This window comes from Saimiri boliviensis, chromosome 10 (assembly GCF_048565385.1).
Source record: "Saimiri boliviensis isolate mSaiBol1 chromosome 10, mSaiBol1.pri, whole genome shotgun sequence".
Classification (NCBI taxonomy): domain Eukaryota; kingdom Metazoa; phylum Chordata; class Mammalia; order Primates; family Cebidae; genus Saimiri; species Saimiri boliviensis.
The window spans coordinates 73781301-74025093 of record NC_133458.1 but is presented as its reverse complement, the minus strand read 5'-3'; the positions used below and the strand labels follow the sequence as shown (position 1 = coordinate 74025093).

The following is a 243793-nucleotide window of genomic DNA, read 5'->3' as shown; positions in this document are numbered from 1 at the left end:
GGGACTACAGGCGAGCGCCACCATGCCCAGCTAATTTTTGTATTTTTAGTAGAGACGGGGTTTCACCATGTTGACCAGAATGGTCTCGATCTCTTGACCTCGTGATCCACCTGCCTTGGCCTCCCAAAGTGCTGGGATTACAGGCATGAGCCACCACACCCAGCCTAAAATAGACTTTTCTACCTACTGAACAGAACTCACGTCCATACTCTGATATTTGTTTCAGCAGCATTTTTCTCTGTGAAGCACATCAAAATCACTCACACATCAAATTGCTGATCTGATAGAATGATTTATTTTCCCATTACAGGGAAGTCATGAATGACTTGTTCTGAGGTATGTTTCTGAGCTATGAAGGACACCTATTAGAAAGCTCCACACTTGAAGGTTTCTCTTAAGGTGATAACATTTTATGGCTGGACAGTCTCTGCAGGTACCAGATTCCCTGTTGTATCCAACTGCATACATTTACACGTGCATGCAGACACAGGGCACTCTGCGTGGTCCCTAAAAAAATAGGTCAAATAACAGTTAAAAATCCAAATTAGACATATACACATTTATTTATCTAAAAAAATTTTTTTAAAAGAGACAGGGTCTTGCTATATTGCCCAGGCTGGACTCACATAGCTGGACTCCCACTCCTGGGCTCAAGCAGTGCTCCTGCCTCAACCTACTGGATTAGCTGGGACTATAGGCATGCACTGTTCCCACCTGTTTACTTAGATTTATCTATAATGCAACTTTTCAAAATGGCATTTGGAAAAATACACAAACTAAAACCCAGAGGAAAAAAGCATCAAAAGTATCAAATTATAAATTATTGCCAAGCTGAACTTTAGGGAGAAGTTAAAAAATACAGACCTTTTACATTCTACATATATGGCTAGATATTTCATTTACAGTTGTGAAGGTGACAGGGATGTGCTCAGAGTTTAAATTAGCTAGTGAGACAAACTGGGTATAAATGCTGTATCGATGAGGAGCACAGGGCCACTGGCACCATTCAAAATAAAATTCAATTATGGTCTTGAGAGTTTCAATTGCATGACGATATAAAAAGCTTACTTAGAAGAGAACTGAGGCAGCAGTATGATATGCACTTTTATAATGTCATTATTAATTCAATCGCATGATAAATTACAGCATATTCAGTTATAAAAAACTCTAAACACATCCTCTCTCCGAATAAAGTTAAATAATATTATTCAAACATTTAACTCATGCAAAAGATTTGAACTAGTTCTTATATAATTATTACCTTTATAGTTTAAGGTTACATAGGATATCTAATGATGAAATAAATGTTCATAACACCTTTGTTAACACAAGCGACAGTAAAAATAAAATTCATACTTTGGCTAAATGTTAGCAGATAAACACAAACTATTTAGAAGCAATCTGTGTTACCTCTTCTAACTCCAAGCCTATCAAAGAAGAAATGTGCTGATTACCTGAACCAACTAAGCATATGTCCGGCATGCCCACCGTGCCTGCAATTGTGACACCATGTAAACCAGTTGTTAAACTGGGCTAGTTTTTTGTCCTTACTTAAGTCCACTTTTTCATCTGATTTGGTTCCTCCTATGAGAAAAGAAAATAATCTTCATTAACTGCATCATCATATTTTTTTTTTTTTTTTTTTTTGAGACGGAGTTTCGTTCTTGTTACCCAGGCTGGAGTGCAATGGTGCGATCTCGGCTCACCGCAACCTCTGCCTCCTGGGTTCAGGCAATTCTCCTGCCTCAGCCTCCCAAGTAGCTGGGATTACAGGCAAGCGCCACCAAGCCCAGCTAATTTTTTGTATTTTTAGTAGAGACGGGGTTTCACCATGTTGACCAGGATGGTTGTGATCTCTTGACCTCATGATCCATCCGCCTCGGCCTCCTGAAGTGGTGGGATTACAGGCATGAGCCACCGGGCCTGGCTACATTACAATATTTTATTTAAAGTTACTTTCAAAAGGCATTTCTAAAACTATGTTCGAAATATGAATCACACATCATATTTAAATAACAATTTTGATGTTAGGTTCTAGTTTAGATGGAGTGAAACTGAATTACAGGAGCTTCCCTACATTTTTAATAGCCAATACAAAAATAGAAAAATATAAATTATCAAAACCCACTAAGAAACAATCTAAATTTAACACTTTGGGGAGACCAAATCAGTAGTTTAAAATCTTTCCACAAGGAAAATACCAGGCCCAGTTTACAAGTGAATTTTACCTAACATTCAAGGAACAGGTAGGACTGGGCATGGTGGTTCATGCCTGTAATCCCAGCACTTTGGGAGGCTGAGGTGGGCAGACTACTTGAGGCTAGGAGTTGGAGACCAGCCTGGCCAACATGGCAAAACCCCATCTCTGCTAAAAATACAAAAATTAGCCAGTGGTGGCGACACATGCCTGTAATCCCAGCTCCTTGGGAGGCTGAGGCACAAAAACTGCCTAAACCTAGGAATTGGAGGCTGCAGTGAGCCGAGAGAGTGCTGCTGCACTCCAGGTTGGTTGACAGAGCAAGACTGTCTCAAAAAAGAAGAAAGACAATCAAGGGACAGGTAATTCTCATCTGTACAAGGCCTTTCAAAGAAGGAAAAAAGAGGAAAAGTTTCCCAATGCACTTCATGAGACTTGAGTAACTTAAGCAATTGCTTAATTAGACTTAATATTTTTACTTAATTGTCATCTATTAAGACATTATGCATCGATAACTATGTTCAAAATTTTGCTTGGACCATTGCAGGTCACACTTTCAGGATCAAAAGGATAATCTTACAGTTGGGAATAGTTTTAAAAAATATGTTTTTGCTGATATGAGGTGAAAGGATGTATAAGTAGTTCAATGACTTAAGATGTAAATACACTAAATTTATTCCTGAAAGGGTTACCAAAGATTAATAATCAGAGGGCAAAAAGGAAAGGGGGAAGAGAAAAATTAAATATAGATCTGATATGGACACTGCTTTATACCTTTGTGTAAAGCTCTCATTAGTGCTTGTCATTTTCTTTTTGTAACTTCTAACATAAACAGAAAACAGACTGAATCAGAACAAACATATCCTTACATTTTTCTGATAAAGCTGGAAGTATTAAGATCTACCTCACTGCCAAGTTTAAAGGCTTTTTTAAGATCAAATGACTTTAAATTTTAAAAGATTCACCGGGCGCGGTGGCTCAAGCCTGTAATCCCAGCACTTTGGGAGGCTGAGGCGGGTGGATCACGAGGTCAGGAGATCGAGACCATCCTGGTCAACATGGTGAAACCCCGTCTCTACTAAAAATACAAAACATTAGCTGGGCATGGTGGCGCGTGCCTGTAATCCCAGCTACTCAGGAGGCTGAGGCAAGAGAATTGCCTGAAACAGGAGGCGGAGGTTGCGGTGAGCCGAGATCGCGCCATTGCACTCCAGCCTGGGTAACAAGAGCGAAACTCCGTCTCAAAAAAAAAAAAAAAAAAAAAAAAAAAAAAAAATTTTAAAAGATTCACAGTGAATTATCAAGACACATGCCACAGAACACTTTAGGGGAAACTAGAGTTTCACTTGTGTACTAATTCATAATGTGAGAAGAAAATGAAGGAAACCAGTATATAATCTAACTTTCAAAAAATGTGTCATTGTCCAAAAATTAAGTTCTATCAGGACAGGGATTTTTGTTTTGTTTACTGTAACATTTCTAGCACTTGGAACACTAGGTACCAAATAAAATTTGTTTAATAAATAATATTTATAATGTTTATACTGATGTTAGAACTGTTTGAGTTCTAATCTTCAAAGCACAATTGAATATAAAAATATCAAGTCTCAGTTAAATAAACTTACAGAAATTCCAGCTATTTGACTCACAAAGCATAATGGATGGATGTAATCTCTGACTGCAGGCAAAGCACCAGGGAGGTTTAGATACTCAAGCCATTAGCCAGCACTTCTTGATTTCTCTGAGATACTGTTTTATTTTGGAACTAGGACTATTCTGATTTCACATATCACACACACACACACACACACACACACACACACACACACACACACAAATGCTTTCTTAACTTTTACTTTAGTTTCAGGGGTCCATGTGCAGGTTTGTTATACAGGTAAATTGTGTATCATGGGGGTTTTGGTGTACAGACTGTAATCCAGATAATAAACATAGTACCTGACAGGTAGTTCTTTTTTTTTTTTTTTTTTTTTTTTTTGAGATGGAGTTTCGCTCTTGTTACCCAGGCTGGAGTGCAATGGCGCGATCTCGGCTCACCGCAACCTCCGCCTCCTGGGTTCAGGCAATTCTCCTGTCTCAGCCTCCTGAGTAGCTGGGATTACAGGCACGCGCCACCATGCCCAGCTAATTTTTTGTATCTTTAGTAGAGACGGGGTTTCACCATGTTGACCAGGATGGTCTCGATCTATCGACCTCGTGATCCACCCGCCTCGGCCTCCCAAAGTGCTGGGATTACAGGCTTGAGCCACCGCGCCCGGCCTTTTCTTTTATTTCAATCCTCCTCCAATCCTCCACCCTCCGGTAAGCCCTGGTGTCTGTTATTCCTTCTTTATGACCGTATTTACTAAATCTTTAGCTCCTACTTATAAAGTGATAAAATGTGGTATTTAGTTTTCTGTTCGTGTGTTAGTTTGCTTAGGATAATAAGGTCTCCAGCTCTATCTATGCTGCTGCAAGGGACATGGCTGCATAGTATTCCATGGTGTTTATGTACCACATTTCCTTTGTCCAGTCCACCACTGATGGGCATTATAGTTGACTCTATGTCTTTGCTATTGTAAATAGTGCTTATTATTCTCTAAGTCAGCTCAGCAATGCCTTTAAAGATCATATTCAGGCTCTCCCTAATTCTCCTACTGTTCTTATCAGTCCACTTCCTAGGTCCTTTCACACTGATGTACTTGCTCTTCCCATATACTCCCTGTACTTATCATACTTACCAGTCTCTTCACCCTAGTTTGCTTTTTACTCTCAGTCTACAACCTGGAAGCCTTCCCTGCAATCTTCGTATATTAAATCTTCCAAACTTTAAAGGACTGGCTTAAATGGTAAATTCTTTCTGAAGCTTTCCAGATATCTTCAGATAAAAGTAATGTTTCCCACTTTGAAAATTCCTAATTCTTTCCTATATAATAGTCCTAATTCATGTTGGGGTTTTAGATGTGTTTCAGAAGGCAGACTGTTTTGGGATTTTAGAAAAATAATAAACAGCAAATATGTACACTTCGAGGGAAGTCTGAAACACCCTGTAATCCAACTTGTTAATATTTCTGCAGTGAAACATAAATATTCACAAATAAACAAGAGAAATAAATATCTTAATAGCCTCACATCAATTCTGAACAAGTTTTGTGGCCAAATAAAATTACTGTAATTTCTCTTTTTTTTTTGAGGTGGAGTTTCGCTCTTGTTACCCAGGCTGGAGTGCAATGGCACGATCTCGGCTCACCACAACCTCCGCCTCCTGGGTTCAAGCAATTCTCCTGCCTCAGCCTCCTGAGTAGCTGGGACTACAGGCACGCGCCACCATGCCCAGCTAATTTTTTGTATTTTTAGTAGAGACGGGGTTTCACCACGTTGACCAGGATGGTCTTGATCTCTCGACCTCGTGATCCACCCGCCTCGGCCTCCCAAAGTGCTGGGATTACAGGCTTGATCCACTGCGCCCGGCCTGTAATTTCATTTTTAAAAGGCATAGGATTTTCAGAACTTTTTAGAGACTTTGAAATGACAGATAAGGAATTGTAGACCAGTATTTATTTTCTAGAAAATATCACTTATGCCAGGCGCGGTGGCTCAAGCCTGTAATCCCAGCACTTTGGGAGGCCGAGGCGGGTGGATCACGAGGTCAAGAGATCGAGACCATCCTGGACAACGTGGTGAAACCCCATCTCTACTAAAAAATACAAAAAATTAGCTGGGCATGGTGGCGTGTGCCTGTAATCCCAGTCACTCAGGAGGCTGAGGCAGGAGAATTGCCTGAACTCAGGAGGCGGAGGTTGCGGTGAGCCGAGATTGCGCCACTGCACTCCAGCCTGGGTAACAAGAGCAAAACTGTGTCTCGGAAAAAAAAAAAGAAAATATCACTTATTTTATATTCATGATCTATGTTTATTGTACACCATAAGCTCCAAGAGGTTCTCTGATTTATTCATCTCAGCACCTCATCCTTATCTTAATGTATCAAGTAAAATCAGTACTCAAATATGTATTATATATAAAGAAATTATTTCTGAAACAAATATGGAAAAAAATTCTATATCAAATATGGAAAAATGTTAATATTTGATAAACCTGAGTGCTGACTATTCATTACATTAGTCATCAAAACAAAGAGTTTGAAATGTTTTAAGATTATTCTTCAAGTTCTAGGAAATCATTTTCTCTTCTAACCTACTTCAAAAATAGAAAAGATTGAGAAGCTGATATCCAGCAAAAAGGAAGACTGCCCAGGTATAAGAAGGCAAATAATCCTTATAGCTTCCTGAGGCTTATGGTCCAAAAGATGTGTTACATTTATTTCTACAAATCTCAGCTCATATATATATGACTTATTTATACTATATTTTACCTCCTTGTTCTCTCATTGTTGTAGATATTTCAAATTGTTATTTTCTGTTTATTAGGACCAGAGTAACATAAAAGAGTGATCAGTATGCAATGTATAAAATGAAAATCCTTGATTAAAATTTAAATCAAAACTATATATAAAACATTAAGTATTGCTTTCATTTCTTTAAAAAAAAAGCATCTAGATGGAAAAATAATTGCTAAGCCAATAATACCAGCAAGTCTTTCATAAATGTTAATGTAATGATAAAGCAGATTACTTAAATGAACAAGATAATACAGAAAATGAACAAGATACAGAACAGAATTATAAAATGCCTGCAATAGAAAAGATCTCCAGTCCATAGGAAGGTGAAAGTAACTCTCAATGTCACAGAGTGAATGTCACAGAGCTAGAATTAAAACAGACATTTTGACACTCTATCCAGTTCATTATCACCTGTGTACCAAATACCTAAAATGATTTTAATTATAAATTTTGCCATAGTATCATTTTCAAATTAGGTAAAGAGCTAGAATAATTCCAGCCACCAGGTATAAGATATTTGGTTACTATTCTCAAAAATTGTTTTTTGTTTACTATAAAGAATAAAAAAAATCTTAATATTTCTAACCATTATAAAATATAGGCTGAGCATGGTGGCTCATGCCTATAATCCCAGCATTTTGAGAGGCTGGGGCAGGTGGATTGCTTGAGTTCAGGAGTTCAAGACCAGCCTGGGCAACAAGGTGAAACCTTGTGGTCCCAGCTACTTGGGAGGCTGAGGTGGGAGGATCATCTGAGCCCAAGAGGCAGGAGGCAGAAGGCAGAGGTTTCAGTGAGCCAAGATCACGCCACTGCATTCTATCCTGCACAACGGAGTGAGATCCTGTCTCAAAAACAAAACAAAACAAAACAAAAACACTATCTATACATAAAATTTACTAGGTAACTGACAAACAGCATCAAAATCTAGAAGTCAAAGGACCTCACTTCACTTCTAGGTTAATACTTTCTGTATGTATTTTCTTATTATTTTTTAAATTATTATTATTTTTATGGAGATGAAGTCTTACTCTGTGGCCCAGAATGGAGTGCACTGGCATGATCTTGGCTCACCGAAACCTCCACCTCCCTGGTTGAAGCAATTCTCCTGCCTCAGCCTCCTGAGTAGCTGGGACTACAGGTGCGTGCCACCACGCCTGGGTAATTTTTTGTATTTTTACTAGAGACGGGGTTTCACCTTGTTAGCGAGGATGGTCTAGATCTCCTGACCTCGTGATCTGCCCACCTTAGCCTCCCAAAGTGCTGCACTTATAGGTATGAGCCACTGTACCTGGCCAAAAAACTTTTTTATAGAGATGGGGTCTCACTTTTTTGCCCAGGCTGGTCTTAAACACCGAGGCTCAAGTAATCCTTCTGCCCCGGCCTCTCAAAGTGCTGGGATTATAGACATGAGCCACTGCACCTGACCCTTCTGTATATATTTAACAGGTAGGTTGTGAAGATGAAATAAGAAATGTCAAAGTGCTTTAATAATGTCAGAAGTTCCTTAGGAATACAAAGTATCTGTTAATAGGTGCGGGTAAACTGACTTTTAAATAATCAAATTTGAACAAAATCCCCTTGAAAGGGTGATAAGAAAATGCTTATATTTTAAGATTATTTCATATATAAGCTTTTCTCACAAACTTTAAATTGGTCAGAACTTGTGAAATTACCTAAAGCATCAATAGATATAGATTTTACTTTTAATGTTCATATTTCATAAATTATAGGAACATAAGAGTCTTAGAGCTAGGAAACTGCCCTTTCTTAGAAATAATAACAAACTCAAGCTAGTTTGTATTTTATTTGCAATGTTAACTCAATTATGTAAGAATCATTCAGCTCATAAAAGTATTTTGTAGAATTAGGTCATACCAGGACAGCTAGAAACTGGTGTTCCCATATTAATGAGACAAAGTGCACATCGAGGAAGGGGTTTTCGACAGCCAGGACAACTTGTGACTTTAGATTTCGTTGGTGAGCCACTCACACCATACTGACTAAAACCTCTGCCCTGATGAGGCACAGCTGAACAGCTGTAGGAGATTGACTTGCCACAGAAATTGCAACTCACAAAAACCTACAAAATAAATGAAAGAAGAAATAAATGTAATGCAAATCATAATGGAATGCTAAATAATTTAGTTTGGTCCTAACAAATTATTTTAAAATACTTTTTAAAAACTTTGTATTTTGAAATTTATCTGCTTAGTTCGACTAGCTCTCATTTAAAATCTTTATTTAGCCAATACATTTTTTGGGTACTTCCTTCTTAATTATATTTTTACTAATACCACTGAAATTAGTGGAAGAACTCAAACTTTATAGACTCCAACATTTTAGAGGTAATGACTTCAGAATTTACACTAGGCCATTATAAAATATCTCAATATGACTTCTAAACCAAAGTTCAGAGATGTAATCTTCTGGACAAAATTTTTTTATAAAGAAAACACTGTTTCTAAGACAAAAAGGAGTTACCAATCTTACAATGGTAGTTAAATTTTTAGAATAATAGCAATAGCTGTTCATTTTGTTTTTACAGTAAAGTACTAGGCTCTAAATCACTTGTCATATAGACTAGCAATATGTACTACCATGTAATGCTATTTTACCAATACTCTGGTTTTAATATAAGCACTTTCTCCAGTTCCTAAAGTAAGAAAATAGCACCATCCAGTGCTCATATTGTGGATAACCTAATATTTAATATCTGAACTAAGACACAGTGATTTAATGTGATATACCTTATGTGACAACAATCTCATTTTATTAAACTAATGCTTAAAAAATATTTTTCCATGTATAATTACTCATATAAATACAGGTAATACTGCTAAAGCCTAGAAACACCCAAATCTGCCATACTGAACATATACTAGAAATATACTGGAAAACTTCAGGCCTGCTGTGGTTTGTTCTATCTCAGACTAAAGCTCAAGCCACTGAGATGATTGTTAGCAAGAAGCAGAACCAAAGGAAGATTAAGAACAAAGTTCAATCTAGAATAAAGACTTCAATGGGAATTCAATATAAGCAAAATAATGAGCTAATAACTTATTAAATTGAACATCAACATATTACAATCTGATTTTCTCCAAAAGAATGTACTTACTTGTGCTAAAGGCTTGGAACTGGGATCCAACTTACTCCTGTGAATATCAAATTCAGCTCGTTTATGCCAAAACCTCCAGGCATCTAATAAATTTCTATAATTCTCAATCCAGTATTGAACCCTTTCATCTTTAAGAACATCTAAAGGTGAACCCTAAAACAAAAACATGAGTTACTTCAATTGTTTAAAATCTCCCAGCTGGGCCAGAGACTTCTGGGTAGCATGTAAGTATGAGTTACACAAAAGAAATAGGCCTCTCTCTCTCTCTCTTTTTTTTTTTTTTTTTTTTTTTGCCAAAAGCTGGCTCCTAATGAGGATGTAGAAAAAATTTATGGAATCTCCATTAATTTATCTCAAGCTGGGTTCCACTACTGACATAAATACATACTTTACATATCATACCCGGTCAGGGAAGTGTAATTCTCTACCTTTTAGTTAAGTTTAAGAAAACAGAACTTCATGGTTAAATGTTGAATACCCTTTGTCTCAGCAATTAAAAACCTCTAGGTTCACAAACTCTGTTTACTATTAAAACCAAATGTAATACAAGCTGGGCATGGTGGCTCAGGCCTGTAATCCCAGCACTTTGGAAGGCCAAGGTAGGTGGATCACTTGACATTAGGAGTTTGAGACCAGCCTTGCCAACAGACTGAAACCCTGTCTCTAGTAAAAATACAAAAATTAGCCAGGTGTGTGGCAGGCGCCTATAATCCTAGTTACTCATGAGGCTGATGCCTTTACTTGAAGGTGGACGTTTCAGTGAGCCGAGATTGTGCCACTGCACTGCAGCCTAGGCGACAAAGTGAGACTCCATCTTAAAAAAAAAAATCCAAATGCACACCAAAACTGCTCAGTGACATTTGAACTAATAGCTTGGTCCTTCCTATCTAGCAATGCATGGTAAACTGAGATGCTGCTTTTATGTATCTGTTTATCTGTATGTTAAACCTGTCTATACTAACTCTTGCCGTCAATTAAAACATACATTTTTTGCCTTGAAAATAATAAAACAAGAAAAAGGAAACCAAATACCTTCTTAGCTCTTTTGCCCCTAGCCACAGTTAAAAGCAACACCTTGTTTTAGTTAAATTCACTTTAGAGTTCTTCTCATTAAGAACTTCAAGAATTTTCCTAAAGTTGTATTTTCCCCGGTAGCTATGATGTTCCAAATTTCATCTATGCTTGCTTTAGGTTTTCTTAAAAAGACTTTTAGCCCTGTCCAGGATCTCTTTCTTAATTTTACATGATGCAGAAAATAGAAAAAGTGTCTACTTTTAATGATGCTTTGACATCAATCTGAAGCTCAGTTTTCTCAGTCCTACTTGAGGGCCAATAGAAAAGTAAATTTCAGAGAGAACCTGGCATATATCTTACTTATATATATACATAAAAAAAGAACAGAAATCCGTAACAGCTAATACAATCTTGAGACATCCAATCAAACACTAAAGCAGCCGTTCATCTATTCAATTTGGTGTTAATTACCAGAGTTAAATTTAGCTAAAAGAACATATGAAACACTTAGCTTACAATTTCATTTCTTAAAAAATAGAGGTCCACTCTAGCCCTAATTATGACCAACTGGCAGAACTAAGTACCAAAGTAGCATATAATCCCAGGTTTAAAAAGAAAATTCACAGAAAAATAACATGTTTCCATATCTCATTCTTTCCCCTTATACGGCAGGAAGGAGATAAACTAAGAAAGAATTTGGTCAATATATATGCAGTAAGTCTTTTCTAGATCCTTTCCAATAAACCCTAATATCAAGCCCCAGGATCTGTAAAGAAAACAGTTCAGAGACTGAGTCTGACCAAATTTAAAATGGCTTGGAAAAACAGTGTTTTGATTAGTGGAGAGATAAGGAATCTGAACCGAGAAATGTAAACCAGGGGGCTCCAACCCTGTATATACCCCCGGGTACATGGCCTGGTACAAACTGGGTCACACAGCAGGAGGTGAACGGCAGGGCAATGAGTGAAGCTTCATCTGTATTTATGGCTGCTCCTCATTGCTCACATTACTGCCTGAGCTCTGCCTCCTGTCAGATCAGTGATGGCATTAGATTCTCAGAGGAGAGTGAACCCTACTGTGAACTGCACATGTGAAGGATCTAGGCTGCATACTCCTTATGAGAACTGAATGCCTGATGATCCGTCACTGTCTCCTGTTCTTAGATGGGACCATCTAGTTGCAGGAAATAACCTCAGGGCTCCCACTGATTCTACATTATGGTAAGTTATATAATTACTTCACTATGTATTACAGTGTAATAATAATAGAAATAAAGTGCACAAGAAATACAATGTGTTTGAATCACCCCTAAACCAACCCCCTGGTGCTAAAAGGTTGGGGACCACCGATGTAAACTATAACAAAGTTAAGATTCTATAACTGAAAAGCAAAAATAATTGAAACGAACAATTCCCTGGAAAGTTTAACAGCAGATGGAGGTGATGGACAAGTCCATAAGTCAACAGAAATCAATGAATTTGGGCCAGGCACAGTGGCTCACGCCTGTAATCCAACACTTTGGGAGGCCAAGGTGGGCAGATCACTTAAGGACAGGCATTTAAGACCAACATGGCCAACATAGTGAAACCACGCCTCTACTAAAAATTAGCCAAGCATGGTGGCATATGCCTGTAATCCCAGCTACTCGGGAGGCTGAGGCATGAGAATCACATGAATGCTTGAATCTGGGAGGCAGAGTTTGCAGTGAGCCAAGATTGTGCCACTGCACTGCAGCCTGGGTGACACAGCGAGACTCTGTCTTTAAAAAAAAAAAAATTAACCAATTTGAAGAATAGAGGGGAAAAAAAACACGGATGGAAAAAGAATAGAGCCTCAGGCACCTATGGACACTATGATATGGTTTAATACATATGTAGTAAGAGTATTAAGAAAAATAAGTTTGAGGCAGAAAAAAAATATTTAAAGAAATAACATCCCTGAACTTCTCAAATTTGATGAAACATAGACTTGCAGAGTCAAGAAGCTCAGTAAACCACAAACAGGATAAAAGAACAACAACCAGGCATATTAAGGTCATACTACTGAAAAATTAAAGAAAAAAATATTGGAAGAAACCCAAAGAGACTGTCCTACATAAAAATAATAGAAGACATTTTATTGATGGTTGCAAGGAAAACAAGTTTACTTAAACATTAAAAATCAGGATTTAGGCTGGGCATTCTGGAAGGCTGAGGCGGGCAGATCACTTGAGGTCAGGAGTTAAGACCAGCCTGGGCAACATGGTGAAACCCCATTTCTATCAAAAATACTAAAAATTAGCCAGAAGTAGTGGTATGAATCTGTAGTCCCAGCTACATGGCAGGCTGAGGTGAAAGGATCGCCTAAGCCTAGAGGCTGCAGTGAGCCGAGATCCACCCCACCCTGGGTGATAAAGCAAGACCCTGTCTCAAAAAAAAAAAAAAAAAAGAGAAAAAGAAAAATGGAAACAAGCATAAGAACAGCTGACTTCTCATCAGAAACAACAGAGGCCAGAAGACAATGAAACTGTATCTTTAAAGTGTTGAAAGAAAAAGAAGGGGTGAAACAGACATTTTCAGTTATAATTTGAGAGACTCCGTCACCTATATTACAAGGAATACTATAGGATTTATAGAAAGGATAAAGAATGGCAGGAATGATAAATAAGTGAATAAATATAAAAGCCCATGTTTTCTTTTCATAATTTACAAAAAAGACAAATGACTTAAAAAAAAACACTATAAGTTGCAGTATATAGTATCTGTAAAAGTAAAACATATGGCAATAGGGCAAGAGAATGGATGTGTAAATGAAATCACATTCTTGTGACATTTGTGAAGCAGGAAGTAAAACCCAGAAAGAATCAATGTGATCTAAGAAAGGGTAAAGTAGAAAGCATGTGTCAGGTGTGAAATGTTAAGTATGAGAAGGTAAAATGTTGACTTTGATGAGTTAAGAATGCTTATTGTGGCCGGGCGCGGTGGCTCAAGCCTGTAATCCCAGCACTTTGGGAGGCCGAGGCGGGTGGATCACGAGGTCAAGAGATCGAGACCATCCTGGTCAACATGGTGAAACCCCGTCTCTACTAAAAATACAAAAAATTAGCTGGGCATGGTGGCACGTGCCTGTAATCCCAGCTACTCAGGAGGCCGAGAGAGGAGAATTGCCTGAACCCAGGAGGCGGAGGTTGCGGTGAGCCGAGATCGCGCTATTGCACTCCAGCCTGGGTAACAAGAGCGAAACTCCGTCTCAAAAAAAAAAAAAAAAAAAAAAAAAAAAGAACGCTTATTGTTAGACCTACAGCAATATTTTTTAAAAAATAATGAAAAGGGGTATAGCTAAAAAGCCAATGGAGGCAATAAAATGAAACATGGAAATATTAACCCAAAATAAGGTAGAAAAGGAACATAAGAACAAACGGAAAAAGGACAAACAAAATGGAAAACAAACAGCAAGATGGTAGACAACCTTGACCATATAAACGTAAATGAAGGAAACACCCCAATTAAAGGCAGCAATTATCAGACTGGATTTTTAAAAAGCAAGATCTGATTAAGTATTGTATGCATTTTAAATATAAAAATCTTGGTAAGAAGTTACCCATTTGTACTCTGTAGCTATCTATAGCCATATATATATATACCTTAATTTAAAAGACAATTATATTTCAGCGAGAAAAAAATGTTACAGAAGGATACGTTTTTCTTCCATGGGCAGTGGCTTGATACATTAGGTGTATCAAGACCACATTTACTTTGTGGTCTGTTTGTGGGCCAGAATCTCTATATATGTACAAGAAGGTACAGTGGGAAAGGGGGCATTTTCCTGTGTTTACCCACTACACAGTATGCTATCACACTGTTATATGAGGATGAGGGCAGGAAAGAGGAAAATACCAACACCATGTAAGGATGAGATCAGCTAGAGGGCTACAGGAAATCTCAGGAGAATACTCTAAATTTTACCATATTTCCAGCAAAAGTAAAGCAGACAGCAACCTTTGCCTGGAATCTGTTTTTAATCATTGGGACAGTAAAAACTGAGAAAATATAGATAAGTTAGTTATCCCAAGTCACCCCCATTGATAATAAAAAGAGAAAAAGAAAGCTGAGAGCTGTCGTATATTGACTTCGGCACTTCAAGTGAGACTGTAGTTCAGATCAGGAAAAGGCAGTCTTTCTTGTGGAAGATGTACTTATGTCAACAACTGGAGAAACTGAAGAGAGGTTTCTCTTTTCATTTGAACTTTACATAAATTTAGATGCAGTCAAGACCGGCCATTCTCAGATTGAAAGGAAAAACTGGATAACTCAATGAAGAGACTTAGGGACAGTAAGATAAGGCACAAGTCTTTAGTAGATCAACTCATTAGGTTAAAGTTGAATGCCTTTTAAAGATCCTAAGTAGGCAAAAGTGCATACTTATTTTCAACTAAGGAAAGAAAATATAGAGTATTATTACTTTTTAAAAGCTGCTGTCAAACTGCACTGACCTGTAACATGCAGTAACTTGCTGTTTGAACATCTCCAGTTCTATCAACATAACTCTCCATTAAGTCCACTCCATCTTTAGTAAGGCCTGTAAGCAAAATTCCTTCCAAATTTCCAGCTTCTTTCATTTCATTGGTCAACTTTTCAATGTATCTATTTAACTGGAATATTCAAAATGATTTTTCTAAAGCAATGTTTCACTATGTATTTTGTACTTCAAAATACTATGTTTTGAACAATTTCATTCCTAATGGAAAGCATTTTAAAACAAAAGACTTTACTAAAATATACATGTGTAACTAAGAAGTCTGCATCTATTACAAATTCCAAAGCAATATCCATAATCATTTAAAATATTTTAAAAAGGTATTTACTATGTTGATAATTAATCCAAAAAAGAACTACAGATAGTTTACTATTTTAAAGAGAATTGTCCTGATTATTCTGCAAAGTGTTTGCTGCCTATCATAGTAGTATATAATAGAATCCCAAAATCTGAGTTGGAAGGGAACTTCAAGATCGTCGAGAATAACCATCTCCTTTAGGTTTTTCCTGACTTTAACCCACCGCAAACAAACTCTAGCCAAGATTCCTCCATATTTCCCCAGAACATTTTCATTATTATAGTACTTAGCACACAGTATTACTAGTTGTTCACATGCAATTCTCCCTCACTATATGCACAGCACAGACATTTAACATTGTTTAATGTATTGAAAATGAGGAATCCTTTTATAGCATCACTGAGATCTACTAACTAATCTTACCCTCCAACAAAGAAATATACTAAAATATTAAGTCAGTATTCTAAACAAATAAATATAGTTATGGTAAACATTTTCAAAATATTTTTTGAAGATTCACACATCAATATCACACATATGTAATTATAAAGACTAGCTTTTTACAATAATTGTGACAATAAATATTAATCACTTCAAATGTAGAACTAAATCAGTTTTCACCTGAGTATCACTAAGGAATTTGCAAGCAAATGCCACTCTGTCACGTACTGCAACTTTGTCTTCATACTGGAAAGAACAGAAAAAGCAAAAAGTTACTTCTAGGTGCACTGAGTTTTAAAGCTTTACAGAGACTAAATGCTTTATATAAATAAAATGGAATATATGTATTTCCAAATTTATTAATAAGTTATCATATATATCTTGCAGAGCCATTAATTGCCTGAGATGCCTTTCTTGATATAACTCTTAGAAAACTCAGCAATAAGGTTTTGTGCTTGCAAAGTAAAAATTTACCTTTTAAACACTGATGAAATTCAGTTTTAAAAAATCTAGATCAGTCTTATGTAACTCCAATATAAAACATAAGCAATGATGTACAGTATATCAAATTTAATATGCCACATAACCATTCCATCATAGAAATTAATTTTAGAGAACTAAGGAAATATTTCCTTGGCTACTAAGTTAATCAATAAGTCTAGGAAATTTGTGATTGGCTACACCAGTACACAATTTAGAATAATACCAATATACGTTTCCAACTACAAAGTGACAAGATTTAAAACATAGACACTCTTGTGGCTAACATCATTATATAGGTGGTTGTAGCAAAGATTTCCGAGGCATTATAATAACTAAAATTTTTGTACACTTGTCAATATCATGAAACACTTGAAATATATTTACTACAAATGTAGAAAGGTATAATTAATTTTGTGATTTGTAAAAATAATTTAAGGGTGGAAAAAAGATGCAATTTCCATTGAAGTCATCCTATGAAAGTTTTCCTTTTTTAAACATAAGATCACTTCAGTTGACACCTATCTTAGCATGTTTTTTCTATGATAAAATATGATTCTGCCCCAGAGCAAGAACATATTTCATATAACTAGATTTAACTCTTAGATTTTAGTTGCATATGTTACAAAATTTTGATCTGGAAAGGGTTAAAAATATTATCTGTCCCATTTTATATCTCAGAGAACTAATACTAAAAGAATTAATTGAATGGCAAGGAGTCGGGCCTGTATTTTCGGACTTCCCAATTCAGTACTTTCCACATTCTTGCTACTAACATTTTTTTAACTGAGCAACATTAATTATAATTATTTACACACAAGGTATAACTAAATACATAGTTGAAACACCTTGGAAATATGAACTTATTACTCAAGATGACTGTTATCTAATAACTTAAATTTATGTATAAGAAGGGTACTGGTGCTGGGTGCAGTGGCTCACACCTGTAATCCCAGCACTTTGGGAGGCCAAGGCAGGTGGATGATTCAAGGTCAGGAGTTCGAGACCAGAATTGGTATTTTTGGCCAGTATGACGAAACCTCGTCTCTACTACAAATAGAAAAATTAGCTGGCATGGTGGCGCATTTGGGTAGTCCCAGCTACTCAGGAAAGCAAGGCACGAGAACTGTTAAAACCCAGGGGATGAAGGTTGCAGTGAGCTGAGATTGCACCACTGTACTCCAGTGTGGGCAACAGAGCAAGACTCAGTCTCAAAAAAAAAAAAAAAAAAGGGAAAACAAAAGAAGGCAAGTTCTTATATATGTTATTCTCATTCCAGGCAGCTTCTTATATATGTTATTCCTATATATGTTCCTATATATGTATGTTATTGCTTTCTAAATGAAGAAAAGTGAAGTCACCCTACCAGAATCACTGCCAACTTTAACAAGTTTATTAATGCAACAGTATTTCAAAAACACTTACAGTAAATATTATTGCATCTCAAGACTGCAATACTGAAAATCATTTTATTTTCCTATTCCCAAATAGATAATGCATATACTTATAAAGCTAAGATTCTCTCTTCATTTAAATTTTGAATATCACTTTGCTTATCCAACCCACTCCAATTATGTACTTATTATGGGTCACTTAAAATACAGAAACTTAATATTTAAACAATATCTATCTTTATCAATTGAGAAGTTAACAATCAACTTGTTTATCTAGTCTCTATCATTCTCTAACACTTCCTGAAAGTTTTTTTTTCAAGATACATTTAAAATCTTCTGTTTAACAAACAAGATTAATTATAGTTAAAAAAATAAACAGTCCTAACATTATATATTAATTTGAAAGGGTCAGAAAATTTCAATAATTTATTAAAAGTAATAAAATACCTGATGTACAAAATACACATTTTTAAAAATTTCATTAAGCTACTCCAACAAAATACATTATTTTTATAAATTCTTAGGGACTAACATTTAAATCACTTATTCAAAAAATATGTATTTGATAAGAAATGCTATAGTAGCAAACACAGAAATGAATTTCAATGTAGAAAGCTCTTTTCATTGTTAGAAAGAAGCCAAGTAGTGCAAAGAAAGTTGTAGTACCTAAAACCCAACAACTAAAACTGAAAAGCAAATCTCACTTCATTTTTTCTTTCCCCATTTTGTGACAAAGAACTTATTTGATAGTGTTGTGATAACCGGTGGCTAAAAACAGGAGGAAAAAAAACAAACACAAAGACCAAATAAAAAGCTGAAAGAGTCTACTGTAAGTACTATTGCCATTCCAAACAGGAACCACAAACACTGAGACAAGATAATATGATCACCTCCACCATAACTGATAAACTAATCATGAGTTGTTTTACTTAACATACACACACACACACACACAAACACACACATGTGCACAAATGCACACATAGTGTATTTAAACAGTAAATATATTTTTATATTAACATAGTTGTAGATTTCTATAGCTCAGTTCTTAAGCTAAAGGATAAAATCTTTATTCCTTTTATATCTGTAAATTATAGTATTAACATCATAAAAATCAAATCCAGTTTGATATCAGTTAACTAACCCTAGGATGGGAATCACACTCAAGAAGAGCTGCTCAAAAAAAAAGCCCAAGATGCCTTATTTTAAATAATATGTATCAAAATACTTTATGCAACAGACATTTGAAAATTTTAACAAAGTTAGATAAAAACTCCTATCTTAATTCAAAGGAATATCTCACAAAACAAGTTTAGCTTACCAAAACTCCATCATAAGATCCTGCTTCACTTGTCAGAAATGCAAACATGACACACAAATATGGGTTGTTTAGTTGTAATCGCAGTGTGCTACACATTTCTCTCCAAAGGGAGTTCTTCTCATCCGTATAACCCGATAAAGCCATTGCTACCACATTGAGATTCAGATCTCCTGCATATTAAAAACAGCCAGCTAATCAAAGTGATCGAAAGCTTAGTATCTCTTCCACATTTCTTAAAACATAAATAGAAATCAGAGGGTGACTTTTACCCTCAGAAAAATGAGCCCAGAGAATAAGGGTTTTGGGTTGCTCTGCCTATGTATTAGCCATTCTTTCATTTCTTTACTTTCTTAATAAACTTGCACCTTACTCAAAAAAAAAAAAAAAAAAAAAAAAAAAGGCTTTTGGGTTTTGATTCAGATTGGAAAATTTGGCAAAGACAATCAGCAAAACATTTCCGCTCTTACAAAACTCATGCCCACGTGTGCAAAAACTCTGTGCAGGTGTGCAGGAAAGCAGATCTTTTAATTTTTAAGTTCTCATTCCAGGCAGCTTCTTATATATGTTATTCCTATATATTTTCCTATATATGTATGTTATTGCTTTCTAAATGAAGAAAAGTGAAGTCACCCTACCAGAATCACTGTCAACTTTAACAAGTTTATTAATGCAACAGTATTTCAAAAACACTTACAGTAAATATTATTGCATCTCAAGACTGCAATACTGAAAATCATTTTATTTTCCTATTCCCAAATAGATAATGCATATACTTATAAAGCTAAGATTCTCTCTTCATTTAAATTTTGAATATCACTTTGCTTATCCAACCCACTCCAATTATGTCTGCTGCTTTTCACCAAGTGTCAATGCGGAAAGCAGTATTTCAACATTTTAATTATAGTATTACACTTATAATTTTTCCAGGACAAAATGAACTATAAGAATTACCACAGAACTGCATTTAGACACATTTGCAACAAAGCCTTTGTTATCAGTAGTCTACTAAACATTTGTTCTTAGCAGTTTCAATGCTTGCTGATAAGCTGCTAACCTGACCTTCAGCACCATGGCTGCCTAGTCTTCTAAGTTCAGCTTCAAAAGAGAAAACTAAATTTTCTTTTAACTTTCACTCTTAAGTATTTTCTACATTATAGAAGTTTTCTTATTCTATTTCTTCATTCTAATATTTTGATTTCTTTTCCAAATAAAGCAGTGTTTCTCACTTCATGTTCTTAACTTTATTCCTCATTTCTGTAAACATTTTCCCAAGTTATTTCATGCTTGTTTCCTTCACCTAATATATTAAATTAGATTTAAGGTCTTTTAAAATAAAAATAAAAATAGCAAGGGATTATCTTAGAATAATTTACTTCTAAATGGAAAGGAATGTTTGACTCAGAGACGTGTTCTCTTCAATTCTTAAAATCACTGGAAAGATACACTTTCCTTATTGTTAGTATGGGTGTTTAAATCAACCACCAAATTTTCCAGGTACACAAGATAGGAAGGTATTACCCTTTCAAGTTATAGCAAAATTATAATTAGAAATGACTTTAAATATCAATTCTTTTTTCCATCATCACATATTTTCTATTGTACTCTTAAATGGGGAAGAGTTTTGTTAGAGCAAAGGTAAAGAAAAAGATGTCAATCTAAGCAAAACATTAACTTTTTAAACTTTTAGACTGCAAAAAAATATATTACTGTGAATTTCATGTTTTCCTCTATGCTATGGTTGAACTATAATGGTTTTAAAATAGACCAGCAAGTAATAATTCAGTATTATGAATATTCAGAAAAATTTTTTTAGGTGTACTAAAACCCAACAGCTACATATATTTTAGTTATTTTTGATTGAAATATTCAAGTGTATTTAAACAGTAAATATATTTTTTATATTAACATAGTTGTAGATTTCTATAGCTCAGTTCTTAAGCTAAAGAGTAAAATCTTTATTCCTTTTATATCTGTAAATTATAGTATTAACACCATAAAAATCAAATCCAGTTTGATATCAGTTAACTAACCCTAGGATGGGAATCACACTCAAGAAGAGCTGCGCAAAAAAAAAGCCCAAGATGCCTTATTTTAAATAATATGTACCAAAACACTTTATGCAACAGACATTTGAAAATTTGATAAGAAAAAAAACCCCAAGGTTTTGGAATGGGATTTGTTTCTCCAAGGATCCTCTGGCAAAATGCCAGAGTAAAAAAACATTATTTCTTTCTTTTTAAAAAATACCAAATGAAAACTATATTTTAATTGCCAGACTCAAGAAGCATTTTTGAAGATCAAAGTATGCTTTTTGTAAGAATTTGTATTAGCCTACATAAACGTGTCATCCAGAGATTCCTAAAGGTCAAACCACCATCCAAAAAAATATAAACTAAAACACACTCCAATATGTGCCATAAAAATACCTGTAGGCTAAAGTAATCCTAATCTTTAAGAAAATATGTATTTTTAAATGTATGTGAACTATCTTTAAAAGAGAAAATGGATACAGCTGAGCACTCCCTACAATATTATACTGACATTTAAGACACGTCTTTGTTTTTACAGATCTAAACCAAGGCATAAGGGATGAGCTAAGTATTTACTGTTATAGATACATTACTGTGTTAATTTTCTCTTCCAACAAAAATTAAATAAAATATTGTGATTAGGTATTTGAAAATTATTAGCCTCTTTTGTTTAAAAGATTCTATGAACTGCTAACATCTTAGATTATAACTAATATCTTAGATTATAACCTAATACCTTTTTCAGAAGATGCCCCTTCATTCAGGATTTGGATTGCTCGGCGAATATCCAAGTTGAACAATGCCACAGCAGCAGCTCTCTCCCATTCCCCTTCTTGTACAAGGGAGTTCAAAAATGGCCCCACATCTATATCCGTTCCTTTCTTTATCCACCCACAAAGTTGTAAAGCTAAGATTCTCTCTTCATTTAAATTTTGAATATCACTTTGCTTATCCAACCCACTCCAATTATGTCTGCTGCTTTCCACCATTCCTAAAAACAAAAAACATTTTTATATTGTTTTGTTATTTTGAAATGTATTTTGAAAATAAGTCAGTTTTACAGAGAACTATTTCAACACATTTAGAATATTTAACTTCTTGGCCACAATTTTATGATAGTGTAAATATGAAATATGCCCCAAATAAACATATTTTGCATGTTTCTAAGTACAATAACTCCTTAAGTTACCAAAGAACTACTGAAATAAAAGCAAATGCTCAGATGGACTGAGTTACTGCTTCAGAGAAGGTTCCCTGGCTACCTAAACTAAATTAGATACATCTATTATTATCTAATTCCCCACTCATTGTTTCCTCTATTTCCTTTAGCACTTAACATGTGCTTCTATGTAGTTATTAATTTATTTTTCAGTCTTATCTCTTCTCCCACTAGCACAAAAGCTCCAGAAGGGCAAATGTCTTGTCTGTTTTATTCACAAGGTACCCCTACTGTCTGAAATCAAGTAGAAGTGCTCTTTCTTTCTTCTTTCTCTGTATATTAAAAAACAAGATTATAGAATTCAAAGTACATTGAAAGTTTAAGGCAAGTAATAACTTTAAAATACAATGTGAATAACTTGAAGGCTTTTTTTCCCCTTACTAATTCAGAAAATCTCATTTATCATTCTTTTTTCAGAACAAAGCATTGCTATTCTTGTAGCATTATTTACATTGCAGTGAAGTCAGTTGATCCTAATGACAGGGTAATTTCACTTAGAATGATACTTAGTGCCAAATGATGTAAAAACAAATAAAGGTGACACTTAAAAACTATAGTAACTAATTGTTAAATGTCCTAGAAAGTTTTACCATCAAAATTGTCATTACCTAATTAAGTTTTCTAACAAAAAGGATTTTCAGAATAAACTAAATTATGAATTAGGTAACATGAATGTCCAACATTACCAATTTTTAATTTTTTGTAGTAATTTACATTTTATAATTTATAGTAATTATATATTTATATATATACATCTAATACTGCAATTATACATTTGTAAATAACTAGATCAACAAAACAGTTTCTAGAATTCCTCATTCAACTTGTTGGTTGTAGGTAGAACTGTTAAGAAGGGCTCTATTCCTGCCTCCCCTCCAACCATACTCTTGTGTCATCCTGTCCCCTTGAGTACAGGTAGAATCTGTAACTTGTCTCGAGATAAAGAATACAGCAGAGATGAAAGCATTTTGCAGATATAATTACGGCCCTTACTCAGTTCACTGAGTGAATCAAGTGAAGATTATTCTGTGTGGGCCTGACCTAATCAAATAAGTCCTTTGAAAGAAGGTCTAGAGGTAAGAGAGAAGCAGCACGAGACACATCTCCTGCTGGTCCTGAAGAAGTAAAAGCTGCCACGCTGTGAGAGGGTCTATGAGAAGGCCACGTGGCAAGGAAGTGTCAACAGCCTCTAAGGAGCTCACAGCAGCCTCTGGCCATCAGCCAGCAAGAAAATGGTGACCTCAGTCCTATAGCTGCAAAGAACTGAATCTTCCCAACAATTCCATGAACTTCTCTGATCTCTAGAAATAAATACAGTTTGGCTGATACCTTCTGGTTAGCCTTTCTGAAACTGAATAGAGGACTCAGCTAAGGTGTGCCCAGACTCCTGGCCCATGGAAACGATGAGATAGTAAATTAATGAAAATACACTATCCAAAGTTAATTTAGCTATAGTCATTCTGATCAAGGAATTGAATGTATAAACAAACCCAAGCAAAAATAAAAAAATATTAAAAACTTAATTGTCATTTGCAAGTTAAATGACACACACATAAAATTTTCCTTTTTTTTTTGCGATGGAGTTTTGCTCTGTCACCCCGGCTGGAGTGCAGTGGCGTGATCTCAGCTCACTGAAACTTCTACCTCCCAGGTTCAAGCAATTCTCCTGTCTCAGCCTCCCGAGCAGCTGGGACTACAGGTGCATACCACTGTGACTGTCTAATTTGTTTTTAGTAGAGACTGGGTTTCGCCATGTCAGCCAGGCTGGTCCCGAACTCCCTACCTCAGGTGATCTACCCGCCTTGGCCTCCCAAAGTGCTGGGATTACAGGTATGAGCTACCGCGCCTGGCCTATTTTTACTCTTTCCAAGTAGTCAGACTGAATGATTTTTAAGAAAAATTTTAGGCCAGGTGTGGTGGCTCATGCCTGTAATCCCAGCACTTTGAGACACCGAGGCGAGTAGGTCACCTGAGGTTGTAAGTTAGAGACCAGCCTGGCCGACATAGTGAAACTCGGTCTTTACTAAAAACACAACTATCATTAGTGTATTATGTGTGGCACAAGACAATCCTTCCAACGTGGCCCAGGGAAGACAAAAGATTGGACACCTCCACTTTATAGCAAGTTACTGTACTGAATACTGCAGGTAACTGTAACACAATGGTAAGTATTTGTGTACCTAAACACAGAAAAGGTAAAGTTAAAAATACAGTATTAAATGTTATGGGGCCACTATCATATATGCAGTCAACTGTTAACATTAATGTCATTATATAATGCATGACTGAATAGGAATTTAAAGAAGTCCCTGGAGGAGGAGAAAATATTAATATATCCTGCATGTTAAGAACATGGTTATTGTATCACATATTTTTTTCTGCTTAGAGACCTTTTTATTGATCACTATGCTACAGTTGATGATTAGGATTATCAAATAAGCAATATGATGTCAGCATGGGAGTATAGTTATGAGTTTAACATATAAATTTTTAATATAGCTCTGAAAATGAAGTAAAATATACTTATGCATGTCATGTAATGCTAAATAAAATTGTATGTCCTAAATTTGAGATTGTCCTATAAATAACAGGAAACGTTTTATTGATGGCTGCAAGGAAAATAAGTTTATTTAAACATTAAAAATCAGGATTCAGGCCAGGCTCACACTTGTAACCCCAGGACTTTGGGAGCCCGAGGCAGGCAGATCACTTGAGGTCAGGACTTTGAGACCAGCTTGGCTAGTGGGGCAAAGCCCTGTCTCTATAAAAAATACAAAAATTAGCTGGTATAATGGCATGTGCCTGTAATCCCAGCTACTTGGGAGGCTGAGGCACGAAAACCACTTGAACCCAGGAGGTGGAGGCTGCAGTGAGCCAAGATTGTGCTACTGCACTCCAGCCTGAGTAACAGAGAAAGAAATTCTTGTCTCAAAAAAAAAAAAAAAATTAAGATTTAAACATTTCTTTCAAATCAGCAAACACTATGCTCTTTGTAGCTATTAATCTGTTGCATTTTACTATCTATATACTAAGCAATAAAATTATCCGGTTTGTAAGAAATCCAAGCTATTTTGCCCTTGAAGTCATTTTGTCTAAAAAAAATTCTGTTCTCTAGATTACACTTAAACCAAAAAAAACCAAAAAACAAAAAACAAACAAACAAACAAAAACGAGAGAGAGAGAGAGAGAGAGAGAGAGAGAGAGAGAGAGAGAGAGAGACAGGGTCTCTATGTAGCCCAGGCTTGCTTCAAACTCCTGGGCTCAAGTGATCCTCCTACCTCAGCCTCCTGAGTAGCTGGAGCGATAAGCTTACTTTTTTTTTTTTTTTTTAAATAAATATGGCTATGTTATAATAATTTTATTTTGACTTTTTAAAAATGAGTCTCTTGATTTTTAATCAGGGCTTTGGGGTCATGGGGATTAGTCAATGTCACAGTCATAATGATGCACTTATTCAGGGAAAACTTTAATTTTCTTTGTCTTCTTCAAAAACAACTGCTGGAACACCTCAAATTAAGCAATGTTCATCTAAAACACCTTTACTGAAACTTGATTCCTTGGGCCAAAGGAAGGTCCTTACTGTAGTTGATAGTACAAGTAGACCTTTTCATGTACTGTTTCCAGGTGTCACTGCTAGACTCCCTGCCACCACCAGTGTGCTTTTCTCCTCCAAAGTCACCTCCAATCTCAGCCCCACTTGTTGGAATGTTGACATTTACAATGCTACAGTCTGATCCTTTAGGTCCGAGCCAGCGGAAGATTCTGCCCAGATCTTTGGTAAAGAAGCTACTTGAAAGTCCCTGTTTTACATCATTATTCCATGTAAAGACCTCTTACTTCATTCTTGAATTTAAAGACATAGAGAATCGGAGCAAAAGTCTGTGTGTGTGCAATGGATGCATTGTGGCCAAGACCTGTGACAATTGTCAGTTCTACATAATTTCCAAGGTGATCCATAACCTTGTCCCCACAGACCACTGTGCTACCTTCTTTCTTTGCTTCTTCTACTGCTCCAAGAAACATGCTCACTGCCTACTTAGTGTGGAGTGGCCCATAGAGAACATTACAGTCCCATGGGTTCCCAACTTGGATCTATGCATAGGCCTTTTTAAGTCTGTTTACGACCTCATCATGGATGCTTTCATGCACAAACAGTCACCTCACAGTGATACACCTCTGGCCAGCTGTTCCCACAGCAGCGAAGAGAGCTGATGAACAACTAAGTTGAGGTCTGCATCTTCAAAGGCAATAATGGCATTATTTCCCCCAAGTTCCAACAAACTTCTCCCAAACCTCTCCTGCACCATCAGGGCCATCTGTTTTCCCACCTGAGTGCTACCAGTAAAGGACAGCAGGTTCACTAGCTCATCTTTGGCCACTGCTGTGCCAATATCTGCTCCACCACTAGTCAAGGAACAAATTGCACCAGGCAGCTTGTTGTCCTCCAGAACCCTGGCTATTATCTTTGTGACAGCCACACTAATAATCAGGGAAGTTGTTGGAGCTTCTTTCCAGAGGCAGACATTTCCAAAGATCAAGTTGATGACGCTATTCCAACCATACACTGCCACAGGGAAATTGAATACAGTGATGATTCCAACCAGGCCGACAGGATTCCACTGCTCAATCAGTGCATGCCCAGGTCTTTCAGAAGGCAAGATAGGGCTTCCAATCATCCATGATAAACCAACAGCATAGTCACAGATATCCACATACTCCTGAACTTCTCCCACACCTTCCACTAAGATTTTCCCCATCTCCAAAGACACCAAGCTTCCTACTACTTGGATCTTCTCCCGCAAGCCATCGCCAATCTGTCTCACTATTTCTCCTCATTTTGGAGCAGGAATATCTGCCCAGATTTTCCATGCTTCTCTTGCTTTCTTTACAGTGTTTTCATAGTCTGCGACACTGGCCTGACGGACTCTTGCTATAGGCTCGTTGTTAGCAGGACAATAAGTCGTAATAACCTCTCCCCAGCCTCCCCAGCTTCCATTATACACACCCTCGTTTTCCTCTCAGAGGCCTAGCTCTTTCAGCCACGCATACTGGGGCTGATTGATCAGGAGAGTGGACATGAAGGTGGCAGACCTGCTCCAAGGTCCAGGGAGCTTGCTGGTCTTTGCAGCATGCACACATAGCGTGTGGGGGAGGCGCCACATACTGAGCCCAGAACTTGGGGTAGAGCTTACTCTTTAAGAATGAAAAACATTCATGATGGATGAGAAGCGGGCCAATATTTTTTATACAATTTTCTGCCATCTTAAAAAAAAAAGGAATTATACCTACTAATAACACTGTGAACTTGCTATACAGGACTGTAGAAGAGATTCCCTCAGAACATGCATTCTCCTCATCCTGGTTAATTTCAGCACTTAGCCCATTCAACAAACTAGCCTCTCAGTTCCTTTGCTCCTTATCTCCAGTAGTCTACACCCCCAAGACTTTAGCTACTCCTTTCACAGCCATACTCGAAACTGTCCTCCTTCCAAAGAGCTACTGTCTAACCCCATGTAGCCTTCCAAAAATCTCAATTCCTTCTATTTTTCACAATCTCAGTGTCTTCACCACTATTATTTTTACTTATCTATCTTATCCTGTCTTCATTTTCATTTCTAGCCAAATAAGATCCCAAGGGTCAAATGAATCACTCTCTTGCCAATATAGTTAATTATCTTGCCCTACTGTCCTTTATTCTACCTTTTGATAAAATAATATTAACCAGTAATCTTCCCATGTTTCTCAAGACAGCTCTCTCTCTGTGGGTAACAACCACCATGGGCACCGAGGAAGGAGAACTGTCCAGACCCCAGGCACAATCAGTGCCTGAAGAATACCTTAGTTTATAGTGTTATTGCTCAGCTGTTTCCTTTATATAATCCTGCATAATCATATATTAGTTTATAGAATTAGTGCTTGAAGTATAACTTACTGCTTATATATATTTAGTTTATATAATCATACTTAATACTCATATCTACTTAGTTCTATATAATCTTTCTATATAATCATATAGGTATTGTAGTCAGAGCTGTACTGACACATTTAGTGCTGATTTATATAATCCTTCTATAAAACCATATAGTAGTATGTAGTAAGAGGAATGCCTAGAACAGTCACAGAACAGAAGCAGTACATGGGAAAACAGCCAGTCCAGGACAAGAACCAAAGAACCAGGCAGTAGCGTCCCTGCCTGAAAGGGCATACGCTATGTGGCAAGCTTGGAGCAAATGCCTCTCCTCCTGATAATGGAGTTATAGCACTGTGCATCCAGTTCTGTGGAAAGTAGGCCTCAGGCCTGAGATCCTGGAAGTAACCGAGGGAGAAGAACCCCTCTGGTGTGACCAGTCACGGCTGCTATACATCCTGTCAGTCTTCTCACTTCTGTGCTGACTCAAATCCTCCTCCCATAAATATCTTAAGAGAAGAGCACAAGTCTGTCAGCTCCCACTACATTAAGCTTACAGTTTCCTCCTATTAGAAATCCTTTGAAGTCTCCACCCCCCAGATAAGAAGTGTTGCACATGACACCTGTTGTACACAGCCCACCTCCTTGCCTCAGTGACCTAATGGGGGTGGACCCCTTTTCTGTATATGACCCTCTACTACTGCGCACAGCCCACCTCTCTGCCCAAGTTACATAATGGGGTGGTCCCCTCACTTGTAACTCATGTGATTATGTGTGCCCTATTACTAAGCCTATAGATGATGACCTCACTCATAACCCTGCCCCCTGCTTGTACCTGATAAATACAGATGCTCTTGGGCATTTGGAGGGCCGCCACTGATCTCCACTCACAGGTGGTGTGGCCCCCCGAGTCCAGATGCTCTTCACCAGTTCTTCAGTGTCCTGTCTCTTAACTTCTCGGATCCTGCACCTCAACACAGCATTAAGGGACACCTCATGACCCTGTGGGGCCTCCACAGCCCTACATTTCTCCTCTTCTCCATATGCTCTTCCTACAGGCTCCCTGTTCCTTCTCAACAGGAGTTATAAAATGAGAAATCCCTCAGCCTCTGGTCATTGACCCTTAAACAACCTGCATAGGGCATCCTTTTCCCCTTTCCTCTGGCAAACGTGGAGGTGTGCACCCTTGTATCTAAAGCTAAACGAACCTCTGCTCTGGATCCCATTCCCTCTTATTTCCAGAAGTTTTACTTCATTCCCTTCTCTCTGCATCTTTAACCTCTTTCTGTGGGTTTCTTCCAATCAGCATTTAAATATGCTTAAATGAATACCATGTTGAAAATAAAAATAAAGCAACACAAACCTCCTGGCTCCAGATTTGCCTCCTCCTATGAATATCATTTTGTCCTCTTTTATACAGTCAAATTTCTTGAAAAAAGTATTTATAATTGATGACTTCATTTCCTCAACCCACAGAATTTCTAATCTAACTGCCATTTGCTATCCATACCACCAATGAAGACCTCCTCCTATTCCTAAATTCAGTGAGTCCTTTTTAGTTCTTATTTGGCTGGATCTGAAACATGGAGCACTGGACAATTGACCTCTCTTCCCTCATCCATGTGAATACATATTACATTGGTGCAAAAGTGATTTGCGGTTTTTGCTACATAGATCTTTCTTCTACATCTCTCAACAATTCTCCTCAGTCTCCTTTAAGCCACCTCTTTCTGGTCTTACTCTGAACAATTCCATCTACTCCATCAAATATCATTTATTTCAAGCATACATTATATTCCTCTCTTGAGCTTTGGACTCATATCCTATTGCCCAAAGGACAACTGTATCTAAGTATCTTGATTTCAACTTGCTCCAAAATAAATGCAAATACTCTTTTGGTGTTGTTCCTAATTAACATACTTAAAATTAACTAGTTTCTCAAACTAAATATATGTGTGTTATCTTTGACTTTTCCATCTTCTCCAACCCCTTTATCTACTTAATCATTGAATTTTGTCCTATTCTCTAATGTATCCACATTTCTCTAGCTCCTCTGCTACTAACTTTGGTAAGGATACCATCACATCTTGCCTCCTTACAGCAGGTTTCTATCTGATATCCCTACTATCACTCTTGATCCGCTTTTTAAAAACAAATCTGTCACAAATCCATCCATTTCCCTGCCTTATAAGATGAATCTCCCTAAATTCTTTACATGATTTCTAAGTCCTTCCTGAGTTAGCTCATTGCTTAGCTTTCTAGTCTCCACTCTTTCCTCACTTCCTCTCTCATGCTCTCTTCCAGGAATAATAATGTGCTATGCTCTCTACCCTCTGGGCCCACTGCATATACTGCTTCCTGCCTGGAACTTGTCTTTGACTGTACCTCCTCTGAGAAACCTCTCATCCCTGCAACCAGATTAGGAATCCTTCCTGAACATAACTGTTTCTTCTTCCCTATGTTATAACTGCCTGTTACTTGTCTATATTCTAAACTAGAATGTAAACTCCCCAAAAGCAAGGATGACATTGAACCTGCTCAATCTCCATGAGGGAAGAGATTTATATATCTTCTTGAGAGTTATGTCTCTAGTTCCTAGGATAACTCCTGGCATACAGGGAGCATGTAATAAATACTTGCTGAATGAATGAGCTTACTTCATATTGTAGTTGTAAAAATTAAAGTAACGTGGGAAAAGAAACTAATTCATAGCAAGCCCATATATATATATATATATATATATATATATATATATATATATATACATACTGTTTGTTACCAAAATTAAAATTTAGCCGTGTGCTCTAATAAACTTGTGTATTAGGTTACTGTGGACAAGATGGCTCAATGTGTTGACTTACCATGTGATAAATTATCAGAGACACATTAGAGGAAAAGGTATGGCCAAGTAAAACAGAAGACTGAAATCTAAGAGTGTCATATTTGACAGTATTTCTCTACTTTTCACCTTTAGGTAGTAAAAACAAAAATATCTATACCAAACAAAAAAAAAAAGCTGAAAATCTAGCAATGAGAGCAACGAGAGAATGATGAATGAAGAAATCTTTCCAACAGTAGCCTTTCTTTAGACTGGGTAAAGACTATTTCGACTCAAGGGTGGGATACTCAGTTTGTCTCTAGTGCACCAGAAACATAAAGATACTACATTTTCCCCTTTTGCTTTTCATCAAAGGTTGGCTTTTCCTTAAAATATATCAAACTACAACAAACACAATAACTAACCTCTAAATAACTGAGTACAGTGTGTCCTGATCTACTATATAGCTAAGACACTATAAATCCTATAAACTTGGTGTTTAATTCTTTACAGTAATGGACAATGGCTCTAAAATCATGAACCATGGTACCAGGTTTATTTGTGGGCATAAAACACTATGTGTGCCCTTTTACCTACGTTAATAAAAACAGCAGCTTCTAACTAAACTTATTCATTTTACTATTTATAATAAAGGTTACTTTTTTTGGTGGAGGAGTAATACAAAAACAACAAAATCAAATTGATCAGTAAGTAGTCTACTGTATCTTTCAGTAAAGTGGACCAAAGTAATTTGAACAACCTTAAAAAAACATGGTAACAGTTTAACTAAAACACTTAACTTACTCTAAAAAATTTCATTATTTTGTATTTTGTTTGTATGGTATTGATACAAGTTATGTAAAAGTTCAAATTTACTACTTCTATTATTGCTCTTTGACCAAGTAATGTTAACTACTTTTCTAACAGCTTGACTTGGGCCCAAATGTGCCTTACCAAAAGCTGGAAAATAAATCCTAGGTCACAGAGATACAGGTTGAGTATCCCAAATATGAAAACTGAAATCCAAAAGGCTTCCAAATCTGAAACTTTCTGAGTGCTAAGATGATATTCAAAGGAAATGCTCACTGGGGCATTTTGGATTTCAGAATAGGGATGCTCAATCTCTAAGTATGTACGTAAATATTTCAAAATATGAAAATATTTGAAACACATCTGGTCCCAAGCCATTTTGGATGAGGTACACTTAACCTGCAATTCTAATATAACCCATTATTCAATTCCAGTAAAAGAAGAGGAACAACTGTTTAAAGCAGTCAGAAAAAAAAAAGTTTGGTTTTTGTCACCTTTACTTTATTCTTTAATAGTTTACCATACCAATGTCAATTCTACATTAACTCACACATTAATAAATTCATTCACTAATTCACCAAGGACTATTTCAGGTATCATTCCTCCCAGTTAGGCCATATTTCATATCATAGTCCTTGCTGTTAGATAGTTCAATGAAAGTATTTGGGGAATGAAACAAAAAAGAGTCTCCTTCAATTAGAGATCTTTTAATCCAGTTTTCCAAAAGCAAAATGCTGTGATAAAACCTGAACTAACAATCAGTAATCTATAAATTGTCTAGCATAAAACCTCTCAAACTGGGTTTTCATAAAAATAATATTGAATAAATGTGTGAACAAATTTAAGAAAGTCAACATCACTTCAGAGAATTAAGACTTCCTCCAAAAGGGTTTTGGATATAAATACAATTATGCATTTAACTGAATTATGCAATTCACTGAAATATCTAATGAAAAAACAAAAAAAGAATATTTATGTACATGATCCTGAAATAACTAGATAATTTCTGCCAAATGATAGGAGCAAAATAAAGGTACAAAAGTTATAAACATATTGAAGAAAATGAAACGGAATTTTCTTACCCAAAGATGACTTTACAATTGATTTAATTCCTGCATAAACCAATGATCCTTTGTTGCCTGGAGATTTCTGATCCATATCTTCTGTATATTGCTTCATAAGTATTTAAATGCATAGGAAATACTAGTGATGATGCATAATAAAATATTTCAAAGCTAAGTTTATTTTTATTTGGAGCCAATTCATAATAGGTGTCAGTGCAAATAAGGAGGTTCTACTCTACTGCAGAGATACTTTCTTCCTCCTACACAGTCTACAAAGTGGTATTTCAAGTTCAAGGGTTTAGAGCAATTTTACTTCATAATATTAGTATTATGTAACTTTTATTTTTATATAAAACATTCAACATATTTATAGACCGACCTTTCAGCAAACTTCAAGAATACTTCTACCTGATTCACCTCACAAAATTCACAATGCAAAGGATATAGTGCAGAGTATACCAGAGTGACTTGAGCTGTGGATCTTCATTTCCAGCTAAAATGTGGTTTCTCCACACCTGCTCTGTATCAAGTCCATACCTCGATAAAGCCCGAAGGCGCATCTTCGTTGCTATATCTTTTTCTAAAGAATTATCATTTTCTTCTTCTGTACATTCATACAAATGACGACCACAGGCCCACATTAAAGATGTAATTGGGCTCCAGGCAAGAGATATCCTTTCAAAAACAGTGAAGTCAGACATTGTTCGGTTGGGAGTTACAACTATCATTCGATTTTGACTTGTTGGATGCCATGCAAAGGAAGCAATGTAATTGTCACAAGGCTGTACACTTCTTTCAATTATTGTGGGCTCAGTTTCATCCCCAATGGGAGTGGGTGTATGCTGCATATCATATAATCTAATAATATTACTATCCCTTGTTAAAGTGGCAAGTAGACCAGTCCTAGTGGGACACCATGCTACTTTTGTTAAGGGTTTTGGTTGCTCAGTCAAAGTCAAAACTGGCTTCTCAAATTTTCTAAGATCCCATATTGCAACCTGACCTTCATAGAAGGAAGCAACACGATCGTGGAAATATGGGTCTACTGTCACACCCTGAACAGCTTTTGTATTTACAAACATCTTTTGGCTTGTATTCCGAAGATCGAATATAGCTAGGTTACGATGCATACCAGCAAGGAGAAGTTTCTGGTCTCGTGGAAGCCAACAAAGAGAGAGACAAGCGTCATTCTGTCCTAACTCATAAAGAGGTTTTGTTACTAATAATGTTGTTTCAGTTTCACCTGCTGAAAGTCTCACTTTTTCCATGGGAACTATATCAGGCGTGTATTTGCTGCAGATATCCCATATTAGCACTGAAAAGTCAGCTCTGTGCTTATCTAAACCAGCAGCAAGCCAGTTACTATCCAGTGGATTCCAGGCAAGGGTATTACACTGTCTTGCATGTTTTGGAACAAACTCTTTTCCTATCAAATCTTTGAACTTTGAGTTATGATCTTGGCCAAGACTTGTAAGTACAACTCGACCATTTGCTTGTCCAACTGCCAGCAGACATTCAGGATCATAATTGAGATACCAGGCAACACATTTCATATAGGGTGTATCTGAATTTATTGACAGTAACGTAGCTGCAGAGTCTTCAGATAAACGTAAAGATCCAGCTTTGAGTTCTGAATTCACAGTAGATTCCACATGATAAAGACTTAGTTCTGAGTCACATACAACAAATCTATCAACCTGGTGTGGTGCCCACAAAATATCTGGTTTGGTACCGCTCATGTTTACTGATGTGCGCAAAGGGTCCACTCAGGTCCATTCACTGAAAATGTTTAAAAATAAAAAATTTTAAAATACCACAAAATATAATTCTTACATTGAATAAACTATTTAGAAAGTCAGATAATTCTCTATTCAAGAAACTTCTTTTTCAACAGATTTGTATTTCTTCTATCTACTATGAATTCAAGAAAATATTTATTGAAAAAAGGGAGAAAGAACAGCCACTTTCAATAAAATGAGCCAGTAGGAATCTGAGACTCCCATCCTGGCTATATTTCCCATGATCAATTATCTAAATTGCATTATTGCTAGAACCTTCAGTTTAACTTCAGGGTTATAACAACTTCAGTGTGGTAAGCAAATTATTAAGTGTTATGCCTTTGAAGGGGGGAAAACTTAAAAGCATTATGAATCATGTTCCTAAGCAATAGTTTAAAGCAGCACTGCCCAATAAAACTTTCTGCAGTGACAGAAATGTTCTATGTTCATGCTGTCCAATATGGTAACCACCAGCCACATGTAGCTACTGAGCACTAGAAATGTGACTAGTTCAAATTTTAAACCTTTTTTTTGAGACGGAGTTTTGCTCTTGTTACCCAGGCTGGAGTGCAATGGCGCAATCTCGGCTCACCGCAACCTCCGCCTCCTGGGTTCAGGCAGTTCTCCTGCCTCAGCCTCCTGAGTAGCTGGGATTGCAGGCACACGCCACCATGCCCAGCTAATTTTTTGTATTTTTAGTAGAGACGGGGTTTCACCATGTTGACCAGGATGGTCTTGATCTCTTGACCTTGTGATCCACCCGCCTCGGCCTCCCAAAGTGCTGGGATTACAGGCTTGAGCCACCGCACCCGGCCTCAAATTTTAAACCTTAATTTTAACTAATTTCAATATAAATAACCATATGTGGCCATTGTAACGAACACTATAGATTTAAAGTACAATGCCATACTAAGAGCTTTCTTCAGCTTTCAGTAATAATCAGCAGCCTTGTACGGCAGAATAAACACTGGAATGTACTGAGCAAACCTGAGTTCTAGTCCTAGCTCTGCCTATATTGGTTATATGCCTCAGAAAAGTCATTATGTGTGAGGAATCCCTTTGTTTTCTCATACACATAATGTAAGAGTTGCTTTAGATTAGTATTTCCCAAACCTCAGTCATGTAGCAAGCTGTGCCATTAATATTTTGCTTTAAACTGACTCATTTTTGAAATCTGAAAATTGACTTTAATCTCTTCATAAGGTCCATGAATCATGGTATGCTATGCTAATTGTATCTTTTAACATACACTGAAATATATAACTATTAAAAAGTTTGTGTTTTATCTACAAAGCATCTTATGACCAGTGATACGCACATACATTTGGAGAAACTGAATTAAGTGATCATTAGAGGCTCTTTAAGTTTTTGGTTCTGCAAACTTTGAATAAGTGTTAAAGTAGAATTTTGAAAAAAGTAAATATTCTAGCATTAGATGAACAAACTAAATATAGCTATAGTTTAAAATGGTGTTTCAATAATTAAGGTTGACTACAAAAATTTAAATGCCTATTTCTTTTTTTTTTTTTTTTTGAGACGGAGTTTCGCTCTTGTTACCCAGGCTGGAGTGCAATGGCGCAGTCTCGGCTCACTGCAACCTCCGCCTCCTGGGCTCAGGCAATTCTCCTGCCTCAGCCTCCTAAGTAGCTAGGATTACAGGCACGCGCCACCACGCCCAGCTAGTTTTTTGTATTTTTAGTAGAGACGGGGTTTCACCATGTTGACCAGGATGGTCTCGATCTCTCGACCTCGTGATCCACCCGCCTCAGCCTCCCAAAGTGCTGGGATTACAGGCTTGAGCCACCGTGCCCGGCCCTAAATGCCTATTTCTAACTGAGACTGGCAAAAGGAATAGTTTAGATTCAAAATGAATGAACATACTTAAAATCTTCATTGCAATTAGTATCTGTACAACTAGGTTGTCAGTTCTCATAGGGTAAAGCTATGGTTCACTTATCTCCCTATCCTTAGTGCTACATATAGAGCCTGGCATAGACTTCTAATAAAGACATACTAAATAGTTCAACTCAAACATAACTGCTTTTCTTTTTAATCTTGCAGGAGTTTCAGTTAGGAATTACCAGCCTAAAATTTCATAGACTCATATAATTTAGACCAGGGGTCCCCAACTTCCAGGGCCACAGAGCAGTCCAGGTCCCTGGCCTGTTCGGAACCAGGCACACAGCAGGAGGTGAGCAGCAGGCAAGGGAGCAAAGAAGTTTCCCCTGTATTTATAGCCACTCCCCATCTCTGGCACTGCTGCCTGAGCTCTGCCTCCTGTCAGATCAGCAGCAGCATTAGTTTCTCACAGGAGGGCAAACCCTATTGTGAACTGTGCATTCGAGGGATCTAGGTTGTATGCTCCTTATGAGAATCTAATGACTGATGATCTGTCACTGTCTCCTACCACCCCTATGTGGGACCATCTAGTTGCAGGAAAACAAGCTCAGGGCTCCCACTGATTCTACATTATGGTGAGTTGTGTAATTATTTCATTACAGAGTACAATGTAAATAATAGAAATAAAGTACACCATAAATGTAACGCACTTGAATCATCCTGAAACCATGCCCCCATCCCCTATCAGTGAGAAAAGTGTCTTCCATGAAACCAGTCCTTGGTGCCAAAAAGGTTGGGAACCACTAATTTAGAAATTTTTATACTGGTTTTATTTCCTTTTTTGGTATTCTCAAGCCCAGGATCAATCATTTCTGTTATATTCTTACTAGCACCCTCAAGGTCTTCACTTCCTTGCCACTTTGGGTTTGCCTTTCCCCAATCCCAGATCAACCCAATTATTTACCATCTTGTCTCCTCACCCAGGCTTCCAAGTGCTACGATACTGAGCATAGTCTCAAGCCTCTGAAAACCAATTGCAAGAAATCAAGGTATATAACATATCTGGTATGTGGTACTGGCTCAGCTTTTCTTTTAGTCATCTTTCCCCTCGTCCTTCAGAAATTCTGCTTTATAGGCTATAAGAGTAATAATCCTTTTACAATAAAAACTTGACCAGGCTATCCTTCCTTGCTTAAAATCCTCTAATGGTCTCCAGCTGCTCTTAGTATAGTGTTGCAAATCTTCAATCTAACCTATAAAACCCGACATGCTTTGGTCTCTGCCTATTGCACACGCCTCGTGGCACAACATTTTTGCTGTCCTTTTACACCGTCCTTTTCACTTCCTAGAGTATACCCTCCTCTTCCATCACCATACCTTTGCAAATGATATTTCCTCTTTTTTTTTTTTGTTTTTTTTTTTGAGACGGAGTTTCGCTCTTGTTACCCAGGCTGGAGTACAATGGCGCGATCTCGGCTCACCGCAACCTCTGCCTCCTGGGTTCAGGCAATTCTCCTGCCTCAGCCTCCTGAGTAGCTGGGATTACAGGCACGCGCCACCATGCCCAGCTAATTTTTTTGTATTTTTAGTAGAGACGGGGTTTCACCATGTTGACCAGGATGGTCTCGATCTCTTGACCTCGTGATCCACCCGCCTCAGCCTCCCAAAGTGCTGGGATTACAGGCTTGAGCCACCGCGCCCGGCGATATTTCCTCTTGTTAGAGCATACTTCTCTGCCTTCTGGGTAGGGAAGGCGGTTAACACCTGCTGATCCTTGACATCAACCACTCTCTATTTCCTCCCTAGTCCAGGTCAGGTTAGTTAGACATACACTGTCGTTAAGCAGTATTCTTTCCCCTGAATCATCCATCTCTGTCTCTTCTACTGCATTATACACTCTATGAGAGCAGGTGAAGTATTTTTTTGTGTGTTCCATTGTACCTCTAGTCCCCAGCACAGTGCTAGGTACTTAGTAGGAAGTTAATAAATATTTGTTAAATAAATGCATGTGCTGAATGGTCCCTCTGACACATCTCACAATTGCTATTTCCAAGTTTTACCTACTTCCTCATGCTTCCACTTCTACCCTTCCTAGCAGAGGTTGGCTCCAGCCAAGATTAAAGTGTCTGCTATCCTAACTGGTTCTAATGATGGGCAAGAGCCCCAAAGTAAGCCATCCTAACAGATGGCTTACTCTAACATATTGTCCTTCATTTATTCTGTAACTATTGATTGGGCACCTTCTATGTTCTAGGCATTGTTATAATGCTGGGAACACAGCAGTGAACATGAGCAGAACATGAGAAGTCTCTGGTCTAAAGAAAACCAGCACTGTAGTGATAAAATTAAGTGAAACCTTAAAGAGAGTTTAAACATTCAAGTATGAGGAGGAAGAGAGGGACTTCATGTAATAGGAAGCAGCTATGGCAGCAAAGAAAAGGAACAGATACTGCCAAGTAAGGGTTCATACTTGCACCCTCACAAAGGAAACCTCTTAACTGAAGACATCATGAGATCTGGCCCATTTTCCCATCTCACTGAAAAATCAATGTTTAAATAAACAAATTTTTTATCTAGGCTTTCATTCCACAATCCTATTCTTTATACCAATGGTCTATGGTGAGCAATCTTGATGGCACAAGAAAAATCCATCTTAAAAAGTTTTAGCGTAATTTTTAAAACTTTAATTTACATGACTCTCAATGGAGAATCATCAGCATTTCTTGGTGTTATGCACCTGAAATATTTATACTGCCATTCACAAAATCTGATGACAGTAATTTATTTTTATTTATTTATTTATTTATTTATTTATTTTGAGATGGAGTTTTGCTCTTGTTACCCAGGCTGGAGTGCAATGGCGCAATCTCAGCTCACTGCAACCTCCGCCTCCTGGGTTCAGGCAATTCTCCTGCCTCAGCCTCCCGAGTAGCTGGGATTACAGGCACGCGCCACCATGCCCAGCTAATTTTTTGTATTTTTAGTAGAGACGGGGTTTCACCATGTTGACCAGGATGGTCTCGATCTCTCGACCTCGTGATCCACCCGCCTCGGCCTCCCAAAGTGCTGGAATTATAAGCTTGAGCCACCGCGCCCGGCCCTTGATGACAGTAATTTATACAGAATCACAGAACTTGAGAGAAAAAGACTCGCAAATTCTTCTCATTTCATGTAGGAATAAAGTGAAGACCAGATGTTTTGGTGCTTGTCCAAGGTCTCTCAACTTCCATCCTACATTACTTCAAAGAGAAAGGAGCAGCTACACAATATGCAGGATGAGGTGCAAAATAAAAATGCAGGGCCCTTATTTAAAAGTTATTATTTGAGACGGAGTTTGGCTCTTGTTGCTGAGGCTAGAGTGCAGTGGCGCAATCTCGGCTCACTGCAACCTCTGCCTCCTGGGTTCAAGCGATTTGCTGCCTCAGCCTCCCGAGTAGCTGGGACTACAAGAGCCCACCACCACCATACCTGGCTAATTTTTTGTATTTTTAGTAGAGACAGAGTTTCACCATGTTGAGCAGGCTGGTCTCGAACTCCTGACTTCAGGTGATCGGCCTGTCTCGGTCTCCCAAAGTGGCGGGATTACAGGCACGAGCCACTATGCCCAGCCTAAAAATTTTTTTAAATGTCAAGACAGTGATAGCAGACTGGCCATTAAAGTAAGTGCTAGCCATTCTAAATGCTGGGCTCTGTGCTACTGCATGGGTTGCACATCAGAAGACTAGTCCTGTATAGAGAGCTGCACCTATGTCTACCCTTTTAAGAAATGTATTTTTTTCACCATCTAATACACAGTATAAACAGTTCCTTGCTCCTGAACATATATCACTAAGAATTTGCTGTAAACAAAACAATCTAGAGTCAGAAATCCTACAGCCACTCCCTAGCGCAGATTCTAACAAATCTTGTAATTACTCCAAAACCATAAAACGGAGATAAAATCTATCCCATTTCCATCTCACAAAGTTGCGACAATCATCTGAAATGAACTCTTCATATCACACAGATGTTAGTATCACTACCATTCCCTTAATGAGCCCTGAAAGTTAATGTTTTTTCCAAATGCTGGAGACATTAAAAAATTAGGTGTTGAAGGAGTGCGGTATGCAATAATTATAGCTTATATTTATATCCTCACCTTCAAGTTTAACAAGTCTCACTTCCCATCAGTGGTTTCTCAGCAAAGGAAAGCAATGCTGATTCTGTGTTCATTCACCAGAATATCTGGAACAGCACTGTCCAAAAGAAGTATACTGTGAGCCATTATGATTTAAAAATGTGTAGTAGCCACATTTAAAAAGTAAAAATGGGTGGAATTAAGTTTAAAAATACATTTTATTTAGCCAACATATCAACAGCATTATCCTTTCAATATGTAATCAATATAAAAATTATCAGTGAGAATTTTTATATATATTTTTTGGCACCGTGTCTGGGAAATCGGATGTATTTTACACTTACAGAACATCTCAATCCATATGGCTACTGGACGGTGAAGTCCAACACACTACAACACTACTAAGTGTACAAAGTATCCAATCACATGCTTTTTGATGTTATCTTTTACTTTTCTTACCGCGGCAAATTACAACGAGGGCGGTTAAAAAGAAATTTCCACTATCAGCATCTTCAAGGAGATGCACTGCACATATCCAAATTACCCTTAAAATATACAAAAGGCCTGCAAAAGCAGTCATTTGCTAAGCAATTCAGCAAAGTCCACAACATGTGTGAGGGTTTCACTCATCCGAAGAAAACAGAGCTCACCGGGAGATACGCCGTTTAAGTACAGTATTTAATAGGGTACAACTGGAACAGGGCACGTTGCAATTCCAGGTAAAGCAGGACTCTGAATGCGACTCTCCCGCTCCAGGCACCTGACTGAGCCTCAGGGGAAAGGCTAGGCCGCCGCTCTCTACAAGCCTGCCGCGGCGAAGGCTGCAGCCCGGCCCCTGCGCCCCGAGGAGGTCCCCGCGCGCCTCGCGGCCGCCCGCAATCCCCGATAGTTCCCTGTGAGGCCCAGCAGGCCGCCAGGCACGATGACCCCACAGCGCGGAACGCACTCCCCGCCGAGACGCCCAGGCCTTTCAACTAGGCTATCTTGGGCCCTTCGCTGCAGTCGCAGCGCTCCCCAGAGCGGAGGCGCAGCCCGAGTCGCACCCACTGACCTGAAGCGGCAGCGCCGCCGCCGCACAGCCGCTTCCGGTCAGGACGCAGCCCCTCCCGCCGCAGGAGCCCGGACGCGGGCAAGATGGCGGCCGCGGCTGCGCGGCTGGTGACCTGGACCACTAGGCTAGCGCCCAAGACCCCACTACCACGCCTCAGGGACGCGCAGCCGAGCCTCGGCCTTGGAAGGGGAGTTTCCCGCCGGGAGCCCCGCCCTTCCCCGTCCGGGAGGCGCCCCGCCTCGGGGCGGGGTCACTGGCCAGGAGGCCCCGCCTGCCACCCGAAAGCCTCGGGCCCGCAGGCCCCGCCTATGGGTCTGCAGGCCGGATCCCCGGGTTCCCAGGCTGGAGTGCCTCTCAGAACCACCTCTGTCGTTTTCAAGTAAGGTCACACACTCTACGTCACTGGGTCGATTTTAATGTCTATTAAACATATTTTTGCGAATGATGTAGTAGGAGATGAAAGGTATTTGGTTAATGATTTATTCGCTCATTTAGTTATTCCACAAACTTGTCTTGAGCACCTGTTATGTACCCAGCACTATGCCGGAATGCTGAGGAGACAGGAGTGAGGTAAAAAGACACGGGCCCGCCTGGAAACAGGCAAGGAGAGCGATGGCTTGGTAGGGCTAACACAGTGCTACACGGGAGGGACGCTCGCTCGGCGTCCGGCGTCAGCAAAGCTTCCTTAAGGACCACTAGGCTGACACGAGAAGGATGAGTATGGGGTTATCCAGGAAAGAGAACAGTGCAGTGAGAGCTGAAAGAGAAGAGCCTTCAGGACTGAGGAAGAGCAAGTGCTAGGTAGGAGAAGACACAGCAGTGAGGAGGCAGTGAGTATGGATGAGTGAGCAGAGGAAGCGGGGAGAGACTAAGATGCTGACACAAAGGGTTTGGAAACCAGTTTAGTGAGTTCGGATAGACTTTTTCCTAAAGGCAGTGGTAGAGTCATCGAAAGTTTTTAATCAGGCAAGTGGTATAATCAGTTTTTGTGCAGAGAGCTGGAGGAATGGAGTATCAGAAAGAGGAATGACGGAAAGGCAGGTTACCAGTGGCATGAAGAGTGAGCATGGAGAGAAGTGGGTGCCCTGGGGAATATTTAGAAAGTGGGATGAGTAGAGCTTGGTGATTGACCAAGTGAATGACCGTGAAAGAGGATTCCAGGATTTTTGTTCCCGAACCCGAGTGAATGGTTCCGCCCCAGGTGTCGCACGTCTGAGCCCCAGGCAGTCTTCAGATGTCTGACAGTCTTTGCTTGTCTGTTCATGCTTAAACGTGGGTGGTCTTGGGCTTGTGAGAGTGATGGCTATAAACAGCATAACGAGCTTTAGTACTGATGAGCTTCATGGCAGTTGGTTTTGGTAAGATGATAAGTTTGGGGAGCGTATTGCCTTTCCAATCCTGCCATTAGAAGAGTGTAGGCTGAAGAAAGTGCTGCGTTACTGAGGGGAGACACGGCAGTATTTGTCACTTCAAACGCTATCTTGCCCATCTTCTCAGTGGTTTTGGCCCTGGCCTCAAACCCCCACAAAACCTCCGATCAATACAAATCTTTTCCTTATCCACTCCTATTATACATAGTTGAGGACAACTTTTCTGCTTGCACTCAGGAGCTGACACTGCCTCCTACTTCAGAAAGAAAAATCTGTTAGGTAGAATTTCCACAGCCTCCCACTACTTCCTCCTTCCCTTCTCCAACATCTTGATTCTCTTCCATTCTTATCTTTTTTTAGGTAACAAAAAGTGAAAGGAGGAACCCTGTATATTTCTCCTCTTCTGAGACTTTGCACCATCAATTGCTCCACTTCCAAGTATCTTAGCTTCTTCATTTCTACTGGCACTCAACACATACTCAAGGCATTCCAATTTTCTCTTCAAAGAAGAGGACCATATTTGCTTTCTGTAATTCCACTTCCTCCTGTCTCCCTTGAATTCACTCCATTCAGTCCTTCATGCCCACCATGCCACCAAAACTGCCACTTGTCAAGGTCACATATGACCTCCATGCTACCAGTTTCAATGGCCAAAACTTCACCCTTTCAGCTTTTGTTTTTCTTGACTACTTCCTCTCTCTTGAAATATCTCATTCACTTGTTTCCATATTATCACTTTCTTCTGGTTTGTCTTTTGTCTCTGTGACTTCACTGTCCCTTAAACATGGCAAGCATGCTCTTCTTGCCTCAGAGCTTCTTCACTAGCTATTCCCTCTGCCTGGAATGCAGAAATCTACATGACATACTCTCCCTTCGCTCAGGACTCTACTCACTTGTCACTGACTACCTATATATTAGCTCCTTTGTTATTGTCTTCATGATATTTACCACAACTTCACATATGTCACCATCTCTTTACTTTCCTATAGTTGTCTACTTCTAGACTGTGTCTTCTTCTTATCCCCAGTTTTCATTGTTTTTTTTTTTTTCTTTTTAGTAAGAAGAAATAACTCTACATTCAAATTTGAGCAGGGCATTTGGTGACCCACTTAAATGTGACATTCCTTGGCCTCCCTTTCAGCCAGGTAAGGCTATATTAAAAAGTTATAGATGTGAGTAGAACTGGATCATGTCCCTTAAAATGAAAGCTCCTTGCTGTACACTTTCTCTTCCCTCTTCCTACTGTGTGGCAAATGGCAAAAAGAGATACAGACTGGAAATGGAAGCCATGTATTAACTAAGGCAAAGCTGTTCTCACTATCCTAAGTCCCAAATCTCAGGAAGCTAGGGCATCTTCTCCCTTGAATCAATCACAGACTTCTGGACCATTATGTAAGAGAAAATAAACTTTGTTCTTTAAAAAAATCATTGTTTGTTTGGCCCTGTTAGAGCAGCTTAGGTAATTCCCTAACTAAAACAGAGGAGCTTTGTCTACTTTATTTTCTGCTTAATCTCCAGGATGTAAAACAGTGCCTAATAAAGAGTACCTGGTCAATAAAAATTTATTGAATAAATCCTAAATCAACATCTTTCTCTAGTCTGTATCCCTCTCCAGCTAATGTTCTTTTTTCAACTTCCTTTTCCACTCAAGCTTTGTGAAAGTATATATTTTTTCATATTGCCACCAGTTCCTGTAAAGCCCCTAACAGGAATAAGTGACACTTTTCTCAGTCTTTTTGGAAACTGATTTCCCTTATCCACTAAAACAATGTCCTCGTGGGTAGCAAACTTTTAGTGTAGAACTTTGAATTTCCTTGAGCACCTGTTGCATAGGTATCCAAAAAACGTTTAGTGAGCTGGGTGAGTGCTTTGTATCTTTTGGAAACAGTAAACTATAGCAGAGAACTTGACAGACTGGTCTGAGATGACACTAGTTGCCTTTACTAAACATGTGTTTTACAGTAGATCCTAAAGCTGCTGTAGTTCAGTCTCAGTATTTTGTTTTTTGTTTTGTTTTGTTTTTGAGACGGAGTTTCGCTCTTGTTACCCAGGCTGGAGTGCAATGGCGCAATCTCGGCTCACCGAAACCTCCGCCTCCTGGGTTCAGGCAATTCTCTTGCCTCAGCCTCCTGAGTAGCTGGGATTACAGGCACGTGCCACCATGCCCAGCTAATTTTTTTGTATTTTTAGTAGAGACGGGGTTTTACCATGTTGACCAGGATGGTCTCGATCTCTTGACCTCATGATCCGCCCGCCTCAGCCTCCCAAAGTGCTGGGATTACAGGTTTGAGCCACCGCGCCCGGCCAGTATTTTGTTTTAAACTTAAACTTTTGTATCCCTAATAGGATTTTTTTTTTTTTTTTTTTTTTTTGAGATGGAGACTGTGTCTCCTAGGCTGGATTGCAGTGATGCAGTCTCGACTCACTGCAACCTCTGCCTCCCAGGTTCAAGTAATTCTCCTGCCTCAGCCTCCCAAGTAACTGGGATTACAGGCATGCACCACCATGCCCAGCTACTTTTTGTATTTTCAGTAGAGACAGTGTTTCACCGTGTTGGCCAAGCTGGTCTCAAACTCTTGACCTCTAGTGATCCGTCTGCCTTAGCCTCCCAAAGTGTTGAGATTACAGGAAGGAGCCACCGCACCTGGCCAGGATGTTCTTTTTAAGCTTCTTCATTTATGTTGTGGTTATCAGGACAGGATTTTTGTTACGGTTTTAAAACAAAAAGGATAGCAGTTGAAGGACAGCCAATTTATTCCTTATTTACAGCTGCTCCTGGCAGCAATTCAGTTACTACAGTACTGGAACATTTTACGGAGTCTGTGACTGGTTAATCCCAATTCTTTTTATTTCCACATGAACAAAATCATTCTGTACCTGAGAGCAAGTTTCGCTTTTCGATGGAGGCTGAGGAGGTATCAAGCTGAAGTGAAGGTGCTATAAACATGTGCCATGGCTTAGGAAATCTTTTCACAAAGGTTGAGTATCAGAAGGTCTGAGATATCTTAAAATAGTGGCCTTCAAAATGTTTTCTAGCATATACCCAAATAAATTTCTAAAATTAGTACACTTCTTCATACATTTTGGGATTAACATTGTCAAAATAAATTTACACAGTTGTCAAGTATATGATTTCTAATATTTTTTAAATCTTTAAATTGTAAACAAAACAGGGCTAGGTGTGGTGGCCCATGCCTATAATCGCAGCACTTTAGGAGGCTGAGGCTTGTGGGTCACCTGAGGTCAGAAATTCAAGACTAGCCTGACCAACATGGCGAAACCACATCTCTATTAAAAAATACAAGCAAAATATTAGCAAGGCATGGTGGTGCACACTTGTAGTCCCAGCTACTCAGGAGGCAGGAAACTTACTTGAACCCGGGAGGCGGATGTTGCAGTGAGCCAAGACTGTGATACTGCACTCCAGCCTGGGCAATGGAGAGAGACCCTGTCTCAGAAAAAAAAAAAAAGAGTTTGGAAAAATTTGACAAATCATATCATGTGAATTCAGATTTACCTCAATACCAAGAATTATGTTTAAATAGGAAAAAGAAGAGTTTTTTTAAACTTCTGTTTTAAGTTCATGAGTACATGTGCAGGTTTGCTATATAGGTAAACCCATTATGGGGGTTTCTTGCACAGATTATTTAGTTACCCAGGGATTAAGCCTAGTTCCTGTTAGTTATTTTTCCTGATTCTCTCCCTCCTCCCCTCTACTCTTGGTAGGCCCCAACATCTGTTGTTTCCCTCTATGTGTCCATGTGTTCTCATCTTTTAGCTTCCACTTATAAATGAGAACATGCAAATGAGAACATTTGTTTTTTTGTTCCTGCATTAGTTTGCTAAGATAATGACTTCCAGGTCCATCCATGTTCCTGCAGAGGACATGATCTCATTCATTTTTATGGCTGCATAGTATTCCATGGTGTATATTTAGCATATTTCCTTTATCCAGTCTACCATTGATGCGTGCTTAGGTTGATTCCTTGTCTTTGTTATTATGAATAGTACCACAATAAACATATATGTGCATGTGTCTTTATAATAGAATGATTTATATTCCTTTGGATATATATCCACTAATAGGATTGCTGGGTCAAATGATAGTTTTGTTTTCAGGTCTTTGAGGAATCGCTACACTGTTTTCCACCATAGATGAGCTAACTTACACTCTCGTTAACAGTGTATAAGTATTTCTTTTTCTTGGCAACCTTGCCAGCATCTGTTATGTTTTGACTTTTCAATAATGACCATTCTAACTAGTATGAGATGGTATCTTGTTGTAGTTTTGATTTGCGTTTTTCTAATGATCAGTGATGAGATTTCTTTTCATTTGCTTGTTGGCCACATGTATATCTTCTTTTGAAAAGTGTCTATTCATGTCCTTTGCCTACTTTTTAATAGGATTTTGTTTTTGCTCATAAATTTGTTTCAGTTCCTTATAGATGCTATTCGACTTTTATCAGTTGCATAGTTTACAAAATTTTTCTCCCTTTCTGCAGCATGTCTGTTTACTCTGTTGATAGTTTCTTTTGCTGCGCAGAAACTCTTTAGTTTAATTAAATCCTGTTTGCAATGTTTGCTTTTTGTTGCAGCTGTTTTTGGTGTCTTTGTTGTGAAATCTTTGTCCGTTCCTACATCCAGAATAGTATTGCCTAGGTTGTCTTCCAGGGTTTTTATAGTATTGGATTTTACATTTAAGTCTTTGATCCATTTTGAGTTAATTTTTGTATATGGTATAAGGAAGGGGTCCAGTTTCAATCTTCTGCATATAGCTAGCCAGTTATCTCAGCATCATTTATTGAATAGGGAGTCCCTTCCCCATTGCTTATTTTTGTCAGCCTTGTTGAAGATCAGATGGTTGTATGTGTACAGCCTTATTTCTGGGCTCTCTACTCTGTTCCATTGGTCAATGTGTCTGTTTTTGTACCTGTACCTTTCTGTTTTGTTTATTGTAGCCATGTAGTATCATTTGGAGTCATGTAGTGTGATGCCTCCAAATTTGTTCTTTTTGCTTAGGAGTGCTTTGACTATTCAGGCTCTTTTTTGGTTCCATATGAGTTTTAAAATAGTTTTTCTAGTTCTGCGAAGAATGCCTTTGGTAGTTTGATAGAAATAACATTGAATCTCTAAATTGCTTTGGGCAGTGTGGTCATTTTAACAATATTGATTCTTCCTATCCATGAGCATGGAACATTTTTTTCATTTGTTTGTGTCATCTCTGACTTTTTTGAGCTGTGTTTTGTAGTTCTCCTTGTAGAGATCTTTCACCTTCCTGGTTAGCTGTATTCCTAGATATTTTACTCTTTTTTTTTTCCCAGCAATTGTGAATGGGATTGTGTTTGTGATTTGGCTCTTGGCTTGACTGCTGTTGGTATATAGAAATGCTGTTGATTTTTGTGCATTGATTCTGTATCCTGAGACTTTGCTGAAGTTATTTATAAGCTGAAGGAGCTTCTGGGTAAAGACTATGGGGTTTTCTACCTATAGGATCGTGTCATCTGCAGACAGGGTTAGTTTGACTTCTTTTCCTATTTGGATGCCCTTTCTTTCTTTCTCTTGCCTGCTTGCTCTAGCTAAGACTTCCAATACCATGTTGAATAGGAGTGATGATGGATGGCATCTTGTCTTGTGCTGATTTTCAAGGGAAATGCTTCCAGCTTATGCCCATTCAGTATGATGTTGGCTGTGGGTTTGTCGTAGATGGCTGTTATTATTTTGAAGTATGTTCATTCCATACCTAGTTTATTGAGAGGGTTTTTTTTTTTAACATGAAGTGGTGTTGAATTTTATCAAAAGCTTTTCTGCATGTATTGAGATAATCATGTGGTTTTTGGTCTTTAGTTCTATTTATGAGACAAATCACATTTATTGATTTGCATATGTTGAACCAACCTTGCATTGCAGAGATAAAACCTACTTGATCATGGTAGAACCTACTTTGATGTTCTTCTGGATTTAGTTTGCCAGTATTTTGTTGAAAATTTTTGCATCAAGGTTCATCAAAGATATAGACCTGAAGTTTTCTTTTTTTGTTGTGTCTCTGCCAGGTTTTGGTATCAGGATGATGCTGGCTTCATGGAATTAGTTAGGAAGGGTCCCTCTGCCTCAATTTTTTTTGAATGGTTTCAAGTAGAAATGGTAGCAGCTCTGGTAGAATTCATCTATGAATCTGTCTGGTCCCGGGCTTTGATTTTTATTTTTTAATTGGTAGTCTGCTACTAATTCCATTTCAGAGCTTGTTATTGGTCTATTCAGAGATTCAGCTTCTTCCTGGCCTAGTCTTGGGATGGTGTATGTGTCCAGGAATTTATCTATTTCTATTAGATTTTCTAGCTTATGTACATAGAGGTGTGCATAATATTCTCTGATGGTTATTTGTATTACTGTGGAGTCAGTGGTAATGTCCCTTTCATTGTTTCTAATTGTGCTTATTTGGATCTTCTCTTTTTCTTTTTTATTAGTCTAGCTAGTGGAATATTTTATTAATTTTAAAAAAACAAACACCTGGATTCACTGATCTTTTGAATTTTTTTTTTTTGTGTCTCAATCTCATTTAGCTCACCTCTGATTTTGGTTATTTCTTGTCTTCTGTTAGCTTTGGGGTCAGTTTGCTCTTGGTTCTCTAGTTCTTTTAGTTGTAGATGTTAGATTATTAAATTGAGAAATTGAGATATTTCTTACTTTTTAATTTGGGGATTTAGTGCTATAAATTTTCCTCTTAACACTGCCTTATCTGTGTCCCAGAGATTCTGGTACATTGTATCTTTGTTCTTACTAGTTTCAAAGAGCTTCTTGATTTCTGCCAATTTTGTTATTTACTCAAGTCATTCAGGAGTAGGTTACTCAGTTTCCATGTAATTGTATGGTTTTGAGCAAGTCTCTTAGTCTTGATTTCTAATTTGATTGCACTGTGGTCCAAGAGAGTGGTTATTATGATTTCAGTTCTTCTTCATTTGCTGAGGAGAGTTTTTGGTCCAATTATGTGGCTGATTTTAGAGTATGCACCACGTGGTAATGAGGAAAAATATATATTCTGTTGCTTTTGGATGGAGAGGTCTGTAGATGTCTATCAGGTCCATTTGATCTATTGCTGAATTCAGGTCCTGAATATCTGTTGATTTTCTGCCCAGTGATCTGTCTAATACTGTCAGTGGGATGTTGAAGTCTCTCATTATTATTGTGTGGGAATATAAATCTCTTTGAAGGTCTCTACGGACTTGCTTTGTGATTCTCAGTGCTTGTGTGTTGAGTGCATATATATTTAGCATCGTTAGGTATTCTTGTTAAATTGAACCCTTTACCATTATGTAATGTCCTTCTTTATCATTTTTTATCTTTGTGGTTTGAAGTCTGTTTTGTCTAAAATTGAGATTGCAACTCCTGACTTTCTCTGTTTTCCATTTGCTTGGAAAGATTTTTCTCCATTTTTAATTTTGAGATGGGTCTGTTGAAGACAGCATACCAATAGATCTTGGTTCTTTATCCAGCTTGCCATGATGCCTTTTAATTGGGGAACCTGAAGCCATTTACATTCAAGACTAGTATTTGTTCCTATCCATATTTTGGCTCAAGATTAATATTTTGAATTCTATTTTTGTCATTTCAGACATCTCAGCCTAGTTCAGAATCCTTGCTGGAGAGGTGGTGTGGTCATTTGGAGGAAAGAAGGCACTCTGGCTTTTTGAGTTGTCAGAGTTCTTGGGTTGTTTCTTTCTCATCTTTGTGGGTTGATGTTTCTTCAATCTTTGAGGTTGCTGACCTTTGGGTGCTTTTTTCCTTTCATCCAGTATGGTGACCTTGAGGGTTTGGTTGTAGTATAAGATGGATTCAGCCAACTGGCTTTGGTTTTGGAAGATTTTAGGGGGCCAATGCTGAAGCTCTCAACTCCTGGACTGTGTGCTGTAACTCTGGGGGACTTGTATTGGGCCCTGATGTTGTTCTCTGAATCCTTGAGGTTAGGAATCCACTGTATGAGGGGTGAGGTGGGGAGGTGAGGTGGTTCAGATTACGTTCACTACACTCTAATGGGTAGTGTTAGCCAAAGCATTTTGTAGTGCAGTAACACTGGGATCCATCCTCATCTGCACATAACAGCAGCAGTGGCAGCAGAAGCACAATGAGGTGCATGCTTGTTGGCTGAAGCAGGGTACTAGTGGGTGCTGGAGTACCTGCTTCCGTGTGGGCATTCACCACAGTGGCAGAGGCAGCACTGCTGGGTGGGGGTAGGTGGTGTTTTCAGGCAACTGTGCATGCAGTCATGCTGGTGGTGGTGTTAGCATGGGGGTAGAGTGCTGGTGGTCACAGGACTGTGTGTTCTCTGTGTGCTGCAGGCAAGGGGAGGATCTACTATTCTTTGTGCCTAGTTTCACTCCCAGGGCAGTGTTGGCACAAGGGCAGGGCACTGGTGGGAGTAGGGCTGGCTGGCTCTGTGCCTGCCAAGACACCAACTGCAATGGTGGTGGTGGCGGAGTGGGATGGGGTGGAGTGCATTCTAACTGCAGCAGTAGCAGGGCAGGGAGCATGCACACACTGCACTGGTGGGCAGGTAAGGCAAAACCTGCTCATGCGCATGTGCTCTGGGAAAGCAATGCCCGAGCTTGCTGTGGGCCTGGGAGAACTGCAATGTAGGGAGGGAGGAGGCAGGCCCTGGGAGCCACCCCCCTGGAGCTGTCTGCCAGTCAGGCATGGTCTGCCAGTGCAGAAGCTGTGAAGTGAGCCCCCAGGGCACCTAAGGCTGCTCTGCAAGCAGGTGTGGTAAGGCTGGGTCCCTGAGAGAGGCCAGCAGACAAAGAGGTGCCAAGGTTGAACTGGCTCTATATGATGGGCAAGATCACCCTGCAGAGTTCAGATCTTACGGTTTCCCTAGGGTTTAAGACTCCTATGGGAGCAAGTTGAGCCTGGAAAAATGGGCTTCCCTGGGTGTGTTCCACTACAGCTGCTCCTGCACCAAACCCTCTAGGCTCTGCCTCAGCTGATGTGCTGTCCCTACCACTTCTCTAAGCAGCTCTTTCTGTCAACTCGAGGGTCTATGCTGGTCAAGGGGGTCTCCTCCTGCTGGGATTCTGGAGGCCTGTGGTGAGAATGGGTTGCTCCTTTCCAGTTAAATTCATCCATTTCCCTGGAGACAATGGAGCCAGGAATGAGTCCCAGTGTGTGGTAGCCTCATGCATGGTTCTTAGCTTCTTCCTCCTTCAGCCCAGCTTCTGTGTCTTCCCTCCATCTAGTCTAGGTGCGTTCCCTCTGAAGATCTGTTAGGCGTGCTCAAGTCCTCTTGGTTCCTTGGTGGCAGCCGTTCTACCTGGCTGTGTCTGGTCAGCCATCTTGCTCTCCCACCAGAATTTTTTTTAAAATATCAGGTAGAAAATTAGTTTGATTGCTTTGAGTTTTATGTAGCTCTGGACTTTTAAAATGTGAGAATGTATTTACTTACTAAAAGTGATTTGGAAAATTATGTCTTTGGTTTAATTATTGGTAATTACACTGTCATTCTCTTACCCTTGTATATTGAACTAGGTCGAGAATCAAGTTTATGTAGATCTTGAACATGTTATGAGAATCTGATTGGTATTTGTCACCTGTATTTAAAGATTAGCATTGGATTATTTCACATTGCATGCTTGTATCAAAACATCTTATGTATCCCACAAATGTATATACATACTATTTAAAAAAATAGTGCACAAACATTTTTTAAAAGATTTACAAAAATAAATGAATAAATATTAACATTGGAATATTTCACAGTTGTCAATGTGGATTGTTTCCACCAATAACCACTGCTTAATCTATATAATTAAATTTTGTAACAAAAATTTTATGATTAAGTCGTTCTTCAATTGTAGGAAGTTTTACATTATTCTATTTTTTCTTCTTTAACTTGTATTTCCATTCCACTTTTTCCCACTGGATTATTTATTTATTTAAAAAACAATTATATAAATATATAGCATCTATTCTGTGTCAGAGATTTTTAAATATAGACCTGTTTAACATACTATCTCAGCTTAGGTTTCCTGGGAACCAGATTCTAAGATGGAGACTAGGATGTAGGATATTCATTAGGGAGTACTGTTTGGATCAGCACCTGAGGATGGAAGAGGAAGAAGGGAAATTAGGCAGAGGGGGAAATTGAGCAGCTATGCAATACCAAAAAAAGGCCTCAGCCAGCCCATGGGTAACTCTGGAATTGGACTGGTCCTTCAGAGTTGTCCTGAGCTGAGGGCCAGGGCACAGGTCTTTATACTATTCCATTGATGCGGATGTGTAATTGAATGTGAACTGCGCCTTGGGAGAGGCTTGATTTTGAGTGAGGCAATTTCCTCGGGTAAGGCAGTCCCCAGAGAAAGCTAACAGCTGAGCCTGTCTGCTGGCAGCACTACCCAGAGCTGAAGGAAGAAGTCACTAATGACTGAAAAAAAAATCTGGAGGTGCATCACAGGGTCTACCACATCTTCATCACAACTTTATGAGGATAATACTATCATTTTTCCTATTTTGCAGATGAGAAAACTGAGGCACAGAGAGGTGAAATAAGTTAGGTAAGCTCGTACATTTCTTAAATGGTTGTGCTGGGATACAAACTCAGACAATCTGGCACCAGCATTCTGCTTCTAACCACTGGCTCATGCAATGGCCAATGGAAATGCCTTTTGATCTAATTATATGCTGTCATTAAAATAATCTTTTAAAGCAGGAGTTAGCAAACTTTTTGTAAAGAGCCAGATTGTAAATATTTCCAGCTCCTCAGGCTATGCTGCCTTTGTCACAGTTATTCAGTTTTGCTCTTCTAGTGCAAAGGCAGCCATAGATAGTACATAAACAAATGTCCATGGCTCTGCGCCTACAAAACTACAGAAACAGGTGGCGGGCTGGAGTAGCTTGACCCCTGTCTTAGAAAACTGTTTAAAGATAGAGGAAACACTATGGTTTACTGTTATAGGAATGGACTATTACTGAATGAAATAATTATAATGATCCTAGCCTTATTTTAAAAGGATAAGTTTTAACAGTAGATTTCGCTGTGTGGTAGGTTTCAAAGTGATCATTATTTTCTTCATTATATTTTCTGTGTTTTCTAAATTTGAATGTAATTGTTATGCACATTACAATATAAAATTTTTTTCATGAGAAAAAAACTAATGTTATGTTATTTTTAAGAGTATAATTGGAGGGATTAGAATGCTAAATTCCATAATAGACACGTTATAATCCTATACCCACAAAGTTAAGGCACAATTAAGATTCAAGCAGCATATTAGATGCTTTATTAACTGGAGCAATTTTAGCATGATGACTGCAACATGGGCAACACTAACATTTCCTGCCTTGCTCATTGCTTTTTCACAGGGTCTCTGTTTCATTTGTGGATAATTTGGTGCATTTCTTCTAATGTGCACTGAAGCACTAAAGAAGTAGCTATCAAAATTGTTCTCAAATTGGCACCATTAGTCCTAGTAAAACCACAGCCATTTTACTGCCTGATCTCTATCCCTCATTGAATAGGACTTGAGTAAATCACATTTGGGATTTTGAAACAGATGATGTGACTTCATTCTGCCAGTCTGTCTGCTCCCACAGCTACTGCCCTGCTTTAGGTCTTAATTACTCCTCACCCAGACGGTAGTCACCCCAATTGGCCTCTGGCTCCCTGGTTCCTACCCATTTTCTCTAATTCATCTTTTCTGTGAGGCCAGATTGATTCCTCTGAAGCATACATGAAGCTATCCTTTACTGAGAACCTTTCATTGGTTAACATTCCCTATAGATCAATATCCATACTCCTCAGCCTTTACTTAAGGTGTCTGTGTTGCAAGTCACAATGGTTGAGAGATGAGAAAAAAACTTGTATTTTCAATGAATCAGATTAACTTTATAATTAGACCCAAAGCAGTTATATAAACAGTTTTCTGCTGTTAGTAAAATAAAAAAAAGATTTTCAGAATAAGAATTGGAAAGTAGATGTTTATTAGACTACGAAGACAATGTGTTCAGGGCCAGGATCATTTTGAGAAAAAGACTAGGTCACAGAAAAATCAAAGCATATCTGATTGTCCTGAGTCAGTGATTTGGACTATTTCAGATGTAAGGTACAATGTGTAACTGGAAAATCTTCAGATGGATAATAGACTTGATTCACATGCTCTAAATTTTGGAACATTAGCAGCTCATTTGAGAAGCTAAGCCTGACTTTCTTGGCTAAGTATAATCATAACCCAAGTAAGCAATGAAAGAGAGAAAAAAACCCAGAAGCATAAGGAGAACCAGAATTAGAATCAGGACAGGGATGATGTGGACACACATTTACTTCCAAAGTTTTTCTTCCGAAGTCTTTTTATGACTTGTACACTATTCAGTTTTATAATTATTGTTCTATTGTTATATTTTGTCCTCTTTTTGAAAAATATTTCCAAGAATCTGCTACTTTAAACTTGAGAAGAGGGATTCAGTTTGCAACAGTGCTTAAGAGAAATCTCATGTACTAAATTAATAGATGTTAAATGTGTTAGTTATATAAATGAGGTAAGTATAGTTAATTATTTAAAGATTAGTAAATTACATGTAATGGTGACTATTTCTCTCCATGTAACATGTATAAAAGCATCTGAAACTTTTTTAAAGGGTTAGCAACATGAGATTGTCCCTACCTACTGTGGGCCAACATATTTTTCCCCAGTTGATTTCTTAATTCATACTAGAGCCATCCCACCGAATTGTTTCCAATGACTTTTCCGTAGCACTTTCCTTGTAATATGCTTTTGTTCCTTCCCCCACCCCCAACAGCCCCCAAAATGCCCTTCTCCAAGACTTAGAAAATTCAAATTTTCTAAATTTGAATGTAATTGTTATGCACATTACAATATAAAATGTTTTTTCATGAGAAAAAAACTAATGTTATGTTATTTTTAAGAGTATAATTGTCCATCCCTCAAGATACATCCCTCCAGCCCCTCCTTGAACTCTCCTGTAGCTTGAAGTAACATCTATCCCTGTCTAGACTCCTCACCATGTTGCTTTACCTCCTTTAATCCCCATCTCTTTACGAACATACACAAACACACATGCACACACAGTATTATAATACTATTACCTATTATATTACATTATATTATTGTAGTTCTACTGTGAATTCCTTGAGGATGCGATAAATTTTACAGTCATCACTGTTTCTCTCATAATTTGTTTAATCAAAAAATGAATGCATGATGAAAAATTATACAAACATATACATTCTTTTATTCCAACTGAAAATTTAAAAAAAGTTACTGTTAAAACAATATTGAATGACATATAATAAAATTCAAATATTTCTACCATGCACAATTGTTTTCATTTCTCTGTGCTCTTGCAACATTTATTCAAGTGCATACACAGCACATTTGTTTGTGTAACAGGATGTTAAAAATAGACTTTGTTACCTGTACTTTTTGCTAAAGCTCTGCTAGACTGAAACAGAACAATAGGTGGTGAATACTCCATTCCTCAGTCAGATGCTACTACCTATGCAGAGCTGGAAAATATTTTGCAACCTAAATACCCAACCGTTTCTGAGAGATATAAAGGGACTAGAAAGGGAAGAGATTTCTTTGGAGAAATTCATTTTCTGTGGGTCTCACTCCTAATCCCCTTAGGAGATATCTGGGGGTGAGAAGTAGGTGTTGTTCCACACAGAGAGCTTGATCTGTGCATCTTGGAAGGGGGAGGTGGGTAAGGAACAGGGTGAGCTGCTTTTGAGCCCATGCCTTAAAACGCAGGTACTGGGGCTGGCTGGTTCTAAAGGCCAAGAGGTGAGGTGCACCTGTGTGGAACAACCTTCACTCTCAGAGTTTGTCAGGATAGAGGATATGTGAGCCTTGCCCTGCAGATGGGATGTGGACTACAAGGGTGAGAGTCAGCTTAGAGAAATCTGTAGAATTGTCTGCCAGGACTGAGGTGACCACAGCGAGAGATGTTGGAGGTATTCTGCTGGGAACAAGACGGTGTGAGGTAGAGATTGGATTTTATATCTGCTAGAGAAGAGATCTTGCATTAGACCAGCATTAAGAGAATTTCAGATGAGCAATCCCTGGTAAAGCAGAGTCTCCAAAGAAAGCATGCAAGCTCTGCAGTGAGAAAGAGATCACCTGAATACCTTCCAAAATCAAAGCAAGGCAGTGACTTGCTAAGCACATCTTTACTGTCTTCTACCTGGAAGTGTGTGAAACTGCAATTCATGAGTTTGGGCAAGGCAGAGAGACACAAAGTGGGGAAATGGAAAAGTTGACCATGTCCCCTTTCCTACTGCAGTATTCCAGAGAAGAAACTTCAAGCTCAGAATTTTGGCTACTCCCTGAGATAAACATTTAAATTATTGGAACAAGAGAGTTTTTATAACTAAATTTGAAAGAAGTGACTTTTTATATCAAAGACCAACCCAAAGATTAATGACTGCTGCCTGTGATTTTATCCATGTGGCAAGGAAAATCCTGCCCCCCTGCCCCAATAGAAAGAGCAGTGGGGGAAAAATACAAGTTGTTTTATGATGCATCCTATGGAGTTCTGCTCTTTGGACAGAGTGGTACCATTCAACTATAATCAGGATGAGCAAACCATTTTATTAAACTAACATTTTAAATCTTTAATAAATATAATACAAACTGCAAAATAAAAATAATTTTTCAACTCTACACAAAGATGTTAATTGCATAAACAGTGAGATGTTACACAGGGCAGAAGCCTATAGTTCTTCAGGTTGTACATTAAACATCTCCATGGATGGTCAATTGCATCCTAGCTATTCTGACAGTTAGCAAGGGTTTTGAGGAAGGGGCATTTTTCTAATCTGGGGTAGAAGAAGGAATAATACCATGTATCCCAAGGAATATTCACACACAGTGTATCAATTAAGCAAGTGCTCAGACCATTAACAATACTACTATGTGATGAATGTTTATACAGTGGATTAGAAAATAAGCTTATTTCTAGAAAGTGGCTTAGTTTTCATTAATTATTACCAACATCTTGGTAATTATTTAATGGTTTAATAGTTTAAATTTCTCTCTATATATTTAACATCAGCCAAGGAAGTACATATCTATTATATTGCATCTTTGAAAGTATGCAATAAGTGTAACTGCATTGAGTATATATTGAAGAACCACAAGACAGTAAGTTTAACTGGAAGAGACTTATTTTAATTAGGAAGACACTCAATCATCTCCTGTGAGTAGCTTAAGGCTTTTATTTTGTTTTGTTTTGTTTTGTTTTCTCTCATCTGGAACAAACTAAGTTCATATTTAGAAACTAAATTCTTCTTTTGGGTGCATAGGTTTTAAAGTAAATGAGTGCCTTAGTAAATTTTACCATTTCCACTTTGTCTCCAAACACATTTAAATTCTATTCATCTGATTGAAGATCTAAGGTATTCTCTGTTTACTTTGAAATGGTTCCTTATATTAATGTGTACAAATGCTAAATTTTATTTGTTAAATACATGTCTTGTTGCCTAAGAGTTTTCCTTTCTTATAATTTAATATAAATGTCTAGGAAATAAGATTCCCATTTAATAGCTTGTAAAGAATGCTGATGTATCAGCAGTGGCCTTGACATTATTGTATACAAGTAAGATCTACACTGATGGTTAAATCAGATTGGCTAAGATTATTCATTCTAATAAAAGCACTGAATCCTTGTAGCTGAAATTAACATTGGTGTTCCTACAAGCTCTTTAAAATCTTAGTTACTGAAAATTATTGTTCCTTTTGACCTAATTTTTTCCTTACTTTGCATGTATTTGACAAGGTAGAGGTTAGGGATCAGAGAGTATATAAAGAATGAAATAAAATGTAGTAACTTTTAACTATATCCACATATATCCACTGGGAGATGGGAGTTAACACTGATAATTATTTTTAACATTCTTCTTCTGGGTTTTGAGTTAGTTGAGAAATATGCATAGCACTTAGAAACACAGGGATCAAAATATCAGCATAGTTATCAGTAAAGATGAATATGTCTCGGACCTGCAACTCAAACCAAGTACCTGTACCCATGTCTAGACTTTGGGGTTTCTCATCAGAGCATTACAGTTACAAAGGGTGTCACTCGCTGCTTCCCATCCTTGGATTCTGAATAGTAAGTGTGGAAAGGAGGAAGTCAACATGCATAGGACTTTTAACATATTAACTCCGCTAGTTCAAGAAAAATCAACTAATGGATGTTAGATCAATGGATGTTAGACTATCTTCTCCCATCATAACACTGAGGTGGGTCAGTGTTAGGGTTGCAAGATTCAGCACATACAAAAATTATAGGCTGCCAGGCTAAATTAAATTTCAGATAAGCAATGAGGGTTTTTTTTCAGCATTAGGTATATTCCAAATGTTGCATGTGACATACGTATACTAAGTATGGGATATACCTAACTCCTCCTCCTATGGGTAGGAGTGAATTAAGGGATATAAAGATACCTAAAATTACACACTAGCAGAAGTATCATGAAAAAATGAAGGCGGGGCATAGGGTTCCCATGACATGCTTTGGGGAATTTTGCAAGTTTAAGTCATCAAAATCTTTAGAAAGATAAAGTTATTTAGAAGACAATCACATAATGCTACAATATTTAAAATAGTTGTTAATTTTACAACTATTGGTGATGAATGAATACATACATTGCTGTGGGTGCTATATAAGAAGTAAAATGTAAAAAAAATCCTGCCCTTAGTGAAATATATATTATTTAATTATTATCATGTAACATAAAATATTTATTTCTCAGTTCAAAACACAGTAGGTATTGTTAGATGAATGGTACCATAAACAATGCTAGAAGAATTCAGAGTAGGAAGTGACCTTTGTGGGCTGCGTACCAGTTAAGAAGCATTAAAAAGTAGAAATTTGGCCCATTTACTATGAGTCTAGTGATAGAATGAGCTTCAAGTACAGGATAGAAAGAAATGGATGATGTCAAATGGTAACTGATGACTTGTTAATGAGTACATATACGATGTCTGCTTTGGATTTCTAGGGCTGTTTGGAGACTTATTTTGCAGGGGCTAAGGATAGAAAGAAGTTAGTGAAGTGGCAATCTGGTGGAAAATTAAAGTCTTCATGAGGAATGCTGAAAATATGAACCAGTGAGAGCTGGTGACCTAAGGAATAGAGTCCAAAATGATAAATCTATGTAACTGGCATGGTATCAACTCTGTTTCATTTATTTTTTATTTTTTGGAGACAGAGCCTCACTCTGTCACCCAGACTGGAGTGCAGTGGCATGTTCTCGGCTCATTGCAACCTCCACCTCCCGGGTTCAAGCAATTCTCCTGCATCAGCCTCCTGAGTAGCTGAGATTACTGGTGCGTGCCACCACGCCCAGTTAATTTTTGTATTTTTAGTAGAGAGAGGGTTTCACTGTGTTGCCCAGGATGTTCTCAATCTCCTGACTTCGTGATCCGCCCACATCAGCCTCCCAAAGTGCTGGGATTATAGGTGTGAGCCACTGTGCCTGCCCACCAACTCTATTTTAACTGTTGCTTAACATGTTGAAGAGTTGAAGGGTTTTCAAAGTACTTCTTACTATGAAAATTTTAAAAACATGTATATGAAGGGTAATATGACAAACATCTATATACCAACCACCCAGAATTGGAATGTTTCAGGTTTTTTTTTTTTTCCGTTTACTCAAATCATTGGAACTAGAGTTGAAGTGCCTTTTGTATCCAGTCCCCGTCCTATTCTCCTTTCTCTCTCCAGTGACAACCATTATCAGAAAATTGGTGAGTTTCTGCCTATCAAAGTTAATTATAGATTTACAACATATATATGTATTTGTAAAATAACTAACATTGTGTATGTTTTTAAATGTTATAGAAAATATCACTTTTTAATATCATTCCATAGCTTTCTTTTCTATTTAAAATTATATTTTAAAGATATATAAAGGTTACAAGATGTACTTGTTGAATAAATAAATCAATGTTGCTACGCCCCAAGTTATTTATCCAACCTACTGATGAACATTTAGGTTATTTCCAACATTTTATTATAATAAACATTCTTGTCTATGTATTTGAACAAATGTTCTAGAATTTCTCTAGGATATATTTTTAGAAGTGAAAAAAATGCACACTTTTATTTTTAACAAATATTGCCAAATTGCTTTGTAATGCAGTTTTACCAAATCACCCTCCCACCATGTGTCCCATTTCCTGACATTCTTGCTAACCCTTTGTAACTCTCTTTAAATTTGTCAGTCTAATGAGAAACCTATGATATCTCAGCGTTTTTAGTTTGCATTTCGTGAATACTAATGAGCATAAACAATTTTTCATGTGATTATTGGCCATTCTTATTTCCCTTCTAAAACACTGCCTGTTCATATCCTATTTTTTTCTTTTTCTTTTTTTCTTTTTGCTTATATGTTCTGGATAGTGATCCTATATATTACAAACATGTTGTAGTGTCGTCTTTTAAGTTGTTTTTGAAATTACAAAACATTTATGGATTTCTACTGTTTATAAAGCTCTTTTGATACTCACCCTGACACTGAGAGAGGTGTTATTTTTGTTGTTGATTCGGCTGCTGCTGTTACTATCCTTATATTTATTGGGCTCCTCCTCATAGTCTTCACTTCACAGATGTGGAAACTGAGGCTTTCAGAAGTTACAGGTCCAGCATCAAAAATTGGCAAAACCGATTCTCAGACCTGTGTGCTGTACTCTTTTAAGTGGCAAGAGGGAACCACATAGCATGGAAGTTAGGTATAGTCTCTGGTGTGCTGAAGATGGCTCATGTCACCTTGTGAGTGTCAACTGCTAAATTTCCAGAAATTTTGTGAGCCAGTTGTTAACCACACATATTATTAAACGTTGCATTATATATTTATCTTACAAATAAATCAATTACATTAAAAACAACAGTAATAAATACTCGAAACTCATTACTTCCTAATTATTATACTAAATCTTACTATTGTATATGTAGTTGAAGTTGTTTGCATTCATGGCAACTAGATGATGGAAATCCTGCATAGTGCTATGCTGCTATATATTTGAGTTTCTCTTTCCAATTCTGTGTTCAGTAATGTCACATTAGTAATTTGAAATCTGATATAGTAGGACTTTTTACACAATACACATCTGCTACAAATTAGGGCTTGAATTACTATTTTATTTATTGTCTAGACCAAAGAAAGTGATGGAGAAAACAGTAAGGCAGATTAAACTCAAAAGTGTATTATATCTGTAACAGTTGAGTAAGAAAAAAACTAAGAAAATGTTTCAGTATTTGAAAAGTATTATCTTATTCAGCTGCAAAGTTGCTTATATCAATGACAAACAAATGAAGTTTCAATGCACATCCACCTTTTTCTTTGTTTCACTTTTGTCTTACTTGTTAAAGAAGAGGAAAATGTCAACCAACATTCTTGTTGGAACTACACTCATTCATGAATTGCAACCATAGATTGGCTAAGGATATAAGAATTTGGTCAAAAGTCAATGAAAGCATTCTCTAAGAGTCAATTTGCTATATAACATTTATAATAGAGAATATTGTATATTTTGATATTATTTGAAAATTGTATACGATACATTCTTTATATCAATAACATTTCTAATAAACTTATGTACATATATGTGTATACTTACACTTTTTTCTCCCAGAGAGACAGTAATTAAATACTTTTCAGCAGGCTACTGGGTACCCTTTTTCTCCTTCATTTCTTCCACTCTCCTAGGCCAATTAGGTACTAAGTTCTTTGATTTTGCCTCTTAGTATTTTTTAGACTTTTTCACTTTGCATTCTCATTGCTGGCAGTTGAGAGCCTTATCCCTCATTAATGTCGTAGTAAATTTCTTAGTAGATGTTAGCCTCCAAGCTTGTTTTCCTGTCATTATTCATACAGCAATCAGAGTGATTTTCCTAACATGAAAATGTGATCATGTCACACTCCTGCTTAAAATTGTTCAGTGGCTCTCATTGCTTTCAAGATAAAGTTTTACCCCTTTAACATGGCATAAAAGAAACCACTGTTTATTCTTTGCTCCTGCACTTCCAACTTGCATATCATAGTCTGGGCTGGGTACCCTCTGTGTAAGTCTCTTTTATAGATGTTATCACACTATATTGCTGTTGCTCTATTTGGCCTAATATTTTGTTATGAAAAATTTCAAACATGTGGAAAAGTTAACAGAATTATACAGCAAACCCATTACTCGCCACCTAGATTTCACAATTGATATTTATAATGAACATATTTGCTCCGTTGCATAATCTACCCATCTACCCATTCTTCTATCCATCTCCTTTCTTTATGATGCATTTCAAGGTTAGTTGCAGACACTGGTACATGTTGTTCCCAAACCCTTCAGCATGATATTGTCAACTAGAGTTAGATATTTGATTACTGATTTTTTTTTTTGGATAAAACTTGCCATTGCTCTTTACTTGCTTATTTTTTTTCACTGGGTTGAAGTGACTGGGTCTATTTTCTATCTAATGCCTCACATACAGTAGAAACTAGGTTAATGTTAGTTAAGTGAATGAGTTTTGGATTTCATCAGATGTTACTTAGATAGCTTCTTGATCCTATATAAGAGTAGTTTTATTACTCTTTGGTTCCTCTCCTCATTCTTCTGCCCAGAAAAGCTGTAGAAAGCAACATATTCCACCTGTTCAGCATTACAGATGATTACAAATTTTAATCTGTTAACAATAGTTGACAAACTCTCACACTATGTGTTTCTACAAAGTCCCACAAGGTGGTGCCCAAATATCTTTTTTCAAACAACAGTCCCTCAAGACCCATGGAGAGTTCTCACTAAATTGTGTTAGTATTTGACATTTCTGAATTTGGTCAATTATCATAACAGAAAATACGTAATTAAGTAAAAGTTAATCAACATTAACATAAAATTGTATATGTGCAATTTCAAAATCCATACTTCTGGATATAAACAAGGAATAATGATAATAGGTACCTTATATCTGTGTAGAATTTAATATTATTAAAAGGTTTTTCATATCCCCAAATAAGAAAAAAATTCACGTCAAGTCCCTTTACTGTAAACTTTGTCCATGAATAATTTACCCTTAGTATAGAATTTATAAGGGCAGAAGAAGAAAAACTGTTGTACAGGAGGAGCTATAAAATGTAGATGAAATGAAAAAAACAGACGACCTTATTACCTTAATTGGGAACAAGGTGGTATAAACCAGCATTGTAATGGCTTAATATAATATGGGATAATAGTTACTGAATGCTCTTAAAACACTTTTATTCAAGAAATTTGAGAGAGTTAATCTTAAAACTTTTTTTTGGATATTCTTATTAAATCTCAAATACACTGACCAGAAAACCCAAGTGGATCTTGCATTTCTGCAACTTATTCTTCATGCAAATGATGATATCTACCTATATTACTGGCTAAATTTTGATCAGGGATCAAAAACATGGGTTGCCAATCAGTGAAGGAGCTGTAACAATCCCCAGCTACTCAGATAAACCTGTCCAAACCTGGAGGAGAAAGTTTTTCAACCCAGAGTTTGAAGAGATGATGTTCATTGCCTTTGATGGCTCAGGCATTAAGATTTACACAGTGAGAGGTGAGACTCTTTAACATGCTGGAACTTAGCCCATGATGATTTTTTCTGAGCCGTTTGCCATTAAAGTTAAATCCTTAATATAAATTATTAGCCATCCAGCCTCCCTTTTCTCCTGCTCAAGCATGAACCTGGATAGTGCAAAGGCCTAAAAATTTTCTAAGGCATTTAGAGATAATGAAAGATAGCCACTTGATACACAAAGTCCTAAACTTTATTCCCTCAGTGATTAATGATTTGACCTTTGGGTGGGTCTTAATAACTGTCCTCTATTTTGTCAACTGTGAAACGGCAGAATTAAATAAAAGTGGCTTCTAAGTTTCCTTCCAATTCAGAGATTTGACACTATTGTTTGTCCCCAATGCAAGAAAAGTTTAAGTACCAATCAGTGGGTAATCAAAGAATTCACCAAGATATAAAACAACACTGTCTAATACCTGAAAGTAAAATGAACTAAGTGAAAAGTAGAAATATTTCTCCATTTAAAGCAGGGTTTAGTCAACTTGTAAATAGATCTGATCTTTCTCTTTTTGTTGGCTCTGCATGAAAAAGTTAAAACTGGTCTATCTACTGACCGAAGAAAATAATTAAAGAAAAATCTTGAACGTTCAAACCTATGATAGGACTAGATAGTTCTACTTTCAGATATTTCTTAGGAAAAAAATTGTAAAATTTCCCAGATGGGACCCTGATTTTTTTGGTCTAAAATAATTGATTTTAGTAAGGAATAAACAATATTGAAAGAAGACATATTAATATTGAAGAAACATTTTAGAGAAAGAGATTAATAGCCATTAGATTGGTATAATGGGAATTTAGCCTGTCACTGTAGCCTATGAGGCACTGTGTGTTGCAGATGTGACACAATTATTCAAGCTGGGGATTGAATGACAAATAATGAAGCAAGACCTCTTAGGGAGTAAACAATATGAAAGATAATTGAGTCCATATTGCTGTACACCAAAACTGCTCTAAACAATAAAGTTTATTAAATAATAGTAACACTTGAAAAATAATAGAGAATGTGAAAGGATCAACTCAATCAGAATTTGGTGAGGGAAAGGGGACTGAAGTCACATTGTTCCAGATTTAAGCAATACCACATCCTATATTTTATTATCAGTGTTAGTTTTTATTTCCTTATTGTCTTTGAATTCTTTTACTCTTTCCCTTTGTTGACAAGTAAGACCAATACAGTTTTGGTGTTTGCTGTGGTTTGGATATTTGTCCCCTCCAAACCTCATACTGAAATTTCATCCTCATTGTTGATAATGGGCTTGATGGGAAACATTTGGGTCATGTGGGTGGATCCCTTATGAATGACTTGGTGCCATCCTTGAGGTAATGAGTGAGTTTTCTGCGTATTAGTTTCTGGGGGAGCTGATTGTTTAAAAGAGCCTGGCACCTCTCTCCCTCTCTTACCATATGATCTGCACACGCTGGCCCCCTTTCACCTTTTGCCATGAGTAGAAGCAGCCAAAGGCCCTCACCAGAGGCAGATGCTGGTGTTATGCTTCTTGCACAGCCTGCAGAATTGTGAGCCAAATAAACCTCTTTTCTTTATAGATTACTTAGCCTTAAATATTCCTTTATAGCAACACAAAATGAACTGAGACACTATTCCTCTAATTACTGATAAAGGAGTTGAGATAATGCCTAAGTCATATTCTGGGTCCAAGGATAATGAATCCCAGAGATTTCAGAGCTTGGGACAAGTGTTAGAAATTCTACTATATCAGTCTTTTCTACTGAAAAAAAAAAAGAAAAAGAAAAAGAAAAAAAGAAAAAAGGACCTTCAAAAACAAATTTCTTCAAATTATGTACAAAGGTCATTAATTTCTTCCTTGTTAGATGGTAATTTTATTTTTCTACTCTAGATCAGCAGTGTGGGAGGTGACTAAAATTGAGAGAAGCTTGTGAAACTATACTATGTCTTCATCTTGGTCCAGATGTATAACTTTGATTTGTTACCAGCCTTTTTTTGTATGTGCGTATCTATGACTTCATGCAGATAAAATTCTCCGAACTATATAAGTCCTAACAGACTTGTCTCTTTTTAAATGATTCTAGGACCCCCAAATGCCATCACTACTGAAATGAAGATGTTGGCACTGGTACTAGAATCAATAAACAAAATGCAGATCCTACTATGGTAGCATATTACAATAATTTGAAAAATGTTGAAAAAAGATTTTCATCTAGCAGAGCTTTGGAGAAGAGCAATTTATTTTATCATAGACCCCATGTGATTGATAAACACTAAAAATTACTTCTAATAATCATAATTTAACAAATATGAGTGCTTACTCTGGGCTTTTTATAGTAGTAACAATAAAAATAGTGTGCTATATTTCTTCTTTATGACAAAACAACTGTCAGAAGGGCATGGGCTCCACGTTGCCTTTTTCTAGTCGTTATGTTTTCCATGTGCTCTTATTTGGTCTGCTGTATGTCCTATAGTATGCTAATTCAAGACCATCTGTTGGGATTAGGATTGCAGTGGTGCATTGTTTCTCTGGGTGCAAAAGTAAATGCCTTTTATAGATTGACAAAATGAAGATTTTATTTTGCATTGTCTTCCCAATCAATTTAGTGCTGATTTTCACACTTGGTAATGAGAGGTGGAAAATCTTTGGTTTGAGTTACCCTATTTAATGTTGGAGAATGAAAGAGAATGAATGAGTAAATTGGACTTCAAGCTCCCACCAACTTTAATCAAAACAGCTCCAAAGCACAAGGGCTTTAGTTCATTTTCCTCATCCAGGAATCACCTGTTTGCTTCTTAGTGGCATTATTATTCTGCAAGTTGTTAACCTGCCTCAGGTTAACAGCTAAAAGAGAGTTGACTTTCTGAAAATATGCTACTTCCTTGTCTCTTGATTCTTATCTCACAAAAGTAAAAAGTGTGACTAACATCCACAGGCTATCAGGTAAATACATTGTTGTTCCCTAAGAAATTCCACTGTTATTTCTGCATTATATCCACTGTTTCTTCTTTCAGTTACTGAAGCCTCACAAAACTTCCTCAGTTCCTCAAAACCTGCATTGTGATGAGACAATGAAAACACAGGCATTCATATGGATACTTAATGATGCAGTAGTTGTTTTAAGTGAGGCTTACAGGTCATTAGAAACCTGAGTTGAAAGTTCATTTTGCCATTCTCTAGTGTTAGTATGATAGTGGACAAGTTACTGAACCCCTTTGTGCCTCTTTCTCAGAAAAATTTAGAAGGGGTCCTGGAATAACGTCTTGTTCAATGTCATTTTGTTTTAACATTGATGAGAAAAAGAAATCAATTCCTGGGCCAGGCTCACTGTTTGTGTGGAGTTGACATGTTTTCCCCATGTCTGTGTGAGTTTTCTCCAGGTTCTGGGGTTTCCTCCCACATCCCAAAGCTTTGCCCATTAGGTGCATTAGTGTGTCCACATGGTTCCTGTCTGAGAGAGTGGGTGTGTGGGTGCATGTCCTGTGATGGAATTGCCTCCTGTCCAGGGCTGGTTCCCATCTTGCACCCTCAGCTGGTGGGATGCGATCTGGTCAACTGTAACCCTGAACTGGAATATATAGGTAAATAGTTATCTTGTTTTTATCAATCTTTTATAAATGTATGTATAGCTTAGATTTATTTCAATGTTTAATATTAGAAGCACTTTGAGTCTTTATTTAGAAGTTTAGTAATGTTTTTGTGACTAAAAGTATGCCATAGGAGCTTAACTCTTACTTATGTCAATCAGCTCATGGGAAAATTGACTTCATTATATATTGTTTCACTTTATGTCACAGTTTCCAAGAACCTACAGAGGACGTTAAATGAGGACTTACTGTGTATAGATGGTTGTGCTTTTGACGGGCTAAATTAGCTAGTGTGTGTGAAGTATGCAGCACAGTGCCTAGCACCTGGTAAGTGTCTATAAATTGGAGGCTATTATTGCTGTAATAAGGAAATCTCTATGCATTAAAATGCCTTAGAAAGCTTATTTTAAATAATTGTAATATGAACGTATATGTGGCTTTCTTGGATGATCTTGCTATTCTGTATTTCAGCGGAAGTCCAGAAAGAAGCCTGCCTGTTAGCTGTCTAGGGGTCAAGGGGCTTTTTGACAGTATATATTGTGCGACCCGCAGAGACCCTTCCCAAAGCAAATGAGAGCGAGGAGTTGTTAAGCCGAGTCCAGGTTTATTGGGATCTGCGGGCAACCCAGGCGGGAGGGGAGCTGAGCTGCACTCAGCAGCTGCCGGAGAGGGTTTTTATAGGGGCGGCGGCCTGTTTAGGCGTGGTGTTGCGGAGTGATTGGTGGAAGGGAGAGCAGAGGAGGGTTTTCTGCGTGCCAGAAGGGGATTGGTCACCTCTTGGCGGGCTTAGGTTTGAATTTTATTGGCTGTCTTGTTTCTAGGCAGACTACTGCAACTGCCAAGGGGTGGGGGATGGGGGTTGACTTTAGGTTTGGCGGGTTAAGGCTGAGCAGTGATTGGTCGCCCTGCGCTACCAGGCAGAATAGGGTCTGCAGGCGGACTCCAGGAAGTGAGGGACAAAATGGAGGACTGTGGGTTTTTCTACCAAACACATATTACACTGATAAACGCTGACTTAATATGGGCTGTAACCACAAGGTAGAAAACAGGGAAAAAGAAAGTGGAACAACCACAGTAACCTCCTTTCCCGGTTAGAGACCAAAATATTAACTGCTGTAAACCTCTCATGTTACAGTTTGAACAAATCTTGATAAAAATTAAATCCACTCCCTCATTTCACAAATGGTAAACTGAAGCCCCCATAAGAGTTAGGGGCAGAACTATGACTATACTCAGATCATTCTTTCCCTGTACTTTATATATACCTTTTATTATAAAAAATTTCAAAAATCACAGAAATACAAAGACTAGAACAATTCACATCTGTGTACTCATCATCCAGCTTTAATAACAACCAACCTGTTACCTCTCTTAAAAAACCAGCTTTGAATCTGAATCTAGCGTCATTTATACTCCTTCACAGAGCTGTTCATAACCAGTATCTTAGAGCACATCCCCCAGGCAAAGAAATGTAGCAATAAAAAGTGAAGGACATACCGTGAGAAACAAAGGCAGGTTATCAACAAATGCCTAAAAGGTAGAAAGTTCTCTCAAGTTGTTCCTACAGTAGTCTGGAAAACACAGTCTTGTTCTGAAAGGATGCTGTTCCTTTAAATTGCTTACTGATCCCACCCAGATCTTGCATCCTGGCCAAATGCCTGACCACTCTTGCTTTAACTTAGTCTAATAAACATGAATAAAAGATTGCAGAACATCCTAAAGCAAAGACACTTTTATTTCCCACAGAACAGAAAAATATCAAATAGCTAACTTCACCCCCAACCATAGTCCTTGCTGTTGGCATTTACTCAACTAGTCTTTACTCAACTAGTCCTGTTTGACAAACTTTATAAGGTAAGACATAACGGCTTTATTTTAGTCACTTGAAATCAGATAGGACCATCAAGAAATTGTGGAAGACTAAATGATTTACATACTTTTTAGGTGAAGAAAACCTGTCAAAAGTTTTTATTCTCTGCTTTTCAAATCATTATTAGAGAAATATTAACATTGTTAAAATGTAGAAATTTAAAATTTAAAAAGTTATTTTGAAATTGATTTTTAATTTGCAGTCTTCTAAATAGTATGACAATGATGTTAATATATTTTAGGACGTCTTTTTCTTAATTTGGAACAGGTGTTTACAACTCAGAGTTAGTTATACAATACTTTATAACTTGGCTAGTTTGTCAATTTGAATAAATTCTTCATTAAATCATTTTATATTTGTGTAGAAACAAATGAGATGCAAACATTGTAACTAAAGTTGGTAAACTCTGCTGAAAGATCATTTTATTTTTGAAAAATCACAAAAAAATAAAGTATTTTGGATTTATTGATTCTGATATTTACCCAAAATAAATTTTAGGCCAAAAAGTAAAAATATGGTATTTGATTATAAATTATAATTGTTTCTGCATTTATAAAATTTAACCTATAGTAAACACAGAGGTTCACATTTCTTTCACTTAACTAATGGCATTTTTTCCTCTGAAACATATTTTGCTTGTATGTGACATCAAAAAGAGAGAAAGGTAGGAATTATTAAAAACAGAGGCAAAATAAAACATGATTAAAAAGTGATTAGAAATGAGTGGGCTTTCAAGATGCCAAATTAATAGAGGAGAAAGGTATTTCAGGAAAGCAGTAGAATTAACAAACTAGATAAACAAAACTAGAGAGGTATGCAAATGTCCTCTGGCTACAATAGGGAAACAGAAAGAAATAAGACTTTGGTTTGGGAGGGCTAGATTAAAAATGTCAGAGCAAATGAGACTAAAATATGACATTGTGATTATTGTCAATAGAAAAGTTAGTTTGTGAATATCATATATACAGGGGTCAGGTATGAATTCATGATTATATGCCAAGAAAACAGTATGAGCAGGTGCTTAGTTTTGGGAAAAGATAAATCTTTATTTAAGGCCAGTATTTCTAAAACTTTACATGAAGTGTTTTGAAGAGTTGCTTGATTATATTGCTTAAAAAATCTTGCTTGGTTCTCAATGGAATTCAATTCTCAGTCTCTTATTTCCAGAACTTCTGAGATGTCCCTTATGGTATGAACTCAACCAAAGAGAAAAGTCATATGTAATACCATGGCCACAGTGATATTCCCTTACCCCTCTAAAAATACAATAACAGCTGTGTTTTTCACATAGCCTTATGGTTACACTAACTTTCAGACTTTAAGTTGTACATCATTTATTCTTTTCTTGATTAGCAAAGGGATAACTTGAGGAGAGATGGCCTTTGTGTGTTCTGTTTTCTTAGCACACCTCTTGGTTTTGTTTTGTTTTGTTTTTTAAATACCCAGCTGTCTTTACATCTTAGTATACCTTGTCTGAGCATCAGTTGGCATTTGGCCAGTTGCAACCCAAGATGTTTGATCATACCTATCCAAAATTCTTTTAATAAACATCCGGCTGGATGATGCTATGTGAGGAGCAGACTATGGCATGAAGCCATCCATTGGTCCTCTCCTAACCCAACAGCTTTGTTTCCCTTCGGGGTTTATCCATCTGGCATATATGAAAAAAATCAGTCTTCCATCTCACTCCTCACTGCCTTTGCATATATTTCCACCCTCTAATCAGATACTGGAAAAATCGTGCTCATGATTTCCCAGATTCTTATCCCCTAAAGGCAAGGTGCCAAAGAAGGAAAATGTGATTTCTTTTCCAGAATTCCTGAAGTCAGTAAAGTTTCAACAGGCAAGCATTTTCAAGCCATGCTAAATATTGATTTGAAATAAGCTTTCTCATTCCCATTCTCTTAGATACACTGAGGCAGCAACATGTGAGTCTTCTCCTGCCTGGGAAATCTATATGAGTTTAAAAGCCATTTGGTATGTATCTAGGTATACTGAATGATGAAGATTGAGGATTTTAATACAGAATTAGATTTTTCTTTGTTAATCTACACAGAAAAATAGTTTCACAGGACTATTCAGAGGGGGTGCTTCTTGACTTCAAGTCCTGTTTCTATCCATTAGCGCTTTTAGCCATCACTGAAAGAAAAGAGTTGCTTTTAAGCAAATCTGTTATTTTTACTCTCATACTATCAGATATGCAGCTTTGAACCCCTGGTGGAGACAAAGTTTTCAAAGCTAGGGTAGAAAAAAGAAATGGGATTCTATGGAAACAGAAGGGCAATTTGATTTTTACTTTGACTTCTGAACTCATTGAAGTTATATGTATAGTATTAACTCTGAAAGGATGGTAGTTGTAAATTCTGCAAAATACTGTATTTGTCAGGAATCAGTTATAATGCAAATGAATGGAATGACCATATAGCAATCTGAATTCACCCTGAAGAATCTGGAAATGTCAAAGTAGACCCTGTGATTGAACCACAGTAATCATATATAGTCAATTGAAATGTTTTTAAATGGCTCTCTCCACCCTATGCGCCTCATAATATAATGGGGAATTAAGAATACTTGAATATAGTTATTTGAATATGTAGAAATATTCACTAATAAATGTTTGATCATGGTGCTATGATTTACTTGGATTGAAATCTTTTAAAATCTCAATGTGAATATTTTTCTAGAAATATGAATGAAAACGTCTTTTTCCAGTCACACACCAGTTTTCAACTCTGTTGGCTTGAAATTTTAAAATAACAAACATCATATTTTATTAAAGTATTTATAACTGACTTTTCTATTATAGGTGCTGCAAGGCAGATGATTTTTCACCATCTACCGTAATGTGGAACAGATATTTTGTCCTCTCTCTCCTGCTTTTGTCAGCGTTTACTAGTCAAACAGTATCCGGACAAAGAAAGAAAGGACCAAAGCCAAATTTGCTTGCAAGGAAAAGTGATGTCCAGGGTAAAAAAAAAAACTTGTTTTTAAGTTTAGCCTGTTAAAAATACTTACGTGAATTTTTCTAAATAGCATTTGATATTTATAGCAAGCCATATACATGTATACATGTGATAGTCTACTTTTATAAAATTATATGATAATATACCTAACATACTTATAGCACATCAGAGTTTTTAGTAAGAGCACTTGTGCACCTATTATCCCATTTGAGCCTCACAGTAACCTTGTAAAATAGGCAGGACAGAGATTGCCACTCATAGCATAGATAAAGAAATTGAGGTCTTAAGACGTTGAGTGGCATACTCAAGGCCATAGGCAAATTAACGAGTAAGATACAGAGCTGAGATTCAAGCTTAAGTTGGATTTAAGTTAGGTTTCTTCCCCACTTACTCTTACTACAATGTATATAGTCATTTTCTCCCTTGATTTCAAGAAAGTGTCAAAAAAAATAAGGGACTCACCAATATGACACAACCTGAGAATGAGAGTATCATTTACTTGTAGACAGCGATGCTCAGTGTTAGTTGGATTTTTAAAATGTGATGTATCCCTAAAATGCAATAAAAAATAAATAAATAAATAAAATGTGATGCATCTTGACTTCCCATTTCCTCCCACTTTCAGCAAGCGTAACATTGAGAAGATGCTCAGAATATATGATATTTTATTTATTTTTAATTTGCATGATTTTATAAGGAGAAAATAATTTATAAACTTAGACATTTAGTTTTTTACAATTTAAGGCTTTTGTCCAATGCGTCTCTCTTACTCTCCTCATTCTGCTCTCAAAATGAAACAATATACAACACACCACTTCAGGGCTTTCCTTATAAAAATTTGTTTCATAATAGAAGTAATTATTTTGCCTAACCTGTTTGTTCTGTTTCAGACTTCATTTGTTTCATAGATATTGTCTTCATCATGGACAGCTCTGAAAGTTCTAAAATTGTCCTCTTTGATAAACAGAAAGATTTTGTGGATAGCTTGAGTGACAAGATTTTCCGATTGACTCCTGGTCGCTCTGTGGAATATGACATAAAACTGGCAGCCCTTCAGTTTAGCAGCTCTGTCCAAATTGATCCACCTTTTTCTTCTTGGAAGGACGTTCAGACATTTAAGCAGAAGGTCAAGTCTATGAATTTAATTGGGCAAGGTACTTTCTCTTATTATGCCATCTCCAATGCCACTAAGCTACTTAAGAGAGAAGGGCGAAAGGGTAGTGTGAAAGTGGCTTTGCTGATGACTGATGGCATCGACCATCCAAAGAATCCAGATGTTCAAAGTATTTCTGATGATGCCAGAATTTCAGGAATATCGTTTATCACTATTGGACTTTCTACTGTAGTCAACGAAGCCAAACTTCGTTTGATTTCTGGGGATTCATCCAGTGAACCCATTTTACTGTTGAGTGATCCAACCCTAGTGGATAAAATTCAAGACCACCTGGTAGGTACCTAATGGGTTGGTTATACAGTTATCACCATAATATTGATATATTTATTGTAAATTCCATAAGGAGAGATACTGGATCAAAAAGACAGGGAAAATGAGAATTCACTTTGAAAGCAGAAAGAAGAATCTTTTGGAAGTGGCACTCTACTTTATTGGCAGTTTATTTCAGATAAACTGGAAAAGTTCCAGGCAAATTCCCTGGAATTGCATTCTTAACTTTATTGTTAGCTGATGCTGAGGATTTTGGAGGTGTTACTTTCCATTTTTATACCTCAGGCTCCTGTTTGTACATCCTACAATCATGAACATTGCTGACTTATATTCAGGTTGTGGTCTTGGGCTATGTTTAAGTTGGTCTTTTCTCATTTCCTATCTGCACAGGTATTTTTGACATAATTTTCACATACTCTCTCTTACTCTTCTAAAGTACTGAATATTTTTGACACTGTCTCACCTATTGTTACATTATGCTACTTTTAAAATTTTAAAAACTTCCAATTTTTAAAATTACTGCCTTGTTTCTTAGATGTTAACAAGCCCATCCAATTTAAAATCATCTTCAACCTGCAGTCAAGCAACAGTTTCTCCCATCAGATCAATGAGTACCACTTGATTGATCTTATTAGCTTTTCTTTATTTGTTGCTCAGCTATGTGTAAAAGCCTTTCCTTGCTGCCTTGTAAAACACACAGCACAGCAATCAAAAGGAAATCCCTCTTCACCATATTTCTCAAGGAGAAAACTCCTAGAGATAAATTGGTTGATTGCCTAAGTGTTAAAAATCAGTTTTCTTAAAAACTTGGATTTCTTTGATTTCCTGAGAAAGGAAGGCAAAGGTGTCCTTTATGTACTGAGCATTTCGTATGGCTGTTTTCCACAGCTCAGAAAACTCAGGCTCTATTTCAGAAATTGTTTTGCTCCTTTTGTTCTGTCCCTGGATCCTTTTCTCAACATTACTCTTTTTATTCTCTGTTGTTTTCAGCATAAGACCTGAGGTTTTCTTACCTAAATAATAGCTCTTGTGTATTGAGTACTCTCTCTTTGTTAGGCATTTTCCTGAGCACTTTATATATTGTATTTTATTCAGTGTTTGCCACCATCTTATGATGTAGGTACTGTTATTATATCCATTTTGAAGTTAAAAATTTAGGGCCAGTGAAGACCTCACAGTTGGCATGCTTAACCCTGTAAAGGCATATTGAGAGGGGAAATAGTAACTACTTTCTAAAAAAAGATTTTCTCAATCAGCACTGCTCTGAAACAGTTTAGTAGCAGCCCTCCTCCAAAGTTACTATTGTTTCTAGCCTTTTCTCCGTGGGGATTCAGGGTAAATAGGAGATTTCTGCCTAGATCAGAGATGGAGCTGATGGGCCCAGCTCTGTGGTGATCGAGGCAAGTGCTCATTCTGAGCAGCTCTTTTGCATGAAAGGGAAATTTGTAGTGGTTCCTGGCTAACACTTAGCCCTGCCTGTGCCATGACATAAAGGGTCCTCACCACTGAATGTAAAACACAGGGCTCCAGCAGGTGCAGGAGAGAATCCTGGGGATGTGATCATGAGTGGGCTGTTGTTACTATTCATCTTTACCCTTAAGATGGATAAGAGCTGACCATAGAAGATGCAGGACAGGCAGCTCCTTTTTGGCCACATGTGTAGGCTCAGATTGTTCACATTACCACCAGATACACCCTTGCTGAGAGCACCTGCTTCACTGAGAACACAGGCTCTTGACAGTTGACTGGAAGCACAACTGTTTGTCTGTTCCTGGGGAACCAGAAAATGACCAAATAATACAGCTCTTCTTTAGCATCCGGTGACTTCAGCTTGTTTGTTTAGCATCTGTTAGTGATTTCAGCTTGTTTGTTCAGATGGAAGCTCCGTGAATAAACCGCTCTTAGAAGGAAGTGCTGCTTTCCAAACACTTTCAGGATCCAAAGTGCTTATTAGGCTCTTAAAGAATAGTATACCAACTTACGATGTTTCAAATTGCCACCATCTAGAAGGCAGAACTTGACAGGTTTTTTGTTTTTGTTTTTGTTTTTTTTGAGATGGAGTTTCGCTCTTGTTGCCCAGGCTGGAGTGGAATGGCGCGATCTCGGCTCACTGCAATCTCCGCCTCCTGGGTTCAAGTGATTCTCCTGCCTCAGCCTCCCAGTAGCTGGTATTACAGGCTAATTTTTTCATATTTTTTAGTAGAGATGGGGTTTCACCATATTGGCCAGACTGTTCTTGAACTCCTGACCGCAGATGATCTGCCTGCCTCAGCCTCCTAAAGTTCTGGGATTACAGATGTGAGCCACCGCACCCAACCCAGAACTTGACTCTTGATGAGACCATTGGAAAAATTCTTTAATCCCTTTCTATTACATCTTTAGTTGACTTTTTAAACTTTTTATTTTGAAATAATTATGTAGTTAACTTTTAAAGCAAGTTTTTAGTATGATTTAAGTATACAACTGCATCAACTTAAAGTGCATAATTCCGTGAGCTTTTGACATAGGTTCACACCTATGAAACCACCAACACAGTTAGGGTACAGAACATTTCCATCACCTCCCCAAATTGCCTCATGTCTGTTTCTAAGACCTTGTTGCTCTGAGGTACTGATCTGACTTTTGTGACCCTAGTGTATACTTTCTAGAATTTTATACAAACTCAAGTAGTACGTATTATTTTTGTGTCAAACTTCTAGTACCCAGTATAATGATTTTCGAACTCATTGGGTTGTTTTCTGTATCACAAGTTTATTCCCTTTAATGTAGAACAGACTTTATTGACGTTTAATGGACATGAGAGTGAATAGATTCAGAATGAATAGATTCTTCAGGAGCCAAAACAAATCAAATTGTTGCAAATTTCTTGATGCCTCTAGTAGGAATTATCATGTAAGAACCTCGTAAAAGCATTTTAGTTCTGAATTACCCAAAAGAGACTTAATGATTTCAAATTGAAGATGTAAAATATTTTATTGCTATTTTATTATAATTTACATAATAACATTGAAACTAAAGAAATAAATTCAACCCAAAGTCCTGGATATATTACTTGGTCCTTTAGAAGAGTAAGAGAGGGTATGTAAAAATTAAAAACAATTTTTTTCCTCTATTGCCTTTGATGTGAAGTATTTAAAAAGCCTTTATGGAAATAAGGGTTGTGACAACTTTGCCTTTTTTTAAAAAAGATAAATTTAAGGTATTCCCCTTGTATACCAAGAAGAGATTAATATGATAATGTCTATATCATCTTTAGAATCCTATGCTTTATTAACCTATTAAGCATGATCACTTTCCATTTTTTCAAGACTTCCTCTGTTTAGGACTTTGTTTTTGTTTTCTGTTTTAGATTTTATAGTGGCTGTTTTGCTACCATTGTAAGTTGAATTTTTTTGCCACAGGGTTTGTTCTCCTTGCTTATTAACTGCTTTACTGTCATTCCACTTGTTATGATACTTTGTTCATTCCTCACGTTTTTTCTGTCCCCTTCTTGTTGTAGCATAGACCTTACGCTCCTTGAAAAACTGGCAGTTCCATTCTAGTCTTCAGGTTTCACATATATGATGCATGTCAATCTATGTCATATATATGAATCCATTAATGAAATTCTGACTGTGTCTTCTTTTGCTCTCATGAGAGCCTTTCCCTATTTATCCTTTTCACTGAAACTCAAGCATCCCCCAAGTCCGTCATTGAACATGCCCTCCCCTCAGGCTTTGACACTGTTCTCCTTGCAGCCTGCTTCCCGCCTGCGTGCTAGCCCTCGCCACCTCCCAAGGCCTCCAGCTCTGTCCATGTGGGCTCTTCTGTCCACTCCCTTGAAATGTCCGTCCTAACTGCTTCCTTTGTCTTATAGCCCACAATAGTCCTTAGGACTTTTTTCCCCGTAAACTTTGACATATAGGGCAGCATCAATGGGTGGTCCTTTGCATTCTTCTCTTCAAAACCATCCAGAAAACCCACCTATTCCCAGAAACTATCTTGTTAACTGGCTCCCCCACCCCTGGTCTAGGACCTCCTTCCTACTCGGGTTGCTGTGTATTGTCCTCTGTTCCTAGGGCTTATAGCCTATAAGTGCCCTCAGGGATGGGGCTTTGTTCTTTGTTTGAAGCAGTCTTATCTATTGTGTAGTTTTGGGTTCATTTTTGTTTCCATAGAAATATAAATTCCAGCAATCACAAAATTAAATGAGTTTCAAAATAGTTTTTTGCATTGCTATGGTTTTAAGCCTTATGCCACATATTTCCAAAGAGCAATATGGCAAAGCAGAATTTCAAAGAAAGAACTGAAAAAAAAAGTGTAAAATTACACATCAGGCACAGTAAGAGCTGAATTCATGAATTTAAAAATTGATTAAGATATTGCTTATTGTGGCTGAGTGCGGGGGCGCACGCCTGTAATCCCAGCACTTTGGGAGGGTGAGGTGAGTGGATCACTTAAGGTCAGGAGTTTGAGACCACCCTGGCTGACATGGTGAAACCCCATCTCTGCTAAAAATACAAAAACTAGCCTGTCGTGTTGGCATGCACCCGTAATCCCAGCTACTCTGGAGGCTGAGGCATGAGACTCGCTTGAACCTGGGAAGTGGAGGTTGCAGTGAGCCAAGATCATGCCACTGCACTCCAGCCTGGGTGACAGACTGCGACTCTATCTTAGAAAAAAAAAAAGATACTGTACATTGTAAAAAGATTGTAAAGTGACAAAAATTTAAATTTTTCTTTATTTCAGTAGTAGTTTTTTAAATATTACAATTTGACTTGAATTATTAGTTGTTTTACTGCCTCTGTTAAACTTATTTTGAATTTCTTTTCTCTCTCTTTCTCCCAGAGGAAACCACTCACTGACATGGTTTAAAATATTTTAGATATTTTAATAAACCAGATCATTTTGTATGTATCTATGTACAACTTGCTTTTGCACTCAATGTTTTTTTGGAAATTTTGTTGAAATGTGTAGATCCAATGCAGTCACTTTAACTGATGAATAGTATTTCATTTATTGATCCATTCTGCTTTGGAATTATTTTATTTCCAGTTTTTCATTACAAAAAACAATGAATGCTGAAATGTGCAAGTGCAAGAATTTCCCTGTGTTATATCTGGAAAGGCTGTCAGGATAACAGGCAAAAGCAAGAATTGTCCTGGCAGCCTAGAGATAGAGCATGCCCATCTTCAGCTTTGTAGGCATAGCCAAATGTACTACAGTGGTTAATGCCATTTTAACTAAAACTGTCAGTGTATCTGAGTTCCCATTTCTCCATAGGACCTTCTAGCTCTTAAAGATACAAGTATCTCATCTGCTTTCAGCCTGGATTTACATGGCTGGTAATTTAAAATCATTTGGTTGGGAAGGATGGTAGATGAGACTCTAAATTTTGTAGGTAGTGTCTGTGGCTAGGGTTTTATAGCTCCTGAGATTATGTAGTCAAACTTCACCCTTTTTTATATATGTAGAAAATTACCTGGAAGGATTGTATGACTTGTCCAAGGCCGCATAGCTAGTTAATGGTTGGAACGGGATGGAAATTCGGGATGACACTTAATTCCCAGCCCAATTTTTTCCCTATTAAATCATTAGAGCCACTTAAAGCATTTTGTTATCTCTTCCCTCTATAGTATTAGTTTGTATGGAAATAAAATAAAAATAAAAATAAAGGGATACAACGTCCTTCATAAAGGTACATACTCTTATTTATCTTTAACTTTCTTGTTAGCGTCTGCATTTTTAATATCTTGCAACAAATATTCCAATGCTTGTTCCTTCATCTTTCTATTATATTTATGTAAATTATTCCTTCAGATGAAATCATAAGGCCCTGGTTTGACACATAATTTCTAGGTTAAGAAAACACTAATTCTATATGTAAACATAGGTTAATTTCTTTCCAGTGTTTGACTTCCAACATGGCCTTCAGTGCACTTTTCATGTAATATCCCACTGAACTAAAGTATGGCAGTGAGGCCTAGGTGTTGGACAAAAAATGATAATAATATTTCTGTAAAATTATGAATTTGAAATAGTTTTGAAAAATTCTGGCTAATTTATTTCTGTACAATACATATGACATGCATGAAGACTTCCAGAAGATGCAGCCCAAGTTTGTTACCTTGGTTGAGTCATGTCATGGTGGAACCATGTTTCCTTATTGCAAAGCAAGAGGTTGAGTCTGACTTCTAAGACTCATTAAATTTGTTTTTTTTCATAATGATACTTTCATTATAAATATTTATTATTTTTCTATCACTTAATTTTTTTCCTAAGGTAACCAGTTATAAATGTATGTCCTTTTTTACAGAAGTGATGCATATTGCTATAAACTATTGAAAATGTTTACCAAAATATTATTCCTAATACTGTTTAAATTTAAAAGCTCAGTATCTTTTTTGCTTTATGTGGAAATTCTATAAAGTATCATATTAGAGGCTTTTCAAATTTGAAATAGAAAACCCTTCCCCTAGTGAGCATAGTAATGGAAATTTTTGTCTTATATAATGCAGATCATCTAAAAAAATGTCACTGGACTTTCTAATTTTCTCTCTTTCAGTTTTAATATGATTATTCTAAGGCCCATTAATGTTTCATGAAGTTATGCCTCTATATTGTTTTAATCTTGAAAAATAAGTCCTGAAAAATAGATACATGTATATGTGCATAGGGCTGGAAAAAATATAAAATATACAATTATATATTCTGCCTCAGTCTTTATGTGTAACAGTGAGAGCTTTCTCACTAGGACTGATTAAATTTATAGTCAAATTATGAAGATTGTAGAGCTAATAAAGGAAACAAAAGATAAAACAGAATGCAGTAAGATAAAGTTCCTAAAAAATATAGATTAATTTTTAATTGTAGTCATATATCCTATTATTACATGGCTCAGACTGTTTCTTGGCTGGTTGGCTGGTTGGCTTTATTGCTTTTACAAGGTTAAAAAGCTGAATTGCTATTCTTTGTGAAAACTTCATATCCCATAGGGAATAATTAAGACTAATAAATAGCTGGAAGCAGAACCATGAATTGAGTTAATGCTTCATTCTTTTTTCCCTTATAGGAAACCTTATTTGAAAAGAAGGTAAGTACCTCATGCTTTGATTATTACCAATTACCCTAAAATCTTGCATTATCAAATCGGCATTATAACTGACATTAGAAAATTAAGTGTGACTAAATAAAAATTCATAGTTCTTTTAAAATGAGCCACTCTATTCTGAGGCAGCTATCTGATTTCTTTTATAATACCATATTCAATGCAGGTTGGAAAATTTAGAAAAAGTAGGAAATACTGAATGTGACTCCAGGAGTGATTTTAGAAATCAGTGATAAGAAAACCACATGTTTTTGCTTACTTTGATATGCCTTCTTTATTCTAAGTATATCTCTGACATCAGCCACTCATGGGGGTCCTTTATTTTGGGGGTGTTCCTTGTGTTGACTAGGTTAGGCAGAGTGTTCCCAGCTAAGAGGCAGAGTTTAGAGTCATCCCCTGCTGCCTGCCAATTGCCTTGAGCTCATTCTCCTTCTTATTTTGAAGAAAAGGCAACCCAATGATGGCAACCAGATCACGAGGCAAAGGAATCTGGCCAATATAGTAAAATGGGCCTTAGCCCAACAGACGATCATCAGCTTGCTGAGGAGTCACTCCTGGACATGCATTTCTTAAAGCAAAGAGTTTGGAATATCTAAACTTTGTTCAATGAGCTGCTTATTTAACATCAGGAAATTTACAAGTATTGTTGCATAAAATAATAGGAGTCACCCAAACCTTCTAGAGCACCATGTTTTATTGAATTGTACATGTTCAGGTATACCATTATGTTATGTCCCATTAAGAAAGGAAAAAAACCTTGCCAATTTAACTTACAGTATCTTCTTATTAATTACAATTTTTATTTTATACTTATAGAAAGAAGTTTTTAGATATTTTAGATGTAGATTTTAAAATCCTGTATCACTTTCACATATACATATAAGGAACTGTATTCAAAATAACTTGGTTATTTCTAAAACTTCTTCACATCAGAGTTTAAATTAAACTTGTCCAACTTGTGGCCAGCAGGCTGTATGCGGCCCAGGACAACTTTGAGTACAGACCAACACAAATTCATAAACTTTAAAAAAATATTGTAAAATGTATGCATGGACGTTTTTTTTTTTCTCATCAGCTCTCGTTAGTGTTAGTGTATTTTATGTGTAGTCCAAGGCATTTCTTCTTCTTCCAATGTGGCCCAGGGAAGCCAAAATATTGGACACTGCTGGTAAATCTCTGAATCAATTTTGTCTGAATTACTGATGTCCTTGTTTTTCCACATAATACTGACCTGTATTTCAGCAAAAGCATTGATATAAAGCATTTCTTGAGAATGTTCTGGAATTTTCTTCCATTTCATTCTGCAAGTTTTGAAGTGCATGTGCAGAAAGCAACTAGTTTGTCATGACTGAGTCTGGTCAATAGCTGTAATAAGACTCATTCTGATTTCAGAGTTGTTAAAATGAGGCAGAATGTGCATCTTAGAAATGGTAAAATATGGCATAAGTCAAATATTTTCCTCTGCTTAGTAAAGGAACATTTAGTATTATTACATTACTGAGCTTTGATGTATGATATGGAAGAGAAGCAGCAGAAATTCTGAAAGTCCACTGAAAATATGTATCTTCTCCTTTTAACTGGTATCTACATATTATATATGTATTATTGATGGGATGCCTATTTTATTTAACCATGCTGAAATTTAAGAATATTTTGTTATCTGGCTATTGATAGGTATAAATTTGCCTAGAATAATTTAATAGAGAGAGCAAAACCTCCACAAATGTTCACCGTAAAATTTCTTTGAGAGTGTTCCAGTTGGTTATATGCTGAATACAATTTGAAATGCTGTATTTTACTGTATGTTAATATCATGTTTCATTATTGATTCAGTGTGAACGCAAGATTTGTGAATGTGAGAAAGGAGATCCAGGTGATCCAGGGAATCCTGTGAGTATATTTCTACTTTAAACAGAAGTCAGGAAGTCCTAGCAATGAGATAGCTCTATTAGCTCTTGAAAATGTTGGGGCTATTTTGAACTGTTGAAAAGCAATTGTTTGGAAATGGCAGCAAAAATGGAAATACTACTCCTTTCTTTTATTTCTAAAGGGATGCATTCTATCCTTAGAAACAAGCCTGGGATTTTGCTGACCTGAACTGAGGGCAGGCATGTTTTGAAGCTGTTCCCACAAAGGACATTGTGTCCCTCCTCATAAAATAATTGAAGCCAGAATTTCTTTTTTTTTTTTTTCTGAGACGGAGTTTCGCTCTTGTTACCCAGGCTGGAGTGCAATGGCGCGATCTCGGCTCACCACAACCTCCGCCTCCTGGGTTCAGGCAATTCTCCTGCTTCAGCCTCTTGAGTAGCTGGGATCACAGGCACGCGCCACCATGCCCAGCTAATTTTTTGTATTTTTAGTAGAGACGGGGTTTCACCATGTTGGCCAGGATGGTCTTGATCTCTTGACCTCGTGATCCACCCACCTCGGCCTCCCAAAGTGCTGGGATTACAGGCTTGAGCCACCACGCCTGGCCAAAGCCAGAATTTCTTAATAGTGAAGTGAAAATACAGAAAAAGTTAATACAAATAATCAGTGCTTTAGGCAAAGCTACATCCCACTAGAAACACGAGAGACAAGCCTCTCTGGAAGTTAAATGTTGTCTTCACACAAATGCAGCAGTGCAGCAGCAACACCATGTGGACTCATGGACAGGAAGCTGGTCAGGACTCTGGGGGATTATGGTGAGTTCTGTGAAATGGAAGTAACACATGGCAACCAAAAATAAATGGCAGGATTTACTGTGATGATTCATTATTTGATAAGATAATATAGAATGGAATGCTTCCCTTATATTCTGGCCTAATATCTGGTAGCTGCCATGTCTATACTGGGAAGGCATTTGAAATGACATCTAGATCACTGGAAATGCTGAGCATTTCTTTAACATTTATCTTCATAAAGCATCCACGTGTTCATTCAGTCTTCTATTTATTTGTGTAATTCCAAATATCATCCTTAGAGTTCAGAAGAAGCCTTATGGAGACTCTCACAAAATTCATGGGTAAAAGTTTTCAACTAATGCTTGTATTTGGGGGTAGGAGGGGATTGTATACTGTGACTGTATTAGAATATGACAAATTTTACCTTGAGACTCGGGTCCAAAGCCTACATTTTTCAAACCATGTAACCAATCAAGGGATCTTTTTCTCGAAATACAAAGTTAGGTGCATTATATAATAATGGGGCAGCCAGTAAAGGCTGACTTTGGCTAAAGCAAAGATTTAGCCATCCCTTCCTATAAAGTCTTAGTTTATCCCCATTACACCAAGAGATGGCCAGGGTAAGGAATATTTCTTTATATTTTAAAATGAACAGTAAAGAAGTTCACAATTGTTAAGCATCTGAGAATTTTAATCACATTCTTGTCACATTTTATTAGGGATAAGCCACAGAATATGTTATTTAACATTTTTTTAGTACCCCCAACACCAGTTCTCAGAAAAGCAAGATTTTTAGAAACAGGAAAACAAAATGCTTTTCTGAAAGAGGATTACAGAGCTTCTTTCTCCCATCTTTTGAGATTGTCACCTGGATATCAGAACCTCTTTGACAAAAGGCAAGGAAGCTGGCCTGGCTGCAAATCAAAATCACATAGAGATACTACCTCACACCAGTTAGAATGGCAATCATTAAAAAATCTGGAGACAACAGATGCTGGAGAGGATGTGGAGAAATAGGAACACTTTTACACTGTTGGTGGGAGTGTAAATTAGTTCAACCATTGTGGAAGACAGTGTGGAGATTCCTCAAGGATCTAGAAATAGAAATTCCATTTGACCCAGCAATCCCATTACTGCGTATATACCCAAAGGATTATAAATTGTTCTATTATAAAGACCATGCAGACATATGCTCATAGTGGTACTGTTTACAATAGCAAAGACCTAGAACCAACCCAAATGCCCATTAATGATAGACTGGACAAGGAAAATATGGCACATACACACCATGGAATACTATGCGGCCATAAAAAACGATGAGTTTGTGTCCTTTGTAGGGACATGGATGAACCTGGAAACCATCATTCTCAGCAAGCTGACACAAGAACAGAAAATCAAGCCCTGCATGTTCTCACTCATAGGTGGTGTTGAACAATGAGAATACATGGACACAGAAAGGGGAGCATCACACACTGGGGTCCGTTTGGGGGTGCCTAGAGGAGGGACAGTGGGGATGGGGAGGTTGGGGAGGGATAACATGGGGAGAAATGTCAGGTACAGGTGACAGGGGGATGGAAGCAGCAAACCACCTTGCCATGAATGTACCTATGCAACAGTCTTGCATGATCTGCACATGTACCCCAGAAGTTAAAGTACAATAAAAAAAAAAAGTGAGCGACAGAGGGGAATCATAGAAGTGGCCCACAATGAAGAGAGGTTGGGAACAACTCCTACCCTTTGGCCTGTTGCAGCTACTCTTAAATCTTTGCATGAGTTTGATTTTGTTCGCAAAGCTGCCAAGAAGTAATTGTTTTGGGAAGAAGTGATTGGTAGTAAGTGAGAAACATTATTCTGTTTTGAGCAAATCTAGAAAATCTGCCAATTGAAGACAATGGTTTTCTTGTGTAGAAAAGGTGAGAAGAGAGTTGAATTTTGGCTTGGCAGGTAAAGATTTTACAATTTTCCCTCATTCTAGGAGACAAAGCTTACTAGAAATTATTATAAAGTATAGAAAACAATAGAATACCTACTTAAAATAATATTTTTTCCCTTTGCCTTCAGGGTACACATGGAAACCCAGGTATCAAAGGTGAGCGAGGACCAAAAGGAAACCCGGTAAATGAATAAACCGTTTTTCTTTAAGCCAGCATATTTTCTTCTAGATTTATTTTTTAAAAACAACCATTTAAAAAATAAAAAGCATTGTAGTATTTGGCAAAAATCGGACAATTTTTATGAAGAATACAGGATGTCCACTTCCTATATTATCTATCTTGTTTCTATTAGCTTGAATTCACATATTCTGAGTAACATATGAATATTTTAGTCAGTAAATTTAGGAAACTTAGGGACATTGAATAAACAGAAACTAGTGCTTAAATTATAGCAGCCCATCTTATTTAGGACAATGTTTAATGAACTTATATGTGCCATATCAGATTGACATTGGCACTTGTGTTTTTAATAGGTCTACTTTTAATGAATAACTGACCGTCAATAATAATAGAAAAACCACCAGATGTTTTCTCACTCCCAGAGCATCTTCAAGGACTTCATCAATTCCTTTTCTCTGTGTACCTATCAAAAAAAAAAAAAAATCCTAGGCTTTTAAAGAAAATATTCACCTGTTCAGATCATTGGTAGGATTTTGGTTCCCAGTTCAAGAACAACAGCAGGAATCACAAAGAGAAAAGCAAATATAACTATGTGAAAATTTAAGACAAAATTCTGCGTAATGAAAAAAGAATAATTAAAGGGATGATATGCTTTGGTTGTGACCCTACCTAAATCTCATCTTAAATTGTATGTAGTTCCCATAATTCCCACATGTGGTGGGAGAGACCGGTGGGAGGTAATTGAATCGTGGAGACGGGTCTTTCCCATGCTGTTCTTGTGATAGTGAGCAAGTCTCATGTGATCTGATGGTTTTATAAGGGGAAGTTCCCCTACACAAGCTCTCTTGCCTGTTGCCATGTAAGATGTGGCTTTGTTCCTCCTTTACCTTCTGCCATGATTGTGAGGCCTCCCCAGCACTGTGAAACTGTGAGTCCACTAAACATCTTTCCTTTATAAACTACCCAGGTGTGTCTTTATTCGCAGCATGAGAACAGACTAATATGGGGAGAGGATTTTAAGGAAATAGAAATATCAGGGAATATTTGCATCATATATAATGGACATTGGGTTAATTTCTATAGTCATTGAGTTAATTTCTGAACACAATTTTCAAGAGAGGAAACAAAACTAGTAAAGAAAAAAGTAAAAGCATATTTAATTTCATTAGGTAATAAAAGAAATTTAAATAGAATGAAGTATACTTTAGTAGTAATGCTTACATTTTAGGAACTTTGGAATCCAGAGGATTTCTTTTCTTTTCTCTCTCTCTCTTTTTTTTTTTTTTTTTTTTTTTGGTAGTGATTTTCTAGTTCAGATTGTTTGTTTTTGTATGTATTTTGAAGTTTTAAAATATTTCTTTCATTATAGCAATTAACAAAGCAATATTAAAAACAATAATAACTAGAGATAGCAATGTGGCAGTGAAACTGGTTTGCTTTTCATTGCAGGGAACTTGACACAAATACTTTGGGAGCAATTAGGCAAAACATGAGTCACTCAAATACAAAGTTAACTATTAAATTAAAAGTCAACTCAAAAATTAACTCTAAAATAGCTCTATTTCTTAGAAAATTTTTAGGGAGGTAGTGAAAAAAATCATTAAGTGAAATGCATAAAAGTATTTTTGGCAATTGTCTGCTTGTCAAAGAAAGAGAATATAGCATCCTTGGATAGTTTTACAGTATACACACACATGCACACCCAAACAACCCTACACTCACTCATCTTATATATATCCAAACTGATGCCATCATGCCTTCTTTTTGTTGGGTTAAATACCTGTTATAAGTGTATGTTCACATTTTATTTATTTGGTTTATAATTTTGTGCTACATAATATATTTTCTTAAGTCTTACTGAAATCAAGCAATCACTCTTGAGGACATTTTGGAAAACATTCCAAAGCCCCCTAGAGAAAAGGCAGAGTGACTGGCTACAAGTGAATGTAATGCTGTATTTGAGAACAATGGCTATGTTGTTCAACCAGAATGTGGCGTAAGCTGTGAAAATGTACCTGGATCCTGCACCCTACACATCTGGCTTCATTCCAAAGGGCAAAGTTTATCTGAGTTGCTAGTTTTTTTGCCTAGATTGCGTGGTGAAAATGTCAATGGGCAAGGCTAAAAGTGTTTCCTAATTGGGTTAAGCTATTAATCTGGGACTTCTGTATAATGCATTTTATTGAGCAGTCAGTCACTCTGCAAGGCTGTGGAATTTTGACTGTTTTTTGTTTGTCACAGGGCGATGCTCAAAAAGGAGAAGCTGGAGAAAGAGGTCCAGGGGTAGGTATACAACTGGAATGGCTTCCTAAGAAAATAATCCTAGGTTGCTGATTTTGTGGTTGACCGTTTCAACCCCTGTAGTGCAAGTGCAAAAGTGATTTCTATCTACCTTGTTCTCTTCATAGCTCAGGAAGGCAATCAGGAAGATCTGATCTTAGAAGTGGAAATGTGGGGAGAAAATAGCTCAACAGGAGTGAAAATGGGAGCAGGAGTGTTTAACCCTATCAAATTCTCTGATGCTTAATTTGACTTTGGTGAAAGGTTCCAACGAGAAAAGTGTTTGCTTTATTTCTTTTTTTTTTTTTATGATAAAGAATAAGTTAGAATTTCAGGAGCATAAGAACTGCATGGTCTAAACTATACTTTTGTTAATCCAATTCTGCAGACATAATAAAATTTATTATCCTATTTGATTTCTTATCCCCCAAATTAGAAGATAGTGCCCGAGAACTAATTACAGTATGTTTCTTATTTTGGACTTTTCTGGGCATTGCTGTTAAGTGTAGCAAATAGCAGAGATGTGTACAGTGAATAAAAAGAAGACCATAAGGCATTGGGCCTCTCTACTTGTCCCCCTGGAAGAGCCCTGAACTCAGACCCAGAGATGTTAAAAACTATTCTCTGGGCATTTTTAATCAACTTCATAAAAAATCTGATAGAAAGTTTGATAATGTCAACAAAAACTCAATCTTAAATTTGTGTTATTCATTCAGGAAACATTTCTTAGGTATCTTCTACATATAAAGCACGTAAGTATGTGAAAATAAAACTAAAGCACTTGCGTTTTTAAAAAGCTTATTATCTCATAGAAGACAATTCTACTTTTATCTTCTATTCCTCAGTGACCACACATTTGGAAGTTTTATTTCCTTCATGAAGTTTCCTTTTGTAAAAAAAAAAAAAAAGTCAGGCCATGCACAGTGACTCATACCTGTAATACCTTTGGGAGGCCTAGGTGGCAAGATCACTTGAGGCCACTAGTTCGAGACCAGCCTGGGCAACATAGTGAGACCCTTTCTCTACAAATAAATAAATAAATAATACTATTAATAAAAAAGTCATACGTAGAATGAAATTTTGTAGTCTGATTCACATGTAACTACAATAATAGCTTATTTATTAAATAGGTTTATTCAGTTCTCTAAGTACCTATGACAATTCTATTTCCATACTTCAAAAATATAGCTGTATGAAAAAGACAAAAAATCCCATTTGAAGAGAACCTGCTCCTGCAGAGAACTGGTAATTTCCCAGGCCATGTAATATTCACTATTGTATTTCTTAAAGGGCTATGGGCAGTAATGACACAATGGAAAAGACTGTACAGGATTCCCAAGTGTGACACACAGAAGACAGGAGAAGTGCTGGCCCCTTATTTAGTGTGAGATAAAAGACAGTAGCTTAAAGTCTGATTAGGGCTGATAAAGGAAGCTTTTATTTCCTTCATGTTTTATATTTTAGACTGAATTTGAAAGGAGGACCATAATGGATACAAATATTTACACACATTTTAAAGGCCATTAGCTCAGCTCATTCTCAGAGCCAATTTCTTTAAGAGTCGCTGTGAAACATTCTTAGCTGCAATAGTTCATAGTTTAAAAGTCAGTATAACAATTTTGAAGGAACCATTATAGGCCATCACTTCTACAGTGACTTTCAGTGTACATTATCTCCTCCAGTTTTGGCCTAAAGGATAACAAATTGGATATTTAAAAAAATCTGAATCTGAGAATAAAATGTGATAAAGAGAAAAACAGATTCTTTTCTTTTCCTCAGTAAATGCACATTTCTCCAAGCACAAAGAGAAGTGAAACAGTTTACATTTCTGTGGTTTAATTTTCCAGACTGTATAGATGTGTTTTTGTTATACCTTGTAATTGAAAAATGCCTAATTCTTATTCTAACTCTGCCTTAGACTATCATATTTTACTTTTTCTTTTCTTTTTAAATTAGGGAATTCCTGGGTACAAGGGTGACAAGGTAAGTTGGTAAAAACCAATAGATAGACCAGAATTTCAAAAAGAAAAACAGAAACATAAGTGTATTTATGAACTTAATGAAAGTTATTTTATTTATTTTTGTAAGTCTAGATTCCCTCTTTCCTGAGTTAACATAAAATAATAATAGAACTTAACATATGGATGTGTGTTGTAAGGGATGGAGGGTACCATAAGATTCCTAAGATTAGAATCCAGCCTCCTTCAGCTTTGCAAACATGAATTATTTTTCTAGAGAACCCCAATTTATAAGCCATGCAGCACAGGTATGCAGGCTAAATGTCTATTTACACAAACAGATTCAGCAATACTCCAAGTAGGTTTCTCCCTTGTAGCTTAACTTCCTATGAAAACCTAGACACCAAACCCTCTCCCAGGGGAAAGAGAGGATTTATCCTGGTTAAGCAGTGAAGAGCCACTGACTTCACTGATTCAGGCAACTGGGTAGAGCTTGCAGGGGTAAATTTGGCAAACAAGCAAACAAAAGGTATGGGTTGGTAGATGGTTTGATGATTATTTGTGAGTTACAAGTTAGGATACCAAACTGCTTTAAAAGGGATTAACAAGTTGTACTGGGGCTCAGGAACCTCTGAGAGTGCTCACTCGTTCATTGATAAGTCTGTCCCACAGTTATCTTTATTATCAGATTTTCTATCTGAAATCAGAACATGCACCTATCATCCATCCCATCCTACAGTGCTACAACCCTCAGGCATGGGAAAGAGGCTGGAACTTTTGAGGGTCCATCTCTGGGTCTCCTCTGGCCTCTCTACTTCTCATGGAGCCAGGAGTCTGCAGGAGGTCTGTACTTCCTTCTCTTGGATCATGCGTTGGGTAGCCAAGACCCCAGAGGGCCTGCTGCTGGGAGGGCATACAAAAACCTCCTTTCAGTATCCATCTTTTTCCTAGGCTGAAAGTGAGCCAAATGGTAGCTGTTGGGGCAGGAGAGGTCATGCAGGGGGCTTTGTTGTGCTGCCCAGGGCATCTTCACATGTGTGTTCATGCTCTTCTTGCTGTGGAAGGAGTTGGAGGTAGGAAGTGAAGTGGGGGCCAGGGTGCAGGGGGCTGTGTCTGGCAAGGACCTCTGAGGAATTCACAAGTCTTTTAATTCTTTATTCCTTTTGAAGACACATTTATTAAAGAAGGAAGCCAGAACATTATTAGTTTTCACTTTCAACTATTTAGACACACGGTATATGGGCTTCGACTTACGCTCTTTTTTAAAATTTTTTATTTTATTTTTTTAAACTGTACTTTAGGTTCTGGGGTACATGTGCAGATCATGCAGGATTGTTGCATAGGTACACACATGGCAATGTGGTTTGCTGCCTCCATCCCTCCATCACCTACATCTGGCATTTCTCCCCATATTATTCCTCCCCAACCTCCCCACCCCCACTGTCCTTCCCTTGGTGCCCCCCAACATACCTCAGTGTGTGATGCTCCCCTCCCTGTGTCCATGTGTTCTCATTGTTTATCACCCGCCAGTGAGTGAGACCATGTGGTGTTTGATTTTCTGTTCTTGTGTCAGTTTGCTGAGAATGATGGTTTCCAGATTCACCCATGTCCCTACAAAGGACACAAACTCATCCTTTTTTATGGCTGCATAGTATTCCTTGGTGTATATATGCCACATTTTCCTTGTCCAGTCTATCATTGATGGGCATTTGGGTTGGTTCCAGGTCTTTGCTATTGTAAACAGTGCCATTATGAACATGTGTGTGCATGTGTCTTTATAATAGAACAATTTATAATCCTTTGGGTATATACACAGTAATGGGATTGCTGGGTCAAATGGAATTTCTATTTCTAGATCCTTGAGGAATCTCCACACTGTCTTCCACAATGGTTGAACTAATTTACACTCCCACCAACAGTGTAAAAGTGTTCCTATTTCTCCACATCCTCTCCAGCATCTGTTGTCTCCAGATTTTTTAATGATAGCCATTCTAACTGGTGTCAGGTAGTATCTCAATGTGGTTTTGATTTGCATTTCTCTAATAGTCAGTGATGATGAGCATTTTTTTTTGTATGTTTGTTGGCCTCATATATGTCTTCTTTTGAAAAGTGTCTGTTCATATCCTTCGCCCCCACTTTTGGATGGGTTTGTTTATTTTTTTTCTTGTAAACCTGTTTTAGTTCTTTGTAGATTCTGGATATCAGCCCTTTGTCAGATGGGTAGATTGCAAAAAATTTTTTCCCATTCTGTTGGTTGCCAGTTCATTCTAATGATTGTTTCTTTTGCTGTACAGAAGCTCTGGAGTTTAATTAGGTCTCATTTGTCTATTTTGCCTTTTGTTGCCAATGCTTTTCGTGTTTTAGTCATGAAGCCCTTGCCTATGCCTATATCCTGAATGGTTTTGCCTAGATTTTCCTCTAGGGTTGTTATGGTGTTAGGTCTTATGTTTAAGTCTTTAATCCATCTGGAGTTAATTTTAGTGTAAGGTATCAGGAAGAGGTCCAGATTCTGCTTTCTGCACACTGCTAGCCAGTTTTCCCAACACCATTTATTAAACAGGGAATCCTTTCCCCATTGCTTGTTTTTGTCAGGTTTGTCAAATATCAGATGGTTGTAGATGTGTGCCCTTTATCATTTATATATTGTGATATACCCTATATCTCTGTTTTGGTATGAGTACCATGCTGTTTTGATTACTGTAGGCTTGTAGTTTGAAATCACGTAGCATGATGCTTCTGGCTTTGTTCTTTTTGCTTAGGATTGGCTATGCGGGCTCTCTTTTGGTTCCATGAAGTTTAAGGTGGTTTTTTCCAGTTCTGTGAAGAAAGTCATTGGTAGCTTGATGGGGATAGTGTTGAATCTGTAAATTACTTTGGGGAGTATGGCCATTTTCACGATATTGATTCTTTCTAACCATGAGCATGGAATGTTTCTCCATCTGTTTGTGTCCTCTCTTATTTCCTTAAGTAGTGGTTTGTAGTTCTCCTTGAAGAGGTCCTTTACATGCTTTGTTACTTGTATTCCTAGGTATTTTATTCTCTTTGTAGCAATTGTGAATGGGCGTTTGCTCATGATTTCTCTATTAGTCTGTTATTGGTATATAGAAATGCTTGTGATTTCTGCACATTGATTTTGTATCCCAAGACTTTGCTGAAGTTGCTTATCAGTTTAAGGAGATTCTAGGCTGAGATGATAGGGTCTTCTAAATGTACAATCATGTCATCTGCAAATAGAGACAATTTGACTTCTTCTTTTCCTAATTGAATACCTTTATTTTTTTTTTCTTGCCTAATTTCTCTGGCTGGAACTTCTAATACTATATTGAATAGGAGTAGTGAGAGAGAGAGAGCATCCTTGTCTAGTGCTGGATTTCAAAGGGAATGCTTCCAGGTTTTGCCCATTCAGTATGATATTGGCTGTAGGTTTGTTGTAAATAGCTTTTATTGTTTTGAGATATGCTCCTTCTATACCTAGTTTTTTTTGAGAGTTTTTAGCATAAAGGGCTGTTGAATTTTGTCAAATGCCTTCTCTGCATCTATTGAGATAATTATGTGGTTTTTGTCTTTGGTTCTGTTTACGTGGTGGATTACATTTATAGACTTGCCTATGTTTGACCAGCCTTGCCTCCCTGGCATGAAGCTTACTTGATCATGATGGATAAACTTTTTGCTGTGCTGTTGCAATAGGTTGGCCAGTATTTTATTTAGGATGTTTGCATCTGTGTTCATCATGGATATTGGCCTGAAGTTTTCCTCTTTTGTTGAGTCTCTGCCAGGTTTTGGTATCAGGATGATGTTGGTCTCATAAAATGATTTGGGAAGGATTCCCTCTTTCTGGATAGTTTGGAATAGTTTCAGAAGGAATGGTACCAGCTCCTCTTTGTACGTCTGGTAGAATTCAGCTGTGAAACCATCTGGACCTAGATTTTTTTGATTGGTAGGCTATTAATTGCTGCCTCAACTTCAGCCTTTGTTATTGGTCTATTCAAGGTTTCAACTTCTTCCTGGTTTAGGCTTGGGAGGGTGCAAGTGTCGGGGAATTTATCCATTTCTTCCAGGTTTACTGGTTTATGTGCATAGAGTTGTTTGTAGTAATCTCTGATTGTAGTTTGTATTTCTGTGGAATCAGCGGTGATATCCCCTTTATCATTTTTTACTGCATCTATTTGTTTCTTCTCCCTTTTTTTTTCTATTAATCTGGCTGGTGGTCTGTCTATTTTGTTGATCTTTTCAAAAAACCAGCTCCTGGATTTATTGATTTTTTTGAAGGACTTTTTTGTGTGCGTGTGTGTGTTTCTGCCTCCTTCAGTTCTGCTCTGATCTTAGTTATTTCTTGTCTTCTGCTAGCTTTTGAGTTTTTTTTTTGTTTGTTTGTTTTGTTTTTTTTTGATCTTGCTCCTCTAGCTCTTTCAATTTTGATGATAGGGTGTTGATTTTAGATCTTTCCTTGCTTCCCATGTGGGCATTCATTGCTATAAATTTCCCTCTAGACACTGATCTAAATGTGTCCCAGAGATTCTGGTATGTTGTATATTCATTCTCATTGATTTCAAATAACATATTTATTTCTGCCTCCATTTCATTTTTTTTCCAGTTGACATTCAGGAGCGAGTTGTTCAGTTTCCATGAAGTTGTGCAGTTCTGAGTTAGTTTCTTAATCCTGAGTTCTAATTTGATTGCCCTGTGGCCTGAGAGACTGTTTGTTATGATTTCTATTTTTTTTGCATTTGCTGAGGAGTGATTTACTTCCAATTATGTGGTCAATTTTAGAGTAAGTGCAGTGCGGTGCTGAGAAGAATGTATGTTCTGTGGATTTGGGGTGGGGAGTTTTGTAGATGTCTATTAGGTCCGCTTGGTCCAGATCTGAGTTCAAGTCCTGGATATCCTTGTTAATTTTCTGTCCCATTGATCTGTCTAATATTGACAATGGGGTGTTAAAGTCTCCTACTATTATTGTGTGGGAGTCTAAGTCTCTTTGTAGGTCATTAAGAACTTGCTTCATGTACCTGGGTGCCCCTGTATTGGGTGCGTATATATTTAGGATAGTTAGCTCTCTTGATGCATTGATTCTTTTAACATTATGTAATGCCCTTCTTTGTCTCTTTTGATCTTTGTTTCTTTGTTGGTTTAAAGTACATTTTATCAGAGACTAGGATTGCAACTCCTGCTTTTTTTTTTTTTTTTTTTTTTTTTTTGCTCTCCATTTGCTTGATAAATCTTCCTCCATCCCTTTATTTTGAGCCTATGTGTGTCCTTGCACATGAGATGGGTTTACTGAATACAGCACACCAATGGGTCTTGACTTTTTATCCAATTTGCCAGTATGTGTCTTTTGATTGGGGCATTTAGCCCATTTACATAAGGTTAATATTGTTATGTGTGAATTTTATCCTGCCATTTGATGCTAGCTGTAAGTTTTGCCTGTTAGTTGACACATTTTTTGCATTGTGTCAATGGTCTTTACCATTTGGTACATTTTTAGAGTGGCTGGTACTGGTTGTTCCTTTCCTTGTTTAGTGCTTCTTTCACGAGCTTTTATAAGGCAGGCCTGGTAGTGACAAAATCTCACAGCAATTGCTTGTCCATAAAGGATTTTATTTCTCCTGTGCTTTTGAAGCTTAGTTTGGCTGGACACCAAATTTTAGGTTGAAAGTTCTTTTCTTTAAGATGTTGTATATTGGCCCCCCACTCTCTTCTGGCTTGTAGGGTTTCTGCAGAGAGATCCACTGTGAGTCTGATGGGCTTCTTTTTGTGGATAATCTGACCTTTTTCTCTGGCTGCTGATTTTTTCCTTCATTTCAACCCTGGTGAATCTGAGGATTATGTGCCATGGGGTTGCTCTTCTTGAGGAATATCTTTGTGGTGTTCTCTGTATTTCCTGGACTTGAATGGTGGCCTGACTTGCTAGGTTGGGGAAGTTCTTCTAGATAACATCCTGAAGAGTGTTTTCCAGCTGGGATCCATTTTCTCTGTCACATTCAGGTACACCTATCAAGTGTAGATTAGATTTTTTTACATAATCCCATATTTCTTGAGGGCTTTGTTCGTTTCTTTTCACTCTTTTTTCTCTATTTTTTTCCTTCTCATTTTATTTCATTGAGTTGATCTTCAATCTCTGATATTCTTTCTTCTGCTTGGTTGATTCAGCTACTGAAATTTGGGTATGCTTCACGAAGTTCTTGTGCTGTGTTTTTCAGCTCTGTTAAGTCATTTATATTCTTCTCTAAGCTGTTTATTCTAGTTGGTATCTCATGTAACCTTTCTTCTAGGTTCTTTCCTTCTTTGCATTGGGTTAGCACATGTTCTTTTAGCTCTGAGAAGTTTGTTATTACCCAAGTTCTGAAGCCTGTTTCTGTCAGTTCATCAGATTCATTCTCCTTGCTTCTTTGATCCCTAGCTGGTGAGCAGTTGTGATCCTTTGGAGGAGGAGAGGCGTTTTGGTTTTTGGTGTTTTCATCCTTTTTGCACTGGTTTCTTCCCATCTTAGTAGCTTTATCTACCTGTGGTCTTTGTAGTTGGTGACTTTCAGATGGGATCTCTGAGTCAACGTCCTTTTTGTTGATGATGAAGTGATTGCTTTCTGTTTCTTAGTTTTCCTTCTAACAGTCAGGCCCCTCTGCTACAGGACTGCTGAAGGTCCACTCAGTTCCCTGCTTGCTTGGGGATCACCTGTGGGGACTGCAGAACAGTAAGGGTTGCTGCTGATTTTTTATTCTGTTATCTTTGTCCAAGAAGGGTACCTGCCAGATGTCAGCCTTAGCTCTCCTTTATGAGGTGTCTCTTTGGGTATACAGGGGTCATGGAGCTGCTTGAGGAGACAGTCTCTCTTATAGGAGCTCAAGTTCTGTGCTGGGAGCTCTGCTGTTCCATTCAGAGCTGCTGAGCAGGTACCTTTAAGTCTGCTGCAGTGGAACTCATAACCGCCTCTTTTTCCAGGTGCCATGTCCTACGAAGGTCAGTTTTACTTATAAGTTCCTGTCGTGCTGCTGCCTTTTTTCAAAAATGCCCTGCCCCATACAGAGTAGTCTAGTCACAGTCTTCCAGCAGAGGTGTTGCTGAGCTGCTGCAGGCTCTGCCCAGCTGCTGTGTGAACTGCCTCAGTAGTGGTGGTCATCCTTACCCCGACTGACCTGGGCCATCCTGGTTCCAGCTGTGCTTGCTGGGAAACTTTCAATCCAGAGTGTTTCAGACTGCTTGTTTTGCGGGGGTGGTACCCACCAAGCCAGATCACCTGGCTCCCTGTCTCAGGACCCTCCCTTTCAGTTAAATGGGTGGCTTTGTCTCCCAGGCGTTCTAGGCACCAGTTGAAATGGCTGCCCAGATTTGTGTGAGTTTCTGTGTACTAAGCCATTACTGCCTGAAACCACCATGCTGAAAATGGCAGTTTTTGGCCAGGAATCTCCTGGTCTGTAGGCAGTGAACATTTGTTTGGAAATGCAGTGGACACTCACCCTCTGCATTGTTCTTACTGGGAACTGCACTCCGGAGTTCTTCCTATTTGGCCATCTTGGATCCTCAGCCCTCCACTTATACCCTTGCCCTGGGCCCTGCAAATATTAGGGGTGAGCCTGCATGCCAGCCAATAAATAGACCCTAATCACTGGCAATGTCAGGCCTCCAAGGAGAAGAGTATGAGAAAACCCATAATTCTGCACTTAGCAGTCTTAAGAACTTAGGTATCTCAATATATTGGAGTATCTGTTTCTTTGACTGGATGGAAAAAAATTTTCTACAGGCCTGCCTAATTTACAGAGTAGTTGGAGAATCAAATAATGGATGTGACAATGTATTCTGAAATGTTGGCTTTTCTACAAAAGTAAGTGCCATTATAAAGAGGAAAGGAACATATATTAATTTGGGAAAGCTAAAAAATTTTCACGGTTGTAAAATTATCCTGTATATAGTTGAGGAAAATTATGGGTGGCCCCCCTCCTCCATTTTGATTTATATAGTGAGGTAGTTATCAACACAAGGAAGATTTATACATATATATTTTGAAAAGATTCATTTCACTGTCTAGAGAGTTATTGATTCACTGGAAGAGTTCTCACTTGGAAAATACAAGCTGTCAGAGCAAAGTGACCCTGAACCATCGACATTTAAACCAGAATTTCACTAGGAGCACAGCATCAGAAAATAGAGGCTGAGAACAGAGCTGATCTGTTCATGGCTCTCTGAAATACTCAGTCTCTGAAACTATGTAATTGTGGCCATTCCACAGGGATTAATGAGCCCACCAAAAAGGAAAATGCCTTTGCAGAGGCAAATAACATGAATACAATATTTTCATTGATGGAAATCTGCCCCTCTCCCCACCAAAAACAAATGCAGTTCCTCAGGCCTCTATAGCTAACAAATCTGTCTGGACAAATGGAATGTGAATTCTAGCCAAAAGCATTTTAAGTGTATTTATGGTACTTTTCTGTTTTATATTTTGGTGGTTGACTCATTTTATCCCATCCAACATTATTAAATTAATTGCTTTCTAATTGATTCTTCAAAAGTGATTTTCCATTTGCATTCAGAAATAAATGTTCAACTTGTTCTAAGTGAAAGCTCAGTTTTTCCTGGGTTAGTTTGACTCACAAAAGGATGTGAGAGAGAACAGATTGCTTTTGATCGAGGCATAGCTGCCTCTAAGGGTCACACCTCCCTCTTTTCTGCTCCTGATGCCTGCAAGAGCCCAGGCAGTACCCCAGGCAGAAATGTCAGGTTAATGGAACGTTACTTGCACCCTGTGACAGTGTGCCTTGTTCAGCTACAGGTGACTGATAAGAACGTGGACTTGAGAGCCTAACAGACTCAAGCCTATGGTCATGAACAAACTAATCTCTCTGAGCCTCGTTTTGCTTATCTGTGAGTGGAGATATACCTCGAAAGGCTGTTATGAGGATTAGCAATAATGTAAATGTTATGATGCATCTTTGCATTGATAAGTGGAAGTTACAATTGTGATTTTCCTTCTTAGAGCACTGCTATTCAAACTGTAGTCTACAAGCTGGCTGCCAGTTTTAGGAATAGTTTGTTGCATTCCGCAGCAAGATAAATCTTCCCCCAGCATATAAATCCACTATATTACTACGTATGCTGTTAAAAGTTCAACTGATATTTATTTTTCATAGCAAGACTTCCTGGATGAAGGAAGTAGTGCCTTCATTTATATTTGAATGCAGTTTCCTTATGTGATTGTGTAGTGGCACTTCCAGTAACATGCTCTAGAGCAGTAGAGGCAGAATAAAGCAGCAACAGCAGCAGAAGCAGAAGCTAGTGGTGAGAGCACTGGACTAGGAGTCATTGGGTAGCCTGTGCATTTAAGTAGATCACTTAACATTTCCAATTGTGTTTCCTTATCCTGAAAATGAGAATTGAATTGAGGCTCAAAATAAAGATATATATATATAAAAGCATTTTGAAGACCCTAAAGTGATTTATAAACAAAAGATAATTCTATGATTATAAAACTTTAGTCATTTTTCTGACTATCACCTTTTAGTTCTAATTATTAGATGTCTCAAAAGTTTGACATAGAGATTGGTATTCAGAGGTCCTAATTCTCATTCTATTTGAGCAAACCTTTTAAAAATATTTATTTTTATTTAAAAGTTTTAATTGACAAATCTAAAAAGTTCATATTTATTGTATTGTATAAAATATGATTTGATAAGCATATATGTTGTAAAATGGCTAACTTGAGCCAATTAACATATGCATCACCTCACATAATGATCAATTTTTGTGGTGAGAATGCTTAAAACCTACCCTTTTAGTGATTTCAATGCAAGACATGTTATTAACGATAGTCATCATGTTGTACAACAGATCTCTTGAACTTACTGCTCCTATCTAAGTTTTGTATCTTTTGACCAACATTTCCCAAGTTTCCACCCATTACCCCTGGTAACCACCCTTCAACTCTGTGCTTCTGTGAGTTCAACGTTTTTAGATCTCACATATAAGTGAGATTATGCCATATTTGTCTTTCCGTTCCTGGCTTATTTCATTTAACATGATGTCTTCCAGGTTCAGGTTCATCTATATTGTTACAAATGAAAGGATTTCCTTTGTAAAGGATGAATAATATTCCATTGTACACCACATTCTCTTTCCTTAACCTTCTTAATTACAAATTTTTAGTCTATAAAATTAGATTAAGATTGATCTCAGACAGTTAATGTCAGATTAACTGAGATGCAATATTTATGATAAACTATCACTACTAAACTCAAAAGCACAACTCAAATATTGTGTTTTTTGCAATATTCTAGGGCAGACAGGGCAGTAGAGCATAATGAAAAATCTGTAGCATGCTTTCTTCCAAGTCCCACTCTCCCACAGTAGACCTTGCTAACTAATTATGGCACCTGTTCCCACCAACTCACAATGCAATCTCATCTTAGATCCTTTCTCTCACAGTTCTCCAGATGAAGCCTACTAGGTGATCAAGGTTGGTATCAGGCTGAAGCATGGTGTTCTTAAAATATAGGAATTCTGAGTTAGAATATCTGGGTTCAGACCCTGATTTTTTACTTACTAGCTACTTGATAGAGGAAAAGTTATCTTGTTGAGTTTAAATGTTCTCAACTATAAAATAAGAATGATAAAGCTGATCTCCTTGGGCTGTTATGTGGATTCAATTAAACCATGTATGCAAAGGGCATCTAATATGTGGTTAGACACTAGTTTCCTTTTCTTCTAGTTTTGTCCATTTCTTAAAAATGTCAACCCTTATTACATACATTGTTGCTGATGTGTTCCTGTCAAGTTAAGGATGGCTCGTGGGTAAAAATCATCAGACTTCCATGTGCATGCAACCCACGGTATTGAAGCTAAAATTGTATAGAAACCAACAGAGTGCTTATGTTACAAGAGTCTGCTGGGAATTAAAAAAAAACCCAAACATTTTTAATAGTGAATGATTATAAGTGTTTTCTTATTTATTTCACTTATTTATTTTTTAGGGTGAACGTGGGGAATGCGGTAAACCAGGAATAAAAGGTGACAAAGTAAGGAACATGTTTTTAAAATGCTTACAGCTGTGATCCCTTTTGGGTTGTGTTTCCTTAAGGGGAAATTCCTGTGCTGAATTATGTTGATCTCGCTACTAAGTTGGAATCAATGGCTCAATTTTTCACATCTGTAAAACATGTGGTAGAAAACAAAGTGATGCCTAACTCAAAAATGGAGCCCCCAAATGCGTTTCTTATGGACTATTAAGACTTTGTGACACCCTAACCTTGGAGGCCACACCTACTGAATGTTATGGCGAAAATAATTATTTAACCAGCAAAGTTAATTCAAGCTGCAGTTCAGAGTAGAATTGTCTTCCAGATGTGAACACTGAGAACAGGCACTTTCCAAAAGAGTGTGAAGAACTCTGAAATAAGTCAGTGAAATAGTTACAAACAGTGTGGTGCAACTAGACATAAAGATTTGGAATTTTGAAAATGTAGACACAGACAATTGGATAGATATTCACCTTTATTTAAAAAATAAGTATAGGCTGGGCACAGTGGCTCATGGCTGTAATCCCAGCACTTTGGGAGGCCTAGATGGATGGATCACCTGAAATCAGGAGTTTGAGACCAGCCTGATCAACATGGTGAATCCCCATCTCTACTAAAAATACAAAAATTAGCTGGGCATGGTGGCATGTTCCTATAGTCCCAGCTACTTGGGAGGCTGAGACAGGAGAATTGCTTGAACCCGGGAGGCAGAGGTTGCAGTGAGCTGAGGTTGTGCCACTGCACTCCAGCCTGGGTGACAGAATGAGACTCTATCTCACAAAAAAAGAAAAAAAAAGCACTTAAATTTGGAAATAGTATTAAGTATGTTAAAGAGTTCCTCAAAAGGCCAAATATATACAGAGAGTATATCTGAAACATAATGTTAAAGGGTCCAAAAAATACAGCCAAAAATAAATAGTTTTCATTACAGTTAAGAACTATTAACATCATGCCACCAAGATACCAAACTTTTTCATTTTCTATGTTATAATTCTGGAATGGCGTCAAGGAGAGAAAATGAGGCAGAAGGTTAGGAGAAGAGGGGGCGATAATGACATTGGCTCATGGAACTAAACACTTTAAATAGATTGAGACTTTCTGAATGCTTTTAAACTACTGTAGAACTAAAGTTCAGATGAATCTGCAAAATGTAGGCTTGGTAATTATCTCTGGTCAAAATGGGAAATGTGAAAATAAATAGATTTTTTGCTGGAATATAATTGAACATGTAAGATGTACTTGGATACTGGAAATACAGAAAAAGGGACACACATAGAATAGAACAGAAATGAAAGTCAAACAATACCTGGGAAAACTAGATGAAATAAAAATGGTTGACAAAGGATATATTTCATTGACTAAGATGTCAGGGATTGTTAAATGTCCCATTATTTTCCATGCCAAAAATAAATAAATAAATAAATAAACCCACTGCCAATTATAAATGTAAGGTACAATTGATTGTAAAATATACCCCAATGTCAGAGATATAAAAACGTGAAAGGCCAGGCACAGTGGCTCACACCTGTAATCCCAGCACTTTGGGAGGCTGAGGCAAGGTGGATCACCTGAGGTCAGGTGTCCGAGACCAGCCTGATCAACATGTTGAAACCTGTGTCTACTAAAAATACAGAAATTAGCTGGGCATGGTAGTGTGCACCTATAATCCCAGCTACTAAGGAGGCTGAGGCAGGAGAATCACTTGAACCGAGCAGGTAGAGGTTGCTGTGAGCCAATATCACACCACTATACTCCAACCTGGGTGACAGAGTGAGACTCTGTTTCAAAACAACAACAAAAAAAGTCTTAAAGCCAATGAGATATAGTGTCCTTGACGCTAAAAAATACAAAAATTAACTGGGTGTGGTGGCGCCCACGTGGCATCTCAGCTTCTCAGGAGGCTGGGGCAGGAGAATTGCTTGAACCCAGGAGACAGAGGTTGCAGTGAGCCGATTGTGCCATTGCACTCCAGCCTGGGTGACAGAGTAAGACTCCATATCAAAAACAAAACAAAATCAACAAACAACAAAATATTATCTCACCAGTGTGGGCCACTTGGGAGGCTAAGGTGAGAGGATTCCTTGAGCTTGGGAGGTAGAGGCTGCAGTGAGCTACTCCATCCTGGGCAACAGAGCAAGACCCTGTCTCAAAAAAACCCCCAAAACCAAAAAAACAACCAAAACCAAACACACAAAAGTATTATGTCACCTATAAAATTAGCAAACAGGAAGTAATGTATAATACTAATTGTTGATGGGGAGCCTGTAAGATGAAGATACACTCTCTCATACTCAGGGAATGGGAATGATCAACAAACTTCATGGTGGAAGTGTCCCTCTCTTTATTTCTACATATGGCTTGGGAGACAAAGGAGAGCCAGCAAACCTTAAATTTGCTTATAGTCTCTGCTTCTGTCATCCCCTTCTAGGAGACTATTTTCAGGAGTGAATCAGAAATTGGACAGAGATTTATACATAAAGATGTTTGTTATATTACTTGGGTCTAAACTAGGGAAATGAGTAAATAAATTATGGTAGTTCCCTGTTCTTGAATATTTTCTGTTTACTCTGAGTTTTTAATGACATGGAAAAATATTTTTGATACGATGTAAGGCCAAATAGGTAGGACACAAATCCTATCAGGCATACACTTTGATCACATTATTTGAAGAGAAATCTATTGGGAATAAAACTGGAGGAAATATGCTAAAAATGTTAACGGTATTTGCTTCTGTGTGATTTTTCAAATTGTTTATTTACATATTTCTATAATTTTCAAAATGTGTCAATTGTTAACAGTTACAGTTTGATAAGCAAAAAAAAAAAAGTGGAAATCTGGAGAAATAAAAACTAGACTATGTTCTCCCTCACGAAATAGATTTTTAAAGGGTTTCCTGATTATGGGACAGACTGAAATATTTTCTATTAGAAGAGCATTGAATATAGAGTGTTTTCCAAGTTCAGTGTCCTGAAGATGAGCCAAAGAGTGATCTAGATATCATGGAAATGTACTACATTGTTAATTTAACTGACATTGCCCTGTTGAAAGGAAATAATGTTCCAATAAGTTTATAGCCCTCCAAGGAATCTTTAAAAGTAATTTATTTACTCAAACCAAAATAACCAAACTGTCAATACATAGGCAAGGGAGTTGCATCTAAAATTGTATTTTTGTGGAGTTTGTTTAGTGAAGGAAAGTTTGACACTTCTACTCCTTGGCTTGTTAATAAGGATTATTTCAATTTATTGTCTTTGATGTTAAGATAACCAGGGAAGACAACAATTACAGAGAACACATTTCCTTCCCTCCTGCATGTTGAAGATGTGTATTTAGAGAGACTTATTTTCAATTTTATTTCACAGGGATCCCCAGGGCCATATGGAGCAAAGGGACCCAGAGGAATTCAGGTAAGGGGGTTAGAACCTAAGTCTGGATTAGAATCACCTGGGGAGATTTTAAACCATCCCCGTGCCCACTTGCACCCTCTGCCAATTAAAGTGTCTGGAGATTGAAGCCAGGCGTTAATATTTTTTAAGATCCCCAAATGATTCCAATGTGCAACACATTTTGGAAATGCCTTCCCTAAAGTTTTCGTTAAGTTAACTAAGACTCCCAGAGATAGGTACCAACAGGCAAATATTCGTGAGTAGCTAACAGGATAAAGTTAAAAAATTAAGAATCTGGAAAGACAGAGAAAGTCAAAGTGGTTAAAAGCAGGATGTAAGTATTTTTGCCTGCTACTATAGTGTAGTTCGAAAAGTTACATATTTTAATATAAATCATAGTATTATATTGTTCTATAACTACAGGTAATGTTCTATAATAGGGACTGATTCTCTAAGGCATTTAAGTTAGACATCCATAGATTTCAGAAAATAATTTGAATCTTTTTCTAGCGTAGGAACTTGTCTAGAGTTATAATGGTGATCTGTGTAAGGAGTTAGTTTCAGTATTTCAAGAAGCCTACAGAAAATTATAATTTTACCCAGAATTTCCTAGACACCATCTAGTTAACCACTAACTTTTTGCTTTACTCTGGAAATGCCAGAGCCATGCAGTAATTCTGGTTATTACAGGTTCTCTGGAAGCTCTAACTTCAGTTACATATGCCTTAGATATTTTTAAAAAGAAGAGGTTTAATAGGTAAAATCTTTTTTAGAAAGAGTCAAGAACGTTGGAATAATGTTGAAAATACAGGTTTAGTAAATAAACATCTTGTTAATTAAATGTTTGCTTTTAGCATAAGTGCTATTTTAGAAGCTACTTATTTGACACAGAAATTTTATCTCATTCCATTTCTTGATTGAATGTAATTTCAATTTAGGTCTGAGTTACACAGTCTAATTTCTAACGCCAGGATCTACAGGGACCCTGAAGAATGATTCATTCCTGCTTGGCCTTTTGTACTCAGAACTAATTCTTGGTTTTCATCTTGGAGCAGGGAATTAGTGGACCTCCAGGAGATCCAGGCCCAAAGGGGTTTCAAGGCAATAAGGTAATCTTACCCTTTGGTTAAAAACAGGCCTTTCCCCTAGTGCACCATGGTAATGCGTGTTTTATTAGGTAAAAGTCAATGGATTCTTTGAGGAAGTACCTTTGGAAATGCATAATAACCTGCAGATGTGTACAGATAATCAAGTCCAAGTTCATTCAGGAAGTCAGCAGCATATCTTTATTATTATATTACTCAAACGGGGGCATTATTAACTATAAGCCATTATCTAGAATCTTTGCCATGTTTCCTTCTTAATCTTGACCTTTATTTATTTTATGGCTTATTAGAAATAGAGAAGCAGTAACTAGTGACACAATTCAAACCACTCACTCTATTTCCCAAATGTACTATCACCTCAATATACAGTTTATAGAGGAAATTTACAATTGCTATATCAGCAGAAATCAAGCTTTTTTAAATTACAGAGAAATCTCAGCCACCAGCACCATGCTTGTAATATCATTCCACGGAAAACCAGCCAAGACAGATAGGGAGGGGTTGAATATAAGCCATATAGAATAAAAAGATGCTGATAGGAGGGATCTTTAAAAGGCCTGGTTATAAGGCTCTCTTTTCCAATGAGAGTGACCATTAATTTGCTGAAACAAGCTTTTTAGTCCCTTTTTTAACTCTTCTAAATGTTTAGTAGATTTCACAGATACAGTAAATATCCAGTAAACAGTGTCGACTTAGTGATTTGAGTAGTATGGAATTTATGGCAGTAATAACAGCAGAAGATGCTCTCCTCAACTTAACCTAAAGAAAGCCAGCTTTTTAAGGGTGATATTAAATTGAAGTTGTAGGGAGCAATTAGGCTACTTGAGAGAGAGCAAAGAGAGTGACAAGTATAGTATTTTTAATGAGACAGTGACAGTGCGTGATTTACCAGGCCACTTTTAATTGGCAAATTAAAATAGAATGGGCTTCTCAGCAGGCACGTGCTTAGGCTTCATTTGAGAAAATGTCTTTTTCACATCTTGCCTATGATTAATTCTCTCTGGGGAAAGAAATGGCCTTGTTGAATACTGATGCGCAGTAGTTTTCATTAAATTGTGTTGGCTACAGGTACAATCCTAAAGCAAAAAAATATATATTTTGACAGTCAACACAATTTTTACAATTCTTTAGTTACCTAAGATAATTTTCATGTTTGTGAAAAAGAGACTTAAAATCAGGGATCAGAACTAGGGTTTGCAGTAGTGATAGAATTATAGAATGTTTGAGCCACTAGGGATGTTAGACATCATACTGGCTTAACATTTTCATTTTGGAAATGAGAAATGAAGCCTGGAGATCAAATGGCTTGCCTGAGGCGGAGTCCCAGCCAGGTCCCATCATCTGTGGAGGGCACTGGGGTGGTCCTGGCCAGGAAACAGTGCCTGAAGCTTTGGATGATGCAGGCTGTGGCAGTGGTGGTGGTATGGTAGGGAAGAGATGCAAAAAAAGGTGCTCTTCCTGGGCAAGACCAGCCTGGGTAACACGGTGAAACCTCATCTCTACTAAAATACAAAAAAAAAAAATGGCTGGATATGGTGGCATGCACCTGTATTCCCAGCTACTTGGGAGGCTGAGACAGGAGAATTGCTTGAACCTGAGAGGTGGAGGTTGCAGTGAGCTGAGATTATGCCACTGCACTCCAGCCTGGATGATAGAGCAAGACTCTACCTAAAAAAAAAAAAAAAAAAAAAAAAAAAAAGGTGCTCCTTCTCTTTCTCTCTCTCTTTTTCTTTTTAGAGATAGGGTGTTGCTTTGTTGCCCCAGCTGGAGTACAGGGGCGTGATCATAACCAATTGTAACTTGAACTCCTGGGCTCAAGTGATTCTCCTGCCTCAGCCTCCCAAATAGCTGGGACTGCAGGCACACACCACAGTGTCTGGCTAAATTATAAATTTTTTTTGTAGAAATGGGATCTCACATTATTGTCCAGTCTAGTATGGTCTGGAATGCGTGGCCTCAAGGGATCCTTCTGCCCTTCAGCCCCTCCCAAAGTGTTGAGATTACAAGTGCGAGCCACTGTACCTGGCCCAATTCTTTATGTCTAGTAGTCTTATGACTTAGGACTATGAATCATTTCAGTAAAATTTAGCTTTTAATTTCAACAGTATATTACTTTTTAATAATGCACCAAATGTGGTTTTTTTTGGGGGGTTGGTTATAATTTTTCTGACATAATAGCACTTTGTGGTTGACTTTTACAGCATAGTCATAAAAGGAGTCATTTTTCCAAAAGCATTTGAGCTCTTCATCAATTTCTCAAGGGTCTTTCTTTTGTAAAATATACATGACATAAAATTGCCACTTACATTTTAATCACAAAGTTCACTGCCAAGTGAACAAAGTTTATTGCCAATTGAAAAGTTGTCAATTTCAGCCGGGTGCGGTGGCTCAAGCCTGTAATCCCAGCACTTTGGGAGGCCGAGGCGGGTGGATCATGAGGTCAAGAGATCGAGACCATCCTGGTCAACATGTTGAAACCCTGTGTCTACTAAAAATACAAAAAAATTAGCTGGGCATGGTGGCGCGTGCCTGTAATCCCAGCTACTCAGGAGACTGAGGCAGGAGAATTGTCTGAACCCAGGAGGCAGAGGTTGCGCTGAGCCGAGATCGCGCCATTGCACTTCAGCCTGGGTAACAAGAGTGAAACTCCGTCTCAAAAAAAAAAAAAAGAAGAGCTGTCAATTTCTAGAGAATGTTGGGGATTGCTGGGAGGCTATGAAGTGGGCATGAGTTCCCCCTTTTCCCTCCAGTTGTGGTTCTGGTTTAAGGTCTTGACTCTTACTTTGACACTATTACTAACTTCTATATAATTTTTACTACTCTTTGGATCTGTTAGCTGGAGATTCATGTCACATTGATCATTAGCTCTGTTTTCATTTTATATATTTATTAGTGTACTGTCATTGAAGTCAGTTTTCAGGGAATGATTTCATCTTGCCTCCTAGAATGTACTATACTTTGAAGACATAATAATCTGTTTTGTTCCTCAATCTGGAAATAATATTTTATAGTGACATTTCTTTTTATACATTATCATTTTATTAGACAATTTTAAAAGAAACTGCTATTGCAATTTGTGCAAAGAAACTGTCTAAAATTCAGTAATTTTGTATTCTTTAATGGATACAAGGAAGATTATTGTAAAACTTCTATAATAGCTAACATTTATTTATTACGTATTTATTTGTTGGGGTCATCCCACATTGGGCACCACTGTCAGGGGCACCACCTGCAGGGGTCTGTCCTGCAGACCCTGACTCAGCTGTGGATGAATAAAGTACACTGACACACAGATACTATGCTTTGCTACTTTGGCTGAGGGTCTGTGCCACTTATAGACTCCCTGGAGAGTGCTGTGAAGAGATAGCAGCTGCTGGCCCCCACCAGCCAGTGAGACTTGCATTTGTGTAGTAAAGTTTAATTGACAAAGGCTTGAGTCAATGCCACTAGAGTGAAGAGATTAAAGGATAGATTCTGATACCCAAAGCAACCACCATTAGAGGGTAATCTCCCTGGTCAACCTCCCCCCGGCTCCCTGAGAGGGACATCCAGCTCAAAGGTTGGTTTTAAGACCACACGAGTAGACAAGTTAGCTAGGTAAATTACTCCCATTCCTTTGCCTTTGTGCCCTAATCTCTCTGGCTCCTGCAAAGAGACTCTGGCTGCCTTCAACCAAGAACTATAGAAAAAATCCCTTAGACCTTCCAAAAAGACTTAAGACTATATTCTATAACTTTCTCTAATATTTTTCCCTTAATATTTTTGCCATCACCCTGAATGGATCCCTACATTTATTATGTATAGATACGGTTTTAAATACTCATTTAATACTAGCACCACCTTTTGAGACATCATCTATTCTTACTTCCTTTCTACAGATTGGACTACTAAGATAAGTTTGTAAGACTACAGAAACCCAGAAGTCTGCTCTTAGCTACCATATTATATCCCTTTAGAAAAAATTGCTGAATTTCCTGAATATTTGGTTTGAAATAAATGCATTTCTTTTCGATAGTATGAAAGTTCTATCTGTTTTCCCTTTTGGTAGACTCTGTCTAGGGATAACAGTTTGTTGAAAGGTGCATTTCTACTGGGTTTTAATGTTCATCTGAAAGTGCAGGAAGAAAAAAGGGAATCTCTCGGGAGAAAGACAACAGCAGTGCTAATTGTGCATTTTCAAATAATATATTTCATATAAGACCTGAAAATAGAAATCTTTGTAACATTTGCAAAGATTCCATGAGAGTTTCTAGATGGGGCCTGCCTATGTCTATGAATTTATGAATAGTCTTTCTCTTGATTTATACTTGCTTCCTGTTGCTTTCAGGATTGTCTTTTCTTCATTAAAGGGTTTTCAGAAAAGGTGGCCAAAGAACAAAAGGAAAAAAATAGTATGTGTTAAATCAGGAAAAAAATGTGCTCCTGGCCCAGTTTCACCAATCGTTTCTGTTAATAATACTTTCCACATGTAAAGTGGCTCCTAGTCTGCCTTGAATGGCTTTGTTGCCTTAGCAACAAAACATAGATGTTTCTCAGAAAGAAGCCTTAGCTCAGAGGCCACCTCAGCCTCTACCACACATGAAGGTCATCTTGTGGCATTCATAAGAACATCTCAATAGTCTCTTAAATCAGTTAGAGTTGTAGTCACACAAGTGCCCGAGAAGCCTTATATCTGAGACCATATTGAAAATGTGACTCAGGAGAGAGCACTGTGCTCAGAGGAAAGACTGAACCCCTAAAAACCCAATGCTGCTGCCTTCCATGGGGCTGTCGTGGTGGCTTAGGTTGCAATCACATCTGATCATTGAAAAAGGCCTTTAATTAGTAGAAAGAACAGCTCATGATTAGTAGGCCTTTCAATTCACGGAGGACAAGTTACCGAAACTAATTTTGAACAATTCAACACGGTGGAACACTGGGTGTTCCCAGCCTATATTAGGTAATTTTTGCCATTTTCTTGATGTCTTTCTGAGGTTATTTTTGAAGGGCATTTCCTTCTCAAATCTCATGCAAATCCACTCTTTCCAAGACTCCCTTTGTGCCTTGGGAGGAGGGACTGCACGGTGGCATGTGCAGGAAGCAGCTGGTGACACTTCAACACATCCCAATGTTAGAGCTTCAAGGCCAAAAGGGCACAAGAAGATATCCCTGATGTTTTTTCCCAAGGGAAAGTACCATATGCTAATCCTCAGACGGTTAGAAAATACTGCAATATTATATATTTACTTATTTTAAAAGATGAATTGCCTCCCTTCCGCTAACTCCTTTCATCGTTACTGTAGGATGCTCATAATATTCCTGCAGGATATTTGTCTTAAGTATTTTCTTCTTGCTGTATAGTCAAGGATAAGAAATGTAACAATCTTTTACCTATGAGACTTGGTCTTGCTTTACATTCAGTTTAAGCTTCTGAGATATTAATAAAATCCATAGAGAAATAGCGCTAGACTGGTCCAGTTTAATAAATGGATATGGTCAGGGTAAGTGACTCAAACATTCATCCAAAATGGACAAACGGCTTAGTATTAGTGAATGAGCTACAACCATGTTTTAAGAGGAGTTCATTGCAGCGAGGATGATGAGAGTAGTACATGAAACATATAGTTCACCCTAAAGTTTGTACCACCCCACAGTTTTTGGATACCCTGCTTTTCTGAATCCTATTTTGTCAAGCTTCCATCCCAGTTTTTGAGGTTCCCAAGCAAAGGAAATATTTTTCCGGTTAACAATATACTAATAAGGAGATTAAGTAAACAAAGCTAGGTATACAGACCCTGAACTTAAAACTGTGAGCACGCTAAACATCCCTACACAATATCCAGTTTCCTTCAAAGTGTTCTATGAAAAAGGGTTTTGGCAGGAGGGCTGGCTGTCTTCCTTTTAGATATGACATTAGGAATGAATGTATGGATATTTCTGGGAGCTGGAAGTGTGCTAATCAAGTTTCTCTACTTTGAGCTTCCATATATTATATCTTTTAACATTCGTAGTCCTCTTTCAGATAGGAACCATTGGCAGAAGAACAGGGCAGATATGGGCAGGTCCATTACTGTTTTTATAAAGTCTAAATCAGAAGATGTGGGGACAATGGGTCAGGAACACCACTGGGAGATTTAAAAATTTTGCTATGCACACTTGTTCACACACATTTACATAAAGCAACAAGTGTTTCTTAAATGAATGAGTGAATAAAAGGTTTTAAGTGGTCAACAGTATCATACTGCAGACAGGTCATGTGGGCAATTGTCTCTGTGGTAACTTAATTTGGCAATACTGAGGTCATTGGGAAGCTCTGAAAGAATACTTTCAGTAGAAGGGTCAAGGAGATGGCAATGCATTGTGGAGAAAACCAGAGAGAAGGATGTAGCAGTCAGGAATATTGACCATTATTCTAACATAGTTGGGTAATAAAGACAAACAGGACAGCGTTGACATACCCCATCAAATGCTTCCTGTGCATTAAACAATCCAATATGTTACTTCTACTTTTTTCTAAGAGTGGCATGAAGACTTGGAGTGTAATTTTTTATTTTTTAAAGTTTCTTTTATACAACTTAATAGTATTATATTTTCTATGTCAGTATTTCCATTGGAACAGAAGTCATTAATGAAGATTTAGTAGTTTTAAAAGTACATTCTTGTTTTGGTCATTATTTAAATACTTGGCTGGCTCAAAATTTGCTTAGTAGCTAGGTCGACCTACTAAACGTACTTGATGTTTCCAATTGTGGGTTGGAAGTAGTTCAACATCACAATTATGAACAACTATAAAGCATTTTAAACTTTTTCATCAAAGAATCACCTTGTGTAGACATATTTCAGTTCTTATACAACTCAAAAACCTAACAATTTCCTAACATCATGGTGTTGCTCTCATCCACTTAAAGAGTCATGATTTGTAACAGGATATAATTCCTTATAATTTATCACTTGAAGTGAAGTAAATTAAGTGAAAACATGTAGACCTACATTTCTTGGTAAAGAATAATCAATCAAACAAAAAACTTTTTAAAGTTCACAATTATCTTAACAGAATGACTGTATTTTTGGCTCCATGTAAAGTATTTTAAGTATAGGGTACCTGAAAATGTCAGCTTTTCTAGTGTCCAAAAACAATAATTTGCTGTCTGGTTCTCCTGGCAGGATAATGACTTCGAACAAGGTTGCGACTACTCAGTGTATAGGAAGAATCCCTTTACAATTTTAATTATAAATAGCTGTTAAATGAAGAATCATAGCCAAGCTGCCAAATGATGTGAATGTTTTTTCCTTTAGAGATGTCAAAGTCTAAATGCTATTTCTGTTCTGGGCCTAATTAAAGGGAAAGAATCATTAGTAATTCAGCAATTCTTGCTGTGGAGAAAGCTTTGACCTACATGCACATCTGCCTACCAAAACTCTAAATGAGCTTATTAACTCGTTTGACATGAGACAACTGATAGTGACAACTTGAAGTGGCTGCCAGAACATGTGGGATGTCAGCCAATGGCTTCAAGGTAGATGATTTCTATTCCCAAATTGCTGGTGCATGTGGTTCTCAGCAGATGGGGTATATATACTCTGTGTGTGTGTGTGTGTGTGTGTGTGTGTGTGTGTGCGAGCGCGCGTGTGTGTGCGCATGCACACATGTGTGTAGATTGTCAGGTAAAAGCTCTGATGTACCAAGGAACCTAAAGTGCTGCCAACATTTCCCACAAAGTGGCTGAGTCTAACCTGCACACGTAAAGAGGGCACTAATATGGAATGAATCCACCACTGCAATGTCTTCGGAGGGATGTCAGAATGTTTTCTTTCTAATTTCATCAATATCCTTATTTATTTCAAGTAAGTTGCAATAACAACTTTGCAACAGAGAAATTAATTGTATTCCAAGGGTAAGGGTTTTTGTTGTGGTAAAATATACATAACATAACATTTATTATTTGAATCATTTGTAAGCATGCAATTCAGTGGTTTTAAATATATTCACAATGTTATATATAAGCCATCACCACTATCTATATCCAAAACTTTTTCATTGTCTCAGCATAAACTCTGTACCCATTAACCAATAATTTCCCATGTTTCCCTCCTCCCAGTCTCACAGGGTAAGGTTTTAAGAAACATTATCGCACTGTCATATGGACCCATCTCCTTTCATAAATCAATGGCCTTATTCTTAGGTTAATGGAGTATGTCCACCTTGAATTCTTACCAGCAACTCATTTTGTGCTGAAGTATTCTAAGCAGTGTCTTCTAGAGCTGCAATTCTCAAAAGCTCTCCCAATGGGCTGCTGAATGGTCCTTCCTTTTAGGGAAAATGACTTGCATTTTCTTACGTTTTGTTATATATAATGAAGTATGATTTTTCTATTAGCTGAAACACGTGAATTGCCATGTTTGTAGGCCAAACATGGTCAAATATTGTCAATTTCATGTGGTTTAATCTAATAGCATTCTAGAGGGTGAGTTAAGAGTTACTAAAATGTGGTTCAATATAATTTGTATTATATTCTTCACCAATTCATTGTTATTAGAATTTTTTTCTGCCTTAGAAAGCATAAGTAGGTAGAATATGTGGACTGGACTTTCTCTCTTACATAAGTAGCTGGTATTCAAAAAAGGTTTTAATTGGAGGTTTGACATAATAGTGGTTCCAAACTCAGTACAGTTCACTTACTAGTTTATATGTAGATTTGCCTTATGTGATTACAGTATTGCCAGTTGTAATTTATATTACTTTTAACATTAAGTGACAACCAGGTAGACTTTATGTACCTGAAATGGCATGTGCATCAGCTTGGGTAAGTTATATTTCCTCTTGTCTTATATTTTATTTTAGAGGTGCTTTGTTTTCATATGATGGATTTTCACTTTTGAGTAGATTGTAATTATCTGACTTTTGCATTTTTCATCCTATATGAAAGATATGAATTTAGTCTGCAGTCATATAATTTTTGAAATATTTTAAAAGAAGAATTTAAAAATTTCAAGAAGCAGTTTGGCATAGTAGTTGAGAGCACTGGCTTCAATGCCAAACAACCAGGTTTCAAACCCAGTCCTATGTTTTACTGACTGTGTGATTTGGGCAAGTTACTTTACCTTCCTATGACTCAGTCTTCTCATCCATGTAGTGAGTTAATAATAGTACCTACTTCTTAGAGTTGTGATGAGGATTAAATGAGTTAATACATGTCAGTTATGTAGAGAAGCACTTGTTGTATAGTAGGTGCCATATGTGTTGGTAATTTTAATTAAGTAGTTAAGTATTTTAACAACTGTCTTTATACTAATGTATACCAAGTTTATTCTGATAAATTTTCTAAAAACAAGCCTTTTATAGCACAACACTTCCTCCGAAATGAGAAACTTGGTGCTAAAAATGGAGATTGATTTAACAGGTACTTGATAAATATTGACTCCCCTCTTCTCCCCTCCTTCCCTCCTTCCCTCTTTTCTTCACTCCCCCCTCCTTCCTTTATCCTTGTCCCCTCCTCCCTCCCTCCTTCCTTCCTTCCTTCCTTTGTTCTTCTTTCCAAAAGGAGACTTTCTTGACCTTTCTCCCAAGCCCTGATATACAGTCATCTCTTTCTTGAGTTTCAGCTGAGTATCCTGGCCATACTCGAACCATTCTGTACCTACAAAATGCTCATCCATCTTTTTCTTCCATTTGGAAAGCATTAAAATATTTGTAATAAAACTTAAAATATTAAAGTTGGCACCATACATATCTGGGAAATGATTTTTAAAAGTTGCTAAAACATCTTTGTAATATTAAGAAAATATGATACGTTTTTCATAATTGTATTATTTAAAGAAGGGTGAAGTTTGTCCTCAAATATTTAATTCAGTCTTGGATAACCATTTCTTATGTACTATCTTAGAGAAATGAAGGATTTGCTTTTGGTTAAAATCAGTGCCAGGTATAGGGGGTGTTTGTTGGTTTTCTTAGCTGAACTTTCCTCTTCACTGTGGCTTCATTACTCTTTCAGCTAAAAAAAGTTAATTGTGTCTGGGTGCATTTGTAAGATAAACTGTGTAATAGATACTTGATATCATTGTGTAATTTATATACAGTTGCTCCTAGTTGAAAACCTAAGCAAACCAGAGGGAAGTCCAGAGGAGTATTTCTAGATCCCCAGCTCCCCCAGCCTAGAACAGGTTTCCAGTTTTGTTCACCTCCCACAGCCAGCAGAGCCCCTGCTTTCTAATCACTGCTCAATAAACGTTTGGCACATGGATGATTGAGTGAATGATAGTAATTAGCTAAACATTGAGAAGGCAAAGCTGAACGAAATCATATGCATCATCCCCACAGTCTAGCAGGGAGGAGATGGAGAACATTAAATGCGAAGTTACAACTGTAATGAATGCTCAAAAAAAAAAAAAAAAAAGGAAAACAGTGCTATTGATACTGCAGTGCCTAAAATAGGAATTTCAGTTGATCCAAAATCCCTTCTTGAAGCCATGCTGTTTAACATAAGATATGAAAGGTAAGAATCACTATGAAAGAGAGGTGAGAGCACCCCAGACAGACAGAATAGTCTGTGCAAAGATCCTGTGGCAGGAGGAGCAAGGCAAGTACAAGGAATTTAAACACAAGCCAATGTTGCTGGGATCAGGAGTGAAGAGGTGACTGACGACAGATGGGACTGGAGAGGTTTTAGGACTACACCACACAGGGCCTTGTATGAAGATCTGGCTTAGGGAAAGACCTCAGAAGGTTTTACTCAGATTAAAATTAAAATTTAAAAATTGCTCTGCAGCAATAGAGGGAATAAATTGGAGCATGCTAGAGTGGGTGCAAACAGAATACTAAGGACTTTGTTGTACTCTGAACAAGAGGTATTATCAGTTTACTGTAGACCGGAGAGGCATGGTAGAGGACTGAAGTGGATGGATTTGGGAGAGATTTAGGAGGCATACTGATAGGTGTTGAGATGCATTGCATATAGTAGCAGAGGGAATGGGAGGTGTCACATATGACCCCTAGGTTCCTGTTTGACACAAGAGGGATTCTGGTGCCCTTCCCTGAGATGGAGAACACTAGAAGATGACTAGGTTGGGGAGTGAAAGATGACAAATTTATCTTTGAAAATGATGAATCTCCTTTGAAATTTTCTTTTTCCCCAACTCCCCACAAGACATCTCTGTATTCTTCCACTCCTACCTGACTTAAATGTTGGTACTGTTCACTGCCCGATAAGGTAGCTGCATGTGTCTACTGAGCACTTGAAATGTGGCTAGTCCAAATTGAGATGTACTGTAAGTGTGAGATACACATCAGATTTCCAAGACTTAGCATTAAAAGGTAGTAAAAAATCATTAATACTTTAAAAAGTATTGATTATATGTCAAAACGATAATATTTTGTATTTATTAAGTAAAATATATTATTAATGATAATTTACCTGTTTCTTTTTATTTCTTAAAGTGGCTACTAGATGATTAAAAATTATAAATGTGGCTCACTGTCTATTTCCATTGGACCATGCTGCTCCAGACAGTGGCCTTAGTGCCACCTCGTTTCTGGCCTTTTGGGCTCACAGGGCTGCTGACCATCCCTAGAACATTTAACATCGTTTTGTGCCTCATACTCTTCCTTCTTCCAGAACTTTTGTTTCTTTTCTTTTCTATCAGATTAGCTGTGATTCCTACATCTTTGTTCGGATCAAACATCTCCTCTGCTATATGAAACTTTCCCAATTCCTTAAGGTAGAATTAAACATTTCTGCTTCAGAGTCTTATATATTCTGTTAATATCTTTATTATGCTAATTCATATGCTTGTATTTTATTTTATGTTCGTTTGTCTCTCCAGCCAGATTGTAAGCTTCTGCAAAGTGCAGGTGCAATCTGATTTATGTCTGTAATTATGTAACCTGATATTCAATTATAGACGTAAATTGTTATTTACCTATTATTAGTTCAGTGCTCAGAAAAGGTCTGGTGAATAGCAATCAAATCTATACATATTAAACAGCTGTTGTGTGACTGGTTATGACTTAGATGTTTTGCAGACAATATTTTGAATCCTCTCAACAATGATGCAAGGCAGATATAATTATCCTCATTTTGCATATGGAGATTTTGCAAAAGCTCAAATTGTTAGTAAATAATAGAACCAAGATTCTAGAAGACCAAATGATTCAAAGTCATGGTTTTTTCCCTGTGATTCCATGCATGAAGGGCTGGGTGTGGTGGCTTACGCCTGTACTCCCAGCATTTTGGGAGGGCAAGACAGAAGAATCACTTGAAGCCAGGCATTTGAAAAAAAAAAACCCCAAACCCAAAAATCTACTTCTTACGATTGACAGAGATTAAATGAGATAATGTATATAGCATGTCTGGGCAGTGCTGATAAATAGTAGGTTTTATTCAACATTGGCTTCCTGTCTTCTTAAAGCCCATAGCATGGGTGTTCTTGATTTCTGAGAATTACCAAGGTGGTTTACTTAATCTTTTTGCTTCCTCCACACATGCTTACACTCACATTCACACATATTCACACTCACATGGAGGTAATGAGAATCAGATTCTTTCTGGGGCTACTCATTTTAACCCATACCTCTTTGTTATACTTGCCTGTTGGTAAATGGCTCTGATGGCAAATGAAGGTAAAGTAGAGAAATAATTAGTAGTAATGTGGGCATGCAATCTTTTGGGCATGCAGTCTCTCTCTCTCTCTCTCTCTCTCTCTCTCTCTCTCTCTCTCTGTGTGTGTGTGTGTGTGTGTGTGTGTGAGAGAGAGAGAGAGAGAGAGACAAAAGGCTAGGGAAGGAATATTGACAGGAATGGAATCATGCCTGCAGTCTTACCAGGGGCTATGCTGTCTTGGTAAATTCCTGGAAAATCATTCTGACTAGAGTGCTGACTCTTCCCCTCCCTGTTTTGTCTTTGCCCAGACAGCATATTTTACAGTCAGGACCACTTTCTTTTCTACCTCAGGAATCTCTGTAAGAAAGAAAAAGGAGAAATGTGAAGAAAATAAACATGAGCTTTAGGCCAATACTGTTTTGTGGATCCTACCTTGAGATACCAGGCTCCTGAGAAATAAATTTAAGCAAGTGAAATGTGAAGCTACACTGCTAAGGGGCTGTGCTCAGGTAAAGGAGAACAACCATCTCTAATCTTCACACTCCTGCAACTCCCTTGAAAAGCAATATTAAGATATTTCTCAGCTGCTCTTGGTACTTGACCAAGGCTAAAGGTAGTTCATGGGCTCAAGGTAAGAGAGTTGCTTCTACTCTTGATTCTACTGGTCCATACATTTCAAGGTAATGACCAATCCAATTTCTTGTCACCAACCTGGGCTCTTGGTTTGTTTCTGATCAAACATTACATAAGTACAAAGTAGGGCAGAACTTCCACTACTCAAAAAACTCTCAAATTCTGTGCCAAATATATAATTTAGATGTCTTCTGACCCATTACAGAACTAGTGCTACGTATAGAAGGGATAAAAAGTGAGTAGATTAAGTAAAGTTAGGACTTTGTATTGTTATTATTGTACTTTTTTTTAGCCAGCCAAATTTAGCAGTGGGTGGTTTTTATTGTTGTATTTTTAATGATATTACATATATAATATATATATATATACTTAAATTTTTTTTACTTAAATAGTTTCTGGAGTACAAGTGGTTTTTGGTTATATGAATGAATTATATTATGGTGAATTCTGAGATTTTAGTGAATGCAATTACCCAAGTAGTGTATGTTGTACTGAATACGTAGTTTCTTATCCCACACCCCATTTTTAAATGGTATGCTTTATCTCTTAAGCTGGTCTCTTAAGTTTAGGAACTATGTCTTTAGCTTCTTCTAATTTTACTTCATGGCCCTCCACATAGCAAGTACCTGGTGTCATTTGCTGAGTGACGGAGACAGTCACCCATATGCGACCTGTATAACTGACAAGTAGATTCCAACTTAAATGGGGAGCACAACAAGTTGTAAGAAAAAGAAGTGAAAATTTGGAATCTCTAGAAAGCTAAATATTCGCTAGCACTTGATGAAACATTGAGATTAAGTAAACAGACCAGGTGCAGTGGCTCAGGCCTGCAACATCAGCAGTTTGGGAGGCTAAGGCGGGTGGATCACTTTAGGCCAGGAGTTCAAGACCAGCCTGGCCAACATGGCAAAACCCCATCTCTTCTAAAAATACAAAAATTAGCCAGGCATGGTGGCAGACACCGGTAATCCCAGCTACTTACGAGGCTGAAGCAGGAGAATAGTTTGAGCCTGGGAGGTGGAGGTTGCAGTGAGCTGAGATCATGTCATTGCACTGCATCCTGGGTGACAGAGGGAAACTAGAGAGAGAGAGAGAGAGAGAGAGAGAGAGATTAAGTAAACAAGTTCAAATTTAGTGTGAACTTTTTTGTCTGATAGTATGAAGAGAGATAAATTTCACTGCTAAAAACATGTAAAATGAGAATGTCAGTCACCTGGCCGCTCAGAAAACTTAATCAACATAGAAAAACAAGTACAACCTTAGGAGTTTAAGGGAAAAAATACTTGCCAGACTGACTTGTACTCAACAGGTTACACAGTAAATACTTTTGAATTCAATCCACTCAAATGCCAAGGGATCATAAATGTGGATGACTCGTTTTGAGGCATAATTTCTTTGTTTTAATTCACCCTGAGCCTGGGCATACCTTTTGGGGACCTGGTTTGACACTTACCCTTTTGGCCCTTCTCTTCCCTTTTTGTAGTTGGTCAAAGTCAACAGACCTTTTAAAATGAAGTCTTGCTCTGTTGCCCAGGCTCAAGTGTAGTGAAGAGATCTTGGCTTACTGCAACCTCTGCCTCCTGTGTTCAAGCAATTCTTCTGCCTCAGCCTCCTGAGTAGCTGAGACTACAGGTACATGCCACCAGGCCCAGCTAAATTTTTTTTTTTTTGTATTTTTAGTAGAGACAATATTTCACTGTGTTGGCCAGGCTGGTCTTGAACTCCTGACCTCAAGTGATCCACCTGCCTCAGCCTCCCAAAGTGCTGGGATTACAGGCATGAGCCACCATGTCTGACTGCAGACTTCTTATAGTAAAGCAATGTTTTTGTCCAGAACGTTGCTCTGGTTACTAGGTGTTCCTTCCAAACTTAAAAGCTTCTGGGGCAAATTGAGACTTTACTATTTCTGAAAATTCTTTCATCTTCCTTCATCTCAGAAAAGGCTTGTTTCACTTTTCTGTTTCATTTTGCTGTTGTTTAGTGAAAGCATAAAGAGACAAATCTTTGGGTTGAATGAAATTTTAAGTAGCACATTTTCATTAGCTGAAACACAAGAGTGTTCAGAAATCTTTCTTAGCATAAATGAAAGGTACATGTGTGAATGTAAAAAACTGAAAGGAAACATCCCACAATTTTATAGTATTAATAGTTATAGACAAGGAATTCAAAATTTTCTTTGCATGCACACTTTTTAATATATGACAATTTTTCTGCAATGAAGACATTATTTAGATGAACAGAAATATTATGAAGCGGGCAACTGGAGTAAATAGCCAGGCCCCTATCATCATGCCACAGGGCCTAAAGCCTGAGAGACCTAAGGAGCTGTAACTGTGTGAGTGGTATTCAGGTGTGAGTTTGGGCTAGCCAGGTCATCTCTCTGGTACTCAGGTTGCACACCTGTGAAATGTAGGGGTTTGAGTGCAATGGTTGCATCTAGTTCTAAAATGCCTGAATTCTATTATGGGCCTGCCGCATCATAGGCTGTATTATTTCAAAATGTTCTGGCTTTGAGTAACGGAAATCTTGACTAATAGTGGCTTAAATCATAAGAACTCTTGCTGTTGAGTAAACAGAATATTTGAAGGCAGGTAGTCCAGGACTGGATCAGTTGCTCAATGAGGGTATCCAGGAGCCAGCCCTCCTCAACTGTTGGCTTTTGTCCTAGAGATTGCTGCCTCATAGTTACCAGACAGTTATCACATCTCTGTGTAGGAAAGAAGAGGCAGAGGCAGTTTTCTCCTTTCCATCCAGTAAGGTCCTTCACATCTCGTTTGTCAGAATTGAGCCATGTGACCAACTTAGATGAATCAGTGATGAAGGGAAAGGAAATTCCCATCTCGCATTAGGCCAATGATCATTCATCCTACACCTGTGAGAACAAAGAACATCTGCCCACTGACTGACCCAATCAGGGTTTTATCAGCAGGGAAGGAAAGCTAGGAGAGGACAGCCACAGGGGAGAAAACAAAATATGTATTCCAGAGTGCTTAAAGATTTGTGAATAAATGAATGATGGCTGTGTTATGCCTTTTAAGGGTCCTGAAAACATCTGCTTTTGTGGGCCCCTTCCTCCATAAAAATATTTAAAAATTATATTTATGAATGCAAGCTGGATTCATTGTTATATAGTCATTATTTTTATTTTGAATAAAAAATTACAATTGGAATATATTTGTAGGCTCCTAAAATTATTGTGGACCCAGATACTGTGACTACTGTGCCTAGTGGATTAATTTGACCTTGGGTCTGTGTTTTCTTTCCAAATAAATTGTAAACACTTGAGGGCAGGCACAATGTACTAGGTTTGTTGTTGCTCTCAAGGCCCCTATTGCAAAACCATACATTGAAGAGCTGCTTAAACAATACTGTTGAGTTGACCTAACATATAACTGTTGTCACTATTTCTTCCTCCAGGGTGAGCCAGGTCCTCCTGGTCCTTATGGTTCTCCAGGAATTCCTGGAATTGGACAGCAAGGTATTAAGGTAAAGATAACTTGTCTTTTTGCCCATTGATGACTGTTGAATTTATTGTAGGGCCTGGGGGGGGCCGTGATTTGAACTCCATTCTGCCTAAACCCAATAGACACAAGGAGGCTTCCTGAAGTTACTTCATTTTATATGCTTGGACACAGCAATATGCTTGTCGGGGGCAGTTATCACAAGAATAATTAATGTATTTTTTGATTTTGTTGGAATGAAAAACTTACTTGTTTCCAAATACCCACCCTCTTGCCAAGGTACATTATAGTCTGTTGAGTTTTCATGGACTTTAAACATTCACATGCAAATATGTTATCGGGAAGTGAAACAACTTAACACATCAACACTCATGGCTCACACCGAACAGTCATAAAGGAGCAGAAACCAGAAGGGCCATGGCACTGAATAGGTCAACGTTGGCAAAGAGATTTGTAGAGAACTAGAAAGGGAAGGAACATCCATCCTGTGAGGCTCTACATTATACAGGATATAATAAAGCAGAAGTGCCTATTTTGAATGACTTTTCTATGTGGTTGTGACAATAAGACTTTGATACAGGATTAAAATAGCAAACAATACAAAACACTGTACTTTGAATGGAATTGAATATTCCTAAGTATAGCATTTCAGCAATAAGCACATTGAGACTCCAGGGAAGGTAAAGTTTATGTTGGCAGAATTATGGAGAAGCATTTGTTGCTCATAAAGATACAAGGTGATTGAGAGGCCAAGGAGGGTGAATCACCTGAGCTCAGGAATTTGGGACCAGCCTGGACAACTTGGAAAAACCCCATATCTACTAAAACTACTAAAAAATTAGCTGTTACTGGTGATGTGCTGCTTTAGTCTCAGCTACTCAGGAGGCTGAGGCAGGAGAATTGCTTGAACCCAAGAGGTGATGGTTGCAGTGAGCCAAGAAAGCCTCCAGAAAAGAGGAGATGAAGTCTGAAGTCTGAAAAGAGCTTAAAGGAAAGGTGAAATAGGATAGAGTGGGGACAAGGTAGATGTGACATCCCAGGATGCTGGCAAGAGGGCAGGGCACAGCACACACATTGTTGGCCATCTCAGTAACCAACATGCATTGCCACACAGTCTGCCCTGCCAATTCTTACACAGTATTTTGTGAAAGCTGAAAATGCAAAATTATATTTGGACAAGAAGAGATAATGAACAATTTTGGGTAATTTGTTCACCTAAATTCACTTAAATTTGAGCTATTTCTCTTCCTTTAGAATTTTTTATCTTTATGAATATGAAAAATGTGTCCATTTTGCTATTTATCCCTGTTGACATCGCCAGAGAATTTTGTGCTGTGTTTATTCTTTATTTAAAATCTCTAGCTTTCATTCTATTATTTATTTCTCTTAGGGAGAAAGAGGCCAAGAAGGAAGACCAGGAGCTCCAGGACCCATTGGAATTGGTGAGCCTGGACAGCCAGTAAGTAGCAAAAATTCTAGATGGAATTTAAAGGACAAATATAGTTTTTACTTGTTCTTTCTGGTTAGAACAAATGGTCAAATTAACCCACCTTGTTTTGTTTGTTTATTTGTTTTGTTTTGTTTTGAGATGGAGTCTCACTCTGTCACCCAGCCTGGAGTGTAGTGATGTGATCTCAGCTCACTGCAACCACCACCTCTCAAGTTCAAGTGATTCTCCTGCCTCAGCCTCCCGAGGAGCTGAGACTACAGGTGCACATCACCAGGAACAACTAATTTTTTTTGTATTTTTAGTAGATACAGGGTTTTGCCATGTTGGCCAGGCTGGTCTCAAACTCCTGACTTCAGGTGATTCACCTTCCTCGGCCTTCCAACCACCTTGTATCTTTATGAGCAACAAATGAAAATAAATATGTGAGGACCAGATCCAAGTGCTGTTTTTCACAACACATGAAATAGAACAACATATATATGTATATGTGTAAACATATATATGATGTTGACAAACAACTCTCTTTTACTGTAACCTCTTACAAGATTAATCAACTTGAACAAGAAGAAAAGAGTTCTCATGTGTCAAAATTTTCTAGGAATAAGATCTGGACTCAAGCCTAATGTTTATACTTTATAATGGATTTCTTTGTAACCACAAGAAAATCGCTGAGAGTAAGGATTTGGCTCATTATCTAACTAATGAGTATGTTCTTTTTTTTTTTTTTTGAGACGGAGTTTCGCTCTTGTTACCCAGGCTGAAGTGCAATGGTGCGATCTCAGCTCACCGCAATCTCTGCCTCCCGGGTTCAGGCAATTCTCCTGCCTCAGCCTCCTGAGTAGCTGTGATTACAGGCACGCACCACCATGCCCAGATAATTTTTTGTATTTTTAGTAGAGACGGGGTTTCACCATGTTGGCCAGGATGGTCTCGATCTCTTGACCTCGTGATCCACCCACCTCAGCCTCCCAAAGTGCTGGGATTACAGGCTTGAGCCACTGCACCTGGCCCACCAATGAGTATGTTCTAAAGCTAGGATTGATAATGGTAGACAGGTAATATCTGTGTTATTCACAACATCTCATGTAGCTTTGAAGTTACTGTTGTTGGAGAAGAAAAAAATTTCTATTAAAAGACATTTGGAGAGGAAGTGAATAAAATATGGTTTTTCTGGTATAAGAAGCATGTTAACTTTTCAAGTAATCATTCTTTTAGGGAAAAATAGTAGCTGACTCACTGAGGTACAAATGAAAACAACTGATTGTGGATAGCTGGTCTTTCAAGTTGTCTTTGCACTGCATAGTTCCTCACATCTGTATATTCACAGAAACATGCACTTCCATACTGCACTCTCTGAGTGAAATGGCAATATATTGTTTAGATTTAGGCTTTCCACTTATATCTGAATATACTAATTCAAAAAAGAGAGCATCATATGGAAGAAAAATACACTGGACTAATCATCTAGAGATCAGTGATCTAGTGTCAGTTTCCACTAACTAGATAGTATCATTAAAGGTAAACCACTAACTTATTTTGTTCTCGATTTTGGTTTTGTGTCTGTTTAACAAACTGCCTCAAGTCCTAGTGCCTTAAAAACAGTAATTTGTTATTTCTTATGGTTTTGTGAGTTGTAGTGAGAGTTCCATATAACTTGAAGTCAGATGGAGTGCTGAAACAGCTGGAATGTTAAAAATGGACTACATGGCTGGCAGTTTATGCAAGTTGTTGTCTGGGAGCTTAGCTAGGATTGTTGTCCAGAGACCTCAGTTCTCCTCCGCATGGGTAGGTACAGGTTGTTGCTTGGGCTTCCTTACCAAATGGCAGCTAGAAACCAAGCAAGAGTGTTAGAGTAAGCAGAAACCACTCATCATGTCAGGCTTAGCCTCAGAAATTATACAGCATCATTTCTGTGATATCTAAAATATGTATAGGACCAGCTCAGATTTGAGTGGAATAGAAAAAGATTTCACCCCCTTATGAAGAATATCAAATAACTTGTAGATGTATGTAATTTAGCAAAGTCTCCAACTTTAACTTCTATAAAAGTAAAAGATTGAGTTCTCCATAGGTCTATAATTTTCAGAGCTGGAAAAATTCTGAAAATTTCAAAGAAATAAGTCACAATTTAAAAAAATTTAAATACAGATTGATGAGTGTTTTGCCCAAACAACTTTGTGCTTTGCTATTATTTATACCTTCCAAACTCAGCACTAAACTTAAAAATGAGTTTCATTTATTCATTGTAGTTCTTAAAATGTTGTTTTTATTTTTAAATAATAAAATATTTTAAGCATACTGGAAAATATAAAGAATGATTGAGTAAACCTCCACCAGGTAGACAATTATACTTAGTACATTTACTATTCTTACTTTAATTTTCTTTGAAAAACATAAAATATTATAGATATAGTAAATTCTCCCTATTTTTTTTCAGAAAATAGAAGAGGAAGAAACACTTACCAACTTATGTTATGAGGCCAGTTTTCCCTGAAACCAGAACAAAATACTAAATGTACATAAGAAGAATGCTACAGGCCAATATCCCTTATGAATATCAACATAAAAATTTTTAACAAAATAGTAGCTAATAGAATTCAGCAATATGTAGAAAGAATTGTACAGCATGACCAAGTGGGGTTTATCCTATGGATGCAAGCCTGGCTTAATAATTGAACGTTAATCAATGGAATACACCATATTAACAGGCTAAAGAAGAAAGGTCACATGATCACATCAAAAGACAGAGAAGGCCGGGCGCGGTGGCTCAAGCCTGTAATCTCAGCACTTTGGGAGGCCAAGGCGGGTGGATCACGAGGTCAAGAGATCAAGACCATCCTGGTCAACATGGTGAAACCCCGTCTCTACTAAAAATACAAAAAATTAGCTGGGCATGGTGGCGCATGCCTGTAATCCCAGCTACTCAGGAGGCTGAGGCAGGAGAATTGCCTGAACCCGGGAGGCAGAAGTTGCGGTGAGCTGAGATCGCGCCATTGCACTTCAGCCTGGGTAACAAGAGTGAAACTCCATCTCAAAAAAAAAGAGAAAAGCATTAGACAAAACTCAAAACCCTAATAAACCCTGATAAATCTCTGGGGAAAACTCTCAGAAAACTAGAAGTAGAGGAAGAACTTCCTTAATTTCTGTGAAAAATCTAGAGCTAACATTATGTGTAATAGTGAAAGAGTGAATACATCCCTCTAAGATCAGGAACAAGACAAAAACGTCTGCTGTCACCAGTCTTATTCAACATAGTATTGGATGTTCTAGCCAGCACAATATGACAAGAAAAAGAAATATGAGGCATTGGTATAAAAACAATAAATAAAACTATCCTTATTTGCAGATGATATGATGGCTTCCATAGAAAATTCCAATAAATCTGCAAGAAAACCTCCTAGAATTAACAAGTGAGTTCAGCAAAGTCACAGGATACAATATCAACATACAGAATCAATTTAATTTTTGTGAACTAGTAATGAACACATAGAAACTAAAAAGCACAATAATACCATTTTTAATTGTTAAAATATTTGGGTAGAAATCTAATAAGACATGTATAGGACTTCTGTAAAACTATAAAACATTGATGAAAGAAATCAAATACTTAATAAATTTAGGGACATGTTTATAGATTAGAAGATTCAACATCATAAAGATGTAAATTCTTCCCAAGTTGATATAAAAGTTTAGCACAAATATTTTTAATATCTTAGCAAGATTTTGTTTAGACATGGACAGGGCTATTTTAAAATTAATATGGAAAGGCAAGGAGCTGGAATAGCTTTAAAAAAACTTGAAAAAGAATAAACTTGGAGAAATTATACTAACTTAACTGGTCTTAAGATTTATTATATAGTTACAGTAATAATGACTGTGTGATATTGGCAGATTATAGAAATATGATCAGTGAAACAGAATAGAGACCCCAGATACAGACCTATACAAGTGTAGTCAAAATATTGCAAAAACAATCCAATAGAGGAAACACAGTCTTTTCAACGAATAGTGCTAGCACGATCTGTGCAAACACAAAAAATGAACCTCAATTTAAGTCTTGCACCTTATGCAAAAAGTAACCCAAAATGGATCATAGATTTAAATATAAAATGTAAAAACTATAAAACTTTTAGAATAAAACATATGAGAAAATCTTTGGAATCATGGACATGATGAAGATTTCTTAGACATGTCATCAAAAACATGATTCCCCCTAAAAATTAATTAATTGGACTTAATGAAAGTGGTAGATGTTTGCTCTGTGAAAGACTCTGTTAAGGTTCTAAAGAGACAAGCTGCTGATTGGGAGAAAATATTCACAAACTACATATTTACAAAGGATTTGTATTGGAAACACATTTTTTTTTTGAGACGGAGTTTTGCTCTTGTTACCCAGGCTGGAGTGCAATGGCGCGATCTCGGCTCACTGCAACCTCCACCTCCTGGGCTCAGGCAATTCTCCTGCCTCAGCCTCCTAAGTAGCTGGGATTACAGGCACGCGCCACCACGCCCAGCTAGTTTTTTGTATTTTCAGTAGAGACGGGATTTCCCCATGTTGACCAGGATGGTCTCGATCTCTCGACCTTGTGATCCACCCGCCTCGGCCTCCCAAAGTGCTGGGATTACAGGCTTGAGCCACCGCGCCCGGCTGGAAACACATTTTTAAAAAACTCTAAAAACTCAATAATAAATCAAAAATCTAATTAGAAATTGGGCAAAATGTCAAATACATATGTATATCTCAGCATATATACACATGTATATACAACTTAGTACATATATATGTGTACATATACTTGTATTTTTTGCATATTTAATTTTTTTAAACCTTTAATATGTGTTCTTTTTATTAACTTTTATTTTAGGTTCAGGGGTACTTGTGCAGGTTTGTTATATGAGTAAATTGCATGTCACAGGGGTTTCATGTAGAGATTATTTTATCATCCAAATAATAAGCATAATACCTGACAGGCAATTTATCCATCCTCACCCTTTTCTCACCCTCCACCTCAAGTAGGGCCCTAGTGTCTGTTATTCCCTTCTTTGTGTCCTTGTGTTCTCAGTATTTAGTTCCCACTTACAGGTGAGAACATGCAGTATTTGGTTTTCTATTCCTGCATTAGTTTGCCAAGGATAATGGCTTCCAGCTCCATCCATGTTGCTACAAAGGACATGATCTCATTCTTTCTTATGGCTGTGTAATATTTCATGGTGTATATGTACCATATTTTCTTTATTCAGTCTACTGTTGATGGGCATTTAGGTTAATTCCTAACATGTTTTCTTAACTAACAAGTTTGAAATGTCATCAGTATTGCCATCCACTCCTGAAAATTATACTGACCATAGAAGGCTTTTACTTCAATCATTTCTTTTGCCTTTAGAATATTATTCTCTGTTGACTTAGTTCTACCTTATTTTCATCCTACCAAAATTGTTTAATATTACTTTTGTACTTTTCTTAGTATTTGTTTAGTTTTACCCATTTGTTTATATTTACTCATTTGTTTATATTTACTCATTTCTTAGCTTGACATAGATTCCTAAATTTCTCTTTTTTTCTTGACTGATTTCTTTATTTTTTCAAGAAGTACTTCTTTTAGAAGATGTTTTCAGTAAAAATATGTTCGCACTAAACTCTTTTGGCCTTTGGTTGAAGCACCATTATTTGGTTTGCTTTGTAAGAATAGTTTAGCTGGTGTACTCTGGATTGCGTACACCAGCTCCATTGTCTGCTGACAATCATGGTTTCTGGTTGCCATGTATTCTGTCTGTTTATAATTTCTTGTAGTAATTCATTTTTTGCCTTAGGCTGCTTTTGCGAAAGTGTGAATATATTTTTCACTTACATTTCTTCAGATTTACTGTTTCATGAATCTGAGGACTCTAAAAAAGTTATTAGCTATTATTTCTTCAAATATTTTCTTTCCCTGTTCTATTTATCAAGAAATCCTACTAGTCATTTGGTTGCAATTTGGACAATTTTCTCAAATCTAACTTATAAGTCACAAATTTATCTTCATCAGATTATAAAATGTTTTTAACTCATTCATTGTATTTTTAAGTTAATAAGTATTTTTAAAATTCTTGAAGTTATTTTTTTAAATCTGCCATTTTTTAAAAACTATATTTATTATCTTTTTACTATACTTTTCTTGTATTTTTCATTATTTCCTTAAGACCATTAAGCATTTAAAGTACTTCTTTTTTCTCTCCATACTTTTATTCTATTGTTTGACATTCTTGAGGAAGTTTACATTGTGTTAGCTCACTTTTATTCATTGTGAACTTTTTTTTTATGTTTTGTACTTTGACATCTGAATTATTTTCAGCTGGGCTTTAATTGTGAATCCTAAGTGTTCTACATGGAAGGTGTTTGAGAGGAGTTTGTGTTTGTATTTCTTATGTACTCCAGGGGTTTCCTTGATGCTAATGTCTTGATTAAGGTGTTCATGAATTACTTAGATGATGTCAGTTGAAATCATAAACTCATACATAGCATAGGCAGGGCTAGAAATTTTTAGTCATTACAAGCCCAAGCCAAGCAGACAAAATTCTTGTCATTCCTATCATTGTGTCAATGAGATGGCTTTTTTCTACTTTGTCCTTTCATTGAATATATACAGATGCTGCCTGACTTACAATGGGGTTGCATCCTACTATATCTATCATAAATAAATAATATTGTAAGTTGAAAATGGATTTAGTGTTAATAACACAGAAGATGGCCCCCAACTTACAATGGTTTGATTTATACATATTTTTTACTTTATGAGGATGCAAACACAATGCATTCAGTAGAAACCATAAGCCCATTATAAATCATAAGGAGCTCCTTGACTACTTACCATGGAGGTTACATGCTGACAAATCCATTGTAAAGTCAAAAAATCGTAAGTCAAACCATCCCATTTCTCTTTCTCGTTTTTTTTGTTTTTTTGAGATGGAGTCTTGCTCTGTTGCCCAGTCTGGAGTACAGTGGCATAATCTTGGCTCATTGCAACCTCTGCCTCCCGGGTTCAAGCAGTTCTCCTGCCTCAGCCTCCTGAGTAGCTGGGACTACAGGCGCATGCCACCACACCTGGCTAATTTTTTGTATTTCTAGTAGAGATGGAGTTTCACCATGTTAGCCAGGATGGTCTTGATCTCCTGACCTTGTGATCCTCCTGCCCTGGCCTCCCAAAGTGCTGGGATTACAGGCATGAGCCACCACACCTGGCCCCATCTCATCTTAAGTTGGGGACCATCTCTATAAGTATGTGGAAATCTCAATTTTTCAGTTATAATTGTGTGTTTATTTTCCACTGGGTGAGCCACAGTCTTTGCTACTGTTCCGCCTTCTAAATTTCATAGTCTTCTTCCCACCACACAAACACCTTTTTCTATTCAAAACAGTTGTAGCACCAGCTTAGATGCTTACCTACAATGCTTACCTTATGTGCTTGAGCTTTTGAGTTTTGACTCTCATTTTGAAGCCTGTAATTTCTCTTATCTTCTTTGGACTCTTCCATGCCTTTAAAATTCATTTTAAAGGAAAATTTATATTACCTGTCTAACTGTTTGTAGTTGAGTGTTTTTAACAATATTGCCAGAACATGAAATGCTTGCTTGCTTTCCAAGCCACAATTACACAGAGTTACATTTAATTGGAAACTAAAATCATAACAAAGGTGGGAAAGATTCTAAATAATGTATCAAAACTGCACCAAAATGTCATTATAAAAAAATCAACAATGTGAATTTTTGAATTATTTATAAGTAACATAAATACTTACCTTAGGAATGACAAAAGTTCTACTGAAAATCCTTTACTTTTGTTTCTTTGTCTGAATTATTTCAAGTGTTTCATATTTAGTACTACTCTCTTTTCACTACCACACTAATATAAATCTGCTGATAGATTGAATTAATATTCTAGTTCCAAGACCTACTTTTGAACTGTCATCTGTCATCTTTATGTAATTATCACTAGTTTTGTGCTGGTTTGGTAGATGTAACTGATTCATAAAAATTAAATTGGTTAAGACTGTCAGGGCAATCTTTTTTTTTTTAATGCAAGGTTATTCAGAGCACTGTAAAATAACAAACACTGGAAGAGAACTATAATTACTTGGAGGTTAAAAAAATAAAGTATATGGCACTGTTTGAAGATAATGGACTGTTACTATTATTATTAGCATATTTATCTCTAATGCTTACAGTGTATATTGAAAGCATTTTTATTGATTATTAACACTATTGAGATTATTATTGAAAGTAATAAGATGAGCATAATGGATAATCATGTTTTATCTCTTCGTTAATGTCTCAGATAAAGCATTTCACTCCTCAGGCTGTGTTAACTAATAATTAGATGCCTTCATTATTTATTTTTTATTAGAGGTGTCCATTAGAAGCCAAGTAAGTATGTCGTAGTTGTAATTGGTTATCATGGACTTAGAAAGGACACTGAGTTTGGTTTGTTTGTTTGTTTGTTTTTAATAGAAGGATTTCTGTCTTTTAAGAATAATCCTTTGGTACTATCTTAATAAATTAAAGTATCCTCATTTAACCCAAGTACCTTCTATTTCTCTTCTCTGGTTAATGATCATTTTCCATTCTGAGTGTTTAACTGGAAGACTTGAGAATATACTGATGGTATGGAATATTACTCTGAGGGTTTATAGTAATTACTTTGGATCACTGTTTTTTAAATTCCCCTAAATGATTGTTCATGAGCGTTAACTCTCTGTTCTTAGAAGCTTTGAATACCTGGCTTCTTAAAGCTTTCAATATTTTCACTTCCACCTCAGCTAATGTACTTTAGAAATGCAGAGAATGAGGGAAGATTCAGTGTTAATTCTGTGCAGCATGCTTTTTACACATTGTTTAATTTAAATCATTCATGCTGAGACTGCCTTCATTTGTACAAACTTCCATGAAAGGACACTCTTAGCAATTACAGAACTCAAGTAAAATAATTTGGATAATAATAGCAGATATTTATCGAGTACTTAATCAAAGCTTTAAATCTCTGTGGCTTAATCCTTACATGAACACTTGTGGTTGAGGTAGATACTATTATTATGACCATTTTGAGGAGGATGCTGCACTCTACAGAGATTGAATTACTTGTTTAAGGTGAAACTGCTAATATGTAGCAGAGCTGGGACTGAACCTCAGTCCAAATGACACCAAAATCTGGTTTTAACTATCATGCAATTCTGTCAGCTCCACAAGACAAGGAGCAGTTTTGTCTGCTGTCCCTAGAACATAGCACAGAGCCTTTCTCCTAATAGGAGTTTGGTATATCTTTGCTGGATGAATGAAAAACGTTGAGTGAACTGGAAAAATACTCCCTTACATTTAATATAAATTGTGTCTGCTTTTTTTCAATTTGCCATATTATTAGGGAAAAAGAATAATTTGTCAGTGTTTTCTTTGTTAAAGTATGTGTTTTCTTTGTTGAAGTATGTGATGTTGGCTTGGCACTTTTGGTTTAGTTTGCAATCTATTAATAATTTTCATGCTCCTATTTATTTTTCTCTTAGCTCATTGCTCAGCCAGTGAACTATCATGGATATTAGTGCTTTCATTAAGATCTTGGAAGTGTTAAAAGCTAGGTTTCTGATAACTGTTGCAATTTAAATTGAATTTGATGTTAGCTTTTTCTTTTAATTGAAGTCTTTGCTAAATAAGTATTTTTGCTAAAGAAGATTGTCTTGTAAAATATAAAACATTAGGGAAAGATAAAAACACTGAAAAAAAGATATTTTTCTTATGAATTGATAACTATGATCAGTTACTGATGAGTGTAATGCTACATTCTTGATCTGCTACCCAGCTTGAGCAGAAAGCATGCCTTAAATCACCCTGTATTGCTGTATCTCAAGCTCAAAGATCATTCAGTTTCTGTAGTGTGCTCGTTTAGGAACTTGTGGAAAACTTGGCAGACTTTGTTTCTTCATAGTTTATCTGACAAGTGAAGCCTAATTATCTGTTTAGATTCATCAGAGAAAAGTTTTCAGTTTTTTCTTCTAAGATTCTTGTTTTAAGTTCCTTTACTATTTTTTTTTTTTTTTTTTTTTTTTTTTTTTTGCCTTCTGGCCAGGAAGAAAAGGAGAGAAAAATTACCACCTTTAAAAATTCCTAATATAAATGAAAATCTCACTATTACTCTTTTTTTTTAATTAGTACATTTTCTGCAAGTCCATTTCAACTGAGGCTGTGTTTTTCTTAACTCATGTGAGAAGTTATCTTTCCTGGTGGCTTTCTGAGCAATAGTTACATGAACTTCTTAATTTGAACTATTGCAATTGAAAATCATGTTTCCCCCTTAATGATCCTATTAAGATTTCAATTTGCACATAAAACTGCCTGTGGGTTCAACCAGTTCCTGAAATAATTCAAGTTTTAATCCAAATTTATTAGTGAAATTAAAACACATGTAAACAGTACTCAATGCTTTAAAACAGCTGTGTGATGATTTCTTCACAGCGCTCCCCTGATAATTAAATTATCAAATCACTCTGCAGCTTTCTCTGGGCCACAGATAATTCTAGATTTTTAGCCTTTCCTCAGATAATTTATTTCTTAATTCTCATTTCAAAGCACCATTAAATTTCCATTTTCTTCTACTTTGAGAACACTGGAATAGAACATTTTATGCCAATCAAATAGAACCAGTATTTAATACAATGGGAATATTATTCTTCATAGCCCTACAATTCTACTGAGCAGTATGGAATTTACTAGAAGGATTCTCACTAAAAACTTAAATAGAGCTACAGTAATTAATCATTCCTTGGTATTCATGGGGGATTTGTTTCAGGACATCTGTGGATATAAAAATCTACAGATACTCAAGCCCCTTGTATAAAACGGCCTAGTTTTTGCATAAAACCTATGCACATCTGAGATATACTTTAAATAATCTCTAGATTATTTATAATACCTAATACAATGTAAATGCTGTGTAAATAGTTATTATACTGTAGTATTTAGAAACTGATAAAGGAAAGAAATCTGTGCATGTTTAGTACAGATCCAACTTTTTTTTTTTTTTTTTGGCATATGAACTGAAATATAACCATTCTCTCTCTTCCGTTTCCTTCCTTTCATCACTCCTCTTTCCATTTTCTCTCTCCTCCTGCTCCTAATTTTCTCCTATCCTAACCAGGGTCCCCGTGGTCCTGAGGGAGTACCAGGAGAGAGGGGCTTACCCGGAGAAGGATTTCCAGGACCAAAGGTAACAATACCTTCTGTACCAGGAAAAGGTGCTTTGTCTTGCATGCTCATTAATTACAAATTTTAAAAATGTATCCTAGCTAATTTTTAGAACTTAAGTATTTTTCATCTTCATCTTCATCCTATTAAATGAAGGAATATGTAAAGAAAGTACAGTAAAATTTTCAACTACGAATAAGTAATTGGCAGACTTCTACTTCATGTGATTACTACATATGAAATTAGAAAAGTCTCTTAAAGTAGTTTGTAGTCATTAAAGCCACAGTGATAAGTAGCATTCTTATGCCCAGAAGTTAAATCACTGAGTGTAGCTATGGCAATGCTTTGCTCACAGCTTTGTTTGTAAAACACAGATAAGAAGCAAATCTGTAATTGTACTGTCCTCAATATGATAAGAAAGAAAATTTTACCACAGGAACAAAATGTTATGAAAGACCTTTTTTTACCTAGCAATCGAGAATTTCCTATCATTTCCCATATATAATTCTTGGAGCTCAAGTTGTTCTGTATCAAGGGTTGGCAAACTTTTTCTGTAAAGGGGCAGATAGCAAATATTTTAGGCTTTGTGAGTCATATGGTGTCTGCTGTATCTACTTAACTCTGCTGTTGTAGCTTGAAAGCAGCCATAAACAATGTATAAATGAATGAATGTGGCTGTTCCAATAAAACTGTATTTATGAAAACAAAAACAGGCAGTGGGCTGAATCTGGCTTATAGGCTGTAGTTTGCTGTCCCCTGATATGAGCAGTTTATCTATAATCTTTGGCACATTTGCTGAAAACTATGTTAAAACGTTTTCCAGAATACTTCGAGCAGCATCAACAACATTTCAGAGTATGTAAAGATACATTTGGAGTCCTTCTTCCTTTATTTCCAAAGCCTTTCCCCAACACACACATACATATACACACGTGCTGCCCAGAGAAATATATGCTGCTTTCTAAGTGTCTGAGAACCTCCACATCAGTCATTCCATCAAATTACTAAGATCTGACCTTCTCAGTATGGTCTCATCCTCTAAAAGTGCATTTCATTCTCAGCTTCTTCCACCATGATCAATATTCAATTACCTATGAGAAGACTAAATCTTAACTAGAGGGAAAACAGTTACATAAAAACAAATAATTCATCCTTAATTGTGAGTGACTGCTGGGTTAAATTTTAAAAGAGACCCTTTTTAACGAACACATTTTAATTTGTCGTGATAATGGAAATATATTTGATAAAGGGTTATTAGTAACACCATTGACTAATCAGAGTATCACTATCAGAAGACAGGTCAGCAACTTGGCATGATATCACAGAAAGTTTTATAATACACAATGTCTTGAAATTTTTTTGGCACTTAGTAAATTTCTATTTCTATTTATGTGTAGCTCAAATAATCTGAAAAATTCAAATAGAATTATTTCTCTTTAAAATCTGTGTTTTTTTAAAGAGAAAGAAATAAATGAGAAGTGAATATATGAAACATTAAAAATAATATTTCAGGATATGTCCTAGTGACAGGTTCAAACATACTTTTATATTATATAAAATATGATAAATTGATACTCTTGTATATTATAGCCTATGGGGATTGACCTCTAACTCATCAAAGAAAGAACACATCATGTTCTGTGCTGTTTTATGGTCAAATGTATACAGTTATACTTTGTGGAGATAATCAGAAGAACCCATTAGTCAGAATATTTCATTCCTCAACCACTCAGACCAATGGGTGTTCTCTGTATGTGCTATTTGGGTCTAATTTGTAAAATGTTCTTTGACTTCATTCTTGGTTCTAATAAATTTATTAAATGAATGCTACTTCTGATTGATTATATGGTTTATTTTACATAAAAGCACATGAAAGTTTTTGACTTCATATTCATTATATTAAGGGCAGAGCTATTCAGTTAGGCCATGTAACTATATAAGCATATATCCAAGAAGATTTTCCATGAATCCTTTTAAACATAAAATTTCAAGGAATGTTTATAAACACAGACAAAAAGTTTAATTCTAGCAAGTATTAGTTTGCATATTAGTATGATAAATAAATTTTCCTTATGTGATGGACCCAGTTTCAGCAATATTAAGGAAAAGGAGGCTTGCTCCAGCTAGTTATACTATGTAATTGATTAGGTGCTCCATTTCCAGAATATTTTTATTTAAATTGAGAACTGAGCTCTTTTCTGACTTCAGGGATGCTACATATGTGCTTTGCTTGGATAGAGTCCTTCTTGTTTAAGTGTTATGACTAATGTATCTTTTCAAGTTGTAAATCTCAGAGTCAATTAGAATTACCCATTTGTAGTAAACAGTGACTTTGGATGCTTGATTTAAAAAATAATTTTGAAGCACAATTCATAGTGTTTGTAATGTAAACTCTTTTAAATTCCTGATTTTGGTTGGTGCACTGATATACCTCCCTTGTACTTTCAGGGCGAAAAAGGTTCTGAAGGACCAACTGGCCCACAGGGACTACAAGGCCTGTCCATCAAAGGGGACAAGGTACTGTATAATAGAGTGTACACTAAAAACAATGCCAATAAGATTATCATTGTTCTTTATGTATGTACATTTCTGAACTGTGTACATGACAACTATGCCACACAAGTATCTGGTTAATTATAAATCTAGTATATTCTTTTTTAAAATTAATTATTTTAATTGTTTGGGGAACAGGTGGTGTTAGGTTACATGAGTAAGTTCATGTTTTGCGGTGATTTGTGAGATTTTGGTGCACCCATCACCTGAGCAGTATACACTGAACCCAATTTGTGGTCTTTTATCATTCACCCTCTTCCCACCCTTTTGCCTTGAGACCCCAAAGTTCATTGTGTCTTTTTTATGTCTTTGCATCCTCATAGTTTAGCTCTCACATATAAATGAAAACATTTGATGTTTGTTTTTCTATTTCTGAGTTACTTTACTTAGAATAGTAGTCTCCAGTCTCATTCAGGTTGCTGCAAATGCCATTAATTCATTATTTTTTATGTCTGAATAGTATTCCATTGTGTGTGTGTGTGTGTGTATATATAAAATAGTTTCTTATCTACTCATTAACTGATGGGCATTTAGGTTGGTTCCATGATTTTGCAATTGCAAATTGTGCTGCTATAAACATGTGTGTGCAAGTATCTTTTTTGTATGATGACCTTTTCCTCTGGGTAGATCCTAGCAGTGGGATTGCTGGATCAAATGGTAGTTCTACTTTTAGTTCTTTAAGGAATCTCCACACTGTTTTCCATACTGGTTGTGTTAATTTACATTCCCACCAGCAGTGTAGAAGTGTTCCCTGTTCACTGCATCCATGCCAATATCTATTGTTTTTTGATTTTTTGATTATGGCCATTCTTGCAGGAGTAGGGTGGTATCACATTGTGGTTTTGATTTGCATTTCCCTGATCATTAGCGATGTTGAGCGTTTTTTCATATGTTTTTTGGCCATTTATATATCTTCTTTTGGAATTGCCTGTTCATGTCCTTAGCCTACTTTTGATGGGATTTTTTTTTTCCTTGATAATTTGTTTGAGTTCAGTGTAGATTCTGGATATTACTCCTTTGTCAGATGTACAGATTGTGAAGATTTTCTCCCACTCTGTGGGTTGTCTGTTTACTCTGCTAACTGTTCCTTTTGTCATGCAAAAGCTTTTTAGTTTAATTAAGTCCCAGCTATTTATCTTTGTTTTTATTGTATTTGATTTCGGGTTCTTCATCATGAAATCCTTGCCTCTGCCAGTGTCTAGAAGGGGTTTTCCAATGTTATCGTCTAGAATTTCTATAGTTTCAGGTTTTAGATTTAAGTCCTTGATCCATCTTGAGTTGATTTTTGTGTAAGGTGAGAGATGAGGATCCAGTTTTATTCTCCTACATGGTCTTACCAATTGTTCTAGCACCATTTGTTGAATAGGGTATCCTTTCCCCACTTTATGTTTTTGTTTGCTTTGTTGGAGATTAGTTGGTTTTAAGTATGATGGTTTATTTCTGGGTTCTCTATTCTGTTCCATTGGTCTATGTGCCTGTTTTTATACCAGTACCATGCTGTTTTTGTAACTATGGCCTTATAGTATAGTTAGAAATCAGGTACTTGATGCCTCCAGATTTGTTCTTTTATCTTCGTCTTGCTTTGGCTATGTGGGGTCTTTTTTGGTTCCATGTGCATTTTAGAATTATTATTATTTTTTAATTCTGTGAAGAATGATAGTGGTATTTTGATGGAAATTGAGTTGAATTTGTAGATTGCTTTTGGCAGTATGGTCATTTTTACAATATTGATTCTACCCATCCATGAGCATGGCATGTGTTTCCATTTGTTCCTGTCATCTATGATGTTTTTCAGCAGTGTTTTGTAGTTTTCTTTGTAGAGGTCTTTCACCTCCTTGGTTAGGTATATTTCTAAGTATTTTATTTTTATTTTTGCAGCTGTTTTAAAAAAGGTTGAGTTCTTGATTTGATTCTCAGCTTATTTGCTGTTGGTATATAGAAGAGCTACTGATTTGTGTACATTAATTTTGTATCTGGAAACTTTGCTGAATTCTTTAATCAGTTCTAGGAGCTTTCTGGAGGAGTCTTTAGGGTTTTCTAGGTAAACAGTCGTATCATCAGCAAACAGACAGTTTGACCTTTTCTTTACCAACATGGATGCTCTTTCTTTCTTTCTCTTATCTGATTGCTCTGGCTAGTACTATGTTGCAGAGGGGTGGTGAGAGTGGGCCTCCTTGTCTTGTTCCAGTTCTCAGAGAAAATGCATTCAGCTTTTCCCCATTCAGTATTATGTTAGTCCTGGGTTTGTCATAGATGTCTGTTATTACACTGAGGTATGCTCCTTATATGCCAATTTTCCTGTGAATTTTAATCATAAAGCAATGCCGGATTTTGTCAAATGCATTTTCCATATCTATTAAGACAATCATGCGATTTTTATTTGTTTGTTTGTTTGTTTTGAGGCAGGGTCTCACTCTTTTTGCCCAGGCTGGAGTGCAGTGGTGCCATTTCGGCTCATCGCAACCTCTACCTTCCAGGTTGAAGCAATTCTCTTGTCTCAGCCTCCTGAGTAGCTGGGATTGCAGGTGCCTACCACTACATCCAGCTAATTTGTATATTTTTATTAGAGACAGGGTTTCACCATGTTGGCTGAGCTGGTCTTGAACTTCTGACCTCAAGTGATCCACCTACCTCAGCCTCCCAAAGTGCTGGGATTACAGGTGTGAGCCATCGTGCCTGGCCTGTTTTTGATTCTGTTTATGTGGTATATCACATTTATTGACTTGTGTATGTTAAACCCATTCTTGCATCCCTCATATGAAACCCACTTAATCACGGTGGATTATCTTTTCCATATGTTGTTGGATTTGGTTAGCTAGTATTTTGTTAAGGATTTTAACATCTATGTTCATTACAGATATTGGTCTGTAGTTTTCTCTTTTGGTTATGTTCTTTCTTGGTTTTGTTATTAGGGTGATACTGGTTTCATAGAATGATTCAGAGAAGATGCTCTCTTTCTCTATCTTGTGGAATAGTGTCAATAGGATTGGTACCAATTCTTTGAATGTCTGGTAGAATTCTGCTGTGAATCCATCTGGTCCTGGACATTTTTTTATTGGTAATTTTTAAATCACCATTTCAATCTCACTGCCTGTTATTAGTCTGTTCAGAGTATCTAATTCTTCCTGATTTAAGCTAGGAAGGTTGTATCTTTTCAGGAATTTATCCATCTCCTCTAGGTTTTCTAGTTTATGTGCATAAAGGTGTTCATAGTAACCTTGAATGATCTTTTGGATTTCTTTTGGATTTTTGGTGCCAGTTGTAATGTCTCCCAATTCGTTTCTAATTGAGCTTATTTGGATTTTCTCTCTTCTTTTCTTGGTTAATCTTGCTAATGGTCTATCAATTTTATTTATCTTTGCAAAGAACCAGTTTTTGTTTCATTTATCTTTTGCATTTTTTTTTGTTTCAATTTCAATCAGTTCTGTTCTGATCTTGGTTATTTTCTTTCTGCTGAGTTTTGGTTTGGTTTGTTCTTACTTCTCTTATTTCCTTGAGGTGTGACTTTAGATTGTCTGTTTGTACTTTTTCAGACTTTTTGATATAGGCTTGTTAGGGCTATAAACTTTCCTCTTAGCACTGCCTTTGCAGTATCCCAGAGGTTTTGATAGGTTGTATCAATACTGTCATTCAGTTTGAAGAATTTTTAAATTTCCATCTTGATTTCATTTTTGACCCAATGATCTTTCAGGAGCAGGTTACTTAATTTCCATGTATTTGCATGGGTTTGAAGGCTTTTTGGAGTCGATTTCCAGTTTTATTCCACTGTGGTCTTAAAGGGCTTGGTATAATTTCATTTTTCTTGAATTTATTGAGGTTTGTTTTATTGCCTATCAAATGGTCTATCTTGGAGAAAGTACAATGCACTGTTGAAAAGAATGTATATTCTGTGGTTGTCGGATAGAATGTTCTGTAAATATCTGTTAAGTCCCTTTGTTTCAGGGTATAGTTTAAATCCATTGCTTCTTTGTTGACTTTCTGTCTTGATGATCTGTCTAGTACTGTCAGTGAAGTATTGAAGTTCCCCAGTATTATTGCATTGCTGTCTATCTCATTTCTTAAGTATATGAATATTATTTTATAAATTAGTGAGCTCCAGTGTTAGGTGCATATCTATTTTAGGACTGTGATATTTTCCTGTTGGATAGGGCCTTTTATCATTATATAATGGCCTTCTTTGTCTTTTTAAACTGCCCTTGCTTTAAAGTTTGTTTTATCTGATATAAGAATAGCTACTCCTCCTTTCTTTTGGTGTCCATTTCGCACGAAATGTCATTTTCCATCCCTTTACCTTAAATTTATGAGTCCTTATGTGTTAGGTGTGTCTCTTGAAAGCAGGAAATGGTTGGTGAATTCTTATCCATTCTGCAATTCTGTATTTTTTTAAGTGGAGCATATAGGCCATTTACATACAATGTTAGTATTGAGATGTGAGGTACCATTCCATTCATTGTGCTATTTGTTGCCTGTATACCTTGTTTTTTTTTTCCTTAACTGTATTTTTGTTTTATAGGTCCTGTGAAATTTATGCTTTAAAGAGGTTCTGTTTTGATGTGTTTCCAGGATTTATTTCAAGATTTAGAGCTCCTTTTGGCAGTTCTTGTAGTCCTGGGTTGGTAGTGGCAAATTATTTCATCACTGTTGTCTGAAAAAGACTGTATCTTTCCTTCATTTATGAAGCTTAGTTTCTCTGGGTATGAAATTCTTGGCTGATAATTGTTTTGTTTGAGGAGGCTGATAATAGGACCCCAATCCCTTTTAGCCTGTAGGGTTTCTGCTTAGAAATCTGCTGTTAATCTGATAAGTTTTCCTTTATAGGTTACCTGGTGTTTTTGCCACATAGCTCTTAAGATTCTTTCCTTCATCTTAACTTTAGATAACTTGATGACAGTGTGCTTAGGTGATGATCTTTTTGCGATAAATTTCCCAGGTGTTTTTTGAGCTTCTTCTATTTTGATGTCTAGTTCTTTAGCAAGGCTGGGGAAGTTTTTCTTTTCTTCTTCTCCTTTTTTTTTTTTTCTGTTTGTTTGTTTATAGAAAGTGATTTAATTAAAGAGAGAGAGAAACAGGAGAAGGAGAGAGAAAGAAACAGCTAACTCTCACACTAAGTGAGAGAATCCAGAAAGATGGAATCCATGAGAGGAAAGCAGCTTCCACACTGAATGGAAGGGAATAGAGAGAGATGGAGTTTAGGAGGAGAAGACAGGCTTCCATGAGGGAGTGTGGAAGGGGACTGCAGATCAGAAATACAGCAGAGAGAAAAACAGCTTCCACGAAGGGAGTGTTCATGGAAGGGAACCCAAACATGAAGTCCAGAAGTTTTTCACAATTATTCCTCCAAACATATTTTTCAAACTTTTAGATTTTTCTTCTTCCTCAGGAACACCAATTATTCTTAGGTTTGGTTGTTTAACATAACTCCAGACTTGTTGGAGGCTTTGTTCATATTTTCTTATTCTTTTTTGTGTTTGTCTTTGTTGGATTGGGTTAACTTGAAAACCTTGTCTTTGAGCTCTGAGGTTCTTTCTTTTGCTTGTTCAATTATATTGCAGAGAATTTCCAGAACATTTTGCATTTCTGTAAGTACATCCCTTATTTCCTGAAGTTTTGATTGTTTTTATTTATGCTATTTCATTGAATATTTCTCTCTTCACTTCTTGTATCATTTTTTAAAAATTTCCTTACATTGGGCTTAATCTTTCTCTGGTGCCTTACTGATTAGCTTAATAACTAACCTTCTGAATTCTTTTTCAGGTAGATCAGGGATTTCTTCTTAGTTTGGATCTATTGCTAGTGAGCTAGTGTGACTTTTTTGGGGGATGTTAAATAACCTTGTTTTGTCATATTACCAGAGTTGGTTTTCTAGTTTCTTCTCATTTGGGTAGGCTCTGTCAGAGGGAAGTTCTAGGGCTCAAGGCTGTCATTAAATTCCTTTTGTCCCACTGGGATTTCCTTAATGTAGTACTCTCGCTCTTTTTCTAGGTATGTGGCTTCCTAAGAGCTAAGCTGGAGTGATTGTTATTTCTCTTCAGGATCTGGCCACCCAGCAAGTCTATCAGGCTCCAGACTGGTACTGGGGGCTGTCTGCACAGAGTCCTGTGATGGGAACTGTCTGTGGGTCCCTCAGCCATGGATGCTAGCGCCTGCTCCAGTGGAGGTGGCAGGGGGGTGAAGTGGACTCTGTGAGGGTCCTTAGCTTTGATTGGTTTCTACGGTATTTTTGTGCTGGTTGGCCTCCTGCTGGGAGGTGGTGCTTTCAAGAGAGCATCAGCTGTGATAGTATGGAAAGGAACAGGCAATGAGAGGGGCCCTAGAACTCCCAATAGTATATGTCCTTTGTCTTCAGTTACCAGGGTGGTTAGGGAAGGACCATTATGTGGGGGCAAGGCTAGGTGTGTATGAGCTTAGATTCTACTTGGGTGGGTCTTGCTGCAGCTGCTGTTGGGGGTGAGGGTGAGGTTCCCAGGTCAATGGAATTGTGTACCTAGGAGGATTATGGCAGCCTCTGCTGTGCCACAGGGAAATGGGAGAAAGCTGGCAGTCACAGGCTTCGCCCAGCTCCCACGCAAACTGAAGGGCCGGTCTCACTCCCACCACGCCCCCACTCCCCAACAACACTGAGTCTGTTTTCAGGCAGTGGTTGAGCAGGGCTGAGAACTTGCCCCAGGCTGCCTGCCTTCTAGATGGGAAAGTCAGTAGAGCTTCCCTTGCCTGTGGAGTCTGCACACTGGATTCACGCCCTTTCCTGAGTTCTGGCCAGGAGACTTCTCAATCAGTTGAAATTATTATCAAGTTCAACTGTAGGTTTCCTTCCCCCTGTGGCCTTTTCCCAGTGCCTCTGGCAGCTGTCCTCAAGAACCCCAGTGATGTGAAGCAGATATGGCCTGCTAGGGGACCCACTGAGCCCACAGGGATTTTCCTGTTGCTTATTCTACACTTGTATTTTTCTTGGCTCTCTAAATTGACTCTGCTCCAGGTAAGGTCAGAATCTTCTGTAATCTAGACCTTCAGGTTCCCCAGTGGGGGTATATGTTCAGGGGTGGACAATCTCCCTTTTCCATTTCCACAATTTGCATGCTCACAATATTTGGGGTATCTGCTGGGTCCTGCAGGAGCAATCAGTGTTTCCTTCAGCACGTCTCTGGGTGGTTTTTTTTTTTTTTTTTTGGCTTTCCTAATGTATTCCTGTAGTCGTTTTGGAGCAAAGGTTCACAATGTGAGCCTTCACATGCTATTCTTTCCTCTCGAGTGGAAGCTGCAATACAGTCTTGCCTCCCATCCACCATGATCTCCAATTCTAGTATATTTCAAGATGCGTTATTATGCAGGATGACTTATGATCTGAGAAATTTGATTATAATGTCTCACTTATTTAGGTTCTGGCATCCAGTGACTTTTACCATCAGCAAAGTAGCTTTGAATCCAGACATTATCAAAAGACATTTCTTCTTAGTAAAGAAAACAGTTGTTAAAAACATCAACTTGGCCGGGCGCAGTGGCTCAAGCCTGTAATCCCAGCACTTTGGGAGGCCGAGGCGGGTGGATCACAAGGTCAAGAGATCGAGACCATCCTGGTCAACATAGTGAAACCCTGTCTCTACTAAAAATACAAAAAATTAGCTGGACATGGTGGCGTATGCCTGTAATCCCTGCTACTCAGGAGGCTGAGGCAGGAGAATTGCCTGAACCCAGGAGGCGGAGATTGCGCTGAGCCGAGATCGTGCCATTGCATCCCAGCCTGGGCAACAAGAGTGAAACTCTGTCTCAAAAAAAAAAAAAAAAATCAACTTGACCTTGTTATGAAAGTGTATGTCCATCCTTAGGCTCCCACTCTAAAATATTATCTTAAAATGGGGTTAAAATAAGAAAACTCATTTAAGAAAACTAGTGTTGATGTCCTCTAGCAAGGACCAACAGGAATCCATCCAGAGTTTTAACAAAGGCTTGTTGACTCTGCAGGGAGGGAGACCACACACGATGAAGCTACAGTGACTCAGGAAGAGGATGAAAGATATTTCATAGGATTTGTGTTTGTGTTATGTGATTTTGGGAATAATTTAAAAAATCTGGGATAGGCTCTGGATTGAATGTTATTGATAATTGGGGATAATTTTAGTATTGAATATTTAATGAATCTCATTTAGAAGTTGGAAAAAATAGTTAGGCTAAGTCATAATTGGTAGAAATAGCAGTCACTAATTTTAGCCAGTATTGTAGGATGTTTGATAATTTGGAGGTTTTGTGCAGTGTTTTCTGTTTTTGTCTGTGCTCTGAGAAGGCCTCTCAAATATATATAAATAGTGCAAAACAGAGTTATACCTATGGCACTGGTATTTAAATGTCAACAACATTTAAATGTTATGTGTTTAACAAATATTTGCAAACTAGTGGCTATGAGTTGGGTTCTGGAGTCAGAGTTGACTTGACTGTCACATCTGCCATCTAACAGTTGTGTGACCTGCAGTGAGTTACTTACACTCATCTGAAAAATGGGGATGCTCACTTCACAGGGGTTGTTTTGAGGATAAATGAGATAAAGGATGAGAAGCATTTAGCACAATATCCGAGGTATAAGAAATCAAGTTCTAAATCAGAATAATCCAGCTCTGAGCCAGAACTTGACTCCATTACATTTTCCTTCCATAATATTTATGTAGACCGAGGGTTAATAGAAAGTCAAACGCTAAGGAGTGTATTCCAGGGCATCTCTTAGTGCAGGTTTTATATATTTAATATTTTATAAAGTTTGATCAATGATACATTTTTGTTCATAAAAACTTATTTATTTAGCTCAAACACTGGCCAGCTGTGGAGCTGGCTGCCTGTTCTTATAAATAAAATGTTATTGGAGAACAGGTATACTTGTTCATTATATATTGTCTATGGCCACTTTTGTACCACCAAAGCAGCATTGATCGATTATGAAAGAGACCTTATTACGACCCTCAAGGCCGAAATATCTACTATCCAACAGTTTAAGAAAAAGTTTTGTGGCCCTAATGTAGTCTAAATACAACTGCCATTAAAATGAGCATCTTAACCATGTTACTCAATCCAGTGGTCAGTTCTCTGTCGTCAACTTATTTGCCCTGTTGGTAGCATTTGACAGATGGATCCCTTACCTTCTTGAAACGCTCTCTTCACTTTGTCTCTCTGGCTGCTTCCTTCTTAGTCTCACTGCTGTGGCATCTTCATCTCTCTGACCTCTAATGATTGGAGTGCTTAAAGGGGTCAGTCCTGGGACCTTCTCTTTTTTCTATTACTTGGCAAGTTGACTCATTTATGGCCTTTAATATCATTTATATATGAAGGCTTCCAAATTTATGTTCTCATCCCAGGCCTGTCTCACCTACTTGATATCTCCATTTGGATGTTCATTTTAGGTGTCTCAAACTAAACATGTCCAAAACTGAGGTCCTGATATCACCCTCCACCCCAAATGTTGTTTTTCTCTCAGTCTTCTTCTTCTTGGTCAATGACAACTCTATTCTGCCAAGAGCCTTGGAGACTTCCTGGAGTCCTCTCAATCCTCAGCAAATCCCATCACTCTACCTTCAACATTATCCAAGTTTTGAGTGCTTCCTACCACCTCTGCTCTCAACATTCTGGTTTGTGCCCCATCATCTCTCATGTAGATCTCCCTTCAGTCTGTTCTCCATACAGCTTCCAGATGGGGCCTTAAAAACCAAGTTGGATCTTTTACTTCCCTTCTCAAAGCTCTCTAGTGGCTTCCTATCTCACTCAGAAAATAGCCAAGTTGTTACAATGGCCTCAAAGGCTCCACTGATCCTTATACCTGAACCCACTGCCATAATTCTCCAACTTCATAGTCTATTGCTCTCCTTCATGGAGATAGTTCTACCTGCACTGTCTCCTTACTGTTTCTGGAACATGCTGGGCATCAGCCTTGCACTGACTGTTTCTCTGCCTGGAATGCTTTCCTTCTGGGTTTCTACCTCGCTCATTCCCTCTCATCAGTGACGTCATATCTGGACATCCTAACCACAAAATCATTGCTGCCTCCTCTCTTCCCTGATTAATTTTTCACCTTCGCCCTTATTTAACATACTAATTATTTTATCTGCCTGTCTTGTTTACTATCCTGTTTCCCCTACTAAAATCTAAGCTCTATGGAGGACAGAGGATTTGAGTTGTTTTGGTCACTGTTGTTTTCCTAATGTTTGGAATACTGTCTGGCATATAATGGGCACTCAACAAACATCTGTATAAAGACACAGAAAGAATGAATGATGTTCTTCTTGCTGGTAACTTTAATTTTCTTTTCTCAATTTCATGGAAGAAGAAAATAGGGCTCTTTAATTTTGCTGCATTCATGTGAGATAATTTCTTAATTTTCAAAATGCATTTTAAATAAGATTGGGAGGGAAAGGATATTTTAAAAATTTAAAAATATTTTTCTTCAATTTATTGCTCAAATTCTATTTTTCTTATATCCTATGAATTTTCTAAAATATTTTTGTTATAATTCTAGCAGGAAGTGTTTGTGTCATGATAACAACTATGCAGGAATTTTTTTTTAAGAAAAATGATTGATAAATATAAGCCTATACAAATGCTCACCAACTTAAACTAAATAGCAAAAATGTCATTCACTATTTTGGTGACTTTTAACTACATACTGTTTAAAAGGAATAAAATAAAGTTTTATAATTTTCTATGTTGAGCTTTTTTTATGGTACATAGCCTAATTCCAGGTTAGCGAAGTATGAAAAAATAAGATTTTGTTTTATTGTTATATTTCCTGGTTTATTTTCTATACAGGGGGATTTGGGACCTGTGGGACCCCAAGGACCAATGGGCATCCCTGGAATTGGGAGTCAAGGGGAACAGGTAATTAATATATTCCTCCTTTCCCTTCAGTGTGAAACATTCCAGCCCAATCTTGGTATTCATTGAAGGCCAGTCCTGCAAACATCTATGCATATATTTGACAGTTAATTGCAATGGAGTATAAGTCTAGAATTGAATATAGGGATGGATAAGATGGTTTCATGAGATTTTATTTTTTAGAACTTCTAAAGGCTTAAAAAATAAGTAATGTGTTTCTTGATGCTGTGACTTTTAACATTAAAACCTAATTAACAAGGTAAATGTTTGGGGGCAATATTTTTAGTTCTGCTTGGAAACAATAATTTATTTACCTGCTGGTTTGCATATTTTTTTCTCCTTGAAGGTTTGTGAAAATTAAATCCCACTCTCTACCAATGGCGTAGAGTAGTATCTCCCTACAAACCACTCCAACTAGCCACATACCAATTTTAAAAAAAACTATTATAGTTAAAACTTGGAGCAGGATCAGAGGTAACCACTTAGTTTAAGGGGCACCCTTCTGGAATAGAAGCAAAACACAGAGAGAATTTGACCTGACACCTGACCCCTCTTGGTAAGATGAAAAAAAAGATCTGTAAGAATGTCTACATTCATGATGAGATCCACTTCCAAAATCTGATAACTTTTGGAAAAATCTGGGTAATTGAGATAAATCTAAATAATGTGAAGATAGTATAACATTACTCACTACTGTTGTTTACCATGTTTTTTTTTGTTTACCATATACTTTGTTGTTTACCATATACTTATTCAGTCTCATTTAATCAAAGTGACCAATACATCCAGATTTATGCTAAATATCTTCTGGTTAGGAAGTGGCAGGTCAGGTTTGATTAATATTTATGGTTAAGGTTTGAATTATTCTATTGCCTAGAGAATGGATACTGCTTTCTTTAGGATAGTGGAAGAAGGGAAGAATTTTTAAAATGAGATAATTCCAAGTGCCACTGTTGAGATTAACTTTGGGTTTATTTCTAATTGTCTTCTAATTTATTATTATTATTATGTTTTTTTGTTAGTCCAATCATCAACAAAGTTGGATATGACTCCTTTTTCCATTCCCTTGCCCTTGACAGAGGTTCTAGTCTAACATATTAGGAAACTTAAGGTACAGAAGAAGCCAAGATAAATGTATAAATAAATATTTAGATAATAATTAAGAGCTGGATAGTTGGGCCACTCAAGTGTCATGATTTGATCATACCACCAGACATTTTCAAGCCTTGTAGCTTACTGATTGCAAAAGCAGCTGGACAGTGCTGTCACATCTTGGTCTTGTGGTGCTCCTGGTGCTGAGTGACCACTATGGGGCTAAGCATGAGGTTCAAAGACAAGTTTGTCCAGATGGCCTGTGAATTCTGGACCTCCCACCTACAGCTTCCTGTTGCTTCTAATGCTGCTGTTTCTTGGTGGATGTTGTTTGTTCTTCAGCTTGGGAAAAAAAAAAACAACCTCTTGTACTTCTTTCATTTTCTCACCCTCTTTTTTTCTTTTTGAAAAAAAAAAAAAAAAAAGAAATTTCAAGGTAGATGTGTCCTTATAGAGCTGATCTCTATTGGAAATGAGATCTCTATTTGTAAAATAATCTGAGCAAGAAAAGAATTTATTTACCTTTTAAGACAAATGATATAAATTCTACTTAAATTTAACCTCTGTTTATGCAGTTATTCAATGTTCTTCTCTTTAATTTTATGTGTTTATCTATTGAATTCTTGTTATATTAGATCTTCCTATTTCTCTTATAAAAATGAATCTTATCCCTCATGTGTTTATGAGGGAACTTCTGTTTCTAGCAACATGTTTACAATATCTCTTAAATGGCCTACAGAGTTTTGTTAAATATTTGGAGGCTTGATCAACTCGAATCTTTTACAAAATAGAGTGGAATATAAATAGCCACATATACATATGTATGCATACATATATGCACATCTTTTTTATACTCATATATAAAAACCTCCTTTATAGTGTGAAGGAGGGAGTCAGTGTTTGAACATTCTTCAGTTTGGTATCTGCTGACTATTGCTTCTTAGAGGCTAGGTCAAACCTTCAGTTTACCATCCTGACACATATTCATTGGAACAAGTGGGATATAGGTTTGCCTACATGGACAGAGATATGAAATGGGTTAACTAGGTGTAATTTTATTTTCCTTACTTAAAACTCCAAGCTGGTAGAGTGGATCTACTAATCAGTCTTCTTAGTCTGCCATACTGAGGGTGCTTTCCTCATCTGCATGATCCTGGAGGTCATTGTCTCTTAATTCTAGCTGCTGAAGAAGAGGAAAAGGGAAGGAGAAGGCATACCCCTTCTTTTAACATGAATCAGGAATTACACACATCACTCTATTCACGTCCCATTGGCTAGAATCTAGCCCACATGACCACACCTGGCTGCAACAGGGACTGAGAAACATGATCTTTATTCTAGGTTAGCCACATGGGCCAGCTAAAATTTCTCTTAATGTGGAAGTAGGGAAGAATGCAAATTATGGTTTAATTAGCTGCGTCTGCCACCCCACTCTACAAATGTTTATTGAGTATAAGTAATTTATTATGGGGTTTGAACTAAAGTTTCACTTTAGAGGATTTGAAACTACTCTTATCCAAATGTCTTAATTTCACTAATACTCTTTTTTTAAATTTTTATTTTAAAGGGAATCCAAGGTCCTGTTGGTCCACCTGGTCCACAAGGGCCCCCAGGACAAGGCTTACCTGGTTCTAAGGTAACTTTGTAAATGAGAGCAGAGTTGAATATATCTATAATATAATTGCTGTTTTCTGATCAGTGTCAGTGCATTTGGAATACAGCAGATAGAATGAACTTAAAAATCAGAGATCTCTACTTAATGCAAAATGTTATTGATATTCCTGACAATTTAGAAAATGTAATATGTATTCTTTACGCTTTAAGAAAGTTTTACTTACACAATTTTCATTTATTGTTTTCTTTGTTACTTTTACTTATGTGATCCTATTCTAGTAATTCAAGCAGTAATATCAATAGAGGTAACCACTGGTTATGTATCTTTCTAGGTTGGCTAATTTTCATTCTCACCACCACTCTGGCAGTAGGTCTAACTACTAAAGCCTTAGCTAAAGAAATAGGGTTAGAAATGACCTAACAAATAAAAATGTTCTATGTACTTGGGAATCAAACCATCTCATAAATTGCAACTATTATTTTTTCCTTGAGGAGGGGCATGGCACTTGTTTAACTTGTTATCCTTAATATTGCTCCCAAGAATCATGAATCATTGTTAAATAAATAAAATACTTCTCTGAAACTACTCACCTTAGAACATACTCCTTAGAGCTGTTTGTGTGAGAAGCTGCTCAATGGACCACTCTGACTGTCCTTGAGAGTTTTGATTTGTGACTTGTCCTTGAAAGCTCAAATTGTGTTTTCTGGCTATGACATTGCTCTTGATCAGCAGTTACCTTGGCTTTTCCCGTGCCAATTTTAGTTGTTCTAGGATGCAACTGCCTATCTTTTCCAGATGCCCTCCACAGGGGGCTCCTTAAAATCAATTTTGAATATGCTATATGGCCTATATTTTAAGTCAGATGATATATACATCAAATATGTATATTTTTCATTCCAAATTTGGTTAAAATCCATCCATCTGAAGGAATTTGGGACAATATATATGAATTGAGCACATGAAACTATTTTATATGGTTGGTATATGACAGGTTTTAGGAGATCAACAGCCGGAATATATTATTTTCACTTTACTGCTGTGTTAAAATATTCTCTTTTCTTACTAGGGAGAAGTAGGTCAAATGGGACCTACAGGCCCTCGAGGACCAGTGGGAATTGGAGTACAAGGTCCAAAGGTGAGTTGACTACTACTAAGAAGTGATATGTTACTTTATGTAATATAATGTAAGGTTTCTTTTATATCTGATTGCAGTACAGACCCTGCATGTGCTATCTAACTCTATATAAGGGGTTCCTTTTACTTTTTAAGTGTGGCTACTACTACTGCAAAAGCTATAATTACGTGTATGGCTTGCTTTGTATTCCTCTTGGACAGTGCTGCTCTAAAATCTATATTTCATTAGGGTGGCACTTTGTTTATCTTGGTTTATTATAAAATCCCCAGCTTTGGGGACATGATAGAGTCTCAATAAGTACTGCTGAATAATGAATGAATACTTAGTTTACCCTTCACACTTTCTATAACTCATCCTTAAGTTATATAGAATCCGGAGAGCCATGTTGAGCCCTCAGCTTCACCATTGTTCTGTTGTCATTGTCCTATTCTTATGAGCATTTGAGTATTAGAAGAATATGTTAGATGTAGTTCTAAGAAAAATATACATGTTGCATATTTAAACACAGCATTACAAAAAATAAAAATATATTAATATAGTAATAATAGCTGCCATTTTTACATGGTTTCCATGTACTACACAGTATACTAAGTGCTAACTTTGACATATATGTTTATACATATATGTAATATATGCCTCTGTGTACATATGTATGCAAACATATGTTATATACCTGTAAATTGCAGAGAGGCAATATACAATAAGTATATTGTATATCTCTTGTCTTGATTTTATAAATATATATATATATCTTGTCTTGATTATAATAGATTTATAATATGTTTGTCATCTAAAAGGAAAAATATTCTCATCTTATTTCTTAGTTAATATTGACTCTAAGATACATGTTTTAGGGTTGACTTGCCATATTTAACAAGATACCCTATTTGGTTTGCACTGAATCTACAGATTAAATAGCAAGTCTTTCATACCACAGAGTAAAGCTCAAATTTTTCAGAAAAATATTTGTAATTTTCTCCATAAAGGTCTTGTACTTTAGTTAAATTTATTTCCAAGTACCTTGTAGAAATTTTTGTAATTGTGAATTGTCCTTTTTCTACATCTTTTTTTTTTGAGACGGAGTTTCACTCCTGTTGCCCAGTAGAGTGCAGTGGTGTGATCTTGGCTCACTGCAACCTCCACCTCCATGATTCAAGCAATTCTCCTGCCTCAGCCTCCCTTTCTACATCTTTTAATTAACTAGTATAGGTCTATAGGAGAAGTTTTTTTTATTTTGTTTTGGCATGTTGATTTTCTATCCAGCCACCCTGTGACATCTCTAATTATTTGTGGAGTCTCTTACTTTTTCAGTCCCTATGTACACAATCATATTGTCTGAAAATAAAGTTTTACCTATTCTTTTTTAGCTCTTCTTTTATTACTTACATTTATCATTTTGTACTGCTAGGATCACTTGTACAATGTTTAAAACAAGTGACTTCAAAAGAAGTGCTTCTAAAATTTTACTCTTAAGTATGACATTTGCTGAAAGTTTTTGATAGATACCCTCTATTAGGTTAAGGAAGTTCCATTCTTTTTTGGTTGTACCAAATGTTACTTGTTAAATATAAATGATTACTGGATTTTATCAAATTATACATCTACTAAGATAATTGTATTGTTTTCCACTTTTAGCTTGTTAATATGACACATTATATTCACAGAGTTTTCAGATGTCAAACCATCCTTGCATTCTTGAGATAAACTCAATTTATTACGTGTACTTTTTTATGATAGTCATTCAACTGACTAATCTTTTATTAAGGATTTTTGCATTTATTTTGATAACTATCTATTATCTGTCATATAGTAAATACACATGTTTAAAGTATACAATTTGATGTTTTGAGATACATGTGTGTGTATATATATATATATATATATGCTCTTTGAATCGTCACTGCAATTAAGATAATAAATTTTTCTGTAACCCTCAGAAGTTGCCATCTGTCCTGTACCTCCATAACTTATTCTATGTTCACTAATATGCTTCCCACAGATCTGCTTTCCAGTTATCCACTAACTGTTGATCTGTTTTTTGTCATCATAGACTAGTTTACATTTTCTATATTTTTATGGAAATATATACTACGTGATATTTTTCTGGCTTCTTTTAACTCAGCAAAATCATTCTAAGATCCATGTTATGGCATATATATGAACAGCTCATTCCTTCATATTGTGGAATAGTACTGTATTATATGGATATACCACAATTTGTTTATCCATTCACCTGTTGATAAAAATTTTGCTTGTTTCCAGATTTTGATATTATAAATAAAGCTGTTATGAACATTTATATATGTGCTTGTATGGATATTTGTTCTTATTTTTCTTGGGTAAACACCTAGAAGTGAAATGGCTAGGTCAGAAGGTAGATATTCATTTAGTGTTCCAAGAAATTGCCAAATCAACTTCCACAAAAAATTTCCTTATTATTTTTCTGGTTATAGAATTATAATGTACAGTTGCTTTCTCTTCCTTTTAATACTTTTAAGATGTTGTTCTATTGTCTTCTCACTTGCATTACTTCTGATAAGAAATCTGTTGTTATCCTTATATATGTTTCTCTACATGACATGTCTTTTTTATCTCAGGCTGCTTTTGAGATTTTCTCTACATCACTGGTTTTGAGCAGTGTGATTATAATGTGCCTTAGATATGCTTCTTGTGCTTGAGGTTCATTGATATTCTTGGTTCACTGATATTCTTAGATCTATGGGTTATAGTTTTCATCAAATTTGGAAAACATTTGGCCAGTATTTCTTGAAATAGCACTTGCTTTCCCCAGGAACTCCAATTTTACTTAAATTTGGATTTTATTTTTGTTTTGAGACAGAGTCTCACTCTCACCCAGACTGGAGTGCAGTGATACCATCTTGCATCACTGAAACCTCTGCCTCCTGGGTTCAAGTGATTCTAGTGCCTCAGCCTCCCATGTAGCTGGGATTACAGGCATGCACCAACACATTTGGCTAATTTTTGTATTTTTTAGTAGAGATGGGGTTTAGAAATGTTGGCCAGGATATTTGGATGTTTCAAGTCACTTCATAGTTCACTAATGCTCTGCTCATTTTTTTTCAGTCTCTTTTCTCTCTGTGTTTAATTTAGGATAGCTTTTATTGCTATATGTTTTAGTTCACTAATCTTTTCTTCCATGACACTAATCAGCTTTTAATTCAATCCAGTGTTTTTTATCTCATACATCATAATTTTTAGATCTAAAATTTTAATTTGTATCCTTCTTATATCATTCTTATGTCTATTTAACATGCTTCAGATTTCCTCTGATTTCTTGACTATATGGAATATGGTCATAGTAACTGTTTTAATATTCTTACCTACTAATTCTGCTACTGGTGTTATTTCTGGGTAAGTTTCAATTGATTGATTTTTCTCAACACAAAGTACTATATTTTTCAGCCTTTATAGTGCCTATTTTTTATTTTTAAATTAAATATTAATATTAATATTAATATTAATATTTTAAAAGGTGTTGACCAGGTTGGCTTTGAACTCCTGGGCTCAAGCCGTCTTCCTGCCTTAGCCTCCTGAGTAGTTGGGATTACAGGCCTGTGCCACCACACCCAGCTGAATACTTTTTTATTCAATGCCCAACCGTTTTGCATGTTGGATATTTTTGCATTCCTCTATTTTGAGCTTTCTTCTTGAATGTTTTTTAGTTACTTGAAAACAGATTTACCCATTTTGGTCTTGCTTTTAAGTTTTGTTAAGTAAGTCTACAGCAGCATTTAGTCTAGGATTAATTTTTCCCTACTGTTGAGGCAAGACCCTTTTTAGAACTCCAATCTATGCCCTCAGAATTGTAAGATTTTATTACTTGCCAGTAGAAATAGGCACTATTCCTGGTTCCATGTCACTTCTCTAATCCTTTAAGTTGGTTGTTTCCCTGGCCTTGGGTAATTTCTTCATACACATGTGCTGAGCAATACTCAACTGAATAATCAAGTTGGATGCTCAGAAGATACTTACAGTTTTCTCTGTGTAACTTTTTCTGGTTATCTGCCTTGTGAACTTTTGATACCTTGACTTATCCAGACAAATATGTTTGTCTCCTCGGAGAGATGCCTGAACTTTCCCTGGTTTCTCAATCCCTGCATTATGACCTGGAAGCTTTATGTAGGCACTGGGGAAAATTATAGCATTTGATTAGAAGCTTAAATTGTGCTATATTTCATAGGTAGACTGGTCTATGGTTTTGTTTTCTTGTCTTACCATTGTATAATTTTTCTAAAAAGGCTTTATAAGCCTCATAAAATAAATTAGATAGACTGCTCTGTTTTTCTAGTTTTTTAGAACTGTTTGTATAAGGTAGGAAATAACTGTACTTTAAAAGTTTAAAAGTTTGGTAAGTCTTGACTGTAAAACAAACTAAGCTTGTGATCTTGGAGGGAGAGGAAGTAGAGACTTTTAATCATCGACACAATTTATTTAATAGTATTGGTTTATCTAGCTTGTTCATTTCTTTTTACAACATTATATAATACATATTTTTCTCAAACGTTATTATTGTTTTCCAATACATTTTAAAAAATTATCACCAATTTTCTATGACTTAAAAATTTTTACTATATATAGTTATATCTTCCATTTTTAATATTTATTGGTGTCTTTAAAAAACCCTAATCATTTTCATTAGAAATTTATTTACTTTTATTAGTTTTTAAAAAGGCATTACCTTTTAATTTTATGAAATTCTTACTTTTTGTTTTCAAGTTTATTATTTTCTTCTCTCATCTTTGTCTTTCCTTCTACTTATTGTTAGATTTACTGTGCTTTTTTCCACTGGCTTTCTTAGGTTCATTGAAGTTACTTTCAATTATTTTCCATTTTGTTCCTATTAATAAATGCCATAAAGATGCTTTAAACTGGTTGAAAGTAGGATTTTTTTTTCCTGAACATTTTAAAATATTTATTACTAATCATAAATTAACTTGAAAGCAAGTAGAATTACCGAATATTAGAGCTGGAAGTGGTGTTAGGGCACAAATTTGTTATTTCACTCTTATATACTCTTATATTAGTTTTTTAGAACTGATGTAAGAAAGTACTACAAACTGAGTGGCTGAGACAACAGAAATGTAGAAACTGACACAACAGAAAAAGTCTCAAAGTCCATACAAAGTCCTAAATCAGTCTGCAGGGCTACGTTTCCTCCAAAACTCTTAAGAGAGAATGCTTCCTGGTCTCATCTTAGCTTCTGGGCATGTCTGTCAATCCTTGGCATGCCTTGCCTAGCAGCTGCTTCCTCCAGTCTTTGCCTCTCCTGTCACATGGTGCTCTCTCTATGTGTCTGCCTCCAAGTGGCATTTTTCTCTACTTATAGTACCCATTGTATTAGTCAGTTCTTGCATTGCTTTAAAAAACTACCTGAGACTGGGTAATTTATAAAGAAAAAAGGTTTAATTGGCTCACAGTTCTGCAGGCTGTGCAGGAAGCATGAGGCTGGCATCTGCTTGGCTTTTGGGGAGGCCTCTGGAAACTTACAATCCTGGCAGAAGGGGAAGAGGAAGCAGGCACATGTTTACATGGCAGAGTAAAAGAGGGAAAGAGATTGAAGGTGGGCATGCTACACATTTCCAAACAACCAGATGTCATGAGAACTCTATCATGAGAACAGCAAGGGGGAGGTCCACTCCCGTAACTCAATCACCTCTTACCAGGCCCCTCCTTTATCACAGGGAATTACAATTTGAATGAGATTTGGGTGGGAACACAGAGCCAAACCTATTATACTGAATTAGGACCCTCTGTAATGACTTCATCTTAACTTGATTAAATCTGCAAAGACCCTGTTTCCTATTAATGTAATTAAAGTTACATTCATAGGTACAAAGAGTTAGGATGTCAACATATCTTTTGGGGGGGGTAACAATTCAGCCCATAATAATAGAATCAAAAACTAAGGCCTAGAGATGTTAAGTAACTTCTCAAGATCAAATAGTTTAGCATTAATTACTAATCAGATTTCTCAGAGGCTTTTCTCAAACACTGCAAGATACATCCAATTCCAAGTACCTCAGAACAGATGCATCAACTTTTGGGAAATAAAATATTTGTTCATCCACCAGGGGGAGCCAGGCTCAATAGGGCTCCCAGGACAACCAGGAGTACCAGGAGAAGATGGAGCTGCAGGGAAGAAGGTAACACCAAGTTTTTCATATTACTGCAGTAAGAGCTATTGAAGCAAGCTGGTATCTTGATCCTGTGGGAGCTCGAATCAAACCATCCAGGACAAACTTAGTCTCTTTAAGAAAAAAAAAATCTCACAATCCCAAATGTCCCTTTTCACTTACCCCTGATAGAAGAAGTGGGCTATTGAAAGGCTGAGATAGTGTCTCACATCTTCTGCCTTCTCTCTGGTGTTTTGGTTATGGCCTAGTTTCTTCAGGATATCTAGAAAGCACATTAATTTAAACAAGAGAAAACCTCTCCCTCCGCCCCACCCCCACCCCCCAAGAGGAAAGTCTGTAAATGCATTCAGGAAATAAGGCCATTGTAAAGATTTCCTGAAATATTTTGAGTTGACATTTGAAATACTCATTTTTCAATAAAAGTAGCAAAAAACAGCAGATGGAAAGGCTGAAGGTCTTCCCTGTTTTTTAAAAAAATCTACCAAATGTGAATGAAGAGCCAAAGGAAAGTGAGCTTATTGCTTTGGAAATTGGCTGAGAAATTAAACTTTTTCATGATACTCCAGCTGCTCTGAGTTAAACTGGAGTTTGATGTTACTTTATTTTAAGTTTATGAACTTCCAAATTAATTTTGAAACTAGAGTGAAGGTGTGGTGTGTTTTGGAGAGTTTCAGCTGAATCCACTGGTGATAAAAGGAGACAAGGTGGGATGATACTTACTGTCTGTCTGCTGGAGGGTCAGCTGAAACATCAGTGTTATTTCCTCTAGGGAGAAGCGGGGTTTCCGGGAGCAAGAGGCCCAGAAGGACCACCTGGAAAAGGACAGCCTGGCCCCAAGGTATGGAAATAACAGTGTTGGAGGAAGCAGCCTGACTATGTTCTGGTCCTCATACTGAGGAGCCAACTTAGGAGAAATTTGATTGTTATTCTTGCTATGTCAAATGTGTTTATGTCTGGCTTAGAAGTATAAATACTATCTTGGAAGCTTATGGAAGACAGCAAGCATGTATAATTCATTTTTATTTTCCTAACATCTATCGTAAGCCCCAGCATATAGAAGACTTTAACACATGTTTTCTCAATAAATGGTAAGGTCGACATTTAAAAAACACATAGGAAGGAAAAGAAGCCTTGAGATATGTCATTGAGATTTGACAGTCCATAAATTTCCTTTTAAGATCTCCCACAATAATTAGAAATATCACCTTGTTAAATGGACATTTCACTTCATGACTTGGCATAAATTTATTTTAAACTCTGTAGAAATGCTAGTTGAATAACATCTTTGTATGTTAAGATGAGACTATACAAATTCATCATGATAACACCACTAGTAACATAACCTACAGCCTCTAAGATTCCAGATCTTCCTACAATTTTTATGTGCAGTTATCAATACCCATGTAAAGATTTTTATGGGTTACATACAAGTAAATGTAAAATTTGTATTCTTATTAGTGTTCTATTCATAATTCTACTAAAACAGTAATTGATGTCTTGTGAAAATACTCACTAAAATTTAATCCTTAATCCTAAATATAAAGATATGAAATTTAAATATATTTGTAGACTTTTAAACATTTTTATTTATTGATTTACCAGACAATGGGATCCTTTTTGGGTGAGGCGGAGGGGATAACATCATCATGCAAGATACACTTTTAGAAACACCAGTCTGCTAACATTCAGGAGAACTAATATTTTTAGGATGTGCTTTTGGAAAATAGGCACTCGGAGTTATTATTTGAAGCTCTGAGAATAAACGATGTCTCTCAGGAGGAGAGTTGAGGTTTAAGCCCCACATTGTGAGGTAGCTGGAGAAGGAGCACTCAACAGAATAAGCAGAATGGTAGCATGTTAGGGATGCCAAGGAGAAAGGATTTCAAAATGAAAGCAATGGGTTGTATCAAATGCCACCAATAAAGTAAGGAGAATGTGCATTGGAAAGAGAGGCTACTGGATTTGTGGCTTGAGGTGACTTGTGGCTTATGGAGGATGTTGGAGAAAAGTGGTAGGAACATGTGCTGGTGATTTATTACATTTAATTGAGTCCTGCTGTTGATTGCTGGGGTGATTTAGGTCAATAACCTAAATTAGTGATAGTGGAAGGAAGAAAATAAATAGTTGTGGTTGAGTTTTATCTCTACTGGTAAGTGAAAATAAGATATTTGGATATTCAACTGCTTTTGCTGTTGTTGTTGTTTTTGTTTTTTACACCGGTGTCTCGCTGTCCATTAGTGTGGACCATGGAAACCTCTGTGGATTCTACAGGAGGTCACCTCTTAGTGAAATGCCTGCTTTGCTGACGACCTTAGTATATAGTGCAATGATTCTCAAATGTGGTCCCTGAACCAGCAGCATCACCATCACCTGGGAATGTTAAAAATGCAAATGCTTGGACCTCAGTGCAGACCTACTAAATCAGAAACTCTGGGTGGAGGGCCCAGCAATCTGTGTTCTAACAAGCCCTCCAGGTGATTCTGTTGCTCAACTTTAAAAACCGTGGTATAGTCATTTATATCACAAATATTTAAATAGCCTCAGCTGCAGACCATGGAATTTTCATTTGTTGAGCTACATCCCTGGATATGGTGCATTGAAGTTGAACCCTACTTGAAAGATAGTTTTGAAGGTAAAGGAATTCTTTTGGGGGAGTACTGTTTTATACAACCATGCTGGGGAACAGCCAGTAGGCAGTTTCTAGCTCTGTTCCAGGTTAATGCTCAAGCATCTTCCTGCCAATAAAACTATTGGTCTCTTTTGGGGGAAAGAATTAGACTCCCCAGTGAGGAAGAAATAGGGCTGTGATTTTTAAAATGTCTCATTTCATGTTGTAAACCTGAAATAGAAAAATGGAAAAACAGCATGAAAAAGCATAGATAGTTTTTGTTTCTGAAACTGTGAATGTTTCAGAGCCATCTGTTAATAGACCAAGGGTGCAAAGGAACTATAAATTCAGATAAAAGTTCCAAAAGAAAGATACAGAACTTAGAGTTTTTAAAATACCAAATCATATTGAATAAATAGTAAAGGATGAACAATCTGAAGTCATGTGATCTCCTCAAGCACATTGACAAATCCTGCACAACAGAGCTGTGCTTAGGACACACCACTTTAAATTGGTATTAGTTGAGAATCTGGCTCTGCTATAGTCCTTACTAGATTTGGGGAGGTTGATAATACAGTATCTGTATTTTCATAATTATTTTGTTAGGGTGATGAAGGCAAGAAAGGAAGCAAAGGAAATCAAGGACAGAGGGGACTTCCAGGGCCCGAAGGACCAAAGGTAGGTTTCTTGTATTCTGACTTAGGCTTTGAGGAGTTCGTATTTGCGTCTGGTTTTAACAGAGTATTAGATTTCCACAGAAAATTTGATTCCTTGTTTCTTTTCCAACAAATACATAACAAAAACTCAAAAACAAAAACTATAGAAAACATGCTATTCCCAGACCATAATAGAATAGAATAAATAGATTGCATAAAATATGTAATACTCATAGAAATATTTATGTTTCTAATTTGTCTGTCAGTCCTCTCTAGTAACAAGCAAATATTCAGAAGTTGAGATAAAATTGGGGCTACAGGACATAATCAGTTCTTCATAATCTCACTTTGCTAAACAACCCAAAAGCCTGAGACTGAGAGGCAACACGGTGATGATGAAGGCTCTTCTTCGGAAGGCTTATTGCATTCTGCTATGCCATGAACCTTTTGGAGCCAGTCAGTTCAATTATAGAAACAGGATAATGATATGTTCTATTTCACAGGGTTGTTGTGAAGACTAAAAGAGTTAATAAAGCACTTAGCACATTTCCTGGTATATAGTAAGTGTTCAATACATCGAATTATTTGGAGAAAAAAAATCAATATGATGAAATGGAAAGTATGGGATCTATGTCCTGGTAAATTGTCCATAACAGGATGCAGAGGAAGAAGTGAAGGAGATTGTGAGGCTAGCAATTAAGCAGGTGTTCTGACTTGGCCTCAGAGACCCACCATTAAGGTCATTTGAATGTGTCAGGAAACAGAAACTGCAAACCTAAGAGAGTTCATGTCTCTAGGAAGATACTAATTGTAAGAAAGAGACAAGGAGTGTGTTTTAGGACCAGATGGTTAAAAAGTAAATTTTTTTTTTATTATACTTTAAGTTCTGGGGTACATGTGCAGATCATGCAGGATTGTTACATAGGTATACACATGCCATGGTTGTTTGCTGCATCCATCCCCCTGTCATCACCGTTAGGTATTTCTCCTGATGTTATCCCCCTCATCTCCCCACCCCCTGATATCCCTCCCCAACCGCCCCCACCCCCCAACAGGCCCCAGTGTATGATGTTCCCCTCCCTGTGTTCATGTGTTCTCATTGTTCAACACCCACTTATGAGTGAGAACATGTTTGGCTTTCTATTCTTGTGTCAGTTTGCTGAAAGTGATGGTTTCCAGCTTCACCCATGTCCCTGCAAGGACATGAAATCATCCTTTTTTATGGCTGCATAGTATTCCATGGTGTATATTTGCCATATTTTCTTTATCCAGTCTATTATTGATGGGCATTTGGGTTGGTTCCAAGTCTTTGCTATTGTAAACAGTACCACAGTGAACGTATTTCTACATGTGTCTTTATAACAGACTGATTTATAATCCTTTGGGTATATACCCAGTAATGGGATTGCAAATTTTAAAAAATGGTGCTGACAAGGTATGATCAGGTACAAAATAAAACATCACCTGTACACCAGTGACTCATCAATATCACCTGGGGATTATTACAAATCCAGATTTCTTGTTACCATCCTCAGCTATCTGGATTCAGTAGGTGAGTGGGCCCAGGAATCTGTATTTCTCATGAGTAAATGCCCTGTGCTCCAGGGAATTCAAGAAGCACATTATGAGAAATGCCACTATGCAACAAATGTGTTGTATTAGTATTAATAACAGATTACTCTTTATGTCCTACTCTATTTCAAAGTGAACAGTTTTCTGTGTTTTGAAAGAAAACTGTCTTTAAAGATGGTGAAGAATTGCCATATGTTAAAGCATAGTCATCCCTTAATACAGGATCTTTAAGAGAATTGTATACTTTCCATGATACTTTTCATATTTTAAAAGTAATTGATCTCTTTTTTAAAAGAAGTAGAGCAAATTAAATCTAGAGACATAATTTTGCTTTTCCTTTGGTTTTAGTGAAGAATTTTAACGGGTTCATGTACTGTTCCTTTGTCAAAGCTTGGATGGGGGTTTATTGTGTTTCCCAATTCTTCCTGTGTCCTGTGCCATTGCCTTCCAGGTTTGGATTTAAGGACAGGCACATACATGCCATGGCATGAACTGGGTCCCAGTCGACCAGTGTGCTTGGCTTGTTTGTTGTATTGGCTAATCAATATAGTGGGAGGCCTCAGTTCTGCAGATGAATATGGCCTTGGGCAGGGGTCATCACTGCTGAAAATGACTGATGAGTCCCTGCTGGAGGAAGCAGCATAACTGAATAGGAAGCTCATGCGATTGAATTTTCAAAGGACATGAGGCAAGATTAGTCAGCAGTCTGAGAACCTAGAGGGTCAGGTTTAGACATAGCATAGAAATGGCTCATTTTCCATGACTCATCTCCGCAGTGGGTTTTTGTGGTTTTTTTTGGGGCGGGGGAGGGGGCGGGGTAAAGGTCCAGATAGTAAATATTTTAGGTTCTGTGGCCCAAGAGGCAAAATTGCATGCTTTATGTAGTTAACCTGTATAATGACCACTTGAAAATGTGGAAACCATTCATAGCTCAAGGCTATATAAAAACAGGGATGAGCTGGATTTGGCCCGCCTACTCTAGGGAAGTAGTTTCCAAACTATTTTGATTATAAATCCTTCCAGTAAAATTTTGATGACACTCCACAGATTTTTAGTTTTTTATTGTAATTTTTATTAATAAACTATAATACTAATATGAATTTATATAAATAATTGAAATATTAATAAATGAGACAAAAATATAGAGATAAATTGTAATATTTTCTTCTTATATCCCAGTAGGTCATTTGGAACGCCTTGTGGTAGGCAGTGACAATTGCTCTGGAATAGTGTTTTTCACTAGGGGGTGCTTAATAAAAATTAATAATCCTGGGCCTTGGCCTCTAGATCTATTGAATCAGAATCTCTGGAGTTTGAACCTAGGACTACACATTACCAAACTTTCCTGATAATTTCTCTGCCCTCTAAAATTTGAGAATTACTGGTCTAGATCCAAATGGAACAGAAGAATTACCTGTTGCTCTGGATTGAGTCTTTGAGACTCTAACCAAATATCAGATACCTCTCCCACCAAATGTTTAAAATTTTCTATTAAAAATGTCATTTTTAAAAATCATAGGCGTGCTAACTTCTTCTTCTTTTTTTTTTGAGACAACAGTTTGCTCTGTTGCTCAGGCTGGAGTTCAGTGGTGCGATCTCAGCTCACTGCAACCTCCGCTTCCCCGGTTTGAACAATTCTCCTGCCTCAGCCTCCTGAGTAGCTAGGATTACAGGCACACACCACCATGCCCGGCTAATTTTTTGTATTTTTAGTAGAGACAGGGTTTTGCCATGTTGGCCACACCGGCCTCAAACTCCTGACCTCAGTGATCTGCCTGCCTTGGCTTCCCAAAGTGCTGGGATTATAGCTGTGAGCCACCGTGCCCAGCCCCTAGGGGTTCTACTTCTCAAAAAGGATGTGAGATAACAGAGAATGGAAGACTGTTATACCTTGGGCCATTAAAATAAAACAACAAAAAAGAGTTATAACCTAGAAGTATACCCTAAAACATTTGCTGAAGGTAATTGTTGAAAAAAAATTTTCTCTCTGAACTTCCCAGCATACAACACAAAAGGGAAGCACCATGAATTGCATAATTTTTATTAGCTAATGAAAGGATACACAAGAGATAAACTTTTCTTAACCTTCAGTAATTAATTGAATGTATTTATTTAAAAGCACTGAAATCTTACTAGTCAGTACTTTAGCAGTGGTTTACAAAAGATGCTTACATTATTTTCACATTGGTCTTTGAAGCAGGTAGAGGTCATAATATTATTTAAAAATCTGCAGACATTTCTATACTCTTCTCAATATTATCTCTATATGTGCTTTCTCTGCTTGAAATGAACTGACCATTTTGCTGTTTTTAAGGGTGAACCGGGCATTATGGGCCCCTTTGGAATGCCTGGAACATCAATTCCTGGACCACCTGGGCCAAAGGTATATATTCCTGGGAATTATTTTCTTATTCTTGACCCTTTGGCTGTTGGAGAAAAAAAATCATGGTATCAGTGAACTAGAATTTTAGTTTTGGAAAAGTCTTAGAAATGATTCAGTTCAACTCTGAAACTTCACAGATAAGTAAACTACAGCCAGCAGCAGAGTTAAGACTAAAACCAGATTTTGTGCTCCTAGTCCCAAGCTTGTCACTTTACCCTTCTTTACCTTTTCCAAATCCTAAACCCCAATGCAGGTAAGAATTTAGTACATTTATTCAGAAGAATCCACCGGGATTTATAATTGAAGAGTCTAGCAGATGAGATATTCACTCCAGTTTGTTGGTTGGTTGGTTTTTTGAGACAGAGTCTCACTCTGTCCCCAGGCTGGAGGGCAATGGGGCGATCTTGGCTCACTGCAACCTCCACCTACTGAGCTCAAGTAATTCTCCTACCTCAGCCACCCAAGTAGCTGGGATTATGGGTGTGCCACCATACCTGAATAATTTTTGTAGTTTTAGTAGAGGCAAGATTTTGCCATGTTGGCCAGGCTGGTCTCAAACTCCTGGATTCAAGTGATCCACCTGCCTTGGCCTCCCAAAGTGTTGGAATTATAGGCCTAAGCCACTGCACCTGGCCCTCACTGACACCTGTCAGTAAAGACTATTACTGCTATTAGGAGAAAGTCCATTGAAATAATACGTGGCAATTCAGACTCAAATATTTAGACTTTAGGAATGGCCATTCTTACCTAAAGTTTAAATATTTGAGTCTGAATTGCCACATCTTATTTCAATGGACTTTCTCCTAACAGCAGTAGTAGTCTTTACTGACAGATGTTATTTACTTAGGATTTGAAATTCCCCTCAAATATGTTGGAAGAATATACTATCTCAAGGTCAGAGATGGACAGATTAAGCTCTTTACAGAGTGGCCAATTCTCTTTTTTTGCTATGTGTCATGTGGTTTCTTGCACAACTGTAGCCGTGAAATGTCATTTGAAATGTACAGGGAGATAGAGGAGGACCTGGGATGCCCGGATTTAAAGGAGAACCTGGACTTTCTATTCGAGGACCAAAGGTATGCTTTATTCATGTTCTTTTTGTTTTTATGTATTTGAAATAAGTGAGGGTAGATTTAATGCATAAGTTGATTTTTCTACTTGCAAAGTCTCTACATTGATGAACTAAAATGTAAGAATATTGCTATTCCCTTTTATTAAAAAATAAGCAATCACATAGTTATTTTTCATACATGTGGGAAAAGTAGCTCTTATTTAAATTTCTGTTTATTAGATAATTGTTTGAAAATGCTCTTTTGCACTGTCTATGATACAAAGAATTAAATGGCCTCTGGCTTCTTCATTTACATGTTAACGCCTAAAGTATCCGTTCTGCAAAACGTTGTTCAAAAAAATCATCTGTGCTTGGAAGCTTTGTTGGATAAAAATTTCCTGCTTTGATTATTCATCCTTTGGAGTTATTTCAAAGGGAAATACAAATAATTAAGAAGAAACTATGTTTCTGTAATCATATGTGGTTTTTCATGGCAACGAAGCACCATTTTCCTTCTCACACTATACCGAGCATCGCAACAAAATTTAGCATTTATAACATTCCTGGGTATCAACCAGCAGATCTGTTTATGAAGACAGGCTTCAGGGCCCCATAATTAGCACTTTTTAAATCAATAGCATGTTGTTAACATAGCTTTGAAGCTTGCTTATATGCTCCCATATTAAGTTGTCTCATCTAGATAAAAGGGTTCAAGTACTAAATTGAAGACTTTCAAAGTTAAAAGAAGAAAACATGGAGTCATCTTTTAAATAAAATATGATGCAAAACCTGTTATGTAAAACTGACATAAATTGGAGTGGTTCTTATTAAAAGTAAACGGAGAATCTTGAGCCTCCCTGTTCTTCTGGCTTTAACAGTAAGTCCTCCCTGCTAGAGTCACAGCTGCCCTGGTTTGCCCAGGATCGAAGGGGTTTCTGGAACGCGTGACTTTCAGGGCTAAAACTGGGAAAATCTTAGGCAAACTTGGACAAATTGTTCATCTGCTTCCCCCAGATCCCAAGGTAGCCCAAACTATGTAGACCAGTCTCTTTAGAAACACAAGTTATATAGACAACTCAAGGAGACGAGCAAATTTTCTAGTGTGAAAACTACAGATATGACCTTGATCAATTACTTCTGCATGACAGTTTTAATAAATTGATAGCTGTCAAGTCACAATTCATGATTTATACATCTCTCTCTACTTCTATTTGCAGTAGGAATACAATCCAATTAAATGTGCTGTCAGAGTTTATAGGCTTCACCTGTTTCCTGCTGATGATTATTATGTATCATAGATGATGGTATTTAAAGATATTTGCCTCTTCATCCAAGCATTTTGCTACTCCCTTGGACTCTAATGATACTCTTTCTGTCATTCTTCCCTAGTTCATTAGTTTTTCAGTTTTTGGAGAGTCTTACACACCTTTGAATGTCTGGTGGAAGTTTTAGCACATTAATTTCATTTTGTGTAATACTTCAGGGGTATCCCAGACACCCCCTAAAGCTGATTTCAAAATACTAGGTTTCTATTTTTGCCCTAATTTCTATCAAATGAGAGAAATACTTTGAAGTAAATCACTTTGTAGGACATTTCCTTGAATCCAGCACAGAAAAGCCAAGTGGCAAAATTCCATCTATAAAAATACAGTAAGGAATCCAAAATAAATATCTGCACTTCCTCTTGCTCCTTGATATTTCCTGTTAATAAAAGAAGTAACAAGCTATGTGACATTTTTGCAGAAGCAAGGACAAAGATCTCTAGAAAAAGGATGTTTATAAACTATGAGTGTTTTAATGGTTTTTCCCTCTACTGTGGTGTCAGACGTTAAACAAGAGCAGCTGCTGATAATTCGTTGTAAGTTTGGGCCATCGAAATAAAAACTGAAAAGTAAATTTTGATTCCGATTTTCTTTTCCTTTTAACTCAACCAGGGAGCAGTTACTGCTTTATTGATGGCCCTCTCCTTGTGTAAACATGGAGATAAGTGGAAAACTTATTTTGGGACAAGTTTCATATGTCAGTGTTTAGAGCTATAACCTTAAATGTGGTTAGAATAGTATAAACAATTGGGGCTGAGAAGTGACCAGTTTTTTGTAGTTGGAATTCACCAATATTTACCTGTCCTGAAGACCATGGGCTTCCTTTCTCTCATTCAACTTTAAAACATCACCTTGAGTTTTTGTTGATGATGAATAGTACATTAAATTTTTATAAGTGGCCACATATTTCCTAAAGATGATCATTCTTAAGAAGGTTAACCACATAAAAACAGCCTTTCAGTTTAATAGGAAAAAAATAGCTGTTGCATTCATGGTTTTTAAAATAAAGTTTCTGATTGCTTAAAGAGTATGTAAATTTTTTTTCCCATTTCCAATCAATTATTCATTTATTGAAGTAGAGTTGAGAATAGGTTTTGGGATTTGGACTTTGGGCAGTGTTTTCACTTGGAATAATGGCAGTTTGATCTTCAAGTTTGCTGGCATGAAAGGAAAGTTCTTAAGAGTCCTGCTACTTTCTTTCTCCATTCTTGGAAAACAAAGGTCTGCCTGTTGTTAAAGTTTCCTACCAATATAAAGAAAAACTATAAATATTTTAAAACATAAGCAGCTCTTTATCAAAACCAGGGCTGATATTGACAAGGGCTGTTGCAAGAGTTATCACCAATAGCAGATCAGCAGAATGTGTTGTAAAATGAAGTATTGTAAGTTTTAAATATAAGTGTAATGGACTTGTAGGTAATCTTATAAAAAATTCTTCTTAATTTTTTTCTCTCCCCCCATTTTACTTTTGTCAGAAATTTTTCTGATTTCTGTTTGTGAGAGAGTTGTAAGTCTTAATAAACTCTGTCATCCAAAGGACAGTAATCACCCCTTCCTGCTCTTTCTGTAGGAGACTAAGGGCTGCTACTAAAAGTTTTGGATGTTTAAGGTGATCACTGTAAAACAATATTTGCAACTTTTTCCTAGGTCTCAAGATATGAATCACAAACTCTATCCCTTCATAACTTGTTTTTGAAAAATTAATGTGTTTTTATTTTCATCTGGCTTTACTTATTCCCCATATAATTTGGGCTCCATTAATGAAGACAATAGATTTAACACAACAATAGGAAACTCTAGTTATTCCACACTCAGAATTTTGCTATGTATTATTTTCTATTCATCTCACATTGTGCTTACTAAATTTTTTTTTTTTTTTTTTTTTTTTTTGCTGGCGGGGACGGAGTTTCGCTCTTGTTACCCAGGCTGGAGTGCAATGGTGCGATCTCGGCTCACTGCAACCTCCACCTCCTGGGTTCAAGCAATTCTCCTGCCTCAGCCTCCTGAGTAGCTGGGATTACAGGCACGTGCCACCATGCCCAGCTAATTTTTTGTATTTTTAGTAGAGACAGGGTTTCACCATGTTGACCAGGATGGTCTCGATCTCTCGACCTCATGATCCACCTGCCTCGGCCTCCCAAAGTGCTGGTATTACAGGCTTGAGCCACCGCGCCCAGCTTTAAATTTTCTTTTTTATACTTCTCCTTGATTTACAATGTACTAAAAATGTATTATTTAAAAAATTAAAATATTAGCAATAAGTCATTTTCTAAGTCCTGGGTTAGAAATCTACCATTGGCATATTGAGTTGGTGTTATGCTTAAGATTAACCGGGTGTTTTATCATTGAGTTTCATGATTTCACTGATGTTGGAATTTACCCAGGGTGTTCAAGGCCCTCAGGGACCAGTGGGTGCTCCAGGACTCAAAGGCGATGGCTATCCTGGTGTGCCTGTAAGTGGGACATTTTTTTCTTCACTTCCTCCCTTCCTTTTGAGTGTTGCATACAAGGATGCTCACTCGCTCCCTTACTATGTCATCTCAGGGACCTCGAGGATTACCAGGACCCCCTGGGCCGATGGGTTTACGTGGAGTGGGAGACACTGGAGCAAAGGTAAGATTTAAAGTAGGCAACATACTAGCTTCCAAGAGTGTGCCTATAGGTAGGCAATTTTGGTAAACATGAAATGTTTTATCAGATAGAAAGCTAGAGGTGTCTGGAATAATTGATAAAGTTATTTGCGCTTATCTATGGACTTCTGGGGAACTAATCTGAACATGTAGACTAACTTTATGGTTTGCCTCCTCCTTCTCTGATAGCAACTCACACTCCTTTGCTGCTTCCTCTTTCTATATCAACTTCAGGGTTCAAGTCAGAGCCTTCCTCTCTCTTCTAGCCATACTCTTTCCCTAGGTACTCTCATCCAGCCCCATGGCTTTAATCACTGTCCACACATTGATGGCTTCCAAATACCTATATTTTCTCCCTTAAGATCTGGTATCATGTATCTAGTATCTTACCATGTATCCCTCCTTGGGCTTCTCACAAACATCTCTAATTTAACATCCAAAATAAAATGCTTGATTTTTGCCCTGTCATCCTGCAAATGGTTCTCCCATGCTCAAGCCAGAAGGACTAAGCATCATCCTTGGTCCCTTCCTTTCCCTCTCCTTCCTCCATGCCTAGTCCTTTGGTAAGTCCTATCAATGCTACTGTCAAAATATCGCTCAGCTCTGGCTCCTTTTCTCTTTCTGCTTCTGCGAAGCAGACTATGTCATCTCTTACCTGGGCTGTAAAAATAGCCTCTTCACTGTTCTTCCCTCTATCCCACCTCTGTCCTCCTATAACTTAGTAGCAAGAGTGGTCTTTTAAAACCCTAAATCAAACCATATACCATTCCTTTCTAGAAACACCTTGGTGGCTTCTGTTTGTACTCAGAACAGACTTTGAATAATTCCCATGGCCTTGAACACCCTTCATGCCCCAATTGTAGCTTCTGTGATTTCTGCAGCTTCTGTGATTTCTGCAGCTTCTGTCATTTCTCCCTGGGGGCAGGATTTTTGCTTTGTTTCCTCCTAATTTCATGTCACCAGAACTAGGTTACCATTCAATAGGAGCTTTTTAACCTGTTGAATGAATTGAAAATGAATAAATGATCAATATTACCCTAAAGGAAAAATTTTTGCTTTGAAATATATCTACTTAGTTTTTTGAATGTTTCCAGGTCACTAGAGAGAAAAGATGTTATATGTGCTGATGCCAACCTCTTCTCTTCGTTTTTACCCCTGCCACAAAACTTAGAAGTTTGCTGTCTCCCAGGTAGAATAAAAGATTGGAGACACAAGGCACTAAATATCATATTTAAGGGGAAATCTTGATACCTGCCCCATCTCTGCTTCTAGGGGTAATGATGAAAGTTCAGTAAGAATATATCTGTAAGTGCTGTGTCCACTGTACAGAGAGGATGAACCCGAGGTGCTCTGATAAAGGATCTGGCTTAGTCTAACTCAGGACTACATCAGATCCTTGAATATGGCTCAGCAGTATCAATAAACTGCACCGAATTTGGGTACTGATGTATTGTATTATTTTTTCTTTAAGGCATAGCAGCTGTCAAAATGCTAAAATTAAAAAAAAGAAAGATAAATTCAATAGGTAGACTTCATTATTTTCTGCTCTGAAGCGATGGTAAGAACTTGTATATTGAATATTTCTTTAGTTAGGGAGGTAGAAGCTTATTTCTATTTAAAATAAGACATGAAATGAAGCATATTAAAAATATACTGGAATGTGTGTATTCCAATGGAAACATGATCATTTACGTTTTCACAGAGCAGATTATTATAAATTTTTTTATGTAAGTAGACATGATGTTATATTAAATTATACAATTATGTTACTGCTTTACATTGAGCAATAATAATAAAGACAGGCACTGAGGCACAGATAAAGAACATTAAAAAATTAGCTGGGTGTGGTGGCTCTTGCCTGTAATCCCAGCACTTTGGGAGGCTGAGGTGGGCAGATTACCTGAGGTCAGGAGTTCGAGACCAGCCAGTCCAACATGGTAAATCCCCGTCTCTACTAAAAATAAAAAAATTAGGCAGGCATGCTGGTACACACCTGTAATCCCAGCTACTTGGGAGGCTGAGGCAGGAGAATTGCTTGAATCCAGATGATGGAAGTTGCAGTGAGCTGAGATCACGCCACTGCACTCCAGCCTGGGTGACAGAGCGAGACTCCATTAAAAAAAAAAATGTAAAAACCCAATTCTTGTGAGTATTTCACTCTGTCAGATTATCTAAGATACAGACTAAAACATTTACTAAATGATGTCATATGCCATTTTCCTCCAAAAGTCCCTTGATATGCCTTCATCTACATTTTAGGGGGGAAAAGGTGAGAAACAAGGTGTCCAAAACTTCATCTTGCCTATTGTTTTTTGAAATGGCTAATATGCTGCCAGAAGATGTATCTGAAGTGAAACTCCCATTGTCTGTGGAGCCCACATGGGAGGCTGAGTGGAAGCAGCGGTCCACAGTTTGCTTCCAGCTACGGGCAGAACTCAAGCAAAAAAGCACTAGCTAGGGCCTACCTGTCTGCCCGCCTCCCTCTCAGCTGCTTTTCCTTCCTTCCATTGCCTCTTGCCTCTTCCCATGGAAATTGTGTTGTTCAGAATTTCTCTAGCCCTGGAAGGAGATGTTAGGAGAGTGAGCTGGTCTTAGAATCAAGGGAACTTGGGTCATAAACTTGAAAATAAAGGAAAGTCTAAAAGTAAATGCCAGCTTTTAAATAACTTTAAAAATAATCTCTCCTTTTTTTACAGAGGCTTCAACATCTCAATGTGGCCTTTTTTTCTAAAGAAAATTTTTGGAAACACACACACACAAATATACACAGAGCACTAGGGGTGGAGGGAGGGAGGGAGGGCGAGAGAGAGAGAGAGAGAGAGAGAGAGAGAGAGAGAGAGAGAGAGAGAGAGAGATTCATAGACAGAAACTGGCAAAGAAAGGAAGATAATTCCAGTTAACTTTGCCCTTCTGGCTTGGTAAAGTGGAGGGGAAATACTGAAAATAGCAAAAATTATCTGTGGCAGCAGAAACGCAGGACCCAAATGTGTGCAAAATTTCTCCCCTTTTGAGTTAAAATGACAGAGAAACTGTGTGTGTGTCTGTGTGTGTGTGTGTGTGTGTGTGTGTGTGTGTGTTAATATAGCCATATAGATCCAGATATGTTTTTCATTTACACTTTGTGTAGTCACCTTAAAATTGTGGCCTTAAGGTATTAACTTACAAAACAAATGTGTTTCGAAATGAGGAAACCATTAAGGTTGACAATGAATTTATGGCGGGTTTTTGTGCTGTTTAGTTAAGGTCACATGTGTTTAGCATATGACACAGATGTTAAACTCAAAGCTTCTGTGTTTCAAAACATATAAAAAGCAGTCCCTCACATCTAGCACCTTTGTGGTTCTCCATGGCTTTTTTGCAAGTAGAAAAATTCCCTGCAATATCTGTGGGTATCATCCTTCTAGATACAGTTACCTTTATTTTAAATCAAATTTGGCAAGACTTTCTGAGAGATTTCAAAAATTCTGATAAAAACTACAACTTTGAAGGAGACAGTAGATATAGTTTTTAAACTCACCTTTGAAACATGCTGGGAAGAGGAACTGATAATTTGGTTTCTTGCTAAGTGGGAAGTGTTCATCCAGTGTCCTCACTCCTGAATCCAATCTCTTGGCTTATTGATGGGGAAGCCAAGCTCCAAGACCCTACCCATCACTGTCTGCTTTTCTTCAGTGGAGCCTTAGATATTAAGAGAACTTCTTATAATTTGAGGACAAACATGCCATACATCTCATTTCTCTTTGAGAAGCTGCAGATAACTCTGCCCCTGTGTTTTTACCCCCAAAGCTTCATAAGGTACATGTAGCCCAAGGGCTGATTTCCTGATGTCCCTGAGTATAAGAGTTTATTTCTGGCCTCATAGAAAAGGAATATAAGTAGTGGCTCTCCTGAGTTCCCTAAGGGCAGGTGCAGCCTGCCATGCCCCTCTCTTAGCTTTTTTTCGAGCCCTCTCAGGAAGCTAGATCATCACAAGGAAAGCTATGACCCTCTCCAAAGCCTTGGAATGGTTGAACTTAGGCTGATCTTTGCACAGAGGAGATCTGGATTTGGGGTTAGGACCTCTTAACCATCAAGTTGTTGGCATAAGTCTGTGGGCAGAAAAGACTTGTTGGATTGTTGTTGTTATTACAGGTATAATTACTCTTATTATTATAATGATTATGTATTACCTAAGTATTTCCAGAATATTACATTTTTAACAGTCCCCCTGTTTTACAGATGAAGAAATGAAGGACCAGACAAGTTGAACAACTTGCCTCTTCACAATATGCACATTTTTGATGCTATATTTGTTTTGTATATGAGAGAGGCTATGGATATGGATGAATGAATGAAAAACTAAATGGATGAATCAATCAGAGCAGAAAGCATGACTTCCCTGATCCACAGATGCCCAATCTCCTATGCTGTCCATCTTCTATTTAGGCAGTTTTGTGTACAGTTGGATTGTTTCTCTTTTCTATTGTCAAAACTTAAATTACATAAACAGTAAAGAGAAGCATAAACCTAAAACCCAAAAGAGTTAAATAATTTTCAGTAACTTTACATGTTTGCATATTGTAAATAGATGCTTTATTTGACAAAAGTGGCCCATGGTAATAAAATGCAAGTCTATGTAGAATTCCACTGAGTATCATTATTCTAAAAATGTTCCCAGCATCTGAATTGCCCCTCTGTTCTCTGCAATGGCTCACATATGTACACTCCACCAACAGGCATTGGTGGGAACAGAGGACTGATTCACATAGAGATACATTAGGAATGTGTGGATTCCATTGGCAGACATAGACTGGACAAGGAACTCCATTTTGAACAGTGTCCAACAAGGAGGGCTAGCCTAGGATACAGACTTAATAATGAAGTTAAAGGCCCATAATTCCAGAGTGTACTTGAAGAAAGTCACCTCCCTGTAACATGACTGCAAAATTGCTTCAGGCTGAACAATCAGCCCGAAACAGAACTAATTAATGCCAGAACCATACAAAGTTTAGATGCCAGGCAGTTTGACCCAGAGGTTTCATAAAGAGTCATATCCAAGACCAGAAAAAGTGACTTTTCAAGGTTACTCCCCAATGCAGTTCCATGCCTGATCTCTAAAATCTGAGCTGCACTCCAGTTCACCTCATGACTTTCAGTATTGCTTTCATCTCTCCTTGCTGTTTTCCTAGCTTTGTATTTCTCTTCGCATGACTGTGTACACTCCCTTCAGCCCTGGAGACACACGGTAAATCCCCTTAACATTCATCGCCCACATCACCATTAACACATTTTTATTTTTAATCATGCAGACTTGGAGGAACTTTCTCCCAGTGGAAAATTATATTTAGTTTTAGTACAATACAGCCTGCTCTTCTCCCTGTCATAAGGGCAGTATCAATGTTTCTTGTCTTCAAGGTTTCTAACCAAGCTAAATAAGAAAGACTCTTCTTCTCCAATGAAGTTCCTGGCAAAAGGCAATCATTTGCTTATCTCTGATGAGTTGATTTTGAGAAAAGTAAAAAACAACAAGAAGTTTTAAAATTGTCAGTGGTTTTGGGGTGAATATTAAAGTTTTAGGAGAGAAATTGATGCAAGGAATTGAAAATGCTCTAAAATACTTTGAAATTTAAAGGTAAAAAAATACTTGAGAGGAAATGTGATAGCAATTTGAGAACTTTGGTGGCTGAGTAAGACCTGCCCACTCTCCTCTTGCTCACATTCACCGGGTGTGGTGGCTAACATGGACACATGGCCCATGGAACAACAAAAGATCATTTTCTAGCATCTGTGTAATTATTTTCTCATCCGCATGATGATCATGCTGACAGTTGGTACCATCTTCCTATTCATATTAAAGGATGTCAGTGAGAAATGACTGAGTCACGTGACAATGGTCATTCAGTAATCATTACAACACATTGCCAATATCTGGCTTGTCTGTGCATATGCCTAGAATAAAGACTCTAAAACTTCCATTGGCATTCTGACTACCGTGAATGAGGTATTCAAGAGGTACTAACTCATGACCTAGGTGGAATTACATAATTGTTTCCAGAGTTCTGCCTATGTTTGTGGTAGTTGGAGTAGTTATTTCTTAATTTTATTTAAAAACCAGAAAGAAAGAAACATTAAGCAGCTGCTATCATCACTCTGACTTCTACCTTATTTTAAAACCTAGTCATTCCTCAGTTTCATCATTTAGCAGAATCTTTAGAGTACCATTCCTTGGAACATCCTTAAGAGGCTGATTCTTTCACAGTGAATTTAATTTGCTTTTATTGTCCCCAAGTAGAAAAGCATGAAATCACTTTTGGAACAAGAATATCTTGCTTCCACCATCTTCTCAAAAAGTGGCAGGAACTTAGCTGGTACAAAGGGAGAGAGAATGATTAAAGCCTCATTAGTGTGTATGTGGGTGGGGTGGGGTGTGAGGGGGAGGAAAATAATCTAATGGGCTGATTATTTCCTCAAATATTGTATTGATATTTTTAGAAAACCCATAAGGTATGATGAGTTGTTTCCTTGTCACTGCTCCACCTTGAAACCTTGCCACTTATTAGCTGTGTGACCTCAGCAATTCATTTAGTCTTCCTGAGGCTTAGCACTCTTATCTGTGATTTGGGATAATAATGCCTACTTCACAGGTTTATTCTGATAAATTAATAGAATATTGTACATAAAACATCTTTATGAATTCTAACATATTAAAATATAACTAGTGGTAGTAGCCATATTATGCATCACTCTGCCAAATCAAGCACTGTAGGATGGATAAGAAGAGAGATTAAAAATTGGTATAGGTAGGACATCTGGAATGAGGCCAGTTAACATGTTGGAGTAAACCACAAAACCGAGGAATAGCATTGGAGGGAAAATGGGAAGGGAAGCCTTAGAGAGCTGGGCTCTTGTGCAGGTCATGTGGGACCAGTATCATACAGGATGAATCTTATAATCCAGGATGTTCTTTCTTCTCCTTGAGAGAGTGTGGTTGGCAATGTAGGAAAAGGACTTTCACAGTTTCACAGCCAAACAGCTGTGGTCTTTGCATTAAATGGCAGCTGGAAGAAAGTCTATGAAAAAGTTAGCATCTTGCATCTAGTCCCAGCCAACATCAAAATGGGAGATGGATTTTGGAGTCATAACTGGGTTTGAATGGCTTCTGGCTGCCTGGTTTATGGCAAGTCATGTGTCCTGCTGTAGCCTCAGTTTCCTTATCTGTAAAATGGAGTAAGTTGATGTTGATAAGATCAGGTAAGATAATGAATGAAACGTGCCTGCTGCATAATAAACTTGATAAATGTTATTTTTATTTATTTATTAAAATAGTTTTAATATTAGCCAAAGTAAAGATTTACTAATGAGAATGTGAATGTGTTTGCTCTCCTCTTTTTCTTCTTTAATTTAAAAAGGGAAAGCTTCAATGTATGATTTTTAGAACCAGCATAAGATGATGTATGTTTTTAAAGTTGTTAAAATTATCCACTCTGCAGTTATGGTCTAGGTAGTCTTCACTGAATCACTTGCTAAGTTCACATACACAAGTACAGCAGATAGTCCTAAACTTGGCCATTTCCTGTGAAAATGAAAGTGCTATCTCCCATCTAGAATCCCTTTTGTGTGGGCCAAGAGGAAGTGGTATGCCATCTAAACAGTTCATTCTTCTTCTTTTGAGAGAGTGGGTACATGGAGGAGGGATAAGGGTAAGACTGTTGTCTTAGGAAAGTAATAGATGTCGTTACCAATGGTAATTCTAGAATTTGCTCGCCTGTCTGTTCATTATCTCCTAATACAAGAGCTCCCTCTGCAGGCTCCAACAACCTTCAGCTGTTGCGTGGGAAGCTATGTCCAGCTATGCAGGAATCTATTGTAATTTCCTTTATTTGTGAATGTTGCTCTATCTAATGACAATAAACTGCATATCTGAAAATATCACAAGTTAGCACACTTCTTAGGTACCTATGGTGCTGCCTTATGACAAAATCAGTGCCGTCAAGTGGCTAAGACCTGCCCACAATACTCTTGCTCACATTCACCAGGTGTGGTGGCTAACAAGGACACATGGCCCATGGAACAACAAAAGATCATTTTCAAAGACCCCACCGTAGTGGAGAGACACTGCTTCAGTGGATTCTCAGATCATTAAGTGCCTAATGTTCCCATCTATCAAACTATGGTACTTATACACTGAGGAACAACCCTCATCCTATGTTACAGACCAATTCTAACATCTGAAGAATGTTAAAACTTTATTTAGAGTCTATTAGATTATTTTCCCATAGTTTGAAAGATACAAAAGATTATTTAGATAGATCAAACATAGCTATGTGTCAACAATTATATGAATAAGGATGGACAATTTGGTCTAGGTGAACACTGAAACACCATGGGTGACATGGAACACACCTTGAAATTCACTGGCTGAGGCTGCAGGACAGAAAGAACAGTAAGGTATCTACAAGGTCAGCTGTCCTATCGCAGTTGGCCTTCAGACACTCCTAAAGATTGAGGATTGGGGGAACTGAATAAGGGAGATTATGAAGGAGAAAATGAATAGCAACACTGAGCGTGGACAAGCTGATCTGAGCTAAACTAGAGACTTATTTTAACTGTTTTTCTCGCTTGCTTTCCCGTGTGTGTGTGTGTGTGTGTGTGTGTGTGTGTGTGTGTGTGTGTGTGTATGTGTATTAGTATGATTAATAATAGTTGAGGGGAAGTTTTAGCTTACATTCTCACAAGAAAAATATCATAAATAGTAAAGTATCAAATATTTTCTTAAAACATACTACGTTGTTTAAAAAAATCTTGCCTTCTTTCTATATCCCTATATTAAAAAAATATGTAACATTTGGTACAGCCCGATAATATATACAACACATGTAAATTCTACTAATGGTGTTGAATCTACCTGTGTGCTCCTCCCCTTTACCCATGTTTAATATCTTTAAAATCATGAATTAATATTAAGGAGGTCTATTACAGCAACACTTTCTCATGTTTACTGGAGAGACTTTTGCTGGATATTGTTTATGGATTTTTAACAATGGCATTAAAACATTTTATTATGAAAATTATTAGGCATGCACAAAAGTGGAAAGACTAGTTAAATGAACTGTCATTTACTTATCACACTTCCTTGACAATTATCAATGCATAGTTGATCTTGTTTTAGCTGTATTCTCCACTCATCCCCTCACTGCATTATCCTGAGGCAATCTTCATACATCACCCATATAAAGCTTTAGTATTTGCCGTTCAAATGCAAGCACTCTTTCTAAAAACTTGACTGCAATACCATTATTAAACCTAAAAAAATATTAACAACTCTTTAATATAGCAAATATCCAGCCTTCAAATCTTCGAGCTTGTCTCATCGATTTGCTACAATTCATTTGTTTGGACTGAGATCCGAATCATGCCCACACATTGCATTTGATTGAGATAGCTCTTAAATCTCCTTTAATCAAAGTTGACTCATGCCTTGTTTTTAGCTCGCAGTTTGTGAATGTGCTATTTGTCCTTGAGGATTTGTTGATGATATCCTCATGGTGTTGTGTTGTGTGTTTCTCCATCTTCCATCTATTATTGTAAGCTGGTAGATCTTGAGATGTGTTTACATCCAGGTTTGGTTTTCTCTTGGCTAGAATGTTAGTAGGTAGGGTGGTGCATTCTCTACTGCAGCACAGCAGGAAGCACATGGTGTCTGGCTTTATCTTACCTAGCCGCTGACCTTATCATGGAAGGGCACAGGTGAACAGAAATGAAAGAGAGGAAGCCATCAAATCTAGGATGGGTTGGGGTGACTGGGCAAAGAAGAGTATTATTTCTGATAAAACATTCAATGATTTGGGGTAAAATTTATCTAACTATGTTTACTTGTTTTGTTGAAGAGTGTCAAAATGTTTGAAAGAGATAAGACATCTCCCTTTTAAGATGTAGAAAACTATATGAATCAGTCAGGTGTAGTTGGAGAACTTCAGGCAGTGAACTTACACTCCCTTTGAAGGTACTTCAGAGGTACTCAAGAAAAGAGTGATAATAGAAATGTAAGTACTAGAGGGTTTTCATGTTCTCTACTTGGAGCTCTTGATGTTGAAGTGATCCTTTCAGCTGGCAGGAACTTGGGGACATTCAAAGATGGGAGTCAGTAGGAGAGAGGTGTTAAAGAGATAATTAACACTTGTAGCCTTAAAAGCAGCTGAGTACTAAGTGAAAGAGATGGAGACAGTATAATAAAAGTGGCCTGTAAGCAAAAGAGAGATACATAATTATGAAAGTAGACATTAAAAGAATTAAGTCTGTAATAAAGTACAATATTAAAATTTCCCTCATCCTTTTAAGGCCTTGTGTTATCTAGAAGTATTTTAGAGTTTGTAAGTAGAAAGTAAATTAAAAGATGGACTGTTTTTCTAGATAAACGACTTCAACATTTCTTATAATTTATGGTTTTTGCACTGTTGAAAGCTAGAAGCTGTTTAGCTGGTAACAGGATATGGGCAAAACAGGATCTAAGGTAAAGGTCTTGGGAGGTAGTTCAAAGCCCAACCCTGGTTCTTTTATTTCTTTATTATTTTATTCAGGCATATTTTATGCATTATAGAATTCATCCTATTTAACTATACAATTCAATGATTCTTTAATTAAATTTACTATTAAGCTATACAGTCATCACCATAAATTAGTTTTAGAACATTTTTACCTCTCCAATAAAATCTCTCAAGACCATTTATAGTTAATCCATGTTGCTATCCCTGGCTCCTGGCAGTGAATAATCTGCTTTTTGTTTCTATGGAGTTACCTTTTTTGGACATTTTGTGTAAGTGGACTCCTAGAGTATGTCTGGCTTCTTTCATCAGAATAAGGTTTTTGGGGTTCATTCATGTTATAGCATGTATTCACAGTTTATTCCCTTTTATTGCTGAATTTACAGCACTTTGTCCATTCACCAGTTGATGGGCATTTAGGTTGTTTCTAGTTTTGGGCTATTATAAATAATGCTACTAAGGGCATTCATATGCAAGTCTCTGTGGACATCTGTTTTCATTTTCCTTGGATATATAGGTAGGAGTGAAATAACTGTATCATATGGTAAATTTATGTTGAACTTTAAAAGAAACCACCAAAATGTTTTCCAAAGTGTCTGCACTAGCAATTATGGGGGTTTCTGTTTTTTTATTCTTCTAGCCCTGCATTTTAATAGCTGTGGAGACTTGGGCAAACCTTAGTTTCCGCTTTAATAAAATAGGTGGGTGGAGCTGACATTTACCAAAAGCATATTCTGTGGTAACAATCATGATAGAAGCACTTATAAACTTTGTCTCACTTAATTCTGAGCCCTATGAAATGTAGATATTATTTTCTACATATGTGATGAATTAATGTCTACATATGTCTCTGAACTGAGGTTCAGAGAAGTTACATAAACTGGTCATCATTATAATGCAGGATTATTGTAAGGACTAAATTACATCAAATAACATATATGAACATGGGGGGGGCATAGTCTTGGGCATACAGAAGGTAGCTAATCAAGCAATTTTTTTATCTCCTCCTTGTCATCATTAGCATCTCTAGTAGGTCTAGCCACAGGGCTTTACCTACCTTCATCAGGTCCCACCAATTTTCTGGTAATAGTGGCTGGCTATGAAGCTGTTGTGGCTCAGTGAAACTGAAAATCCTTTGTAGAGTTTACCCTGCAGTTCCAATTAATGAGGTGGCAGATATATCACAGAGCCAATCCCTAACTCAAATAGCATAAGCTTTGTTGCATACAATGACAAAAGCAACTAGCTCAGGATATGATTATATTTCTCATTGGTTGTTTTTATTCTTGTCCCTTCTTCCATCCTCTATTCACAATACTAGTAATTACTTTTCCAAATTCTAGAGAAGAGAGTAATGAAAAAAGTTAATGTTGCCAAGAAGTTAATTGACTTGATTAATTTGAAATGGACCTGGATCCAATGTTTGAAGATTGCCTAAGTGGAAAAAGAAAAGAGATGTAGGAAAAGAGCGTTCAATTTGTACCTTAGTCACATTCAAGAAGTTTTTGATATTAAAATATATATATATTTTAAAAATTAGTAACTTGTTGTTTGTTGTATCTTTTCAGGGGGAGCCTGGGGTCAGAGGCCCTCCAGGTCCTTCTGGACCTCGTGGCATAGGAACTCAAGGGCCAAAGGTGAGTCCTCAGCTCAGTGCTCTGTGTGAGGGTCAGATACCATCAGTGACAAACAAGTCAACAGTAACTGCATAGTAAGTGTTCATATTGGTGTTGACTTATTTTTTTCTTGATGACTGATGAAAAGTCTTATTTTTCATATCAAGTAAACATTCAGTAAAATAGAACATTTGAGTTTATAAAGCCATTCACTTCCCCAAAAGAAATGAGCAAGTCAGCCTCTCTTTAGTTGAAAAGTGCTCAGAACATTTCTAGGTTTCTTAGAGGCTGTGCCATTGCCAAGAAGCACATCTTTACTTTGGCAGAGGTGCCTCAGAATACATTAACAGGTTACCTGCCAATGCATCTGTTGTGCCCTATGTGGCCACAGCTACTCTGACAGGGCCTCAGTGCAAGGGTCTAGACTGATTGTCCCCAGAGGAGACAAGAGCAACTTTTTTTGGCCCAGTTTCCTTCCTTTCTGTGTCTCCTTCAGCTTGGTGGTTATTCATCTTTTTATTTTTTTAATCCAGTGTTTCTCAAGGAGGGAGACTTTGTTTCTCTTCCCTGCCTCAGGGGACATGTGGCAATGTCTAGGGGCATTTTTGGTTGTGTAGGTCAAGTCCAGAGATGCTGCCAACCATTCTACAATGCCCAGGACAGCCTCCTCTCAGAAAGAGTGACTCAGCTTGAAATGTCAAAGGTGCTGAGTTTGAGAAACATGGTTTTAATTGTTCATTCACTTGCTCAACAAATTTCTTTGATCTGTTCAAAAGTAGGGTAAAGAAGTAACAAGCATGTTCAATAGGGAAAGTAGGTGTCGATGAATCACCCACCACAAATTCAAACTTCGAATTGGTATATTCATGCCAAAAATGCACAGAGAGGAAAGGGAAAAGGCTTTATGAGTCAAAGATTTTACTGGCATCCCAGAATTACCAAGATTCTCAGTTTATCTTTGTTTTATCCATCAACTCCCTTTTGGCAGTATGCTAGTTTTGAACCTTCGAGATCACTTTAAATGGAGGAAGATTCCCCAAAGATGCTAGTAGTCATTTCACTGCGTGATGGAAGATGGGTCTATTTTTCTTTTCCATTGTCATTTTTTTCTGTTAAAATTTTTTTTTTCAATTGGCAGGTATTCCTCTTATTATGCTTACTTGTTTTGTTGGAGGGTGTCAAAATGTTTGGAAGAGATAAGACATCATCTCCCTTTTGAGATGTAGAAAACTATATGAATCAGTCAGGTGTAGTTGGACAACTTCAGGCAGTGAACTTACACTCCCTTTGAAGATACTTCAGAGGTACTCAAGAAAAGAGTAACAATAGTGGATGTAGTAGAGGGTTTACATAACAGATAATAGAAATGTATGTACAGAAAAAAATCAAGCTTTTTTAAATACTGGAAATAAAAAGACTGACTAAAACAATAACTGATATTAACCTAGCATTTCTCAATGCTTCTTCCGTCCAATGTTAATTTAGGAACTTCTGGGATAAGCAACATTACACTAATTTCTTTAATGTGGGACCTGTTGGAGCCACTAATCTACTATATTAGTGTGCACTGGAGATCACCAAGGGAAAGTGTATGCTATTTTCCAATCTTATTCCACCACAAAGTCTTTTCAAAGAAACATGGGATCAGTTTATGAACACATACTGGGAAATGCTACCCTTGCTTATTGCTTCATCTACATATTTTCCTAAAAATTTGTATACTAATCCACATTAATATCCACTGAATCATTAACTGAAACCCCAGTGAAGTTGCACTTCATGTTGAAAGAGTGCAACATGTTAAGGCTATGTGGAGCCACATGTCAGTGGTTTTCATATGTGGTGCAGGGCAGTCCTGGTGTTCTTGGGCTTGGTGGTAGAGCAGCAAGGGGGCCCAGGCAGATGAGGCCTGGGCCTCCATTTCTGCTTAGGCCAAGCAGCTTTGCCTACTACTAAATTTTTATTTTGATTATATGTGAGGTGTTGTTTACAAAGAATTCTGTGGCTTAAAAATATTGGGGAAGCATTTTAAGTAAAATAGGAAGTACCTTATAGGCAGCATGAAGGTTCTGGTCAGACTGAAGTAAGAATGAAGCTGAGAGTAGTAATACTCATGTTGTTTCTTCTTCAGTCTCCTTACATTTTGTCTTCAAATTCTCCCCATCTTCTAACAGGGTGATACGGGGCAGAAAGGCTTGCCTGGCCCTCCTGGCCCCCGTGGCTATGGATCACAAGGAAGTAAAGTAAGTGAATGGGGTTGTGCTGGAGACACCTCTTGTTTCACCAGAGAGATGGGGAGAAGAGGTTTTAACACACAAAAAAATGGCTATTATAACATAGATTTATTGTGAACCTAGCAGTTAAATGGTATCCAGGATTTAGAGACATCATCTAAATGTAAAAATGATATGAGTATAATACTTTAACAAATGCTAAACATTATATAAATTCCTTGCCACAAAACTGAACTGTTCTATGATTTGTTGCTCTCCTCTCTTTCTGAATTGAATGGAGAATTTATACTCAGCTTCTCTCTCTCTCTCCCCCTCTGTCCCCCTACCCCCGGCCTCCCCTGTATCCTCCATGATAGCCCAGGGCTTCCCAATCTTAGCTCACAGTGGAATCACCTAGGGAGCTTTTAAATAGTACTGATGCCTTTTTCCAGAGGAACAAAATCTGAGTCTCTGGGAGTAGAGCTTGAGTGCTGTGGTTTTCAAAACTCTCCAAGGTATTCTTCTGAGCAGCCAGGGTGAGAACCTCTGAGTCTGTGTTACTGGAATTCATAACCATTTGCATGTCACTTTGTTTCTGTGTTGGCAGCAGCAAGCTTATCCAGCATGGTGGGACTCTCAGGGTCTCTCATGTCTCAGCAGACAAATTTGACATCTAAAGGTTACTATGTAGTTCTAAAAAATTTCCTCTTCTAATATATTGATGTTGTTTTTCTTATTGGTTAACTTTCTTTTTTTCCTATTCCACTGCTGCCCTCCTTATAAACTGGTTTTTAAATTTTATTATATATGTAATATATATATTTTATAAATAAATATTAATATATATATTTATTTACCATACTTAAGCTTTGAAACTGAGTTATTCACCTCTGGATGATTGAGATTGATTCTAAAAATATGGAAACATTCAAAATAAACTCTTTCAAATAGCAGAACTTCTTAGTAAGTAGGAGACAGTAGGAGCTTAAGATAATACATGTAAAAATCCCATGTTGAAATTAAACCACCTACTTCTGTGTAGAGAGAGCGAGCTTAGTCAAGAGCAGAACTCATAGAATGTATGTTAAATCTCCAGTTTTATCACACAATGTCTATAGCTTCTACGGCAGGTCTTTTAAACAACAATTGTTCATCTCTCAGGCTGAGTATCCAAGCAAAGGTCAAATAGGCATGTTGCCCATATTGTACAAGCCCTGGAAAGAAAATATAGCAAAACTCTGCTTTCTCATAAACAATACCAATCTCAGACTTAAACTTTAAATTCTATGGTTAAAAGGTGGTAGCGCTGTACACAAAATTTTGCATGAATTTGCTTAGGGAATAAACTTATGTCAAACCACAAGTCTCTTTACTAACATAAGCTCGATTCACACATGCTATTAGTGCATTATTACCACCACTTTAGACCTGGGGCTGGTTTTCTCCCCTCTCTTATCTGTGAAATACTTCCTTAATCTCATCTGGGTGGGGTTTAATTAATCCTCACCAACTGTAACTTATCTGGTTCCCTGCCCATCCTTATGCTCTCAGGGTTATGCTGTGTCCAAACTCCATCCTGCATGAAACCCAGTGCTGAAGCCTCCCGTCATAAGAAAGAACCAAAATCAAAACTGCCATGTATCCTGTCTTATCAGAAATGAGATAAGCTTTTCCTTCACTTAAGACTGTAGCCTGATGCTGCTTAGCAGTGAGCCCTGACTAAGGCTCACTCATAAAACCTGGTTTCTAGGCCAGGCACAGTGGCTTATGCCTGTAATCTCAGCACTTTGGGAGTTCAAGGCAGGCGAATCACTTAAGGTCAGGAGTTTGAGATCAGCTTGGGCAACATGGTGAAACCCCATCTCTACTAAAAATACAAAACTTAGCCTGGTGTGGTGGTGCATGTCTATAGTCCGAGCTACTCAGGAGGCTGAGGCATGAGAATTGCTTGAACTCAGGAGGCAGAAGCTGCCATGAGCCAAGATAGTGCCACTGCACTTCAGCCTGGATGACAGCTAAAGATCCTGTTTTTAAAAAATTAGCTGCGCGTGGTGGCTGGCACCTGTAATCTCAGCTACTCAGGCAGAAGAATCACTTGAACCTGGGAGGCAGGGGTTGCAGTGAGCTGAGATTGCGCTATTCCACTTCAACGTGGGTGGCAAGGGTGAGACTCTGTCTCAAAAAAAAAGCCACCCAGCACTCTGGGAGGCTGAGGCAAATGGATCACAAGGTCAGGAGTTCAAAATCAGCTTGATCAACATGGTGAAACCGCTTCTCAACTAAAAATGCAAAAATTAGCCAGGTGTGGTGGCACATGCCTGTAATTCCAGTTACTCAGGAGGTTGAGGCAGGAGAATCTCTTGAACCCCAGAGGTGGAGGTTGCAATGAGTTGAGACTGTATCACTGCACTCCAGCCTGGGGAACAAAGCAAGACTCTGTCTCAAAAAAAAAAAAAAAAAAAAAAAGAAAAGAAAAGAAAAGAAAAACCTCTCTACCTCTCTAGACATATTGGACTGCCTGGCATCCAGCTGGCAGCAGGGCAGAGATACTTCCCTCAGGACTTTCAACTCATTTTCCTGACCCTGGGTTGTATTAGGTTGCTGCAAAAGTAATTCGGTTTTTGCCATTAAAAGTAATGTCAAAAACAGAATTACTTGTGCACCAACCAAATACCCTCACGGTAAAAGGGAAGGAACTGAAAAACAAAATTGGTGGCATTCCTCTGAATCATTTCAAGGCTATAGGAAAGGTAAAATTTCATTTCTTACATTCCTTTGTTGACTTATTTCCTATCTCTTTACAAAGAGCATTTGAATCAGTGAAATCTGCTTCTCTTAGTGTGTCTGCTTAGTAAGCTTTGATGGAAGCCTTTGTTGCTGTTAACCTTTACCTCAGAGGCCTCAACCGTGTTGTCTCTCTATCCTATTCCATTCATGGCTGAAATAAGGGCTGTATCTGCAATCACAAGTGACTTGCTTCAGCATTCACCTAACCAGCTAGTCATTCATTCATTCATTCAACCAGCCAACCAACCAACCAAACAAACAATACTGATTGAGCACCACCTATGTTAGGCAATTAAGCCAAGTGCTAGTATAAAGTGTAAGTGAAAATATATTAACATAGTCCTCATGGAATTTATAGGCTATAAAATAATTAGACTTTGAGTTCTGGAGAGTATAGAGGGATGGCTTCTCCACTCCCTGAGTATTTTATCTCTCCCTCAGTATCCACATTTGAGTAATGGGATAATACACTACTATTTCCTAAAGTTGTTGTGAGAAATAATTGAAATTAGATAGTATGTGTAATGCATGTAATACATGGTTAAATATGTGAAAAATGTTTGCAGCTATTCACATTATTATTCCTACCTGCTTCCCTTCCCTTTCTGCTAGTCTTTCTTGTATTTTCCAGGGAGAAGGCCTAGAATTCTAATATAGTACTCAAGTGATGTAATGCTTTTAAGCATAATATGTTGGTTACATTAGTTAGCATAGGCATGGCTCCAGCACCAAACAGACAACCAAATGTATAATGGCTGAAACATAGTAGAGGGTTTTGCTCACATTACAGTCCAATGTGAGTGTTCCTGGTTGGTGGGTGATTTTCTTCAACACAGAATTTTAGAAAACCTTGTCTTCCATTTATGGTTCTTCTATTGGCTGGGCTTCTTTACCGCTTACACCCAGCAGGTGAGAAGAGAGTATGTAGAAGCGGGTATACCTGCTTCATAAACTCTTGGCCAGGACTTGACGTCTATCCCCTCTGCTCACATTTTATTGGTGAGAAGTAGTTGTATGGCTGTACTTAATTGCAAAGGGGCTGGGAAAGGTAGGCACTGTGTGCAGGAGGAAAAGGAATCAGAGGTTTGGTGAAGAGTCAATAATTACTGCCATTCATAATTTAACCTGTTTTTAGGAAATATAGAAATTGTAAGTTATTTTTTGCTCTGAAGTATACTGGTGCCTCCAGAAAAGAACAGATAGTATGGTGGTCTCCATGGCAACTTCCAGAATGCCCCATCATTCTCCTGACATTCTGGGCACAGACATCTGGGCTTATAAGGACTATGTTTAGCCCATCATTTATTTTATCCTATCCTAAAAAGAGAAACTTAGAGCCTTGATAATCTTCTTAATTATTTCACACAGCATCAGTAGTACTCATTGATGACTTAGAAATTTTCAGAGTAGACATGCTGAGCACTGGCTAAAGAGCTGGAGGGGGCTTGGGGTTTTTGATAGGACCAAGAAAGGAACAGGAAATGTTCATTCATGTCCACAGCAAAGGCAGGGCCAGAGAGTAGGAGCATGATGATTCAAAGGCTGGGGAGAGATGAGCAGGGAGAGGATTAGAGCAGGGGGGCAAAGCTGGCACAAAGAGCTTGATTTCAGGAGAAAAAGAAGAGCAATGATTAGGCTCCTGTAGGAGAATAAGTAAAGGTTTGGAGACCTGGGTGATTGCTTGGGATGCCAGTGGCATTTGAGACCATGCAGGGGTGTGAAGATGGATGGGTCAGCTCACCTTGCAGAGTGTAGCATAAATGAGCATGGCCAGAAAATCGCTTCTTCCTCCAAAGCTCTCTGATTCAGGAATTTGGGGCATAATGTGGAATATTATTAGATTATTGACTCTGTGTTTAAGGTTAATGCCATTTCTTAGGAAGATTTCTTTTGGTTAGTCTCAGTTGTGCTACAATAACTGTGTTTCTCTAAACTCCAAGGGCTCTTTTTATAGAATCAGGTGTCTTTGCTATCTCTGGCTTCACTTTACAAGAAAAATTAACGTTTGAAAAATGTCAGGATTCTGTGGTGGAAATCTCACATGGAGCCTGCCAACCTTCTGCCTGGCTCCTACCCGTGACCTGATTGCTTTCAAAGTGTTTCCAGAATCCACTTGACTAGATTTGTGGTTACAGTGAACCTATTACAGCATGGAAAACTGCCACACTTAAAGGCCAAATAGAAGTGATTTATTCATTGAAATTTAACTAACTTAAGGGGAAAAAAGGCATTTGATTTATTTTAAAAAGCCAGGGATGGGTTTGATGTACACTAATTTGTAAATACCTGCAGAGAGGTAAAAAAGTATGGACGTGGGTAGTTTTTTGTCATATTCTAAACTTAGAACCATGCTGCACAAGGGTGTTAATACTATGAAGGGAGCAACACACACGTATGTAGTATTATAACTTCGGCATTTGAAGTTAAAGTTTTTTTTTCTCCTTCTTGACTGCAAACAAACAACAGCATTTAGAAAAAAAAAGACAAAACCAATCTTGATAATAGTACCATCACCGTATTCAAGTTGAACACACCTCAGAAATTAATAGAAACAATAAGTATCCAATTAACAGCATAGCACAGATGATATGTTTGCTTGCACCAGAAACTCTTTGAATTAATTTCTGTGACTTATCTCTCATTGCGATTTTCGAATTTACACAATGACTCTGCTACATAAAAAGGAGGAGTCAAGACCACATGAGAGGCTTCAGGTTTTCAATAGTTTGGTGCTTTAGGATCATGCCTGCCAAGTCAATTGTGGCAGGATATCGAGGGTGTGGCTAAAATTAATCCTGGTAATCAAAATCTAGAAACCTGGTTACAGACATTGAAAGCATCTCATATCTTTATACCTTTTATTATTTTAAAAACCAAATTGAAAACAATTACCTGGGTTATAAACCAAAACCAAAAGCACCGAGTTCATGGTATTCTCTTTAGGGATGTACACATCAGCACACATTTGCATTTATTAACTGAGGCTGGATCTGTGACCATTTGTATTTTTCACTTACTGGTTCACACTTTCATTTTTCTTCTGGGCCAAGTTGCTTTCCTTCCTTCAATCCAGTTAAGAGAAAGAATAATTTAAAAAATATCCTAAGTTGGCTGGGCACGGTGACTCACGCCTGTAATCCCAGCACTTTGGGAGGCTAAGGCGGGTGGATCACGAGGTCAAGAGATCGAGACCATCCTGGTCAACATGGTGAAACCCCGTCTCTACTAAAAATACAAAAAATTAGCTGGGCATGGTGGCACATGCCTGTAATCCCAGCTACTCAGGAGGCCGAGGCAGGAGAATTGCCTGAACCCAGGAGGCGGAGGTTGCAGTGAGCTGAGATTGCGCCATTGCACTCCAGCCTGGGTAACGAGCGAAACTCTGTCTCAAAAAACAAAACAAACAAAAAAAAATCCTAAGTCAAAATCTGAGGATATAGTAGGCTGTTTTCCTCTTTCAGTCTCATTATTAAATTTCCCTTTTTCATAGCAAATTATCCAAATCAGAATTGGAATGAAAACTTAATGCTCTCAATTGAGTGGGGATTGAATAATCATTATTACTGCCTTGTATTTCTTGCCTATTTGCTATGAACAAGGTTCTGTGTGATGACAGTGACCATAACGGATTTGCTGAAATACCACACTCCTCACACTGCCATGAACCAAAAATGAAAAGCAAATTTTGAAATCATGCTTTTTGAATTAAATAGGGTGTCCTACCCCAAGATTTATTATAGTTCCCAAATTCCAAAAGTAAAAATGACTGCTGACTTGGTAATAAAGATAAGACATTGTTTAGTATAATGTGTGGATTCTGAATATTTAAAAAGGAGATTTTAAAATATCACCAAGAGTTAGAAAATTAGTGAAAGATTTCATTTGAACTGTCATATACTAAAAGTACTCATCATACTATAGTAGTCCATAATTTATAATTATGATACGTGTACTGCTGGTTTAAATTGGCCTTTTTTCCTCTCCTTTTCCTTCATTTCTTCCTTTCTGTCTCCCTTCCTCCTAAATTCCTGCATACTCGTATCTGTATATTACATAAAGATGTATACACCATGTATTTATTTCTTTTCACTCTTGTAACAGATTCTGTCCGTATAAAACCAAGTCAAGTGAAGGACATGAATAGGTTACTCTTAGCTGCTGCTACCACCTTTATAGCCCATGAATTTCAGTGCTGCAAATTTATAAAAGGCATTTTATCTTTTTCCTACCCATCAGTGGCTGGTCAAGTAAGTTACTAGTATAAATTTTTCTCCATCTCCTTTTAGCAAGATAAGAGGTATTTTTAGTACTGAGAGCTTTGAGCTCCTGGAGAGAAGTAGGGCCATATTATACTCTCTAAATTTGATGTATTATTTTATTCAAGCCTCACCCTCCTATGAGGTAGGCTATAGAAAACTAAGGCATAGCGATGTTAAATAACATCTCCCAAATCACTCAGAGCTGCTCTTCACACAACCTACTTGAAGAAATCATGCATTAGGTAGTAATCAAATCAGAGATGTCAGAGAGGAAACTGATCAGTTTGAGTTCTTAAAAACCAAATGTCACTGAAAATTTTAATTTGCATATTGAAATTTAAAGTTGACACATGGAGATGTGAGGTATATTGAGTTCTCTTTTTTCCTGATAATCTATTTTTTATAAGATAGAAATATTATATAAAGAGCTATTCTTTTTCCCCCAAGTACAGTTCTTCACAATCCAGGAGCTGGATCTAGTGACCTTTTGACCTAATGCTAGCTTTACTAGGAAAAACAGCAGGATCTGGGCTGGCATGTTTAGCCCCACCCCTGGGGTGGGACTATGATAGTCACTTCTCAAACATTCAAAGACAAATCAAGTTCTTTCCTGTTTGACTGGTTGAAGGACATGTTCTTTTGTACTGCAGTCCTCTGTGACAAATTAGTACATAACACGTAATCTAAATAGATTTTTATTGTTCTTACAAACACCTTAAGAACTTTACAATTGTCAGCTTTTTACCATCAGCACCTTTCCTTAACTAGTTGCAGAAAAGGCTTTTCATTTTAATTATAAGATGTGAGGGGAAATGAAGTAAATTACCTGCTTAGGGTCACTTAGAGAATCTCTAATAGAGGAAAGATAATGAAGTTTTGAGTATTTGTGACTCAAATTCGCAGTCCATAAAGATAATCCCAGAGCAATCTGTCTTTGATATTGCAAAAATTCTTCAGTAGCAGTTCTTCTGAATGCCTTTCACATTGTCAGAGTGGGAATCATGAACATGGCTGTCATGCTGGAATTAGTGTCTACCCTTCTCATAAGAAAGCCAAATGAGAAGAGCAAAGAGTATTAAAATGAAGAGAAATGGAGTTAGAGAGACACAGAAAGGGAATTAAGAAGAAAATGGTAAAAGAAATAAAAGAAAAGAGAATAGGAAATTGGTTGTGATATCTTCGTTAGGACCCCATGTTTAATAATGCTTTTGGCCTTAAAGTCTTTTATTATCTGAAATTAATGTAGTTGCTGTCTTTTGTTTAAATTTTACTGGTGTTCTATTTTTAATCCTCTAACACTTAAGTTCCATTTACCTTACCCTGATATTATTAATGTTGTTTTACGTTTTAATCAGTTTTTAACCCCTCAAAATATTATTTTTGTAAATAGTCACTGTTTATTAAAATTAATTCATGTATTTACTTTTCTGTTTCTCTTTAATCCATCTTCCGTCTCAGATTGAAACCATTCTCTTTCTACCTGCATTGTATTCTATAGAATTTTTTTGGTCAAAATCTACTATAGCAATTTTTTTCCATTTTTGTTTGCCTGGAAGTATCTTTTTTCCTCCTTAATATTTTCTTAAGGATATTTTCCTAAGAATAGAATTTGAAGTATAGTTTTCCTCTGAGTGCATGGAAGATTTTCCTCTGTCATTTAGTCTTCGTTATTGCTCTCAAGACGTTATCTGTCAGTTTAGCTGTTCCTTTCACAGTAATTTATTCTTTTCTCAGTGGCTTTTGGTGTTTCCTCTTTTTTATTGTTTTGCATTCTTACTACCATGTGTTTAGATGTAGATTTCTTTTTTATTTATCTTGTTTAAGATTAATTAGAATTCCTAATTCTGTGGACTAGTATATTTTATGATTTCTGAAAAGTTCTCCATTACATTTTCAAAGATTGCTTCTGACCTAGTCTTCCTCCTCTGCCCAATTAACCATCTTTCTGAAATTTCAATTAGTTAAACCTTTTAGTTCTTTTCTCTCTACATATCTATACATATCTATTTTTAAAATATTTTCAATCTAATCATTCTGAGCTACATTATGGCTGTGATTTTTCCATTCTATTTTCAAGTTTATTAAATATTTCTTCAGCGGTATCAAATCTGTCACTTAACCAGTCCATTGAATTTTTAGCTTCTGTTACATTTTTCATTTCCAGAAGTTGTATTTGGGTTTTTAAAAGCCACAATCTCATGCCAGTTAGAATGGCAATCATTAAAAAATCTGGAGACAACAGATGCTGGAGAGGATGTGGAGAAATAGAAACACTTTTACGCTGTTGGTGGGAGTGTAAATTAGTTCAACCATTGTAGAAGACAATGTGGCAATTCCTCAAGGACGTAGAAATAGAAATTCCATTTGACCCAGCAATCCCATTACTGGGAATATATCCAAAGGATTATAAATCATTTTATTATAAGAACACATGTACAAGAATGTTCATTGCAACATAGTTTACAATAGCAAAGACTTGGAACCAACTCAAATGCCCATCAATGATAGACTGGACAGGGAAAATGTGGCACATATACACCATGGAATACTACGCAGCATAAAAAACAATGAGTTTGTGTCCTTTGTAGGGACATGGGTGAATCTGGAAAACATCATTCTCAGCAAACTGACACAAGAACAGAAAATCAAACACCACATGTTCTCACTCATAGGTGGATGTTGAACAATGAGAACACATGGACACAGGGAGGGGAGCATCACACACTGGGGTCTGTGGGGGGGGAACTAGGGGAGGGACAGTGGGAGGTGGGGAGTTGGGGAGGGATAACATGGAAAGAAATGGCAGATATAGGCGATGGAGAGGAAGGCAGCAAACCACACTGCCATGTATGTACCTATGCAACAATCTTGGATGTTCTTCACATGTACCCCCAAGCCTAAAACGCAATAAAAAAAGATAGAATATTATTCTAGAAAAAGAATTCAATCCATATCACTTCCTTACTTAAAAACCTTCTAAAGTATTCCTATAGTATTTTTTAAAGATAAAAAAAGAAAGAAAACCACTACCAAGTTGTTTGCAATCTGGATGCTGTCCACCTCGTTGACTTTATCTTGCATCTTACTTTGTCTCACTCAGTAAAATCCTGTTCCTCAAAAACAGTATTCACTCCTTTGAGCCTTTGCACTATTGTTTCTTCTATCTTGGCATTTGACATGGCTGGTTCCTTCTCTTTATGAAAGTATTAGCTCAGATATTATGTCCTTAGAGAGATCACCCTTGACTTCACTATCCTGCCCCTACCCCATTCTTCATCGTTGTATCATGTTGTCCTGTTTTATTGTTTTCACAGCACTATCATTATCTGAAGATATTTCTTTCTTTGTTGATCATCTGTCATCTCCAAGTAAAAAGAATTTCTGTGAGAGCAGAGGCTGTGTTTCTTTTATCCACCTCTCATTCCCAGCAGAGTGCCTGGCATATAGTAGGCACTTAATAAATATTTGTTAAATGAATAAGCAAAGTAAGGAACACTTGAATGCATGTATGGAGGCTACTTCGTGGATAATGATCCAACTCCACCTGCAATCATACTGTTAGACCCACAAAATGACTCATTCATTTATACTTTAATTCAACAAACAATTATTGGATTTTGTTATTAAAGAGAACCCTACACTTGTGATTCTTTTCTAAATCCTAGTGTTCAATAGTGGAAGTATCTCACTCTTACAAGTTGTTATATGTGGTTTAACTAACAGGTAGCCACTTACTTGGTAGAGCTGGATTTGGCTTTCTTAAATTGATAACTTTGTGATCAAATTATCTATTACTATAAAGCAGCAGGATCACAATGAATGCAGTAAAAGTGGATGTGGTTGTTTGACATTAATAAACCTAAGGGTATTGTGTCTGGTGGTTCTTTTATATGCTTTGGTTTTGCCTTGTGATAGGGTATATATTCAGTAAATTCTTGATTGATATGATCTGGGTTCTACTTTTAAGGACTCATATTAATAGATTAAAGAGCTAAGGTGGAGGAACCTTACTCCATCATTGCCTGCTACTAGATCAGCCAATCATGCAATATTGTTGCACTTGCCATGATCCTCTTAGTTTAATAATTAAATTAGAAATAATGAGACAAGACACCTGATGCTCTCTAGTTAGATTTTCACAATTCTGTGGTTTCCACAAGAAAACTTAAGTCTTGGAAATGGACAGATTTTCATATTTAAGGTACGACATTTAGAGAGTGGTCCTAACACATTCATTATAATTCCTCCTCGTTGGCATAAAGACAGTGAGCTTTTACAAGGCTTTATAAAAGGCATATGCAGTTATGCCTTTAAATGGTACCTCTTAGGTTTCAAAGCAGAAAAAAGATTTTTAATCTGTAACAATATTAATCTTCTGAAAGTTCTCCAACTGACTTCTGTTGGTTTTGAAAAATGAAATTTGATGTTACTAGTTCCCATTGTGATTATTATGCCAGCTTTAGAAAGAAATACATCTCTCCCAGACCTCAATCTGTCCTCCTTCTTAAATTACCATACTGTGGTGATTTTGTAAACAGTCATATTTGCTGTATTTTCCTGCTATGTATAAACTTAAATAACAGTGTATACACACTCTTAGCCAAGGTTGGGAGATGAATAATGGTAATATGCCTGTCAAAATAGAATCTGCTTTTATTTTACTTATAAAGAAAATTAGTTCATATACAAGTTTTTAAATCAGATCTTCTTTCTGCTTAAAGTGAAGGATACTGGCTCCCCTAATCAATCCTTGTCAGTTGCACAAAGTTTTATTTCAGCAATTTATTCAATAAATGATTATTGAAATTAGCTGGGCATGGTGGTGAATGCCTGTAGTCCCAGCTACTCAGGAGGCTGAGGCCAGAGGATTGCTTGAGCCTAGGAGGTTGAGGCTGTAGTGAGTTGTGATCATGCTGCTGCACTCATGCCTGGGCAACAGAGCAAGACTCTGTCTAAAAAAGTTAAAATGAAATATTAAATAAATGTTTGTTGTACATACTTAAGTATGCCAGGCTCTGTTCTGTGTGCTTGGGATGTATCATAAGCAAAAGAGACAAAAATTTCTGACTTTATGCATACTGCTTCTATTAGCAATAAATATAATCAAAATAAATATAATCAATAAAAAAGTTATATAATATGTCTATTGTAAGGTGAAAACTGCTATGGCAAATCAAGGAGAACACGGTAGGTGGGTAGAGGTGTGTGATGAAATTTTAGTGGATGGCCTCATGAGTAGGTAACATCTGAACATAGATCTGAGGAGGTGAGGGAGGCAGCCTTGTGGATTTCTTGGGGAACAGTATTACAGGAAGAGGGAAGAGCTTGTGCAAAGGTCCTATAGAGGCAGGAGGGTAGCTGGCATGTTCAGAGAAGAAAAAAGAGACCAGAGTGGATGCAGATGAGGTCAGAGAGGTAACAGCAGTGAGTTTGGGGGAGGGCCTACAGCCACATAGACCTTGTTAGATCCTTGGCTTTCCCTCAGAGTGAAAGGGAGAGCCATTTGCTGGAATTCAACCAGCAGCGTGATATGGTCTGACTTACCCTTGGAAAGAGTGACTGTCTCCTAGGGGCAGTCACTCTTTCAAAGAGTGAGTTAGACCATATATAAGCTCCTTGATTTATGAGGGGTCAGAGTGTCTCCTTCTGTGTGCTTTAGAATTCTTCCCTTGCCTTGTTTCATGGCAGTGAAATGTCTCTTGGTTATGTCCAAGTGTGTCTTTCACTGACTGATTCTAAAATATTTTCTAGTTGCTCGGCTCTGCCACATGGGTCCAGTGTTCATTTAAGCATAACTGTACTAAATCCCTTTTCCAGATCAGTATAATAAAGAAGTGATATGCAATTAGAAAAAAGAAAGTGAATGTGACTTTTGGGCTGAGAATACCCTGCAGCAGGGCCAGGATTGCACCAAGGAGGCTATTACAGGCACCCAGGCAATTACAAATGGCATTCAAAAATCTAGTTCACATAAATTTAACTTCTTAGGAAAGGATTTATATTCTAGTGGCTTGTGTCTGAAAGCTGAGACATGGACTGGAAAACATTTTATTATGACAAAATTGATGCCAGGTATATAAATCTGATTGCAAATTGAACCATACAAAACTGTATTTTATATCTGGAATGTAGCACAAAACAAAAATCCTATCCCTAGATGAATATTTTCATTATGTATTTGGCAAGAACAAAGGTGAAGTCCATCCCTTCTTTCTCCTTAATCTGTGAATATTACATGCCGAGACACTGGAAGTCACATTACCAGGTTTAGGACATACATTTAAGAAAAGTACCACTCGTCCTTACCTGAATTCCCCACCAAAGTCCAATAAAGAGGTGTCTGTCTATTATTGGCCATTAACAAACATTCTGGAATGTACTTCTTAATAAACCAAACCTCCATACACAGTAAAATATGAGTGTGAGTACATTATAAAAATTCATTTTATAATTTAAAAGGCTTTTCTGTATTTATCAAGAAAACAAGTCAGAAGAGGGATTGAGAAGGCTGTTGATGTTTTTAATATGTACTCAAAGAGATCAGCTTCAAAAACCAGTATTCACATATGATCTGGGTACCCATCCTCAAGTCTTCCCATCCCCTCAGCTCTGATCTGATTGTACTGAAAGTCTTTTGCTTCCTCATGAAACCATGTTGCCTGGGCCAGGTGCATGTTCACATGCTATTACCTCTTCTTGGAAAGATCCCTTTTACCCCCACTTCAGCAGGTTGACTTATACTCATATATTAGGGCTCATATTAGGTAGCACTTCCTCCAGAAGCCTTCCCCGTCTCCTGAAGCCTGTGCTCCCATGGTACACTGACTAGTCCACATCATAGCACTTCTCACACCATGAGTGCACATTTCTTATCTAACCACCAGACTAGGAGATAATAGATGTCTTGTATATTATGTGACATCGTGAGCACCTAATGTATACCTGGATACACAGTAGCTATCCAAGGGAAAAAAATGAGTCCTATGCAGTCAGCATCAATAAAGTGTAGTGGTTTTCTAACTTGTGGTAATTTCCTTATCTGCTTTGTTTAACTGTCTCAGTGGCCAATGCTACAGAGTTTTTAAATAAAGAGGCCCTAGACTTAGCTCCAGATCCCAGGTCCAGAAAATCTGGTTGTAAACCTTTCTTTCAGTTGACCTACGTAATTGAATTATTGGATGATATTTTTCCATGCATCCCTATTTTATTATTTCTTTTCCATGTTGAACCGCAAAAGTTTGTCATGAAATTTGCTTTCTATCATCCTAAGAGGAACCCAGGGTAGACAAGACAAAATTTAGGTTGCATAATCTCTAGGTAACTTCTACCAAAAAGATAGCCAACCTCCACATCCACTCTCTCTAACTCAGAACAATATGCAGGACCCTGAAATAGGCACTCCGAAGGTAGAAAGGCTAATAAGGAGACATGCCTCCACCTTGGGAGTTTATGATAACTAGGACAGATATGTTGTGAGCATCCAAGTCTGTTATGAGGCACATGCTATAAGAAAGGTGTGGGGTGATATGGAAAATATCACTCTTGGCTGGGGTGAGGGCAGATAAACAAAGACTTCTTAGATGTGTTTGGGAAGCTGAGACTTGCCCACAGACTGGATGAGGGTGTTCAGGAAGCACAGAGGCCAGAACACAAAGAGAATCCTGAGCCTAGAGACTGAGGTACATGAGTGGAGAAGGGAAAGCCAAGAGTGAAAAGCAGATGTGGCTGGGGTGTATTTGATGTATTTGGTTCTGAAATGGCTAGTATGTGAAAAACTATAAAAAGTAGATAAGAAGTTAGGCCTGGATCTAAGAGACGGGGCTAAGACTGGAGACTAGAGAATTGGAGATTAGCCAAAGAGGGTCACCACTAAAGTCATAGAAGTGGACATGATTGCGAAGGATAACATGAAGGTAAAAGTAAGGGACCCTCACAGAAACCTACCTTGAGGATGCAGGGAGCACCAACACAGGCATCAGCATAGGTACAGGCAAACTGACAGCTAAACACACAAATCACTAAACACCCAGGGGACAAGGAGATGGCATCATGCAGATGGCCAGCAAAGAGAGCATTCCAGATGTCCTTGTCTCTAGCAGAGTCAACTGTCATAATGCCAACCCTGTCTCTCTGTATTTATCACTTGTGGTGTGAGTATATTCAAATGCCATGTGAGGCATTCATGAAATTTGGCAGGTTTTACAGACAGCTGCTTAGAGAGGAGGGCAGGACAAGTTAATATATGCAACTGAGTCCAGCTGGAAAAGTCCCTCAAAACCATGGCACCCTTTGCACTATGACCTATCCATGTAGTTAACTCTAGGATTTAAACTAGGAACAATTTTATTGTCAGAAAACAGGACTAAATTCTGTGAATTGTTTAGAAAATCAAAATTGTGAGCATGTGTCCATGAAACAATCAACATAGTTAAGTGGCTTGACTGTTGCCGAGATTATTGGCAAATATTCCTGTGCTACTTGTCCAATTACTTTATCATCTGCTAGTGGTTATATATGGAAGAAAAATGGAAGCAAGAGCTAAAAGTTTAAGAAAATGATTGCAGGAAACAATCTCCAAATGGAGAACATTTGACTGTAAGTATTGAGTGCTGAGCTAAGCCAATTTTGATATTTATAATTTGTTAGATTCTGTTTGATGAACAGAATCTTCCTATCAGAAGAATGGCCTCTGAAGAATAGAATTCAGAAGGAGTACCTGCTTCCTCCTAGACAACTTTGCTATCAGGTGGCATGTTTCAATTAAAACAAATTTCAGACAGAATTCTATCCTGTGTTCAGCTATTTATTATAAGCAGACATAAACACTTTTACTAAGACTGGTCAAAGTTTCAATTCTATATTTTTAAAAGCACTTTGCATAAAATGAATACTCTGAGGCAAATGCAATAATATTCTCATGACAGGATCGATATACCTTTTAGTCACATCAGATGAAGGGATTCTTCATCATGGGATGAGAGTAGGAGGCACTTGTTTTAAAGAAAGCTCAAGAATTAGGTGTGGTATTTGGCTGGTGGGTGTACCTCACTCTTATGACCAATTTGTGCAGGGGTCAAGGTACCTGTACAACATTTCTAGCTACCACGTCTTAAACACTCCTTATTTTACCAAAGATAAATTGTTTTTCTTATCCCTCTAGAGCAAATCCAGATAGCAATAGTTGAAGCACGTGCCTGAGAAGTACAGACTACTGAATACACTATTTCCAGTGTTAACTCAGCACCCCTACAGTGCAAATTAAGTTAACTTGCACATATACATATTCATGATATGATCTAAGAGGAAGTGTATTAAGGTAAATTACAGACAATATAATTATTATCTTACCTTTTTTTACATAAATAGAGCAAAAGCCACTGTGGTAAGCTGAATAACGGTTCTCTAAGATGTCTGCCTCTGAATCCCTGGAATTAGTACATATTACCTTAAATGGCAGAAGGAATCCTGAAATGGAGAGATTATCCTGGATTATCTGGGTGGGCCCTGAATATAAGACCCAAGTGTCCTTTGTAAGAGAAAGGCAGCAGGAGAAGAGACTGTGAAAGAGGCAGTGTGGTGATGGAAACAGACTGGAGTGCAGGAAGATGGAGGGAAGCTGTAGAATACAGGTGGCCACCAAAGGCTGAAAAAATAAAGAAAATAGATTCTCTCCTTACGTCCTCTAGAGAAAACCAGCCCTGTTGACACTTTGACTTTAGCCCAGTGAAACTGATTTCAGACTTCTGACTTCCAGAACTGAGACAATACCACTAAATTCATGGCAATTTATTATAGCAGCAATAGAAAACAGATACAGCCATCAGTATTAATGGCAGCAGCATCTTGATCTAGCACATGGACATTTCCATGGGAGCTTTTCTGAAAACCTTTGCGATACGTGGCTGACAGTTCTTAGGTTATTAACAAAAGCCCTTTATTGAGGGCCATGGAGAGAGGGAAAGTGATACAAAAGGTGCAGGTTTTAAACTGTTTTTAGGAACAGACTCAAAATCAGTCCCTGAATCTATAAAAAGTCAACTATTTCTCTGCCTCTCACGAGACACAATGGTACTAGATCACCATTTAAATGAAAATCAAATATAATGAAGCCATGTTTTTGTCCCATTAAGCCCGTCAGGATTGTATTCTGGCCAGGTACCAAATGAGCCAGGCCTACACTCCAGCAAATGGCTTGTCTGATAACAAGTGACACTCATTGACTCCATTCTCAACCAAATAGGGTGCTTTATTGAACAAGCATTAGGCTGTCTTAGTCCCATTAGAGAATGTTAACATATCAAAATGGGACATTAAGTTAGAGGAATTCAATTCCACAAAGGAAAGTGATTTTAAGAAACTGGAAATTATTGATTATCAAGTTAGAGAAAGGGAAACTGCCTGGCTTCTACTCTACACCAAGATAGTATTAGGGAATGAAAACCAGCAAAACCTTTGTTCGGAGGGACTGTCAGCTTTGCATTTGAGTGAAAGCATTAGTAAAGCCTTGGTTTTGTCATGTATATACTTGCCTCCAGGGTTATCACAAAAATTAAATGAGTGTATCAGCTCAGTCCTTTGCACATAGGCATACAATAAATGGCAGTTGCTAGTTACAATAGGAGAATTAGGATCAGAACTTCAGGCAGAAGGAGATCAATACCCAAATGGCAGACCATTGAATTGCTCTAGGGGTCTCTGGATAAGCTCCTTCTATCAATATGTACAATTTTATGTATTACAAAGGAGAAAGTACATTTTTCTTTTCAAATGAATTAGCTGTACTCACAAAACAGAAAACAATCCCTTTCAACACAAAGGTAGTTCCTGGATTCCAGGCCAAATGCTACTTGACTATTCAGGTAGGTCACTGCATCTTATTAACTACCATTAACCCACTAAGTCAACGTCTTAATACTGGCTTTTTTATTTGAGCTAACAGAAGGCTTTTATTCCCAGTTTCAAAATATACACTTCCCCTGGTTCCTAATGAGCAATACTGTAATCAGAAAAGAGGACAGGAAAACTAGAAGAGAAGTAGAGGAAAGAATGGTAAAATTATTTATTCTGGGATGTTTTGGGGCCATGAAAAAGTAGTGGGGATGGGTTTAAACTTTTAATATGGTTGCATGATTACATCGCAGGAAAGAAAATTTTGTACTAAAGTAAAATGCTTCCTCTTCCCAGAGCTTTTACTGCAAGTGCACTCAACCAAGCACGTTTCAATTGACCCATAACTGAGGGTTAGCCAGAAGTCTCATTTGTTTGTAATGTGTAACCAGGTCTCTATGATTTATCAGACCAGACTGCAAATCTTGATGGAGGAGAAACCCAAGCTTCTGTTTGAACTGGAAATACTGGCCATTGGACACCTTCTAATATTATTGACTTTAGCCTTTTTCCTTTTCTCAAAAGTTGGAAAATGATAAGTAAGAAAGCAACTTAACAGTAAAATGAAAAGAGTACACAGATGAAAGATTAAAAGGTGAAATGTTTTCACTCAATTAAGCCTGGGTTTAGGCCAAAATCCCATTCAGCTACTATAGCTGGTTTTTCTGTTTGTTTTTTTAAAGCCCTTCACCCAGGCTGAAGTGCAGTGGCATGACCTCAGCTCACTGCAGAACTCCGTCTCCTGAGTTCAAGCGATTCTCTTGGCTCAGTCTCCCAAGTAGCTGGAACTACAGGAGTGTGCCATGTTGGCCAGGCTGGTCTCAAACTCCTGGCCTCAAGCGATTCTTCTACCTCAAGCTCCCAAAGTACTGGTATTACAGGTGTAAGCCATCATGCCCAGCCCACAGCTGTTTTTTCCTCTCACCTTCCACATTTCAGCCTGAGGCAATGAGCAAGTGCTGAAATGCAAGAACAGCTCGTTTCTTTTTTTCCTTTAGAGTGAACCTCCTAGTACAGCTTTGTAAGTGTAAAATACATATCTCTTCTTAGAAATAAGTAGTGTGTTATAAATAATTACCTCTATTATTACATATGAGATGACAGAGAAACCTTGGGAAGGCGTGAACTCGAACAAGAAGGGAAAAGATTCCTTTTCTTGCAATCCAGCAAGAATAGCCCTTATGTCCTATTTCTCCATTAGCATTTATGTTATCCCTGTGTAGATGGAAGCCACAAGCTGGGGGTAGATAGCCAGCGTCAGACCTATAAACTGTCTGTGTCCAACTGGAGAATCCTGCTGGTTTAAAAGATTGAACTGAAATTGGTATGAATATAAATTCTAGAGAAATATAGAGGCTTCTGGTAGCAGTAGACGCCTCCTGAATTCAAAGAACAGACGCTATCTCTGCTTAGGGAGAAATCCACACCTGTATCTTTGTTTTGGGTCTTTCAATGTTCTTTTTGCCTTTGAGCTGCCAAACTTTGAGTAGGCAAAGTACCTGTATACTCATATGCTTTAGCTGCTGCAGCAATGATAGATGACATCTTTTTGCAACCATTTGGTACATTCATTCATTCATTCACTTTATGTATTAAACTTTTATTTTGAAATAATTTCAGATTTGCAAAAGAAGTTGCAAAGATAATACAAAGAATTCTTATACATCCTTTACCCAGGTTCTCTAAATGTTAATATTACCATGTTTGCTGTATCTAACACTTTGTGTGTATATGTATATGTATGTGTCATGTTATTTTTCTGAAACACCTGAGAGTAAAATACAGATATGGTGCCCATTTACCCCTAATGCACTAGTATTTTTGCTGCAGACAAGTACATTCTCTTATATAACACAGTAAATGATAAACATTAGAAAATTATCATTGATACAAAACTATTTTATGTATAGAACTTGCTTAAATTTTGCCAAGTGTTCAATTAGTTTGTTTTAATTTTTAAAAGAATTGTTTTATTCTTTAGTAAAGGATTATATATATGCGGTAAAATTTACCCTTTTTAGTGTATAGTTTTATGGGTTCCAGCAAACCTGTAGGAGGAGGCCTCTGATGGTCTGGGCCTGGTTTCCCGACCCTCTCTCTGCAAGTAGTAGGGCATCTCTAAAGATCTGGGCCCAGGATTCATTCTTGCAAGGTTTATGCAGTTTCCTTCAAAAGGAAACAGAATATGGTTTGAAAATTTGTATGGTCCCCAAATTTACATGTTGAAATCCTAACCCCCATGGCCATCATGTTAGGAAGTGGGGCCTTGGAGAGGTGATCAAGTCACCTGCTCCCAGGGATGAGGTGTCACTGTCACTGAGACATGTTAGTCTGTTTGTGCTTCCCTTCCCAGGCTGCTTCCCTCCCCAGGTTGATACCACAAGGAAAGCCTACTCCTGACCCTAGTCCTGGCCCTAGTCTTTCTCTTGAGCACTGGCAAACTCCCTGAGAAAAGTCTGTGAGTAGGTATGATTTCCCCTTGTGCCTGCAGCTCCCAGGGGTCCCATCCTCTCATGCTATCCCACACTCAGCCTTTGGCAACTTGTTAAAGATTTTAGCTGAATTCTTACCAGCTCGTATAACATGTGGCACCTCCACAAGGTAAGTGAATGTTCAAGCCTGTCTCTCCTTGGAGGATCTTGACTTTTCTTAGGTGCTGAATTGGCTGGTTGCTCTGCAACCATAGCTGTATGATAATTCAAGAAAAGCTGTGACTTGACAGATTAGTTCTCGTTTTTTGTTGTTGGGGTTTTAAGAATGAGAGTAGCATTTTTTCTACTTTTCTACACATTGAGCAGAAGCCAGATGTCCATTTTACATTTTATGATCATCTATAAATTTGATTTTTTTTCTTGCCACAGCTTACTGAGAAAACATTTGAAGGAAAAACCATTGTTTCCTGATGTATCAGTAATGCAAAAAAAAAAAATCAATGAAAATATTCAGGTAGATGTGTATTATTTTTGGAAATTTCTCTCCCAGAGAACAAGCAGTCATCTGAAAAATTTAAATGATCACATCTTTATCAGGACACATCTAATGTGGTGATATAGTGATTAACCAGTGTTTGAAATTTAGATTTAATTATACTTTCCAATAGGTTGTTTCCTGCAGTTGCTTCTGGCCCACACTCAAATTATTGTTTGTCATTTTCCTGAGACTTATACATTTTAAAGTATGATTGGATAACATTCACCTCTGCCAAGCTCAGATGTGGATTTATTTGCTAAAGGCTTTTAGCTAGATAGTCTACTCTGAAAGTTATAGGAAGTCTTTAAGTATTTTGAAGGGAAACTGGTGATTAAAAAGAAAACTAATTGCCTTTGTTATAGGGAAATCCAGCTACTTGGAACATCTATAGTGTTAACACTTGTATGGAAAATATTTATATTGTGAAGTCATGCAAAAGAAATTCCTGAACATTATCCTAACATGATAATTTGCTATTCTGAGATTGTTTTTTTCCCCTCAGGGAATGGCAATGAAGCCCCAATAGTTTTTAGCTGTTTTAGGAAATTGTGTCATTTCATGAAGGCAGCTAGTTAGTCATAAACATTTATTGGACACCTTCTGTATTGGCTGCTATAGGAATCTGAAATGTTGCAAAAGAAATAATTATTCTGAGTAAGTGTCAGAAAGGTATGGCATTATCTCTGGATCCACTTTGTCTAAACATGTAACTCCCAGTGATAATTCACCATCATACCACAGTCGCAGCTCCTCTGCTTATCACAGAGTTCTCTCCTTTGAGGTTGGGACAAAGCCAACCATGGATTTCCTCTTAGTGTTCTCCCATGAGCCTTTAATCTCCCTTATCCCTGGCCAACTGGACCCCCCAACTCAGGAACAATGGTCTGACACAGCTCCCCTGCAACTCAAACTTTCTACCAGGTACCTCATTGAATGAAAACGTCCTCATTCACCTCCACAAAAAACTAAGAAAACAAATTTATATCAAAGTGTACTTTACCAAGACATCTTTCTTAAGAAGATATCTTTCCTATAATATTTGTATGTGTTTTCCTTTTGATTTGAATAGAAGAAGATGGTATAACCTTGGGCAGGTATCTGCTTGCAGTCCTGCATATCACTCTGGGAGCTGGCTCCTAGTCTGTATGTAGGCAGACTCTGCTAACCTTCATGTTCAGGAGCAGGCTGCAGTGAGCATAATGAGAGGTTGATCTGTGCTGTCTCCACATTCCTGCCTATTCATCTTCATGACACTTGTGTTAGGAGTGCCATCTTTGGAAACAGGACAAATTTTTCTCTTCTCCTTTTTTTGATTGAATTTTCATCTTGTAATTCCAGTGTCAGCTTAATATTTAGAGCTTATTTAACTGGTACAAATACAAATCCCTATCCAGGGTTCTGAGGCTCTCAATGACATCAAGTTTCCTGGTAGGAAAAGATTGCAGTAGTCTCTCCTTATCCACAGAAGATATGTTCCAAGATTCTCAGTGAGTGCCTCCCTGGATAGTACCAAACCCTACATATACTATGTTTCTTTCTACATACACATACCTATAATAATGTTTAATTTAAAATGAGGCACAGTAGGAGATTAACAAGAACATAATAAAATAGAACAACTATAAGCAATATACTCTCATCAAAGTTATGTGAATGTGGTCTCTCTCAAAATATCTTATTGTACTATACTCACTTATTTTCCAACCACAGTTGACTGTAGGTAAGTTAAACCATGGGAAGAGAAAGTGCAGACAAAGGAGGATTACTGTATTCTCTCCTGACTTTAAACTGAATACAGAAGACCAATCATCCCTAATTGTTCTTTCTAAGAAACTAACAGAGGAAGCACTCCTTCTGGGTAAGCCTCCTTAGGTGGGCCTAAGACACTCACTATATAGTACAACACTGCTTACCCATTCCCAGTGGGCCCAGTATGTTACTGCTTAGGCTTGGCTCAAGAGATACCATGGTAAAAAGATGCTGAGTGAATTCAGTTCTCTGTAGTCTGACTACTGTAAATATGTTGTTTTAAGTCCTCTGGTGTTGAATTGGGAAGCCAATACTGTAATGCAAGACCTACAATCAGTTTAGAAACACATGTCAGAGAATAAAAAGAACCTTAGAGTTCAGTCAAGCCAATGTGCCACAAGAGGTTAGGGATGGGTGTGAGAAGAATCAAGCCCTTCTGATCCACCTGCCTCAGCCTCCCAAAGTGCTAGGATTACAGGTGTGAGCCACTGCACCCAGCCAATAACATGCGTTTTTTAATGTACCAGAAAATATCGAAAAATGTAAAGAAGATGAAACCCACCTTTACAGCTGAAATAGCAGCTATCTGTTAGGTGTGAACTGGTTGATATGTTCATAGCTTGAAATCAGCCATAGTAAAAGTAATTACACCACAGAAAGAGGGAAATGGCAGTTCAACTTCAGAAAATCAGTACTTGTGTTCATTTTATTTTGTATCATTTAATACAATATTTGTTTTGATGTAAGAGTTTCCTCCTAGGAATGTGTACTAGCGTGCAAAGGTATATAAAAGAATATTTATTAAAATATTATTTTAAATACAGAAATATTGGAAATAACCTAAGTGGCCATCAAAAGGCCAATGGATAAGTTGTATTCAGTTATTTAATGAAATACTATATAGCAGAGAGAAAAATCAACAAATTAGAACCTCATATATATGTGTATATATATATATATATATGTTTCAAATAGATAATGTTGAGTTTTTTTTTAAAGTTGAATGCATAAATATATCACTTATTGGAAATTTAAAATATTAAAAACTGACCGGGTGCAGTGGCTCATGCCTGTATTCCCAGCACTTTGGGAGATGAGGTGGGCAGATCACCTGAGGTCAGGAGATCGAGACCATCCTGGTGAAACTCCATCTCTACTAAAAATCCAAAGGTTAGCTGGGCATGGTGATACATACCTGTAATCCCAGCTACTCAGAATCCTAGAAGGCTGGGGCAGGAGAATCGCTTGAACCCGGGAGGCAGAGGTTTCAGTGAGCTGAGATCATACCACTGCACTCCAGCCTGGGTGACAGAGTGAGACTCTGTCTCAAAAAACCACAAAAAAACACACAAACAACAAAAAAATGACTTATTATTTTGGAATGTAGTTAAAGCATAAAAACATGAATGCAAATGATAAATATGATTTCAGATAGAGATTTCCTCTCTCAGGGAAATAGGATTGGGGATGGGTATCTAAGAGGTTTGAATTGTATCTATACTATTTTATTTTTTAACATGGTGGTAGACAGGTGTTTACTTTATTCTATATAATGTTTGTTCTGAAATATTTTATAAAAATTTAAAAAAGAATGGGCCCATTTGATTTAAAAAAGCTTAACAGCCAATCAACATGGTAAAGAAGGCTCAGAGATCTTGAGATGCTCAAAGTTACAATGAATCTCCAAGCAAACCTAGGTGGCCCCTTCCAGGAGGGCCTCATAAATCCCATCATGCCTCCTGGAGGAGTGGCTCTCGAGCTTTAGCATGCTTATGGCGCCTGTGATTCTCATTTAGTTGGTTTGAGGTTGGGCCTGGGAGATGGAATTTTTATCAAGCACACCAATGATCTTGGTAGGGGTGATCAGGATACCTTTGAAAACCACAGATCAATCCCCAGGAGTCCATGGTCCTTCAAGTCTTTTCCAGAGACTCATCACTAATAATTATCCAGAGTCAAATAAGAATTGAGTATAGGATCCAAGGAGCATTAGAACTGTGACTTTGTATACTTGCTAGTAATTGTTTCTGTTTCATGCTCAACGGTCATGAAACCCCTTGGAACCTGTGTGGTTTTGCTGGGGCAAGAAATAATGTTCAAGTATGATGGAGAAAGCTGCAAACAAGCCTTGAATATCCGCAAATTATCAGAGATGGAACTAATAGTGTAAAGGGAATTACATAAACAATAACTTTACATTAATTGTGAATAGATGCCATTATATACTCTTTTCCCCCATTACTAAAATAACATTTTTTATTTTCTTTCTTTTTTTTTGAGACCAAGATTCATTTTTGTTGCTCAGGCTGGAGTGCAGTGGTGCTATCTCAATTCACTGCAACCTCTGCTTCCTGGGTTCAAGCAATTATCTTGCCTCAGCCTGCTGAGTAGCTAGGACTACAGTTGTACACCACCATGCCAAGCTAATTTTTGTATTTTTAGTAGAGATGGGTTTTTGCCATGTTGGCCAGGCTGGTCTCAAACTCCTGACCTCCAGTGATCTGCCTGCCTTGGCCTCCCACAGTGCTGAGATTATAGGTGTGAGCCACTGTGCCCAGCCAATAACATGTGTTTTTTAACGTACCAGAAAATATGGAAAAATGTAAAGAAGAGGAAACCCACTTTTACTACCACAGCTGAAACAGCAGCTATCTGTTATGTGTAAACTAGTTGATGTGTTCATAGCTTGAAAAAGTCACAGTGAAAGTATTTACACCACGGAATAGGTAACTGGCATAAATCAGAGCTCTCACTCCTATCCTAGTCTTAGTTGTTAAACACTTGATAGCAAACCATTGAGCTATACACACAGACACACACGCATGTATGTATTTATATATATGTCTATATATCTATTTCCCCCCAATATTTAGATAATACTATAATGCAGCTTTAAACTGTAAGTGTGTTTCTGACCCAAAGAATATGCGAGCTATCCTAGGAAATTAATAGAACATCTCTTTCTCATATCCTGTGTAGGGGGAACAAGGACCACAAGGCTTTCCAGGGCCAAAGGGCACAATGGGCTATGGCCTCCCAGGCCAGAAGGTAAGTATTTCAGGATCTTAGAGAAATGCGTAGGCTTACGATCTCAGTAGCAAATGCGTAGGCTTACGATCTCAGTAGCTTAACTTTCGCTTTGGAAGAACCCTAACATATGTGTCATGCCTTCCCCTACAACTCTCAGAAGAAAAAAAATCCACTTGAAATTAAATTCTTATGCATTGCTTTTCCTACCTATAAATAGGTTTACTTTATAAAATGTCCTTTTCTTTGAGAGGTTGAGACAGGGGGATTGCTTGAGGCCAAAAGTTCAAGACCAGCTTGAGCAATATAGTGAGATCCCATCTCTACATTTAAAGAAAAAAAAACTCATTTTCTTTATTCTTAGAAGATAACTAATAAAGGAATAAATCCTACAACATACTATGTGGGAGATACCAGATAACTCAGGAACCTGGTAAATTGTGTAATAGTTGAATGTCCTGAAAGGTGAGCTGATTAGATGGTATTATATCTCAAGGTGTCTTCACTCTGAGACCTCTGGCTCATCATGAATTAGAGGATGGTATCTGATGACATATAAATAAATTACCCCCAATTTTTTTCCGAGCAGTGTATTTGTATGAACAAGAAGCAAAGGTCTTTAAGAGATACCAGTTGCAGATAAACAAAATTGCAGACCTTTTCTTACCTGGTTTTTATATTTACATTCTGAACCTATGATTTTACCTTATTTTAAAGGGAGAGCACGGAGACCAGGGTGATATAGGAAAGAAAGGCGATAAAGGAGAAATTGGAGAGCCTGGATCTCCAGGAATACAGGCAAGAAGTAGTTTTTAATGACTCATTATGATTTTATACTCTGTTTCCAACACATATTGACTTTTACTCTATTCCCAATAAGTAGGGTTTACAAGGACCTAAAGGAGACCTAGGACTTACAGTGAGTATCCATTCTAAGGGTAATTGTGAGTTTTGTGGTTGCAAAATTATTGCATTCATGCTTTAGCTTTAGAATTATGAATTTTTTAGATGCAGAATTCCAGTTGCTATTTAAATGAGCGCAACTACTACCAGCCCAGTGTTGACTTAGATGCATGAGGTAATTGAATCTGAATATGAGGGAATAAATAACACCAGAGGCCTTGTCCTGGTGAGTGTGTGTGATCACTCACCTCCGATCCTTGGTAGAAATTATCACACTGCTATTATCGGCAACAAGGAGGTGAGCTGTTTCAAAAAAACCAAATTACCAATGTCTTTATTTTATATGGCCCATCTCAATTTAGATTGAGGGCTCTTTTTTCCTGAACTAGTTCTTTTAGAAGTGTCCCGAGGTGAGCGGCAATCACAAAATTGGAATTACATCTATGTATTGATTCAATTATTCAGTAAGTATTTGTTGAGCATCTACAAACTTTTTCCTGTTCTTCTCCCCACCCATTAAGAACAGAAAACTGACTCTTGAAAGTCTCGTGAGTGGGAAGGCAAAGTCTAATTCTTCCTTTCTAATTTGAAGGCTGTGCATCTTATGGAGTTGAGGAAAAACAGGGATCTTTTTTTTTGTTCCTGTTGGACATTTCCAGGCGTCATGGTGTGGAGGACTGATTCGATGTACTGTGCTAGGAATGTTCAAGTGTGAGAGAGAGGGAGTTCAGGTGGTGAATGCAAGAGCTGAGAGCTGATCATATGACCAACAGAACTGCACGTGTGTTCTGTGGCCTGTCTGCCTTTTTCTCTTTGTTGTTCCCCACCACAAGTCTGACCCCTAAAGATGCCCCTAGTAGATGAAGTAGCTATATATGCAGTAATTTCTCCCCAAAAGTAGCAGGGGAGAGTGTATGTAAATGAGCAGAGGAATGTTCCCTGTATGTTTATACCTGCCCTACTGTCCCAACATGGGGAGTGGGATTGGTTTCCTTTCTCCATTCATTTATTCATCATTCATTTCACCAACCTTTATTAGATGTATCCAGTAAACCTTACTCTGGATCAGGCTCTGAAATAGGCACTGGGGGAATAGAGTGAGGCTACCTCTTGGGATTAAAGGAGCTCATAGCCTGGTGGAGAGAAAGACAACAAAGGATGCTCACCTACTGTGTGATAAATGCTATGATAGAAGAAGTGGTCTGGGGGTCCAGAGCAGACAAAATGGTATTTGATGGTGTTTGAGGGCAGGATAAGCTTTATCTATTGAGTGGAAGCTTTTCAACCAAGATACAGAGACCTTAGAAGTAGGGACATCATTCTGCTGACTTGGCTTTCTAGATGCTGGAAGAAGAGACTAGCAAGAAGAGAAGAGTGAAGGAAAAGAGAATTTAGTATGTGACAGGCTCTCTGTTAGGCTCCTCTATATCAGTACATGTTACCCAGTACTGCAGGGTGTTTTAGAGGCCCCTTCTCTGGAACTCTGGTCCTTCTCCAGCTGGACTTCTTCCTCTGGGTGAGAAGTCCTTGGGGCCAAAGGGCATGCGCATATGTCCCTCTGTGCCACACTCTAGATGCATGAAATTCCAGAATTCTCAGTTCAAATGGCCACAGGTTTAGAGAGCTGAAGCACAGGCCTTGATGCATGGGGCTAGCCAAGAGATGGCCAAACAGCAGATAGTTTCAGGGGATTTGGACAGAGCTTGGAAATGAGGACTGGCTTCACTGCATGAATGCTGGCCAAAGTCCCTTGCAGTGTAGGACTGGTGGGTTGTGATACAAGAAGAAGGAGGCAGGCCATAACCTTCTCTTACCTAAGATCTCACCTTTACTCTGCATGACAGCTCCATGAGGTAGACAGTATCTCACATCAAATGGAGACATATAATAAGGTTGATCATTATGCCCAAAGTCATCTAACTGGTACATAGTAGAGGCCTTATAGCTAGAGGTGGCCTGTCTGATACCAAATTCATGCTGCTTCCCCATGAAAGCTGTTCTTGGAAGGCCTCTTTCCTCTCCTCCCTCATCCTTTCCCTGATCAAATGTATCCCCCAAAGCTATCAATTGTGCAGATTCATTTCAGACTAACACACTCTTCTTTGAAGAGGTAAATGGCATTGACGGCATTAAATGTTTTAATATTTCTCATAAAATTACTTTAAAAGACTCTGTTTCTCCACCTTCCACTTCAGTGTTAGCATTTCCCAATGTCTAGCCTCTCAGTCTTCCCTGTCTTCAAACTCTCAGGGAATGCAGCCCCTAAAGGCAGGGAACATACAGTTTGAAAAGGCTAATTCAATAGCACAGTGAAAGCATATGGCAAATAAAAAAATTTGTATTTTTATATTTAAACAGAAAGAATATATTTGTCAAATGTGGGGTAGGGGAAACACACTGGTTTTAAAAAGGCTGAGAAGCCCTGCTCCAGGCATTCTTTTTTTAGTCCCTGTTTTAACAGCCATGTGTACGTTGGCATTTCTCAAATGTGTCTCTTGCTTAGACAGTTCTTCTAAGCACCAGATCTAATATCCTATTGCCTGTGGACATCTCTAGTTGGATGTCTTAGACACATGAGATTCAGCCAGACTCAAGCTGGGCTCAGTTGTCTTTATGAGCTCCTAACCTGCCCCTTTCCCACTCCCGCCTCTCTCAGAGTATGGCCCCCTCAGAATATGGCCCCACCATCATTTGCTTCCTCTTAGACTCCTTCTTTCCCTCATCCTTTCTTTCAGTTACTCACCAAGCCCCTTGTTCTCCCTCTAGAATGTCCTTGAAGGCCTGTTCTCCTCATCTATTACTTCTGATGGCTTTTTTTTTCTTTTTTTTTTTTTTTTGCCTGAATTATTTAGGAACCTCAAACCCCTCCTCTGGTTGCTATGATCATTTCTTTTAAAAGTCCCACCAGAGCTCTTCTCTGTCTAGGGATCAGGCGAGTTCCACTGCCCAGGATAAAGTTCACATTCTTCAACATGACACAAAGGTCTTCAAGAGTCCCTCTGTCTCCAACATTTCTTGTCATTGATTTGGCTATGTGCCCCGATTCCTAAGTTTACTCTGGTACTGTAATGCAGCGTGCTCTGAGAGAAGGCTGATCCTCTTACCTGAAGGCTCTCCCTTGCTGTCCCAACCTGGTCAGGGTCTGCCTCCTTGGACCACAATCCCATTCCCTTTCTCCTGCCCCAGGAATACCCAGCAGATAGAGATGGTTCCTTGGCTCTGCAGAGCACTTAAAAAAGTCTTCGTTTGTCTGCCTCTTCTGAGACTACAAATCCTTTGAGGGGTATAAATGTGATGCCTTCATCACTGGCACCAAGTAGCCAAGGTAGTTATTCAGTGATTTTAGTGGAAGGAATGAACTCTTCCAGTCACTTAAATGCAAAGAATATGAAGAAAAAATTATATATATATACATATATATATATATGTATATATATATGGTGACTTCAAACATCCTAAACCTGATTATGCCACAAAAGTATGTTGAAAAATTAAAATCCAACCTTGATACATGCATTGCTCCTGTAAGTCAATAAAAGATATTCCCACAGAAAAAGATAGGGCAAAGAACATACAAAGATATGCACAAGGGAATACTATTTGGAAACATGCATATGAAATAAAATGTAGCCTCATGAATAATTTAATAAACATAATTTAAAACAATGAGAAATTTTGCTCTACCAAGTGGCAAAGATGATATAATAATAGTCTCCAATATTGTGTGGCTAAAATAAAATGGGTTTTCTTATTGCTGCTGTTGAATCTGTCAGTTACTACAACTTTCCTGAAGTATAGTATGAGAGTGTGAATCACAGAGCCTTAAAGTGGCCATACATTCAATTTCAGTAATCAGGTTTTTCAGAATCCTTAATAATGTAGAAGATGAATTATAATATTGTATTAAGTGAAAAATTATAACCATACAAACTTGGTATTTTCTCCATTTATAAAAAATTAAACATAAATATATAAATACATATATCTCCCCATTCTAGATATACTTAATATAAATATACAAATACATGCATTTTGCCTTTCTATACATATTCTTGTTTCAGATTTGTAAAATGGCTTTTTAAATGTGGAAAAGCATGGCAAGGCCTAGAAAAAAAGATGACTGTTGACTCTCTCATTTTGAAGAATTGTGTTATATAACTCAGCACTGCAGTAGAAGTTCTTTTTAAATAGCCAGTCGGAATCATTAGCTTTTACTTAGTTTACAGCTTAAAAAGTTAAATTAAAATACTATGAATATTTCCCATATATTCTACTTTTAAGCCACGTTGCTGGCTTTATCACCTCTACCTTAATTCTGTCATTATAGACTTGTTCTTAAAATTTTTGCATTTGTACCTGTTAAATTGTTTTTTCTTAGACTGAGTCCACTGGTCCTTCCTGTTGAGATCTAGGCTTCTGTTAAACATCTCTTTTAGCTTCAAGTGTTTGGCCAATGTAGAATCCTGCCTTCTCTAGTCTCATTGTAGTTAGTTATAAACACACTGCACAGGGAGGGGCATTGGCAGCGATCTTTCTAGTACCCAGCTCGTTTCAGGCCCTTCTGATGGAGCTTGTGGGCAGCAGGACAAGGAAGGGGCATTCTGGAACATGGGGAAATGTCATGGAAGAGCCAAAGTGAGAGTGTTAAGAGGCTAAAGAGAGGACTTGAAAAATCAGGAACTAGTACAGAAAAAGAAGAGAAAATACAGCATAGAATGAATTCTCTCTAGGTATTGGGGCTTGTCTTGGTTGGTCAGCATAGGTGTTTTAAATTGTATAACTGAATGTATATATAGCACCACACCACTGTAGGTACGGTAAAGTTGCGAGACCCTGTGCTAAGATGTACCTTAACAGTACTTAATCCATACCATAGCCCTGAGACGTAGATACTGTTAGGGCACCAGATACCCAAGGTCACACAGCTGATAAATGCTGCAGTTGCAATTTGAATTCCAAAAGTCTCAGCTATTAAGGTTCACAGCTCAAATGCATTTTAGTTATGATTTCTGTGTTTGACTTCTGTGTTATTTATTTTATTTTCTGCAGTGGAAGGATTCAGTCAAATTGTCCAATGCTGATTGTAATAAGATATCTTTTGTGGCCATAGGAAAAATATTATAGCCATATATTTAGTGGTAATACATTTTTCTTTTTATCCCCCAGAAAGAAGAAATTATCAAACTTATTATAGAAATATGTGGTAAGATTTGACTATCAAGGAAAAAAACATTAAAGTTTCACCCCTACTATGTACTGTGTTGGTGAGAGAATGTGTTCATGCAGATGTATATTATATAGCTAGTGGGAATATGTGAGGTTCATTTGAAAAGTCAATGGAAACTGAAAGGAAGCAGTAACAGAGGCTGTGGGAATCCTGATGTAAGAAAATAAAATCATCTCCCCGGGCTAATTAAGGCATGTGAAGGTACTGGCCTAGAATGTGTAGGCAGCAAGGCCTTTCTGTCAGCACAGTGCTCATTTGTATCCACTGACATTTACCTGAGCTGAGAAGAAAAACTCAGAAAAGGAAATACAACTGCAAAAGCCTAGCTGGTATTTGAGTCTAGCATAGTTGGTGATTAGAATGTTGTGTTTTTCCTGAAGCTGTGAAATCTTTCTGAGTTGAGTTTTGAGTTGTACTCAGTCCCAAAGGTGGGAAGACAGAGTCAGATGTTCATCTTGTTTCACAACTACTAAATACTTCCATGACTGAATGGCAGACTTAGAGTTACAAGAAAGAGGAAGTGAAGGAAAGAAATTAGCCAAAAGACAAGAGACTAATGGAATAATGATGGGAGAATCTACTGGGTTTAAAGTAGTTAGAGGCAGGCATATCATTGTCCTTCTATACAGAGAATCCCAGAACCAGCTTATTCCCTAAAAGACTGCTGGGCCTAAAAAGCAGCCTAGGAGTCTCTCTGATGAGAGGCCAATCTCGACATGGCTTTCGGGTTCTAGAAGTCTTGTAAAAATAGCACATGATTTCCTGATGGTTTTCTGTAGTAGGCTTGTTAAACAACAACATGAAGATATAAATAAATAAACAGAATCCTGTTAATGTATTTCCTGGTGACTCTAGCAGCTGCTTTAAGTGGTTGTTTATCAACCTAAATAGAAGTTGTTTTTCTTCTTCTTTTTGGAGATGGAGTTTCATCAGTTGCCAGGCTGGAGTGCAGTGGCGCGATCTCAGCTCACTGCAACCTCCGCCTCCTAGGTTCAAACCATTCCCCTGCCTCAGCCTCCTGAGTAGCTGGGACTACAGGTGTGCACCACGATGCCTGGCTCATTTTTTGTATTTTAGTGGAGATGGGGTTTTACCATGTTGGTCAGGATGGTCTTGATCTCCTGACTTCGTGATCCACCTGCTTTGGCCTCCCAGTGCTGGAATTACAGGGATTAGCCACTGCACCTGGCAAGGTTTTTTTAATTGACAAGAGTTCTCTGGGATCACTCCCCTCAAAAGTTTTTAGCACGGATGTACTGCTGGCCTCCTTGATAACATGAGAGCTGCCATAGTTGTCACTGTGGGTAATTGGAGACATAAACTAGAGTAGTTAGGGATAGCTGTTCCTAGGTACATTTAAGGTCCTAGTCCTTCCACCACAATGACAATTTTTCATCCCATTACTTCATCCATTGGCCAGGCTGGTGAGCAAATCTCAATTTTCATATAAGGCTGAAGACTGAAATATTAGCTCTCATATTCAGATTAAATACAATAGTGGTATGATAAAGAGCAAATGTAGGATGGTGGTTTCCTCTTTGGGAGAGGAAGAAGAATGTTATTGGGAAGGCATCCACAGGGTATGCTAACTCTTTTAAATATATTTTACTTTTTAATCCAAGAAATAAGCACATAAGTATTTATTCTTTTATCTACTACAGTGTTTTTCCCCATACACACACACACACACACACACACACAAACACACACACATACACACAAACATATGAAAATATATATATATATATGTTTTAAAAGAGTCAATTGTAGAACCAGAAAGGAGACAGCTGTCAGATATTTTCACAATCACAGAAAAGGAAGAGAATAATTGAGGTCTCAGGTATCATTGCCTTTTTCTCCCCTCCCCTCACCAGTCTGACACCAATCATTCCCTCAATGTTTCTATCTCAACATTCATCTTTTAGGTTGTGGGCCCAAATGCAAAGAGACTCCACTAGAGCTGGTGTTTGTGATTGACAGCTCAGAAAGCGTGGGGCCAGAGAACTTCCAGATCATCAAAAATTTTGTGAAGACTATGGCTGACCGAGTTGCTCTGGACCTTGCCACAGCCCGCATAGGCATAATCAACTATAGCCATAAGGTGGAGAAGGTGGCTAATTTGAAGCAGTTCTCCAGCAAGGATGACATCAAGTTGGCTGTGGACAACATGCAGTATCTGGGGGAAGGCACATACACAGCCACTGCTCTCCAAGCAGCCAATGACATGTTCAAGGATGCAAGGCCAGGTGTTAAAAAAGTGGCTTTGGTCATCACTGATGGGCAGACAGATTCTCGTGATAAAGAGAAACTGACAGAGGTGGTGAAGAATGTCAGTGACACCAGCGTAGAGATATTTGTAATCGGGGTGGTGAAGAAAAATGATCCCAACTTTGAAATGTTCCACAAAGAAATGAATCTAATTGCTACTGACCCAGAGCATGTTTATCAGTTTGATGATTTCTTTACCCTGCAAGGTAAGGAATGCTGTCTGGCCCAGGGCAAAGGCATTTACATTGTTCCTTCAAGTACCATCTCACTGGTTTGTCCTGACCAAATAAAAAATTCTGGAGGTTAGTAAGGCTTATGCCAACATTAAATTGTAACACATAAACTCCAGAATAAAAACCTTTAGATTATTCAGTTTGGAGGTTACAATCCCTTGTCTTTATTCAGGGTTAATAATTACTGAGTTGGCCTTGGAGTTAACTAGAATCCATGGTCAACAGTCAGGAATGAAGAGAGAGAATAGGACTTGGGGACATTGCTAACATTGGTTAAAGTTCAGAAAGTTGCCTAACTAAAATAAGGGATTGAGCAAGCCAACAGCAAGGCAGAAAATAGTCATGAAATAAAAATTAAGAAGTGCATATTGAATGAAAAAAAAAGTTATGGTCATCTAAAGAGATGAGAAATTCAAGTAACTGGGATGAATTAGAGGGCATGGCCTATTCTCTGTTTTTATGAAAGCAAATAATGATGAGTAAACAGGTTGATATCAGGAATGTATCTCAAAGAACACCATTTTAAAATTCATTGTACAGTCAGTGCTAATCTGATAGGCTTCTCTATGCTAAGTTTATCCTTTCATGTTAACTGATATTTACTAATGAGCCATCCTAGGACACTGACTCATCTGTGATTGAATTAAGGTCAGTATGACTGTATAATGACATTTATCCAAGTTCTTTGGAAACCGATGATTCATTCTGGCAGGGCTGTACCTGGCAAGTTTGTGAAGTAAGTGAAAGGCTTCAGTTTGCCTTTGTCCTTCTTCCTCTACCCGCCTGGGAGTGGGGTCTGACATGGTTGGGCATAGCCCACCAGTGCCTCATGCCCTGCCTACTCCATTTACCAGCACAACTGGCCCTACGGAGAGCATACCACACTCAGAAACTTTCCGTTTACTGTTTCTCATCTTCTCCAGAGCTTTCTAACCTGGGGTTCCACTTCCTCATTACCCTGCTGGCTGACTGGTGGGTTTATCTGATATGTTCAATCTCACTGGAGTGTGAATGTGTTTGAGTAGCCAGAGCCATAGCAGAGCCAACTCATATTTTAATCTTTGAAGAGCTTTATCATTCTATCTGGAGCTAGTAATTTGTTACAGCCAGTAAGGAATGTATTTTTCAACTGGGTGGCTATTTGCTATCCCTAATACCATTGGTAGTTGCCAATTCAACTTATTATGGGTGAGGCTAGCTCTTGACATGCAGTGATTCATGGTGAACAGAGATACTTTGGGAGAACATACATTAAAGTCATTCTTTTGCCTCTTTGTGTCATCATATATATTTAATTATTTTAGATGACCTCTTACACAGGATGTAAAAAATGCTTTTATAAGTTAGTTAACTTAGCAGTTGATTTCAAGTCATGGGAAATTACATATTTTAAGGAGAGTGCAGATCTTCTTAAATAAGTTTTAAGTATTGTTTCATTGCTTCTACTATCTCTCTTTTCTATTTCTTTTTAAAAAGACACACTGAAGCAAAAGTTGTTTCAAAAAATTTGTGAGGATTTTGATTCCTATCTTCTTCAAATTTTTGGTTCATCATCACTTCAACCTGGATTTGGGATGTCAGGGGAAGAACTTAGTGAATCTACTCCAGAGACTCAAAAAGAAATTTCTGAGTCAGTAAGTAACTGTCTCACTTACTTTGTGGGCTTAAAATGGTGTGTTCTTTCTGTTTCATATCAAAGATTATTCTGCCCTGCATTGTCAAGAATCAGCCGAAGTATGTGTATTTTCAGGTTGTTGGCTTTAAGTGTTGGTACCTTGAGTGTAGATTTCCATTCTGAAATAACTTTAGGTTTTGTAGGGTATTTTTTAACACTTCCATATTTTATAAGTAATTATTTATTATATATTGCCAATAATATTTTTATATTATACCCCTATCACCATTAAAGTAATCATGTATTCTAGAACAGATTAACACGACACCCTGAATTCACCTACTTGGCATGCTGTGCAGCACCTTTCATACCAGGCCACAGCTCTCCCTTTTCATCTGTGCATCTGCTTCCCACATTGTACCCTCTCAAGCTTTTTCTAAATATGCATATGCTCAATTGGCCACTCTCCCACACTCCAAGTCATGCTTTTGCTCATTTGGCTTCCACCTCCTGTGCTCTGAGTGAGGACTGTGAGGGAGGCTATATATGCATATGGTGCAAAGTAGATGCTCTGTTTCAGAGCCCCTCAATAATATAGCTTGTGAAGAACCACCTCCTGAGTCAGTTGAGACAAATGTGACTGTTATAGCAAGCTTATGGGAACTGACTTCAGCCAATCAGATTATGGGCAAGTATTAGTATTTTTTAAGTAGAAAATGGGGAATCCTTTCATAGTCACTGATGAGTGCTATAGTCTCTTCCCCACCAAGTTGCAACTTGGGCAAGTCTAGACCAATTTCTGTTACCCAATGGACATCCTCTGGCAAGCAGGCACATAGCAGTCATGCCCCTGTTCTGTAAGTTCAGTGAAGTCCTTGCACTGCCCTTTTCTGAAGCTTTCATGTACATGAAACAGTGATCATAGCATGTGCAACAGTGTTCTAACATTAGCATTCGGTGAACAGTCTGGTTAGACTAAGGCCCTAAGGAACATTTGGATCAGTAGTTGGACCCAGGGCCATTTAGGAATCAAGCCTAGGATACCATTCTTAAGGATACAGACTATAGAACTCAGTGGATTCTCATACCCTGTTCACAAAAGGGAAGAAAGGCCTCTAACCTATTTCTATTTCATTAAGTAGCAACCAACTGCAAAATGGGTAATTCCAGTCAGGGCAACAGATTCTACTAGGTTGCAGATTGAAATTAACACAAACATTTATACTCCATGGTCTCTATCAGGGGTCAGCAAACTCTGTAAAGGGCCATATACTGAATAGTTTTGTATTTGCAGGTCATCTGATTTCTGTTTCAATTACTCAACTCTGCCTTTGAAGTAGAAACATAGCCATAGACAATACTTAAATGAATGAATATGGCTGGGTTCTGATGAAACTTATTTGCAAGAACAGGTAGTGACTCGGGTTTGACCCACAGTGGTTTGCCAACCCTGAATGATGCTGCTCATTTTAAAGTCAATTCCAGACAATACTGAACACAGTCTGTCTCCTCCTGAGCATGAACTGCTACTGGGTCCTCGCCTGTTTGTGTGACTTACCACTCTGTCCCTCTTCTAGTCAATCATCATCCCTTTCTAAAGTCTTCCTAAACAAGAGCAAGCTCAGGTTTCATCCAGGAAGTGATGCTTCAACTGAGCCCTCCTTATAATCACTGAATCACATTTCTTGCTATATGATTACCAATGAATTCCAATAGCGTGTATTGATCATTTACTGCTGTGATGGATGGTGTGGCTCTTAAGACATGGCTCCTTCTTGAGAGAAGCTCACATTCTTTCAGGGAGGTAGTTAAGTACAAGATGCATTATGAATTTTAGCAGAGCTATGAAGGAAGCACAAAAATGATGCAATGAACTTCAGGAGATAGCCATAGGAAAGTGTCTTAGTCCATTGGGGCTGCTGTAACAAAAATACCGTAGACTGAGTGGCTTAAACAACAAACATTTATTTTTCACAGTTCTGGAGGTTGGGAAGTCTAAACGTGGTGTTTGGTGAGGGCTTGCTTTTTGGCTTTTAAACACTCACCTTCTTGTTGTGTCTTCACATGGCTGAGAGACAGCTTATCTCTCATGTCACTTCTTGTAAGGGCACTGATCCCATGCATGAGGGCTCTACCCTCATGACCTAATCACCTCCCAAAGTCCCCGCTTTGAAATACCATCACATTGGAGATTCAGTTTTCAATATATGATTTTTGGAGGGACATAAACATTTAATTTATAACATAAGGCATCACAGAGGAGATGACGTTGAGTCAAGTTTTAAGAATAACTAGGAGTTTTTCAAAAGAAAGGCAGGGAGAAGGGTATTCCCAGCAAAAACAAAAACAAAACAAATAAAACCTGTAGGGCAAGGGAGATTTTTAAAGTGCCATGGCATTTCAAGAAAGTTGAACAAGTTCAGTCTAATTGTAGCCTAGGGTGTGGGTAGCAGAGTGAAGAGAGTTAAAGCTGGACAAGTAATTTAAGGACTAAATTAAATACATTAAATGTCTTAATGCATTAAGGCAAGGAGCTTGAACTTCGTATATAGACCAGGCAGCCAGGGACAGCAGAGAAGTTTTAAAAGCAAGAGTCATATAGCCATGTTTGATTCACAGAAAGAATAGCCCTAATAGCTATGTGAAACATACCTAGGAGAAGGAGGTGAGGAGTCTGGAGACAGATATGAGACGTGATACTCCAGGGAAGTGATAATGAGGCCCTGAAAGAAGGTGGGGCAGTGGGAATAAAAAGGAGGCACAGATTAAAAAGCCATTTCTAGGGTAGAATTAACAGGATATAGAGATTGAAAGGATTGGAGGTTAGGGAGAGAGAGAGAGGTTTGGGTAGGACTACTGCATTTCTAGCATGGAGATGAGATGGATTGAAACACTGTATACTGAGATGGAGAATATAAAAGGCAGGGTGGGCTTTTTTTTTTTTTAAAGGAAAATAGCGAGTTTAGTTTGTACCATGTAAAGTGGAGGTGCCTGAGGAACATCCAAGATAGCTATGACACAGAATGAGGAAAAGTAAGAACAGATGCCTCTGTATTATGTCCCAGGAAGCCTGATGGCCTTGAGAGACAAATGACATTAACAGGCTAGGACAGTTGAAGCTTTCTAGTAGCTGGAGAGGGGAGGAAATAAGAAAAATACAACTCAAATAGTGTGAATTTATAACACCAAGAGCCACATGAAGGGAAACTGAACATCAGCTAGGTCTCTCTAGAGGAATTTTGACCCGGATAGTGGGACCTTGCAATGAACTTGACCTTCTCGGATAGTGCCTCTTGTCTCTAGACTTTCTCATTTTTTTAAGAAGCACCAATGCAAAACTGAATTTTTAAAAAATTATTTCCTTATAGATACTTAGTTTGAACAAACATTTGTGCTTTTATATTTACATTTAAATCTCTGACATATAGTCATGCATCGTTTAATGACAGGGACACTTTCTGAGAAATGCTTCGCTAGGCAATTTTGTTTTTGTGTGAATATCATAGAGTGTACTCACACAAACCTACATAGTATAGCCTACTACACACCTGGGCTCTATAATTAGAGCTGTCAAAAACATTTACTAGGTAATGCCAGAATGCAGGCTATTTTACTGCAGTAATGTATGAGAGATTTAAACAGAATAAAATCCTGCCTTCCACCCTTTATGAAAGCCCAAACTCAAGGTGTTCCTAAAGGCCCTCAGTAACTTTAAAATGCAAATAAATAACCTTTGGTTTAAGTATTTGAGTGTAGAGAGACCTGACAAAGAAGTGTTATTGATTCTTGGGGAGAATCAATCAACAAGGACTGCTGAGAAGCCAGACAACTTGAAGGCTTTGGCTGTGGAGCCGGCTGGCAGTAGAATCCCCAGAGCCAAACTGGAGAAATTTTGACCCACACTCGTGGGAAAACACTAAGTCTTAACACAAACACTAATGCAAATGATCATTATCATTCATCCAGAGAAGACATACGCTCAGATTTGAAGACTTTGTCTGCAATATATGAAAAATTCTGGGTAAAAAAATATGAAGGAAATGTTTGGAAATCAGAAGGTGAAAGACCTTTTGGGTGTGGCACCTGGTCAGCAATTCTCCTTAGCTCATGCATGCATGTTCTTGGGATACTGCACTGAGTCTGTTTTCCTCCCCTTAAAGATCAGCTCAAAGGCTGAAAGAGAATGGTGATAACATGTCTGCTTGTCCAGCTACACAGAACAGCCCTGGACTCCAGGTGTCAGCCCTTGTGTGCCCCTAGGCTCGTCTTTTGCGCCTTTTACTATAGTGTCCGTGCTTGGAGCTGAAGTCATCCTTCTTTCCCAAGGCAGGCCAGTGTGGTAGGAGTAGAGGTGCAGAGCACAAGTCAAGGCAAGCTTGTGTTTTTGGATCTAAGATTTATTAAAAAGAATAGAAATACAACAAACACCTCACTGAATAGTCATCCTCCAGAAGTAACTAGTGTTTTCATTTGTTCATTCCCTCTTGCTCCAGATAAAGTCCTAGCTTTTTCCCTCCAAAGCTCTTTTTCCTCCTCTCTCCAGAGGTAACCACTATCGTGAATTGGGTGTTTATTCTGCCAGTTGTTCATGTTGTTGAATCCAACTTTTAGAGTTGGAAGGTATGCTAGGGCCTAATATTTTTTATTTTAAAAATGATGACGTTAAGGTATAGAGGAATTAAATAATGCAAATTTATCTCTTTTTCTTTCGTTCTTTGCATATCCTAGTTAAGTTCAACCTAAAGATGAGTATAACAAAAAGATTAACCCATTGTGAATTTATTCAACAGATACTTTTTGCTGCCTGTTCTATGCTATGGAGATAGAAAAAAAAAGAGGTAGAGAAAGAAGAAAAGAAAGAAAGATATGACATAATTTCTCTTATCAGGGAAGTGGTATTTATACATATGAAACAGTAAATAAGATAGTGGAGGGGAGGAAAATTTTTCTTTTTCCTCTACCCATCTTAGGATTATTAGCTAGGGCCTTGTAAAACAAGGCAGATTAACAATAGAAAAGCACACAGAAGTTTATTAACATGTAGCATATACACATAGGAGCATGGACGTGAGTAGCTCAAAGGGGTGGTTAGCACTTGGCCTTATATAACATCTTTTTTTTTTTTTTTGAGACAGAGTCTCTCTTTGTTACCCAGACTGGAGTGCAATGGTGTGGTCTCAGCCCACTGCAACCTCTGCTTCCTGGGTTCAAGTGATTCTCCTGCTTCAACCTCCCAAGTAGCTGGGACTACAGGTGCTTGCCACCACACCTGGCTAATCTTTGTATTTTTAGTAGAGACGGGGTTTCACTATGTTGGCCAGGCTGGTCTCGAACTCCTGACCTCATGATGTTCCCACCTCAGCCTCCCAAAGTACTGGGATTACAGGGGTGAGCCACCACACTCGGCCCTACATAGCATCTTAATGAAAGAACAATAGAGCTTAGAGGAGTGACAAGACAATGGAAAAGGACTTTCTAGAGCAGCAGATGGTGGGAAGGTAAACCTAAGTGTGAGCTAATGGAAGATAAGGGTTAGTGAATAGTTTGTTATGTAGAGTCCTGCGGTGTGTCTCTCAGCTAAGTAAGGGTCTAGAGTCCTCTCAAGTTATTTACTCTGATTTTCCTGATAGAAAGGAGGGACACCTTTATGAATGTATATCCTGCATTTAGACAAATGAGCTTGTATCTGCTTCTCAATGGCCTTTAGTTCAAAATAATCAATGTGCCAAAATGGTGTATTTTGGGAGGCATATTCTGCTATTCTTCCATAGGATAGAACTAAAGGCTAAATTCTACACAATCAGCGCTAAGTATAGAAGAGTCAGAAGGTACTGTGCATCATCTAGAAGGGGAGAATCAGTACTGACTGGGTTATTGGAGAAGGTTTTGCAGATGGAGACCAATTTTTCCTAGGCTGTGGTGGAAAGGTTGATATTGACAGCCTGAGGCAGAAAAAAGAGGAAGAAAGAATGAAAGGGAATAGTGGAAAGCAAGGTTAGAAAAATGTGCAGGAGGCTGGGCATGGTGGCTCACATCTGTAATACCAGCTACTTGGGAAGCTGAGTCATGAGAATTGCGTAAAGCTTGGAGGTGGAACTTGTAGTGAGCCAAGATTATGCTACTGCATGATCCAGCCTGGGCAACAGAGCGAGATGCTGTCTCAAAAATACAATACAATACAATACAATACAATACAAGTTATAGAGTCACAGTGAAATATACAGAATGATCATAATATAGTATATTGTACAATAACATATAGCATAGAAAACCAAACATATAGTATTTTTTTGTAAAAACAAAAAAAGTATATGCACATAGAAAAAAAGACTGGGGAAAAATACACCTCAATACCAACAATGATTATCTTTAGAAGGTAGAATTACTTCTGATTTCTATTTTCTCTTTTTAAAATCTACATTTTCTAAAATTCCCTTCAATTAACATGCTTGCTTTTGTAGTAAGGAAATTATAAAAATTGCAAGCCATAATTATGCATTTGTTAAAATAATCTGACATCTCACTGAGTGAGAAAATTAATGAAATTATTTTCATTTATTAAAGTTCATTTTGCTTGTCTTGGAATCTGTGGTGTAATGTTAACAGATGTCAAAATTTCCAAATGATTATGTGATTGAGAAAGAAAATACACATTCCTAAACTTAGAAAAGGTAAAAAATAATTTCTGAGGACTCAGGACTTGAACAAGGTAAAGACTTGAAGGCTGAGTTAATTACTTGAAGAAAACCATGCTGCTTAGCCCATCACTTCAATGGAACATTCTCACCTTCTAGACCATATATCTGAAGTGTAGACTAATGTCAGTTGGCTTTTATTAAGTGTAGACTAATGTCAGTTGACTTTTATGTTTATATTTCTTGCTTGAAATTAAATACATGCAGGCAAAAAACAACAGTACTTTTTTTCCTGAAGTTTTGGTACTAGCTTACCAATAACTTTTGGGAAGTTTCATAATTGTTTATAGCTTTGTATTCCACCACGCAACAGAAAATAAGAGACCCAGTGCTGGGCTCAGGAGGCCAAGGTGGGAGGAGCATTTGAAGCCAGGAGTTTGAGACCAGGCTGGGCAACATACCAAGACCCCAACTTTATAAAAAAGAAAAAAGAAAAGAAGAGACCAAGAAATTTTTACTCTAGCCTTAAATTCTCTAGTATAATGATTATTTTTAAAAGTTCACATTTAAATTGCTGTATGTGCATACAGGATTATTCTGAAAGAAAGATGAACCTCAAGTAATCCATAATTTTTTTCCCCACTTGTACCAAAAGTTGTGTTTAGGGGACAGTGAAAAGTTCCTATTGTATTTAAATTGTGTGCCCTTTATATAGGGCTAATGACCAATCCTAATGGAAATCTTTGCTGTGAGTCATCTGATAGTAATTTAATCACTGTGAAAAATACACATACGTGAGTAATGGTACTAATTAGTCTTTCCCTTGTGTGTGTGCGCGCACACACAAAATCAAAAGCAATAGAATAGCTTAGGTGGCAGAGGACAGCTAATGATGACAGCACACCAGGATACCTGGGTAAAAAGGCATAAAAAACTACCTCAATCACAGATTTGACTATTTAAATAAATAAATGAAAAAGTAAACAAACAAACAAGAGAAACCTTGGCAAGGATAAGTAACCAAGTGCCAGGACTCAGGTGAATGATTCAACTGCATACAGCTGGAATCCTAGGAAGAATTTGAAAAAGAATACAGAATATAATTATTCTCATAGAAGATTTGTCTAGCTCCTGGCAATTGTCAAGAATAACTGACAAGATTTTTTTTTTTTTTAATCAAACTTTAAGTCCTGGGATACATGTGAAGAATGTGCAGGTTTGTTACATAGATATACATGTGCCATGGTGGTTTGCTGCACCCATCAACCTGTCATCTACATTAGATATTTCTCCTAATGCAATCCCTTCCCTAGCCCCCTACCCCCACAACAGGCCCCAGTGTGTGATATTCCCTTCCCTGTGTCCATGTGTTCTCATTGTTAAACTCCCACTTATGAGTGAGAACATGAGGTGTTTGGTTTTCTGTTCCTGTGTTAGTTTGCTGAGAATGATGGTTTCCAGCTTCATCCATGTCCCTGCAAAAAACATGAACTCATCCTGTTTTATGGCTACATAGTATTAGATAGTGTATGTGTGCCACATTTTCTTTATCTAGTCTATCATTGATGGGCATTTGGGTTGGTTCCAAGTCTTTGTTGTTATGAATAGTGCTGCAATAAACATGCATGTGCATGTATCTTTATAGTAGAACTTAAACAAATTTACAAGAAAAAAACAACCCCATCAAAAAGTGGGTGAAGGATATGAACAGACACTTCTCAAAAGAAGACATTTGTGCAGCCAACAAACATATGAAAAAATGCTCATCATCACTGGTCATTAGAGAAATGCAAATCAAAACCACATTGAGATACCATCTCAGGCCAGTTAGAATGGTGATCATTAAAAAGTCAAGAGACAACAGATTCTGGAGAGGATGTGGAGAAATAGGAATACTTTACACTGTTGGTGAGAATGTAAATTAGTTCAACCATTGTGGAAGACAGTATGGCAATTCCTCAAGGATCTGGAACTAGAAATACCATTTGACCCAGCAATCCCATTACTGGGTATAAACCCAAAGGATTATACATCATTCTACTATAAAGACATGATTTTTCTAAGTAAAATACCTTTCTTCCTTGTTTTGTTAGATATCATAAATTTGGATGAAACTTGGAAGTGTTAGTCCAGAAAATTTGCTTTTGAAATGAAAATCTTTGTTCTTTAGATATCAAACATTTCTTAGAGCATTTTAGAAGTTAATCATCCTATAGCATTTGGCATTAGCTGGGATCTGATAATAGGAAGAGCAGGCAAAGGTGTCTGCAGCTGAGATTTGGGTAAGCAATCAAGAAGTGATTGGTATTGTTTTTATTTCAGCTGTATTATTGTTTACTGCTACCCTAATTTCCAATCTCAAAATCGATTGAGTTCATGGTAAATATTTTGGAATATATTGTTAAGCTGTCTAGTGTTAGGAAATGGAGAAAGGCCATAAAAATGTTAAATAAATAAGTGGTTATTTTCTTATATCAGTGGCTAAGTGAAGAATGAAAATAAACTCCTCCCAACCTCACATCTTTCACACCTGCTTTGGATGTCCCAGCACTAAAGCATCTGTGCCTGGAGGTGGGCTGTGTGTGTGTGTGTGTGTGTGTGTGTGTGTGTGTACACAACTTGGATATTCAGGGATGCATGACACAGAGGAGGGGCATTATTTTCTGAGTTTTGTTTGAAATAGTTAATAGCAGACAGCTAAAGAAACATAGCATGGCTGAACTTTTCCTTAAATGTTCCCAAAAGCAAACTAGTATTTTTTTTACTTGATATTATCAGAAACACAAAGTGTGAATTTTTTTTGTGTAGTTGAGTGTCACCAGAGACCAGGATGAAGAGAATAAGGCTCCAGAGCCAAGCTGGGCTGATGCTGTGCTTGCCACTACCTCATCTGAGGCCACCACCGCCCCCAGGCCACTGCTTAGCTTCCCTGTGGTTGGGGCAGAGGGTAGGTAAACCAGAACTCCAAGTCCCATTTTGATTCTACAGCCAGAAAATTCGGTGCACAAAGGTAAGAGAGATCTGCCAATCTGCCACTGTATCTACAATGTGAGGAAGGCACAGGATTACCCAGAGAGAAAATGTTATGATTCTAAACAAGCTGGACAAAATATAATTTTCATTGGACTATATGTAGAATTTGAAATCTGGCTGGCAGTGGAGTAAATTTGGTCTGTAAAGAATTTCAATGCTCTTATAGTATTTATTATTTTAATTTGAATGCCTTTAGAGGTGATTGTGTTTTCCTGTTTGCCATAGTCCCTACTGCTCCCTACTGTCTTACATGTGCCCTTCACACATGTAGGCATTTGAATTTTTGATGCTTTTATTGCACAGGAATGAGAAACAAGCTAAAATCTAGATTCTGATTCATTAACATATTTTCTATGAAGTTAATATCTATTTAAAGTGTATTATTATATACGTATTTTCTGTAGAACATGAGAGACATTTGTACTCGAAGTTTAGATTAGCTTGAAAATGAATTACACAATATACATTATTTGGTTTTGTTTTTAAGGGCAGAGGCAGTAGAAATCTATGGCTCATTTCCATTAGGTCTAGGGAGTCTTCATAATAGAGGTAGATTTAGATGTAAGTTTTAGAAAATAAATGAACCAAGGCATACCCCAAATCTGGGGAAATGTTTAAGGAAGATAGAGAGAGGGCTGGTTTAGGTATTGACAAATAAAGCTTATGACATGTAAGTCCCAGACAGCAATTATCTATTTGGTTTTTTGTTTGTTCGTTTGTTTTTTGGCTTCTCCCACCTTGGAATCACTTCTTCAAGTAGGAAATACTAATCAAGGCACTCCAGAGTACCACACAATAAAAAGGAATTTAGCAAATGAGGAGCTCCATAATTAAAGGAACCTTATTAGGACAATGTAGCTTTATAGCTCTCCTATGCTTTTTTATAGTAGATATATTTCTACGATAAGACTATATGATATTAGAAAATCATACCATGTTTTTAGTGTACTGCAATAACTGTTCTTTTCTTTTCTTTTTTTCTTTTTTTTGTTTGAGATGGAGTCTCACTCTGTCACCAGGCTGGAGTGCAGGGGCACAATCTCAGCTCACTGCAGCCTCCACCTCCCAGGTTCAAGGGATTCTCCTGCCTCAGTCTCCCAAGTAGCTGAGACTACAGGCATGCACCACCACACCCAGCTAATTTTTATATTTTTATTAGAGACAGGGTTTCATTATGTTGGCCTGGATGGTCTCAATCTCTTGACCTCATGATCTGCCCACCTTGGCCTCCTAAAGTGCTGGGATTACAGGCGTGAGCTACCGTACCTGGCCTTAGAGCTGCTCGTTTAAAAAGATAATTGTAATACAAAGAGAGCCCCTCATTTTACTTTTTGTTATTTTTTTTTTTATTTTTATTTTTTTGGTAACTTGAGTTTTTCTTTCATAGTGGGCAATTGCATCTGATCATGGTGGTTCTTTCTGTGAACAGACTGGGAGGAAATGTGAACAGAAAATGGAAATAATTTTTATTCCAAATATTAATTTGATTATAAATCAAATCTAATGTAAATGAAAGAAGTCCTGTCTTTCTCCTGTTAACTAATCCCCATAAAAGTGTTAGCCAGTGAAGTCTCACTTAGGCTTTCAGGGAAATAAGCATTTTTAATACAATTTCATTAAGACCAAAAACTTTCATGTTTTCAAAAGAATTAATATCTAGTGGTAGAGTTTCAGGTGGTGAGGGAAATATTTTGGGTTTTAGGAAATCCTTCTTTCACTTACTTAGAACCGTATTTTCTTGGTTGGTCCACTAGCATGCATGAAGAAATAGTTTATTTATATAACTTTATAAGGTTTTTATTTTTTATGTCTTCAATATAAGAAAAATCTGTAATACATTATCCCTTTCTCACTCTAGATCCTAGATGTTTGGAAGCCTTGAAGCCTGGAAACTGTGGTGAATATGTGGTTCGATGGTATTATGACAAACAGGTCAACTCTTGTGCCCGATTTTGGTTCAGTGGCTGCAATGGCTCAGGAAACAGATTCAACAGTGAAAAGGAATGTCAAGAAACCTGCATTCAAGGATGAGCAAGTAAACTGGCCTGTCTCTATCAAAAGCCTAGAACTCCCTAATTTCTGCATATTCACCCAACACAGTTACAACACTATAGTTGAATGTATACTGAGTATTTCAACTTATCAATGTAACCGAATTCTCACTGCAGCCCTAGGATGTAGGTATTATTAACCACTTACATAGACAAGGAAGCTGAGACTCTGAGAAATTTAGTAACTTGTCAATTGTCACCCGCCTAAAAAGTGTCAGAGCTGAGGATTTAGACTTAGAGCTGTGTAACTGCAATACACAGGCTCTATCTACTTCACAGCCTGCAATGTGATTCTGATTCCTTTCATTCCTGCTGTATGTACTACGTCAGCTCAAACCCCTACCGCTGCCCCTGCCCATACCCCTACCCACTCACCTCCCCACCCTCCTTATGTCCCACCTACCCCAGCAGCAAGACAGGTGATAGGAAGGACTTTGGTGTGAAAATTAGAAATGATGGGAATGCTTATGAAGGAGTGCTGGGATAGGAGTGGGGATGGTGAGGGTAGTTACATTTTTGTCTCATTTGCCCTGAAAGCGGTAATAGGAAAAAATCAATCTGAATTAAAATTAAATAACTTACATGTTTCACAAACTGTCACTTTGTATTCTTCCAACATGTTTGGTAACAAAGTGTTTAATATATGTTTAAACAAAGAAGCTTTTTACACCCTTCCATTAAAATATGTAAATCTAGGGTTTCCCTTCCATTTTATGGGAGCGGAATGGGAAGGCCCTTGACATTCAAAAACCACTTGAAGTTGACATCCACTCTGGAGCAGGGTGTATTAAAGACAGGACTCACACTGAAAGGTGAGCCACCAAACTGAAACATGAGTAATGGAGAGTAACAAAGAATTGGCTCTGTCGTTTTATATAATACTTTTGCAACATCCCATCTGGGAAGACCATTAGTTCTGAGCTGAGCTCAGACAGCACTTGCATATTTCATCTCACAAAACACTTTCTCCTTCTATCGGGTCTACCCTCATTCAATTCAACAGTGTAAAAAAAATGCACTCAAGGAAGAAGGAGATGGAAGAATAGCCATCTTGGCAGAAATAATATAATTTTTCTTAGTTAATTAAAATTGTGTTATATAATGTTTGATACTACAAAAGAAGATATGCAACATACTCATCGATTTAAAAACATGATAAGCTGAACACCAGTGAACACATCACCTAGAGAATGAAACAAACATCACAAATTCCACTGAAGCTTCCTGTGTGGCCCTCCACCATCCCAGCCCCCTGTTCCATGCCAGGAATATCCCATTTTGAACTTTTTGTTTACTATGTCAATGTGCTGTTGACTTTTATAGGTAATTTACATGTAAAACTCCACGTATCTCTATGTGTCTCTAAACAATAAATGTTTAACCTTGCTTATTTTAGAGTTTTACAAATATGGTGTCTGTGGTGTCATACACTACTCTTCTGCAACTTACTATTTTCATTCAATGTTATAACTAATTCATGTATTTTATGATACATAAATATATTTCTAAATAATTTATTATTTAGTTTTTTGAGCTTTAGAAAATATGCATCATAATATGTAATTTTCTATACCTCACTAGATTTTTTTTTTTTTCATTTTAAACAAGAAGTTTATTTAAACAACGAGACGCTTGACTTGAAGGGAAAACTAGGATTTTTTTTTTTGTTTTAGAGTAATTTATCCCCACTTAAAGACAGATTACCCTGCATGTAACAGCTACGTACAAAAAAGTTATAAAATTGTCCTTGATTTTACGATGATAAATGAAAAACATTAAAAGTCTCCAGTCAAACAAGGTATGCAAGGATTTTTATTTTATTACTTATTTATTTATTTTTGTTAAAACAGTGAGAGCAAAATAACTTACTGGAATATAAAGATAAGAGCTGAATGAGCATACCACTAATGGAGAAAGCAGGTATTTTCACAGAATCAGTATTTTTCCCCACCCTGTCTCCACTTGATGTCAATCAAAACATACCATTGGCTGTTAAAAAAACAAAAAAAAAGCAATATACTTGTGAACATATACCAGTTACTTTATGTACAGTAAAGGAATGGGAAAGGGGAAAATGAAAGAATAGAGAAAACTATACTGTAGTAGTCAGGATGTGGTGGAACCAAATTGCAGTTTTCTAATTGAGAATGTAATCTTGGTCTTTAAAGAACAGAGTTCTGAAGTAAAGAAGCAGCTTCTCTTTTCAGTAGACACCTCCCGTCTGCTGTTGGAACACATCAATTGTATCTTCGTCCTCCATTTCCAACTGTGCAGGTATGTCTGTTTCATTGATTGGTTGCCTGTCAAATCAGGATCTGATCTCCCTCATTGACAATCCCTGTCGTTCATTCATTTATTAAGTGGTGTATGCCTCTTAATCTTAAACTGCACTGCAGAACCATCCTGCCCTGTCACTTTCAAATTAATATGATCATTGTTCTCAGTCTTGACTCCTTCCTTGGGCTTTTCGTCGGCCATGGTGAGTGCCGGAGTCCCCTCGGCTACTGCTTCACAATAGCAGTACCAGGTCTGCACCAAACTAGCACACAAGCAGCACCAGCAACTCACTAGATTTATATTATAATTCATACATTTTCATTTACTTCCACAGTTGTATATTTGTGTGAATATACCACTATATTTATATAATTGTTGCCTCATCTATGATCGGTTAAGTTCTTTTACTTTATTTTCATCAGTATTCCAACACTGTTTCTGTGAATGCTCTTATTCATGTCTCTGGGCATGCATACATCAGTGTTTTTCTGGGGTATAGTCCCCAAAAGTAGGATTGCTGGGTTGCAGAGTATGTAAACATTCAAAACCAATATATCATATCCATTTTATTCCTGAAGTGTCTGAACCAATTTATTATAAATTTCCATCAGCTGCATATAAAATTCCCATTGCTTGATATTCTCATCAACGCTTAGGGTTATCAGATTTCTTTATTTTGCTAGTAAAGGTGTAAAATGGTATCTTGTTTTATTTTATTTTATGTTTATTTTTGAGGTGGAGTCTTGCTCTGTTGCCCAGGCTGGAGTGCAGTGCTGGTTTCTCAGCTCACTGCAACCTCCACCTCCAAGGCTCAAGTGATCCTCTCACCTCAGCCTCCTGAGTAGCTTGGGCTACAGCCACCTGAGATGGAGTTTTGCCATGTTGTTCAGGCTGGTCTCGAACTTCTGGCCTCAAGTGATCCATGACAGTCTCCCAAAGTATTAGGATTATAGGTGTGAGCCATTGCATCTGGCCAGTATATTGTTCTTATTTACCTTTCTCTGATGATACCTTATCAGGTTTACTTGCCCTCTGTGCTGCTCCTTCTGTGAATTACCTGCTTATAATTAGGAAAGATTTTCTTTATTAGATTTTTTGTCTTTTCCTTATTGAATTTTTAAAATTCCTGTATATCTGAAATCTAATTCTTTGCTAATTATTTGTGTTGCTAATATCTTCATAGCTTTTTACTTGTTTATTTTTGTTTTAGCAAACTCAATTTTAATGCAGTCCAATTTACCCGTATTTCCTTTTGTGGCTGGCACTTTTGTTTCTTCTTTATACCACTCAGCCTCTCAGCCATTTTTCTCAAGTGAGATACTTCCCTAGGGAAAAAAAAAATGACTCTGAGTGCTGGCTCCACCTCACTAGATAATCATCTTTGTGCCAGGTAACTTCTTAGGAGCCCTTATGCTCTTTGGTGTCAGAGGCACCCAAACCAGAGTAACTCCACCTTGAATAAAGACTGCATAAAGCCAAACCTGCTGGGTTACATTCCCAGGAAGTTAGGTACTCTTGATCACAAGATGTTTATGGCTAAGGAAAGAAGTTAATGGTGCTAACTAATTAAGTAAGACTCAGAACTTATGGAAGTGTCCCAATAAAGAAAAAGCATCCTTAGTTTAAGAGTTTCACCTTAAAAATAATAATATACTCACAGATTCTTGCTGAAATCAATAGTTGCAGAAGAGAATAATGCTAATAGCCTGTCACAAGCTGATCACGAGCTTTTATAATAAAGCACATTATTTTTAGCTCTAACACCCTATATAAGCAAATATTATGTTTTAGGTAGGGGCGTTCCTCCTCTTGCTTTTTAAGGACACCCTACTCTGTAGTAGAAGTAGTGCCCAATAAACTATCTTAATTTCACTATGCTTTGATACTTGCCCTGAATTCTTTATGGCATGCCATCTATGAACCTGCTCTTGGGGATCTGGGTTGAGACCCCTTTTCTAGTAACATCAGTGATTTCTAGGTGCTTAAAAATTTTTTGGGGGGCCGGGCGCGGTGGCTCACGCCTGTAATCCCGGCACTTTGGGAAGCCGAGGCAGGCGGATCACTTGATGCCAGAAGTTTCAGACCAGCCTGGAACATGGCAAAACTGTATCTCTACACAAAATTTTAAAAATTAGCTAGGCATCATGGTGAGTAGGTGTAGTCCCAGCTACTTGGGAGGCTGAGGTGGGAAGATCATTTGAGTCCAGGATGTCAAGGCTGCAGTCAGAGTGAGACCAAGACCCCATCTCTGAAAAAAAAAAGTTTTTTTGCTTTATCTTCTTTAGTTGTCCTTAGCATGAAAATGGGTATGAGATATAGAAATAGACTTTCCTATATTGTTATAAGTAAAATTTTGATGCTACAAAAGAAATAGCACTCTAAGATATGTCCTCTCAGCAAGGCAATTTACTTCTATAGAAGGGTGCAGGGTGCAAGGACAGAGCAATGATGGTCACCACAGCTTGGACAAGGTGGGAAGGGGCACTTATGCCTGATGGAAGTCGTCCCTATTGCTGCGTCATCCCCTATTGGCTAGGGTTAGACTGCACAAGCTAGACTAATTCTGATTCGCTATTTAAAAAAAAAAAAAAAAGAGTAGGGGTCTGGGCTGGAGTGGTGGGGTGGGTGTTTTGGTGGGATGGACGGTGATGGGTGTGTCAGAGCAGGTAGATCAGGTAGCCAGGGGGATGAGTCAGGATGGGACGGTGGTGGGGAGCTGGGGTTGGGGGGAGGTAAATGTGAAGTACTGATTAGAACCAGAGGAGAAGATTGTTTACTAGAATTACAAAGTATTAAACTTTGAAATAGAGAATTACAGAATAAGAGAGCTGAACATACTGACTGACATACTGATTCTTTGAAGAGAAACCTCGGGTTCACTATAACGGTATTTTTTGTCGTGGGATAGAGAGCTATGAGTATTTTCTGGAAGCCCACATTGCATTAGAAAGTAGGTGTCAGTCACCATATTGTTGTTGGAAAGTAGAAGGACCCTTTAGAATATCTAGGCTGCTATTTTGACAGGAGCAAAAGTACTTACATTTCTTGTTCAAGCTTTTTACAACTTTGCCCACATAGAAAACTGATATGCAAACATGTTGTAATGTTGACTTTGGTGCTTGTCTCTTTGTCTGCAATGTCCTTCTCCTCCTTCCCTGACTGACCACATCAGTACTGCAAGGACAACCTGAAGGCCTCTTCCTTTGCAGTACCTTCTCATCTCTATCAATTGAGGAGCAACCAATATAAGTATTTGAGACACAGGTCTCAATGATCGAGGTTTCTTAAGCCAGCTTTAGAGCAAATCCAGGAAAATCACCCATCCAAAGAGGCTTTCAGAAGGTTTAGTATTTATACATATCTGTAAAGTGGGGAAGGCATGTAGAAAGAGGGGCAGCTAGGCAGTAAGGCAAATAGTTATATTCTCGTGTGTCTTTCATTAGTGCCTAGTAAATCTACATTTTACACAAGACAAGGTGAAGGTCTAAACAGAAAAAGGGAGTAAAGCAAGAGCCAATCACGGAGATGTCTCTGGTCAGGTAGAGGAAAGATTGATCTCTTGTCTTCATTCTGAACCTGGGAAGATGAACTTGTAATCAACATTATCAGTGTGGAATTGAACAGACTTTAGTTTTAGGAACTAAACTTGGATTGTAGAACTATAGCTACAATTGGCATGTCCTTGTTTGTGAGAGGCCAGGAAAGAATTTACCTATGACTGATCTGTCGGGGGCAGTCCTTTCCAGATGCCTAACACCTTTTACCTTTCCATGGGGATCTGGCTGATGCACAATGTTAGTAACAGCTATTCATTTGGAAGAGAGTAGTGCAATGACTCAGCCCCCAGGCTTAACCTTTCCTTTGGCATAAGATTTTGGGGAGGTCCTGAGATTTTTTTCCTTTCCCTTACATGGTCCACTCACTCCCAACACTGAGGACCCAAGCACTTGGCTTATGGCTCCATTCTGTGCACTGATGTCAGGCTGAGCTACTTTGCTTTTAGTTGAGGCACATCTGCATTAACTTATTTTTGTTGCTATAACAAATTACTACAGATTTGGTGGCTTAAACAATAACAGTGTGTTATGTTGTAATTCTGTACGTCAAAAGTGTGATGCAGGTCTCACTGGGCTAACATCAAGGCGTCCATAGGGCTGTGTTTCTTCTGGAGGATCTGAGGGAGAATTCATTTCCTTGCCTTTTCCATCAACTAAAGGCCACTCACATTCCTTGGCTCATAGTTCCTCTGTTTTTAAAGCCAACAATGGCAGGTTGGGTCCTTCACCTTCTGCCATCCTTCTGGTTTTCTGAGTAAAGCTGGGCAAGATGATCTGCTTTTAAGGACTCATGTGATTAGACTGGGCCCACCTGAATAATCCAGAATAATCTTGCCACCTCAAAGTCCTTAAGTTTAATTACATCTACGGAGTCCCTTTTGCCATGTAGGGTAGCATATATACAGGGGGGATTCGGGAGCAGACATCTTTGGGGCCTTTATTTCATTTACCACAGCAGCTGTGTCCTCTGCCTGCTCTCTGAGCTGCTTATGAGCAAAGACATGCCTTGTTTATCTTTGTGTCCCTAGTTCCTTAAGTGTAAGATGAACTCAATAAATTTTTAAAAAACCAAATTGAACATATTTTATAAAAGTCATTACAGGAATAATTAGCTACTTGCAAGAGAGAATAGAAAAAGATCAGAAAATGAAAGAAAACAAACCCACACTAGTTTAAAAGCAGACAGAGGAGGGATATATCAGTGAGTGAGGGGTTGTCCAGTCCAGGGTTTTATCATGCAAATGAAGTCTCCAGGTACCTGGCCTCAGAGAGAATAAATTGTAAATGTTTCCTATCAGACGTAAAGAGTGTGTTCTATCAGTGACTCCAAAAGGGAAGAGAGTAGAATGACATGAGTATGGCTCTCTCTTCCCATCGTGGCCTGAACTGGTTTGGAATGCCGCTGACTGAGAGGAGTCCATTCAGATGGCAGAGGAGGGCCTTGCAATTTTATTTTTGGTTTATAGCCCCAAATCATAATCTATACACACACATACACACACACACACACACACACACACACACACACACACATATATATGATATTTTGTTTTTTAATTTTTAAAATATTGGACTGATTTCATTTCTGTATGCACTCATTTATCATTTTATATAAATTAGTAATTTTTGCAAAAATCTTTCATTTAAATGAACTAATTCATTTAAAGTCACATCAGACTCTAAAAACTAAGAATCCTTAAAGCCTGTTTTAATCAAGTTAAGAAAATATGGGCTCTTAGAATTACCAAGAAATCTTAGTCTTCCATTACCATGTCCCTTCTATTGTTTGTAACCTTTAGACAGACACCCTAAGCAACTGGGCATTCTTGGGGTTTCTGGAAGGTTATTATCTCTTCCAGGAACAGTTCCTTCTTAGAAAACACTGACTCCCTTTGCTATAATTGGAGTTGGATGTCTTCTGTGGCTTCTGGCTTCGACCCTTCAAACTCCTACTCTGACCTTGTGAAGCCAATCATAATAATTGTGTGATTATTTTAAGACAGTCAATATATCCTCTCTCATTTTGGCTACTGCCACAGCTTCTCCTATTTCCATTGCTCTTTTACCATCCTATCCTCTAATTCTGAGCATGCCTTCTAGCTTGCAAGGATGTTCTTGGTGACTAAAGTTGGGGAGAGGAACAAACCAGCATGTTCCTGGTTCTAATTTCTATATTCCTATGGATTCCACCTCAGATGGCTGCCACATTAATGAAAGACAAAATGTCTCTCTAGTTGAAATGTCTCAGCAAAACAAAACTGAGAAATTACATAGTCAGAATTATAAATTAATAAGTAAATTGGGACTTGTGGATTGCATAGACAGCAAAGAATTTCTCTATTTTTCTCTGAAATGACTAGAAGCTTTCATTTTATTTTCACTACCCTTCAAGTTTGCCCTTAAACTTCACACTCAGTTTCTTGACATGATTTGTAAATGCTAATGGAATGCTTCAATTATTTCCTTCTTGGCATATCAGTTGATATTATGTTAAATGTATCATTTGGCTATTTTTCTTCCGTACATCTTAATGAGGAGTGCTATGGTTTGCCAGGATCTGCAACTTGGGACTTTCCTCAAACTGATTCCATGAATAAATCACTGCCCAGACTTACCTTCAGCTGTTTTTTTTTTTAACGAAAAACAAACAAACAAAAAAAAACAGAACATCTGCCTGCTGGAAAATAAAACAAAATAAAAACAACTCTTGCCTTTAAGTAATTATCTCATCTTTAATCTTCTAAGAAAGAAATACTGGAATTGGTATAGACTTTGCCTCTGAGACATTATATGTTTTGTTATTAGAAAAGGTTGACAAACACAGTAAAATTGGCTAAAATTGTGCTTCTTCAAATTTTGGAGCATTATCTTAGCTTTCCTTATATTAAAGATTAGAAGCCAAGTCTATTACCTTGGTCTTGTCTCACTCTCCACCTCCACTGTACACCAGAATTCCGTGTTCCATCTCTCTGTGAATCTCTCTCTGCACAGTCACCCAGCCAACGACTGCAGCTGGCCCCTGAGAAACATCCCTGAACCTTTTGTCTCCCTCACTTCTCTTATCCAATTGCTCATTGGATCTGGTCCATCTTACTTCTTCCTGTTCCTTTCCACCCTGAGACTGTCATTGTATTTGACTTCCAAATTGGCCTCCTCTCCTCCAACCTTTATCTGCCTAGTACTGTGGAGTTACTGTAATTCTGACCCAATTATTTTCCTCCTTCAAATGCATTAGAGTGAGACCCATGTCTGTGTTGGTGTGACCTATGACTGTTGGTGGAACCCATGGCTGATGGTGTGGCCCATGGCTGTCAGGATCTGCGGCTGTTGGTGGGACCCGTAGCTGATGGTGTGGCCTGTGGCTATCGGTGGGACTCGTGGCTGTCAATGGGACCTTTGGCTATCAGTGGGACCCATGGCTGATGGTGTGGCCTGTGGCTGTTGGTGGGACTCGTGGCTGTCAATGGGACTTGTGGCTATCAGTGGGACCCATGGCTGATGGTGTGGCCTGTGGCTGTTGATGGGACTCATGGCTGTCACTGGGACCTGTGGCTATCAGTGGGACCCAAGTGGTTGGTGGGACCCTGGTTATTGACGTGGCCCCAGCCCTCAGCATGGCCCGTGCCTGTTGGCAGCACCTGTGGTGGTCAGTGGGGGCCTGAGCTCATCAGCATGGCCTGAGGCTGGCGGGTCAACCTCACACTTGCTGGCCAGCCCCGTCCCGCCTGCTGTCCGTGCTTCCTCCTGCCCAGAATGCCTGATCTAGTGATCTCTTCACTGTGCTTTCAGAAGTGCCCTTCCTGCTGTGCAGTTCTCCCCTCCTAAATGGCGGCAGTATTGAAGCTCATGACAAGTGCTTCACATAGACCCTTCACAACTGTCCATGCGTGTCATGGCACCAGGTGCTGCCCACCTGCTGGCCCTGGCAGAAGTATGGAATATGATAGGGGCCCTGCATATTCTTTAAGATAAAAGGCAAACCTTTTAACATCATATTCAAGGTTTTTCAGGACCTCTCTGTCACTTATATATCCAGATTATCTCTCTCCATGTCCTTAAACATGTTCTGCAAGTCAGCTATACTGAACCATTTTTGCTACTTTTTGAGAGCACTATTCATTTCCCTTTGGAATTTTTCCTTCTTTGCTCTCTCCCTTCCTCTCTCCCTACCTCCTCTTTTCTTTTTCTTCTTTATTTCCTTACTTACCAAGATGAAGTAACAGGGACCAAATTTACTTTCATGCCAGAAACCAAAAACAGTTAAAATACATGAAAAGATGCTTTGCAAGACACAGTAAATCAGGCAAGGAAGAGCAGTGATCCCTGAGAGGCAGGAAAGAAAGTGGGATGAGCCCTATGATGACCTTAGCTTACTGCTTTGAGAGAATTTCCAGGTCATAGCACAGAGAAGGGCACCAACACAGAACCTAGCAGTCTCCCAGGATGGAGGGGAATATTCTGGAGTCCCAGGAGACTAATGCAGCTAGAATTCTGAGGGAAGAGTATTGTAAAGGAGGGAATTTCAAAGAAAGAAAACTTAGGAGATCTGCAGAGGGTTCACCTTGAATATTCAGCTAAGTACTGATGGGCAAATGCAAGAGAGGAAACTACCCAAAGCCAGTAACAGAAACAACTGAAAGGATTAGAGGGAGCAGAAGCTAATACTGGGCTAAAAATAGTGTTTGTCATACCAGCCAGACTGGAAAACCACAAGATTCTTGAAGTATTGGATAGACTACATATTCTGGGTGATAAATAGGTATTAATAAACTTAAAATAATTCAAATCATATGAAGTATGTTTTCTTATCACAATGGATT

At 37.6% G+C, this 243793-nt stretch overlaps 2 protein-coding genes and 2 pseudogenes across 15 annotated transcripts; 1 reads left to right on the top strand and 3 right to left on the bottom strand.

Annotated features, from left to right (window-relative positions):
* Positions 1–276: 276 nt before the first annotated feature.
* On the bottom strand, positions 277–41906 carry MIOS (meiosis regulator for oocyte development). 3 transcript variants are annotated; one of them, XM_039472733.2, is made up of 12 exons: positions 41806–41906; positions 40776–40872; positions 33466–34799; positions 33039–33137; positions 21938–22192; positions 19172–19341; positions 16157–16222; positions 15194–15352; positions 9709–9861; positions 8469–8673; positions 1455–1584; positions 277–507 (listed from the first exon to the last, which is right to left on the bottom strand). In XM_039472733.2, exons 3-12 carry the CDS (start codon positions 34757–34759, stop codon positions 411–413), a joined length of 2628 nt encoding a protein of 875 aa, XP_039328667.1. In that variant the 5' UTR covers positions 34760–34799; positions 40776–40872; positions 41806–41906; the 3' UTR covers positions 277–410. The 3 variants fall into 3 exon arrangements, with proteins under 3 accessions (XP_039328667.1, XP_039328668.1, XP_074235594.1); XM_039472734.2 differs by lacking the exon at positions 41806–41906 and adding an exon at positions 41405–41799; XM_074379493.1 differs by lacking the exons at positions 15194–15352; positions 41806–41906 and adding an exon at positions 41405–41799.
* Positions 24958–31059, bottom strand: LOC141580096 (alpha-aminoadipic semialdehyde dehydrogenase pseudogene; annotated as a pseudogene).
* Positions 41875–233344, top strand: COL28A1 (collagen type XXVIII alpha 1 chain). 12 transcript variants are annotated; one of them, XM_074379485.1, is made up of 39 exons: positions 42106–42184; positions 44233–44320; positions 68539–68655; positions 72107–72175; positions 73005–73165; positions 74052–74608; positions 81657–81677; positions 83526–83582; positions 86417–86470; positions 88711–88752; positions 90706–90732; positions 101666–101710; positions 105073–105117; positions 106152–106205; positions 117822–117896; positions 122828–122896; positions 124262–124330; positions 135480–135548; positions 137975–138043; positions 148862–148930; positions 151587–151655; positions 152701–152769; positions 158862–158933; positions 159694–159762; positions 162139–162210; positions 166075–166143; positions 167151–167219; positions 170901–170969; positions 171061–171129; positions 183235–183303; positions 185457–185525; positions 211127–211195; positions 211892–211972; positions 212058–212093; positions 217244–217280; positions 219230–219778; positions 221282–221439; positions 230864–231002; positions 232947–233344. In XM_074379485.1, exons 4-39 carry the CDS (start codon positions 72156–72158, stop codon positions 233117–233119), a joined length of 3510 nt encoding a protein of 1169 aa, XP_074235586.1. In that variant the 5' UTR covers positions 42106–42184; positions 44233–44320; positions 68539–68655; positions 72107–72155; the 3' UTR covers positions 233120–233344. The 12 variants fall into 12 exon arrangements, with proteins under 12 accessions (XP_074235584.1, XP_074235583.1, XP_074235585.1 ...); XM_074379488.1 differs by lacking the exon at positions 44233–44320 and adding an exon at positions 53679–53716 and having other exon boundaries at positions 42142–42184; XM_074379486.1 differs by lacking the exon at positions 42106–42184 and adding an exon at positions 42251–43704.
* Positions 233345–235254: 1910 nt separating this feature from the next.
* LOC101030566 (small ubiquitin-related modifier 2 pseudogene) lies at positions 235255–235662 on the bottom strand (annotated as a pseudogene).
* Positions 235663–243793: the final 8131 nt, after the last annotated feature.

Excerpts from the sequence above, each read along its gene's own strand:
- MIOS (XM_039472733.2), bottom strand. The coding sequence starts at position 34,759 with ATGAGCGGTACCAAACCAGATATTTTGTGGGCACCACACCAGGTTGAT. Across the intron at positions 9,862-15,193 it reads CAAGTTACTGCATGTTACAG|GGTTCACCTTTAGATGTTCT; the intron begins GTCAGTGCAGTT and ends TTTTTGTTTTAG. Across the intron at positions 1,585-8,468 it reads ACCAGTTTCTAGCTGTCCTG|GAGGAACCAAATCAGATGAA; the intron begins GTATGACCTAAT and ends CTTTTCTCATAG.
- COL28A1 (XM_074379482.1), top strand. The coding sequence starts at position 41,889 with ATGGCGGCCGCGGCTGCGCGGCTGGTGACCTGGACCACTAGGCTAGCG. Across the intron at positions 105,118-106,151 it reads AGGGACCCAGAGGAATTCAG|GGAATTAGTGGACCTCCAGG; the intron begins GTAAGGGGGTTA and ends ATCTTGGAGCAG. Across the intron at positions 106,206-117,821 it reads AGGGGTTTCAAGGCAATAAG|ATTAGCTGTGATTCCTACAT; the intron begins GTAATCTTACCC and ends CTTTTCTATCAG.